Source organism: Bos javanicus, chromosome 19 (genome assembly GCF_032452875.1).
Source record: "Bos javanicus breed banteng chromosome 19, ARS-OSU_banteng_1.0, whole genome shotgun sequence".
Taxonomy (NCBI): Eukaryota; Metazoa; Chordata; class Mammalia; order Artiodactyla; family Bovidae; genus Bos; species Bos javanicus.
This window is the reverse complement of record NC_083886.1, coordinates 36,036,195-36,312,648: the sequence shown is the minus strand read 5'-3', so window position 1 is coordinate 36,312,648 and position 276,454 is coordinate 36,036,195. Positions and strand designations below refer to the sequence as shown.

The following is a 276,454-nucleotide window of genomic DNA, read 5'->3' as shown; positions in this document are numbered from 1 at the left end:
CGCTGCAGTGAGGTGGACACCCTTCCAGGGCCCAGAGCCAATGTAGGGGGCCTGCGCCTTTCCTCCCCAAAGCCAGAGAACACGCGAGGTGGGTGCAATGTGGAGGGCTGAGAGTACCCAGCCCCTCTTCCTTGACAGATAGCAGGGGCCCCTGCAAACACAGCAACAGGCCCTAAACACCGGGCCCCTCTGGAGATCAAAGTTTCAAAATTGATGTGGTGTTTTAGTGAACCACTATCTTGGGGGGAAATCAAGTGTCCACGTCAGAACCCATGAGTTACCCTTGCCTTAAATAGCCATGACTGCCACCTATTAGACTTCTCAAACATGTTTTAGGTGATTTTAATTCAGATCCGGGTAAATCAGAAGTTGTCCAGTGGTTTTTAACAAAACAAAACTATGTATAATTCGCCACATTGATAGAAGGGAAATTTCCATTCAGTATTTCCTAAGTACAAGCCTGTGTAAGTATGCATGGAAACGAAGCAGCTCACCTGAGTTGGGGAGCAGTCTGGACAGGGGGGCGGGGGGGCGGGTCACAGCCAGCCCAGGGTCACTGGGACCCAGCCTCATCCATGCACTTATGGATCAGATGCTCTGTGGCCACCTTCCTGCAGCACAGCAGGGGGTGGCACGATGGCCCACACAGCCTCAAAGCCTTTCTACTGGGGTCATTCCTTAGGCATGAGATTTCAGAGATCCTTTGGCATGATATTTCAGAGTTTCCTTTTGTAAACAATGAAAATGTGGTGATCACACAACTTGACGCATCATAAACAGTGAATGTTACTCACAAGGGAGACGCTCTTTAGGGACCTAATTCCACTGTATCCGACCGCACTTTTCAGAGTCTCCACACCATCTTGGGACCAACTCAGGGGACCTGAGTCAGATGCATCCCAGAGTCCTGAAGAGGGGGGACCCTGAGCAGAATCCAAACGCAGCTGTGCAGGTGAACAGGAAATGCTTGTAGATAAAGCCCAGGCAGGTCTGCCCTTCACCTCACAAACAGAAGAGCTCCACACACACACGAAGGTTCCCAAGACTAAAAGGGTATCTCTTTAATTCAGAATGCATCCTATGGCTCACATGCATGGTAATTTAATTCTGAAACACTGGATTCTACCTGAGAGATTCTCCCAGATGTTTTTTCTCCTCTTAGCTTTTTTTTTTAAGGCAATTGATATCAATTGTAGATTCAAATCTTCCAACAACTCTTAAAATCTACATCTGTTCAGAATGAACATGTTCTTTAAAAGCTTTTCAGAGGGAAAAGGTGATACAGAAGACGAACCAACGTTCAAATAACTTAAAACAAAAAGGCAGATTTAATGCAATAACATTAATCTGAGGATAAATAAACCCACAACAGGCTTTAAAGTTTGAACATGTTTTCCTTTCTTCACAGAGAGAATGGTTTACTGAAAGCACACAGGACTGAAGACATCAAAACAAAACGCAGTCTCTACGTCCAGGTGAGATGGGCCTGATCCTCTAGCCGCCTCCCAACACCTGTCCGGCCACAGGGATGGGCGATGGCTTCTCTAACTCAGGATGGGTGTCGGCTTCAGGAGTAACTGGATGGCTTGTTTCCTGAGTCATCTTCCTGTGACCCCATGCTCTGGGAGGGAGGCAGGAGACAGTGCACTTGTCTGCCTGGGCAAGAGCTTCCCGCCAGCAGCCCCAGAGGATATCACCCCTTGTAACAGGGAGGCAGTTATAGGACCCCCACCCCCACCCCTAAACACACTTCCAGCCTGGAGTGTGGAAATGCTCTCCACGAGCACATCTCCGTGAACTTCACGTATTACAGGGACACCACCCAGCTCCCTCCAGCATACTTCTGTTAACAAGGGGACCCCAATCACCTTCTGCACGAACTGGGGGTTCACTGTGATCTCCTGGTCCATGGCCTTCAGCCGCTCGTCCAGCTCTATACACTTCAGCATCTGTGTGGAGGCAGGTCGACAGGCTGAGCAGGTGGGTTCAGGGCAAGTTTATCCTTTTGAGCCTAGACTATTCGGGTGCTACAAGGTCACAGCCCTGAGCCAGATAGGTTCTGGAGTCAGAATTTGGGGTCAGACAGTTAACACAGCACAAATAGCGCACCTTGCCTGCCACACCATAATTAAACTACACACGTGAAACCTAAAACCGTTCACAAGTGTCATTTCAGGTGGCACCTGACACCAAACGAGTTACAAAAAATACTTCCAGCTTCCAGGGTTTTAAAAAATTTGGAATTGCCAAAAAGAGACTCTGGTGACTTACTGCTTTTCATATTCTGAAGCTACTGTTTGGCTGAATCCATTTGCCTATCAGAGGTAAGAAGCCTGTTGGCCCCCGTGAGCCCAGCTCACGCCCGGAGGCCCTGAGTAGCATGGGCCGCGGTGTAGAGGCAGAGGCTCCCTGGTCCTTGGTCCGTGGCTGCTGCCCAGCGGGAACCGCCGCTGGCCTTCCTCCCCGCCAGCCGCTTACCCCTGACCTTCTGACCCAGGACTCCAGACTCAAGTTACTGAAGGCTCCACCGTGTAAGTGGCTACTGGGTACACATGAAACTGTACTGAAACACTGTACTCTCCCAAGCATTTCAGGAGTTGAGGGAGGCTCTGATAAACTGGACAAGGATGCTAACCTACCGTTTATTTATAACCAGACAATCGGGAAGAGTCCATTTTGAAATTAACTTTCTAGGAAATTAGATGTTCTTACAAACTAGTTGGGAACTACCTATATTTAAAACTAAAATTATCCTGGAACACAGAAGCAGTACTTCAAGTGTAAAATCACAGACATCAGCCCAGAGCACTGGCATCTGTTACCTCCTGGTCAATGTTGTGAAGCATGGCAGGATTGTTGTATTTTTCAGGGTTATCGTGGAAACTGACCATCCCATCCTTCTGATTAATACTTGCAAAAATCTCACCATCTTCTATCTATAAAAGAGAAATCAGGAAAATAGTTTAACCCCAAACATTATGTGAATAAGTGGTATTTCAACGCAGTTAGGGGAAATCACAGAGAACAACAAGTAAATCAATTGGTAAGTGTTTTAGGCTCCACCGGTTTCTTCAACTCTCTTCCCTCTCTTAAATACCTAGTATGTGCAGGGCACCATGAGAGACTAAGGAGTAAAGTCCACATAAAGTGAGTTAACCTTTACTTCGACTGTGCCACGCGGCCTGCAGGATCCTAGTTTTCCCCAGCCAAGGACTGAAAGGCCACAGACTTGGCCACTGGACCACCAGGGTCATCTCCTAGTCAGCCAGTTTAAAGGGAACAATTCAGTAGATTGAACTATACCTGTGATGCACAGGCACCACCTCTAGCCAGCGGGCCCCCGCCCGTCTGCGTAGTCACTGCCCAGCCCCCTCCTCTCAAGCCCCACCTCCACCCGTGTACTCTGCACGCTGTGCACATGCCTGTTCTGGAGGTTTCGTGGAAGTGGAGTCAGACAGTGCGTGCTCCTATGTGTCTGGCTTCTCTGGCAGATATTCTGAAGCACCCTTGCATCTTTAGACAACTTCTATGAGATATAATTGAAATTGTCTTTGTGTTTCACGAAAGGAAGCCCTAACAAATTTTTGGTTCACTCCAGTAGCAATTATCCTCTGGTCCTTTAAGAAAATTTTCCTGTCAATGCTGATTCCAAGGCAGCTTCAAGGTATACATTTTTTATTTGCATCAACAACCGGGGATTAAGTTGACTGATCCTCATAGCCAAATCCTGTCCATGCAGCTAAAAAGGGAGCAGCCGATAGAAAATCCCAGAAGGGTGCTGTCATTCCTGACACACCATGCCCCAGCAGCAGCAACGCTCCATCTGGGATGGTGGAGCTGAGCTGCCTGGGCTGGTTGCTATCTCCAGCCTCGGGGGATGTGGTCCTAGTTAACGAAGTGCTCACAGCCCAACACAACCGAACACAAGGCGTGACTCCCTGACTCTGTGAGCACATGGGGGATCTCACAGCGGACAGAACACACCTAGTGGAAATGCACACCAGGTTCACCAGCAGTGTGCTCTGTAAAAACCACAACAGGAAACCACCCCCATGTCTACCTGATGGTTCCACTCATGCCGTGGACGCTGCAACCCTGAACATGAGCTGGCTGCAACAACGCGCAACACAGTGCATGGGGCTCGTGATGCTGAGCAGCAACAGCCAGACCTCTGAGCACACACACTGTACATTCCCTTCCGTAAGAAGCTCAAAAATGGGACACCGCTAAAAATGGGACATTACAAGTCAGGATTAAAAATAACCTTTCCAGGCAGATGCAGGGCTGGAACCTGGTTTGAGACGGCTACACACTGTATGATTCCAACCATATGACATTGTGAGAAAAGCAAAACTGGAGAAAACGAAAAGGTCAGTAGAGGGAGGGGTGGTAAGGACCAGGCAGAGCACAGGGCATCTGCAGGGCAGAGTGGATGCTCCATGCGATGCGGTCATGACAGATTCACGTACATGCACATTTATCCAAACCCACAGAGTGTCCAACACATGAACAAACCTGATGTAAACTAAGGACTTTGGATGAAGAGCTGTCAGTGGAGGAGCATCAGCTATGACAACAGCCCAGTCTGGTGGGGACACTGATCAGGGGAGGCTTTGATTGTGTGTGGGGACTGGGAACTCTGTACTTTGCCCTCAATTTGGCAGTGAACCTCAAATCACTATAAAAAAAATTAAATCTTATTTAAAAACAAAAATCCCTGCCTTCATAAATTTTACACAGTAGGACAGGATTTTTCAGGCTTGGCAGTACTGACGTTTTGAGCCAGAGAATTCTCTGTGGTGGGCGCGCCCCCTGCATGCAGGACCTGGCTCCGCTTGCTATGAGCAGCACTCCCTGGCTGTGATGACCAAGAATGTCCTCAGGACACGACCGTGCGGGACACACGTGCACACGTCCCAGGAAAACCGCAACTGTGAGGAGGCTGACGGAGCACCCACAGTGGTGCCACTGGATGCCCTGCCTCCTCCTCTATGTCTCCCATGGCGAACACCAGTAACCTTTACAAGGACAAAACTCCACTTAGTAACTTCTGAAAACAGAAACACACTTACCATGTGCAGGACATACTTTTCTGCCTCCTGAGGCCCGGACAGCTGCACGCGACTCGCCATATCTTGTAACGACAGTGTTAAAAATGTCTGAAATTCAGAAGTTAATCAATCACAGGTAGAAACAGACTGAAGAGAGAAATTCTAGTAAATGTGTAGACTCCTACTGAGTCACTGATCGCGTGCTTCTCAAGAGTGTACAAGCTTTCTGTTGCAAAGATGACTTGAACTCCATGTGCTAAGGCTTCAGCATCACTTTCCTAGAGCAACGACTTCTAGGAAACACCCTCCACATGGGGTCTAGAATGACGTGTGTGCCAGGCTGCTCGCTGCAGCTCTACCTGTGATGGCAAGGTCAGAACTGCCCAGATGTCTGTCAGCAGAGGACTGGCTGAGTGCAGGAAACCACACAAATGGACTCCTACACGGCTATAAAAAACCTTACAAAGTGAGGATGCTTTTTATGAGCTGAAATTGAAGACATGCACATCATTAAACGTAAAAAGGGACACAGAACAGGGTCTATATCTGGCTCACATCTCTGAACAAGGAAACTGCATACGTGTGACAGCACACGTGTGTGTGAATGCACATGCTTATACACTTTCTGCTGGGAGGCCCGAGAAGCAGTGATGCTGGGCTGCCTCTGGGAAAGAAAAGGCCAGCTGCAGTATAGGAACTGGGTGGAGATTTTTGTGTCTTTGCATTTTGTATTGTAAATATATTAACTTGTAAATAATATGAAATTAAAAAAAAAAAAACAGATTCATCCTTCAAAATTCAAAGTCAGCACGCGTAAACACATTGAGGGCTAAAAGGAAACCAGTGAGGGGTGGGGAGGGGGAAGGAAACCAGTGTTTACCATGGTCTGCCTGGGACCTGATGAAAACGCCTTTCAGGAACAAATTAAAACAACCCCCTTTTTTAGAGCAGCTGGCAATATTTACAACTGCCAGCTGTAAATACAATGCATTTTCAAAGCAGGCCTTGTTAAGATTCTGATGTTGAAAATTCTTGATAAGCCAATCACCAAAAAAACTCTCTATATATTTTAGTTCAGAGTAGCACCTCCTTCCCAAATGAAACTCCTGTGAATTCTAAGCAGTATCTAGGCAGTTTAGCACCAGTGAGGAAGAAAAGTGAACATTTCGAAATATACAGAACTGTCATTTTTCCTTTCAAAGTAAGAAACTTCCGCTTGACTGTCTATCAGAAGAGAACTGGCAGAGAAAGTTATGATTGTCTGTACAACAAAGCACAACGTACAGTCACTGTGATACAGGCTTACGTTGCCATGGAAACCAGAAGAAAGGATATAGAACAGCATATAGCATGTGACCCTGGTTACAGTCAGTGGGAGTGTTCGCACACATGGAGCAGACGGATCCAGAGAAACGTCCCCAGAACATGATTGTGGAGCAGGTCTGAGCCCCCGTGACAATCCCGTGTCCCCGCCTGCCCGGCAGCCAGCCATCTCGTCCACTGCGTCCTTGCAGGGCTGCGTCTCGGGGGAAGAGCTGTCCCCTCCCCGCTCATTGCAGCTGTTCTTTGCCGGTTTCCCATTACCTGCAGTGAACACCTCCATCTCCCTGGCTAACATAAGGCTTCGTTTTCTTTTTACACTTTCCTGGACAGTCTTAACACTTGATAACAAGCATATTTTCCAGCATCAAAAGCCACTGGGTCTATTTTCATCTTAAAAAATAAAAACTACACAGTTGGCTTATCTTCCCCAGCGCAAGTGCACCAGCCAAGCGCCCACGGGTGGGTTAGCCTGCTGTGAGGTCCCGGGCAGCACAGCTGTACCCTTAGCATCTGCCCAGGCCATCTCCCTCCCTTCAGCTACCTGTCTGCCTCCCAGAGCAGCCACATCTCCTCCCTGCTTCTTCTTCACCTGCTCTTCTTCTCAAATACCCCATACTAGCCCTGGAAAGGCACCCCTCAAGGTCCCCAAAGGACCGGCTGGGACCCTGCGCTGCTGCCTCAGTGCCAACAAGGACAGGAGAACGGAGCCTGGCTCTGGAGGCCCACAGGACTGCACCTTGGTGAGTCTTTGGATGTTCTTCTTATATAGCGAGGACAGGCACTGCTTCACCAGCCCCATGTTGTTGTCCCGTGTAAAAATCTCGCTGTGCTTGGTCACCAGGCTGCGGAGCTCCGACGGGTTGTTGGTGGAGTACACTTGCGCTAACTCGTGGTATGCATTGCTAAGAGGCTAAAGGTGTGCAGAGGGGAAGAAACCAGATTCGACAGTTAGCAGAACAGAGCCTGTGTGAGATGCAAAAGGAAACGTGGCACTAACTACGGAGCAAGGAGGTCCAGCCTCCCTTACTGTTACCCAGCAAACTGTAAGTTACTCTAAGCAAATGCCTGGTTTTCAAGACCAAGGAGAGAAGTTTACCATGGTGCTCCTTGCGTAGCACAGAGCAGGCCTGGAGCCTGCATTCAGTGACGGCCACAGGCCTTTTTCTCACAGGCAGCTCCTGACTTGTCCCAGATAAACCATTTTGGGAAGAAAGGGGGCAAACACCCACCCTTCTCAGCCCCCTCTTGCTCCACACGTGCCTCACCAGGTGCCATGGGACAACCAACTGCTTCCAGAGGAACAAGAGACCCCTGGGCTGAGGGCCCCTCAGAGCAGAGCTGTGTCCACCACCCGGGTGATACGGCTCCTCATCTTCCCTGTCAGACACGGGGCAGGGCTGCAGGAGCGGGCGAGCGGTGCTGAGCAGCATGCGCAGACCTGGTTAGAGCAGCAGCCCTACCCTGATGCCTGAGCCCTCGGCACCACTCCATTAACCCTGCAGACAAACCGCAGCCCTTGTGAAGGAGGTGAGTCACGAGGACCCCAATTACGAAAGTGCTCCTCCTGGAACAGGTCACTCCAGGGCCATGGGGGCCACCTGTGGGAGTTCTCCAAACCCGCGTCACTCTTGCGCGGGCTCTGAGGGCCTCTCACCCACCCCCAAATGCCCACCTGTGACAGGAAGCCTGGAGCCCAAGAACCATGATGGGTAGCTGAAGGACAAGGGCAATACTCAACATGACAGCACAGAAACCTTCACATCAGGAAGACTTTCAAACTGACCTCCTGAAACTTTGAGTTTTGTTCAAGGAGGGTCAGCACAAAATTGTTATCAAATGATAGTGACTTCAATTTAAAATAAAATAAGCATGAATTATGAGAAAATAAAAAAGGAGGTCATTTCTCCACGTGGTCCTGGAGCCGAGTCCTTAGGAAAACCATAGCAGCTCAGTGAGCAAAGCTTGGGGTCTAAGAGGATCTCCCAGCACCTGGTCAGAGTTCAAGTCCAACAGAGCATAAGCACTGCTCTATCAGAACCTTAAACCCCTACGCCATGACCACCCAGAGCAAGAGCGTGGACGCAGATTCCTGGGAATACCCCACCCCATCAGGGGGTCGGTGGGCACGGACAACGACAGTCAGGGTCCTGCCAGATGCCCAGGGGATGTCGAGAATGTCTGCTAATTGAAGATGCTGGGAGAGTAAAGTCACATAGATTACAGAATTATGCATCACCACAGCTTTGTAGGAACAGAACATGTCAGCTGAGAAATCACTGTTTTGAAAGCTCACCTTAATGAATCTACCCACAATCTGAGAGGTGTATTTCGGCAGCTGCTGTACTTTGCCCAGCAAGATCAGAGAGACCAGGATATACTTCTTATACGACTCCAGCATGATGTGACTGACGGCCATGGCAGGTGTGGTGATGGCCTGGGTGGAGAGGAACGTCAGAATGAGGACAGGGCATGAATTCGGAAGACAGTACTGATACCCAGTCACTGCCTTTAATGACAACTGGGCTTTGGCACTATCACCAAGTTGTGCAACTGTTCCTACTACCTAATTTCAGGACATTTTCACCCTCCTAAAAAGAAACTCTGCTGGGCAGGGGTCACTGCCCATATTCCCCTCCCCAGCCATCCACTCCTCCACTTCAATTCTTGTTGGACTTGCCTGCTCTGGACATTTCATATTAATGGCTTTACCCCCCTCTCTTGGCTGTGCTGTGTAGCTCATAGACTCTCAGTTCCCCGACCAGGGATTAAACCCAGGCCCTTGGCAGTGAGAGCATGGAATCCTAACCACTAGAGTGCCCGAAATTCCCATAAATGGCTTCACAGGGTCTTATGTGAGCAGCTTCACTGTGACACTTCCAGGGCACACACTGAAGTAACCCGCGTCACAACCTATTCTATGATTCAGGCAAACGGTGCTCCACGTAGACAGAGACCACCTGGGCTGGCGGGCATCTGGCCGCACGGCTCTCGCTGCCGAGAACATGCGTGTGTGTAGGTGGTGTCTGCTGCCACTTCTCTCAGGTGTAACCCTGGGAATCAAAGTGCTGGGTCACATGGAGGTTTCAGGTGTGACCTTTTGAGGAACCGCCAGACTGTTTCCGAAGGGGCCGCACCACTGAGCATCCCACTGGCCATGACAAGGGCTCTGAACCCACACCCCTGTCAGCAGCCAGCACCCCATCACAACTGCCTGCTGTGTGACCTGGTGCCACACTTGTGGCTCTGAGTTGCATTTCCCTTTTGATCAGGGCTTCTGGCCATCTGTATATAGTCTCCAAAGAAATGTCTATTCAAATCTGTCGCCTATTTTAAAACTTCAGGGCTTTTACTGTTGAATTCTGACACCTCTGCACATTCCGGACGTGAGTCTCTTTTCAGAAACATCACCTGCAAGTATTTCCTCCTATTCTGCAGCTGCCTTTCTACGTTCTTTCACATGAATTCATGAAGGTTAAGAATCCAAATCTATCACCCAAATCAGCCCAAATGTCCCAAACAAAACCCAAGCCCCCGGGCCCTTAAGGCCGTTTGGAATTATTCCACAGAAACACTCCTGTAAGCGCATGAGGACACAAGCACAACGAGCCCAGGCAGCGCCGCTTTCAACGAGGCAGCAGCACCTGCTGAAGGGCCTGCCCGCTGGGGCCCAGGGGGCACCCAGGGCCACCTGTACTCAGGGTGAGCAGTGGGCGCAGCTCTCACTCGTCAGTTTATGCAATGCTGCCTGATTTGAGGTGTTTGTTTTTTGTTTTTTTTAGCAAGTGTATCTTTTGGAATGTTTCAGAAAAGCAGTAAAAAAAATGCCTGTCTGGTATCACTCACGTCCCCTGCCCAGCAGCACCTCCAGTCGCCCTGTCCCAGGCCCCAGCAACGCTGGTCAAGCCCACTGACCAAGGCCACGCCTACCCAGAGGCGTGTGCACATGCTTGCACAGCATCTCAGATACACTTGAGCTCCTCCAAGGTTCAGAGCACCTTTGATTACCAGAACGTGCACTCCGAATCAAACTGAACTTCTGAACGTCTGACAAGTTCATCTTAAAACACTGTTTCTACCCAGTCCTGTCTTTTTAGGCCCAGAGCAAGCCTCCAGAAATGCACATCTCATCACAGACACAAAAGGGTGGAGGGGAGGCACTTTTTTCTCTGAACTCCTTTACATACTCTGAATTATGAACTAGGAGAATGCCTTATTTATTAAAACAAGAAACACTTGGGAATTCCCTGACAGTTCAGGGTTAGGGTTCAGTGCTTTCACTGCTATGGCCCTGGGTTTAGTCCTTGCCTGGGGAACTATGACACTGTAGGCCATGCAGCATGGACCGAAGAAAAAAAAAGCAAAAAACTTAACCCAACTTCACACCTCATTTCAGAACAAGAAGATGCGACAAAGATCACTGGCTCCATTGCTTCCCCACATACAGAGGAAGCCGCAAACATCCAGAGACACACAGAACTCAACCCGCACCCGACAGAATTCGAGTCCCTCCCTGCCGTGGGCCCCAGCCACCAGTCAAGGCACGCCTCTCTGACTGCACAGGTTCATACGCCCCGAGCTGGGGAGTGACCACCTGCTCATAGAAGTAGAGTGCCCGCTCGAAGTTCTTCAGCCCGGTGTAGACCATCCCGCCATAGTAGTAGTAGCACAGGAAGTGCTTGGCGTCGTAGGCCCCGTTCTCCTTGCAGATGTCCACCATGTCCACATCCAGGTACGGCAGGGCCGGCTTAAAGCACTTTGCCAGCAAACACAGCTGTGGAGAGAGACACATGCAGCCATCACTCCACATGCACTGTGGGACACGTCAGCAAAAGGAGAAAACCCAGAAAGTTCTAGAAAACACTTGGCTTACACCTTACTGACTAGAATGATTTAAACGTTGACACGTCCTTCCATCTTCTTAGGCATTCGGAATAAAACAGCATTTCTTTGGAAAAGGCTAACTGGCTGTGACATGAAGAGCTCACAAGAGAAGCAATGCCCGGGCATCTACAGATGATGCATGAGTGTGGGCTCTGCTCTCTGCTGCCCTGGCGGCACGGGCACTGCTCCTCTCAGATCTCTCCTTACCTGCTCTGACTCCCTTGACTATGAGTAGAGAATGTGCAGCCCAAGAAAGCAGGACCGGCAGAGCCTCAGGCCTGGGTGACAGTGGAACCAGACACACAGGGGTGCAAACAATGCACACCTGGGACTCATAAACTCTACCGTGTGCCCGTCACACCTGCGCCACAAAAGTGTTTCAAAAATAAGAGAAAAGAATGCACACCTCCATGTGAAGTGAGAAGATGTGGCTGAAATAATCCACATACCATGTTATTCATTAAGGGAACAATCTGGATACCCCACAGAGACTGGCTAAACCCACAGTATGGAGTTCTCTGTGGCTATGAAGCACTAACAAAAAATCATCTCCAAGACACAGTATATAGGAAAAAGACCTTGTATAGACTGTTACTCGGAGAAGGCAATGGCACCCCACTCCAGTACTCTTGCTTGGAAAATCCCATGGATGGAGGAGCCTGGTAGGCTGCAGTCCATGGGGTCGTTGAGTCGGACACGACTGAGCGACTTCACTTTCACTTTTCACTTTCATGCACTGGAGAAGGAAATGGCAACCCACTCTGGTGTTCTTGCCTGGAGAATCCCAGGGATGGCGGAGCCTGGCGGGCTGCCGTCTATGGGGTCGCACACAACTGAAGTGACTTAGCAGCAGCAGCAGCAGCAGATTGTTACTATTTGTGTTTAAACTACAGAGACAAAAATATACAGGTATCTGCTGGTGTGTGCCTAAACTGTTGCTGGAGGGCTGGAGGAGAAATGATCAACTCCAGCTTCCTCCGGAAAGGAGGGAGGGTGGCAAGGGAGCACGTAGAGGCCGGCTTCATTACACATATCCCTCCTTTGCCATCTGGGTTTCAATAAACAAACAAGTAACATCTTCAGGCGTGAGAAGTCACCAGTTGGTTCTCAGGCCCCAGAGCTCCTACTGGGAGTGCTGTCAGGGTCACAAGCACCACCCCCCCATCCCAATCTGCTCTCACATCCCACTGACTGGCTGGGTGGCAGCCCACGGCTGGTGGTCAGCAGCCCCAACATTCCCTTCCAACAACAGCGCACTTAAAACATGGCGCCATCCCAACAACGTCCAACCTTGACCCGGGTGACCCCCGGTGCTCACCTGGCAGAGGTCGGCGTGCACAGAGGTCAGCTGGTTTGTGTTCATCTGCATCTTGTCAATGGCTTGCCTAAGGACGCCAATTCCTCGAAGAGGCTGTCAGAAAGAGGCCTGTCAGTTAGGGCCTCGGTGGGGGCGGCACGCCTAGTCCTAAGCTGTCCCTTACAAGTGAAGTAACCCTACAGGCAGGCTCCTCTAAATGAGAGCAACCCTACTGATGGGCTCCTCTAAATGACAGGAGGGGGGGTCCCACAGCCTCTGGAGAAACTTCTGTCTCTGTTCAGTCAGAAAGTGTCATCTTAGGCTGTTTATTGTCATATTTAGAGTAATTAGCACAACTTTTTAAAATCAGAAAGCTTTTTCTAATTAATGGAGATCAATAATCAAAATCAACATTACATTCTCAACAGTTCATTATATTTACAAGTAAACAAACCACAATTTTCCAGATCATTAACCACAGAAGTGACTCGTGTTTAGGAGACTTAACTGAGAACATGGATGCTGGCCCTTTCCTGCAGGACATTCTGGGGGTCACCTGTAAATTCTCTCCAGCACAACATCTCTTACCTGATGGTAAATTACTGTTGAAAGCGATACCACAAGCTACAAACAGACCATTTTCCTGCCCTGATCGTGAATAACAAGACCGAGAATCACAAGAGGTGCAATCAGCTTCTGGGGAGAAGATGTGACTGTGAAAGAGGGGAGGAACTCGCAAGCTTTCCTCAGTGAAGACTGATTGGATATTTTTAACCATCTCCCTCAAACAACAGTTAGGTAGTGCACCTACAAAATTATCAACTGAGTCTTTGTTTTCAGGCTCTTTCACACCATCAGTCTTTCAAAGTTCAATTTCAAATTAAAAAGAAACATCCAAATTATAACCTGTGTCAGTATCACAATAAATAAAGACTTCACTAGATTAAAGGAGACTAAAGACTGGAGAAGGAAATGGCAACCCACTACAGTACTCTTGCCTGGAAAATCCCATGGACGGAGGAGCCTGGGAAGCTGCAGTCTATGGGGGTCACAGAGTCGGACACGACTAAGCGATTTCACTTTCCTTTCTTCTTTGTAGACAGATAACATGACAAAGTTTCAGACACAACACTACAAATTAATACTGCTTAACTCTTCATTTGAATCTTCAGAGCTAGGTTAAATGAAAAAAATACATAAAGGAGACTGCTGCTGCTGCTGCTAAGTCGCTTCAGTTGTGTCCGACTCTGTGCGACCCCATAGACGGCAGCCCACCAGGCTCCCCCGTCCCTGGGATTCTCCAGGCAAGAACACTGGAGTGGGTTGCCATTTCCTTCTCCAATGCATGAAAGTGAAAAAACAGAGTGAAATCGCTCCGTCATGTCCGACTCCTAGCGACCCCATGGACTGCAGCCTACCAGGCTCCTCCATCCAAGGGATTTTCCAGGCAAGAGTACTGGAGTGGGTTGCCATTGCCTTCTCCAAAGGAGACTAAAGAGACACAATAATGTAATTTAACCTGTCATCTGAGATTGTCTTTTGTTACAAAAGACATTAGCAGAAACAACTGGTTGAAGCATAAGGAGGTCAGATGTGTTAAAGGGTTCTATACATGTTTGTCTTCTGATGTGCTGCGGTTACATTAGAGAATGTTCTAAGTTGTCCTAGTTTTTAAGAAACACTCACTGAGCTCTCAGGGTAAGGGGACCATAGCTGCAACCTTCTTTCCTGTGGCTCAGAAAGGAAGAAGACAAGACTGAGCAGGTCAGGGAAGATACCAACATCTAGGGACTCTGGGTGGAGGGCATTTATGGCAATTAATTATACCAACCTAACAACTTCTTATAAAGGGAAAATTAGGTCATTCAGTTCAGTTTAGTCGCTCAGTCGTGTCTGATTCTTTGCAACCCCATGAACCGCAGCACGCCAGGCCTCCCTGTCCATCACCAACTCCCGGAGTCCACCCGAACCCGTGTCCATCGAGTCGGTGATGCCATCCAACCATCTTATCCTCTGTTGTCTCCTTCTCCTCCTGCCCATAATCTTTCCCAGCATCAGGGTCTTTTCAAATGAGTCAGCTCTTCGCATCAGGTGGCCAAAGTATTGGAGTTTCAGCTTCAACATCAGTCCTTCCCATGAACACCCAGGACTGATCTCCTTTAGGATGGACTGGTTGGATCTCCTTGCAGTCCAAGGGACTCAATTAAAAGATTTAACAAGAAGGGCTTCCCTGGTGGCTTCAATGGTAAAGCATCTACCTGCAATGTGGGAGATACAGGTTCTATCCCTGGGTCAGGAAGATCCTCTGGAGAAGGGAATAGCAACCCACTCCAGTGTTCCTGCCTGGAGAATTCCATGGACAGAGGAGCCTAGCGAGCTATAGTCCAAGGGGTCGCAGAGTTGGACACGACTGAGTGACTAACACACACAAAAGGTTTAACAAACAAGCAAACAAAATCTGCACTTTATAACATGAGGCGCTAGAAGGGCCATTCTGAACAGAAGCAGCAGCTGTGCCCTGGGGGCACCTCTCCTGTGGTCAGAGCTCCCCCAGGAGATGTTCTGAGCTCTCCAAACCCATCACATATGTCTGAGCATCAGGGTCTCAGCACGAGGCTGGGACCCTAATGCTCGGAGCACTGCACAGGTTACACACAAGTGAAACGAAACTGTAAATTACTCAAACAACATTCTTACCTGTTTTCTTTCCACAAGTGCATTTGTTAGCTGATGGCAAAGCCCAGCAACTAGACACAATAACAAAATATTGAAGATGTAAGTGAGTACAGGGCAGAACACAGCCACGGAGAAGAAAAGGCACTGCCCTTACAGGTGTCTGTCGCATAGCGGATGTGCTCCCCGTTGCAGGTGCTGATGAAGAGCTGAACCTGGGAGAACAGCGTCTCGAAGTCGGGAACGCTGGGCATGGAAAACTTCACAAACCTACAACACAGAGAAGAACCAACTGGTCCTGGTTGGGGCCTCATGGTAGGAAATATGGAAGTCCATCCTGCCTCCAATGCTCTGTGAAATTAAAGGAGTCATGACACTTTTAAAAATTAAGAACCAGAATCTATGAGATTCTGCTGGCCTGGTTCTTTGCATAATCAAGACACAGAACATAAACACAAATAGAGACTAAGAAAAATAAGCTTAAAGAACAACTTTTACCCAGAGCAAAAAGGCAAGGAATAAAAGATATCCAAAAGAGAGCAACTTTCAAAAAAGAAAACTGTTAAATGAGGTCAAATATCAGGCCACTTAATACTCAAAGTAACTAAACTTAAACTTGTAGCCCAAAAATTTTTTAAATACTTTCCTTTTGCACTTCAATGTTCTCAGTACTGCTTACTCACTTAGAAACCCTGAGCAGAACAGACTGAAGGGGGACAGGGAGGAAGCTACGGGCTGGCTGGAGGCCATGGCAGTGGCTCACAGTCATGGTGCTGCCCCAGACCCAGGGGATAAGGACTAGCTGTGGGGCAGGACCAGAGGAGTGGACTGGTCGGAAGAGGGACAACTCAGATGACCCATTCCGAGTCACCTGGCAGATGGTGCCACCAGGCGCCACCATAAACACTGAGAAGGAGTCGGAGAAAGGTTTCTGGGGAGAAATTATTATGTAAGCCACCACCACTTACATACCGCTTACAAGTAAACTTCAAACTCTTCTTTTTAAAAAAGAAAAAACGGAATGGTTTAAACTCATTTCAAGAAAAATGAAACAGGTGTTATCACCTAACAACAATTTCTCCATCTTTCAACTTGTACTTCCATCTATACAGTATCACAATGCCACCTGACATCAGTAATTATACTTCCCAATGATCAAAATCTGTCCAAACAATCTCATTTGGGCTTCACAATAGGTCAGTAAGGCACTGTGACTTCCACTTTATAAACAAAAATACACAGCTCAGGGCCCCACATCTCATAATCAGCAGAACGCAGATACAAACCCAGGGAACCTGGTAACCAGGTCAGGGTCCTTCCCAGGTTTCCTCTGACATACAACGTTAAACATCTTATAGCTTCAGAAAGCTTTCACATACATCATCTCACCTGACACACACATCGGCATAAGCTGAAGTGGGTACAAACTGTGCTACCTGTTCTTTTAATGGGAAAGCACAGCCAGCAGAAATCTTCATCCGCCAGCCACAGCCAGCAGAAGTTTCTGCAGCGGAGGCCCTGTTCCGAGTGTGTGCCATCTAAAGCAGTGGCTACTGAGTCCTCAAGATACTGCAAGTACGACAGAGGAGCTGAATCCTGCAGGTCACTTATTTGTAAAGATTTACACTCAGACACGCAGCAGCCACTGACCACCATCCTGCAAGCGCAGGCTAGACCTCGGGCTCTGACAGCACCTTCCTCCTGACACACCCCCGTCTCAGGAGCGCCAGCTCAAGTGAAACCAGACCCTCACTTCAGGTCAATTTGTTCTCAGTTCATCTATATTATTTCAACTTTCACAACAACCATAAAATCCCAATCTATGACACTAAAACATCAAGAGAAAAAAAAAATCAACCATCAAGTACATAGAGTCACAAGAGTTCAAAAGACCAACTGGAATAACGTCTGTTTAACTTGGTCTTAAGCCAGCTTAAACTTGTCTGCAGGGTGCTCTGGACCACTTGGAACTTCACTCAGCTCAGCCTCCTCCTGCCCTGTCCTGCCACTCTTTCCTCTTTTCAATTCAGAAAATGGGGAGAACCCCATGGATCACACGAATAAAAGTATTCAGACAAACACAAACTAGAGTACCACAACTGAGATCACCATTCATTTTTTAAAACATTTCAAAATTTGTATAAACATTAAGAATTTTAAAAAATAATAAAGCAGAACAAAAAATACAAGCAATGATTAGCTGCAATGAGGTGAGGGTAACTGCTACAACGTGACTTTAGTTGTGCCAAAGAGCTCACTGTCGTTTACAGGGCTTACTTCCTACACCAAGCAAAGCCAGCGAGCGCAGTGTTGGGGCTGAGCGAGCACAAAGCCGTGAAGGAAGACGCCCTTACAAGACAGCGAGGACGCCCAAGGAGTGCTCCTGGACATCCAGGGCCCCGAGCACGGTATCCAGATGGGATAAGTTCTTCGCCAGGAGCTCCCCACTCTTGTTGATCAGTTCACAAAGCTGAGTCATTTGCCCTGGAAAACAAGAACGACACTACCGTTCAGAACAGCATTCACCAGACCAAAGGATGTCATACCTCAGACATGCTGGTGCCTAAAGGTGATTTCTTCCAACTCCTTCATTTCAGATGAGGACCCAGAAGGGCCAGAGACACCAAATGATTTTGCCTTTGGTCTCAGTGCTAAGTTTCCGACTTTCCTCTGGCCACTGAAGGTTTCGCACTCCCACTTCCAATGCCCCAAACCAGCAGAGTGCACATTACCATCAGCACCAACTCATCTCTCTTCTGTATCCAAAATGTCACCAGCTATGACTTCATCTCACTCCTCAGCCTCTCAGTCCACTCCTTCCTCTCCCCTCCGCCTTCATTCCCACGCCCGTCACTTTCGGTCTGCACACCATCATCTTCTGAGCAGCCCCCTCCTTCCTTCTCTACCCCAGCCCTCACTCCACACCGGCACCCATCTGTGCAGGAGGTGTGAGGCACATCAGTCAGAGGCAGGGCAAGTGACCTGCACGTCTCTGCTGGGCAGCCTGCTCCTACGGCAGCAGCCTGCACAAAGCATGTGTGTGAAGCTTCTAGGCAAGCAATCCTGTTTGACGCTCACCAGCATGGCCTCGGCTCTGTTTTTTAAGTAAGAAAATTGAACCTGGGAAATGAGTTGTTTGGTTAGTCACCAAGTGACTGAGACAGGTGCATGCGTGTTCAGCAGCTAAAGTAAGTCATGTCCAACTCTCTGCAGCCCGCCAGGCGCCTCTGTCCATGGGATTCTCCAGGCAAGAATACTGGAGTGGGTTGCCATTTTCTCCTCCACGGGATCTTTCTGACCCAGGGATCGAAGGGGATCTCCTGCATTGGCAGGCAGATTCCTTACCACTCAGCTACCTGGGAAGCCCAACCGAGACAGGACTTGAACCCAAACCTCCTAACCTCATGGGACCTCGGGAAACTGGAGTCTGTGGCACAAACAAACGAGTGAGTGCCTTCCTCACTCCCAGAGACTCCTAGCCTCACCCCTGACCCTAACTCCTACCAGTGAAGAGAAACGAGGCAGAACCGTTGCGCTGCTGTGCGCAGCGCCGGGCACCAAAGCAACCTCGGGGCAGCCAGGCGGGCAGCACCTGGGTCCTTACACCGGGAGACGCGAATCCCGAAAGAAGAGTGCCTGGGCAAGGTCAAGCGGCTTCTGCAACCTTAATGGTTCCTCCCGCTCACTCCTGACAACCCCGCGCAGTCCGAACGTTTCTATTTCTCAGATAAACCAACAGGGTGAGGAAAGGGGCCTCACAACAGCGGCCAATTACTTTAATTCTGGGCACTACACTCAGGCCATGAGAGGAACCAACCAAAGACATGAAAATTAGGGGCAAATTCACAGCGGCCACAGCTCCGCTCCCCCAAAAGGGAGCCGGGAGCCAGGGCCCCCGGGGATCAAGCGCGACCAGCCGCGAGGGGCCCGGCCGCGAGGGGCCCAGCCGCGAGGCCAGGTAGGGAAGGGCCTCCGGGAGGCGAGACGGACCGAGCTCCGACGGCGGGGGGCGGAGGCCGGGGCCTGGGCGAAGGGGTCGCCCATCTCGCGCGCTCCTCAGCCCCGGCTCAAGCGCCAAGACCCACGCCGCAGGCCGGACGCAGGCTCGCGGCCCGCGCCCATAGCCTCACCTTGGGCGGAGAGCTGGCGGACGCTGTTGACGAACTGCTCCAGGGCGGACGCCATGTTGCCGGTAGCCGGGCGGCGGAGGCGGCGCGCGCGGGACGAGGGCCGGCGACCCACCGGAGGGCCTCAGGGCGATGACGTCACTTCCGTCACTCAAGCGCCGCGAGATCTACCTACCTGGACCCGGCCACTGTTTCCATGGAACCGGTTCTACGGATGCCCGCGCCGGAAAGCAGGTTTTTTTCCCTTCCGTCTTTATTCTGTGCGCACGTGAAGTCGCCCCCTGGATTTAACAGGGTTGGTGGGCAAAGGACGGAACTGAACGCCTAGTTGTTGTTCAGTCGCTCTGTCGTGTCCAACTCTTTGCGACCCTATGGACTGTGTAGACCGCCAGGTTCCTCTGTCCATGGGATTTCCCAGGCAAGAATATTGGAGTGGGTAGCCATTTCCTTCTCCAGGGGATCTTCCCCGCTCAGGGAACCCGCCTGTCTTAATCGCAACCTCTTCCCTGAGGCTTTTCCAGCCAGGTAGTCGTTGTCCAGCCAGGAAGGCAACCAGCCTTCAAATCCCTTTTCTCGCACTTTAGTAGCTCCACGACTCTCGGCAAATTCCTTGGCTGTCCGCTGCCTTGTTTCCACATCTGTAAAATCCTCACGATAGACTACGTAAAACACTTATGGCTGGAGAGGGGTGATGTGAGATGGGGCTGCAAGGTAAACAGGGGCCATGTCAAGTAAGCCGTGTTTAAGCTACTGGATTTTTCACTGAGAAGATTGGGGAGCAGTGGAGGGTTTCATGCAAGCGAGTGGCATGATCAGACACTTGCACTTGAAAAAGACTGGCTTCACATAGATAACCTCAGAGAGTCATTTAAGAAGCTATTGCAGTAGTTAGCTGACATGAAATATAATAGTAATAATTGTACGTTGGTATAGCGATAAAAATAAATGGATGTATTTGTATCTATGAATGTATAGATGATGACATGTATGGATGAATGACTTTAACACTTATACTGTAGGATGGAGATGTCCCTGTGTGCTGTATGGCCACATTTGGTCCTCAAACAAAGGACAGATATTTTGGATTACAGGATACATTTCCATGGATATACATGGATTTTAATAAAAGCCAAAAGTTTTGAGAGAAATTAAGCACTACAAGAATTCAAAATAGCCACAGCTACTGTGTGCTGCAGTCCATGGGGTCACAAAGAGTTGCACATGACTGAGCGACTGAACTGAACGGGACTAGTCATACTTCAATTTTTTTTTTTTTTTTTGCCTATTTATTGGGATCTGTTCTCAAAGTGTGATCCCCAGCCAAGAGCAGCAGCAGCACCTGGGAACTTTTTTTTTTTTTTTTTGGCTGTGTTGGGTCTTCCTTGAGTCATGTGGGATCTTTCCTTGTGGCCCACAGACTCTCTGGGGCTTCCCAGGTGGTGCTAGTGGTAAAGAACCTGCCTGCCAGTGCAGGAGACCTAAAAGATGCAGGTTCAACCCCTAGGTCGGGAAGATCTGCTGGAGGAGAGCACAGCAACCCACTCCAATATTCTTGCCTGGAGAATCCCATGGACAGAGGAGCCTGGTGGACTACAGTCCATAGGGTCACACAGGCCCAGACACAACTAAAGCGACTGAGCAGGCATGCATGCACAGACTCTCTGGTTGTGGCACATAGGCTCTGGAGCCCTGGACTCAGTAGTTTTGGTGCTTGGGCTTAGTTGCTCTGTGGCACATGGGATCTTAGTTCCCTGACTAGGGTTTCATCTCTTGTCCTCTGCATTGCACAATGATTCTTAACCACTGGACTACCAGCTAAGTCCCACCTGGGAACTTTTTGGATTCCACTTTAGATTTACTATGGGCTTCCCTGGTGGCTCAGAGGTTAAAGCGTCTGCCTGCAAGGCGGGAGACCCGGGTTCAATCACTGGGTCGGGAAGATCCCCTGGAGAAGGAAATGGCAACCCACTCCAGTATTCTTGCCTGGAGAATCCCATGGATGGAGGAGCCTGGTAGGTTATAGTCCACAGGTCGCAAAGAGTCGGACACGACTGAGCGACTTCACTTTCTTTCACTTTCTTTCTTTAGATTTACTACATCAGAAACTCTGAGGGTGGTGCCCTGCCATCTGAGTTTAACAAGTCCTACAGGTAACCTTGATGCACACTGAAGTCAGAAGGCCTGGATGCAGCAAAGAGGAGCCAAAAATAAAATCACACTCATTTCAGTACCGCTAAGAGACATCCCCCGCTTCTTTCTTCCTCTCAAGAGTGAAAATGACTGAAAGAGACATGGTTACAGGGATAACCTTGAATATATTTTCCCTTTTCTTTAAAAGCTAGTCATGTAGAAAACCCGGCAATTACATAAGACACACCTTGCAACAAACAGCCACAGGAGTGAGTGGAGATGCCACATTCAATCATCTGTTTTCTCATTAAAAAAAAAATTATTATTTACTTTTGGTTGTGCTGGGTCTTTGTTGCTGCAGGAGGGCTTTCTCCAGTTGCAGCGAGGTGGGGCTACTCTTTGTCTTGGTGCTCAGCCTCTCATTGCAGGGGCTTCTCTTGTTGCGGAGCATGGGCTCTAGAGCACAGATGCAGTAGTTGCAGTGCGTGGGCTTAACTGTTCAGTGGCCTGCGAGATCTTCCTGGACCAGGGATGGGACCTGTGTCACCTGCACTGGCAGGCAGAGTCCCATCCACTGTACCACCAGGGAAGCTCTATTTTGCATTCTTTGAAAACACACTTCCTTTGTCTCTAATATGTGTCCAACCCTGTGCCAGATGCAGGGATGGGGCTGCATATATCTGTGATCTAAACAGAAAGTTCTTGCTGACATGAAGTTCTGGTTGAAGAGTAAGACACTAAGCAAGCAAATGAAATACTTTCAGAGAGTTAGCACGTGTTATGAAGAAAATAAAACACAGTGATGCAGTGGAGGAAGGTCAGGAAATGCTTCCAAGTTCAGAAGGGTGAGAAAGAGCTGGGGGACTTCCCTGGTGGTCTAGCAGGTAAGAATTTGCCTTGCAATGCAGGGGGCACTGGTTTGATCCCTGGTTGGGGAACTAAGGTCCCACATGACCCGGAGCAACTAAAACTGAGCATGGCCAACTACTAAGCCTGGAAGCTCTGGAGCTGGTATGCCACAACAGAAGATCCCACAAGATGCAATTAAGACTCCGAGGTGCCACAACTAAGACCCAAGGCAGTCACACAAATACAATAAATAAAAAAGAGATCTTGGGCAGAGGGTTTCAGAGAGAGGAATAAATGTATGCCAAAGTCTTAAGACCCAGATAAAATTTGGTGTTTCTGGAATAGAGAAAATGCTAGTGTGGCTAGAATGTTAATGAGAAGGATCCTGGTGTGTCTGTTGAATATTGTTTGTCTATAACAATAGTAAGGAGAAGGCGATGGCACCCCACTCCAGTACTTTTGCCTGGAGAATCCCATGGACGGAGGAGCCTGGTGGGCTGCAGTCCATGGGGTCGGGAAGAGTCGGACACGACTGAGCGACTTCACTTTCACTTTTCACTTTCATGCATTGGAGAAGGAAATGGCAACCCACTCCAGTGTTCTTGCCTGGAGAATCCCAGGGACGGTGGAGCCTGGTGGGCTGCCGTCTATGGGGTTGCACAGAGTCAGACACGACTGAAGCAACTTAGCAGCAGCAGCAGAACAATAGTAACTGTTTCTTTTTCAACCAGAGTGACAATAAAAGATTTTAAATCCCTCCTCCCAAAACCCACTTATAACAGGATACATAACAATATTTATTTATGGATTCATTTGAAAGTCTCCAGTTTTATTAAGGCTTTGTGATATCTGCAAGGCGAGTGTCTTTTCTGGCAGCTCTCCCCAGCTAGTCACTGTAAAGCAGGGGGCGCATCACCCTGTTCTGGTTCCCTCCCTTAAATTCTTCTGCCTGTATTATTGGCTTATTTGCTGCCTGTCCATCTTCCCTTCTAAGATGTAAGTTCCAAGATGGCAGGACCTCGTCCATATGCTCCACTGAGAGATGCTCTAGGGGCTCAGTAAACGTCTCTTCGACACAGGCCTGCTCCATCCTCGCTGTGGCAGTTGGAGGAGGGAGCCCAGGCCCAGAGTTCCAAGAGAAGGTGCCAGTGGAGATCCGGGGACTGCGGACGCCCCGGAGACAGCCCAGCGCCCCGAACTATCCTCCAGGCCACGCCCCTCGGGCCCGCCTCGGTCGGCGCGGGTCCCTTTAAGGGCGGCGAAACCGCAGCCTCGCTCTGGGGCCGGAGCCTGCGCGCTCTTTCCCCCCGCGCCCCGCGCCCCCCGCCCGTACCCCGCGCGCCCCCGGCGCCGCGCGCGCTCCGTGCGCTCCCCGCACCCGGCGCGCCCCGCGCCCGGCCCCCTGGCCGCAGTGTCTTCTCCCGCGGTCATGGCCCCGGTGCCCGCGGCGAGCGCCCGCGTGGGGCCATGATCCGGCTGCGCTGCTGGTGCTCGCGGAGGCCCCGCGGCGCGGCGGGGCCGGCAGGGCGGCGCTGGGCGTCGGGTGGGCCTGCTGGCCGCGCCCTGCGAGTGCTGGTGGACATGGACGGCGTGCTGGCCGACTTCGAGGGCGGCTTCCTCAGGAAGTTCCGCGCGCGCTTCCCCGACCAGCCTTTCATCGCGCTGGAGGACCGGCGCGGCTTCTGGGTGTCGGAGCAGTACGGCCGTCTGCAGCCCGGGCTGAGCGTGAGCATCCCCACCCCGGGCGCGCGTGGCCCTGGGGCTCGACTCCCGTAGCACCGAGTCCTGGGGGGCCACGCTGTTGGCTGTCATCGAGGGCTTCTCAAAATTCAGGAGTACATAAAGCGTAGTATATCCAACTCTCCATCTTCAACTGACTTTAATTTTGGATGTACTTGACCTCAAGTCACATTCCTGTGTCCTCCTCGTAGATTTGATGAGCATCTTTAGCATCCATTCTTTTCGCCTTTTTACAGCAAAGCGTGGCTCCCAGTAGAATTAGGCCCAGAGATATTGTGAGCCTTTCTGGACATCACAGCACACAGGGAGTCAGTGCACGGTGGGTTTGGATCTACTCCTTGGCTTATCCACTGGCCCTGCCGGCCCCTCTGAGCACCTGGGCTCTGACAGGCCCCCTCCCGCAGTGCTCTACTCTCTTGAGTCCATGGTGTATGGAGAGGAGATAGCAGGCTCGCTCCCAGACAGATGGTTTGGCTTGTACATTTAAACTGCTTGGTGAAAGGAGCCAGATTTTGCCCTGGACCAACCTAGAGGCCCAGTGTTTTCTGCTGTCCCTCACCGGGCCTTCTGAGGTGGCTGCCCGGTGAGCTGATAGGATTTGAGAGCCTGTTCTGTAACCCAGCTAGCCTGCATCCCCTCCTCTCCGAGGCAGGCTTGATATTTTCCCTTGTGAAAGGGGCAGCCAGGATCCAACAGTCCGTCTGCGTGCCAAGGTCATCCGGTCCTGTCCTCTGTCCTCCCCCAAGTGCCAGCTCTGTGACTCACGAACGGCATCTTGACAGAATTCTGGTTTGTGGAGGGGCCAGAGTTCCAAAGGAAATCAAGTGCTCCTTCTCTTCAGGAACACCAAGCGCTTCAGAAGGTGACCTTCCCCCAAGCCTGGGGTGCTGACTCCTCCCAGTCCTGATACCCAGTTAAAAACGCCCTAGTAACTTTGCAGGCTCTGACGTCCTCCTCCACCCTGTGTGTGTTCATTCACAGAGGGCGCTCAGCAGTGCAGTCTCAGTACCTCTTTCCTCCCAGGACCGCATTACCATGCAGAAGGCAAGCCCACCCCCAGCTCTCAGGCCAGTGGCTCTTCCAGTCCCTTGTGCCCATATGTAGACTCTGGCTCTGAGGGGATGATTTGCTGGTTTCCAAGGCCTGGGAGCAGAGCTCCAGGGGCACCAAGGAGGGCTATTCCGAGAGTTTGCTCCTGGGAACCTTGCAGGCAACGGGGCTTTAATAGAGGCACATGTGACCTTATCTCTAGCACCACTCACAGCAGGACCTCCCTGGGTCTCCCCTGGCACAATTGGTCCAGCATCTGCCTGCAAAGCACCCAGTCAGGCACCCAGCTTACACACGGAGGCATCCATGGTTTACAAAACATGGGTCTGTCTGTATTTCCTTTGATCTTCACATGCCTAGGGGTGAGCAGGACAGAGGAAGGCATAGCTCATTGTAACTGACTTAGAATTTTACACTGTTGGACAGTTGAACTGATCCCAGAGAGAGGAAATGCCTTGACCAGGGTTTCAGGGCAGGTTGAGGGTAGGGAGGGAAGCTGGGCATTGGTCAGAAGTGAAGTGGTTAGCCCCAGGTCACACCGCTAGGGCCAGCACTTCTGACTCCTTCTCGAGCCTGCTTTCCACCAGTCACACTCGCACCGCGTCCGTTTGAGTCAGGAGACCCAAGTTCAAGTTCTGAACTTGAAAAATATTTTCAAGTGGCTTTGAAAACAGCCTGTGAAGCCCAGCTGCCTCATTTGGATCCTGGGGATGGCAGTTCTTGCCCCTTGAGAGATGTGAGACTCAGACATAGTGTATGTTAGCAATAAGCACTGGTTTGCTTAAATCCATTGAGTTAACCTCCAACCTGTGTGACCTCCGTGTGCTCACTGTGGGGGAAGCAGTTGTTCTGGGACGGGGGGCTTCTGACCTGAAGGGGATCTGTTTCTTGCTTCTCAGAGGCTGGGGTTTGTCACTTTGTCCTTGGCCTGGCCCTGGAAGGAAGTGGCATACTGCAGACTTGAATGTGGCCAGCAGCATAAGGTGGGCACTCCTCGCCAGGTGGGTTGGAAGCCACCATTTTGCTGTGTGACATTAAGTCGGTCTTGTCCCCATTCTGAGCTTTGGTTTTCTCACATGTGAAATGAGGGTCTGCATTTGGGACTTTTAAACTTTAAAACAGCAGAATACTTTTTTTTTTTTTTAAACACAGTGTTTATTGGCATCCCAACACATAGCACAGATAAGGAGCTGCTTTGGTGGTGTTGAGCAGCCATGCCCACCTTCTGCCCATGCCCCTATTCCATAGGGCTCGGAAGGGCCTGAGCTCCTCCAGCTACTGAACATGAGTTAGGGCTTCAGCATCGAGGCAGGACCTGGCCCGCCCTTGCAGCCTGAAGGGTGCTCTGGCCCTTAGAATCAGGCAAGGGCGTGGTTCCTGAAGGCCAGCCTTTCTGCCCTCTGATACCCCAGGGGCCTCCAGCAAAGCCAGCTTCTGAACCCTGTAGCTGGCCCCTGCCAGATCCTTGCGGAAGCTGGGCCCCTCCTGGAGAGGGGCTGGAGTACACGCCCACTCCACCAACCTGCCTTCAGGAAGACTATCCTCAGGTGTGGGGCTCAGGGTGCTGAGGACCCTGGGCGTCACCTGCTTTTTTTCCCCCTCTTCTCAGGAGAAGGCCATTAGCATCTGGGAGTCTGAGAACTTCTTCTTTGACCTCGAACCTCTCCCGGGAGCTGTAGAAGCTGTGAAACAGATGGCCAACCTGGAGAGGTAAGTCTGTCCTGGCCCAGGGTCCACGCCCCTTCCTGTGTGCCCTTTGCCTGTCTTCCTCCTGCTTGCCCTGCACCCTGCATGGGCCGGCTTGGTAAATCCTCCAGGGCCTCTCTGCAGGCTAAGATGCTTCCATCTAGTAACTTGGGAGAATGTGGAATCTAGTTTGACACGCTTTGCTGGGTGTCCTGGGTTCATTTGTTCAGCACATCCCTGAGAACCAACTGTTAGACTCGTTCCCTGCAACCCTGGAGCTTACAGTCCAGCCGGGGAGCAGGCGGTGAACAGAGCATCACTCAGGAAGACTGTGATAACACAGGGCCACGTGTGTGAAGGGGTGCGATGGGGACCTGGGAGAGATGGGGAGGAGGTGGCAGCAGGAGGAGGGGGAGCCATCCGTCTGACCCTGTGAGCCAAAGCCCCCCCTGCACCCGGAACCAGTGCCCACCACAATCCAGTAACACAGTGCTCCTCCTCTGAGAGCTTAAAAAACAGTCGTCTTACTGAGATGTAATTCATGCAGCCCACACCCAGGTGGTTTTTAGCGGAGTCACAGAGGTGTTCACCCATCACCATCATCAGTTTCACAGCCTATCCGCTCCCCATCTCCCGCAGAGAAACCCTGGACCATCCACAGTCGCTGCCTGTTCCTGCCTCCCCCCACCGCCCATGGCAACCACAGTAGGCCTCCTGTCGTGGATTTGCCTCTTCTGGACGTTTCATATACATTTCTTATGGTATCTGGCCTTCTGTGGCCGCTTCTTTCACTCAGCATGTTTCCAGGTTTATCTGTGTCCCAGGGTGAATCAGGGTTTCATCTCATTTTACTGCCAAGTGACTGTCAGTCCTGTGGCCCACCGTGTTCTGTCCAACTGCTCATTAACTGGTAGACCTTGGGGTGTTCCTTCTTTTTAAACACGGAGACTAACCCTGCTGTGAACCCTCATCTACAGGTCTCTGTGGTCGCTTGTTTTTGTTTCTCCTAGGTGTGTACCCAGGAGTGGAACTGCCAGGTCATGGGCTGAATCCAGACTGTTTTCAGCTGCACGTTTTACGTTCCCAGTAGTAATATCAAAGGGATCCAGCTCCTCCTCCCAACCCTGGCTGTAGTCTTTTATTATTTTTTTTAATATTTATTTTATTTGTTATTTATTTGGCTGCACCAGGTCTTAGTTGCAGCATGCGGGGATCTAGTTCCCTGACCAGGGATCGAACCTTAGGCCCCCTGCATTGGGAGGGTGGAGTCTTACCCGCTGGACCACTGGGGAAGTCTCTTTAAAAAAACATATTTATTTTATTTAGCTGTGGTCTTTTTTATTCCAGCCGTCCTAGTGGGTGTGATGTGGTGTCTCATTGTGGTTTTAATCTGCATTTCTCTGAAGACAAATGCTATGCAGCTTCTTTTGGTGTGCATATCAGCTGTCTGTCCTTTTGGGATAAATGTTTATTCAGATCCTTTGCTAACTTTTTTTCAATTGGGTTATTTGTCGTTTTTGTTATTGTTAACTCTTAAGAGCTCTTTATTTATTCTGGGTAACAAGTCCCCTGTGAGATATATGACTTGCAAATACAGTTTCTTATTCTATGATTGTTTTACTTTTCTTGCTGGTGTCCTTTAGAACCCAAAGTTTTTATTTTGATGTAGTTAAATTTATCTGTTATATTCTTTTGCTGTTTGTGTTTTTGGTGCCATCTCTAAGGATCCTTGGCCTAACCCAAGGTCACAAAGATTTGCTCCTGTGTTTTCTTCTAAGAGTGGTATAGGTTTAGCTCTTTTGTTCAGTTTGTTTGATTCATTTTGAGTTAATTTTTTTCATGTGGTGTGAGGTCCTACTTCCTTCTTTTTTGTGTGGGAAATCCAGTTGTCCCAGAGCCATTTGTTGAAAAGACCCTTCTTTCCTCCATGGAATGGTCTTGGCTTCCTTGTCAAAAGTCAATTGCCCATAAATGTTAGGATTTCTTTCTAGGCTTGCATAACTTTTATTGGTCACAGTTTTGCTTGAATTTAGTAGTCACAATGACAAATCAAATATTTGGTGTGATTTGGCCTTGGTTGTGCCATGTAACCAGAGAAGGCAATGACCCCACTCCAGTACTCTTGCCTGGAAAATCCCATGGACGGAGGAGCCTGGTAGGCTGAAGTCCATGGGGTCGTGAAGAGTCAGACACAACTGAGTGACTCCACTTTCACTTTTCACTTTCATGCATTGGAGAAGGAAATGGCAACCCACTCCAGTGTCCTTGCCTGGAGAATCCCAGGGACGGGGGAGCCTGGCGGGCTGTCTATGGGTCGCACAGAGTCGGACACGACTGAAGCGACTTAGCAGCAGCAGCAGCAGCAGCAGCAGTGCCATGTAACTGGCCTTCCCAGGTGGTGTTGTTGGTAAAGAACACACCTGCCAGTTCAGGAGGCATAAGAGATGTGGGTTCAACCCCTGGGTTGAGAAGATTCCCTGGAGGAGGGCACAGCATCCCACTCCAGTATTATTCCGTGGAGAATCCCGGGGACAGAGGAACCTGGCAGGCTACAGGCCATAGGGTCGCACAGAATCGGACACTACTGAAGCGACTCAGCACATATGCACATACCATGTAACTGCCTTTGAACTTCATCAGCTTTCAAGGTTCTAATGTGATAAATAGACATCAGGCCCTCTGAGCAGTATATTCTATTCTAGTCTATGATTTGAACTTGATTTACACTGGAGCAGTGTGATACAACTTCTTCCACCTGTAGCAAAAGCCCAGAGAGGCAGAGAACGTGTAGAAAGCTTTTGCACCAAAGCCTTTTTTCCCCCCAGCTGTTTTGGGTCTTGGTTGTATCGTGCGGGATCTCTGGTCGCAGTACATGGACTCTCTAGTTGTGGTGTGCAGACTTAGTTGCTCTGCAGCATGTGGGATCTTCATTCCCCAACCAGGGACCAAACATGTGTCCCCTGCATTGCACGGCAGATTCTTAAGCACTGGACCCCCAGGGGAATCCCATATAAAGCTTTTAAAAGCTCTGTTCTTGTCTGGACCACACTCACCAGCTGTAGTCTGGAGAGCTGGGTTGCATGATGGTTAAGGCTCAGTGTGAACCAGAGTGAGCCCACTTCTCCAGAATCAGACCCTTAGCACGTTTCTAAACTCTTTGTGACTTGGTCTCTTCACCTGTAAAATGCACAGTGTAAGCGTTAGCTGCCACTGTTACTACTCGGCAGGATTTAGTAGGTGAGCAGCAAGAAGAGTGTCCTTTGGCCAAAGCAGCATGGGGAACGTCCATTAGAGGTTTCTTTTCGTGGTGGGGTGGGTTCCCAGAACTTGTTAGTTTGCAGATGTGGGGGCGGAAGAGGAGGAATGTGGGTTCTGGAGCTTTTTCTCAGCTGCTCTATTTTGCAGACATTCCAGCTTGCGACATGCGTTGGCCCTTTACTTCCACTCTGGATCTTAGCTGGGTAGACAATTCTGATGATCAGTCTGTCCCCAAAGTTTGCATGGAGAGAGGGGTCGAGTCATAACCAAGTGGAGAGCCTTGTGTCTAATGCTTGTGTTGGAGGTTGCCCGGGAGGGGCTCGTTCAGGTGCAGATGCTTCTCCAAGAAGGCGACATCTGACCCCAGACCTGCAGGGTCGAAGTGAATAGTGAAGTGCAGAGTGGGCAGGGGTACAGGCCCCGGAGGGGAAGGGTTTTGCTGACTTGGTAACAAAGGAGACCAAGGTTTCAGCGAGTGTGGAGCAGGAAGGATATAGTGCATGTGGTTGAAGAGAGAAGGGTGTCATCTCACTTAGGTTTTAAAACCATGGGCTCGGGTGCTGAATTTGGCATTTCTCCAAAGAAGAGCTCCAGATGGCAACTAAGCATGTGAAGTTTGCCTCAGCGTTATTCATCCTTAGGGAAATGAGTCACAACCACAGCGGGAAGCCCACAGAACGACTATGACAAGAAAAACAAGTGTAGCCAAGGATGGAGGGAGCTTGGAGTCCTTGTTGCTGATGGTGGGATCGAAACAGATGCAGCTGCTGCCTCAGCAGCCATGTCCCCGGGGCGTGGAGCCGGCTGTAACCCAGCAGTCGAACCAAGAGAAATGGAGGTGCAGATCCACCAGGCCCTGAGCATGGGTGTCCCCAGCAGCTCGATGCCTGGGGGAAGCAGCTGCGCCCTCCATCCTGGCAGCGTGTGCCTCACCGCGATGTCACTGGGCAAGAAAGAGGCCTGAAGTGCCAGTGCCCTTGAAAACACGACCCCAAAGGACAGGACCACGTGCTGTGGGGTTCCGTTAAACATGAAATGTCCGGAACAGGCAACTCCACGGAGACACAGCAGGAGAGACCCAGGGCCGCAGTCTGACTGAGGTCTCTTGGGACCGCTTTGCAGAGAGCTGGGACCCAGTGTCCCACGGGTGCGACCCGAGGGGCAGGGAACCCGTTGGCACTGTTGGTGGGTGCTGGGTCTGGGGTTGTGGGAGGCGCTGGTGCAGCACAGACCTCAGGGGTCCCTGAGGGCCCAGGAAGACCAGCCCTTGACCCAGACTCTGGCTTGCAGGTTTCTTGGCTCCACGCCGAGCAGGGCCCTGATGTCCCTGATAACTGGCTCTGTCCTGTAAAGCCTCCCTGGCTGGATGCTGCTCACCTTCCCCAGTAGTTCCTGTCACGTCTGGGTGGTGGTTCCAAACCTCTGTGTGGCTGGCTGCAACGGGGGCTGCCGTGTGGTTTGCAGGCCCCGGGCTGGTGTCCCACGTGGTGGCCGGGGCAGTGGCGATGGGGTGGGGGCAGGTGCAGGCCCAGGCAGGGGGGCTGTGGGCACACAGCCTCACCAGCCCGCTCTCTCCCCAGCACTGACGTCTTCATTTGCACGAGCCCCATCAAGATGTACAAGTACTGTCCCTTCGAGAAGGTGAGACACCTGCTGCGGGGCCTCTGCTCACCTTGCCTGCGTCCTGGGGAAGGGTTGGGACCCTCCCATCCAGCCCGCCTGGGGGTCTGGGCCGGGGCCTCCTCCCAAACGTTAAAAAAAAGAAGGAAGGAAATTCTGTCAACTATAGATATTTCTCTGACTTTTCTTGATTTTTCAAAATCTCTTTGATTAGCCATTACTTTAGCGATAAAAAAGTAAATACATTTGTCACTCAGGAAACAGTTACCAGGCCCCTGCTACAACACTGGGCATCTGGGGCTGAAAAATGCCTCTCTCTGCTCTTGGGAGCTGAGGACAGCGCGGCAGGAAAAGAGACAGGTGTCCCCGGCTCTGTGCTCCAGCAGGGAGGAAGTCCAGAAGCCCAGGCTGGCTCTCTGGGGAAGGGAGGAACTGGGAGGACCAGTTGTGAGTGGTGGGACAGCTGAGCAAAGGCCAAGAGACCTGGGGGAGGCGCAGGGGCAGAAGCAGGAAGGGGAGGGAGAGGCTGAAAGGCAGGGCCTTTACAGAACCATTGGTTTGGGCTTCAAGCAACAGGCACCCCAAGGCCTCTGAAGGGTTTTTAAGCAAAGCCAGGCCTGGAGTGTCCAAGTCCTGGATGGCCCAGATGTCAGCTTGTACTCACCCAGCTTGGCAAGGAGACAGCCTTGTGAACCCATTTAGTGAACCTAACAGCACCCAGTTATTCTGGGATGTTCATGTTACTTTGTGACCATGGAGGGGCTTTAAGAGAAGTGGGCCATTTGTGCAGATTCCCCATCTGCTGGGGAAGGTCACTTGGAGCAGGGTGTTGGCGGAGCCCCCAGACACGCCTGTACCCCTGGCTCTGGCACCGCACACCCACTCCCGCTGTGGGTCCAGTTCTCATGTGGCCTCCAGACCAAAGCTCAGGTAGGGCTGGAAGGCAGGCTGGTCAGGGCTTCTGGAAGGGACGACGCACCTAAGGGTTGCATCCCTTTTCCTTGAGCTGGAGCCTTGCAGGGTGCATGGGGGACCTGAGCTGGGTTGGGGTGTTTGGTCAGAGCCGCGGTACTGCCGCTTCGTAGCTGTGGACTGGGACGGCTCTGTGGTCCCCTGCACGTGGGTAGTCTCCCTGGTGGTGCCCTGGCCTCATAGCGCCGCCCCCCCCCCCCTTCTTGGCCCGCTCTCGTTCCAGTATGCCTGGGTGGAGAAGCACTTTGGCCCTGACTTCCTGGAGCAGATTGTGCTGACCAGAGACAAGACCGTGGTCTCCGCTGACCTCCTCATAGACGACCGGGTGGACATCACAGGCAAGTGGCCTGAAGTAGGGGAGGGGCAGGCATGGGGGCCCCAACCCGAGTGCCCATCCCCCAGCCCCATAGTCACCAGATCTGTGTGAGGCATCCTGTCCAGCCTTGAACCTTGAGCTGAGCCTCCTCCCTTTCAGGGAGACAAGCTTCTTCCCCACACGCACCCCCAGGGAGTCAGGGAGAGTGGTCCAGCCCCGGGGTAATGCACTGGGGCAGCCTTGATCACGTCACCATACACCTTGAAGCCTTGCCTTCCTGTTAAATGAGGGCCAGACTCTGGCTGCCAAACATTTCTTTTTAGCAACAGAATCCTTTCTTTTTTCCTCAAAAGTAATTTGGACTGAATCTAATATGTAAACCAGGAAAGCAAAACCTAATTTCTGTAGTTGAAGGTGGTTTGGAGCTGTATTTTTCCCTTTTGCTTATGGGTGTCCCCCTCCCCCCAAAATAAACAAACCTTGAGTTTGCTTATTAAGGCAAGGGGGAATGATTGGTTCACCAAACTGAAAAGCTAACGTGGGAGGGCTTCAGTTCAGTTCAGTTGAATCCAGTAGCTCAGTAGTGCCCAACTCTTTGCAACCCCATGGACTGCAGCACGCCAGGCTTCCCTGTCCATCACCAACTCCCAGAGCTTGCTCAAACTCATGTCCATCAAGTCGGTGATGCCATCCAACCACTTCCTCTATTGTCCCCGTTTCCTCCTGCCCTCAATCTTTCCCAGCATCAGGGTCTTTTCCAATGAGTCAGTTCTTCACATCAGGTGACCAACGTATTAGAGTTTCAGCTTCAGCATCAGTCCTTCCAATAAACATTCGGGACGGATTTCTTTTGGGATTGACTGGTTGAATCTCCTTGTAGTCCAAGGGACTCTCAAGAGTCTTCTCCAACACCACAGTTCAAAAGAATCAATTCTCTGGTGCTCAACTTTCTTTATGGTTCAACTCTCACGTCCATACGTGATTCCTGGAAAAACCATAGCTTTGACTAGACTGACCTTTGTTGGTAAAATAATGTCTCTGCTTTTTAATATGCATCTAGGTTTGTCATAGCTTTTCTTCAAGGAGCAAGCATCTTTTAATTTCATGGCCTCAGCCACCATCTGCAGTGATTTTGGAACCCAAGAAAATAGTCTGTCACTGTTTCCATTGTTTCCCCATCCATTTGCCATTAAGTGATGGGACCGGATGCCATGATCTTTGTTTTCTGAATGTTGAATTTTAAGCCAGCTTTTTCACTCTCCTCTTTCACTTTTATCAAAAGACTCTTTAGTTCCTCTTTGATTTCTGCCATAAGGGTGCTGTCATCTGCATATCTGAGGTTATTGATATTTCTCCCAGCAATCTTGATTCCAGCCTGTGCTTCATCCAGCCTTGCATTTCACATGATGTACTCTGCATATAAGTTAAATAAGCAGGATGACAATATACAGCCTTGACATACTCCTTTCTCAATTTGGAACCAGTCCGTTGTTCCATGTCCCGTTCTAACTGTTGCTTCTTGACCTGCATACAAATTTCTCAGGAGGCGGGTAAGACAATCTGGTATTCTCATCTCTTTAAGAATTTACCACAGTTTGTTGTGATCCACACAGTCAAATGCTTTAGCGTAGTCAATGAAACAGAAGTAGATGTTTTTCTGGAATTTTCTTGCTTTTTCTGTGATCAAAGGGATGTTGGCAATTTGGTCTCTGGTTCCTCTGCCTTTTCTAAATCCAGCTTGAACATCTGGAAGTTCACAATTCATGTACTGTTGAAACCTGGCTTGGAGAATTTTGAGCATTGCTTTGCTAACATGTGAGATGAGTGCAATTGTATGGTAGTTTGAACATTCTTTGGGATTGGAATGAAAACTGACTTTTTCCAGTCCTGTGGGCATTGCTAAGTTTTCGAAATTTGCTGGCATATTGAGTGAAGCACTTTCATAGCATCATCTTTTAGGATTTGAAATGGCTCAGCTGGAATTTCATCACCTCCACCAGCTTTGTTCGTAGTGATGCTTCCTAAGGCCCACTTGACTTCACACTCCAGGATGTCTGGCTCTAGGTGAGTGATCACACCATCGTGGTTATCTGGGTCATTAAGATCTTTTTTTGCATAGTTCTTCTGTGTATTCTTGCCTCCTCTTCTTAGTATCTTCTGCTTCTGTGCTTTATCGAGCCCATCTTTGCATGAAACATTCTCTTGGTATCTCACATTTTTTTGAAGAGATCTCTAGTCTTTCCCATTCTATTGTTTTCCTCTATTTCTTGGCATTTCTTGGCACTTAGGAAGTCTTTCTTATCTCTCTGTGCTATTCTTTGAAACTCTGCATTCAGATGGGTATATCTTTCCTTTTCTCCTTTACCTTTTGCTTCTCTTCTTTTCTCAGCTATTTGTAAGGTCTCCTCAGACAACCATTTTGCCTTTTTACATTTCTTCTTCCTGGGAGGGCTTCAGGTGTGGCTGAATCTAGGATCTCAGACAGCATCCACCAGATTCGGCTTCTTTATCTCCTGGTTCTGCCTGCATGCTCTGGCAGATGCTCCCCTGCTGGTGGTCGTCAGCAGTTTCGGGGTTAAATCGTATTCTCTTGTACACCTCAGTGGGAAAATCTGAAACATTCCTTCCCTGATTAATTTTGGAACTGGCTGGGGAAACATCCTCATCTCTACCCCCATCAGCATCCAGAAAGTGGAATCCACACGAGGAACTTGAAGCTTGAGGGACTTGCGGGGCCCACGGTCAACAGCTGGTGACAAAGCTGGCCTGGGCATGGGGGCAGGATGCCCAGGCACGGGGGCAGGTCAGGCAGACATCTCTAGGGTCAGCCTCCAATGAGCACCTGCAATGGGATCCAGGGCTGCAAGGGGGTCCTCATCCAGTGGGCTGCTGTGACCCCCCTGGGGCTCCTGCCACGGGCCTGAGGTGCTGCTCTCTCCCCCAGGGGCCGAGCCGAATCCCAGCTGGGAGCACGTCCTGTTCACAGCCTGTCACAACCGCCACACGCAGCTGCAGCCCCCCAGCCGCAGGCTGCACTCGTGGGCAGATGACTGGAGGGCGATTCTGGACAGCAAGCGGCCCCACTGAGCTGGGCTGAGCCCTGGCCCTGTACGTGCCTGGCCGGGCTCTCCACGGACCTCAGTGCAGGGCGGGCCCAGGGGCCTGGACAGGACTCCAGGTGCCCAGGCCGACCTCAGGCCTCTGGTCTGGGAGGAGCTGGGGCATTGTTCGGTGGGGCAGTCCTCCCCTCCCTCAGGGAAGCCCCCTCCCTGCCGGCAGCTACCTGGTCTGAGGACGATGCAGGAGCAGATGGTCGAGTGGCCCCTCTGAACCTCAGCCCCTGCCGCCTGCCTGACACCCAGTGGGGTCTCCCCCAGGGACCCGCCTGGATCCAGCAACACAGTGAGAGTTCCAGGTCATGCTGGGTCCGTGCAGGGGACCTCACAGCCCGGCCTCTGACTGGCTGGAGGGCTCGGCCCCCACTCCAACCTGGGGGTTCACAAGCCTTGGGTGTTAGCTGGAGGCGTGAACAATAAATGCTGTTCTTAGTCCCCACCCCAAGGTCCTCTGCGTCTGGTCCCTGGGTGTCCAGCTGGGAGCTAAGAGGTGAGAGGCGCTGGGAGGCACAGCTTGGCAAGTTTGCCTCGCCGTGGGCTGCACGGAGTCAGGGATGACAGACCCTGACCTGGTGGCGGTGGCCATGCTGGCGGCCATGCTGGCGGCCATGATGTCCCCGAGTGGGAAGCAGCCCCCTAGGCAGCCACCCCTGCCTGCGCTTTCTCATCCACTCCTGCTGTCTTCCCCACAGCTGCCCTCCAGGAACCCCCTGCTTGCCCCTCGGGCTCTGGGCCTAAGTTGGCCAGGAGGAAGGAGAGGAAAGCGGCAGGTGGGTCCTGACCAGGAGGGTGCTGGGGCTCCATCACGTGATCTCAAAATGCCTCAGCTCCATGGAGAGTGGAGACTGACCCCTTGAAAATGTTGTAGATATTCTGGGCTCAAGATGTAGAGCCCCTGGGAGGAGCAGAAGCTCCAGGTTTGGGCAGAAAGACTCAGGGTGTTTCTCCACTTTCTGGGTCAGTTTCCCCAGTTGGGACCCACCCCAGTGTCTCCGCATCCTGTGGCCTCATAACGCTTCCCGTGGCTTGCAACACTTTACGTGGGGTTGGGGGAGTGTAAGAGGCATACCAGAGGTCAACAGAGGATGAGATGGTTGGATGGCATCACTGACTCAATGGACATGAGTTTGGGCAAACTCTGGGAGGTAGAGAGGGACAGGGAAGCCTGGTGTGCTACAGTCCATGAGGTCATGAGGAGTCGGACATGACTGAGTGACCGAACAACGACAGATAGTGAAAAATGAACATGAGCCTGCATGGCTGAGTTTTAGTGTGTTTATACTTTTGGTCTTGCCCACAACCAGCCCAGGAGTCCAGGGCTCAGAGAGGTTCCAGGTGAGCCCAGGCCACCCAGCGAGCAGGGCTGGGGCAAGCTCAGCCCCCCAGAGGCCGCAGAGGAGAGGCTGTGGAAGGGGCCGGGACGTGGGAGCCAGGAGGGTAGGGCCTGGTTTGCCATCAACTTGCTGGGACCTGGGCCAAACCACATGTCTCTGAGCCTCTTCCAGGGTTGGTCAGCCCCCATGAGAAAGAGTTGCAGAAAACAGGGACATTTATTCCACAGTATTGCTGCTCGGTGGAGGAAATGGATGTGCTTAGTGACACAAGGTGGGGGAAGGTGTGGTGACCAGAGCCCCAGTGGCTGGAGCCCTTGTGGCCAGCTCCCTGGCATCCGGAACAGTGAACTTGGAAGGCTCTGACAGGAACCCGGGGCACTGGTCCTGACTTGGCCACCTGGTGGCAGCACAACCTATTGAAATGGACGCAGTTGTGTGTGCGCGTGTGCGTGTGCATGTGGTGATGGGGTGCCAGTGATTACTGGGGGCACAGGCAACCTCGGGGAAGGAAGAGAAGGAAGGACTCCTAAGCCCACTTCTGGGCTCCTGGAGCAGCAGCTGCCACCCATCCCCCTGGCCACCGTGGACAAGCTTGGACCCTGGGTGTCCACTGAGCTCAGGACAGTGTCCAGCCTGCCTGGCCAGCAGGAATCCTGTCTCAGCCACAAGCCTCAGACACCCATCATGCTTACGACCTCCGAGTGGCTGAGACATCATCACTCTGCTTCTGCATCAGGCATGTGTGCAGGTCTCGGGCACCTTGGCCTGTGCCTGAGCCCCACCAGACGCCCTGCACCCCCAGATGCCCCACACCCCCAGACTCCCAGCACCCCCAGATGCCCCTCACCCCCAGATGCCCCTCACCCCCAGATGCCCTGTGCCCCCCAGTTCCTGGGGTGTATCACTCCTGTGTCTCATGTCCATTTTCCATTTAGAGGGTTTCCTGCACACAGCCACCCCCTGACCTTGTGGGGAATCAGGTTGCTGTCTCCCCAGCACTGTGCCTGAGGGAACGAGAGGCCCCAGCAGCTACATTTGTAGGCTTTTGTCCAGAGCTGCCCTGTCCCAGGGGCCGGGCCTCAGAGGGGAGGGTGCAGGCCTGCAGGTTCACACAACTGCTTGCCTCAAAAGACTGGGCCACGCTGGGACGAATGATAGAAATGCTTAAGGATAGAAGTTCATAGAAACGGGAACCAATCACCTCCCCAGCCAACACCTTGGCCTTGTTGGCAATTTTGGTGAAATTAAAAAAAAAAAAATCATTGATTTGATTCTGAAGTGCTGGCTTGGACCCACAGGTTGGGGCCTAAAGAGACTGGAAGTGATAAAGGTTCTTATTGTGAGAGACGTGGGGCCAAAGGGTCGCTGCCGATGAGGCTGCCTCCCTACCTGACCCTCCTTCGCAAAGGAGAGTTTGCAGGTGGTGTCCTCCGGTGCGGCAGCTGCAATTCACACATATGGACACCGGATGGCGCCAGAGAACCAGCGCTGGCTGCTCTCACCTCAGGCCGGTGGGAGCCAGGCACTCAGATCAGACCTGCCTGGACCCATCATCCTGGTTCTGAAAACTGTGGGCAGGGCCTAGGCCATGCACAGAGAGGACCCCGGCTGCTGAGTCGATGGCACCTGAAAGCAGAGGGCTTGGACCCCAGGGACAGACCAGGAGGTAGACTGAGGTCCAGGTGGGAAGTGTCCCTCCCTGTTCTGGAGGCCTCTGCAGTAGCAGCCTCACCTCCTGGCTTCCCTCCTTTACAGGCTCCGTACGAACCAGAGGTGCAGACAGGAGCCTTCGTATGCGTTTACAGGTGGACATATTCTTGCCAGGGTGAGGCACCCAGGGACCAAGTGGGGGGCATGACTCCTCTGATTGGAGCTGAGGGTTCTTCCCTGCCCCCATGACCCAGACGTCCTGGACCCTGGTGGCATCGGAGCCCCTGACCTCATACTTAAACAAGGGCTCCCGGGCCTTGGCTCTGTCCTCAGACCTCCTCAGCACTGACTGCCTGAACTCGGACCCTGGGGGGTGGGAGTACCTGCTAAGCAAGTGGAAAGAGTTGGGAGCAGGGGGAGGGCTGGGCACAAACCAAGTTGTCCATCTTAACCACGAGGTTGAGTAAGATAAGTTCATTTTAATTTTGTGAAATCTGAAAGTGAGAATGTGGAGCCCAAATGCCAAAGGCCATGCCCTTCCTACCACCCACAACTGCTGCTTGGGCCGGGATGGGAGAGAGGAGCCCCAAGGGTGGATGACTCACACTGGAGCGCCACCCCCTGCCATGGTCCCAGGCCCCAGCCATGCAGGACAACTTTCCCCTCCAGGAGGTGAACCTGAGACTGGGGGAACACCTTAAATGTGGGCAGCAGTGTGGCCTGAGCGAAGGAGGGAGCCTTGTTGGAGGGGTCTGGGGCTCGAGGGGCCCAGCTTCCCCAGGACACCTATTTAGGGCACCTCGGTGGGAGCCACCAGGTGAGCTGAGCCCTCTTCCTCATCACCCCCAACTCCCACACACCTGGGCCAAGCAGAAAAGACAGGCATCTGTGTTTGGGGGGTTGAGTGTGGGAGCCAGCCTGAAGGGATGGGCAGGGCCCCAGGGGGGTGGGGAGCCCCCAGCCCAGCACATTGGGTATGTTTAGGGGTGACTCTGCTCTTGCACATGTGTGAGGGCTGTGTGGCTGGGGTGAACCTCAGGTACCAACAGTCGTCGGACACCTGAACAAGGGAACGATACCAAAGGAATGGGGTTAGTATGATGAAAACAAGAACTTGGAGCAGGAATACTCAATAGCCTTAGGCAGAGAGCCTTAGCCTTACACTGTGCCCTCAAAAAGACCAACTAGAGTGTTTGGAAAATTAAATCTGGTCATCAAAGAAACTTGATAAATGGGCTGGATGGGTTAGTGGACGCAGCTGAAGAGCAAGTAGATGCGTTGGGTGATTAAGCCGAGGACTCGCAGCATGAAAGGACGAGGGACGAAGGTGTAGCTGCAGAGGACAGAGTTCATTTTTTTGGTCCAAAAGGAGACAAAGATGCAGGAGGGAACTTCCCAAAGCTGAGAATGTCCCGGAACTCAGATTGAAAGAGGCCACAAGGGCCAGGCAGGATGAATTTACCACTGGACAGGGGTTGATGTTTTATTAGAGCCTAAATATTAACAAACAGAAACGAGACAACTTGCAAGAGAATGTAACAAATACTAGAAACAAGAAAAAAAGGTAGTAATTATCTCCAAATCCTGAGGGAAAATAATTGCACACTCAGAGTTCTATACCCAGCTGAATGTAAGACTAAAAACACTTCCTGATGACATGGGAGGTCTCAGATCATATGGCATCAAAAACAATTCCTTTTTGAGAATACTACTAATTGATGTTCTCTGGCAAGAAGAAAAACTAATCCAGGAAATGGAATATAAGAAACAATGATGAGTCAAGAATGATAAAAATTTGCTAAGTCTAAGAACGTGTTGGCTGCTTAAGGATTAGTAACAATTTGGGACTAAAATTATAGATTATGAAAAAGAGGTAGTTTATGGGACAGAGGAAAGCATGCCAAAGCTCTTGTCGAGGTGCAGATTCAAAATGAGTACAGTACTGGTACCGTAAGGTTAAGTATGTGAGTGAAAGTGTTTAGGGAAATCTCCATAAAATAGAGTATATAACTTATAAACTATTGGAAACACTGAAATGGGAAAAATGAAATAAATCCAACAATACTAGGAATGCGTGAAAAACAAAGCACAGAAAATAGAAAACAAAAGTGACTCCAGGAACAGATCAAATATCTCAGCAATTGCGATAAATGTATATGTGTGTTGAGTACGCTCAGCTGTGTCTGACTCTTTGCGATCCCAGGGACTGGAGCCTTCCAGGCTCCTCTGTCCATAGAATTTTCCAGGCAAGAATACTGGAGGGGGTTGCCATTTGCTTCTTCAGGGGATCTTCCCGACTCAGGGTTCGAACCCACGTTTCATTATTGTCTCCTGCATGCAGGTGGGTTCTTTACCAATGGGTTAAATATGCCTATTCAGGAAAAGAACTCCAGAGATAAAAAACAAAATCCTGTCTTCAAGAAACATGTATAAATGACAACGACCCAGAACAGTTTCATAGCAGAAGGGAAAATACATTCTTAAAAAAGTCCTAACCAAAGGAAATAGATGAGTGTACATCAGAATCAGACAAAACAGAAACCAAAGGAAGAATACTTTAAAAGGGACAAAGTTGGACTCATTCATTCAAGGCTGCAAGAAGCAATCTGCCAGCAAAATAAAGGTTATGGAATGTCGTTCCCCTAACAGCATAGTTTCGATATGTTTAAAATAAACACTCACAGAACTATAAAGAGAAATGGTCGGTTTCAGTTAGGGATAGATTTTAGTACTTTTCAAACTGACAGGTCAGAGAGGCACGACTAGGGATATACGTACACAAGCAGTCCAAAGAGACATTGCATTGTTTTCAAATGTACGTGGATGGACTGGTCATAAAAACAAAACTTTGGGAAAGGAAGGCTGAAGCTGTGGAGCCCTGTTGTTATAAGGTCACATGACAAAAACCTCTGGCAAAAACCTCAGTTCCAAGCCTCATAGCAACTGTTGCCATGAGCCTCCGGACCTAAACCGGCCGGTTCCCTGACCCCATATTAGGTAAAATACCCACTATTACCCACCCTATTAATTCAGTTCACTCAGTTGTGTCCAACTGTTTGCAACCCCATGGTCCAACTGTTTGCAACCCCATGGACTGCAGCACACCAGGCTTCCCTGTCGGTCACCAACTCCCGGAGCTTGCTCAAACTCATGTCGGTGATGTCATCCAACCATCTCATCCTCTGCCTTCCCCTTCTCTTCCTGCCTTCAGTCTTTCCCAGCTTCAGGGACTTTTCCAATGAGTCAGTTCTTGGCATCAGTTGGACAAAGTATTGGACCTTCAGCTTCAACTTCAGTCCTTCCAATGAGTATTCAGGACTGATTTCCTTTAGGATTGACTGGTTGGATCTCCTTGCAGTCCAAGGGACCCACCCTATAGCCTCCTAATAATCACGTAATGCCACCCTTCCAGCAGGAATTTACTCCGTCTTGAGGCTATAAAAATTGGCTGCTAGCCTGTGGAAGGGTTCGGCTCTCCTTTAAGCCGGCCGGCTATTCTAACAGCGCCTCCCACCTGGTCTTCCAGGTGGCTCAGTGGTAAAGAATCTGCCTGCTGATAGTAGACACAGGTTCGATCCCTGGGTCAGGAAGATTCCCTGGAGAAGGGAATGGCAATCCATTCCAGTGTTCTTGCCTGCAGAATGCCTGATGGGCTACAGTGCATGGGGTCGCAGTGAGTCGGACGCAACTGAGCATATACACAACCCCCCACACTCTCATTCTGGAAATTCTTTTATAGCCCAGGTGTGGACCACAGCAGGAGCTAGTTATTCTGGAGACAAGAAACCATCTCCTTAGTAAAGGGAGAGAAACCTGTGGCTGAGCTCAGCAGACCGATGAGATCGCAGTCTCTTGTGCAGAAACCATAGCCAGGGCAGTGGGGCCAGTAAGAGAGGACAGAGGGAGGGGGAAGGCGGCATCAGGGGTGGAGGGAGCAGGGCTTGCCTGTGAGTCCAGACTTGCCAACCTCCGCCAAGCAGCCCCTGAGCTTTCCGTGAGCCACTCCCAACACCCGCTTTGCAGATGGGAAGCCTGAGTTGCACACAGGTCTAGGGGATCACAGCAGGGCCAGGGTCAGGACCTGGACCCATCAGCAGCCCACAGAGCCAGGAATTGCGAAGCCCCAGGGGGAGCATGAACCACCATGAGAGCTGCTCTGACGCTGCTCCAGTCCCTCTGGGGAGAGAGCTGGCTGTCTCAGCTGACCCTCTAAGAAGTTTGTGACCTAGAAAACTTTAAGAACCCCTGACTCACACATTGGGATTCTTTCTAGAACTGGAAACGAGGGACTCCAAGAGCCAGGCTTGGGGGTGGATGGGGGTAGGCAAACACTCCCCTGGGGCCAAGAGGCCCTGGATTGATTGCCCAGGCCCTTCTGGCACACCCGCAGTTCAGGACAGGACCTTCAGAGTGAAAAGATGGACTCTCCAGAGATCCTGTCTCTAGTCTAACACTGTTGTTTCACAAATAAGTCCTGAGTCACCCGTGGTCCTTCCGCCGGTGGGCAACTGCTCTCACCTCGGGGGTCCAGCCTCTCCTATGTGACTCCGGGTGGAAGATGGAGCTCTGTCCCCGCAAGGAGCCTCCAAGGCAACAGAGCGAACAGAAGCCATCAGCCAGGGGCCAGATGATGTGGCTTGGGTTGTATTTCGTTTTTTTAAGTTGTGTATGCGTTCATTGCTCAATCGTGTCTGACTCTGCGACCCTATGGAGTATAGCCCGCCAGACTCCTCTCTCCATGGAAGAATACTGGAGTGGGTTGCCAGGCCCTCCTCCAGGGGATCTACCCCAGCTAGGGATGGAACCTGGGTCTCATTATGGCTCCTACATTGGAGTGGGTTCTTTACCACTAGTGCCACCAGGGAAGCCTGAAGACCCAGAGCAGGAGGGCTGAAAGAAGAAGGCCTGGGTGGCTGCGAGTGTAGACAGGGTCGGGAGCGGGTGGGGCAGGAGACAGGTGAGCACAGATGGCCTCCACCTGCCCTAACCTCAGCTTGTTGCTGTCCTCGGACCGCTAGCCCAAGGTCCTGCTGTACCAGTGACCCCCGCACCCGGCTCTCCTGGGTGACTGTACACGTCTCCTGGGTAACCGGCCGCCTTCCTCAGCCTCATCAGTGCCTGGTGCTGGTCCGGGTCAGTGCCTGGGGAAATCTGCCAGGAGGATAAATAGGTGTTCAGATCAAGCAACCAAGCTGTCAAGGATTAGGTAAGGCTGAAGGATCTGTGTTCCTGCTTTAACCCCGAACTCCTGGGAGGGGGAGAGCAGCCCCCCCAGGGGATGCCTTCCAGATGGCAAGGGGTGTACTTTCAGGAGCCAAACACTGACAATAAGAAAATAGGTCTTTCAGGCTCTCCTGAGAGGTGAAGCAACTTCTTGAAAACTTGGAGGGCTTCCTGGAGGAGGCAAGCTTACTCAGCTTGGAACCCAGAAACCAAGTGTATTTCCTTTCCATCAGGGGTTCCCCTGCCCTGGCTCCCAGGCCATAGGAAGTGGAAACGGGCAGCCAGCCCAGCTTGGGGACACTGCTTAATTCATCAGGTTTCACTGCTTTCCTCAGCACTGTGCCCTCCAGCTGAATATTCAGGCTGGCTCCCGGCTTAGCCTCGTCTGCGTCTGTGCAGCTCTATTTTTACAGCCGTGGGGATGGCTGACGAAAACATTTTAAAAGGCACACAAAAATTAAAAATGTAAAAGCTGGGTGCCAGCTGTTTTGTTCAGAAAGCAGGATAACACCTGCATTCTGTCTCACCGAACGGCCACCCTATGCTTTGCCCCCCAGCCCGCTTCACCCCTCACCCCCTTGCCCCTTCCCATCTGTGCCTTGGTTTCTGCCTTGTGAAAAAGAGATGTTTGGGTGAGTGGCTTCCCACTCCACTTGGGTGATTCAAGAACTATTCCCTGCAGGGGTGGAGGGAGGCAGGGTCGAGACCTGGGTTCCAGTTCTGCAAGCACTGATCCTGCTCCCTCGCTGTGGCCCAGACAGCCCAGGCCTCCCTCCGTGGGGCCAACACCAGCCACTCTGGCTGACTGGCACTTCTGAGCATCCTTCCCAGGTCAGGGGACTTTCCCACGGGGAAGACGGAAGTGTGCTTCCCTGAGCCCCTGGCTGCCAGGCTCCTGCGCCTGATCTGAGTTCGGCCAGACAGACAACCCACAGGACGTGCTGCGGGAGCAGTGGGCATGGCCACCAGGGTCCAGCGAGACCAGTGCTTATGTCACTGTAAGCCTTCGTGTCTTTTTTGTTTTGTTTCTTCATTTCCAAAATGAGGGTAACAGTGTTTATCCCCCTAGATTTAGCATCCACCCCATCCACTGCTGTAGTCCTGGACATGGACCCTTCCTGGGCCTCTGGCCTCCGTGGGAGGATCCGTCAGAGAGCAAGCGAGGGAGGGAGCAGCTGGGGGTCTCTTCCTCTCTTCGAGCCATGAGTCTCACCGAGGGGCAGCCCTGGGGGCTCTGAGAGGCAGTGTAATAGTGACTGTCTTTGGAGCCCAGGAGAGCACTGTCATCCTGGCTGCAGAGGATGAAACCACAGCACTGCTGACGGTGCCCTTGGCGCGCCCTTGGCCTGCCTTGCTTCCACTCCTATTGTTTTCCTCTGGCATCACACCGTCATCTTGTTTCTCAAGTGATGATTTTCTTGTCCGCTTCCGTCAACAGAGTGGGTCTGAAATGCACAAGCTATTCTCACTGTCTCCCCAGCACACAGTCAGCGAGAGCACTTGATGAGTTCATGGTCCCTAATGGGCCCCAGCACTGCCAGGAGGAGAGGCAGAGTGCCCACAGGCCTCCTTGAGCAGTCATTCAGGTTGCACACTGCAAGACTTGCCCGGCCGGTGGAACAGGGGGAGCTAAGATCAGCCTGAGTGTTCCTACCAAGCTGCACTAGGGAGAAAGAGGTGTCTTTTCTGAAGCACCCACAGGGGCTGCATGAATGAGTGTGTCTCTATCCCAAAGCCTGGTTTCTATTTATTTACACAGAAGACTCCATCCTCCCGCCTGTGTTCCGCCTCCCAGCCCCGGGCACCTCCCTTTTCATTATGTCCGCTTTGCCTTCCAGGAAGCCAGCAGCTCCCCCACAGAGTGTGGTGGCCTGAGAGAGGCCTGCAGGGACCAGCAGGGATCTGAGCTCAGAGACGTTGACCTTCCAGAAAAAGGCAGGGTCGGGCCACTGGGAGCAAGTGGTCAGGCCTGGAGAAACCAGTCATGGACGGCTGCAAGAATAATGACCCTGGCCACAGAGTGGCCTGAGAGGCAATTAGCACAGACCCCTCCCCCACAGCCCATTAAACTTAGGGCGGCTTAAACCGAACCCCATCCTAAAGAGCTCTATTTAGAGTCTACTTAATATAAATTGTTCTATAAAGAGGAAAAACTCCCAACAATCCAGGCAAGAGAGCAGCTCCAGGTGGGAGCTGTTAATGGGTGGGCTGGAGAGGCCGCTTGAGGGTCATTGAGCTGCTGGGCAGGTGGAGCCCAGAGGTGTCAGGCCCAGCTTGGCCCACTCTGGCTCACTCTGTCCCAGGGCCCCTGCCTCCCCAACTCCCTTTAATGTCTGGAACCCAGAGGGGCTGCACGTGGGGGGAACTGCCTCTCCACCTCTGCCCAGGGCCCAGACCTGGGCAGGACTGGACCCTGCAGTGTGAGGCCCTGGTTGCGTCCCAGCACTAGGGGCATTGCACTCAGCTCTCCCCCTCCCCGAGGAGAAAGTCCTGCAGACAGGGCTCCCTCTGGGCAGCACCCAAGTGTCTCCCTTCTGGCTGCATGCAGAAAGCCCAGCTGGGACTCCAGGCAGCTGGTGGGGAGTGGGGCCCCGTGTGGGAAACGGTGAAGGTCCCACCTCCATGTGTAGCTGGGCTGAGACCACTGGTGCCCAAGGCCTCGGGTGCTCAGCCTCCCCTTCCTGGGGCAGGTGGGGCCCATCTCAGACCCCAGAACAGCAGTTGTCAGGTGGGGCCCCTGGAGCAGCAGCAGCAGCGTTACCTGGGAAGGTGTGAGGAATGCTCATGCTTCCCTGATCGCTCAGCTGGTAAAGAATCCACCTGCAATGTGGGAGAGACCTGGGTTCGATCCCTGGGTTGGGAAGAGCCCCTGGAGAAGGGAAAGGCTACCCACTCCAGTATTCTGGCCAGGAGAATTCCATGGGCTGTACAGTCTATGGGGTTGCAAAGAGTCAGACATGCCAGAGCGACTTTCACTTTTCTTTTCAGGCTTAGCCGCAGACCCTAGAACCAGAAACTCTGGTGGTGGACCTAGCCCTCCAGGGGTTTCTGGTGGGCTCTCCATTTGAGATTCCTGCCCTAGCGGCAGTAGAATTATTGCTGCTGTCCATGCTTTTCAAACTTGAACCTGACCGGGACTCACCTGTGGAGCCACTGAAACGTAGCTGCTGATGCAGCCCAGGGAGGCCCAAGACTCTGCATTTCCCGCGAGGCCCTGATGCCGCAGCCCACTGACCTGCGCTGAGCAGTGAGGGTGCAGGCACACTGATCAGGTGCTTGCTGTTCGCCAGGCTCTGTGCCAAGACCGTGACCAGATCGCCTGACTTCATCTTCCTGGAAACGCTGAGAGACAGATATTATTATTAGCATTTCCGCTTTGTGACAGCTTTATAAAGAAATAGTTCACAAACCATAGAATTCACCCATTTAAAGTGTGCAGATCGACAGCTTTTGGTCCATTCATAGAGTTGCACAGTCATCAGCATGATCAATTTTAGATCATGTTCACCACCCTCAAGGGAACCAGCTCCTCTTCACCACCCGTCTTCTGGCCCCTGTCTGGAAGCACACTTACCTGTTCTGGACACTTCACGTAGATGGGATTGTACACGTGTGGCCTGCAGTGACTGGCTTCTTCGTGAGCATAATCCAGTCTCATCCACTTTGCAGCATGGTCTGTGCTTCATTCCTTCTGTGGCTGAGTAACATCCCATTGTCGCATGGACCATGTTTTGTTTGTCCATCACCTGCTGATGGACACATGTGTTGCTTCCATTTTTTGGATATTGTGACTAGCACTGCACTGAACATCTGTGAACAAGAGCTTCCATTTTACAGATGCGGACACTGAGGCTGAGGGTCAGGCAACCTGGGTGAGATCACTGCCCCGTCCAGGGTGCTCTTCGCTTCCTGGCCACCCGTCCCAGAGGCCAGCAGAGCTTGTTTCTGGAGGAGGAGCAGGGCCTTGAGGTCCTGGGTCTTAATCTTGACTCAGGTCCTCCCTGGGGAGCCTTGGGCTCTCACTTAAGTCTGAGCCTTGGGAGACAGAAGATGAGTCTGTTAAGAGCTGTGTATCTGGGAAGGGATTCTCGGTGTGGACGGTGGATGAGGTCTCAGCAAGTGTCTGCCAGACAGAGTGCCCAGATCAGGGGTCAGAGGGGCCAAGGGCACTGGCTGGGGCCCTTGTTGTCGGGGGTGTGTGGTGTGGGGAGTGGGGAGGGCAGGATGCTTCGGGCAGTGCACAACCCATACAGCTGTCCATGGTGGCCCCGGGGGTGGGCGGCTCTTGGGGACACAGACTAAGATCAGCTCTGGTGTGACCGTGGGGCTGGGGGCATCGTGGAAAGGCCCAGAGACTGGCAGTGGCTCCTTGCCGTGGTCACAGGTGCCCGGCAAAACCACAGTCAACATCCCTGCCTCTGAGGGTGGCCCAATGCTCAGCCCATGGGGCCACCGAGACTGGAGAGCCTCTGGTCTGTGCCCTGGGCTGGGGCTGGACACAGTGAAGGAGACCAAAGTCAGGAGCAAGTCCCATCCTTGATGCACCAACATGGAACACATGGGCTTCTCTTTTTAATTGGAGGATAATTGCTTTACAATGTTGTGTTGTTTTCTGCTGTACTACAGCATGAATCAGCCGTGAGTATACATGTGTCCCCTCCCTCTTGAACCTCCCTCCCACCTCCCACCCCATCCCACCCCTCTAGGTTGTCACAGAGCACCAAGTTGAGCTCCCTGACACACCGGCTTGAGAGCGACTGACGACCAGGTCTAGCTGGTCTGCCCACCTTTGACGAAATATCTGAAGCAGCTGGGGAAGTGGCCCGAGTGGCCAGAATAGGAACAGACCATTAAACCGAGGTTCTAAAAATATGCCTGGAAAAATGGACTTCCTGTGTCCACACACAGCATCAGGTGTACAGGGCGGCCTGGGGGTTGTCTGCAGCCCCCTACCTGCTCCGCCTGCCGCTGAGTGGCTGGTAAGAGCCTTCGTCAGCACACCCACCACTGCCTCCTCCCACTCTCTGCATCCAGAGGGCAATGTGCCTGCTGCTGCCTCTCAGTTACCATCGCACACTCCAGTGTAGGGGGGAGGTGGGTGGGCAGAGGAGGTCAGCCAGCATGCTGACTGCGGGGAGAAGCCACCTGCTCCGCGGGCAGGGAAGTTAAAGGACCCCCAGAGCCAGGAGGGGTGAGGGCAGATGCCACCCCCACTCACCCCTGCAGTCCAGGCTCTGCCCCTGCCCTGCCCCCTGCCTGCTCAGACGACCACCCTCCACCACCATGCTCCGGCTGCCTGTGGGTCAGACCAGCAGGAGGAAGGAGCATGGGGGCCCCTTGTCAGACCAGGGTCTGACGGCTCTTACTGGGCTCCAGGATCTGCCCCCCTCCTTGCCCTGCAACCTTAGGGTGGCAACAGCCTCCACTCTGCCAGCCCTGGGCGCTGGTTTCCTCTGACAGTGCTCAGACCACATCGTACCCCACCCCACCAATTACCTGGTGCGCATGAGCTTCGTCTCCTGCCAGACCCCGGCCATGGTCCCAGATGAGTGTGGGGCTTTAAGGCCAGCTACCCGAGGAGAGTAGCCACCTCCAGTGGCTGGGCCTGGCTCTGTCAGGCCAGCCCGTGTCAGGCCCATGGTCTTCCAGAGGGCATGACCCCAGATGAGACCACAACTCAGGCTGGGGCTGCAGAGCATCTGGCGTGGCCTGTGCCTGGGACTGACCATCTTGATGACCTGGGCAGTGGGCACCATCCTCCTCGTTTTATAGACAAAGGGGCTGAGGGTCCAGGAGGGGTGAATTGGCTCAGACCTGAGCACCTAATGGGCTCGGAGCCCATCTCCCCTTCCTAGCCCTGAACACTCTGGCTGTCACCCCAGATGTCGTCCCTGGGAGGCCCAGGGTGAGAGGGAGCCCCTAGCACACGTCCATGAATGGTGTGGGATTTGGAGGCCTCAGCCTCCTGTCCAGAAAAGGGGCAGAGCCCCTCCTGGGGTTGTGGCAAAGCTGAAATGGACATGACAGACAGGGACGGGACAGCCTTCATAGACTCTTCTCATCCTCCCACCTGCCTCCTGCTCCTGCTTGTGTTAAGGACCCCCGAGGCTGTGGAAAGGAGCCTGGTAACCACTGTGTCCAAGTCACTCAGAGATGCCGGAAGGTTCAACGCTGGAGGCCAGGCGGGTGTGGCTGGGTCACCCCTCTACCTGTATGACAGCTGAGGCAGCAGGACTGGGGTGTTTGTTATGTTCTGGACATTTCTCCAGCATGGTGGGGGGGTGTGGATTGGGAACCAGGAGTCCTGGGTTCTGGAAAGACAAAACAGGGCAATGCAGGAGAAGGGTGGGGGCCCCTGAAGACACTAGATGCCCATCTGGCCCTCCCCCAACTGGGGTTCTCCCAGGAAGACACTCCCGCGGCTCCCCGGAGTCAGACCAGAGGATGACCAGGCAGGGTGTCCCCTCTTGGGTCTTCAAGGGACAGCCCGCTTCTCAGTGACCTTGGACAATGCTGTCCCCTCTCTGGGCTGCTTACTACCCCTTCCAGGGGCATGACTGGGTGGAGACTGGATGGTGTACACCCTCCCCCCTCGGGACTGCCTCTTCACACAGAATTTTCCAGGGAACCTCACAGGCAGGAGGGAAGTGGAGGGACTGCTGGAGGAGCAGACAGGTGGAAGGAGCCACGACTGAGCCCCTCCTGGACTGGGCTGGTGGGGAGCACCTGCCCATCCCAGGGATGTAACTCTGGCCGTGTCAGGGGAGGTTTCGTGTCCAGCTGGCTCAGAGCTCACCTCATGCCACACTTGTCTGCTGATCTTTGGCGTCCATCTGCAGGGACTTGCTGTGCTGAGGTAGGGGGCTGGAAGAAATATGATGGGGCTCAGGTGCTGTTGTCAGATGCATCTTGGGGAAGGAGAGAAGAAGCAAGACACGCAGACCTGAGTCCACTCCCCACAGTAGAAGGCCGTTACTGAGACCTGCCAGGCTTGGGTTCTGGTGGAAAATGCCCAAGTGCAGGACATACCCACCTGCCCTCCCCCACCCATCTCTGCAGGTGTGAAGGGAAGTAACCATGCCAGGGAAACTAGGATCCTCTGGGGACCAGGGGGCCTGTGTGCAGAGGGCACAGAGTTGAGTAATTCAGATACACTGTCAGGAAAGTGCAGGGACACTGACTCAGCTCCACCCTGACCCCCTGCCAGACTTTGTGCAAACCCACTTGCCAAGACTCAGTCTCCTCGTCTGTAGAATGGGCTCATTCACCTGACTCACAGGGTCCAGCGAGGCTGAAGAGCTGTCTGTGCATCTCCAGGTGCATGTCTGCCACGTGAAGAGTGTACGCAGCTCTCCTGGGGGTCATTCCACGACCAGGGCTGAGCAGGCCTCGGGTTCCCCATCTGTGCCCTGGGAGGCAGGCTTCCTGACCCCAGCGTGAGCCCGTCAGAGTTTCTGGGACCAAGAATATGTGATTGAACCTGGCAAAGGGGACTTTGCAGGTGTGACCGAGATGAGGACCTTGGGATGCGGTGAGTAGCCTGGCAATCCGGGTGGGCCCAGTGCTGTCACAAAGGCCCTGTAAGAGAGGCAGGGTGGCTGGAGAGGTGAGGACAGAAGCAGAGGTCAGAGGGCTCTGAGGATAAAGGAGGGGCCAAGAGTCAAGGAATGCTGGCAAAAGGCAGGAAATAGATCCTCCCCCCGACCCAGGGCTGCGGTGGGCTCTGGCAAGAGCACAGATCTGCCCTCATGTTGGGCTCTGATCTCCAGAACTGAGTGGAGACGCTTTTGTTGTCTTAAGCCAGTTAAGCACCAGGTCCACTGAGCTCCCTGTGTATTTGTTCTGCCCCATCTCGGTGGCCTTGGCTGCACGTCTCCTCCGTCTCTTCCAACCTGGAAAGCCTCCTCAGTCTTTCCTTCTCTCCCATGAACTTTACTTTTCAAAGAGCACTCTCCAGGTGTTGTGTGAAACGTTGCTCAACTTGGGTTTGTCTGATGCTTTCTAAAGGTTGGATGGGGGCTGTGTATTATCGGAAAAATGGCAAAAAACGTCAGGAGGGACATGACACTTCATGCCATTGCTGGGGATCCCAACCTTGTCCACTAGTGACCCTGGTGTCCTCCAGGTCTCTCTATTATAGAATTATTGTTCTCTCCTCTGTAACTAATAAATATTTGGGGAGAAATAACTTGCGACCATGCAGATCTTGCTCCTCCTTAAACATTCTCCCACTGATTTTAGCGTACACGGTGGCCCTCGCCTATAGCAGCAAAGTCTGCTGTTCTCCTGTCTCCCGCATGCCTCCATGTTTCTTTTTCTTTTTTTAAATTTTATTTATTTTGGGCTGTGCTGGGTCTTTGTTGCTGCATGGACTGTTCTCTAGTGTTCTCTGTTCTCTAGTGGCAAGTGGGGGCTACTCTCTATCTGTGTTGCTTGGGCTTCTCATTTCTGTGGCTGCTCTTGTTGCAGAGCACAGGCTCTAGGGCTCACAGGCTTTGGTAGTTGCAGGACATGGGCTCGGTAGTTGCAGAATGTGAGCTCAGTAGTTGTGGCTCCTGGGCTCAGTAGTTGTGCCCGTGTGTGCATGGGCTTAGTTGCTCCATAGCATGTGGGATCTTCCTGGACCAGGGATTGAACCCACGGCTCCTGCGTTGGCAGGTGGATTCTTTACCACTGAGCCACCAGGGAAGCCCCAAGTCCAGTACTACTCTTCATCTTGATTTGTTCCTCAAATCTCAAAGCCAGTGTGGCTGAAGGCTCTGTGTTGATGTCAGTATGCAAGAAGGTCGACCAATCAAGGCCTGGTCTGTCCGTTCATTCATTGGTTCATTCATTGGCTCACTCATTCAGTCATTCGTTCATTCGACAAAAATCACTGGTCCCCTGCCCTGTGCCGGCACTTCTGGAGGCCCAGCAGCAAAGGACACAGGGGAGACTGGGGCGTGTTCTAATGAGGGCTGGGAGAGTGAGGGCTTGCATTTATTCCAGGGTCTAGGGTTGTTTTGTTTTTGAAACCAAAGTAGGCTAAGTGAGTCTTCCACACAAAAACTCTCCAAGGGGGCCACGGTTCAGGATAATTGAGGGCAATCTTATTTAAAGCAAGATGACTCCTCACCTGTTTACATGACCCATAACACATTTCTGTCTTTGTCCCTTTCAGCAGAAGCGGTATTGCTAGAACCCTGGCCTTCCGAGTCACCTCGCTGGGCAACTTTCAGGCTAGGGTCCTCAGATCCCCTGGGTGCTGGGGTGCCGTAGGGGCAGAGGTTCAAGAGCCTCTCAGCCTCACTTCTGCACCAGAGCGGCCCCTCTGCTACCCATTTTACAAACTGGGCTTCCAGCCAGAGTTTCATTGGAAGAACGGCTTCTGGTGCTAAAAAGCAGAGTCAGATGGCCCTTGTCTTCCTTTCTGAGGAAAGGAAGTGGCGTGGCTAAGAATCCAGACCTGGTGGATGCCAGCCCTGCACCTTGTGACTTCAGGGTCCTCTGAATCTCAGTTCCATCATCTGGAAAATGGGTGACAGATGCAACTTCCACTTCAGCGGGGCTTTCGTGAGGATCGGATTGCAAATTCCATGACCCACAGGAGCACACTCCTGATTTTAATTTCTAAGTTAAAAAAGTGACAAGGGACCAATCTTCTTAAAAACACTCAAATACTACAAAAGGACCCAAACGTATCTAGAAAATTCCCAGCCTCACTTCCAAGAGGAACTACAGTTAACATGGCTTAGTGTATGTTCTTCCAGACTGTGTTCTATGCCCTTGCAAACTTACACAGTCAGGCTTAGAAATGCTTTGTACAAGTGTGGAATTTCACTGTACTTCCTGCCTTGCAATTTGCCACCCACAAGGGATGAGTTTCCTCGCCAGGAACTCTGCAGATTTCCCAGAAAAGGTGGCATTTGAGCAAAGATGCATTTGAGCACAGAGTAGGGGTGCCACCTATCTGGGGGAATGACATTCCAGGAAGGGGGATAGCAAGTGCGAAAGCCCCGAGGCAGCGAGGCAGCGAGCCTGGCTTGTTCTAGAAAACAGCCAAGAGGCCAGTGTGAATTACCACATAGCCCTTAGAAAGGTGCGTCATCGGACGGACGAGGAAACTGGCCCCAGAAGGGACCCAGAGTGCCCCAAGGCTTGTGCGGCAGCTCGAATGTGATGGGCAGCTAGTTCCTCCTCCTCCTGCCCTGTCCAGTGAGAGTCAGGGCTACATGGAGGGGCATGCTGGAGCCTGAGGACAGAGGTGTGGTCCAGGTCACAGTTCCTGCCCCAGAGCCTCGGTCTCCTAGAAACTCAGGGCTCCTGCTCTTCCCATCGCTTAGCCTGACGTGGGTGAAGCGTGACAAACATTTCTGAGGGCAAGCACGAAGCAGGCTCCTGCACTTCTGGGGCTACGGGGAGCGTAGGGGTCTCACAGTCCCTTATGCAGAGACCTACACCCCCTCCCCTCTGGGTGGGGCCAGGAGTGCCCCATATGGGATGTGTAGAAGCCTGTCAGACTAGTTGGGCTGCACAGAGGTGACCTGGGCAGAAGGGGTGGAGGCCTGAGGTTAGGGTTGGGGCTCGTCTCAGATCTGTTCTCGCAGAGTTGGACATGGACAGGGGGTGTCCTCATGCCGCCAGCACCCCTATACAGACATCATCGGTCTCCCAGGGGCACCACCCTCTGACCTCTGACTCTGCAGGTCTGGACGTTCTGGTTCTCCCTCCATTCTCTTCCCCCGGCCCAAGCGGTAGAGAGGCACAGTCTTCTTCCCACCCTAGTGGCTGCTGTGGGCAGTGTCCCCATGTGGGGCTGCCACGAACACAGCTGCTGGGCTCCTGGTGCCTGGTTGGGCATGTCCTGTGGAGACCGAGTCCCGCTTCGTTTCTGCGAGCGGTGGCACTGGGCCCAGGAAGGGTTCTCTCAGGTGCACGGTCAGGAAGCACAGGCCTCCCCGTCCACAAGGCCCCATGAGCTCACCTCCCAGAGGCTCTGGGGCTTCGGGCTGGGCTGCAGACCCGAGCCCAGAGGTCTGACTCCTACAGCTCTGCTCAGGAGGTGCAGGGCTCCTGCTCCCTCCCTCATCTCTCTGGAGGTCAGCTTTGGCCAGTTGCCCCCTCACCCACGTCTCCACTTCTCAGATTCCACGTGTCCAAAGCAAAACTCGCTGCCTGCCTCTCAGGCCATGTCCTCCTCCGTTCTCCACCTCAGTGACCTTGAGGAGGGGCTGATGTCAATTGCCTCCCTAACATGGCAAAGACGCCCCATGGCCACCCCCACCCCCAGTCCTGAGGATGAGGTCATACCTGAATCCTCCACCCACAGCCAGAGGGCACCTTCCAAAACCCAAGTCTGTGTGCGCATGGTTCTCCTCTGCCTGAGATTCCGTGCTAAAGGCCTGGCTCACCTCAGCCTGTGAAAACAGACAGATGGCCATGTGCAGGTGAGACACAGGACTGGTGCCCCACACCATCGCCGAAGTTGGCTAAAGAAAGAAAAGTGAACCTGGATGCAGCCACAGCCCAGGACCCCAGTTTATGGAGAGCACAAGGGACTCCAACACATGCACAGGCCTGGCAAAACTCAGGTCATGCCACCTGGTGGGTTGTTTGCTCCATCTCCATCTGTGGGGGCTCCGTTAAGTGATGTACAGTCTAACGTAACTGATGTACAGTCTAATCACCATGGGAATCCCAGTAACTGATGTACAGTCCAATGTGACTGATGTACAGTCCAATGTGACTGAGGTACAGTCCAATGTGACTGATGTACAATCCAATGTGACTGATATATGATCTAATGTGACTGATGTACAGTCCAATGTGACTGACGTACAGTCCAATGTGCCTGATGTACAGTCTAATGTAATTGATGTACCGTCTAATCACCATGGGAGTCCCAGTAACTGATGTGCAGTCTAACATTAGACTGTACCATACAGACCATATACGGTCTAATGTGTCTGATGTACAGTCCAATGTAACTGATGTACAGTCCAATGTGCCTGATGTACAGTCTAATGTAATTGATGTACCGTCTAATCACCATGGGAGTCCCGATAACTGATGTGCAGTCTAACATTAGACTGTACCATACAGACCATATATGGTCTAATGTGTCTGATGTACAGTCCAATGAAACTGATGTACAGTCTAATCACCTTAAGCAGTGCTTGGCACACAGCGATTGTGCTTGTGCTCAGTTGCTCAGTCATGCCCAACTCTTTGGGACCCCATAGACTGTAGCCCACCAGCTCCTCTGTCCATGGGGATTCTCCAAGCAAGAGTACTGGAGTGGGTTGCCATGCCCTCCTCCAGGGGATATGACACAAAAACATAATTAGAAAAGAAGATTGATCCTGCTGACATTTAATTGGGCTCAAGGAGAAGCCTTGGTCCTCCTGCTGGCACGAGCAAGGCGCCAGGACTTCCTAACACCGAGGCAGCCCTGATGGGACTTTGCTGGGAGTGGACAAGACCTCATGGCAGATGCCTGGCTCAGGGCTGCTGGTGCTTTGACTGACATCACCTCCCAGGCCTGAGAAGTAACGAATTCTTAGCTTTCGGCTCGATGCGCTGCAGAAAGGGACTAGCCCGGCTTGCTCTGTCTCTGGAAGGACGAGAACAATCTGCCCCCAGCGCCCACTGGTAGCCATGTATACTCTCTGGCTTTCATCTGTAGAGGCAAAGTAAACAAGTTTGGGGAAAACAAACAGGAAAGCGTGGGGCGGGGTGAATTCTGACCCGACGCTTGATTCACTGCTCGGCAGGAGGCCACTTGGAACCAAAACCCTCGCCTAGCACTTTCCTTGCCCAGCCCTGAAATCACAAACAACCCTGTGGCCAGAGTCCTACCAGGCTTCTGACGAGCACAGCCTGCTCTTCTGACACAGAAAACACGATTAGATATGCACAGGTGCCCGGGAAGTGCCCAGCCGGGTGCTGGACACTTGGCTTCCCAAGAATCCCAACAGGGCTTTCTCAGGCCAATGAGGTTTGGGTGGTGAGGGTGATGGTGGCCAAGAACAGGGAGAGGACATTGTGTTTTGATGTCGAGCCCTTTGCCAGGGCCAGACCACGAGGCAGCGAGAGAGAAGAATGTGCAAGGATGTTTCAGGACCAAGGAACTGAGTGAAACGCGACAGTGGTGGTGCTGAATCACTCCAGAAGCTGGTAACTTTGGGAAAGTGACGAACCCTGGGGCTTGGGTCTGGTCACCTGTAACACTGGGCTAATAATAGAAACCGCCTCCCCTGGCTTGGTCACTGAATGAGATACTGGAGGTTAAAGCATTTGGCCTGATGCCCAGCGTGGAGTTCAGGACTCATTCAACTCTCGTTGTCATTAAAAGAACAAGCGTTGCGTGTTTTAGACCGTCTGAGGAGCCGTTTTTAAATGTTGGTTGGTAACGTCCGTGCAGAAACTGGCCGTGAAAACAGGAAGCACAGACTCTGAGGGCAGCTGGGACTGGAGACCTATTCCGGGTGGGGCCAGCTAGCTGCAGAGCATTTGGCACAAACTGTAGTCTGTCCGCCCCTTCTCATTTCTGTTAGCTTCTTCCCTTGGGTGGTGGAGGAAGGGCTGTTTTTGAGGCTGCAGAGAGGAACGTGGGAATCCTTGGTCTTTGCCAGGCTTTAATAAAGACATGAAATCTGCTGCATTCGCTCGTTTTTACTGCAAACCCCATTATTTTCTAGTTGTGATGATGGAATATGACCTCACGTGAACTTAAGCAAAAGTAAACGCTGGAGATCCCCAGGTGGTGATGGTGGTAACAAACCTGCCTGGCAGTGCAGGAGATGGAAGAGATGCGGGTTTGGGCCCTGGGTTGGGAAGATCCCCTGGGGGAGGAACCGGTAACCTGCTCCAGTGTTTCTTGCCTGGGAAATGCCATGGACAGAGGAACCTGGTGGGCTACAGTCCATAGGGTCACAGAGTCAGACACAACTCAAGTGACTTAGCACAAACAAACAATCCTCTCAAAAAAGGATTTACTGCCCCACCTCATAGGAGAGAACAAGGATGGACCTCAGCAGCTTCAGGCACAGCTGGATCCAGGTGCTCAAGTCTCCATATGCTCTGGCTCTCCAAGCCTCCCGGTTACAGCTCAACTTGCATTTCCTAATGAGTCTCCTTCACCCTCCTACACCCCTGCCATCACCGGGGAGCCCACACCAGCCTCGCAAAGAGCCCCAAGAGGGCACATCCCCCATCCTGTGGCAGCACCTATGTGTCCTTCTCTTCCTGGATGGTCCAAATGTTCTCACCCACTATGAGCACTGCCGGGAAACTCTAAAGTGCTCCATCTCCCTTCTCTCTCATTGCTGAGCCACAATCTTCAAAAGAAATGCCACACAATTTAGTACTTGCTCAGGTTACTAGCCAGGACCCTGCAAGACAGAAACCTCAGCTCACACTGGTCTCGTGGCCGCTGGCTCCAGGCTCCACAGTGTCCAGAGGACTCCCTTCATCTCTGGTTCCTTCCTGGAGCTTGGCTGTGAGCAGGGCAGCTCCCAGGCCTGGTGGGTGGTGGGCAGGGAGAGGAATCAGAGCTGTGAGGAGACTCATTTGAAAACAGTAACAGTCCACTTCCATCCCCACACTCACATCCGTCTCTGCTTGCATACCTTCTCTGATGGGGAGCTCACCACGTCCAGGAGTGACTCCCTCTGTGGACTTGGTCTCCTGTCGGTGTCTGTCCCCCACTGGGCCAGTCCGGCCTCATACCAGGATAACTAACCACCACGACCCATCCTCTCCCCCCTTCCCTCCTTCTGCCTGAAACTCACTGGAGGATGGGCTGGACACACAGGACCATTATCCAGGGAGCCACAGAGCGCTGAGTTGATCTCAGAGGGACAGTCCTGCCATCTCATTTCCCTGCCCCAAATAGCTACTTCCTAGCTGGAGGAGGCAGGGTACTGGGGAGAGGAAAGGGCCGGGGTAAGCTATCCACAGATGCCTGGTTTCCAGGCCTTCCTGGAAGGTCGCTGTTGACATCAGCCAAGCAGTAGGCAGGCCCTTCCAGGGCCCGGTGTAAACAGAGAGACGGGGAAGGTCGCAGCTGGGGTGGCGAACCACGAATAAGCATCCCGTCCACGGAGCGTGACCTTCTCCCAGAGGAATTCGCCTTGTTTACAGATCATATCGATGCCTGGCCCTCCCATCTCACGTCAGATTGAGGGGACAGACGGCCGCACACAGTGGGAGTCAAGTTAAAATGTGTCCAAGGTTTTTTTAATTGTTTCCCTCTCATGCTTGTGTGAGTGACTTCAAGCTCAAAAACACACGGGCACAGTTCTGAGGTGTCTCGGTGTCTGGTCAGTCCAGGGGGGACACGTCTGCACTGGCTATGGGGCTGCCATTTGCTGAATGAGGGGAGGGTGGTTTCATCACTGAGCCCTGTTCAGCCCACCCTTGTCCCGGCTCCTCCTGGGCCCAGGGGGTGGACAGAACCAGGAGCCTCCTTCCCGGGACCCCTGCACCGCTGGCCCCCATGCCGCCCTCCAGGAAGGACACATGCGCTGGCCGCAGGCGAGGTGCTCACCTCACACAGCGGAGGAAGCACGTGGTTTTCTGGAGCCACATCCGATCTCCAGCCTCTTCCTGTCCTCCTTGCTGTCCCTGTGTCTGTCACCTTGCTGCACCCAGGCTGGCGGAAAGGAGGGGCACCCTGTGGGCCCCACAGGTGGGCGAGGGGGCAGTGGGCAGGCTGGGTCTGGCCTGAGTGGAGGACTGTGGACTCGTCAGAGGGCAGGAAAGGGGGATGAGTGGGAAGAGCACAGATTTTCCGGGGGAGTTGTGGGCTCCGCTGGAATTCCTGACGGTGGCACCATAGTCTTGCTCCTGGGCCTGGAGTGGGGGCTTCTGGACCAGGTTCTTGGAAGGTGACAGAGGCTGCTGGCATGCACCGTCCTGGATGAGCGCTAGGTGGGTGGTAGGGGTGGGGGTACCTGGTGTTTCTCATACTCACCAGAGGCTTGCTTCTTATTGTGGATCTTGGACCGGCAGAGACCTGGGAGCTCCTTAGAAGTGTAGACGGGTCAGGCCCTATACCAGGCCCACTAGTTGGAATCTGCATTTTACTTAACTTTAAATGACCACTCCCCCATCCCCGACTGTCCATGGAAAAGGAGAAGCAGGGATTGAGAATCAGGGCCCCTGCTCAGCCAAGGCCCTTTGGAGCTGATGTTTTTACCCAAATCTGGAATCCAGGGCTGGGTCAAGGCATGCTTTTGGTGTCAGAACCCTGAACCAGTGCGGGCTCCACGTAGAAACACACTTTGAACAAACGTGGCAGTGGTCCCCAAGGTGTGTCTCATCACCGAGCCTGGGATGGCGACTTTACTTGGACACAAGGTTTTTGCAGATGACAAGCGATCTCAAGGTGTGAGCCCATGGGTTCCCCGGGTGGCTCCTAAATGCACTGATGTGCACAGGTCAGAGACAGCAGAGGCACAGACGCACACACCAGGCCAAGAGCAGCGGCCACGGCTGCCAGGGGCTCTCAGAGGGCACGCTGCCCCGGGACCACCTTGATTTCAGACGGGGAATGAATCTGGGTCCTTGGAAGCCCGCAGTTTGTAGTCATTTGTTGTGGCAGCTGCAGGAAGCTGTGGCCACTCACGCCTTCCCAGACAGGGAAGGAAAAACAGCCAAGAGTGACCCAAGAAGAAGCAGTAACCTGGCTGGTTCCCAGTTCCAGTGACCTCAGCTCTGTTCCTCCTCATTTCCTTGTTTCCTTTTAAAAAAAATTTTTAATATTTATTTTTTATTTATTTATCCAGCTGTACCTGGTCTTAGTTGTGGCATGTGGGATCTAGTTCCCTGACCAGGGAGAGAATCCAGGCTCCCTGAATTGAGAGCACAGAGTCCCAGCCACTGGCAGTCCCCTCCTTGTTTCTTTTTAATGCTCCCTGAAGCCAAAATACAGCCCAGACCGCAGGCACTGGTCCTGCGTGGTCGGCTGGTCACCAGCCCGTCGGAACCAGCCGGGCGTTCAAACACGCTGTGTGGCTTGTTCTTCTCTATCTTGTTTGGAGATTGTTTACGGCAATCATGATGCAGTGGACTGAGTCAGATTTTACCTGCTCGCATGCCCCTCAAAAGCGGACTTTTTAAACAAGGCCTTTGGCCGAGTCTGCTCAGCCTTGAGGACTGTATTTCAGTTGTTCTAAAGCCGGGGTGGCAGCCCTGAAGAAACCGAAAGAAACAGGCAGCCCTGCAGAAACTCTGCAGGCTCTGAGGCTGTTAGAGCATTTCAACACTTCCCTCTAAAAAGTTTCCAGGATTCAAATACAAAGATTCAGGGCAGTAGTTTTCAACCTCGACTCACCTTGGAGACACTTGGGAAGCTTAAAAAATAACAGCAGCAGTGTTTGGGCCTCCCACCAGATCAGACTCTCTAGAGGGACCTGAGCAACCACCTGCCTGGTGGAGAAGAGCCACCTCAAGGGGCTCCACGGAAGTCTCCTGTGTCGACATCCTTTCCATGTGTATTTGTTTCACGTACTTGTTTGGCTGCACCGGGTCTTAGTTGCAGCATTCAGGATCAAGTGCCCCAGCCAGGTGTTGAATCTGGGTCCCTGCATTGGGAGCGTGGAGTCTTAGCCACTTGGACCACGAGAGACATCCCACAGTATCCTCTTTGGAAATGCCTTTCTGCTTAAATTAGCAGCTAATCAACTCTCTGTTGCCTACAGTAAGCACCTGGATTGATGTAGGGTATAGACCATGGTAACCCCCACTTCACAGAGTTGGAACCTGAGGCTCAGAGAGGTGTGGCCCCTTGCCCAAGGTCATACCTCTTGGTAAAGCCTTTGGCAGTGAACAATCGCTCCCCTGATGATGCTGGAGCGGCTGGGGAGGGAAGGGGTTCGTGGTGTCAGCTGGTGCCCAGAACCCCTCACACAAGAGGTGGGCTCTGCCGACCAGTGGAGAGGGGACGACCTGACCTCAAAAGGACTCCTGGGCACGGGAGACTTCCCAAGTACAGGGGTGTGTGTCCAGAGTGCGCCTCTGCCCTGCTCAGTGTCGAGGAGCCTGGGTCCGGGCTGGCCCCCCTTTGGCCACTGCAGGCAGTAGAGGCACATGTCAGCACTATTCACGTGGGTGGTCCCCACCCCCAGGTTGAGTTTTGGTTTTTAGTTTTGGCTTTTGGGGCTTTTGGGGGGCTTTGGGGGCATGTTACATCCACATATGTATTTGTATCAGGCAGAAGGGGGGCCTGGAAGGTGGTGCTCACTGCCAAGCAACCTGAGCCGCCCCATGACTCATCAGAGTGGAGGCCACTTCCCCGCAGGTGAGGAGTGGGCAGAGGTTGCCCTAGGGATGGTCCCCAAGCCTCCCATTGCAGCCCTCTGCACTCGGCGTCTAAAGTAGGCTCACTCCTCCAGAAATCAGGGGTTGGGGCCCCAGAGGCCCAGAGGTGAGAGGTCACAGGATGCTGCCCCTGGGGGTGCAATCTGGACCTCTCTTGTGTCCCTCCTGGGAGGCTGCATGGCCTTGGTGCTTACATGGGCTGTAGTTATAGTACAGTCTCTGACCAGCAGCGGTGTCTGAGGGTTTGTACAAATGAACATCTCTGCGTTCCCACTGAATCAGAAGTTCTGCCCGTGGGGCTCAGTGCTCTGTGTTTTAATGACCTCCGGGTAACTTTGCACCTCAGGCCACTGGCTCGTGCAGCCCTGTGAAGTGGGTACTACAGTGTATTCTGCTTTATTGCCGAGGTAAAGGAACCTCAGAAGGCTTGAGCCAGTTGCTCAAAATTACACAGTTATTAAGAGGGAATGAATTAGTAAAGGTGACTAAAGTAGTTCAGATTAAGTTCAGCTGTGAAGAACAGAAATAAAACCCCAAAGACTCATAGTTTATCAAACTATGAGTTTATTTTTTCTTCATGGTCCAAACCACATGCTGGAGCTCTAGCCACAATCCAGGAAACCAAAAGGAGGACAGGGAGGAAGGTCATGCCCTTTGCCTTTGCGTATGACTTCAGCTTACATCCCATTAGCCGCAAATTAGTCAGTTGCTTCACCAGCAGAAAGAGAGGCCCTGGAAAATGAAGTCTGTGTTTCAAGTTACCACGCACACAGGGGAAGCCTGGGGTTCTATTGCTGTGGGAGAACATAGATGTTGGGGACAACCCAAGGGTACAGCTATTTGAAATCAAAGCTGATAGTTTCACCATCTGATGCTACTTTGCTACATGATGCCTCTCTCCTCCCCTTTTGGAAATTATGCAAAGACCAAGACTTCTTGAGCATCTTCCTGCTGCTTGCTGTACCCCTTGCACCTAGAACAATGCATAGCTAGAAGCAGATTTGTCACCAAGTGTAGATTTTTTCAGGGGGTTGCCATGTGGCATGTGAGATCTATTTCCCTGACTAGGGATCAAACCTGGGCCCCTTTCAATGGGAGCGTGGAGTCTTAGCCACTAGACCACCAGGGAAGTTCCCTGAATGTAAATTTTTACGAAGATTAAATTAAAGATCATGTATCTAGAAGATCTGTCTGCCTAGAGGTCCAGTACTCTTGCCTGGAAAATCCCATGGGTGGAGGAACCTGGTAGGCTGCCGTCCATGGGGTCGCGAAGAGTCGCACATGACTGAGCGACTTCACTTTCACTTTTTACTTTCCTGCATTGGAGAAGGAAATGGCAACCCACTCCAGTGTTCTTGCCTGGAGAATCCCAGGGACGGGGGAGCCTGGTGGGCTGCCATCTATGGGTCACACAGAGTCGGACACGACTGAAGTGACTTAGCTTAGCTTAGCTTAGAGGTCTAGAATGTGGTTACTTGTTTAGCACCGAGCATCCTAGTTAAGCCCAGAGGCCTTGCCAAGTGTTATCTCAGACTCAAGTTCTGGCTGTGACCCTTCCCTCCATGCAAGGACTTGCAGCATCAGGGTTCCTGACCCAGATGTCAGTACTGTAGATCAGGCCTGGAGAACCCTCCAGCCACAGCCCGGGGCAGGGGGTGAGAACTAGATAGGTGGAGACCCGTTCACGCCTGAAACCCTGGGAACGAAGCCTGTGGTGGGGGTGCGTCCCTGTGGTGGGGAGGCATGTCACCTGTCCCCTTTCCCATTTGGGTTTCCTTTGCAGGCGCGGGTTCCAGAGACCCCAGCGACCCTCCTTCGGCCTATGGGGTGCCCCATGTTTCCTGTGGGGTTGTTCCTGGTCCTGTGCTGCTAACTGGGTCAGAATGGGGGGCCGAGGGCCGTCTGCACGGCCGCCTTCCCCATCCCACTCATACAGCCTCAGAAACCCAGTTTCTCCTGAATCCCGACCCGGGGGCCAGGCAGACGGGCCTCATTCAAACGCAAGCTGGGAGCAGAGGGCAGGCAATGCTGTGCTGTTCCATTGTGACTGCCCCAATTACAGAAAAACACTAATTTCATGGGGTTTTTCAGAGCAAAGCAAATCTTTAGAAGGAATTGTCCTCATTTTTTCTCCACAGACAGGAAGCCTACAAGGGCTCATTTTATTTATTAGTCATGTAGATTCAGGTCAATTCCCGAATCTCCTTTGTCCAGCTGCCTCCTCCCACGGGTGCTGTGGGAGAGACAAAGGCGAGGTGTTTGTGGGGTGTCTGGGAAGTCCTCTGTGAGCAGAAAGTGAGCCAGCACCAAAGGGTCCCTGTGTGGCCTGCACTCACTCCCCCGAGAGCCACTGCTGCACACCCGAGCCCGGTGGAAGTGGGGAAGACAGGCTCCAGGAGCCAGAACCCCATCTTTGCTCAGTGTCCTCCCCGCATCTGCCGCAGTGTGGGGCACTTAGTGCAGATAGGGATATGCTGGGGAGTTTGGGAGAAAGTGACTGCCTATCATGTTGAACCATGAGTTCAGCATCACTGAAGTACCTGGAGCAGGCGTTGTGGAGGAACCCCTGGAGCCCCTAGAGGGCCAGGGACCTACGGCAGGAGGTGCCAGAGCTCAGGAAGCTCACAGGCCAGCAGGAGGAGTGGCCAGTTTGCAGCACCCTCACAGTGGCCCTGACCCGAGGGGTCCAGCTGGAGTCACTGGTGTTAGAAACACAGGGGCGTGTCCAAGGGGTGAGCGTAGGTGGGCTGCCTGGAGGCACAGCTCCGCCCAGCTTTCCACCTCTGTCAGGTCCCCTCCTGGGCCATTAGCGGGGGCCCCTGTCCTAGCAGGGCCTCCACCTGGGCCTCCAGATGGACTGGGCCTGCCTCCCTGGCCAACTCCGAGCTCTCCTGGGTGCAGCTTGGGCGGTGGCTTGACTACCAGGACTGTGCCTTCATTTCAGGAGCCTTAAAACACTCCTGACATTTTCCCAGAGATTTTCTCTATCTCACTCTCAATAATGTCATTCTCATCACAGCCCTGCATGAAACTGGCTCCCAGGTGTCACCTAGCTCAGGAAGCCTTGGGTATTTGTCTCAGGGAAGCTCTAAAGAGCAAACGGGAAAACCTGCCCAGCTGAAGCCAACAGGTGCCTATTAAATCTATTTACATTGAGACCTTTTTTTCCGCAAACCTCCTTTATTAGAAAAAAATATTTGGATTTAGAGAAGGCAGACAATGTCTTGCAGGAGGGGTGCCAACTGCACTTTGTCTACAGTGTTCTGCTCATTCCTGGCAGGCAGACTCCAGCTCGGTCTGAGGAGGGTCCAAAGAGGAATTGGGATGCTTTGGGGAAGCTCCCTTCAGAGACGTCCCTGGTGATCCAGTGAGACTGTGCTTCCAGTGCAGGGGGTGTGGGTTACATCCCTGGTCAGGGAACTAAGATTTCACATTAAGGCATGGCAAAAAAAAAAATTAATAAAACTAATAAAATGAGCAAATGGCTTAAAACTATTAAAAAGACACACACACACACACAAAAACTCTCCAAAAGCAGAAACCGACTCTCTCTCTCTCTCAGGGAACCACCCTGGGCCTGACTCCGTAGGCAGGATGATCCCTGAGGAACAGATGGAGAAGAAGAAGACTTTTTAAATGATAGCAGCAACAACCTCCCCATGAGTGTCCTTGCAAGGCTGGACGTCAGAAGCCAGAGCACATTCCAGCATGGCTGGAAATGGAGAAAGAAGACTGAGGGGCAGTAAGGGCCATCACGGGGCTGTGGCCTGGCCTCTGGCCCTTGGCCCCATCCTCAGGCAAGGTAACAAAACCACCCTAGCTTTGCAGAGACCTCGCGAGAACCAAGGGTAGAAGGCAGATCAGGGCCATCACCCAAGGTTCCAGGAGACACCTTGCTGGTGAGGAAGGAGGATGCGGAAGGTCTGCCGTGTGCCGGGAACCTGTGAAGTGCTTGGCCCTGAAGCAGATGGGGTGGGATCTTCTGGGAGTCAGCCTGCTAGTTCAGTCTGGGGAGTTGGCGCTTTGTCCACAAAGATACAGATAAGGTCAGCTCGCTGGAGGGACACGGGGGCCCATGGGTCACTGTTCTGTACGTCTGTAGCCCAGAGTATAGGTGGCCAGGCCCAACCAGGACATCGCAGGTAAGTTTAACATCTGTAAGGCCACAAGCCATCCCAGAAAGCAGGTCTGGCTGTCACTGTGTAGCCTGAGTGAGCCACAAAAGCTAACCTCGGGCTGGAAGAGGGGAGCCCAGGGCCCTGCTGACATGTGGTCCTGCTGCTGATACCTTGGGGTGATTCTATGGATAATAAAAGGTTTCACAGAAGACCTCCAGGAACAGGCCTTAGAGACCGATTAGAAATAGGCCCCCAGGTGTTAATAGCAGTCGCCATCCTTGCTATAAAGAGAGTGCCTGGACAATAAGCTTTTGATTGCCAATTCAGAGACATCCATCTCGAATAAACATACTGCCAGCTGTGTGACACAGTTACCAGTTACACAGCAGATGAAGAGCCAGGCCACCTCACCATCAAGTTCTCCAGTCAGAAAGCCCTGGGTGACCCAGATAACTGCCTGTTTGAGGGACCCCGTTTTTCCTTTCCGACACACCAACTCTTGTTCTTATGCTTTAAATTCATCAACAAAGAGTAAACCTACAAAATTCTAGGTACCCCACTCTCCACCCCAGTAAAGGCAGAACCCCAGATCTGTACCCACCCCCCTCCTATCTTTCTGGGTGGCCCTGGGTGTGCCATGTACCTTCCAGGACTTGTTAGTAATAAATCTTGTTTTTCCAAAGTTCCTTGATGGTTATTGCTGAGGTGTGTCTTGTACTCATTATAAGAACCACTTGCCAGAGGAGTGGTGAGACTGGAGCCCCCAGGGCCTTCAGGTAGGGAGGGAATGCAGCATCAGGGTCTTTTCCAATAAGTCGGCTCTCACATCAGGTGGCCAAACTATTGGGACTTCAGCTTCAGCATCAGCCCTTCAGTGAATATTTAGGACTGATTTCCTTTACAATTGACTGGTTTGATCTCCTTGCAGTACAAGGTACTCTCAAGAGTCTTCTCCAGCACCACAGTTTCAAAGCATCAATTCTTCAGTGCTCAGCTATCTTTATGGTCCAACTCTCACATCCATACATGAAAGTGAAAGTGAAGTAGCTGAGTTGTGTCTGACTCTTTGCGACCCCATGGTCTGTAGCCTACCAGGCTCCTCAGTCCATGGGATTTTCCAGGCATGAATACTGGAGTGGGTTGCCGTTTCCTTCTCCATACATGACTACTGGAAAAACCATAGCTTTGACTATACAGACTTTTGTTGGCTGAGTAATATCAACTGCTTTTTAATACAGCAATGTATACAATGTAATACAATGTCTCTGCTTTTTAATATCGGAGAAGGCACTGGACCCACTCCAGTACTCTTGCCTGGAAAATCCCATGGACGGAGGAGCCTGGTAGGCTGCAGTCCATGGGGTCGAGAAGAGTCGGACACTGAGCAACTTCACTTGCACTTCTCACTTTCATGCATTGGGGAAGGAAATGGCAACCCACTCCAGTGTTCTTGCCTGGAGAATCCCAGGGACGGGGGAGCCTGGTGGGCTGCCATTTATGGGGTCGCACAGAGTCAGACACAACTGACACGACTTAGCAGCAGCAGCTTTTTAATGTGCTGTCTAGGTTTGTCATAACTTTCCTTCCAAGGAGTTAGCCTCTCTTAATTTCATTGCTGCAGTCATCGTCTGCAGTGATTTTGGAGTCCAAGAAAATAGTCTGTTATGGTTTCCACTTTTTCCTCTTCTATTTGCCATGAAGTGATGGGACCAGATGCCATGACCTTAGTTCTTTTAATGCTGAGTTTCTAGGTTTTTTTTTTCCCTAGATTTTTTTTTTAAATAGTAGCTATCCTAGTGGGTGTTTTGATTTGATTTCTCTAATAATTATTGATGTTGAGCATCTTTTCATGTGCTTGTTGGTCATTTCTATATCATCACTGTACAAATGTCTATTCAAGCCCTTTGCCCATTTTTTAATCAGGTTATTTAATTTATTTTTTGTTGTTGTTGTTGAGTTTATTGCTATGTCTCAGCACCTGGACACACGGGAACAGGTTGTCACTTCACAGTGAACCATGTGCAAGTCAGCTCGCTGCTCACACGAACTCTGTCTGCCTGCTGGACCACATTCTCACATTTCAAAACTTAGTTTTATCTGGTAACCCTGGTAACTGACCTCTTGATGGCCTATTTGGGAATCCCAATGTCCTGTTCTCTAATACCCAAATGAAAACAAAACAGATCAACTCTGTCCTTGACCGTAATTTCTAATCTTTTCTTTCTGATGTGGGTGTGTGTTTAGATGATAAACTCACCTGGTAGAGCTGAGTTACGTTTCTGTTTTGTAAAACAAACGAAGGTGTGACACGATGTCCTTCAAAGCCCTTCTGGGTCTCACTTAGCCCGTGGAGGGAGGCTGTGTGTTGCTGCTTAAAAGCTGGGGCTTCACAGGGGTGCCCTTTGGGGTGAACAGAGCAGGTGTAGCTCTAGCCAGGCAGGGGACAGAGGGCCTGTGTCCCTCTCCAGTGATTTTTTTTTAAGGCAACACTGTTTTGTCTCCTGGTTGTTGAGACCTTGATGAACCATGTGTGGAGGGAAGAGCATTAAAGCAAGGACATGTCTACTCAGGACTCAGTTGAAACAGCCATCGTCAGGCAGAGGCCACAGACCAGACCAGCACAGAGTACACTTGCTGGGCACCTGCTCCCAGCTGTGAGCAGCATGGCTCTGATGGAGAGCCATAGGTGAGTGTACAGATACATGTCACGTTTAAGATCCAGTGCCTAGGCCCTTTGGCAGAAAGAGATGACAGGAAACTGATAAAAACCAATTTTCCTTTTAAAAATGTTTAAGAGACTGAAATTAGAATCCAAGATAACTTAAAAAAAAAATTGGAATCTCAGAGGAAGTGAAAATTGCTTCATTTCAATAAAAAGGGTCCCCAGAGCTTCCCTGCCATCACTGTGATTCCCCAAACTCTGCAAGGCTTCTCAGGGATCCCAGTTCCTCATAGAATCTTGGCTATGATTGCCCCTTTTAAGGAATTTGTGTTTTTTTCTCCATGGTTTAGTTTACGTTTTGTTTTTTTTTTTGCATGTATCCTTTTATTGAAGACCAAATTGTAGGTAAATATTAGCTTCTATGGGAAGCCATTCATGGCAAATTGTTGAGGAAAAAAACAGATTACAAAACAACATGATGTCAAATTTGCTTTTAAAAAAATGTATATATTTAAAATGTAGGCGAAGACAGACAACAGAATGCTAAGCATGGATATCTAGGTATTGGAAGACTGCATTTTTCTTCTTCTGTGTGCTTTTTTGCACGTCCCCAAAATTCTTTCATCGAATATTTTTTGTTATCAGACTTTAAAATAGGGAATATTATTTTTAGAATTAAAAAAAAAAATCCTTAAAAGTCGTCTTTTTCCCACCTAATAAGCCTGGAAGTTTGCATGCGCTGCTGTGAAATGAGGCCATCAGAGACCCAAGGAGAGACCCCAACTACTCCCCCGTTCCCCCACCACCACCCAGGAGCAGCGACCACATCTCATTCACCAAGAGCACACCTGGCAGTTTCTGGGAGTGGCTGCTGCACAGGAGCTGGGTGTGTGAAGGCTGGCCAGCCATGCCACCCCTCTCCCATCTTCCCACCAAGGCCACCTGAAGAGAGCTTGCCATTCCCGTCTCCCTGCCCCCCGAGCTGGTGGGGCCCACGCTGTTCAGACCAGACGCAGTGGCATCTGCCCCTGGTACGTGGGGATGGAGGGTCAGCAAGTATCGCCTCTGGGGAAATCAATTATGGGCCAATGCCAGACATCCCTGTGCCTTGGGTCACGCTCTGTCCCTCACCCCCACCCCCAATACACAAATCACTTCCTGAGTCACACCCAGTGCTCTCAGCCTCCCCTCCTTGCTCTTGGCCAGGCTCCATCAGTGCTGACTAACCCCTTACCTCCTGCCCCCAGCGCTGCATCACACGATGATGAGATTGTGAGCCTGGCTGCATATGACGCTGAATCCAGAGCTGAAATGGAGAAAGAGCAGGAAAGAAGACGCAGTGACGATTCTGTTAGCTCTGGTGCCGCCTTGCTCTTCCTGCACCGCTGGCTAATTGGACAGCATGTGTGGACAGCTTCCCAGATGAGTAGCCACAGAGCAGGAAGAACAAACGGGAAATTGTCTTTTAACTCCGTTCCCTGGGCCCGAGCCCCGGGCACTGTGCCTCACCCTGGACGGGGTGGTCTCTCACCACCCCCATGCCTGGGTGGGCAGGGATGGGTACCACTGAGATGCCTGTGTACTGGTGGTGGAATCATTTGCCTGAGGGCATGGAGCTGGTGGCACCTGGCACATATTGGGTGGGAGCCTTTTCTCCAGGCCTGTCCCCAGGGCACATTGTCCCCTAAAGCCTGAGGTCACATGGTGGAGGGGCTCCTGTCACTGCTTCAGGTTAACTCTGAACCTTGGCTATTTCCCCCCAATTCTCACTGCATGAAAACCCAGTTGTCACCCAGGAAACTCGCTGGCATCCACCAGGGTCCACCTGGAGGGCAGCGCTGGCCCCTGGGGGCCCTCCATCCAAGCCTGGTTTTTCTGTAATTTGGCCACCCAGGACTTTTTAAAAGTGGGCAGGGAGCTCCTGGGACCCCGAGTTAGGGGAAAAGTCTTACACACTGTCTCCTCTCCTTGCATCCACAGTGGCCACTGGTCGGACTATGACAAAAGCCGGCCCTCTGGTCAACTGTCACTGAGGCCACCAGAAAAATCATGACTCAGGTAAGCCAGCGATGCTCCCAGAGGTGTGACACCCACTCCCCATTTGCTCTGGGCCGCTAAGCACTCTCCTCATCACCAGCCCTGAGTTCTTCCAACAACAATGAGCACTTCCTGCGGGTTTCTACCCAGTGAAGATGCTGTGGAGGAAGCACATGGAGACCGGAAACGCCATCGTCCCTGAATATCCCCTCCCGATTTTGATTTTGTCCTTGAGTCAGTGTCGCAGGCTCCTTCCGGTTCCCCCACCAACAGGCGACTCCTTTCACCTCCCCAGGCCCTGCTCCCTAGTCTACGAGATGAGGGTGCCACGGGGACAAGCCGGGACCCCCAGGCCTATTCTCTGCGGCTGGGCCTGGGGTCTCCTTCCTCCCTGTCCGGCAGGTCTTGGTACAGACCAGGGGCCAGGACATGTTGTGTGGATTGGCAGGCGGGTCTTCTGATGACTCTTCAGATCACACCATGTGGCTGAGCCAAAGACTGGTGGGACATGTTCAGCGCTCACAGGGACACCTTTCCAGAGATGTGGTGAGCAGAGATGGACAGAGGCTGCTGGTCCATCTCGACGCCACTTCCAGGGTTCAGCTTGGAGCCTGTCGTCCTTACAGCCTGGGGACATTCTAAATGTCTGCTATTACCGGCACCTCCTCCCATCCCAAGAGGTCAGAAACCCAGACACGGGACCAGGGCCACCTGACCAGCTCACAGGCAGCGTGCCTGGTCATCTCCAGCAGCACTGCCAGCTACATAATAATTTTTTAACTGTAGTTTTGCAACTGCAGTTAGTAATCAAAAGTCAAAAGTCTTACAGTAAATCCAATAAGAGAAACAAAGTAACTACCAGAAAAGGGAGGAATTCAAGTGAGGAAAAGGGTTAACAGGACCAGCTCAGGCTGAGCCCGTTGAGACAGAAAAGCTTGGCTCACATATCCTCTGAGAGAAAATGTGAGTGAGGAGGTCAGCCAGCGTAAGGCATCAGGACATAAACAAACCATTTTAGACCAAACTGCTTCCTGGAAGGGATTGCCTCTCATTTTTATTACATCCAAAGTGGATGGAGGTATGGCAAAAAAAAAAAAAAAAAGAAGAAGAAGAAGAAGGAATAAAGACTTAAGGTTTTATGGAGAAAATTCTGAGTCTGAAAGAAACTTAGTCGAATTTGTGTGCTGAAATGAGTGCTTCTGAGAAATGAAACACATAAGTGAGTGGAGAAACTGGTCATCACGGAGGAGCTTAGAATAAGAAGAGGGTGCTTGAAAGGAATAAAAAGAAGATGAAATAATATTTGGAAAGGAGAAAGGCCATCCTCAGGGTGGGTTGAGATAAGGCCTGAGCGGTGAGTCATGGCTGTGATTAGCTGATTCCAGGTATCCGTAGCACTGTGCTGATCTGAACTGTGATCACTGCCTTTTTTTTTTTACTTGCAAACATCAAAGTATCATGTAGTTTTCCAACTCGCCTGAGGCTCCAGTTAATGAAAGAAAAGGATGAATCAGATGTAAGATAGAGGTTTGAAGAAAAAGCCCGATCACTCAATGACAAGATCAGTTTAACAATCCCCACGATGTTTGACAGAGGAAAGACTATTTTTGGATTTGACGTAGCAGAGATATATCACGAGCCTATTTACAGCTATTTGTGGTGTAGGTCCGCTGAGAGAATCAGAGAGCTCAGGGTTTTGATGTAGCCTGGTTCTCAAGTGTGTTCTTGTAGTAACAGTTAGTTTCAGGAGTAATCATGAGGGGTTTTTGAGACATTTATTAGAACAGTAACTGCTGCTGCTGCTGTTGCTAAGTCACTTCAGTCGTGTCCGACTCTGTGCGACCCCATAGATGGCAGCCCACCAGGCTCTCCCATCCCTGGAATTCTCAAGGCAAGAACACTGGAGTGGGTTGCCATTTCCTTCTCCAATGCATGAAAGTGAAAAGTGAAAGTGAAGTTGATCTCTTAGGGACTCCATGGACCACAGCCTACCAGGCTCCTCCATCCATGGGATTTTCCAGGCAAGAGTACTGGAGTGGGGTGCCATTGCCTTTTCCGAAAACAGTAGCAGTAGTAGCTAAAGCTTCAGTGGCGGTTCCTACGTGTCAGGGGCCATTTGGGGTCCTCTCCACAGGGTAACTCCTGTAACCCATTCAGGAGTAACCTCCTGGGTAATCTCCCATTAGGAGCCGTTATGATCCCATTTTTCAGATGAGGAATCTGAGGCATGGGAAGACTTGTCCAAGGTTACACAGCCAGAAAGAGCAGAGCCTGGGTTCCTCGGTACCCACTCCCACACTTGGCACTTGTTCAGTTTTCCTTATAATCTAGAAAAGAAATATGACACCACACAGAAAGGTGCAGGGCCTGTTATACAACTTCACCAGCCCTGTGACCAGGAGGTGCACCCTTCAGTTTTTTAAAAACATTTTGACATGTATGTTTTGTATCTATGGATAATATACATTGTTATTTTTCATGTTGCAAACATACGTATAAGTAGCAATATACTCTATTTGCTTCGTATGACTTGCTAGTTTTTTTCCTCTCACAGTTAGGATTGAGATATGTCCAGATAGATATGGGTCACCCAGGTCCATGGACACTGGCCACACCTGGCTCCTGGGCATGTGAAACGTGGCTATTCCAGCTGAGATGGGCTATGCATATAAAGTACAGAGTAGATTTCAAAGAGTGCTTAGTCTCTCAGTTATGTCCAACTCTTTGTGACTCCATGGACTGCAGCCCACCAGGCTCCTCTGTCCATGGGATTTTTTAGGCAAGAATACTGGAGTGGGTTGCTATTTCCTTCTCCAGGGGATCTTTCCAACTCAGGGATAAAATCTGTGTCTCCTGCATCAGCAGGTGGATTCTTTACCCGCTGAGCCATCGAGGAAGCCCAGATTTCCAATACCTCTTTGATAATTTTTAGTACTGATCACATGTGGAAATGATAATATTTTGGATACATGAGTTAAGTAAAATACATTACCAAAGTCAATTTCACCTGTTTCTTTTGATTCTTTGTGTGTGGCTACCAGAATATTGAAAATGACACAGTGGTTTGCCTTCTGTCTCTGTCGAGGGCACTCATGCCGCTCACTCCTCTTAAATGCCCTAAGTCTGGGAGAAAGTCTCAATCGTCAGAAGTGATTGTTACTGCTCCCGGGGACTTTTCTAGGTGATATAACAGCAGTCTTCCTGGGAGGTTATGCAGACTCTGAAGCTATGAGCCTCAGATGGGCTGAGCAAGGCCTGGCCTGGCCACCAGCAGCCTACAGGGGCCTGAGAAGCAGGGAGAGCTGCCCAAGGACTCAACGAGCTTTACTCTGGGCATCAATGCCACACGGTTGTTTCTGTGGGGTTTCTGCCTTTTTTTTTTTTTTTTTTTTCTTACTTTCAACAGGGAAGTTCTGAGCAGACACACACTTGTGTTAATTTCAGCTTTAATGAAGCCAGCATAGGCAGTGTTTCTCTGACATCTGCCTGAAATGTTATGAGGTCAGCTCCACTGTTCGACACTAATTAACTATTTTTAGGGCAAACTGTCAAGGCAGCTACTCTATTCCTGCTTCCTACATTTTCAATTCATTTTCTTTATCCATATCTATTTATACCTGAAGTGTTTTTGTTTTTTTTTTAAAGAGATACCCTCATCATTCTACCAATGATAAAGATGGGGCTGGTAATGAAGTTATAAAAACGCCAGGAGGGAAAGATGACGTGCGATTTCTACAGGGAGATTATTGATGAACACGGAATTCTTTTCCAATTCTGAATAAAAACCTCACATTAACATTTTGAACCACAAAGTCACAGGGCTGGTAGGGACCTGAGGTCTCCTCTGTGTTGGTTAAGACCAGAGTCTTGCTGTCTGACAGCTGCGTGACCTGGGTCAGATTCTTAACCATCTATAATACAGAGACGCTAACATCTACCTTCGAGTTTTCTGTGGATTACATGAGACGATTGTGCTCTGTCCCTTGTGCCTGCTTTCAATCCACAGAAGTTGTGGTAATTACTATTATTATCACTACACCACCCTTATGTCCCCAGGCAATTCCAAGGATGTACAGCCTCTTCAAGCCCGTCTGGGTCCTGTCCCAGGAGGACCTTCTTCCTCCTTCTCCACCAGAACCCTGAACTTCCCCCCAGGGGGAGAGGCCCACAGTCAGCAGCCCCCCACCTCCCTGTGCTCACCTGTGGGGTGCAGTTTTTATAAGAAAGCTGTGCTAAGGCTATTACCAAAGTGCCTCTGACACACCGTCCGGCCTCCCCACTTCCTTCCACAGTCTCCTCCCCGGGACTTGCCTCCACAGACTCCTCCAAGATGCCTCTGAAATAGCAGCACCGATGCTTCCTTGACACCAGTCACCTTGCTCTTCAGTGTTGCTGCTCATCTTGCCACTGACTGTGGACTCCTCACTTCTCTAAAGCCTATGAGGGGGGCACTTCTCAGCTAGGATGCCAGTCCCCATCACACAGCCCCCACATTGTGGCTCAGGAGGGCTTGTTTTGAGGAACATACCCACAAACCCACCAGGCGTCCCCTACTTTGACTTAAGAGCCCAGGGCTCATGCAAAGGACACCTTCAAAGGTCAGCCATGTGTCTGAAGTTGGAAAGTGGTTTGGGCTCTGCCATGAACCTGAACTAAAGATTTTAGAGGTAAGCACACTGAGATTGGGGGCTTCAGGAGCTAGCCCACAGGTACGGAGAGTACCTGACATTGACTTCTCCCTCGGATACAGTATTTATTCCTGGCACTAATCCCCTTCCACCATCTCAGCTCGGAGGAAGTTGAGACAGCCCCCCACCCTTCCCCCACAGTTAGCACAGCGTGTGTCACCCAGAAGATGCATATTAACTGTTCAGTTTATTTCTGGGTCCATAGGGTAGGTGCAAGGCCTCGTCCCTGGAGGCTTCTGAGCAGGTGGGAGCCATGGGTCCTTCCCCTCGGATCCTCCACATCCACAGGCCCAGGGCCTGACACCCGCAGGTGCGGGAGGTGCTGTCCACTCTTCCTGAGGCCTCATTTATCTTCCTGTACAGGTTGCTTTTGGACTGTCTTTGTAACGTAAATAGTAATAAGATGTTATTCCTGAAGTATACCTGCTATTTCTGACTATTGAAAAATTTAGCTGTCTCTCAGTTCAGTTCAGTCGCTCAGTCGTGTCCAACTCTTTGCAACCCCATAAATCGCAGCACGCCAGGCCTCCCTGTCCATCACCATCTCCCAGAGTTCACTCAAACTCACGTCCATCAAGTTGGTGATGCCATCCAGCCATCTCATCTTCTGTTGTCCCCTTTTCCTCCTGCCCCCAATCCCTCCCAGCATCAGAGTCTTTTCCAATGAGTCAACTCTTCACATGAGGTGGCCAAAATACTGGAGTTTCAGCTTTAGCATCATTCCTTCCAAAGAAATCCCAGGGCTGATCTTTAGAATGGACTGGTTGGATCTCCTTACAGCCCAAGGGACTCTCAAGAGTCTTCTCCAACACCACAATTCAAAAGTATCAGTTCTTTGGTGGTCAGCTTTCTTCACAGTCCAACTCTCACATCCATACATGACCACTGGAAAAACCATAGCCTTGACTAGATGGACCTTTGTTGGCAAAGTAATGTCTCTGCTTTTCAATATGCTATCTAGGTTGGTCATAACTTTTCTTCCAAGGAATAAGCGTCTTTTAATTTCATGGCTGCAGTCACCATCTGCAGTGATTTTGGAACCCAAAAAATAAAGTCTGACACTGTTTCCACTGTTTCCCCATCTATTTCCCATGAAGTGATGGGACCGGATGCCATGATCTTCGTTTTCTGAATGTTGAGCTTTAAGCCAACTTTTTCACTCTCCTCTTTCATTTTCATCAAGAGGCTTTTTAGTTCCTCTTCACTTTCTGCCATAAGGGTGGTGTCATCTGCATATCTGAGGTTTTTGATATTTCTCCCGGCAATCTTAATTCCAGCTTGTGCTTCTTCCAGCCCAGCATTTCTCATGATGTACTCTGCTGCTACTGCTGCTGCTGCTAAGTCACTTCAGTCGTGTCCAACTCTATGTGACCCCATAGACGGCAGCCCACCAGGCTCCCCCGTCCCTGGGATTCTTCAGGCAAGAACACTGGAGTGGGTTGCCATTTCCTTCTCCAATGCATGAAAGTGAAATGTGAAAGTGAAGTCGCTCAGTCGTGTCCGACTCTTAACGACCCCATGGACTGCAGCCCACCAGGCTCCTCCATCCATGGGATTTTCCAGGCGAGAGTACTAGAGTGGGGTGCCATTGCCTTCTCCGACGTACTCTGCATGTAAGTTAATAAGCAGAGTGACAATATACAGCCTTGACGTACTCCTTTTCCTATTTGGAACCAGTCTGTTGTTCCATGTCCAGTTCTAACTGTTGCTCCCTGACCTGCATATAGGTTTCTCAAGAGGCAGGTCAGGTGGTCTGGTATTCCCATCTCTTTCAGAATTTTCCACAGTTTATTGTGATCCACACAGTCAAAGGCTTTGGCATAGTCAATAAAGCAGAAATAGATGTTTTTCTGGAACTCTCTTGCTTTTTCGATGATCCAGCGGATGTTGGCAATTTGATCTCTGGTTCCTTTGCCTTTTCTAAAACCAGCTTGAACATTTGCGCACCATCAAATCCAGGCCACCCAGGACCATCCGCCTGTTGCCTAGTAACGATCGCCAGGCCCGGCCCCGCCTCCGCGGCGCACGGTGGTGACGTCATAATCAGCGACACTTCCGGCGCGCGAAGCCGCCTGCCCCAGTGATCGGCTGCTGGGGTCCCGGACACGATGGCTTCTATGGGTGTTGCTGCCGGACGGCAGGCTGAGGACACGCTGCCGCCGCCCGCCGAGCCTCCGCTGCCGGAGATGAAGCCGCTGCCGCAGCCACAGCCGCCGCCGTCTGTTTCTGCGCAGCAGCCGCAGCCCGCGCCGAAGCCTCCATCCCCTGCCGGCGTGAAGGCGGAGGAGAACTGCTCTTTCCTTCCCTTGGTTCACAGCATCATCAAATGGTAAGGGCCCGGGGGAATCAGCCCGCACGCCCCCCGCTGCCCGTCACGTGTCCGAAATCCAGGGGCGCCCCACGGTACCAAAGGGAAGACACACCCGGAGTGGAGCGGCCACGCAGAGGCCACCACGAGCAGTCCCAAGTGTTCAGCAGTCGATCCTGGGAGTTGCCAGGCCCCGTGCTGGCAAGCAGCGTTCTTAAAACGAAGCCAGTGTAGACAGCAAGTGCGCAGACGCTGCGGGCAGACCACTCGGGTGCAGCCTGGTGAGCCTGTTTTCCCACAGATCCGATAGATACGGGTCATCTTCCATGTGTGGCACACTGCTAAGTGCTGTGGCGTGTACACGTGGAGGGGCCGACTTTTCATCCCCACCTTGCTCACCAGTTAGAAGGGGAAACTCATGAGCGGAATAACCCATAATGCAAAGAGATTATAGGGGTGATGTTGGGAACTTTACAGGAGTAGGGCGCTGACCTCCTGCCAGCACTTGGGTGCCCTGTCATGGCGACACAGGGGGTGATTGTCTTCTTTTGGCCAGTCTTCAGATCACCTGAGTTTTCAAACTTATCCTTAGAAGGAAAACACACGGACACACACACAGCCAAAAATCTCCCCAATCCTCACATTTGCCCAAATTATTTTTAACTGTTATTTATGTCCACATGATAGCAAAGTTTAAACCCCTGGGCTTGAACTTTTTATTCAGCCATTAAAAAATAAAAGCAAAGTGGATTACAACAAAGTTACTTTTACAGTAACATTCAAGTGAACATCAACATGCTCTTGGATGTTTTGCTGAAATGGAATCGATACTCACAATACGAAACGTACTGCTGATGGCCTAGCTGGTTTAGAGTTGAGGCGGATTAGATTCACTTGCCCTGGGATGACGTGACGCTTCCACTGCTTTTCAGACGACTGTGAAGACTTTGTTCTCTCAGTAGTCACAGTAGACCTTAAGTTCATCTGGCTTCACTTGGTGTGAACATAGTGTTTATTGGGCAAGGCAGACTGTTCTGTTCCCAGGAGCCTGTAATCAGGTAGCACTTCTAGGCAGAGTGACCAAGCAAACAAACACAGAAGCAGCCCTGGAGTTCCAGGCATTATCCAGGATCAAGCCAAATATGCTTATTCGGGTTTTAGAAAAAATACAGAAAAATGAAAACACACAGTGTACACATTCTCAGAGTCTATTTTTGACCCTGATAGAGCAGTTGGGTTGGGCTGGCCTTAAAGATGGAGCTGCATCGTCCACAAGAAAGAACATGGGCTTTGAAGTCAGATCTTCTTGAGTTCAGATCTGCATGTTGATACTTGTTTGTGTTGGAATCTTAGTTAAGTGCATAGCCTTTCTAGGCCTTGATTTTCTTATCTCTAATATATGAGTAATAATTGTCGTTGTTTGTTGTTCAGTCGCTCAGTCGTCTGACTCTTTGGAACCCCATGGACTGCAGCACAGCAGACTTCTCGTCCTTCACTATCTCCCAGAGTCTACTCAATCTCATGTCCACTGAATAGGTGTTGCCATCCAAAAATGAACCACAAATGATAGCTCTATAAGGTACCAGCTGAATGACCTTGGTCAGACAGCTTAAAGGCTTGTACTTTGCCAAGCTTTGTTTTAGGAAAGAGTCAGCCAGAGTGTCTGGACTGGGGAACACTAGGCACATTGTGGGAGCTGGGGGAGGGGAGCCGTACTGAGAATAGGAGCTTGAGAGCAAGTCCACAGACTGGACATTGAGACCCGGCTCCACCCTTCACCCATACCTCCCCTTTCCTGTCCCCAACTTCTCAACTGGCAGCCAAAGAAAATAGACTCTCTTGGGTGTCTGACCCCAGAGACACTGAAGTGGGGAGTCGAGGAGTCATCTGAAGTTTTTGAGCTAGTGCTTGGGTTTTGTGAAGGTAGATGGGACAGAGGGCTTTAGGAGGAGGAGAGGACTGGGGTCCACAGGAAGCTGGGGAGTAGGAGGGGGATCAGGGATGAACTGCTGAGGGGGTGGCAGGCAGAGCCGCAGCACTAACTGAGGGGCGGTGGGTGCCCACACACACGGTGCGGGTGTGGGATGGCCATCCCCATTCGGCCTGCAGGTGATCAGTTACAAACATCCACATACCCATAACAGCCAGCTCATCTAGCTGTCCGAGGTGCATTTCAGGTGAGAAAAGCAAGAATCAGAACCATGTGTGTAGTGTGTAGTGTGGTTACGTTTTTGTCAAAACAAATTGAAAAGTGATTCAGTTACACATATGTGGACATTCTTTTTTTAAAAATATTCTTTTCCATTATGGTTTGTCATAGGCTATTAAGTATAGTTCTCTGTGCTATATGGTAGGACCTTATTGTTTAGAAAATTTTTATTTTTTTTGTTTGTTTATACCTTGTCCTTTCAGACTTATGTGTTGTGAATCAGTTTTCTTAAAACTATAATTTCAAAATTGCCTTGGGACTTAAATTTGTAACAACGTGTTAGCACATATGCCATCCAAGTGGAATGATTTCAGAAGTCCAGATGGTGTCTGTCAAGAGTTGTAGATCAGAGCTGAGACATGAAGGAAACAGAATATAAAACGCTTCCTTGAAGCTGGGGTGAGGTGCACCAGAGTTGGTGTGTGTGAATCGAGGGCCTCAGAAGACAACAGGAGATGTCTTTATTTGTTCCCCAGAATAAACTATTGATTCTCCAGATCTTGCTTCCGAGTTCGAGTTATTGACAAACAGTGAGCAGGCCCCAGTGCATCTCATCTGTCAGGAATGAGCTCTAACTAGCGGATCACCGGGAAAGATGGCTATTCTGTCTGCGTAAGCAGAGAAATGATTACTAATAAACATGAATTAGCACCATCTGGGTTGAAATTGCCCAATAGGGATGAACGTTTATTGAAAGAAATAAATGATCCTTGACAGCTTTCCCCTCTTGTGCCTCAGTGGGTGACTTAAAACAGCCTGTGCATCGGCTTTTAGATTTTAGTCTCAACCACCTGTTTTCAAAGGCTCATCCATCCATTTCCTAACTTTTAAAAAATATACAGGAGCAACTGATGGGCTCTTTCTGTGTTCTCAGGTGAAGGGTTTTGTTCTTGCTTCCTTTAACTTGACAGGGAACATGGGTCTCCGGGAAGCCGACAATAGCTACGAGTGAAGATATGATCCCACCTTTAAAGTGAGCGGGACCAGAAGGCTCAGTTTACCCGAGTTGGTGGGAGAGGTGGGAGAGAGCGAGTATCTGCTGAAAGTTTTCCAGTAGCTGTGACTAATGTAAAATTTATGAATAGCTCTGTGGAAATCAGACTGCATGTTAACAGGTTCAGGGATCAGAACATCAGCTAAAATTAGCTCTTGCTCATTGATCGTCTCCTGAATGGCCTGTAGTGTCTCACGTTAGAAGGAATGTGGTACTTCATTAGGTTTTACTTGCCACTTGTTGCCTGATGTTGGTGATGGTTTTTATTCATTCAGCAGATATGTAGGAACTTATCTGTGTTCACTCTTTCAGCAAATGTTACTTTGGTTGCCGCAGGCTGGGCTGGGGAGGCAGCCCTGGAGGAAGGCTCTGCTTCCCGTGTGCATCTGCTGCGGGGAGGCGGGCAGGGGTGCCTGCCCATCCCCCATTGCACAGATCAATATGCAGGTGACAGGTGACAGGCATTCTAATGCAGGGTTTGGGGGAGTGAGGAGGGAGCTCTCAGGTTGCTGGTGCTAACGCCTGCCCTCTGCCCCCGCAGCATGGACAAGGACAGTCCCGACATCCACCAGGACCTGAACACCCTGAAGGCCAAATTCCAGGAGATGCGCAAGGTGGTTAGCACCATGCCTGGCATCCACCTGAGCCCTGAGCAGCAGCAGCAGCAGCTGCAGCGCCTCCGAGAGCAGGTCCGGACCAAGAACGAACTGCTGCAGAAGTACAAGAGCCTGTGCATGTTTGAGATCCCCAAGGAGTGACGAGCCGACCCCAGGAGGAGTGCTGGGGCACCGGCGTCCTGTCTCCCAGCCCTGTGGAACGACTCTGGTACTGCCTGCCTAGCTGAACTTTACCCCTGACTGCAGAGCCAGTGCCTGAGCTGGTTCCCTGGGCATCCTCGTGTACTGTGCCCCCATCCAGATGCGCAGTAACTGTCTGCTGAAGGAGGAAGGCTTCCTGAGGCTGGGAGGTGGGGCTGCCTCTTGCCTCTGGGGAGGGACACAGCTGGAAGGGAGGCGGCTTCCCTCTGCCCCTCCCCACCCACCCCAGACGGTGGGTGCACCAGGAACCTGGTGTCCAGTGAGCAGCAGTGTGTGTGGACAGTTAGGCCTGCACACGCATGGAGAAAGGCCTTGAGAGAAATGCATGGTTTCAGAGACTGTGGGGTAGCCTTTTGCCCTGGAACAGTTGTTTCTTTCTGTTTGAGGCATGGGTGTTACTGTTGATGGGGTATCAACCAGGAACCCACCAGGCACCCCCCACCCAGGTTCTCTGTCACCCATGTCCTTGTTTCTTGTAGCTCTTGCTCCTTTATCCCCTGTTACCTTCAGTCAGCTCGTTTAGCCATTTACTGCCCAAGAATGGCCAGACCACCTCAGACCATGTGGTCTCATCAGCTGTGGTCTGATGAGATGAACAGACACCCTCTTCAGCTTTCCCAAGTCCTGTCCCTGGTTCACCGATGACCTCCCCCCTGGCCTCACTGCGTGCACTTGGGGGTCACATGGAAAAGGACAACTGGGCCGTGATTCTGACGGGCCCTTGGGGTGGGGGAAGCTGGCCCTGGCAATCGTGCGGCCCAGTCCTGGTTCATAGATGTTTATAAACACCCTTGTTTCTCCAGACAGAAATTGCGTTTGTGTGACCAGCCTGAGGCGAAAGCTTCTGAAACGTGGGGACAAGTGGCGAGTATCACTCAGATCTAGAGTGGGCTCATCCCTGTGCCAGCCGCGTCAGGGATGACGGGCGCCCGCCATTTGGCAGGAATGTAGGATAAGGGTGTTCCAAGCTGGGGTTCTGTCTGAGTCTGCTGGCAGCCACCTGTCACGTGTCCAGGGGAAGGGTGAGGTTTCAGCAGCCTCATCCAGAGGAGCAGGCTCTGAATTTAAGTGGGTGTCACCTGAGGCCAGCTCTGCCGTGGGGCTGTTATAAACTGAGTCAGTTATTTTTTTGAAGTTTCAAGAGTACAGTACTGTGTGGGCCGATTTTAAGGCTCCAACCAAATAACCATGGAATGTGAAGCTCAGAAATACCAGGCGGCCGGAGCTTGCTGCGAGACTGCAGTGGACATGGGCTCCTCGTGGGTCTCCTCTGTGCTCCGGTGTTGTGACCTGTGACGCTTTTCAAGAGTGTGATTAAAAGAACTTGTGCTCTGCTGTCAGGACATCGTGGGTCTGTACTGAGACATTCACATTAGGACATCCCCGTGATAGTTGAGAGGAAAACCTCCCCTTTACGCAGAAGAGACTGAGCAACCGCCCCCAGCCTGAGAACATGGCCACACTAGCTACACCAGAATGAGCATGGGATGACCCTTCTGGGAGTGGCATCCGACCCCAGGGTACAGGTGGCCCGGAGGGTCGTCCTGCCTGTGGTCAGCCCCTGGGCCATCATCCCTCCTTGCGGATGTAGGTCGGGTCCTGGCAGGGAGCAGTCCACCAAAGCAGAGTTACAGTCCTCCCCTGGGACACCTGGACTCCTCACTTGGATTCCTGGGCAGCGGGCCCTCAGAGCAGCCCCCAGCAAAAGCGTCTGCTCTCTCGTGTTTCACAGGTGGAAAGTCAGGCTTGCCAGCTGTCCCTTGCCCTGGGCTTGTGCAGCCTCATGTGGCGGAGGGAACCGGGTCACCAGGTGGGAGCTGGTGCCCTCAGCTGCAGAGGGGGTGCTGGACCCCCCTGAGGAGGGAGGGAGGCCAGAGGGGCCAGGGCCACAAATGGTAACTAGGTCCAGGTAGCTCAGTGGCAGAGCCTGCACCGACTCAGGACAAGGGTCCTGCACAAAGGAGGGCTGGAGTGGCCCCTCGAACCGTTGATGGTTCCAGGTTTGGTGATGTTTTGTTGCCCTGGGCCTGTGCTGAGCGTAGGACATGCTGGTCAGTCCCGGAGGCCCTTGGAGGGGCAGGGGGTGGGGGGACAAGTTAGGTGGTGCATGGCTGAACCCTGAAGCCCTTTATTTGTGTCCTGGCTTTCTCAAGAATGGCTCCCAAAACAGAAGGGCTTCCAGCTGTTGGGGAGCTTTTCTGGGGCCTGTCTCCAGGGAGCTGTTTTCAGGCCAGGGTTAATCTGCAGCTCTGGGAAAAGCTAGTCCAGTTCACAGAAGTAGAGACCTGCCCTCCCTCCTCCCCGATTTCTAAAGCCAGAGGAAGCATGGTTTTCCATTTTAAATTACTTTATTTTATAGTAAAAAACCAGTAACGATAACTTTAAAGACTCAACATGCAGTACAAACACTTAGGTAAGATCTTGTTCATGTCCAGGGTGACACCAGAACTCTTATAAAGTGCAAGTTTTATGTTTTGCTTTGTGCAATTGCACACACATGTAAACAAGTCACTCCCTATGATCTGACCCCACCCTTGGTTTCCGGCCAGCTGTCATGGCAACCCCCAATCACACAGATAATGCCCCCGCTGCTCCTGCCAGCAGGACAAGCTTAACTTCCACCCCCGCCCCCATTTTTAGGGCTTTGTGAGAAAAGTGGTGGGCGCCAACAGGCATCGGAAGTGGGGGGAGTCGGGCCTCAGCCAGTTCTCATTCCTTTCAGAGCAGATGACGGTCCCTTCTCTGTTCACTGACTCTCCCCGGTGCACAGGCTGGGGCGCCGGGTAGGAATACGCCCGCAGTTTGGGGCACGTGGCCCGGACACTCGACTACAGGGCCTCCTGAGGCTCTGCGGCCACATGGGGCGGGGGCTCCTAGCTGATGACGCAGCGCTCCTTGTCCTTGGCCTGGCTGCCGCCGCTGGCCTTCTCGCGGATGTACATGAGGTCGCTGTGCACACTCGGCCTGCGCGCCCAGGGCGCCAGGATGCCCAAGGCGTCGTCGCGGTCGCCGCCCGCTCGCCGCAGCCTCTTGCCCTGCAGCGCCTTCTGGTGAAGCGCCTCGCAGTGCTGCGCCGACACGCGGCGGTGCAGGTCCGGGCTCATCTCGCGCGGCAGGTTGGCCATGGCGAAGAGCGCGTGGAACATCTGATCCAGGCTGCTGTTCCTCTTGGCCGAGATCTCGAAGTAGGCGCAGCGCCCGGGGTCGGTGCCCACCAGCTGATGGATGTCGCGCGGCTCGACCTGGCGGTGGAAGTCGCGGTCCCCCTTGTTGCCACAGATGACCAGGGGCACGTCCACGTTCTCTTTGGTCTTGTTCTTCAGGCACGACTTGGTGTCGAGAATCTGCCGCTTGAGCCTCCGAACCTCCTCGAAGGAGTCGCGGTTGTCCAGGCTGAACACCAGGATGAACACGTCTCCTGAGGGGGACAGAGCGGAAGAGGGTGAGGGCGGCTACCAGGGGACAGCTGAGGCGGGCTGATTTCAGGGGCTCCGGCCGCCGCGAGGGGCACGCTGACCTCTCCAGCGCCCATCGTGGCGCACGGACCGCGCCTCCAGCCCGCCCGCCCGGGACAAGGGGTCCCCGTCACCGCGGCGGCGCGCTCCCTCCCCATGCCCGCTTCTGGCCGCCCGGGCTCACCGGTAAGGATGGAGAGGCGCCGCATGGCGGGGAATGGGTGGTTGCCGGACGTGTCGAGGATGTCCAGCTGGTAGATCTCGCCGCGGATGCAGTAGAACTTGCGGTGGAAGTCCTCGATGGTGGGCGTGTAGGCGTCCTCGAAGCGGCCCGTCAGGAAGCGCGACACGATGGCCGTCTTGCCCACCTTGGACGAGCCGAGGACCACCATGCGGTAGCAGTTCTTGGCTGGGATCCTCAGCTCCGAGTCGCTCGGGCACATTTTCTTGATCATCGCGGACAGTTTCATTGAGCAGAGGGACCGAGGGGGCCGGGCGCGGGGCCGTGAGACGAGCAGACGGTGGTTGGGGCGCAGGGAAGAGTTCGGCTCGGCCGGCAGCTCGGGCTTGGGCTCAGCGGGGCTCTGGATTCCGGACAAAAGCTCTGGCTCTACTCGTCCAGCACCGCCCTTATATGCAGCCCGCGTGGCCGCCCCGCCCCGCCCCGCCCCGCCCCGTCTTGCGCGTCACGGTGCGCACTCCCGCGGGCTCCACTGCACCCTCCGTCCACCTCCGCTGGCCGCTGCCCTCTCCCGCTGGCGGGACTTGGGAAGACCAGCCCAGGGTCTGCCTCCGGCTTGCGGGCGCGCGGACCCTGCGCTTCGCTGCTTCAGCGGCCGCAAGGGCGTCGGGGACCCACTTCTGGTTGTGCTTCCGACCCCTTGCAAGGACCGCCCCCCGCCCCCAACCCGCTTCCCCACCGCAGGACTCACACGCGCACGCTTTCCTTGGAACGCACTTTCCTCGGAGAATAACAACGTTGGGCAGCACGACGGCAGGTGTGTGCCAGGTGCCAGGCACCGCTCCCGGGTCCCTGCTCACCTTCGGACCAGCTCTGAGAACGGGGCCGGCCCAGCCCCCTGGAGTCCGGGGCGGCGGTGTCAGCGGGAGGTGGGCTCGGCGCGCTCCCGCCGCCAGAGGGCAGCCGAGGCCCCGCCGGCCGAGCCGGGACCCGGGAGCTCGGAGCTCGGGGCTGGAATCCGCGAAGCCGGAGCTTCAGGACCCCGCGCCCCACGACAGGCTTCAGCTCCTTTCTCCCAGCCAGAGAGGCGCTGGTTCCTGGCAGGAGTTTCAGCCAGAGGTTGCCCCTGCCGTCTTCCTGTTGGAGCCTGGAAGGACCAGAGGCTTGCCTTTCAGTAGTCAGGCCCATGTCCCCTCCCTCCCTTCCCCATAGCATCTTGTGCTTTGGAGTCTCATGGGCCAGCATTCCCATTTTCTAGTTGGGGGAGATAGTCTGGAAGCCAGGATGACCCTGAATGCTGCGTGGGCATCACAGCAGTCTCTGGCCCTCTCTGGACTTGGTATTCCTCTCCTGGAAGATGGAGCTTTGGCTCTGATTGGTTGGGAACTTGCAAACAGTGTAGGGCTGTGGTAATAATAATAGTAAATGACCCACGAGGCCGCAGAACAAACCAGGGGGCAGCAGGCTGGTCAGTAACCAGGAGTGGGCCGCTGCTGAAAGGCCTGGGAAGAGGCTGCCGGAGCTGGCCAACTCCAGCCTGGAACTGGTGGAAAGGCCATTGCTCCCCATGGTGACAGGTGAGGCTGGGCTGTGTTCAGCTTCTGATTTGGGAGAGAGCCAGGGCTATCACCTGGTACCACCCACCCATCCACACAGGCCGAGCTCTGGGTTAGTCCACACACAGGTTTGCATGGGGCCTCTGGACTCTCACGGGCCTCTCAGGCAGCCCTGTGTGACCGGGATTCCAGCAGAATTTCCTGCCCTTTGCAGGGGAGCCAGGAAAATGTTGGTTCCCATTTATCCCATCCCAGGCACAGTCTTTGGGCTTCCCTAAATAGCTCAGTTGGTAAAGAATCCGCCTGCAATGCAGGAGACCCCGGTTTGATTCCTGGGTTGGGAAGATCTGCTAGAGAAGGATTAGGCTACCCATTCCAGTATTCTGTCCGGGAGAATTCCATGGACTGTATAGTCCATGGGTTCGCCAAGAGTTGGACACGACTGAGTGAATTTCACTTTCAGGCACAGTCCTTAAGTCCTTCCTCGTGGCAGCCTAGAGGGGTGGAAACTATTACTAACTTGATTTTATAGATGGAGAAACTGAGGCAGGGGAATGATTTGCCCAGGTCCCACAGCTGCAGGGTCCAGCTCTCCCTAGGGAGGCTAGTGGGCCAGGACCCAGCCCAGAGTCAGAGCCTTCCTCTCCCCAACCCCAGGTCAGATGTCAGGACTGGGATGACCTCACTCCCCTGGCCCCTTCCAGCTGGTGACAGTGGCAGGTACTGAGCCCAGCCTGGGTTCTCAACCTCAATTCCTGGCACCTGGGCATGATTCCGCCCACAGATGCCAGGTTCTAGGACTTGTCCCTCAAGTCATCTAAGTTCATTAGGCCCTGAACCCACCTGCCGTTCTTTCCCCAGAGTGTGCCCCCACCCTCCAGCCATTGCATTAATTCTAGGTTGCCCAGGTTTATGATGATACCGGTGGTCTTGCTTTCTGGGCCTGGGCACCTGCCTGTATGATTTCTTTGCAATGCAGCAAATTTCTGGCTCAGAGTGGAATGGGAAAATTTAAACCATTTGGTAAAATATTGGGGGTGGGCTGGAAGCAGACAGCTGGCCCTCAAGGCAGGAAGTGTCCACCATGGCCTGGTCTGCTGGTAAAGAGCGGTTTAGAAGTTTCCTGAAAGTTGTGTTGAGGCATGCTGAGTGCTGGCCTGCTGCCCGAGACTGCCCCCAGCAGCTCTTTGTACAGAGGGTCCTGTGTCACCCCAGCCCACAGCCACGGCCTGACGAAGAGAACACAGCTAACCAGAGCTGCTTTCCCCTCTGACCTTGCTTCCACAGCCGAGGTCACAGCTGTCCAGCAGTTTCCTCCTCAGCTGTGGGCTATTCCCATCACAGCAGACCCTCCTTACCCCAGGCCTGACTCCCACAGCTGCGTGACCCAGGAGTCACGCAGTCCTGCCCTAACAGAGAGACAGCTCAGGCCATGGTTCCAGGACGTCAGAGGTGCCCATAGGTGGTGAGCTTCGTGTCCTTGCATGTATGCAAGCAGAGGCATTGGTAAGACCTGCCTCCATGCCTCCTTCAGCTCCTCGAACCCTGGGACCTCTGAATCCCAGACACCAGAGGGCAGCCTTGAAGAGCTCCATGGCAAGGCCAGCTGGCACTGCCTACAGCGCCCAGGGGCCCAGGGTGAGCATGGCTACAGGGGCCACTTTGCAGGTGAGGTGCTGAGGCTAGGGGGCCAGGTGCACAGGTGGAGCCCCGTCTCCCATCCCAAAGGGAGTAAAGTAGCTTCTGTGGCCTTGGGGGCCAGGGGCTGTGCAGATGAGGCTGGGCCTGGACAAGGGCCCCACCCTGTGCCCACAGCTCTGCAGTCAGGCCTGACCACAGGCCTGGTGGCCCCATGGCTGCTCCTTGTGGCCACATGAGGTCCACAGGTCATTAGGAGAGAAATGTCAGAGTAACCAGAGATGCCAGGGAGGGGCTCAGTGCTTCCCTCCCAGCAAGCTGAGGGTGGGCTGTCCCCCAGAAGGGCAAAAGTGGGGCAAGGTGGGGGGCACAGAAGGCCCAAAGGCCTGGACAGTCCCCCCACTGTCCAGTGTGGATGACAGCACCCCTCCGAGCTCAGGGACCCTCTCCCAGACCCCAGCCTGCCCCTCCTTGACCTGGACAGATGGAGACCAAAGGGGTATGGGTCAGGTGCCTTTTATTAGTCAGGACAAGGTGGGCAGCAGGGCAGGGGGCTCTGGGGCCACAAGGCACCTGTCCAGAGCCCTCAAGCCGTGTTTGCAAGGCACTGGACAGTCCTCGCCAAGCACCACTTTCCCCCCTTGAGGGGCCTGTGCTCAGGGCAGGCCTGAGGTGGGAACTCTTCCAGAGTGGCCGTGGCCGTCAGCTCCTCTTGTAGGCCTGGGAGGCTTTCTGCTGATAGATTTCGGCAGTGAAGGGCCTGCAGGGGTGAGAGAGGCTCGGTCAGCTGGTGCTGAGCTTGACACTGCCACCCATGCTCCCCACCCAGGGTGGACAGGGTGGGGGGTCCGTGTGTGACCAGAAAGAGCCAGCACTGCCAGCCTGGCTCCCAGGCCTGTCCTTTACCCGGTCAGCTGCCCATCTGCTGCTCTGACAGTGACCTGGCCATGGCCACCTGCCAGGGTCACAGGGAGGCCCTGTAGGGAGAGGAAGGCCCAGTGCGGGTCCCACAGGCACACGGCGTCCCCAGCCCGAGACAGCGCCTACTCACTCCTCATACACGATGGCGACCATGTAGATGAGCGCCACCAGCGCGGTCAGCAGCAGGCCGGTGGGGCTGGCGTGCCTGCGGGGAAACGCCGGGTCAGGGGCAGGCCCGGGCCAGCCTTTTCTCGGACAAGGGTCCACCTCACCACTGCCTGTCCAGGCCCGGGCCTCAGGCCTCCAGCTGCAGCTGGAAACTCAGGACAGAGTGGAGGGAGAATGCAGGGAGAAACGAACGACCGGCCTCCCCGAATCACCCGAGTGGTCAGCATGTTTTTTTTCCGCACAGGAGGTCATGGGGCCTCTGCCCATAAGAAGCCGTGTTCTTAGGCTGTTTTCTAGAAATGGGGCCAGGGCACCCAAAGCCAGGTGGAGTGTCCAGGGAGCCCCTTCACGGGCTCTCTGCTGGTGACTGCTGCCGAGGCTGGGCCCCCACATCCAGAGAGTTGAGGAGGAGACAAGAGGAAGTCCTGGAGCCCAGGAGCTGGAGGGGAGCATGAGGCCCAGGCTGGGTGGCTCAAGGCAGATGGCTACCCCCGACCAGGGACCCTCTGCCTGCCCACTCCCACTCCCCAGAACCTCACACCGTCTGGGGGCTTCAGGGACAGTGAAGGCCAAGTGCCCCCTATGACACCCCCACCTTCCATTCTGTGGGCTCCATTCAAATTGACCTTGAGGGTGAGCTGGGCCACCTGGTCCTTGGCACTGCCACGTGGACATGCCAAGGGCACAGATGCTTTGGGGCTGAAACGAGATCTGCCCTCCTGAGGCCCTGCTCACGGCCCTGGTGCTGCTTCCTGGAGTCGGCAGAGCCTCCCCCCACCCCACCCCCAACCCGCCGGGGGACCTCAGGGCCAGGGCTCCGTGGCCACAGTATCCCTAAGGTGGCCAGCCCCAGCCTGGGAAGCCAGCCCCTTGTCAGCCGGGCACAGACCCTGAACGGGAGCCAAATGCCTTTCTCTGTTCTGTCTGTGTGAACTTCCCCACCTTGAAAGCACTGTCACCAAACAGCCGTGTGCAAGTGATCATCCCACACTGCAGATGAGGAAACTGAGGCCCACAGGGAAACTCTGGCCCATGTGCCAGAGCCCAGAGCCTGGAGTGGGGCTGGGGAGGTCCCAGGGACCCAGCTGTGCACCTTGGGGAGGGGCGTCTCTCAGGCTGACGAGCTGATGCCCTAGGAATCCCAGCACCTTGGACCTTCTGGGGCTTCCACACATCTGGTTGCTTGGGCCAACGGGAAGCTCTGTCTGTGGGGCCCCAGGTCGGGGACAGATGGGCTGGGAAGGGCTGGGAGCAGCCCTGCTGGGTCAGCGTCTGGCGGCCCTAGGTAATGGAGTATGTCTAATGAGCTCTCGGATGAAGGGCTCCCTCCCCTGCACAACTGAGGTCCCTCCTCATCCCACATGGCTGGTGCCCTCCTGAGGGGCCTGTGCGAGCCTGGGCCCCTAGGGTTCCTCATATGTTCTTGAGAGCCTTGGCCTAACAGCCCTGTAGAGGGGGCAACTTCTCACTCCTGGAGACAGAGAAGACCCACTCTGTGATTTTGCCCTGGGAGGCCCCGTCTAAGCACAGAGGAAGAACCTGTATGTGTGTGCATATCAGGAGGTCAGGGAGGACTTCTTGGAGGAGGGGACACCTCAAGTTGGGTTTGGAAAGATTGACTGGGAGTGAAAGTGAGAGGAAAGGTGGGTGTGCTGGCAGGGAAGTTTGCAGAAGGACCTCTGTGGGGTTCACCCTGCCAGTCTCAGGTAGGACACACTATGGGGAGTGGGTAAGCCTGTGGGGGGAGCCTGCCTCCCTGGATCCCACTGCCCCAGTCCAGGAGAGAGGGGCCAGGCTGAAGGCAGGTGGATGGGGGGCTTCCTGGTCTGAAGTGGGCACAGGCGGGGGGTCCCAGCAGACTCACAAGTGCCACTCCAGCTCCTTGTCACTCAAAGCCCAGAGCCTGGATCCCATGTACCCCCCCACCCCTGAAGGTGGGGCTGGTGGGGGAACGTCCGCTCCAGACGGTCCACCATCAAGGTTTGTTCCTTTAGGTCCTGTCGTCCTTCTGGACTCTGGGGGCACCTGTGACCTTCCTGGAAAGTTGTTTTCTAGCGTTCAGTAAAAGCAGAATTGTTTCTACAAAGAAAACCTTTCTATGGAAGAAATTCTAATCCAGAAAATGGACAGATGGGAGATGCCGTGGGGGGCACGTGTACCAGGCTCCTGGACTGTGGGTTACTGGCCGGAGGAGCCCTAGTCTGTGGGGCGTGGATCCTGCAGGCTGGCTGTGGGCAGGGGGCCTCCCTGCCCAGTTCCAGCACTGGGTTGGCAGCCTGTGGTCCCTAGGCCAAGAACAGTTTTTATATTTGTAGTTGTTTAAGAAAATCAAAAGAATATTTTGTGACTTGTGAAAATGACGTGAAATTCAAATTTCACAACCACGGCCACTCCGTCACCTGCTGCCCAGGAGCCTCCCACTCTTTTAAGAGGAAGTCTGCCAACCTCATTCTAGGATGTTCTCTGCTCCCACCAGTGAGGAGCTCCCCAGGAAAGGAACCCTAACCAGCGCCCTGGGCTCCATGGGGCACGAGGGCTGACTCACACAATGGCCCAGCCCAGGTAGATGGCTGTGCTGCCCCAGTACATGGGGTTGTCCAGGACGCTGAACGGGAACATGGTCACTCTGGCCTCCTTGAGGATCCCGAAGTAGTCGCCTGCAAACAGGGCGGGCAGGAAGGAGGGTCATAGCCTGGCTGCCCCATCCAGAGGGAGGTGTGCAGGCACTGGGGGTGTGCCCAGGGGCTGCGCCCCCACCGGCTCTTGCCTCTGTGCCTTTGCATGTTCTGTCCCCTCTGCTTGGGGACTTTCCCTGCTCTCTGGACACCTCTCCTCCTTTGCCACCTCCTCGGCTTGTGGTACTTCCTGTCGCCCTTCCCTTCACCTGCCCCCCACTGTCTAAAGCACACCTACCCCTACTCACTATCTCTGCTCCACGTCCCCCTCCTCCCTCAGCTGGGCCACTCCCACCTGGGCCACCAGCCTGGAGATCAGCTCTCCCCCTGCAGCCAGCCCAGAGCTTCTCCCAGGGGAGGGTGTGGTGGTCCGAGAGGCAGGGGACACAGACCCGGTGTCCAGCGCAGTCCGGCCTGGCCCGGGCATGGCCCACAGGGAGCAGCGCTGCTCACTAGGGCCCCATGGTGTATCCCTCGTGCTCCAGGCACAGGTGGGCCTGGAGGAGTAGCAGCTGCATCACCATCACCGCTGTCTGGAGACAGGGCTCGCGGCCAGGGAGCCTTTCTTCCCGGTGGCACAGAAGTCTGCTTCAGGGTGGCTCATGGCGGGGGGCGGGGACTCGGCCACTCTGACCTACATTCCTGAGCCTGAGGGCCCCACGTTCCAGGTCGTTTCTCCTGGGGCTCCCCCACAGGCGGCTTCCAGGCCCCTCCCCAACCCTCCTCCAGACCCTGGCTGCCCTTTCCCCTGCCCCTGCTGTGGGGCTGCTAACCCCTGGTCTCCTGAGGTTGGCTACACCACCACCCCTCCCTCCCCTGGCTCCCTTCCCCACCCTACCCCTGTGAGGCCCACACAATGATCCCCACCTGCTCCTGGGCCCCCAGAGGACCTCCCCTGTGGGACCCTCCTCCTGGGAGGACGCCCCAGTCTCCTGCATGGCCCTCAGGGACTTGAGTGATGTGATCCCTGGCTGGCCTTCTGCTCTGGCCCCACTGACCCGCGCACATCAGCCGCCCTGCTCCCTCCCCCCAGAGTCCCAGACTGGGAGTTGGTGTCTGTAGGACGTCCAGCCCTGCCAGCACTGGGTTTTCAGCCCCAAAGCTCCGGAGCCACGGGCAAGGAGAGGGGCCAGCGCCCCTACCTGTTGCCAGCCCAAGACCTGAACACAGGAACAGAAGCCCGGCCCATCCTGGAGGCCAAGCAGCTGGCTGGGGCTTAAGAGTCTGTCCCCCAGCGCTGAGCAGGGCAGGCTGAGGCCTGGAGTTGGGGGGAGCAGGGCCCTGGCCCCCCACACTCAGGGTCTTACCTAGGAAGGTCCCGGTGAAGCCCAGCGCCAGGAAACTGGAAAGGACAAACACGCCACCCACTCCCAGGAGTGCCAGGCCCACGTGGTAGGCCGCAGGGTTGTCCAGGCTCTGCATCCGGGGCTGGCTCAGCATGGCCTGCGTGAAGCTGTGGGCAGGGCGGGGAGGTCACCGCCACACAGAGGGGCCGCCCACCCCGCCCCCCAGGCCCCCAGAGTAGCCTGTCCAGGGGTCTCAGGCAAGTCCTGAGGGTGAGTCAAGTGGCCTGCTGAGGGGCCGCCACGGAAGAAGTGACCGGAATAGGGGGCTGGTGCCTGCTTCCAGAGAAGCCAGAAATCCTGACTTGTCTGTAACACGTAGTGGTTTTAAGAAACAGATTATGAATGACAACATTTTAGACTCTGCAGGACAGCAGGGTGTTCAGTCTGAGGATGACTGGCACTGCAGAGGGAAGGAGACTCGGGAATCATGCCTCCACCCAACTGTCCCTCCGTCGTGAGCACGCCTACCCGCCCTCCGTCCTCCATTCCTCCCCCTCTCTTTCCTTCTTTTGGCCACACCCCACAGCTTGTGGGATCTTAGTTCCCTGACCAGGATTGAACTCGTGCCCTCGGCAGTGGAAGCAGGAGCCGTAACCACTGGACAACCCTGCCAGGCTCTTTCTAGCAGAGCAAGTTCCATCTCCCTTTGTCCACTCCATTAGCTGGATGTCGTCAAACTCCTTAGGTTGAGCTAAAGCCCGCCTCCCTATAACTCTCTCCTCAGACTACAGTCAGCTCTTGGAGAACAGAGGCTTCTCCCCTGAGCACCTCCCTGGCGCCAGCCCATGCCAGGCAGAAGGGATCACAGTCTGTGTTCATCAACCAAGAAAAGCAGCCCCCTTCCCCAAAGTGAGAAAGGGGAACAGGGAGGCGGGAGAAGCATCTGTTTGAACAGCAAACAGGACACCACGGGCAGACGCCTGCACGGTGACCTGTCAAACAGTGGCACATGTGTCAGGGCACACCTGGCCCCTGGTCACACTGCCCACGCCCCCTGCTCTCCACCCACCTCTCCTGCTGCTGGGCTCAGGGTCACCCTGCAGCTCCAGGCTGAGCTGCTGGGATTGGCTCAGAGCCGCACACCCCGTGTGGTGCCAGGTGGCCGCGCCCATGCCCCACCCCTGCACCCTCCCTGGGCTCTGATAAACCCACAGTTCTGAGAGCTGGCACCTCAGGCCACAGCTCAGCCCCCTCCCACCCCTCCACCTCTCCTGTCTGTAGAGCAAGTGGCCTGGACACAGCCTTGTGAGCTGACGGACGGACACCACTCCCAGGGAGAGGTCCTAAATGTCACAAAACTATACCTCAAGGTGTCTGAAAGGGTCAATTTTATTAATGTGTCTTTTACCACATACACCCACACCCACACACAGGCACAGAAAACCCACCTGCAGGAACCACATAAAGCGACAGCGGAAGGATGCTGGGGAGCGGCGGTGGGGGCGGGTGGGCAGGACTCCCACAAGCCCTGCACCTGAACCCCACCCAGACCTGTCAGCGGGGGGCAAACAGGAGGAGGACCATAGAGGGGAGAAGGGAAAACAGGCCTGCTTGCAGTGGAGGGGTCCTTTCTCGGCCCCCAAATTCCCTGGGTGGTTAATTCACCCGGGAGGAAAGCCGTAGCCAAAAGGTTGACAGTGACACAATGACACGGGGAGAGGGACACACAGGCCTGGACGCAGGGAGAGGGGCTGGGCCTGGGTCTCTCCCCTGCCAGGCCTCTCAGGGGCCCAGGACGCGACACGTCCTGCCAGCACCAGCCTTGCGGTAGGATGGCAGGGACAGCAGCTTGTCTATAGACCCGCCTCTGCTGGCCTCTGCAGGCCAGTGGGGTTCAAGTTGGGGCCACATGGAGGATGTCGTCAGCCCTCCAGACAGACAGGCTCTCCATCACCTTGCCCTCTGCCCCTCCACTCCCCCCACGCCCACCTGGCCGCCCACCTTGGTGCAGCCCACCTGCAGGGTAGGATGGACCACCCGGCTCCACCCCATAGGAACAGTGGTGGGGCTGGGCCTGGGGTCCAGGGTTTTTTTTCCCTACATGGTGGACTCAGGAGGCCAAGAATACACAAGAACTAGAAACAGCACATTGTTGAAGGGAAAACAGGCAGCAGGTCCCGTCTCCTGAGATGTGATGTTTCAGGAGCTTTAAATGCCCCCTTGGTGACAGCCAGGGAGAAGGGGCCATGGGGGATGCTGTGTGCTCACTCATTCATTCATTTACTCGCTCACTCCTTCAGAAGGGCCAGGGTGCCTGCAAAGACTCCTGCACTGGGCTGCCCACCAGGTGGGGCTGTTTGGGTCTATCTGCCACCCCACCCCCACCTCCCCCCCCCCCCCGCCCCCACCACACACCGCCATAAGCTGAGTTTTCAGAGTAACTGGGGGAGGAAGGGGGTGTGCAGCAGCCAACCCCATTGTGGAGGGATTCCACCAAGCTTGCCTAGCTGCCCTCTCCACCACACCCAGGTCACTGCTCGCTGCGTGGGGCCACCTCTCCAGGTGGAGCCCAAGAAGGGGTTTCCCTGAGCCAGCAGAGCCAGTGGGGGAGATGGGCTCAGAGCAGCCCCCTAGTCCCCGCGCCCCGCCCCTCACGTTGGCTCCAGGCACCTCCCACCTCTTCCCTGGTTGGGGTGGGATGGAGGACGGGGCTCCCCCAGGGGCCTGGGGTGGGGTTGGGGGTAGCGGGGGAGGGGAGGGGTCCTTACCAGTGGGAGCGCAGGACGTTCAAGAGCAGGATGGCCCCACCCAGGGTGTAACAGGCCAGGCGGGGGGACCCAAAGGCCTTGCTCAGCTTTCGGGTCTTGTGTTCCCATCTCGCAACCTACGTGCAGAGAGAGCAGTTGAGACCCAAGGGGCCCTTGTCGGGGGGTGGAGTGGGGGGGGGCGGTCACATGGTGGGGGGGTCATGCAGGGGCGGGGTACGGGGAGGGGTCTCGGGCCACCTCCACGGCGGGGGACGACCTGTGCCAACAGAACACAAAGTCCTTCTGGAAATGGCTGAACACTGAAGCAGGAGGAGGCCAGGAGACCTGGGGGCAGCTGAGCCCCTCGGCCCTGAGCAGCTCGGCTCCCTCACCCAGGGTCCAGAACACATTCGGAATCACACACTCCATGGACATGGGGTCTGGGACCATGGAGGGGAGGGAATCTGGGAGGAGCCCAGCGCCACCCCCTCCCTCTGGACACACCCACTGTCCCAGACCCTTGGCTCTACACTCCCAGAGCTTTCACTTTTTAGCCACAGAAACCTTTTATTTTTCCAAACTCATCAGGCCCAGACTCTCACCCTTCAGCAGCTAATGGTGGAGCAAAGTGGGAGTGGGCTCCCCAGGGCCCCTCCTGCCTCTACTGTCCCCAATCCCCTTGCCTGTCGCTCTGGCATGAAAACCAGCTGGCTGACTCACTCTCAGTCGGGAGGGCATCTGGATGGTCAGTTTTCAGGACAGGAACCTGCGCATGGTTCCTTCTGGGGGCCTGGGGGACCATCCCCCTCCAGAGTAGCTGGGCCAAGATGGGGTCCACCAAGGGGTGGTGAGAGGTCCTGTAGGGTAAAGTGTCCTTGGCCAGAGGAAGCAGCCTGTGTTCACACACGGACCCCAGGCTCAAGCCACAGGGATGGATAGGACGTCCACACTGTTCCAAGAACCCAGGGATGTCAAGATTCCAACAGTAAAAATCACACCAACATCAACTCAGCACCAGACAATTTTAAGTATTTTCATCTGAGCTCATTTAACACTCAAAACCAGCCTGGGGTGGGTGGGGTGAGATCCATTTATATGTGGGGAAGACAGGGCTCCTCAGGAGTGACCAGAAGGGCCACCCAGCTGTAAGAGGAGAATCTGAGTGGCTCCTCAGCTCCTAGCCCAGCACCCTTTCTGTCTGAGGGGCTCAGCCATTCTTCAAAAATGCTGTCTTAGGCACAAAACCTTGTTTCTGGTGTGGTATGTCAAGACGCATATTTAAAGGCCAATAATTTTTTTTTTCTCTCTGTTGATGAGGTAATGCTTTCAAAATCAGCCACCGAGTCACCTCCTCACCCCTCCTGCAGGCCAGTAGGAGGACCACAGGCCCAGGCCGCCACTTGTCCCCCACACTCGGGAACCACCAGGTGCGGTGGGAGCAGGCGTGTTCCTCCCTCTGCTTCTCAGAGCCGCCCCCCACCCCCGCCACTGAATGGGACCCTTGGACAGAGTGGGGTGCATCATCACAAAGATGTAATCACCCAAACCCAGACACCCTACTAGACAAGTGACTCACTCTCCTCCCCAAGTAGATGACATGGAAGAAAGTGAGAGGCTCAGGAGTCACATCCACCGAGTGCAACGTGCAAACCTCATTTGGATCCTGATGCATACACACCAACTGGAACAAGATAGTTTTGACACAATCAAGAAGAACTGAACACAGACTGAGTATTGTATGACATTTATTACTGCTGTCCTTTCTACTTCTAGCCAAGAAGGATGGCATTTACCCACTCGCCTGAAACACACACACACACACAAAACAGACAAATATACAAGGGCTTTCCAAACACTGGACATGAAGGAGTGAAGGATGCTGATTTAAGCCTCACCCCATCGATAATAACTTAAATGCTTATGGCCAAGCATCTCAATTAAAAGGCAGAGATTGTCAGACTGGATAAAAAATGATCCAATTGCATGCTGGCTACACAAAATACACTTATAAAGATTCAAACCAGCTAACCACAACAGGCTGGCACGACAGTCACTCTACTAACACTGGTGGAAATGAGGCTGAGTGGTTGTATAAATTTTAGACAAAGTAGATTTCAGAGCAAACATTATTACCAAGATAGAGAAGATTGTTTCACAATTAACCAAGAAGACATAACATCCTAAACATTCATGCACTTGATGCCAGAGCTTACAGTCCATGAAGTAAAACTGATAAATCTGCAAAACAGAAATAGTTACTTCAACACCCCTCTCAGTACTGATAGAACAGGTAAGGATAAAGATTTGAATACTGTCAACCAACTCGGTATTGCTAAGTCACTTTAGTCGCGTGCGACTCTGTGTGACTCCATAGACGGCAGCCCACCAGGCTCCGCCATCCCTGGGATTCTCCAGGCAAGAACACTGGAGTGGGTTGCCACTTCCTTTTCCAATGCATGAAAGTGAAAAGTGAAAGGGAAGTCGGTATACTGACGTTTATAAAAGACCTCACTCAACAACAACAGGAAAAGAAATTAGTTTCAAGTGCACACAGGAGATTTACCAAGATAGAGCACATTCCGGGAAGTAAAACAAGTCACGGTAAGCGTTCCACATCACACAACGTGTGTTTTCTGACCACAATGGAGTTAATCGGAAATTAATAACAGAAAAAGCTCTCTGAAAAAATCCCCAAACATCTAGAAACTAAGTAACACATTTCCTAAAAAACCAACTCCTGGGGGAAAGGAAAAATGGAAAAGGAAACAAGAAGGATTTTGAATTGAGTGAAAATGAAAGCACAACATACCAGCATCTGTGGGATGCTGCGGCTTGGGAGGGTTTATGGCACTGAACACCCACAGGAGAGAGAAGGAAGGTCTCGGTCACTGGTCTCAGCTCCCACAAGAAACTAGAGAAAGGAGAGAAAATGAAACCCGTGTAAGTAGGAGAAAGTGTGGAGTGGAAATCAATGATAGAAAATAGAAAAACACTAGAGAAAAATCAATGAAACCAAGAGCTGGTCCTCTAAAACCTCTACTCAAACTGAGCAAGAAAAAAAAAAGACACAGATTCTCAACATCTAGACTAGAGTCTACAGACATTAAAAGGGCAAAAAAGGATACATGAAAAACTTTACACCAGTGAATTTGACCAAAGCTTGTGCAGGAAAAGAAGCAGAGGGTTCAACCAGCATACACTATGTCCATCCATGTATTTTGACATGGAGTCAAAAGTCTTCACAAAAGAAAGTTCCAGGTCCAGAGGGCTTCACTGGTGAATCCTACCAAACATTTAAGGAAGAAATAATCCCAATTATGTACAAACTGTTCCCAAAAACTGAAAAGGAAGGAACACTCCCCAACTCACTCCATGAAGCCAGCATTACCAGATACCAAAACATCACCAAAAAAAAAATAGAGAAAAAGACCCTTCCTGAACAAAACTCAAAAATTCTAGACAAAACATTAACGAATCAGCCAATGGAATCAACAATATACTAAAAGGACAATACATCCGCACAACCGAGTGAGGTTTATACCAGGAGTGAAAAGTTGGTTTAACATTTGAAAACCAGTCAATGTAATTTACCATATAAACAAACTACATAAGAAGAAAACACTATGATCGCCTTAAGAGACACAAAAGAACATTTGACAAAAATCCAATATACCTTCCTGACAGAAAGTCAGCACGGGAGGTGTGATAGGGAACACCCTTGTCCGAACGCAAGGCATCTGTGAAAACCCAGCTGCTGACATCACCCCAGATGCTCCCATAGGCCAGGAAGAAGACCTCATGTCCACTGAAACACGCATGACCCGCAATCACCTACACAAACTGATGAAATCGACAGATAGTGCAGGATGCGTACCCCGAAAACTGAAGCTTCACTAAGAACTTGAGAAAAGACTTCAATAAACGAAGAGGGACTTCCCTGGTGGCCCAGTGGTTAAGATTTCTCCTTTCAACACAAGGGATGTGGGTTTGATTCCCAGTCAGGGAGCTAAGATCACACAAGCCTCGAGACCAAAAAAACAAAACATAAAACAGAAGCGATTCTGTAACAAATTCAATAAAGACTTTATAAATGGTCCACATCAAAAAAAAAAAAAAATCTTAAAAAAAAAAAAAAAAACAGAGTGTCCGTGGGTCTGGAAGCTTAGCATTAGTAAGAAGTCTGTTCTCCTTGATTGGTCTATAGATTCAACTTGACCCCAATCAAAATCCTAACAGGCTTTTTGCTGCAAATTGACAGACTGGTTCTAAAATTCTCACAGAAATGCAAAGCACTCAGAATAGCCAAAACAAATGAAAAAGAAGAACAGAGCGGGGCCAACTCGGCAGATTTTGAGCCATGTTATAAAGCGACCGGGATCAGGACTGTGGTGCTGGTGCAAAGGCAGACACGCGGATCGTCAGAACAGAACAGGGAGTCCTGAAGTAGGACTGCGTGTGTCGGGTTAACTGATGTGTGGCCAAGTGCGAGGGCGATCAGTTCAGAGGACAGAGGGGAACGAGGCTGGGGGTCACACACAGAACCTGTAACTCAGACCACACACACAGATGAACACAAGCAGGTTAACAGTCTGAGTACGAAACCTGAAACCATGAAACGTCTAGAGGAAAACACACGAGAAAAGCCATAGGCCCTGAGTCATGCAGCGATGTCTTAGATGCACATGACTTGCAGAGGAGGAGATGTGATGGACGAACCTGAGGGCGGGGCCGGGGCTGCCGTCATGCTCCCCCACCCCAGGGGGCAGTGAGCTGCCTTCACCTCCCACTGCAGGGTCTGGGATGGGGTGGTCTGGAGGCTCTCAAATGGCAAATTCCTCAGAGGACGGCTCGGCTGTGAGGCCCCACTGGCAGCCCACCCTCCCTGGACCCACAGCTGGGCCAGGGCTGGAGACACCCCACCTATGCCCACCCGGAGGCAGCAGGAAAGACCCCCAGCACCCCCACAAGAAAGCTAGTCACACCCTCAGTAGGTCATGAGGTGGCTGCATGGCCCAAGAGCCCCACGCCTGGCAGGCCCGGGCATCCCAACGACGTGGTCTTTGCTTAAGCAACCCAAAATCCTAACAGGCTTTTTGCTGCAAATTGACAGACTGGTTCTAAAATTCTCTTTGCCCGTTTTTAAGTTTTATATAATCAATACACTAAACAGACAGGGAGACTTCCTACTGAGAGAGGTCCTCGGGTATTCACTTAAATGAGCGTTTTCCTCCTGCACTTTCAGCGTTTGAATGACACAGCATTTTAGGATCTCTTTAAAATTTTAAATGAAACAAGGCCCACTGGTATGAAGGCACTGGGAAAACAGCCAAGGAGCTAGTGGCTCTTCAACTATTAACCAAACACAGCAAAACCCAGCCTTCCTTCTCTGATCAATATTTACATGGACTTCAGCCCTGGCAAGGAAATTTGGCCGTGTTGGTGACAGCTGGGTGGCTGTGTGGGTATGTGGGTTCGGTAAGCGGCTGGCTGGGCCTCCCTCGGCATCAGCGGGCTGGGTGGGTCACACCACCGACACCATCACTAACACCAACATCAGTGTCAGCCCAGCACGAGCACCTCCAGCCAGGAGGCTTCTTTCTTTTTTTTTCTGAGATAAGAGTAGTTTATTTTAGAAGAAGAGACTCTTTCAGGGCAGATTTAGAGGTAAAGTAAAATTCATTGAGGCAGAGGACACTTCCATTGGACTGGAAAATTCCCCTCAATCTACCCCCGTCCCTGCCCACCAGCCTCTGCTCTGGTTTCTGCCCTGTCCAGCCTTCTCCAGCGCCTGTTCACACGGAAGCCCGCCTTCTGCAGCTGCCCTCCCTCAGCCACCAGACCATCCAGGGTGCTGTGCGTGGATGGACCTCAGCTGGCTCCACAGCCCTGGCCGGGGCCCTACAGCACATGTGGCTGCGGGGCTGGAGGGAAGCCAGGCTTCAGTGGCCTGGGCGCCTGTGCCCACCACCCACCCCCTGCTGTGCAACCCCCAGGAGGGTGGGCAGGAGACCCTTGGGGGGCGCTTCCCACAGTCCACAGCCGGAGGCTCAGAGCAGGTCGGGGCAAGATTCCTGCCGACAGCGAGAAGCCGAGGCGTGGGGCATGGAGATCCCCTCCCGAGACTGGAGAGCAGCACAGAAAGGAAAGGGGTGAGGGGTCCAGGGCAGAGATGGCCAGTGGGGCCACAGGCAGGGTGCAGGAAGGATCCGGGGAAGGTGCAGGGAAGGGGAGAGAAGGCCCCAGAGATCAACAGCTACGTGTCCATGTTCCAGGGGTAACCTCAGTGTTCAGAGATAGGCGTGACAGAGCGGGGCTGTGCCCAGGGCTACAGAGAGGCCTGCTTGTGAGCCCCTGCCCAGAGAGGATGGGCCTGTGCCCAGCGCCACCTAGGAGAAGGTGCTATGGGGCCAGCGAAGCCCCCCGGGGAATATCAGAACATCAGTGCTGAGCCCGAGGGTGCAGCTAATCCTCTTATCCCCCGGGGCCAGCGCTGCACTGAGCAAAGTGCTTTGCCTAATTGTGCTTCTCACAGTTAATCCAGGAGAGAGGCAGGTCTCCATGGACCGAGGTGACACAACCTGAGGAGGCCCGGCTCGCAGGGAGCTGGCCAGCTCAGGCCACCAAGGGCACTCAACCCTGCTGGGGCCCTCATCCCGGCTCACTTCCAGGACGCGCCTGGCCAGGCGTCGGGCTGGGAGGGGCCTGTCTCTTGGCCACCACCGGCCTCCCGGAGTGAGCTGGCCAAGGCAGGGCCTCGCACTTGGTGGGACTGTCTTTCAAGGAAGAAAGGCAGGAGCATGGCCTGAACCTTTCAGCCAGGACGGCACCCCTTCTGGCCCCGGGTGTGAGTGGGATGAGCCGGGCCTGGAGCCCTCACTTCCCTGAGGTCATCGGGGGCATAGGTTGAGGCCTCTGGGCTGGCCTGGTGGTGCCATCCATCGGGGATGCAGCCCTGTCTGGGGTTCCTGATGCCAGGAGGGCTTGGGGACAGGGTACTGCTCCTCCTGGCTGCCTCCCTTCTGAGGCTGGCCTCCTGCTGCCTCTAAGTGGGTTCCTCAAACCCAGCGTGGTCCCCAGAACAGCAGGGTGGCCGCCGAGTCAGAGTCTGAACTTCCACCAGACACCTGGGGTTGTGGAGGAGTGTTGTGCCGTTCCAGGACAGGTTGGGGTCCGGAAGTCGTTGGCCCCTGACTCGGCTCCTCCGTAGCCAGCCCTGGGCCCCTTGGGGCACACTCACCGCCCTGCTGACACTCGACTCCTCGGGTCCTAGCTGGTGTGTGAGCTCTCTCAACCCATGGGAAGACCCCTGAAGGTTACCATTCTAGAAGTAGTCATGGCATTGCACACCCCTGGGGCTGGCTGGGGTCGGAGAACGGGTGGAGGCACACAGCAAAACCAAGCTCCTGCTTTCCTTGACGCCTGAGCTTGACCACGCACAGTACTCTCCAGGGGACCCTACCAGCGGTCAGGCACTTGTATCAACAAGCTCGCAGACGGAGTTTGCCCTTTGAGGGGTCCCAGGAATGCCTTCCCGGGAGAAGTTGGCACCTCTCACAGAACACAGCACCAGCTGTGAGCAGCACCCGCCGGGGACCATCAGTCCCTGCCACCGCCCACCAGAAAAGCGCTTCAGTCTACACACAAGGGAGCAGCAGCACAGAGAGGGTAAGTGGCCCACCCAAAGCCACACAGCTGTGAAGTGGAAAGCCCGCCTGGAACCCAGAGCCTGTTTCTAACCACTAAGCCCCTGGGCCTCCTGGCTACCCCTTCCCCAGGCATCCCCCACCTCTGATTTGCTGGTTCTGAGTCCCACTTCCTGAGGGGCAGGCTGGCGGCCCATCGGGCATCTCCCATCAGACCAGGAATTTGCCCATGTAAAGCCAGGGAAGGGGGAGGGGTGGGGACGCACCCCACTGCTCTGCAGAAGCCTTCAGTGTTTCCATCATGGGAGCTCGAAATGCTGGTGGGAGTGAGGACAGGCGCGCTGGTGGTGGAGGTGACAACCCTGAGCTCCTTCCTGAGCCATCCTGGCTGCAGCCCTCAGCCCCACCGGGCATTTCCCAGTCATGAGGGCCATGGCACCCCAGCTTCCCGAAGGGGGCTGGTCGCCGGGCCCCCGAACAGCCCCACCCTGCAGAGCTGGACTGGTCCTGGGTACTTCAGGCAGGCCGGCCAGAACCACCAAGACAGAGCCCAGCCACGTAGGTCAACCCCAGGCACCTCAGCCCATGCAAGAGGCCACAGGCCCTGTGTCCCTGACGTCCATCTGCCCAGACACCACAGCTTCCTGCCCATTTCTGCCACCTGGAGGGGCTGCCCCCGCCCTTTGCATGCTGTCGGCCACGAGGGAGGCTCTCCTCAGGCAGCCTCTCCACCTCGTCCTGCAACCAGGGTCCCGGCCTCACCGTGTGCAGACTCCCCACCACAGGGTCTGGATGGCCTCTCCTGTCCCCCATCTCCGGGGTGAGCTGTGACTCAGCTACTCGTTCCAGAACACAGAACAAGCCCTGCTTTTGCTTCCAAACTTTGCTCACGATGTTCCCTCTCCTGATAATGAGGCCGTGCTGAGGCAGGAGACGTCCTCAGCTTTGGAGACGTGGGGATAGCAACTGTGCAAGGTGTCCTGGGACCTGGGTGACGTGGGCTGCTCTCTGTTCCAAGGATGTAAATTTGCCAATTAAAATCAATGTTCCTTCTGCCTCCCATCCTCAGGGGTCTCTACCCTGTCCCCTCCATCCCCGGGCCCACATGCTGTACCTTGCTCCCCCTGGGGCATCTTCTGAACCCCAGAGTCTTTCCAGAGGCAACCCCCTCCCCAAGCAGCCTGGGAGCCACGTGGAGCCACTTCGGCCTCCCTGAGCCTCCTGGGCATCCTGTGTGTGGACACAGGCTGAATCCCCAACCCGCTAAGAGCCTACATCCGTGGCCACCTCTGTGTGTGCAGGAGCCCAGTCGGAGCCATGAGGGGGACGGAGGGCAGTGACGGTGTCGGCGAGAGTGTGTCACTCAGCCCAGTCATGGCAGGAGCCCACAGGGCTGGTGCCGCCCAGCAGCCTAGAACCCACCAACTCACTGAGCACTCATTCATATGAGCTGGGGCCCTGGCAGGTGCAGCGGGACTTTCTGAGCAGAAGCAGATGAGGCCAGGCTGGGGACGGTGGGCGTGACAGACTGTGTCACACACAGTCCTGCTGGCCACCAGCCTCTGGCTGGGGACCAGAACAAAGATGCTGGGAACCAAGCGAGCCCAGGGAGGGGGACCCCACTGTTCACCCCCGGTGGGGTGGGAATCAACACTACCTTGGTCACCCCTGGGGTTCAGCTGTAACAGGGGAAGAGGGGCTGCCATCCCAGGGGAGGGTTATAGCCCACGGCTTATGACCCGGGGCCTCCACCAAGTCCCAGAGCTCCTGAAAACTGCCAGGCTCCGGTACTGACAGGCGCACCTGGGCTCTCACAGCTGCTGCAGCACCGAGCTGGGGTCGTGCCCTCTGCCACATGCCTAGCCCGGCCCTGGCCACTGGGCACTGTGTTCTTTCTTCTCCTTTTAAAGGACAGGAACAAGGCGGCCGGCGGCTGGGCCTCTGCACAAGTCTACGTGCTCTCAGGGCTGAGCCTGGTGACCCCCTGAGGCTGGGGGAGCCCGCGGTTCCTCAAGGGCCGGAGCTGAGCTCCCCTCCTGCTGCAGCTGCTGACAACGGGGCCGACCTCCTTGGGGCAGAGACTCAGGACAGTTAATCCAGCACCCAGGGGCACCAGAGGGAAGTGTTTACAGAGCAGCCCAGGCCAGGCCAGGCTCCCAGCAGCTGCTGGGCACTGAGGCGACCAGGGCAGTGTGGTCTCTGCCCTCGGGGCCTCCAGTGTCGGCAGGCATGCCAAGGATGTGATCACCTTGGATGAGAACAGGTGCTGGGAGGAAGAATAATTTGGCATGGGGGGCAAGGGGAGGCCTCCCTGACAGATGACCCTCACTGGAGGCCTGAGGGCTGAAAAGGAGGTTGACACAGTGCAGAGAAAAGGGTCCTGCAGCAGGGGCAGGTAGCTTGCCATGCTCCGGGGCACTGTCTTGCCCAGACCAGCGAGCCCCATCCAGCTGGCCAGGCCGTGTGCCGGCCTCAGCTCAGGGTAGACAGAGTGGGCCGGGGTTCCGCTCTACACCTCGGACATGGTATTTGGCAGGTAAGGTGTCTTTATCAGGAAGAGCCAGAGGTGCTAGGAGGGCCAGGCAGTCTCAGAAACAAGGGACATCACACAACCAGAGGAGACAGCAGAGCAGAGGAGCCAGAGACAGAGGGAAATTCCTACCCCAGACCCAGCAGGTCAGAAGGGCAAACACAGGGGCCAAGAGGGGGAACCCATGACGGCCAGGTCCATCGGCACCACCCCACCAGCACCACCCCACCTCACAAGGATTGCAGCTGATCAGGCCCTGCCGTCCACAGACCAGACTTGGGAGCTGCCTGTGTCCAGTGGGGAGCAAGTACGAGGCCCGGAACTTTGACGGGAGGGGAACCCATGGTGGAAGATTCAAGAGGCATTGAGAAGGACGAGGAGTCATCATGCCCGTGGCCTCCAGAGGCCCAGAGGCCCCACGGTCAGTGGCCAAAGGTGTGGACACAGGCCTTGAAGATGGGCAGGAGGCCCATCAGGCAGTGGATGTAGAGGTCGCACCGGCTGCACACGTGCCCAATCTATGACGTGTCCAGAGGTCTCCCTGATCCGGCGCCGGGTCCAGCTCTGCAGTGACCACAGCCTGGCCTTTTACTTTGGACCCAAGTAAGACTCTGTTAAAGTGGCAGAGACAGAATGGGGGTCCCCATGTCCAGCTACTACCCCCCTCCCCACGAGGCTGTCACCCCCCCAGACCCTCTGCCCGCTTGTTACAATTGCAGCTAAGAAAATCCACCCCCTCCTTGGGCAGAACTCGTGCTTTCCCACTGGGCCTGAGCGCTGCAAGGCGGCACGTCCTGGTCACGACCACGGACCGCCTGGGCCTGAGTCCTTCAGAGGCTGTGGAGACGCAGCAGCGGCTTTCCCTGCCCATGCCACCCCTAGCAGAGAAGCACAGAGAGGCTTCATCCTGACGGAAACCCAATCCCCTTCACAGAGCCGTGCGACTGGGGACAGTCTCTCCTCGCTGGGTACAGCCTGGGTCAAAATACCGTGTTCTGGGCTAGCTAATCTTCCCCCTCCAGCAGGGCAGGAACACACCTGGGACCTGGGCGGGGGGCAGTGATCACGGCTCTGTGTCCCCGAGGACGCACGAGACAGAATACGGAACAGTGCGGTCCCGCCCACAGCACGCTCTCTCCAGGAAGAGTCTGCGTGGCCTCCCGAGGGGCTCTGGGACTCCTGCGGCACCTGGGGGTCAAGGATCATGCACGAACCACCTGGCCAGCTGGCCTCCATTCAGCCTCGGGACACAGGGCCTGGGCCTCCCGGCCATCTTTCCCATCAGAGCCTTGCCGCCCCGGGACCTGGAGCTGCCAGGTCCCAAAGTGGATCCTGGACATAAGCAGATAAGCAGGACGAGCACATTTGCTCTGGGGCTGTTTATGGGCCGAGTCTGAGACCCGGTGCTCATCTGCTGGTGGAGCCCAGTGAGCTGAGAACAGCATGTCCCCATGAGGGGCTGAGAGAGCGAAGAGGCCTCTGGAGGCGGAAGTCTCCATGGAGGGTCACGGGAACAGGGCCCAACGCTTAGGAAACCCCAACACAGGCCGGTTCCCACGACTGCTCTGAGGTCAGCGTCCCCCGATTTTTTGAAGGAGAGGATGAGGGGCCTACTGGGCCTGCCACAGGAGCAGGAGGCGTCTCATTGCACCCGAGCCTTGACACAGAGCACACCCGGGGCTGGGGGCAGGGGACAGACGGCCATTCTTACCACCACCATCTGCAGATGGTGGGCCGTGGGCCATGCATGTGTGTGGCCAACATTTAAACTTTTAACAGACTAAATTCAGAGAGACCAAAAAAAAGAGACCCTCCTCCCCCACCCCAGGGGGAGCCAGAGCCGAAAGATCCTACATCTTCAAGGCCAAGGAGACGGGGGTCATGCGCTTTTCCAGGGTGACCCCCTCCCTCTGGGGAACGATGACTACTGCTTCCAGTGGACATGGCTGCACTTCACATACAATTCTAAGGAGCCCCATACAGCAGGTGAGAGGCAGGCCAGGAGGAAGATGCTGGCAGCAGACATATCAGCAGGCAAGGGGTCAGAACCACTGGATGAGCCCAGGGCCCGCCTCCCAGCCTGCCCACCCCCTCCCCTGTGCCCCGTCCTCTTGAGCCCTTGGGCTCCCAAGGAGAGCAGGGCCGGAGGACCTTCCCTGACCAGTTCGGGGAAATATTGCCCGAAGCAGGTTCCTCCCAGAAGGTGCTGGCCAAACCTGCCTCGTCTACCCAGTGACTTGCCCTCCAGCAATGGAGGCCATGGCCCACCTTCTGGCCAGTCCGTCTCTGTGTCTCCATTGAGCTCCGCCCGGGAGGGGCCCCAAGAGAGAAGCTCTGCTCCTGTCCACTCCCCCGCCACTGAGGCCACCGGTGGTACCTCCCCCACCCCGGGGAACGTGCTGGCTTCACAGCTAACAAGGGGTGAGGCCGGGCTGTCCTTGTTCCCTCTCTAATTCTCCTGCTGTTCTGACATGCACACCCAAGGTCTAAAATTAGGCCATTGGATTTCACACCTGACTTTCTGAGCTCCTGGGGAAGGGGGGGTCAGCGCTGATCCAGAAAGGTGTCAAATCTGTATCAGGAACAACATCTTCTGGACACGCTGCTCCGTCCGCCGGGTGGCGGGCTGCCTGTCTGTATGCCACGGCCCTCGGGGTCCCAGCCCCCCGGTCACCATTTGCACAATTTCAAACGTGAGGGCACCTGGCAGGCAGGGGGATAAAAAGGCTGTGAGGTCCCCACCATGTCCTCGGACCGAGTGCTGAGATGCCCTGTAGGCCACGCTCAGACCTGGGCCAGAGAACCAGGGTCAGGGCTCCAACTAACCCCTAGATGGGAAGACCCGGCCAGTGCGCTCTGCCCAAAACCTGGCGGCCAGGCTGCCGTCGGGGCTCAGCTGCCGGAGGGCTGAGCCCATGCTGGAACACCCTCCCACTGCCATTGGGGTTTGTTTCGGAGGGACCCTGAGGTGCTCCCAGCAGGGCCCTGCCCCTGCCTGTCGCATCCATGGGGCTGCCTCAGGGAGGTCACAGTCCTGCCAGCCTAGAAACCCGGTGCTTTCGACCACACCTGCCCTCTCCCCACGCCTGCTTCTCAGAAAGCAGCTGGTGCAAGTGTTTCGCTGTTGGTACAAGGAGACAGCTTCTGGCGGTCAGGACCCTTCACCTCCGCCACCAGCCGACCTGTGAGACCTGGCCGCTCCCTTGGCAGCAGCCTCAGTCAGGGCTGACCCTTTCACGCTTCCCGCCCACCTCCAAGCCGCCTGCTACGGGCTCCAGAGGCGCTGATGTGGCATCCAAGTGCGGCTGACAATGGACTGACTGTCCCAGAACCTGCCCTGAGCTGAGCCGCAAGTGACTGCAGGATAGCACCATTGCCCGGGCAGCCCAGCCACAAACAGTGACCAGGAGAGGCCAACAGGGAGTGCCAGGTGGCCAGAGAGGAGGAGGGGTGGCAGCTGCCAGCCAGCTGCAAGCGAACTTCTAGTCCAACCTCGAGACCCTGACAACTGTGCCTGTTTTACAGATGAGAAAAACCAAAATTTGGCTCAGAGAAGCCAAAATTCCCACCCAGGTCCAGGTCAGGAGGCCGCAGCAGCAGGATAGGCCACTGTGCTCAGACGCCCATGCCCCTCCCTGGGCTGGCGAGACAGGCAGGGAGGACTTAGGAGGGCAGAGGCACAGCTGCACTTGGCTTCTGGGGCCAAGCAGCCAAGGATGGGCCCAAAGTCACTGGAGCCGTCCTGCCCCTGGCACCCCTCCTAGGTGGCTGCCTCTCAAGGCCACCCCACAGAGAGCCCATACACTGTCAGAGTGGGGTGCACCCCAGCCCAGCAGGCGCATCCTAGGCTGCAGGGGGTGGGGCTGCAAGGCTGGACCCCCGACAGGGCCTCTCCTGCCAGCAGGGCCCCTGGTCCTGCCCCAGCTGGGCCAGCCAGCTTGCCATTCAGGGCTGTGTCTGCACCGGGAAGGCCCTCCTGGAGGAGGGCTGGGGAAGAAGGGGGGCCGGGGAGGAGGGGGGCCTGGGGAGGAGAGGGTAACGCACAGAAGCAGGAGCCCCAGCTGTCAGGTTCGGCTCTGCTCTCACAGCTGTGTGACCTAGGCAGGTCAAGCGACCTCTCTGGTCCTTAGCTGCCACTTCTGAAAAAATCTGGGGTGGACCCGCCCATCCCCCCCAGGAGTCTGCACATCAAATCCATTTGGGGAGGTGGTGACAACAATGCTTAGTCTCAGGACGGCCATCAGTGAGTACACCTGCCCCTAGCGCCCCCAGTCTCTGTCCCGCCCCCCTCGCTGCAGAGCAGCCCCTGATCCCCCACCCAAGGCTGCTGGGGACATTGAGAGCAGTTGGCTGACCCCCGCCCGCCACCTCGCCCAGGACCCGCAGAACAAGGCTGGACTCTACAGAGCCGAGAGCAGAGAGACTGGGCAGGAGAGCTCTGCCTGTGCCCCCTCCTCCCATGCTCCCCAATGCTGAGCAGTGCTCGTGCCTGACACCCTGAGAGAGGACAGGGAAAGCTGAGCGCGGGCAGATTCACCTCTGTCCCCGCCAGGCACAAGGGTGGGTCTGCCCCGAGGGGGGTGGGTCCCAGAGGCAGTGAAGACAGGCCCAGCCCCGGAGTGACCCCCCAGCTCATCATCTCCCAAGGCAGCCCCCCTCCCTGCAAAGCTGGTCGTGGGCACAGGAACTGTCCTCCAAGACTGGTTGGAGCCTCAGACAACAAGTACGGGATTTGGACAAATTAGTCTAGGAAGCTTTGCAGCCCCAATCCTACCCTCCCCTGATTCCCCAGATGCATCAGGTGGCCTGGTTCTCCATCCCTCTCTGCCCAGGACTCTGGGTCCCTCCCGACCTCGTGATCTCTGTCCCCCGGAGCCCTCTCGTGACCTCTGTCCCCTGGAGCCCACACTCCAAGGCCAATGCCTCTTTGGAGAAACTACAGGGATCTCAGGTCCAGAAACACCGTGTGCCCAGGGGCCTTCCCTGAGGTGCCCTGGGCATCGAGTCCCAGGGTCTTCGGGCTGGGTCTTGACCGCTTCCCACCCTAGCCCCCCTGAGGCTCAGGGAGCCAGGGCAGGGCCAGGAGGCGGGATCAGAGGAAACGCGGCATGAACGGGCTCCTATGGCTGCTCCTCCTGGCCAAGTGTGGCCCAGGCTTCCAGACCCTTCACACCCATTCCCCTCCCCCGCCGCCTGGCAGCCACCCTGGAGGAGAGCTGGACAAAGGCCACCCCTTGCCCCAACACCCTCCAGACCTCAGATGATACAGCTGAGGCCCAGGCCAGAGCAAGTGGGCAGTAAATAGAGACAAACCCCACGCCTTGGACATTTTTCCTGAATCTCAGATGGCCTCAGAGGAGGACCAAGGAATGGTGCAAAGCCGACGACACAGCCAGGCTGGCACTATAGGTCAGCGGGAGGACCTACTACTCGCCCCCAGTGGAGAAACGACCTGGCCTCTGGCCCCCAGGCCACTCAGGGCTCACCCACAATAACTTACTGGGCCAGGCCCTACCCTCAGCTCCCAGGAGCCCTCGGTCTAAAGGAGGGGCGAAACGCAAACTCACAAGGATCAGGGCCCACAGACGTCTGCTGGGGCCAGGGCTCGGGGAGGGCTGGTGGGAGAGGGGGGCCCTTCTCGGAGGGAGCAGACCCTGCAAAGGCGGGGGGGTTGGGGGCATGCGAGGAGACCCAGGGGGTATGTGTCATCAAACCGCCCCTCTGTGCATCAGGGACCCCAGAGGTAACCCACCAGCCCCCCACACCTGTCCTACCAAATCAACACAAGCTCGGATGCAAATGCTGCCCCACTGCCCACCACTACCTCCAGCGGTGAAGCACCCCAGGAGAGGCGCTTTGTCTACCCCCACGCCCCAGCAGGACTGAGAGGAAACTCAGGCTGTACCCCTGGAACGTCAGGAGCCGGGGGGAGAAGCAGCCCAATCAGGTGGGGTCTTGCTGGGACTCCCTCCTCACTGCCTCACCCGCCACACGGTCTGGGCGCCTGGCAAGCTACCTGGTACCATACGTACCAGTTTGGGTTGGGGTTAGGGTTAGGGTATGCTTTAATGCTGCCCTGCTCAGACCCCTAGACTCTAAAGTTAGCCCAGCTGCTGCCCGCTGCCCCACACAGCTCTCCCTTCAGGGCTCGGGCCATGGGGCGGGCAGGGCTGCACATCCTAAGAAGCACACACACACATGCCATGGCACATCCAGGCCAGAGGAGAAGCGTGGGTCCTGGTGACACTGGGCTGACCGTCCCCACTGGGAGCCGAGGCCAGACACCCCATAGCTCTGCAAAAATCCGGCTCGCTGTGGAGCCCAGTTCGTGCACAGCCGTGCCCTCGGAGTGAGACTCTGAGCCAGACGGGAGCAAGGGTATCAGACAGCCTGTCCACGCCCAGCCCAGCTCCCCGTGCTCACATGTGCACATGCATGTACAGCCACGTGTGCACCTCTCACACACATCTCACTGCTGCCTGAGACACAACCAGGGTGCAGGCCAGCACTAGGGGTCCTTCCTCGGGACCGCCGGCCTGTCCACCTCCCCACCCACCCCTGCCTGGCTCCTCCCGAAGCTCAGTCCAGCCAAGGAGCCCCGACCCCGCTGGCTGCCTGTCTCCGGGACAACTCCGGACGCCAGCTTCTGTGTAACTGCTCACTGGTTTCAGGCTTTCGGCCCCTAGATCTGGGGGAGAGTGTCCCTGCTGTTCTGGACTACCCAGCCTGTGGTCACATGTCAGGGAATCCAGCAGGGCGTGTGGAAAAGGACACAAGTCCTTCCCCTCAAGGAGACCAGTCTGTCAGGACAGAGGGACGGCACATTGATCAGGACGCGTGTCCCTCCCCTCAAGGAGACCAGTGTGTCTGTCGGGAGGGACAGCATGTTGACCAGGGCGTGGCCCTCCCCTCAAGGAGACCATTCTGTCTGTCTGTGGCCTCTTTGTGATGAGCAGCCCCGCCCCCACCCTGCTCCCACCAGATGAAGAGAAGACCTAACTCGTCAACCAAATGCAAATATGTCCTGTTCTGCCCTGGGGACCGAGTGGCCACCTGAGATGAAGAAAGCTTGGAACAGCATGTGCCGACGCCCTGGAGGTGAGCATAAGGCGTCCACAGCTCTGCCAGCTGGCGCCTTGGGGGTGGCCTCTCCCCCACCCCCAAGATGCTGCTGCAGACAGCAGACCAGAGGCCCCAAAAGCTTCCCCTCATCCTGCCGGGGAGAGGCGTCTCCCCGAAGGGCTGGCAAAGGGATGGCCCAGAGCCCACTGCCCTCTCTCCACCTCCCACCCAGCCTCCGCAAGGCCCCGTGCCCACAGATGACCTGGCGGGGGTCTGCCACCTGGTTCACTTGCTGTGGGTTCCTTCCTGCTCCCCAGTGCCCGTCAGCCCAGGGGCTGCAGACCACTCTGAGGGAAGCCACATTTGGAAAAAGTGACCATGGCTACAGAGCACATCTGGTGCTGGGTGGGAGATTCACAAGAAAATGGCTTTGTTGCGCACGTAGCAGGAGGGGAGCCAACCCCAGCCTAGACCTTCCAACTCACCCATTGGAACAGTGGCCCCGCCAGGCACACAGGGCAGCCCTGGGCTGTCTGCTAAAGCCAAGATGTGGCAGGACCCCAGGGGAGGGGCATCCTCCCCAGGTGCCAACCTTGGCAGGGAAGCAGGAGGATGCTCCCACGCTGACCAGAGACAGACAGGGAGGGAAGAGCCGCCAGTCTGTCCGTCTGTCCACCTGTCTGTCCATGCAGCCCGCCCTGGGTGCACTTACCACATTCCAGAAGAGCGGATTGAAGACAATGGCAAGGACGGCAGCCACAAAGTGGGGTTCCGAGAGGTCCACGTAGCCAAGCAGCTGGGTCATAATGCAGAGGTCTGCCTGAAGGGACAGAGTGGCATCAGTGGGAGACGGGCCTGCCCCACCTGGCCCCACCTGGCCAACACCGGAGAGAAGACAAGCCCAGAGCTCAGAAATAAAGTTACCCTCCGGGAACAGGCCGGCAGGCTCTGGTGCGTCCAAGTCCGGCAAACATTACTACAGTGTAATCTCATAAATCTGAAGATAAAAAGCAAAACCCAGCCAGCCGTGTTATGCCTGTTGGAGGGCGGCTGGGCCACAGTGGAAGCCAGGGAGGAAATCGGTGACTCTGAAGGTGAGTATCCAGCACCTGGTGGAGCAGCGACCCCACTAGGGTAACCAGGACCCTGCGGAGGTGTTTAGAGCTAACCTGAGGGGCCGACACCCGTGTGAGGATGCTCAGCATCTGAGAACCAGATGAAAAGAGCAGCAGTGGCTTTTCCCACCTGCTGGACTGCACTCCTGAGTGTTGGTGGGGTCCCCAACCCCAGGCACCGGCCCCGGGAACATACACATGTGCGCATGGCTGCTCCTATCGGCACGCATGCAACATGTGTGCATCACAGGAGCTTGGGAAAACCAGATGCACCACCCCAAAGCAATTAGAGAATTTAAACAGACCAGGTCTGTGCCAACTTGCCTTGTTTTCAAATACACGTCAAATGGATGAGGAAGCTGCAGCGCCCCAGAGCCCTTGTGCATTTTCAGGAACTACCACCATATAGCTGAGCACCCCTCCTGTGCCTGGGCCAGGTCTCCCCCACCTTCTCCCTGTCCACCCTCTGGCCGCTCACTCTTTGTGGCCCCCACCCACTCCATGCTGGTAGCTCTCTGCGGCTATGACAACCAAAAACAGCTCCAGACATGGCCCAGACATCCCTGGGGACAGAACTGAGATCTGCCCCCACACTGGCCTCTGGGGACAAGGAGGAGACAGCCAGATGCTTCCAGCACTGAGTTTTTTCTTTAAAAAGGATGAGACACCACTGATATTCTGAGTGCTAAGTTACTGCATCACTCTCTGTTTTTTGTTTTTAGACATCCATGATACCTCTCCACATGCAGTTCAGTTCAGTTCAGTCACTCAGTCATGTCTGACTCTTTGTGACCCCATGGACTGCAGCACACCAGACTTCCCTGTCCATCACCAACTCCTGGAGCTTACTCAAACTCATGTCCATCACGTCAGTGATGCCACCCAAACATCTCATCCTCTGTTGTCCTCTTCTCTTCCCGTCTTCAATCTTTCCCAGCATCAAGGTCTTTTTCAATGAGTCGGTTCTTCACATCAGGTGGCCAAAGTATTGGAGTTTCAGCTTCAGCATCAGTCCTTGCAATGAATATTCAGGACTGATTTCCTTTAGGATGGACTGGTTGGATCTCCTTGCAGTCCAAGGGATTCTCAAGAGTCTTCTCCAACACTACAGTTCAAAAGCATCAATTCTTTGGTGCTCAGCTTTCTTTATAGTCGAACTGTCAGTCCATACATGACTACTGGAAAAACCATAGCCTTGACTAGACGGACCTTTGTTGGCAAAGTAATGTCTGTGCTTTTTAATATGCTGTCTAGGTTGGTCATAGCTTTTCTTCCAGGGAGCAAGTGTCTTTTAATATCATGGCTGCAGTCACCATCTGCAGCGATTTTGGAACCCAAGAAAATAAAGTCTCTCACTGTTTCCATTGTTCCACCATCTATTTGCCATGAAGTGATGGGACCGGATGCCATGATCTTAGTTTTTTGAATGTTGAGTTTTAAGTCAACTTTTCCCCTCTCCTCTTTCACTCTTATCAAGAGGCTCTTTAGTCCACATGCAAGTCACAATAAAAATAAGCCTCAGCTGGGAAGAAAGTCAGGACCATGGGGGTTCTGGTCTTTCCCATAATATCACCTGCAATGGTGAGACACAGTTCATTCTTTCGGAAAGTGTTTGTCTCAGGCCACCCAGCCCTGCAGACACTCCACAGGTGACCACTCCTAGCTCGGCTCAGCCTGCCATGCCGCTGAGCATGGCTGTGAAAGATTCAGGAACATCTTGGAGCTCAGATGCTGGCATGTCCCTCCCACATGGCCTCCTCTGCCTGTCAGTTGGCAGGGCCCAGGGAAAAAGCCAGACTCAGTTGACCGCCCAAGACAGAAGAAAAGCTGAGCCAAGAATCAGAGGTGCATGGTTGCGGGAATGCTGGGCACACTGGCCCATGCCAGGGCCACGGAAGCACAGGTGCAGGATACAAAGGATGGCCAAGCCCCCTCAGCAACCATGGGGAGCAAGGCTGGACACAGGGCCCTGCCTCGATGGGCCACAGTGGAGCACCCTGTACGCTGCCACCCTTTCGACTAGCTCCCCCCCGCAGCCAGGTGGCACCTGCCAAGGTGTGGAAGCCCCTAGGAAGGACAGGCTGCAGCCTGAGGGAGACTCCCCAAAGCTTTGAGGAGTGGCTGAATCAGAGGACGTTTCTTAAGCACGTCTGACTGTGAGGCTCTGCCCACTGAAATGCTGTCTGGGGGGGCGGGGCGGGGGGCGCGGGATGGACCAGAGTCCTGCTTGGGTCCTGCTCAGTGGCCAACGGAGCAGGCTGAGGTCCGGCACCAGCCCCCTCCATGAAAGCATACACTCTCAGCCGGGAGGCCTCACTGGCCCCAGTGCTCCTCCTGCTCACCCGCCTCACTGCCAGCTCCTTCCTCTCACAGCAAGTCTACTCTGGTGGTGCCCCCATCATCCCCCTGCTCAAAACTCTGCCAAGTGGCCCAGTACCCCCAGGAAGGGGCTGGCTCCCAAGGCTCACTTCCTGCCACACCAGCACCCATGCCTCCCCACCCAGCCCAACATCTCTGATGGATTCCCCTCCACCAGTCTTACCTGCCATTCTTCCTGCCACCCCTACCCACAAACAGCGTGTTCTGAACCCTTTCAAATGCCTTCTGAAATACCCTCTGTCCCTCAAACTCCTATTCATCCCTCAAGACCCAGTGAGAGCATGTCCGGTAGCCTCGTCCATGGCCCCTCCTGTGTCTTCTGTGTGTACCCTATCTGTCCCTGTCCCTGTCATCTGTCCCTGTTTGGTGATGGTTCCTCCGGATGAGGGGCCATTTCTTCCCCATCTCTGTATCATCTGCCTGGCACAGAGTGTTTGTTGGGTGAATGGTGGCCCTTGTTTCTTCATCAATAAAACACATGGTGGTAAGGGGACATCTCAGCCGCCTGTGCTCCAGGGACTTCAACCCCCTCCCTCTGACTTCAGAGCAAGACAGGAAGCAGCCCAGGTAACGTGAGTGGGCCCTGCGGGGAGCCGCCCTGAGCCTGCAGACCTCTCTGCTTCTGAGGCCAGAGATTCACCAGCTGCCCAGAAGCTGTGCTTCCTAAGTATGTGTTTTTCTGGCGACTCTTAAGCTGAGAAATCAAGCAATGTTCTCAAGCCTTGACCGGGGGTGCGGGTGCAGTCCTCAGTTCCTTAGAAACCCAGGGGTGGAACCCACTCAAGGCGGGTCAGTCTCCCGTCCCCAGGGGGGCGGAGCTCGGGGTGGGGGGGCGAGGACCAGCCATGTGCATGAAGAGCCCAGGGACATACTGAGAGTCTGAGCTCTGATCTGAGCCATATTCGATCACATTCATCAACTCCGTGAACCATACTTCCCACTAATGGCCCCCAGCCCTGGCCTGTCCTCTGAATCACCATGTCCAGCTTAGGGCCAGAAGAGAAAACGTGCTTCTCAACATGTTTATGACAGCGACAACTCCCATGGGAGCTTCTGTGGCATTTCTGCAGACAAGGGTGTCACTGTCAGCAGATGCCGTTTTAAGGAGTTCCTCTCAACCGGAAGAATCCGGAGCCTCAAGCCTGGCGACCGTGTCCATGGGGACACCAATGCCCCCCACTGCCAGGGCCCACAGGTAGCCCCACTCAGCAGAGGTGAGTCAAAAACCCTTCCCTGCAGCTGTGCCAGCAACCCTGGGACTCAATGTGTCCGCCCTGACACCCATCACATTTTATGGGGAAACTCACAGAGGTTGCCGGCGGGTCAGATCCTCCAGGCCCCGCCGCTCACACAGCCTCAGCCCCCGTCACTTTCAACTACCAGCCAGCAGACACCTGTACAAGGATAGGAAACCCCACAGTCCCACAGAAGCCCTGTGTCCTCAAGCTGTGCCTCCTGACCCACAAGTGACCCTGGGCTGGCAGGGCCAGAAGGAGAGAGGGCAAAGGGTCAAGCGTGAGGCCTGCCCACGTGGGGAGCAGGTGCAGGTGGTGGCCAGGGGCTCGAGGTCACCCAGGCTCTGGCTAGTGAGCTGGAGGAAGCCGGCATACGGTCCAGTGGCTGCCTGGAGGGTGCAGAGGGGTCTTTTGGGGTGATGGAGCCTAGGTGGTCAGGGGTACATGAGAAGTCTCCATCTGGGCAGACATCACTACATGAATTACACCTCAGAAAAGAAAGTCAGTAGGGGAACTGGGAACTGGCCCCCTTTCCCCAAAGGGCCCAGGGAGAGACGTGGTCCTCCTGCCAGGCTTCAGGTATTTACATTCAGCAGACATGAAGCACCCCCAGGAGGCACCACTCTGGGGGGACTCTGCCAGCTAAGCCCCTGCAGCAAGACCAACATGCATCTACTGATGCGTAGGTGCTCGCGCCTCACCTCGGGCAGTCACTCAGCAGCACCAGCCCTGTTGTCATGCCCGCTCGGAGACAAGCAAGCCAGGGGCTCGCAGAGGCCAGGTCGACCAGCCCTTCCAGATTCCAGATTCCAGATTCCAGGTTCAGGCACTGGGGCAAAGATAAGTCCTGAACATTCCCTAGGGGGCCAGACAAGTGAGCAGAAGAAAGACACTGGCTGAGGCCACCGGAAGCCGACATCCAGCCAGGTCCCCCCCAACCCCCCGTTAGGACCGTGGCCCCTACCCAGGTCCCAGGGCCCCCGTCACCCAGGAAGCATCTGGTCACCTTGAAGGGGGATTTGTGTTGCCCAGAGAGGGGCGTGTGGAACAGAGAATGACGAACAGGCCAGGTGGCAGCAGAGGGGCCCCTCCTGGCTTCAGGCTCTGAGGCCGGCAGGTCCTTTTCGGGCTGCTGTCATCTCCGTGACCCAAGGAGGCCCTCCCTCCAAAACCCCGTCAGACAGGAGCAGAGCAGGTGGGTCCCCAGTGCCGCCCCCAGAACCCTGCACCCCGCCCTGGGCCACCTCAGCTATGGGAAGGGTCCCCCCACCTTACTAAAGCCGTGGAAGTCCTGGCCCTCTGCTCTTGGTAATTCTAATGATGCAGCTCCTGCGGTTCCAAGGTCACGGGCTGCAGGGTCCCAGCGCTGGAACGCAGAGGAGATGCTCCGCCTACCGCACCCCGGCAGCACTCTGTGAGGGGCTCAGAGGCTGGACCATACCGCTTGCCATGCGAGGGGTACGCAGACGTGGCGGGTCAACAGCACCCGGGTCACATTGTGACATCCAAACAAACAGCAGGGGCCCAGGAGTCAAAGTCACATCGACCGCAGGCGGGACCCACGTACCGCTCAGCACAGAGGGCAGGGCACAGGCTGGAGACAGTGTGTCGGCCTCCAGCAGGACCCTCCATCTCAGGGCCTCCCAGCAACTCAGGAGACATTTACCAGGAAACCAGTGCTGTGAGCCCCGCACTAGCGCAGACGCACAAAGGAGGGCCACAAAGTTCTGTACTAAAGCAGCCATGACCTCGATCGGGCACCAGGCACAGAAGGTCTCCAGGCAGCAGACAATCCGGGCTGGGGGCTCCCTCCCACCCTCTAGAAGGACCAGAGGGGGCCTCTGTGACCACCTCCCCTGGGGGATAAGCGGGGGAAACAGGTGCAACCTGTCTTTTCTAATGAGTCAGTTCTTCGCATCAGGTGGCCAAAGTATTAGAGTTTCAGCTTCAGCATCAGTCCTTCCAACGAATATTCAGGACTGATTTCCTTTACGATTGACTGGTTTGATCTCCTTGCAGTCCAAGGGACTCTCAAGAGTCTTCTTCAACACCACAGTTCAAAAGCATCAATACTTTAGCACTCAGCTTTCTTTATGGTCCAACTCTCACATCTGTACATGACTACTGGAAAAACCATAGCTTTGACTAGACAGACCTTTGTCAGCAAAGTGATGAATTCTACCAAACATTTAAGGAACAAAGAACCACAATTCCGCACAGTCTCTCCCAGAACACTTCCCAGCTCCCACTAAGAGGCTTGCATTCCTTTAACGGTATAACCGGACAAAGACACTACAAGAAAACTACAAACCATACTCCTCATGAACACAGCCCTCCAAAACCCTCAGCAAAATGATGGAAACTCAAAGCCTGTAATGTATACAAAGAGAACAGATCAGGACCAAGTTGGGGGTCACGCCAGGAATGCGGGGCTGGTGCGACAACCAACATCCACACAGACAGACAGAAGAGGAAAAGCCATACGGCCATCTCAACAGAGGCAGGAGAAACCAATGCTCTGTACATTGACATGACTTGCCAAAGGTCTGGACTCTCACCCCAAAACACTGAGAACTTCACAGAATAAACAGAATAAGTTGTCCAAAGAAATGGCCTGATGTTTATTCTGACCAATGTGATAACGCCAAGAGAATTTGAAAAACAACTCTGTGTAGTAGGCAAACATTTCACCCTGGAAGGCAGCTCCGACATGCCCCGCACCCCTGGGATTTGCCTCCCAAATGGTCACAGAGCAGTCACATACAGGGACTGTGCAGCCCAAGAGGCCCGGCCCCCAAGCATGGCCTGGACGCAGCCTGAACCTTGCCTTCTGAAGACCACCCACCCTCAGTGTGGTCACCTGAACTTCACAGCTGACAGAGCTCTCATCTTACAAAGCAGGTAACTGAAGGGGCCCTTTGGACACCTATACCACCCATGCTCACAAGGGACAAGGGCTGGGGAACCACCTGGAAATGGGCATAAGCGGAGTCCCCGACTGTGCCCTGGCAACCCAAGCTCCCCAAGAAGCTGGCACCATGGGGCACCATCGGAGCCCTTCTGTCTGGCTCCATCTCCCACCAGTCAGCAGGCTTCACGCGGCTGCTGAGCCAAGGAGGAGCCGAGCCAAGTTCAGGGTAGAGAGGGCCTTGGTCAATGAGGCTGCAGCAGGGACAGTCCTCAGCCCAGGGGGTGGCAGTGGTGGGGGGCTACTTTCTAAGCTAAAAACAAAGTCCTGATTCCGAACCCACTGGAGCAGGCCCAGGAGCTACTTGTCAAGGGCACTGCACCCACATCAGCAGGTGTGTAGCTGCTGGGATCGTGCGGTGGTGCATGACAGAACGACATTTTTTTATGTATTGGGTCAAATATACTATTAAAAGTAACTTCACTGATTTTTTCTTAGTTATTAAACTGTGGATACTAGAGGAGTTTGGATTTTCACCATGACCACCACCCCTGCCCTGGCCATCGGATGGGGCTGGGTCAGCTCGCTGCCAGCCTGCAGCTCAGATGTGTCGGATGCAAAGAAACCATCCCGGGGACAATATCTCTCCAAACCAGAGATTCTGACAGAGGAGGGAGGAGGGCTGCCAAGCGGCACAAATAGACAACGTGGAATGTTGTTGGCAACAGGAAGCTTAACTGTACCAACATGGGCAGGGGTGGAAAACGGAATGTTAGCCAGAGAGGGTCACCCTGACCCATCTCCTGAAAGCTCCCAGATCAGTCCCACTGCACAGCCCCAGAGGGAAGGGAGAAATAGCAGAAGAGACCTGCCTGCACACACCCAGGAAGTCTCCTCCTCCCCCACTGCCAGGCCTTGCTCAGACCTTAACCTTGCAGGGGCTCCACTGCCCAAAGCCCTGAAGGTCTCCCCACCTCTAGTCAACGGTGCCCATCCTTCCACCTGGAGTTCTCATCCGTGAAGTAGCCACCCCAGGCTGGGCAATCCCGAGGGTCCCCTCTGGCATTCCAAGATCTCTGCCCTTCTCATCTGAGATCTGCTAGGATAGAAAGCACGGCACGCCATGGACCTCGTGGGTTTCAAGACCTCTAACGCCATCAGGAACATTCGTCCTCCCAGGGCAGCTGGTGACATTCACCTGGATCTGGGTGCCCATTACACCGGAGAGCTCGCTCTGAACCGCCCAAGGCACACAGAGTGACCCAGCACTTCACGGAAAGTTCTCTGAAATAATAAGTCTTCCTCCCCTCCTCTGCTTTCCTCCCATCCCCTTGGGCTGTCCAGCACTTCCTGGGGACAGACGTGAGGCTTCTCTTTGTTCCGGAACAAATCCACCTCCTCACGGCCTTGGCTCTGCCAGCCCTCCACCAGAGAACCTGACCCCCTGGCTTATCTGTCAGAGCTCAGATCAGAGGTCACCTTCTTAGGTAGGGGATGAGCTATCTTGGGATCGCAGTCCCCCTCCCCACCAGCCAGTCTCTAAAACATGGTCCAATTTTATCTCCAGGAGAGAATTTTAGGTTTCCAGGCTCACTAGAGTGAAAAGTCAGTGAGAGCCCACAAAGAATGTCACCTGCCATTCCAGTAAGCAACAAAAGTTGCCCCCATCAGGCCACTGGCCACTGCTGCCAGCCCAGGTGTGCCCTGAGGGGGTTTAGGATGGAGAAAAACAGGAGATTGGCCCCAGACAGGATGAGATCTAAGGAATAATTTCAAGGACCCAGACTCTTGCATCATCCCAGATTCAGAAATGCGCTAAAATCATGAAAGAGATGTTTGTTTCTTGTGTGTGTGCGCGCACATGATTACCAGTAATCTTTTGATGTTCCACCACATGTTTTGGGGTTTTGTTTTTCCAGCAAAAACTTCTATATATCCTGGTTCCTCCCTAACCTCTCTGGAACAGTCTCTCAGAGCTACTAAGAGGCTCTTTCCCGGGCTCCAGTCCGCAAGAAGACCCTCAACAGAACATAACTCGCAACCCTCAGGTTGTGCGTTTTTCTTCGATGGACACCTGCTCTCGCTCAAGACCAGCGGTACCAACGAATGGACCACAAATGGTGGCCTCGAGCAGAGACCTATTTGGGGCTCCACCAGGAGTGGCAGATTCCGGAAACGTGTATGTCTTGTCTCAGAGGCGGCTCCGAGGGAGGGGGCCGGGGGCCAGAGGGTCTCCAGCACCGGGTCCGCCCAGTCCATCCCGGCCCGGCCCGCGCGGGGCTCGGCAGGCCCCGAACTCCCCGCTAGTCCACCGGGGAGGAGGCCAGTCCTCTGGCCTCGGCTCCGGGCGCCGCCCTCCCGGAGCCTCGAGATCCCGGGGGTACACAGGTGTACGCGCCCAGGCGCGGGGCCCTAGACACCGCCCCGGCGCCCCGCCCCCGTTGCCTGGTAACGGCGGTCCCGCCCCCCGGCGTAGGAAGAGGCCCCGCCCGCGACACCCCTCCCGCCCCGCGCCGGGTACCTTCCTGAAGTCTAGGTTGCCAAGGCCTCCGCAGCAGTCCGGCGCAGCCACCGAGCTGCGCACGGGCCCCGCCCGGCCCGGACTCGTTGGCCGCGGATTGCCTTGCAGGGATCGCGCTCGGGCCTCGAGGAAGCCCCCGACACCCAGAACCGGCCCCATCGGGCCCGAGAAGCGCCGCCGGCCGGGGTCCTTTCGCCGTGACCCTGCTTCTCCGGCCTTCTGGGAAATGTAGTCCCTGTCCCTGCGCAGCGCCGAGCTCCCAGGCTCGCGCTAGCCTCTCGCGGAGCCGAGAACTACAAGTCCCAGGGCCGTGCGCGGCGGCGCTGGCCGGTCCCGAGGCTGCCACGCAGCCGCGGGGATCTTGCTTGCCGGCCCCCAACCCCCAGCCCCTGGCTACCCACTCGGTCAGCCAACTGACCTGGCGTTCCTGTTCTTGGCCGTCGTCTGGCTGGAGGCCGCCAGCGGCGGGTCGTAAGTTTAAGTAGCGTGCTGCCTAGCCCCTGAGGAGCTGGACTTTGGCCGACTCAGCCCCTAGTCCCTCCCGGGGGCCGACTGTGGCGCGAGGGGGAGTGTTGAGGGGTGGGAACGCCCCTCACCTCCCGCTTCCAGTCGGCGACCCTCCTCCAGTGGCCCTCGAACACTCACCGGGGCTGCCCTCACTGTCCCCTGGGGTATGACAGCCGAGCAGCAATGAATGGTTGCAAGCTGGGATGCAAAACGGGGAGGTGAGGGGGCACTGCCCTGGAATGCTCAGGGAAGGACCCGAGGGAGGCCATAGCGCTGGAGAAGGTGCCAGACATGCAGATTTGGGGGGTAGGAAGGGACTCACCTGTGCAGGTGCTAGGAGACAGGAGGGGTCCTTCAGAAATCCTGGAAAGGCTGGAGTAGTGGTGGGGGAGACAGTGGGAGGGAACAGGCTTTGAAAAGTAGGTGGGTTACTGGCTGGTTGGGTCCCAAGAGAGCCCTCTTTGTAGCTAGTTGCCACATACCTGGGAGCCTGGCAAGCCATCTGATTCCAGCCCACGCCTCTCTCCCTTGCTTCCCCTCCACCCCGCACCTGCCAGGCCAGGGCATTTGTGAGCTGCCACCGTGTGCCCAATCATGTGCAACTTCCACAACACCCCTGGGATGGGGCAGAGGCAGGCCCACCATGATACAGGAAGGACGCTGGCACTGGTGCACACACCAACTCCGTGGTTGTGGGCAGCTGTCAGTTCCTCAGAAGCACAAGTGAGGTACCTGTTGGTAAAACCCACAGCACAGGACCTGACTCCTGGAAAGTGCTTGAGAACCACTGGCCACCGCTGGGCTGGGTGCACAGCAGGTGCTGAAGGGCTGGTTTGCCCACTGACCACCTCGTGCAGGGTGTCCAGGCAGGGCCTGCCAGAACCAGAGCCGATTCTGGGGAGCTCACCAAGGGGGAGAGCCCCCAGGGGGCACTCCCTACCCACCACAGTCCATTTCACCCGAGCCCCAGTTTTCTCCCCACGTGGCCGTTCCTTCCCCCGCCCCCACCTTGTTCTTTTATTAAGCCAGGAAAATTAGTTTTTGTGCGCTTGGTTTATGTGGGAACAAAGAAAATGTCAGAGATCACAGCACAGCTGATACAACCAGCTGAATCCACTCCTCCACCCCTCCTAGAAAGGAGCACTCCAAAACTCAGAAACCAGACTCAGCTTCCAGTGTGGTCGGTGGATCGGAACTGTTCAGGTCAGGAACATCCTGCTGAAGGTATCTGGGGCCAGAAGTCCGGCCTGGCCCTTTGAAACGCCCCAGTCTGAGCTTGCAGGGAAGCCACCCAGGCTGACTTCTCTCAGGGGCTATGCTTCCTCCCACATCCCTGGCAAACAGAGAAGTCACTTCTGAGGCAGCGTGCTTCTCTGTGGACAAAATATTTGTTCCAGATTCCGACCCAAAGTCCCTGTTTCTGGAGCTTTAACAAATAGCTCCTTTCTCCCCCAGCCCGACCCCGGGGTTGTCTCTCTTTACCCCTAGATACCTCTCCACATATCCAGAGCTGTTTATCATGAGCAGCTACCGTCACAGGCTCCAGGGCAAACGTCTCCAGATGACCTCTCTGGCCAGGAGTTTGACCTTTGCTGGTAGAGGATCAAAGCTAATGGCCATTTCTTCCAACTGTCCCTTCCCCCAGCAGCCCTGCATCTGAGCACCTGGCTCCTTTTATTACTAAAGCTAACATTTGCTTAACGGGTGGCCTTGGGTAAAGCCTAAACCATTCCCTACTCTTGAGTCTCCATTCTGTTCATGGAATCAGTCTGATTGAGAGCAAGAGGAGAAGGGGACGACAAAGGATGAGATGTTGAATGGCATCACCAACTTAATGCATGTTGTGCTTAACGGTTCAGTCGTGTCGGACTCTTTGTGACACCATGGACTGCAGCCCACCAGGCTCCTCTGTCCATGGGGATTCTCTAGGCAAGAATACTGGAGTGGGTTGCCACGTCCTCCTCCAGGGGATCTTCCCAACCCAGGGATCGAACTCAGATCTCCCGCATTGCATGTGGATTCTTTACTGTCTGAGCCACCAGGGAAGCCCAATGGACATTAGTTTGAGCAAACTCCAAGAGACAGTGGAGGACAGGAAGCCTAGTGCACTGCAGTCCGTGGGGTCGCAAAGAGTTGGACTTAGTTTACTTATTTATTCTGTATAGTGTCAGTCCCCCCTCCCCCCTACCCAGGAGAAGATGAGCTTCCAGAGGGCAGGGTTTTGTCTGTTCCTACACAACTCTCCCTGGCACCTGGCTCTTTCCTAATTCCACGCACGAAGCAGGCACTCAGGAAACAATGAGTGAATGAATCATTCAGCCACTCCCAAGTCTGGAGCATCCTTGGAAACTATCTCCCTGGGCCTCACAGACCCCATCTGTGGAATGGGGAAGGTGAAGGATCCTGTCTGTGTGGCCTCCAGCAAGTGACTGATCAACCTTCTCTGACTCTCAGAAGAAGAAATCTAACTGTAAAGACCAGAGCTAAGAAGTCTGAGCTCTTGCAGAGCTGCAGGCCCAGAGCCCAGTGCTGTTTTCTCTGAGCTGCAGAATAGGAGGGAGGGGAAGAGAGAGGGAGGGGAAGTGGACTCACGTGGGAAGTGCCATGATCACACAGCTGAGTGAATGGCGGGCTTGGAACCTGCCAGCCTAGAGCAGGTGACACAGGAAGCCCAGTCTGGGACCCCCTGATGGAGCCAGCACTGGTTCAGACACTCAGTGCTCAAACCCATCTTGTTTCTGCCCTCTTCTTGCTTCCTTTTCACACATGCCGCTACCCCCATCATGGGCCAGTTAAAGCTGTGTCTTCTCCAAAAAGCCTCACTGCTCCTGTAAGAATGAGGGCAGAGCGTGATCCTCACTCCAAGGTCCCATGTGGCTCAGGCACAGCCACTCTGCAGCCCTTCTTGCTCCCTGTGCTCCATGCACACGTGTCCCCCTCTTCTTGGAGAGCAAGGGCATGTCCTGCACCTGCACACGCTCAGCACCAGTCAGCTCTCGTCAAAGACACAAGTGAATGACGACGGTCAAAGGTGCATTTCAGTCCAGGGAAGTTATCCCTCAAAAATGGAGGCAAAGAAAAGGTGTTTTCAGACAAAAGAGGGAACAGGATCCCAGCTGGGAGCCTGGGGATGCAGGAAGGAGTGAAGAGCACGAGAAAGTAAATCTGATATTAGATGTTTGTAACAATCACTTCATGGGAAATAGATGGGGAAACAGTGTCAGACTTTATTTTTTTGGGTTCCAAAATTACTGCAGATGGTGACTGCAGCCATGAAATTAAAAGTCGCTTACTCCTTGGAAGGAAAATTATGACCAACCTAGATAGCATATTCAAAAGCAGAGACATTACCTTGCCAACAAAGGTTCGTCTAGTCAAAGCTATGGTTTTTCCTGTGGTCATGTATGGATGTGAAAGTTGGACTGTGAAGAAGGCTGAGCGCTGAAGAATTGATGCTTTTGAACTGTGATGTTGGAGAAGACTCTTGAGAGTCCCTTGGACTGCAAGGAGATCCAACCAGTCCATTCTGAAGGAGATCAACCTTGGGATTTCTTTGGAAGGAATGATGCTAAAGCTGAAACTCCAGTACTTTGGCCACCTCATGCGAAGAGTTGACTCATTGGAAAAGACTGTGATGCTGGGAGGGATTGGGGGCAGGAGGAGAAGGGGACGACAGAGGATGAGATGGCTGGATGGCATCACTGACTCGATGGACGTGAGTCTGGGTGAACTCCGGGAGCTGGTGATGGACAAGGAGGCCTGGTGTGCTGCGATTCATGGGGTTGCAAAGAATTGGACACAACTGAGCGACTGAACTGAACTGAACTGAACAATAATATCTTGTGGGGGTTAAAATATTTACCTTGGTAACGGAGCATAAAGGTCAGGGAAAGCCCCATAGGGTTTGGTCCCCACAGAGCCTCCTCCCATCAGCAGAAGAACATGTGATCTTATCAAGGTCACTCAGAGCATTTCCTCAAATCAACCAAGCACTGGAACATAAAGCAAATCTCAGCAGAATTGGAAGAACTGTGATCACACGGTTTATTCTCCCAAACAGTGGGATTAAGCCAGAAAACAGGAAGACAACTATCAGTTTCCCTGATAGCTCAGTGGGTAAAGAATCATTATTCAGTGCTGGAGACCTGGTTTTGATCCCTGGGTTGGGAAGATCCCCTAGAGAATGGGACAGCTGCCCCCTCCAGTATTCTGGCCTGGAGAATTCCATGAAGTATACATATACAGCCCATGGGGTCGCAAAGAGTCGGACACAGCTCAGTGACTTTCACATCCCAACATTTGGAAACTAACCAAAACATTTTACTTAAACCCCAGTGATGAGTTCCAGGTGCTTCTACCTGGGCCAGGTGTCCAGGGACCAACAAGAACTTTACCTGGAGTGATTCGTGCGGGGGCGGGGGCAGCAAGGAGACTCTAGGAAAAGCGGCTTTTCCTGTTTAACTCCAGATTCCAGGAGCTAGGAGAGGGGCTGGGGAAGAGCACTGGGTCTTCTGAGGGCTGCGGGACTCCAGGGGCTGATCAGGTGCGGGAACCCACAGTCCTGGCCCAGAGCTCAGGACGACGGGCACACCAGCAGGTCTTCAGGCTGAAGACCCTGCCGCCCGCCCCGAGGGCACATGCACAGGAAGGGGGCAGAGCAGGGGCTAGAAGCCCCTGGCCAGAGCCAAGGCTCGGCAGGGCCTGTGTGCAGGGTTGGCTCGAAGTGTGGGGTCTGGCTTAGGGCCGTTTCCTTAGCAAGGGACCCCAGGAGTTAAGAGGACGCAGTCAGTCCAGCTGCGTCCACAGGCCTGGGCCTGGCTTACTCGTCAGCATGGACTCTTAGTATTCCAAACACACTTACGTTAATTTAATAGTTGAATAATTGTACCTTATTTAACCTGCTTTTCCCCCCATTATTTGTGATGCTGGCCATTTTCCCATGGGCTTTTCTTTTTGATCAGAATACTGTTTAATTTGCAGTATTTACCAGCGCATCTCCTGGGCCTTCTTTCCAAAAGACCCATGAGCTTCAATCTCAGCAAATACTTGAACTTTTTAATTAAATGAATTGGGTCTTTGTAATTTTTTAAGTGATTAAAGTTTGTTTTTACCTTGCGAATTTTCCAACCCACAAAAAATTTGCAAAAATTATGAAATAAACACCTCCATATCCTTCACCTGGATTGACCCCTTATCATTCCCCAGCATTTTTTTTTTTTTTTTGGCCGTGCTGCTCGGCATGTGAATCTCGACCAGGGATCATACCTGTGCCCTCTGCAATGGAAGCATGGCATCTTAACCTCTGGACCGCCAGGGAAGTCCCTTCATAAAGTTATTTTTATATGAACTATTTGAGCGTATGTAGCAGACTCTTCACCCCTAAACCCTTCCCTGAATATCTCCTAAGAACAAAAACATTCTGCTAGGAAACCTCGATACAGTCATGTCAGAATCAGGTTTATGGTTGATCCAGAGCACGGCTAACACCGAAGCCCTGTCAGCATTCCACCCACTGTCCTACTATGTAGACCGGCCCTCGAGTGGGTTTTGTCTGGTGGTGTCGGGGCCAGAGTGTCTTCTCAGTGCTGTGTCCTCCGAGCCTGCATCCAGCTGCCCTGCCCACTGCTCGAGCTTGACCTCTGGGCACAGGCATCTCCTCCGGAGAGATGGGAGGGTTCAGAGCACTGCTGTCCAGAGGCTGGGAGCTGACCTGACAGCAGCACCCTCCTGCCCTGCAGGGACCAGGCACATGAGCTCTGCACTCACCTGCTGACTGATCCCAGGAGGATGTCCTGGCCTCCCCAGGCCCCAGGTCCTCATGAGCTTCTCATGAGGGTCAAAGGCGGGAGCCCTTTATCTGGCTCCAGGCAGATGACTTCTGCTGACCATGGGAAGCTCAGGAAGAAGACAGGGTGAGCTGGGGCACTGGGGAGGCTCCTCCAGCATTGATGACCCTGAGTGGACGGGCAGTGTCCCGGCACCCAGAGGCCTGCAGGTGGCACCGTGGGGCACAGAGCCACAGGAGTGCACCCTGCTCATGGCCACTTCATGTTCCGTTCTGCTTTTTTAAACAGACTTTATTTTTCAGAGTCCTTTTAGGTTTGGAGAAGATTTGAGCAGAAGGTACAGACAGTTCCCATATACTTAAAAAATGGTTTTGTACTGATATAAAAGCAATCATTTCAACCATGTTAAAGTGTGCATGCGACTCTGAACTTTCAAATGTGCTTTTGATCCCTGGTCGGGAAATAGGATCTCACAAGCCACGTGGCACGGCCAAAAAATTTTAAAAATGAATAAAATAACACTACTTCCAGATGCAAACTATTAACAGTATGTATAGGATGGATAAACAACAAGGTCCTATTATATAGCATAGGAACTATATTTGATATCCTGTGACAAACCATAATGGAATAGAAATATATATTAAAAAAACAGTGTACAGTTAGGTGGCTCTAGCACCTTCATCCGGAGAGGGCAATGGCACCCCACTCCAGTACTCTTGCCTGGAGAATCCCATGGACGGAGGAGCCTGGAGGGCTGCAGTCCATGGGGTCGCTGAGGGTCGGACATGACTGAGGGACTTCACTTTCACTTTTCACTTTCATGCATTGGAGAAGGAAATGGCAACCCACTCCAGTGTTCTTGCCTGGAGAATCCCAGGGAAGGCGGAGCCTGGTGGGCTGCCGTCTGTGGGGTCGCACAGGGTCAGACACGACCGAAGCGACTTAGCAGCAGCAGCAGCAGCACCTTCATGTGTTGTGTGACCGTCATCACCTCTCTTTCCAGAACATCCTTGGCATCCTCAGGGAAGCCGTTGGCAGTCACTCCCCGGCCTGCTTCTACCCCTGCAACCTCTGGTCTGTATTCTGTCTCCGGTGGGTTGCCTGTCCTGGACATTTCATACAAACAGCACCAGGCGACAGGAGACCTTTTACGTCTGGCTTCTTCCACTGAGTGCCATGTTTGTGAGCTTCATGCACATGGTGGCAGGTGTCTGTACTTCAGTCCTTTTCATAGCTGAACGACAGACATCCCACCGTGCGGCTGGACACATGTTTCTGATCACTTGCTGATGGACGCCGGGGCTGTGAACAGGGCTGCTGTGGACATTCATGCAGAGGTGTTTTCTAATGGACACTTATTTCTCCTGGATGTGCTCCAGCAAGGAAATTGCTGAGTCACGTGGCAACTCTGTATTTAGCTCTTTGAGGGGCTTCCAGACCATTTCCTGCAGCTGCTGAACCACTTCACGTTCCCAGCCGCAGCACTCAAGGGTTCCAGTTTCTCCACATCTTCCGTGCCGGCTCCCTGGTTTTGTGATGACTGCCGTTCTCACAGGGGTGAGGCAGTGCCTCAGTGTGGTTTTGGTTTGTGTTTCCCTGATGTCTAAAGCTCTGAGCATCTCTTCCTGCCCTACTGGCCGTCTGTACATCTCCTCTGCAGACACGTCTGTTCAGCTCCATTGCCCATTTTTAACTGAGTTATTTGCCTTCCTATTATCGAGTTCCAAGGTAAGGGGTAATCACACATCGGAGTCTTAAAACAGAAGGCGGGACATCTCAGCTTCCATCGCCGGACACGAGCCCCTGCTGTGCAGGCTGCCCCTCTCCCCCATATCCAGGGAGGATAGAGCACGACTTCCCCTGGGACGTTCAGTTCAGTTCAGTTCAGTCATTCAGTTGTGTCCAACTCTTTGCGACCCCATGGACTGCAACACACCAGGCTTTCCTGCCCATCACCAACTCTTGGAGCTTGCTCAAACTCATGTCCATTGAGTCGGTGATGCTATCCAACCATCTCATCCTCTGTCATCCTCTTGTCCTCCTGCCTGCAAACTTTTCCAGAATCAGAGTCTTTTCCAATGAGTCAGTTCTTTGCATCAGGTGGCCAAAGTATTGGAGTTTCAGCTCCAGCATCAGTCCTTCCCCTGGGAGGTTGCTTCCAGGAAAACCCAAGGTCTTCCACCCAATCCGGGGCTCTTGAAAGTGTTTCCCAGCCAAGAGCTGCCCTTCCTCTAAGCATCAGTGCCGCTGCCGCTTCCTGTGAACACAGAAATAGCTACAGTATCTCTTAAAATAGAATTATATACGTGCTTTTTTCTGCCAGTCACTACACATGACTGACTCCTGATTTTCCATTTCTCATTAGATTTCTCTTCCAGACTCCTCCCACCTGCCGAGCTCCTCACCTTGGGTAGAGTGGTATCTTCCAGCACCTCACCCCCAGCCCTCTCTACTCCCTGGTCCCCCACCCAGCGACCTCTGCTCCTCACCCACCCCCCCACCCCCCGCCAACACCACCACAAGGAATCAGTCCTCACCTCGTGAAACTTCCTCTGGGGCTCAGGTCTCATCACCTCCCACCTGCACAATGGAAGTGGCTGGCCTCCCAGCCTCCCTCCCCCATTTCCAAAGCATCCTCCGCCGACAGCAGGTGGCCCTTGTTCAGAGCCCTGCAGTGGCTCCCGACCGCTCAGACAGAAACCCAGGCCTCACAGGGCGGCACAGGCGACCCGCCATGAGTGGCGTCCTTCATTCACTGGTTCATTCACTCGTTCATTCAGTTTTCTGAGCACCTACTGTATGCGAGGGCCTAGGACACAGTGGACAAAGGACCAGGCTTTGAGGGTAAGCAGGCTTCACAGGGTGGACCTGGAGGAGACAGCGGGGACAGAGAGGAGGAGACCAGACCCAGGGAGCAGGGGGCTTCCTGGAGGGGTGGCTCCCCAGTACGCATGCTGGCTCCACCCACACCAAATCACCTCCAGCTCCCAGAATGCACCTGCTGTCCCTGCAAACCCACCAAGTCCCCCCTCCCCCCAAACTCCCCAGCCTTCAGACCTAAGTGAAGTCCCCGGGAGCTGAGCCCTTGGCCCTGCCTTTGCGACACCTCCAGCCCTTTGGAGACACCATCGCAATGCTGATCTCATTCAGTTACTGTGTTATCTATGACTTTCTGGGAAATGAACTGCCATCCTGGTGTTCCTACTCCTGTTGTAGGCGCAGGGAGAGTACCCCAGCCCTGACCCCCCGCATTGCACCCCCACCAGGGAGGAGGAGGCAGCTGCCTTCTCTCTCCAAAGTTCCACCCTCTGCAAGTCCAGGTTTCTCAGTCAGGGGACACTGGGCACAGTCTGGAGATGTCCGTGGTTGCCACAGCTGGGAGGTGTGGCATGGACACCGAGGCTGGACGCTGCTCAGCCTCCTACAACGCGAGGTCCGGGCCCAGAGCCAGGGGGTCGAGGAAGTTTCCAACGCGGGCAGATGTCTGTCCAGGTGTGGGTAGGGCGAGGGCAGTCCTGGGTCCTGTGGGTACTCACTGGGAGATGCAGGTGCAGCCAGGGCACAGGGGCACAGGGGCGGGGGCACGTGATCGCCTCCCAGCAGAGGAGAAAGAGGAGATGGTACCCCACTTGCCTTCTGTCTGGCCCGTGCAGGCCCACCCAGGGCAACCCTGTGCGGCTTCCTGCCCTCCACTCCCATCCATGCAGGGAGCCCCTGAGATGCTGGTGTAAACCAGGCCCAGACCCGGACCAGACATTCACTGGATCTGCACAGGCCTCGTGTGCAGGGCCAGGTCCCTGGGCTTTTTCAGCTGAAGCTTTAGGGCCCCGCTTTGACCCTGAGAACCCCACCCCCATCACACTCTTGGGCAGGTCTTCCAACCCTGGCACGTGAGCACAAAGGTAGAGTTAAATCTGATTTCCAAAAGAAAAGGGATTTCCTGCCCCCGAAAACTGGGAACAGTTCAGATCAGTTACACAACTTGTCTCTTTTGGTGGCCCATGACACCCTGAGGGGTGAGTCTGGGTGGGTCTGAATCACTCCACCTCACCAAAGTCCAGCAGAGGCCTTAGCTCAGGGTCATCCCAGGAGCTGTTTGTGGACCTCTGAGCACAGATGGGCCTCAGAGCTGCCCACCTGGCCTTCATGTCTGTATCAGGAGGAACACATTTAATTGCAAAATACAAAATTACAACCAACAGAAGCAAACAAATGGATAGGAAGTTCTTTTATCCCCACAACACAACTAGAAACAGGAAGTTGCTAGCATAGGAATCTTGACTCCACTATCCCTAATACAGTTGACCTCTCAGCCTTATGCTTTGACCTCACAGTCACAAGATGGCTGCCATAACTCTAGTCATCACACTTGGGTTCCAGGCAAGCCAAAGGTAAAGGAAAGGTCAAGGGCTGCGGTAGCTGCACCTCTTTTCATCAGGTAAGCAAATGCTTTCCCAGAAATGTCTCCAGCATACTGTCACTTTAGGACTGATGGGCCAGAACTGGGTCATACGACCAGCATGAAAAACTGGGAAATTTGATGACAAAATGGTCATGACTGGCTTAGAGCACTCTATCAAAAACTAATCAAGGTTTTTTGTGAGCACAAAAGGAATAGGTGTTAGGAATGAGACCAACGGTGTCCGCCTCAGTCTCCAGCCCTATAGTTGGGGCTGCTACTAAGAAGTCCGCTTCTCCCTCACGCTTGCTCCTCCCAGGCCTGAGGCTCTGTGGGGGTAAGCCAGGGGAGAGTCCATGGCTTCTTTGCCTACCCTGCCCCGTCCACCTGCAGCTCCGTCCTGTGCATCTTCCCAGGAAGACTTGAGTGTATCCTCGACACCTGTCCAGGAGGCCTCTTCCAGCAATCACCCAGTCACTCGGTGAAGCTGCACTGTGTCCCCGGGAGACGGAAGGATGGTCCATGAGTCACTGCCCAGCGAAGGCTGGGGCAGTGGATTCTGCAGAATAATCATAGCATTCCCAGTTACTCCATCTGAGCAGCTGTCACATCTCCTGACAAATAACTGTGGGGCTTACATGTAGAATCCAGAATTCTAAAGAAACGGACCTAAAAATAGCCAGAGGCGGGAGGACATGCTTCCAGGCAGACAACATTTAGACAAATATGGGAAGCAGAGAGAGGGGTTGGGGATGAGGCCAGGGTAACGACAGCGGCTGGGGGCAGGGCACCTACTGTGTGCCAGGTGCTGACCTAGGCTCATCCAGGCACCAGGGCCTCACTGGGCCCTTCAGCCAGCTCAGGAAGCTCTGTCGTCTCCCTGATCCACAGACAGGACACCAAGGCTGTCGGGGTGAAGATGTGAGCTCTGTGGTCCCCCAGCTTGTTGTTCCCTGGCTGTACGTGAGCCCTGTGCCTCGGTATCCTCATCTGTAAAATGGGATGATAGCACCACCTACCTCCTAGGCTCACTGGGAAAACTGTGTATTAATATCAACACAGGTAAACTTCTCAGAACAAAGCTGGCAGGAAGTGAGCCCTTGAGCTGTGTGACCAGAGCAAATCCCCCTAAGCCTTGGTTTCCGCATCGATCCAGTGGTGATAGGAGTTCCCTCCTCGTGTGATTGTTGAGATGGTGGTCCAGGTGACATGTGAGCACAACACCCAGCGGCTGGTTTATGAACCTGACCAGTTCGTTCCCACCCATCGCTGTGCTGTTATCACCCACGCCACAGCTGACCCCTCCAAACCACCATGACGACAAGCTCCAGCTCTGGGCTGACCTCACAGAAACAAAAGAAGTGTTTAAACACACCTTTATGGCTGGGAGGAGGAGGACACGCACAGTGCTCACCGGGAGGTGTGCCGTCCACTCTCAGGTCCTTTCTGTGGGATGTGTATCGACTAGAAGGTAAGCATATCTGCTCACTCACACCTGGGGGTGGTCCAAGTGAGGATCTGGGGGCCAGGTTTGCAGGAGGCAGAGGGGCAGCCCTGGCTATCTCACAGGCAGGAGAACTGGGCAATGCCATGAGGTGCCGAGAGGATCACACCCTAGGGTCCTTGCACTACCACCATCGGCCCCCTTGGCCGTGACTAGAGACTGCCCCGGGCAGGTGAGCCCTCGGGCCGTGTCCACCTCTGTCCCCAGATCAACACCAAGTGCTTGTCCTGCAGCTGCTGCAGACCCCCTACCCATTCCCTACCCCCACCGGGCCACGATGCAATTGCCCTGGCCCACATGGGGCTCAGGCTGGGTGTCCTTGGAGGCAGACTCCAAGATGAGGGCTCCAGAGCAGTGACTTCTGTGGGAGGTGGCCGCCGCCCCCAGAAACGCTGGGAGCAAGCTGAGGCCGGCGGGGTATGCTGGCCAGGCGTTCAGCATCAGATCCTGAGCCCCAGGCAGCGCCAAAGCTCAGCGTCCAGGCGGGCGGGCCCATTTCCCGACTCTGCAGCCTCCTGGTGGCTCACCCTGGGCTGGTTGCCAAGCCTTCTCCGCTAGAAGGTGAGCTCGGCTTGGGAGAGCAGACATGAGGGCTGCAAGTGGAACCCGGGCGTCAGCAGCGCTTTGGAAACTGAGGGAGTCATTGCCAGGGTTGCAGCGCCACCTGGTGGACAGCTGGAGCATGCTCGGCACTGGCCGCCGGGTGGCGGTGGCGGGCGTGGGGAACGGTTCCCGTGCCTTTGCCTCGCCCTGGTCACCAACACTGTCTGGTTGGTTCCTCTTTACCTTCTTCCTGACGAGGCTTCCTGGGGTTCTGCCCCTCGCGGACACCACCCAAGGTCCCAGTCTGGGTAGGCCCTTCAAGCTCGGGGTGCCTCTGACCAGTGGGCCCCATGCAGCCCTCTCCCCACCTCAGTGCTGACGACCAGCAGGCCTGTCACTGAGGAGATACAGAGGCAGCCACGTGCCTTCTTTCCCTGGCCAGCCCAGTGATGCCCGGGGTCCTGCCCGCTTTCACTCCCAGAGGCCCGGCATGGAGAATCAGTCACAGGCAGGTCAGCAAACCTGTAAATAGCCAGCAAGTGGACACAGCATCTCTGGGACTGCTGGGCTCGTGTGGTAGCCCTTAACCCTCAGTCTGGACTTGGTTCTGTTCCCTTTCAGGAATCCCCAGGCCCGGAAGCCAGGATGCTGGGAGAAGTCTTCAGTGTCCCTCAGCCCTGTCATGCAGGCAGGCAGCCCCTGTTCCCTGCGGTCGCTGACTGACTGTGACCGGGAGTGACAGTGACCATGGCCTTCCAAGTGTCTCTGTGTCCCCTCTTCCCCTTCTGAGGCCCCCAGTCATTGGATTCACGCCTAAATCCACGGCAATTTCACCTTGAGATCCTTACCTGATTACAGCTGCAAAGACCCTGTTTCCACAGGAGGTCACATCTGGGGGACTAGGGGAACATGAATTTGGGGGAGTGGGCACTGCTGAACCTCCACAGCCAGGATCATCTCCCAACCCCCCACCTCTCCCCAGAGCCTCCCTCTCCAGAGCCAACCCTCAGCCGGCCCTTCCTCTTGACTCCCTCTTGCTTTTGCCCCCTGCCCACTCAGGCTGTTCTTCCCTCCCACCAGTCACCCCCAGCCTCATTCTCTGCCTCTTCTGTTGGTAGCGCTACCCTCCTCCCCACCCCCACAGTGGGCCAGAGTCAAGGGGCCCTTGGCACCGTTCCTGCCTCCTTCTCCACCTCCCTGCTCCTGATCCCATGCAGCTAGGTTCCAGATTAGAAATTGCCCCGACCATACAATGCACTGAGCCCCGAGACCAGGAAGGAGAGTGAGGAAGAGGCTCCTTCCTGCCTTAGGGTAGGGGCATTTGCTGCTGCCGCTGCTGCCACCCAGTCTCCAGGGTCCAGGCTTGTGAGTGTTGGGGGGCTGCTGTAGTGGCAAGAGGGTCCCTGGTTCCCCACTGTCCGGGTCATAGCAGAGCTGGACAGTCCATTCTGGAGCCTGACTCTGTAAGCCAGGTGACAATTTGACAATTCAGTTCTAATTGCTGTGTTAGTTAGGACAGGTGAGGCTGTGCTGTGATAGCAGGCAGCCCCGAGATCTCAGTGACTTTTAAGCCTTAAAAGAACAAAGACTGAGCAATGACTTTTTTTTTTTTTTTTTTTGCTGCACTGGGAGGCATGTAGGATCTTCGTTTCCTGACCAGGGATCGAACCCTCACCTCTTGCAATGAAAGCATGGAATCTTAACCACTGGACTGCTTGGGAAGTCCTGAGCAATGACTTTTTAAATACATCACCAAGTCATGGTCAATCAGAGAAAGAATCGATGAGCTGGGCCTCACTGAAATTTAAAACCTCTGCTCTGTGAAAGGCACTGTCAAGAGGATGAGATAGGCAGAAAGGAGGAAAAGGAGATGACTTGTCGCTCAGGCTGCACATCTGACCCGAGGGGCTGGGAGACACCCCTCATCAGAGTCACCCCGGGGCCCAGGCTGATGGGACTCTGTCCTGGTGAGGATGGGAGGCTCTGGGCAGAGGGAAAAGGGAACTGCAATCCTGTTCTTGAAGCTGCTTCCTGAAGGTGGTGTCCTCACTTCTGTTCACGTTTCGTTGACCAGAGCTAGTCTCCTGCCACCCTGACATCAAAGCAAGTGGGGTGTCCATGCCACCTTGCCTGGTGCTGGGAGTGAGCCAGATCCCCTGTGATGGCCACACGCCACAGTCTGCAAGTCCACATGGAACACTGCCTCATGCACACTCGTGCACTCACACACACACACAGACAACACACACACAACTTCTCGGCACACCCAACTTGTCTGATCGGTTGATCAGCTGATCCTCAGGCGTTGAGAGCAAGGACCCTCAGTTTGAGGACGGAATCATTTCCTAAGCAGTTGATCAAACATTTACTGAGAAATGGCTCTGCTTGCGGAGCCAGATTGAGGCCCCGGCGGCCAAGCCTGTGTCTCTGGACCTCCTCCTGGCTCTAGCAAATGGTAGGAAGTGGTCAGCATCAGCCTTTGTGACCAGATCCGTACAGTGTAATGACATACAGCTAAATTCACCGGTTTTTAGTGCATGCATCTATGTTGTGTGCTGTGCTTAGCTGCTTATTTGGGTCTGACTCTGCAGCCCCATGGACTGTAGCCCGCCAGGCTCTGACCATGGGGATTTTCCAGCCAAGAATACTGGAGTGGGTTGCCATGCCCTCCTCTGGGGGATCTTCCCAACCCAGGGATGGAACCTGGGTCTCTTGCATTAAAAGTTGGCCTTCCCCCACGCCCAGGCCCTGTTTTGTTCTCTGTCCCTGCCATCTCCATGCTCCCAGAACGTCATGTGAATAGAATCACACCGTCTCCAGCCTCAAGATCTGGCTCCTTCCACCCGGCATAGTGCGTTCCAGGCTCACAGACAGCTCTGTTTGCACCACAGTTCATTCCTTTTTATTGCTGAATAATATTTCATTGTATGGATGTGTCACGTTTGGCACGTCCGTTCACCAGTTGACGAACATTTGGGTTGTTTTCAGTTTGGGGCAATTATGAGTAAAACTGCCACAAGCATATGTGCGGACATATGTTTTCATTTCTCTCGGGTAAACACCTAGGAGCGGAAAGGCTGGATCGTATGGGGAGTGTATATTTAACTGTATAAGGAGCTGCCAGACTGTTCTCCAGAGTGACTGCACATTTCACGTTCCCGCAGCCACGTGTGAGCGCCCCCGCCACCCGAGCCCTGGATCCTCACCGGAACTTGGTGTTACCCGTTTTCCCTCGTGGCCGTGTTGGCAGCTGTGGTAGGCATGGTTCCCACTGAACCTCTTTTTTGGGAAGCCATCTACTCAGACCTTTGCTCATCTCAGCTGGGTTATTTGTCTTCTCACCGAGTTGGGAGGGTTCTGACTTCATCTAGGAGAACAGAGAGTGCAGAGGGGTCAGAGCAGAGTCACCCTGAGCAGTCTGCCACCAACACCTTTCGTCACTGACCTCTTGCCCACCCCCCCTTGCCATTCATCTTCCATACCAGCCCCCAGGCTCACTGGGCCTTACCAACGTGAAGACCTGTCCAGGCTTCTTTAGCCTTGACTAAACCCCTTCTCCCGGCCTGGCATCCAAGCCCTGGCCTGCCCAGTCCTGTGGACAGCGCTGGTCGCTCTCCCCGCTCCCATCACCACCTGTGACCTGACAGCCCCTCAGACTGGAGCCCACGATGCTCCAGTACAGCAGCCCTGCCTCAGGGCCTTTGCACTTGCCGTTCCCTCTGCGTGCCTGTCCCTCCTTCCTCGGGCCACTGCTGGAAACCCTGCCCGCATCACCCCCATCGCACTGAGCACTCGTTAGCTGACTTGGTCTGTCCACCTCTCCTTGGACTGAAGATGCCCAGGAGAGGACCTGGGATTGCTGAGTCCCCAGGGCCTGATGCAGAGTCAGCCCTCAATACACACATGCTGAATGAATATGTGAAATAGCGGGTGAGATTGCCTTTCACAATGTGCTATGTTTGCAGAGGAAACTGTGGCTCAGAAGGGGAGGGGTGACCACAACGGCCGCGATCAGACACCTGGGCTGCCACTTGTCCACACCGCCTCCAGCCAGGGACCCAGAAACACACACTGCATGCCTGCTGCCCACATGTCATGATGGGTACACACTCACAGCCTCAGGCAGACATTCTGTTCACACACTCGTACACATGCGCACACAAACCACGCATGCCTGCCCCCCAAGCACAGGCCAGGGTGACTGACAGCCCAGGACCGCATGGGCTTCCATCACCATGACAACAGATAGTGCCAGCTTGGGTGTGAACAGCGGCCAGGAAGGACTTGAGCAGTGCGTGTCAGGGCTGTGGCAATGGTCCCAGGCTCTCCACAGAGCTCTGGTGCCAGCCCTTCCTGGGGACAAGATGGCCTCTCAGATGTGTGGAACCTATACTTGTTCATCCACTTCCAGGGCAAGACGCCCACTCCCCAGGATCTGTGCCAGGCGCAGCATGGACCCAGCACTTCACATGTGTGCTCTCCCTGACTCCTCACTGTCCTCCAGATGAGCACTGCCAGGGAGCCCATGCCACAGGTGATGAGCTGAGGCTCAGAGGTGGAAAGTCTCTTGCTCAGGGTCACACAGCAGCTAGTCAGCCAGGCTGAAAACTGGACCACTGCCTTGGGCCTCATCTCAACCAGCACGGATTCTCCAGCAGCAAGCAGCCTGGCCACCCTTTGCAAGCTAGTGAGATCCCCATTATAAGTGGCGTTCAAACAGAAGTTTTCAGAGTTGCTATGGAAAAGGATCAGGCACTGGGGGCAAGGGGTTGGATGAGATGGCCTCTCATTAGTCTTTGAGTTGCAAGATGACAAAAAAAAAAAATTATTTGGTGAGCATAACTGGAAAGAAACCAGCTTCAGGAATAGCTGGATCCAGTTCTCCAACTTCAGGGAGCCTCCTGGGTTTCCCTCTCTGCTGCTTACTTTATTCTCAGATCAGCTTTCCCTGGTCTGGGTGGTCCTTAGAGCTCCAGATTTATATCATACAAACTTAGCACTCCCAAGAGCAAACTCAGCAAACATTTGTCAAGTGAATGCTAAAGCACGGACAGGATAGGGGTTTGAGTTCCAGAGAGTCCCAGCCTGGCCTCTGGGAGAGAAGCCCAGGTACCCGTGGCCACGTGGACACAGCACAAGGCGTTTCTCTGTGCGGGAAGGACAGCAACTCTGAAATGTCATGTGGTGGACTGGTGTTGACTGTGCCCCAGGCTCTGTCCCGAGCACTTCACACATATAAACCTATGGAAATTTCACAGCAGCCTTGGGAGGCTGTCACAGTCTCCATCACCTGGAAGGGAAACTGAGCCAACGAGAAGTGAGGTGCCAAGCCTGAGGCAAGGCTGGAGCCTCAGGGCCACTCAGCCAGCCAGAGTCAGGTGTCCACCTCCCACAGGGGCAGGATCACTGTCCCAAAGCCCTCGTCCCTCTAGGGGTGCCCAGGGCCACTCTGCCAGGCCGCCCTGGGGACACTTCGGATGGAGCCTTGGGGAGCTGAAGGTCCCAGTGGCTGGGAGCTGTGTCTGGTCTCAACTTTCCCATCTATAGAATGGGCAGGTCACGCCATTCATGAGTGTGGCTCTCGTGTTGTGCTGGACAGCAGTAGTGTAAACCTGAGCTGTGGCTGTTGTGACTGGGAACCACAGAAAACATTTTTTATTTCCTTTAATTAGTGGCTGCTGACACCACTCTGAGCAGCAGCTTCCAGGGCTCCAGACATCAGACTCAGGTTCTCCTCCTAGTTCTGTCTACACGTTACCAACCCCTCCCCCACTTCCCCAGGCAGGCCGCTGGGCATTTTGTTCCCCGGGCCGTTTTGCTGGTGTCTCTGCCAGCCAGGAAGAGGTGGTCACCTGTGCTGGCCTGCAGCTCTGCCAGGCAAGGTGGCCACACTCAGAGTGGCCTCGACACCTTCTCCTCCCTGGAGGGGACACCTGCTGAGATCCAGTTTCCTGCCAGGCAGCCAGAGGCAGTCTCAGCACAAGACTGAAGTCGGTTTAAGGACAGGAAGGAAGCAGGCTGTTTCTGGCACACCTGGGTTTCCCTCCAGGTCTGTGCCAGGTGTACACACCTGCTCTGCACGGGAGTGCTACACACCTGTGCCCCACACCCCAGCATGTGCACACACACGCACACACGTGAATGGGCTCGGCCCTGCACTGGGGGCTTCCCCCTCTTCCAGAGCCCTCAGCAAGCATCAGGGTGTCGAGGTCCTGTGGCCTCTGGTCCGACGCCAGGGGGCAGCCAGCCGCCTCCTCCAGGATGACCTCGGTGGAGCGCAAGAAGCCGCAGACACAGGCTGACAGTCCCAGAGACGGCACAGGTGGACAGCTCCACAGTCCATCACGCAACGAGGCCCTGGCCCCTCCCCTCCCACCACAGCCGGAGAGGGGAGGCAGGCCACCCAGGCGGGAGGGGAGACTGGGGCCCAGCAGGTGGCTCCCCGCCCAGCTTCCCCTGCTGGCTTGGTCACCTCCCCACCCAAGCGACCAGGTTGTGCCTCCGCCCTGCATGCTCCCAGCAGCTGGGCCTCCAGTCTCCACCGGAAGAGCTTATCACCAATGACTTTCCAGACAGAAATCGATAGAAAACGTTTTATCTTCTTCCCCAGGGGCAGGCCGGCCTGAGAGCAGAGCTGGCTCCGTTACTATGGCGACCCTCCCGGCCCCCCCATCCCCTCACTTCCCACTCCCTTCCCCCATCCCCGCCCCCTCTTCCACTTCCTCCCCTGGCGCCCCCAGTCCCCTGTTCCCTTCCCACGGAGCTGGCCCTGCTGCCTGGCGACTGCACACACACAGCCTGGTGGCTGCAGCATTGCCCTTCTGTGGGCCTGAGAGGGAGTGGCCCTCGGGCCCTCGGGTCCAGCCACCCTGGACCTTGGGGCCCTCTGCTTCCATGCCAAAGTGCAGCTCTTGAGGCAGCTTGGCCCCATCCCCCTGCCAGGCACTGGCCTCCATGTCTGTGATACTTCTCTGATCACTAAGCTCAGTTTCCCCTCTGCACGATGAGACGGGGGACAGTGTGTCCCTACAGGGTAATGTGGGCACCCCGGAGCCTGGACATGTAAGGCAGGGAGCACAGGCTTGGTCAAGAAACACCAACCACAGCAGACAGGCCTCAATCTGCATGCCCATAGAATGGGTACATGAGAGATCATAGTTGTGAGATCTAAGTGGAAGACAGGGGAAACCGTCCGGCCCTCTGCCCGACATGTTCTAAACAGTGCATCCTCTGGAAGGACCATCGTCCAGCACCTGCTGACCACCAGGTGTGGAGCGGGAGGAGGTGGGAGGGACAGGTGTGTCCCACCCTCTGTGAAGGCTACCTGGTCGCCACCTCTGTATGGCCTGCCCTGGAGAGTGATGCCCCACCGGGTCCATGTAACTGGTGCCCCTGCTCCACCCACAGGGCTGTGTGGGTTTTCTCCCTACCTGCAGGCTGGGGGCTTACTTCCTCCTTCTTTCTGGACTGCCCAGCCCAGTGTGGTCAGCCAGGCCGCAAACCTTCAGGACGGGAGGTGAGAACCAGACTTGGGGGTGAAGGGGTGTCTCAGCTCTGCTGCGCAGGGGCGTTCCTGTGGCTGCTGGATAATGGCCCCAAAGATACCCACACTCCAGGCCTGAACCTGTGCGTGTGATGGCAGAGGGCAGAAGGGGCCCTGCAGGTGTGACCAAGGAAAGGTCCTCAGATGCGGGAGGGTCCTGCCTTAGCTGGGTGGGCCTTGAACGTCATCACAAGTGTCCTTTCAGAAAGAAGCTGGGGAGGACTGACATAGGCAGGAGGAGGGATGATGACGGAGGTAGGGAGGTGGGAGTGGGGGCACGAGTGAGGGAGGCAGGCGGTCCCAGACCCTGATGGGAGACATGGCTGTCCCCTGGAGCTGCAGGAGCTGGCACCCTGACATCAGCCTGGTGGTGCTGAGCTGGACTGCTGACCTCCAGGACCGCAGGAGCCGATCTATGCAGTCCTAGGGCGGCAGGTCAGTGGCCACAGGTCACACCAGCCACGGGGGAGGCACATACCCACCCGGTGCCCCTGAATTTACGTGAACCGACACATTCCTCCACCCTCCCTGTGCTCCTGGGAGGCTTGCATGAGCTGGTGGGTGCAAAGAGCTTAAAAAAGCAAGAAGTATTGTTTTTAAAAGGATTGTGCAAAAAATGGTCTGCCCAGCCCTAAGGAGGACAGCAGTCTTGCTCTCCAGTAACTCACCACCTGGAGCCAGAGAGACTCGCAAAGGGTACTGATCACCAGGAAGGTCACAGGACAACCGAGGGGGCTGGCGGGGGTCTGGAGGCTTCCTGGAGGAGTCCACTCTTGATCTGAGCCTGGAAGGGTGCGGAGGGAGCAGCCAGAAAGGACAAAGAGGGAAGGGCGTCTCTGGCAGAGGTAACAGCAGGGGGAACGCTCGGAAAATAGGGAGACAAGGCCATGGAGGGACCTGTAAGGCATCCAGGAGGGACGAGCAGGGTAGGATGTGAACAGGTCAGCCCTGGGGTGCGGGGGGCCTTGCAAGCCAGAGACGGACACAGCGGAAGGAACAAGGCCACTGCAAGGAGGGTGGACGGGGTGTTGAAACAGGACAGAAGTTACAGAGGCTGTGAGCCCGGGGTGAGCAGAGGGTGGAACTGACAGGATTTCATGACCACCTGGATGAGGCGGGTGAGCAGGGAGGGCTCGGGGGAGCTTGGGGCAACTTGCCCAGATGACCGTCATTACCTCTAATGCCAGAGCCAAGCCCACACCACGCACACGCCCGGGGACGTGCCAAGGGGTCGGGGGAGCTCATCTCAGTCTCAGTCCTCACAGCCCTTACACTGATTGTCCACACCGTGCAGAGGGGTGGGGAGGCGAGACGGAGCCCAGACACGGAGCAGGGGTGCAAGGGGGCCAGGGCCTGGGGGGTGGAATAGCTTTTATGCAAACTAGATAAAAAAAAGGGTTTGAGGACTGCTTTTGTAATAGTTTTTTATTACCAGAAAGAAAGGAGGAAGGGAGAGAGGGAGGAAGAAAGAAAGGACTCCTTGGTGGTCCAGTGGTTAAGAGTCTGCCTTTCAGCGCAGAGAAATGGGTTCGATCCCTGGTTGAGGAACGAAGATCCCACATGCCACAGGGCAACTAGGCCTGAGCACTGCAGCTACTGAGCCTGTGCACTCTAGAGCCCAGGCTCTGCAATGAGAGACGCCCACACACAACTAGAGAAGCCTGCATGCCTCAATGAAGACCCAGTGCAGCCAATATTAAATAAATAAATAAAACCATCCTTAAAAAAAGAAGGGAGGTAGAGAAGGTGGAAGAAGGAAGGAAGAAAGGAAAAATACATGTTCTATTAGCAGCTAAGCACAAAAACCCTGATGCTGGGAAAGACTGAAGGGAAATGGAGAACAGGGCAGCAGAGGACGAGATGGTCAGATCGCATCAGTGATTCAGTGGATGTGAATCTGAGCAAACTGGGAGATGGTGAAGGACAGGGAAGCCTGGTGTGCGGCAGTCATGGGATTGCAAAGAATTGGATAAGATTTAGCGACTGAACAATAACAACAAGCACTTTTATTTTCACCACTGTTAATAAACGAAAAATCTGCAGAGCCTGAAAGTAGGACAATTCTCACTGTTTAGGAAAGACCTGTGGGCTCCATCACCCTTAGGACGGTGCACATGCAGTGAGAGTTTCCAGCCAGAGGCGGCTCCGTGACCAGGAGCTCAGCTGCATTGGTGAGGTTTTGTTTCTCGAGCTGACAATGGTGGATGCTGCGGTGATCACTGAACACTTCTTGGACCTTCTTGACGATCCTAAACATTTTTACAGTTTAGCACGGGAGTCACTGATGCTCCCCAGCTGTCCACTAAAGCGGGTCTGAGGTCCCAGGCCATACTCATCCGATGACAGGACCATGGTCCTTGCAGCCAACCTAAGCCCCTTTCACCACATGCTCCTTGTCTGCCCAGCCCTGAGGAGGGGGGCTCCCTCCCTCCTGAGCCAGTGCACAGCCCTCTTTGAACAGTTCTCACTGTGGGAAGGTCCTGCCTCATGAAGAGTCCTTCCTCCCACTGGAAATCAGTGTGCATATACGTACAGCCAGCCAGGGAAGCCCTTCAGGTCTTTGAAGACATCAAGCCCCTACCTTCCTCACCCCAATTTTTCTTTCTCCAGGCAAAGCAGCCTCAGTGCTCTCAGAGACAAGTGACAGAAGAGAAACTTAGGCTGTTTATGCAGACAGGTAAACTATATTGGCTTCAGGTGTATCACAAGCTTCAGGCATAGTTGGATCCAGGTGCCCAGCTGGTGTCTCTGTATGTGTTTCCACACTGCTCTCCTACATGTTGGCTTTATCCTCAGGCCCGCAGCCATCCAGCTTCACATCCCCTGGAGGTTCTAGCAAGGCTTGATGTTCCCTGCAAAACTGCCAGCAGGCTTGGGTCATGTGGCCATCCTTGAGCCAGCTACTGTGGCCAGGGAAACAGAGCACTCTGATTGGTTAAACCTGCATCACAGGAGCATCAGTGCATCCCAGAGGCAGTATCAGCCCCGGCTGAACCACGTGGGCATAAAGTGGGAAGGAATGCTCCTCCCAGGAAATCAAGGTGTTATTACCACCAAGAGACAAGGTGTGTGAGTTAAGACCAAGGTTCTGTCACAGAGATCCACAGTGGCTGAGCCAAGGTGGAACTTTATCTTCCCTGACGTTCCTTAGATGCGATCAGTCCTGGGGTGATGCAACTCATTCTGACAGCGGGCTCCAGCAGCTGAGTATTATACACATTGGATGTAAAAGCTGTGAAAACACGACCACATTTGCTGCTGCTGTCCTGGCCACTTATAAACTCAGTTCCACTCAAACATCCGCCCTGCTCAGCAGGTCTCCTCGCCTCTGCCCTCAGGATCTTTTCTGTCCGAGTCACATATACAAGTTGATGACAAAGGAAGTCTTCACATCTTGCTGAAGCTGTAGAATGTTCTGAACTTGCTGGGAGATGATGCTGGAGAACTCAGGAATCCCGCAGACAGTCGCTGACAAGCTGAGGCTCTTTCTGGCTCCACCAGCAACATCTGAAGAATGAGAACACCCAGCATGAAGGACAACACAGTACTCCAGAGAGTGAGTTGAATGTCACAGAACTCAGAGCCGCGGGGTGCACTGGGTGCTTTGGGTAGTTAGTGCTCCAAGGGCCAAGGAAAGACCCCTGGGCATTTCTGTGGGAAAACCATTCCTCCTCCAGTGAACTTTCCTGCATTCTGAGAATTAGTACATTAATCTAAGAATTAGCAAATTAACCGAAATTTTGTTTGCTGGAAGATAAAATGTAGGTATTTTCATAGCTTCAACTTCATTTTTTTCAAAATAAAATCCCAACGAAACAGTTTCCTTCTGTTACTAAGAAATGCTCATTCCCAGTGGCAGGGGAGTCAAAGTCGTTTTTACCTTGGGCTCATGAGGCCCCCAGCAGGAGTCCAGACTCTGGGTACCGTGAGGGTGGGGCCCACATTGGGTCATTCCCAGAGAGGAGTCTGGAATGGGCGTGGCTCCGTGCCTGTGCATTAAGTAGGGGAGTGACTGGGCGGGTGATGGGGCCCAGGGAGTCCTGGGCACTGGCAGAGCCTCCCGGCCCTGCAGAGACGAGCAGGGCTGTCACCTCCTCCTCACCTCTCTGCTGGAGGTGGGAGGCCCGAGGGTCTCTCCTGCCCTGCTCGCCATCAAAGCCCCCAGACAGAGGGGTGCCTCACTCCCTCCCGCCTTCCTCATGGGGGTGGTGGAGCCTCATGGGCCTGACTCACCTGGTGGGGAGGAGCTCCAGAGCGAAGTTGCCCAAGGCCACGCCCCTTGGAGAAATGAGGGGCTCAGGGAGGCTGTGTTGTGGGTGCAGGGCAGCGCTGGGCCAGTCCCGTCTGCCTTCCACCTTGCTCCTCTGTGACTGAGGGTTTCCTGCTCTCTCCAGGCCTCTGTTTTCTCCTCTACAAAACGGAGGTGAGCCTCGACCTCGCAGACCCCAGTGCGCAGGGCCTGGCACGTAGACGCCGGCTCCGTCCTCACCGAGGGCGGCCCGCGGCACGCCCCGCACAGGTGGAGACGATGCCAGTGTAGGCACGCCGCAGCCCTGGAGCGTGTCCTCCCCGGGGAGGTGGCTAGCTGTGCACTGAGCTCAGGTGGGGCCCTTGGACACACCTGCAGGCGCTCGGCTCTGCATGCCCCGTGCCAGGTGCTGCCCCTCCCTGTGCTCGGTCTCCTGAACCACGGATGACCCGACTGGCCGAGATGGAAGTGGAGGTAGGCCACTGACAGGACAGCCCCTCGGGGTCTGGGCCTCTGGAGGTGGATCCCCCTTCCCTGTCTCCCAGCCCTTGGGGACCTCTCTCCCCACCGAGACGAGTCACTGCTTCTGACCAAAGAGAAAACCTAGGGGAAATTGGAGGCCAAAGCAGAACTGCAGAACTGAGTCTTAAGACCCCTGGGGAGAGGGGACTGTTTCTCAAATCCAGTGCCTTGGGGGGCAGTTCGTGATTTAAATGTGGGTGTGGGTGGTGGTTAGACTCATTAAAGTTATTTCAATTCCAAATCTTTAGACACTGCTCTACCTTCCAATTAAAACAAGCTGGCAGCCTGGATCCCACCTTGGAGCTGCAAGTTCAATACCTTAGTACTAACACTGTCTTTACTGTGTGTCTGTGTTGGGTCCACACCTGTCGTACCTCCCACCTGCATCCCATGAAGGATGATGAGCAGCTTCTCAGCAGAAATCTCCCCAGGGGCTGGCTCTGCTGACTGACCCCTAATGGTGCCCACAGCAGTCTGAGCCCTCCCCTGCTCAGAAGCCTCCCCTCTCTAAATTAGGCTACCCAGCCTTCTGAAGAGACCTAAGGAACACTCTCCAGATCTCAGCTGGCCGGTCATGTCCTCCAGGAAGCCTTCCCTGAATTCCTCAATTAAGCCTTCGCTGAATTCCTCAGCTCATGACACTTCGTAACTGGGCTCCAGAGGGCATGTTTCACAGGTGGCTTTTACATGGCAACCCAGAACCTAACCTAGTGTCTGACCCACAGTGGGCACTCAATTAACATCCATGGGAGAGGTGAACAAACTCACCTGCTATTGACCTTGGATGAGGGATTTACCTCTCTGAGCAATTCTTTGACCTGTAAAATGAGTTGTCATGAGGAAGCATTGAGAGGATGCATGGAGTGTGAGGCTGACCACTGGCTCACAAAGATATCCGGGTCCCAATACCTGGAACTTATGTGGCAAAAAGGGTGTTGGGGTGGAGGGTCCTTATGCGTGTATGCTAAGCCACTTCACTCGTGTCTGACTCTTTGGGACCCCAGGGACTATAGGCTGCCAGGCTCCTCTGTCTGTGGGATTCTCCAGGCAAGAATACTGGAGTGGCTGGCCATGCCCTCCTCCAGGGGATCTTCCTGACCCAGGGATTGAACCTGCATTTTCTGTGTCTCCTGCATTGCAGGCAGATTCTTTACCCACTGAGCCACCAGGGAAGCCCTGGAGGGTCCTTGTAGATGTGATTAAATTAAGGATGTGTTAAATCCAGGATGGAAGAGTCTCCTGGACTTTCCAGACGGCCCACTGGAATCACAAGTTCGAGTAAGAAGAGACAAGAAGGTCAGGAGAGGAAGTAGAAGACGTGGCAACAGGAGCAATGACTTCCAGTGTGTTCTGGCTCCTGGAGGGCAGGCACCGAGGGGGCAGGACAAGCAGGTGGCCTCCAGAAGCCAGAACAGGCAAGGGAGAATAGCACTGAAACATGCATATTATCATATGTGAAATATATTGCCAGTCCAGGTTCGATGCATGCGACAGGGTACTCAGGGCTTGTGCACTGGGATGACCCTGAGTGACGAGATGGGAAGGGAGGTGGGGGGGGGTTCAGGGTGGGGAACACATGTACACCTATGGCTGATTCATGTCAATGTATGGCAAAAACCACTACAATATTGTCAAGTAATTAGCCTCCAATTAAAATACATTAATTAATTTAAACAAAAAAGAAGAGGCAAGGGATGTTCCACCTGGAACCTCCAGGGTGCATCCCTTCTGACACCTTGCTTTCAGCCCGCTGATGCTGATTCTGGACATCTGCCCTCCAGAGCTGTAAAGAATAAACCAGGGTTGTCTTAAGCCACTACATGTGTGGTCATTTGTCACAGCAGCCCAAGGAAACAGCCACAGAAGGCACCTGGAGCACGACGGTTGCTCTCAGAATGGCAGCAGTTAGTGCCCGGACTGCCCCATCCCCTCCTCCCCCGGGACACCCCTCTTCTCACCTTCCTCCAAGGTCCCTACTGCCAGGCCTTCCCTGGGTTCTCCCTGGGCAGGTGAGGGCAGGGAGGGCAGGGGCTAGGAGCCCCTGGATGTACAGAAGCCCCGTCCCCACACCTCCTCCCCCCACCCCCAGCTTGTGACAGAAAGCACTTCTAACAGAATTCACAGCCTCCAGGCTCCAGGCTTGATGCTCCACACACCTACCTCCTTTAGCCCTCAGAAACCCCAGGAAGTAGGTACTACTATTGCCTCCATTTTACAGATGAGGAAACTCACTCAGCAAATTTGTTTTTTTCCAAACCCTCCCAGCTGGGCGCAGAGCAACCAGACTTAGAAATTGGGTCTGTCTCCCCCAGAATCTGTGCTGAAAACTGCAGTGTCCATCGTCTGATCCTGATTCTGTCCGGCTCCTACCCTCGCCCTGGGCAGTGGGTGGCTGAGCTGGTGGGAAGGGCTCTGGTGCAGGTCTTGCCTGGAACTTAGCTTGAGACCCTGGACAGAAGACCTCACTGCTGTGTGCCTCAGCTTCCTGTAAACAAAAGGGATGGGTCTGCCCCCCAGGGGGCTGCCAGGATCAGATGACAGGACATGCAGACAGGGGAACAGTCCACAGCATAAGGGCACCCTCCCCACCATGTGCTCTTACCTACAGGTGAGGAGGCCGAGTCCCCTGGGAACCTGAGGCCTTGATGACCCTCCTTCACCCACAGGACTAACAGACCCCAGAGGCTGGATGGGGGCTGGAGACCTTCTGCCTGACCTGGGTGAGTGGAGGCCTGGGGTGGGGACTGCCAGGGGGTCTGTAGGGTCACAATAGGTTCACTCACCCATTCATTCAACATCCCTCTGCCCTGGCTCTGCCAATGGCACCAGGATTGTATCCGAATTCCCCACTAGGCTCAGGTAGCCCTGAAGACCCTGGTCCTCCCCAAGGCTCTGACTTCTGCTGCCCACCGCCTGTCCGCCTCCCCCCCAACCCCGTCCCACCTGTCTCAGGGCCTTTGCACTTGCTCCTGAGGCTCCACATGGCGGGCTCCTTCCGCTCACAGCCAGCTAAGCAACCCCTGCCTCTCACTTCACCGAGTAGCCCTCACTGCTCCCGGGAATGGTCTTTCTCACATGTGCTCTGTCTCTGCCCACCAGGCCGCCAGCCCCAGGACGGCAGGGACCACTTGTCTCTGCTCACTCTGAACCCACCGAGGTGCCAGTGAGTGAAGAGAGCTCTGCGCGGTGGCGTCCCAGCTTAGAGGTCGGAACGTTTCCCAGACGGGGAAGGCGAGGTCACAGGGAGAGACGTGGTGGGTGAAGGCGGGGGCCTGGCCCCGGGACTCGGCTGGAGCTCGGAGCACTCGAGCGCCAGTGCCAGTCCACGTCCTCCGTCCGAGGTTCCGGCCCCGGCCCCCGCGTCCTTGTGGGCCCCTGGGGTCCCCCCGTCCAAACCCCCGCCCCAGGCCCTCAGCGGGCGCGGGCCGCCAGGGGGCGCTGTCGGGGCGCACGGCCCACCTGGCGCCCGGGCGGCGAGCGAGCGCGGCCAGGCGGCCGGGAACTTTTCTCCTCGCGCTCTCGCCGCCTTCTCCCCCCGCGCAGCGCCCGCCGCCCGCTCTTCCTGCGCGGAGGGGACCGCATTTCCCCGCGGCCCTGCGACGCCAGCAGGCCCGGAGGTGCGCGGCCAGGGCCTGGTCCCTGCGCCCCGGGCGCCGCCCCCGCCCGAGGCTGCGCTCGGAAGGCGAGGCGCGGAGCGAGGCGCGGCCGGGCGAGAGCGCGCCGAGCAGGCCGCCCAGTCCGCCGCCCGAGCGCCGGCGCGAGGAGGGGGCGCCGCGGCCCACCCTCCTTCCTGCCTGGCCGCGGGCCGGCCGGGCCGCCGCGCCCCGACCCCTATGGCCTCCCGGACCTCCGGGCCGCGAAGTCGCAGCGCCAGACCCCGGGCCCCCGAGTGAGCGCGCGCCGAGGTGAGCACCGAGGGCCGGGGCGGGGGCGCGGGGGCCGCGGGGAAGTCGCTTTGTGTGCAGGGGGCGCGAGGTCACCGGATGGCAGTCGGAGGAGCTGCGGCGGGGTGGGGGCGCCCCGCGCCGTGGGACGAGGGCCGGGGCTGGTGCGAGGCGGGGGCGCGAGGACTGTGCGCGTGCTTGTCCCCGGGGGTACCCCGAGCGGGGGGTAGGGACCGGGGCATTCGCGACGCGCCGGGACCGGAGGCGAGCTTTGTGAGGGCGTCCGGGTGGGGGGCGGGGAGCCGACTTCTCTGGGGGCCTCTGGGCCTATCGGGGCCCTGGCGTGGGAGCCGGGGCAGCGAGGGCCGTGATGGGGAGGGGCGGCGTGTGAGGCCCTCGGCGGAGCCCCGATCCGTGCTCCGACGCGGGCAGGGGCGCCCGGGCCTGTGCGCAGGCCGCGCGACCGGGCAGGAAGCGGCCCGGGAGGCCGGGGAGCTCCGTCTCGGCCAGGCCTGGGGCGCAGGGGCCTTTCGGGGTGACGTCACGGTGGGGGCTCCGGCCACGCGAGTCCCTGGACGGACGGCGGCGCACCACCGGCCAGGTCGTTGGGCCGGCGCCTGGGAGACAGGAGACCCAGAGGAGGACGCGAGGGCCGGGCGCAAGGCGGCGTCGCCAAGTGCGGCGGGGGCGAGGGGGTGGCAGGACGCGGGGGTGACTTTGGAGCTTTGGTTGCCGGGGGCCGCCCAGGAGGGGCGGAGGGGAAGCGAAACACCACGCAGGCCCGAGGCCGTGGCGGCCCTAGCTTCCTGGGGCGCCCGTTTTCCCAGCGAGCGATTTCCCCTCCTGGGCTCTGGGTCGTCCTCAAATCCACACCCGGAGCCGGAGCGCGGCCCGAGTCGTGCCTGATCCGGGGAGCCCCCGACAGGGGCGGCGCTGGGGCTCTGGCCCTGAATGAAGACGCCATCCGGAGTAACAATGCGCTTCTGGGGGGCTGGGGGAGGGGAGGCAGCACGCCTGAATGGCGACCCGGGCCTGGGCTTCCCAGGGTTTCCGCAGGCTCTCATCCGGGACCCACGCGGGACCCGCACGGTTCCCTCCACCCGCTCAACCCCCTGCCATTTGTCTTCCAACGCAGTGGCGTGTGGAGGATTCAAGGGCATTACATCTGGTTGCAATCCAGTTTCATGCCGCTGCTGGGCTGTTAAGACCTCGAGCTGACGTCAAAGCAGGGGAATTACTTCTTTTTATTTTATCTTTTTTTAGTTGTCTGCTGCCCTGGGAAGGGAGGCGGGGTGAGTTAGGCGAGCTCTGATGTGGAGGCGCCAGCGCCCTGGGAGCCTCGGGCTGGGGGCTCTGCTTCTCTGCCCGCACCAGATCCTCCATGCAGACCGACTCTGCCAGGGGTCAGGCCCACCCTGGGTGGGAGCGGCCCTCGCTGCAGACTCAGTGGAGGCCCCTCCCGACTGACCACACGGCTGCGTTTCCAGAGGCTTCCCTGGGACGTGGCCTCGCATCTGGAAACTGGCAAGGAATCTTTTAGTTTCCCACCCCGCCCCCCCACAGGAGCATCCAGGAGCGAGTCTTTAGGAGCAGTGGCCTTTTGGGTGACCCAGAGGGAGTGGACACAGACATTGTGGTTTGGGGGAGACCCTCACACTCAGAAGCCTTGGTTCCAGGATTGTGTGTCTGCGGGTGATCCAGAGCGGGCTGAGTGTGACCTTTCCAACAGCCAGGCACCCCGGCAGCTTCCTAAACACAGGGAGGTCACCCATTCTGCCACTTTGGACCAGGAGGCCTGTGCAGCAGGGCCCGGGCTGATTCCTCAGGCTCTTGGGTCTGGACTGCGGGTTCCAGGACCTCACCTGTGACCTGCAGTAAGAAACACATTTCAGGTCCCAGCTTCATTCATGCCCACTGTGTGTAACTGAAACGAAAGTTGAGTGAAATAGCTCTTTCCTCTGTTTTGTGCCCTGGTCTGATATTTTCTGTTCTAGTCTATTTGATTTTTTTTTTTTAATTGCATTCTGTGACCCCTGAATTGATGTCACGATCCGCTAATGGGTCATACCCAGAGTTTGAAAAAACAGGCCTAGAAAATGAGTCTGCTTTCTAGTCATTCAACAAACATGAATTGAGGCCCTGACAGTGTCTCTCTTTTTGAATTACTCAGGTGACACATGGATTTGTTCTCATTGTGAAAAATGCAAATAACCCAGAGGTATATAGGGTAGAAGTGCCCCCAGTAACCCCAGTTAGCACTTTGAATGTGGTTTGCTGTTCACTTGTGCGTACACGTCTGACACACACAAACACAGAGCTTCCTCTTACCCCGATCTGGACCACGCCTCGCCTCGTGCTCTTCTCAGCTCCCCTTTCCCTTCCTGGGGTCATGCGGGGGTCATGGCAGGGGGAGCTCCAGGGGAAGGTGTTGGGTGATTCCTGGCTTTACCACATATTGAATGGGTTATTTATCTCTGTACCTCAGTGTCCCCATCTGTACAAAGAAGCTAATAACAGTTCCAGCCTCACTGGATTGTGGTGAAGCTTTAATGAGTCCACGCAACCCATGAATCTGAGAACAGTGTCTCTCCCAATAAACGCCAGCTGGCCTTGACACCGTTATTGTCACTACTGCCTTTCCATGGCCATCTGTGTTTGTACCTCATGCTTTAATAGTCACATGTGGCTGTGCGTGGATGTCTCTCCCCGCCCCCCGCCCCCAACATGTGGTTCAGCAGGCAGGACCAGGTGGAGCCCTGCAGGTTGGCAGTGTTCCCGTGGGAGAGGCACCTGGGCTCACGGGCCCACCAGGTATTTCCCAGGGCCCACTATTTTGAAGTCCTGTGCTTAATACTGGACAAGGCAATGGCACCCCACTCCAGTACTCTTGCCTGGAAAATCCCATGGATGGAGGAGCCTGGTGGGCTGCAGTCCATGGGGTTGCTAAGAGTCGTACACGACTGAGCGACTTCCCTTTCACTTTTCACTTTCATGCATTGGAGAAGGAAATGGCAACCCACTCCAGTGTTCTTGCCTGGAGAAGCCCAGGGACAGGGGAGCCTGGTGGGCTGCCATCTATGGGGTCGCACAGAGTCGGACACGACTGAAGCGACTTAGCAGCAGCAGCAGTGCTTAATACACCTGCCTGCAAGGTCACAGCCCAGGGGTGGGACCCACATGGTACCCAAAGGGACAAGTGGGAGCTCCTGCCAGGTCTTGGGGGGGAGCAGGGCCTCCCATGGAAGAGCTGGCAGGTGTGCTGGGGACAGTGAGGGAAGGAGCATCTTTGGCGGGACTTGTTCCTATGAGGAGGGGCAGATGGGGACCACATGAGTCAGTTTCAGGATGGGGGATGGGTAGCCTGAGCATGAAGTCCAGAGGTGAGAGTGTCTTCACTTGGCCAGAGGTGGAGGGCTTTGTGGAGGTGAAGCTGCATGGCTGAGGGGACTTGGAGCTCAGGTAGGTGGGGAGGGGGGTGATCCTGGCGGTGGGAGCACACCAGTGGTTCTTTGGTGGCTGCAGCAGATGGAGCCTGTGTCCTGTGGCCAAGAGGGAGGACTTGGTTCATAAAGGCCGTGACGGGAGAGGCTAGCTTTTGCCCAACCTCTTCATGGGCCTCCCTGCCTCCATCCTGCCCCCTCCCGTGTGGGCCCCACTACAGGGTGACCTTTCTCCATCACGGCAGTGTCGCCCTGGGGTTCCTGTTGCCTCCGAATAAAGGTCTGCTCAGGAGCCCTTCCCAGGTGGGGGCCTCTCCTGTCCTTCGCCAGCTCTGCCCCTTCCCCTTCTGCTGCAGCAGACCCCCGCCCCCCCGGAGACAGCCCTGGCATTGCTGCCTCTGTGCTGCGTTGGCCCCAGCTGTTCCTTCCACCTGGGCTTCCCTGCACCTTTCTCCCTGCCTCCTGGGACCAAAGCAGACGTCCTGTCTCCTGCTCTGACCTCCGCGGCAGAACTGAGTCATTCCCCTTTGTCTACAGCTGAAGCATAGCGTTCATCACGGAATTAGCGGTAATTCTGTCGGTGTCTGTCCTCCCCAGGAGGCTGAGGCATCGAGGCCCAGGGCTTGGCCGCCTCCTCTCTGCAGCTCCACGGGCAAAGCGGGGGAGCACAGAGCACTCAGAAGCCTTCCCAGCAGGAAGGGGTGGGCGAGAAGGTGAGCTGGGGGGGCACAGTGTTGTTTTGGGGGTCCTATTGGGATCTTGGGGACTCTCAGGGTGCTGGTCAAAGGATTCTGTTTGTCAGACCATAGAGGAGACAAGTGAGGGGCCCCACTGCTCCCTGGGAGGGGGGATGGGGCGGGTGGGAAGAACTGGCTCATCCTGTTTCCCTGGGGACTGAGGCAGAGCGTGCCCTGTGCCTGGGTGGGTCACTGGGATCCAAGACTGGAATGTGACACCAGGGTGGGTGCCAGCGGCCGGAGGCGCAGACGGCTAGGCTGCCAGCGGAAAGCTTTTGCTCTGCTGGTTCTCGAATCCGTGTGAAGAGTGTGTGGGGTGGGGGGCGGGTAGCGGTGGGAGGAAAGAGCAACGTGGGAAAGGGCACTTGGTCAAGAGGGATAGGAGGATGGGCCAGGAGCACCAGGGCTCCCATGGGACCAGCCAACCATCACTCACCCAGCAGACACCCCCTCCCCGCCAAGTCCCCCCCTCTTGGCCCTGGGCTTGCAGGGCTCAGAGCTGAGAGGCTCCAGGCCGGTGGACAGCGGTCATACAGTTACTATGTGGTGACTGGGCTCAGGAAGGGGGTCCAGGGAGCCGGGAGGGGAGCGGAGCAGATGCAGTGGGGCAGGGCAAGGCAGGGGTGGGGGGAGGCGGAGGGGGTCAGTGGGGGGGCTTGGGCCGCTCTGGGCCAGAATGGGCCCCAGACGGGTCCCACGTGAGGTGTACAGACTCTGTCATACTTGGTCCCCTCCCTGGAGACCATGCCTCGGTCTGGTCTGGTCCAGTCGGGGCATCACGGCTGAGCAGTGGCACAGCCCTGGGTTTGGAGTCAGGACAGGGTTTGAGTTCCAGCTGCTGCTGCAGGAAAGTCACCCCCGCCCCCAGCACATTTCCCCTCCTGTCCGAACTCTGCATGCAGCGTGTTCTGTCGTCTGGAAAGCCCAGGGTCAAGTCCAGGTGTGGCTGTCCTGCCGGGGGCTCCATCTCCCCACCTTCACATGGGCGCAGTCCCCGGCCCCTGGAGCCTACTGTGTGGAGACTCAAGTTGTTATTCCTCCCGCTGAAGGACTTTATGGGAAGAGGTGGCTGTGACCGCTCCAGTCCTGTCGTGACATGGGCCGAAACTGAGAGTTTGGTGCCTGTTTCTTCCCCAGCCAGGTAGAGGTGGATGGATCGCATGGGTCTTGGTCACCTGGTGGGGCAGGTGAGAATTAGTTTTCCAGCCAGAATTTTTGCTTGCAAAGGGGCTTGGCCCTGGTGCTGTGGGGTGGACTCGGGTGGCAGCATAACCACAGACTCATTCATTTCTTCGTGCATTTGTTCCTAAATCACATAGTACCTCGCTCAGACCAGAGTGCGGGGAACACAGCTGTCAACACAAGACACTTGTAATACGGCAGTGTGGATAAGCACCTGCCTTTTGGAGTTCAGCGTCTCGGGTTCGCATCATGGCCCTGCTGCTTACTGTTTCTTTGCTCATCGGTGACATGGGGCGGGGGGTTGGGGGTATGTCAGCACTCGCCTCATGGGTTTGTTGGGAGAATTAGTGAGTTGATGCAGGTAAAATTCTTCAGACAGAGCCTGTTTTAATGCATAGAAATACATAGAAGGTGCTAGAAGATGGTTCATTTTTATTCTTGCCCTGAAGAATCTCGGCACCTGCTCCCTGCTGAGGGAGGGCAGTGCAGCCAGGGCTTTTCTGTGAGGCCTGACACCCAGGAAGCAGGTGGTGGCCCTCCGAACTCCGCAAGCCCCCACCCCGGCAAGCCACAGCCTCCGGGGTCGAATCTTCCAAGGAGCCCTGGGGACAGGTGTCTACTTCAGGAGCCCAGTGGGTGAGGCCTGTCCGCCTGGGAAGGTGTAACCCTGCCTGGCACCAGGTGGGCTTCAGACTTCAAAAAGTAACTTCAGTATCAAGAATTGAAGCTGAGAGACTTCCCTGGTGGCCCAGTGGTGAAGAGCCACCTTGCCATGCAGGGAACTCGGGTTGGATCCCTGGTTGGGGAACTGAACTCCCATATGCTTTGGAGTAACTAAGCCGCCTGCCACAATGAAAGATCCCACGTGACAAGGGAGACCCCACGAGCTGCAGACCCAACACAGGCAAGTAAATTAAAAAGAGAACTGAAGCTGAGTGAATTTTCCGATTGACACCTTCAATCGACGGAGGCCACCAGACCACCTCTGGGTGTTCTTAGGCAGGTTCCTCCAGCTCTCTGAGCCTCTCTTTCCTCATATATCAGGTATCAGAAATGACACCACCAATTTCATAGTTTCTTTTCTAAGAGGACTGAACGAGAAGATGCCTGCAAAGCACTTGGCTGCAGTTGGCACATAGCAAAATGCTTAATAAATGTTGCCTATTAGTGATAATACTTCTCAGAATATGTCAGTTAAAAACCACCTGAGGGCCTTGCCTGGTGGTCCAGTGGCTGGGGCTCTGAGCTTCCAATGTAGGGGGCCTGGGTTCGATCCCTGGTCAGGGAGCTAGATCCCACATGCCACAAATGAAGATCCTGTACGCTGTCTTGAAGAGAGGAGATCCCACGTGCCACAGCCAAGACCCAACGCAGCCAAATAAATAAATAAATATTAACAAAACAAAACACTTGAAAGATTTCTTCTTGGGGGCCACAGCTCCTTAGAGATGTGAAGTTGTAAGTCTGTTACTAGCATGGGACAAAGAATTTTTACAATAAGGCAGAGACTCCGAGGCCCTGACACATTTAGCTGCTGAAGCACAATCACACAGGAGCCCAGGGCAGGGTGCCGAAGTGGGAACAGAGTTGGCTTTTACTCAGGTGCTCTTTGATGCTTTGAGAGTTATTCCTGCAGAAAATGGTAACCGTGGATCAGCACTGATACACAGCTGAGGTCAAGTGGGCCTGTCTTCTGGAAGCTTCTGTATGATGGGAAATGAAATTTGCATGTGATGATGCTAAGAGGTTAGAGAAGGACATGGCAACCCACTCCAGTATTCCTGCCTGGAGAATCCCGTAGACAGAGGAGCTGGTGGACTACAGTCCATGGAATCGCAGAGAGTCGGTCATGACTGAAGTGACTTTGCACGCATGCATGCATGCATGATAAGAGGTAAAATAAAAATCACCTGTTGGTGGGGTAGGGAGAGTTGTGTATTTGCTCATTTGGGGGCGGGCAGAGGTTGGGATGCAGGCCTCAGAGCAGTGGTTCTCAACTGGGAGTGATTTCGTCCCTCGGGTGGCCTGGGGCCCTGTCTGTAGATGTTTTTGGTTGTCTCCACTGGGGGAGGGGGTGCTGACATCTAGTAGGTTGAGGCCCAGGACGTTGCTCAACATCCTGGGATGCACAGGACACACCCCCACAAGTTACCTGGCCCCAAACGTCAGCAGTGCTGAGGGGTTTGGGCAGCCTTGTCCTGGAGCCACATGACGACATGGCTGTGCCCCTGCCCTTGTGAAGCCCTCAGTCTGGTAGGTGAGCAGACCTCAAAGACGTGACTGTGTGGATGTAGGTTCATTCACCTGTGACCCTGCTGCAGCTAAGAAGGCGCCCCTTGCAGCGGAGGCCTTGGAGGAGGGCATCCAGGCAGAGGTGGGGGTGGAGGGGTGCAGTCCCAGAAAAGGCTCAGAAGCAGAAAGGCAGAGGTGTGTGGTAGAAGGGGCAGATGCCTGGTGTGTGTCTGGGGCAACAGCAGACAATGACCCAGCCTCAAGACCAGGGACCTCTCTGCTTTGCTTGGTTTGAGGCAACTGCATCTCCCAGCATGCTGTGCTCCAGGGCACTGGGGTGGGGGGGTGCCCTGCGGAGGCCTGGTGGGTTGGTGGGAGGGAAATGCTGCCCTCTGGAGAGGTCCCAGCTCTGCCCCTTCCCTCATTTGCATCTGTCTGATAGATGGGAAAGAGAACTAGGAAAAAAAAGAAGAGGAAGAACAATATTTTCATTTCAAACACAGGGATGAGGGAAATGGGAAGGAATCTGGTTTAGGACACCTTTGAGAGGAGCACAGAAAATCCCCACTGTGGCCCGAAATAGCAGAAAAAACAGACATTTGGCCAGATCACACTTAATTGAGTGGCTCTCTTTTCTCGAGTCCAGCAGGATGTGGACGGTGCTGGCTTTGTTCCCTTGGGATGACAGTGACCCCCCCCCCACCCCCACCCCGGGCCCCCTGTGCTGGCTGCTTAAACAGAGGCCCTGCTCTCCCAGGCAGGACAGGAGCCCGGGGAGCTCAGCCTGAGCATTGCAGAGGGCCAGAGATGGTGACGGGAGGGATGCCCAGCAGCGGGGACAGGTGGGTGAAAGCGGAGGTAGGAGAGACCTGGTTCCTCTAATAAGTGGATGCCTGGCTCTTTGGCTGCTGAGAGGAATCATGGAGAAAAGCCATCATTTAATGAGTACCTGCTATTGTGCTCAGCGCTGGGTGGTCCTCTCTAAGCCTTATTAACCAACTCCTATGGATCAAGGAACTGAAGCTCAGAGAGGTTAAGTGACCTGCGTGAGGTCACCCAGCGACCAAGTGCAGACCTGAGATTGGAAACCACAATCTGTTGGGCTCCAAAGCCAGGCCCTGCCTGTTCCTCATTCATCTCCTGGTGGTCACTCATCCATTCAGCAGATAATCTCTGTGAAATAATACTGTGACCTGGTGGGGTTTTTTTTTTTTTTTAGGCCTCGGAGTCAGAAGTGGGCTTGAATTCTGACTAGAGCAGTTTCAGTCTCTGTAGCTTTCTCAATCAGAGCCTGCTTTCATCTGTCAAGTGGGCACAACCACACCTTTGTCCTGGAGTTGCTTTTAAGGGTTAAACTGCATGGAAGGGGACAGGAAGGGGAAGAGAGAGGCCCAGGGAGGTTAGGACCTGCCCTAGGCCACCCAGTGTGACGGTGCAGTGAAAGAACCCTGGGTAGAAGGAACCAGGCGGGATTGTGGTATCTCTGTGCGGTATCAGTGTTGGGTTTCATTATTTGATTGGGGAGAGAGGGCAGCCCCTACTCTGCAGGTAGAGAAGGTGGTGTGGAATGCGGGTGTTTATTTTTCTGTGTCTGTGAAAGCCCTGTTTCAGCTCAGGCTGATAGGGTGTCCCAAGACACTGCAAGAGAGTGCCTGCCATGGAGACAGATCTGCCCAGGTGCTTGCCTAGCGTGGGCACTGAGAGGGTACCTCCCAAGCCAGGCTCCCAGTGCAGCCTGTAACCCTTCATCCTAGAGCCTGGTGAGCCTGGGTACCCTCAGAAAGAGCAAGGGTGGGTGATGGCCTTGAACCTGGGGTGTCCCTCCGCCTCCTCGAATTTGCCGTCCTGGCCCCATTCATCTCCTTATCTTCTGGCAGCCCCCGTGAGTTGCTGGGAGGGAAGTCAGGGGCAGCCTTCCTGATTGACAAAACAAGCCTTGCTCACAAAAAAAGGGAGATTGGCAGGACTGCTCTGGCTCCCCTCCCCCGTCCCAGTTTCTGGCTGCAGGCATCTCCTGCTTTGCCCAGGAGGCACCCCAAAATTCTGAGAGGTAGTGAGGGGGCTACAAAGCCATCAGACTGCTCTGGCTGGGTACCCCCAGAACCAAGAAGGTGGATTCTAGGGAGGATGACTGGCCCCTCCTTCCTTTCAGGAGTCTGGGAAGGCTTTCTGGAGAGGAAGCCAGGCCGGCAGGTAGCAGAGAAAGACATCGGATCCAGGGGGAGCAGCCGAGAAAGCAAACAAACAGGGCTTTGTGTGGTTGCAGATTGGCGGCTCAGAAGGGAAGCCGGCTGGTGGGAGGGGAAGGAGGGGGCGGGGGAGGGGACTGCAGGCCAGGCCAGTGCTCTGGGCAGAGATAGGCGGCTGGACCAGCCCAGGCTGGGCGGCCAGGGAGCAGGGAGTGCCACTGTGTGTGGACAGGCTTCTGGAGTCAGCCTGGCTGTGTCCCAGCCCTGCCACTTCACTCCTTAACAGATCTGGGCTTGTTTGCCCACCTACTGGGGCAGAGTCACTCACACAGGACTGGGGAGATAGTCATCCGGCCCGACTGGCCTGGCCCGTCGTGTGAACCCCCACCCTACAGGGATACAGGCCAAGAAAGGATCAGGGTCTGCCTGGCGGGCTGCCAGCTTGGCTGGGTCTCCTGAGAGGGCACTGAGGGGGCCTAGAGGGCAGCGGAGCAAAGGGTTCGTACTGTTCAGTAACAGATGCCTGGCATGTGGGTGGACAGAAGCTGGCATCTCGGGTCCTAGGCCCTGGAGCCCAGCATCCCCTGCGCTGATGGAGGGGCCATCTCGGGGGCAAATCCTAGACCCTAACAGGGCAGCCCGGGCTGGCCCGCCTGTCCAGGCGCGCGCAGCCCCACCTCGGGGAGGGCTTGGTAGGAGCCGGCAGGCCAGACACAGAGGCAGCTGCATTACCGCCTCGGGGGCCATTTCCTCTCCTCCCCGACCTCGGGAGGGCAAACGCCCGCGCTTCCTGGCTTCCCTTCGCTCCCAGCGGCGCCCTCAAAGCGGCCAGGCTGGGGCCTCGGCGCATCAGGCCGGACGAGCCCAGCCAGGGCCGCGACCGCGACTCCGGAGGCCAGGGCGCGGGGAGGGGCGGGGTGGCCGCTGCGTCGCCATGGCAGCGCCCATCCCGGCGTGCCCCGCGCAGTCGCGGGGTGGGGATTCGAGGCCCCGCCCCTGGCCTCGGCAGACCGCGACTTCCGGGAACCGGGGCTGTGGGCGTGGCTCGGGCCCCGCCCCTCACTGCCCCTGGTTTCCGGGAACCGGGGCGCGGGGCGGGGCTTCCGGACGGGCTGGCGTCCCCGGGTTCTCGTCCCGGTCCGGGTCGGTTGCCTTGCGTCCCGTACTCCCCTACGGGCCTGGCCCTGGCTCTGCCCTTCCTTCGCCAGCTGCCTGCCTTGCTTGATGCCCTTTCGGGCCTCGTGCCTTCGGTGTCCCGCCGGTCACTCCCGGGCCTTACCCCCGTCTTCCCCCGGGCACTCGGCTGACCTCTGCTCGCCCGCACATGGCCTGGGCAGGCCGCTGAAGGGTGCAGTCTTGGGCCTTGGAAAAAGTGTCCTGGGCGGGGGCAGCTGTCCTTGGCCTTTCGAGAACTCGCACTGGGAGGGTGAGAATGGACTTAAGTGGCCGCGGGAGGGACTTGATGTGGAAAAGAACTTATCAGGCCTGAGCATTTTGGTTTTTTAAAAATAAAATCAGGTTATAAAGGGCTTCCCTGATGGCTTAGACTGTAAAGAATTTGCCTGCAATGTGGGAGACCCGGATTCAATCCCTGGGTTGGGAAGATCCCCTGGAGAAGGAAATGGCAACCCATTCCAATATTTTTGCGTGGATAATTCCATGGACAGAGAAGCCTGGGGCGCTACAGTGCATGGGGGTCACCAAGAGTCGGAGAGGAATGAGCAACTAACACTTTCACCAGGTTATAACCACGTTGATTTTAGAAAAACCTAAAAGTGCCAGATGACAAGCAAAAACCTCTTATAATTCCACCCCCAGAACATAATCATTGTCAGCATTTTTTCTCTAGACATACAGTAAACAACACGATATATGTAATAAATATAGAATATGGAGTCATGCTGTATATTTGGTTTTGTAAGGCCCTTGTGTTTTAATAGCTTTCTCCCTTACTACAGAAAGAGTAGTGATTATAGACTTCTGGAAAGTAAGGCAAATGGAAAGCAGTTCACCCAAACTCCCAGGCCCCAAAGGCAGCCTCATTTCACTCTTCTCTGCCCTGTCCTGGGGTCTTTTGTTAAAGGGTGCCGCCTTCTTCCTCTGTGAGCCATGTGATGTCCTGCTTTTCTCCCTTCCTGTGTGAAGCCTGCTCCTTTTCCCTGAGTCTGTAAGTCTGGAGAGAACTGGAACTGGATCTCGGGAGCTTCAGAGAGGAGTCAGACTGGGTGGCTGCTTCCTAACTTGGTTGGATCTCTCTCCATCTTGGTTGGACCCCAGGAACCCTTGCCCTGGCTCCTCAATTGCAGTCTGGTCAGGGGCCACCGAGCCCAGCCAGTGCCACCCAGCCTGTGCAGAGCTGTTGAAGACTTGTTGCCCCTGAGGAGACCAGGCTCCAGCAGCAAGGCCACACCGAGGTCCCAGACCTCAGTCACATCCGGGTCCCCCTTGCCCAGCCAGGTGCAGACTTAGCCTGTAGTTGGCCCTGTGGCCCCCTTCTGCTCCCTCTCTATGTCCTAGGAGCAGGTTTCTGCTGCCCTGGGCTGCTTGGCCTCCCCTTATAGGCCTGTAGGCCTGGCACCAGGTGCAGCCTCCCTCAGCTCAGCTGCCTCTTAAACTCCAAGCTGCCCTGGCCCTACCCATCTCCGCTGCCAGGCCTTCTTTCTTCATTCCTAAGCAGTTCAGTTCTGACACATCCCAGCCCTGCGTGAAACAGACCTTGGAAAATCAGAGCTGCCAAGGATGGACCGGCATTTAAAAGGCATTTAAGACTTGAGGGGAAGGCGGAAGAGGGGAGAGAGTGCAGGGCCCTGTCCCTGGGCAGCAGCTGGATTTAGTGGATGGAAAATCACAGAACGCACCCTTCCCTGGGAAGAGCACCCTGGGAAGAGAGGGGCAGGTGGGGTACCAGGTATCATGCCCCACTGGCCACCACCCACAGTCACCACCACATGTTCCCAAAGTGAAAAGATGTGTGAGGGCTGTTGGGAGCCTGCAGCCGGCAGCCTTGTAAATTGTGTTCTCTTAGCAGGTTTATTCGTTTATGAAATATTGAAGCCCCATTTCGCTTTACCTGCAGCAGGGAGGCAGCCAGGTTGGGGCTGAGATTAATGCTCTGAACATGACTTATTTATCTGGAGCCGCTCTTCTGGGCTGGGTGCTGCCTGCCATATGGAATGTAACCAGGCGCCAGGATGAGTGTGTGTTTGTGTTCCTGGGCGTGGGGGGCTGTGTGTCTGTCCATCTTTGAGGGGGTTCCATACTGGAGGGTGATGATTCTCGCATGCTTACTGTGTCCAGGTGTGTATATGAGTCTGTGTGCTAAGAGTGTGCCTGTGTGTACAGTGCGGTGCCTGTGTGTGTGGGGGTAGGGGTTGGAGAATGAGTTGAGGGGTTTTGCGAGCAAGTTTGTGTGCTCATATCTGTGGTTGTGTCCTCAACATGGGATTAGGGTTGGGGGGCAGATGTTCCTCTGTGTGTGTGTGTCTGCATTTGTGGTGGGGCCCCAGGTGTGCCGAGTGTGTGTCTGTTGTGTGTGAGCCCGTTTCAGTGCGCACGTGGCATGGTGCAGGACTTTTGTGTCAAAGGCAGAGTCGGTGGCACCGACTGGGTTGTGGGCTGTCTGCTGCCCCAGCCGTGGCCTGGGAGGAATTGATGCCTGATGCACTTGTGTTCTGTGACCCTTGTGTGGCGGGGCCTCAGGCTCCGGGAAGGACTGGCGTTGGGGACTGAAGAGACACTGGCAGCCCCTGGCACTCTTCCAGCAGAACTGAGCCTTCCTTGCCCTGTGACTCAGAGACCAGAAGGAACCCTGGGGTCAGGGTGGTCCAGGCCCACATCTCGTGGATGGGGACAGCCAAGGTCCAAGAGCACACAGCCTGTGATAGCCACGGTAGCCCTGATGCTGGGCGCGGCTCTGGCTGCAGTGCTCTGCTCAGGGCACCCCCCGACAGCCCCGTCACCTCATCTTCCTCTTCCGTGTCCTGGGGGTGGATTCCCAGCCATCCTCCTGTAGCACAGGGCAGGCAGGACTTGGTTGGCGGATACCAACTTGGTCGGCAAGTTGAGTCCTGCTCAGAGGCAGGCAGCAAGGACAGCCAGGGATGTTGGGGGCACTCGGCTTGGGGCCCGAGTCCCAGGAGGGAGTCCCAGCTCTGGGGGTGGCACGGCGCCGGGGCATCACCTCTGTCCTTTCCCGGCAGCAGCCCCTCACCCAGATGCGGCCCAGACATGGCCCATGGCATTTGGTTTTCCTCAGCCCGTGACAGCCCTCAGCTTCCCCCACCTCGGCAGCTAATGTGTCTGTCACTACTTTCCTAATGAGGATGCCCAGGGCCCCCCTGGGAGCCATACCTTTGCAGGCCAGCCGGCAGCTGCGGGGGTGGGCTGGCCTCGGGGTCAGGCTGGGGAAGGGGGTGAGCCCCTCTCTTGCTTGCAGCCCCCAGCCACGGGGGCCTCGAGGTCCGTCCAGGCCCTGAGACTGCTGTGTGGAGGTGGGAGGTCCTGGGGGGCTTGGGGAGGCAGGAGCCCACCCCAGCACACATTTTTTTCCTTTGGCCCTGCGACTGTTTGTAATCACAGAGCTTCGTTTGGCCTATAGATGTGTTTGCAGGCCTACTGTGCGTGCGACCAGAATCCTCCGAGATCTGGGTGTTTCTGCGCCCCACCCTCGTGGAGCTGCCAAAAGCAGGAAAGACAGTAATCATATCAGCTGTTTGCGTCATTATGTGGCCTGTACAGGAATGGGAACACGCGTTCATCAGGAGCCAAGGCAGACCCGGAGCAGTCTTGCAGAGTTCCTCAAACTAACGGAGGGCAGGGGTCCTGTGTGAGGGGGGCTGCTCGCCTCACCTGAGAGGCTCAGCCAGGACTTGAGGGAGTCAGGAGACCCACACTTGTGCTGTGGGCCCCAGGCCACTGCCCACCTCCTGTGGGCTCCAACACCTCTGGAACTCAGAAAGCAGGTCTCTTCTCTCCCAGTGCTCTTTGCCCTCCCCACCAGGGCCCTCAGGATATCTCAGCAGCAGCCTTGACTTTGGAATGCCAGAGGCACTGCCCCAGGGGGCCCAGGAGGCCCACCATTCCTTTCTTTACTCTCACAGAGGCCACTGGGAGGGGTGGGGGGCGGGTACTGCAGGAGACTGGGAAGAGGTGAAGCCAGAGCATCAGGTCCCTCCCCGGCGGAGGGCGGCATCAGTTCACTTGTTCCCCTGCCTGCGACTGTGTTCTGGACACCTCTGATTGCCAGGCTTCCTGCTGTGCATTAGACCAGGTGCCACGATGCGTGTCATCCTGCCACATCTGGCCCCCAGGCCCAGTATGAAGGCTCACCAGTGTTTAGGGGGGAAAAAACCAAATGAGTTGCCAGGGAGCAATCCTGGGAGATTTCACCCCAATTCCGGTTTACAGCTCACCTGGACCATTGCCATCTGCCTCCCTCAAGGCCACACCTGGTGGTGTGGCCCCCAGCCCAAGGCCCAGGCCTCCTCCTGGCCACAGTCTGCACATCTCCCTGGCGGCCCAGCCGTCTCACCCATGGTGATGTGGCTTCCTGCTTGTGAGCCAGCCTCAGGAGCCAGAGCACCTGGTGAATCAAGTCCTGTCTAGGCCTCGGTTTTCTCCTCTGTTAAATGGGGGTCACAGGGACTTCCCTGGTATCCAGTGGCTATAACTCCGTGCTTTCAGTACAGGGGGCCCAGGTTCAATCCCCGGTCAGGGAACTAGATCCCACATGTTGCAACTGAAGATCCTGTGTACCTCACCTAAGACCTGGTACAGCCACATAAATAAATAAATATATATTTTAAACGGGGACCACAACAGGAAGTACCCACTAGAGTATCTAGGAAGTATCCTAGAGTCACAGGAGGAATTAAGTGAGAGAATTTTTAAGTGCTTAGAGCTGGCTTCAGTGTCAGCTGCTGCTCTGGTGTTGAATCAATAGGTGCCTGCTGGCTGAAGCCTGGGTTTGTCTCCACTGCCCAGGACCGTGTGTGTCACACGCACCTCCAGGCCCATTTACCCAGCTGTTTCTTTGGGAGAGAGACACCTGTTGGACCTTGTGCCTTGCAGTCCAAAGACCTAATCTCAGGACCTGGACTGGAGCCCCTGTGAATGAGGCTCCTTTGGGTGGGGTCCCCCCCTCCAGGCTGACTTGGCTTGGGTCCCGACAGCCCCGGGGGCCCACGGCCCTCAGAGCGTCCTCTCGTTCGTCTGCTAATGAGCTGCGTGGATGCTTCATGGCCTTGAGCACGGGTTTAATTGCACTTACCAACTGCCAACCCTTCGGCCTTCATTACCCGGAAAGGGCATCGGGTGGGGGGAGGCTGGATGGACTGAGGTAGGGCTGGCCTGGAGGTTAGAATAATTGGTTTGCCGCCCGGCCGTCTCCGGCTTGGTGTTCAGGGCCCTGCTGCCTGTGATCCAGCCTCACCCTCTAGCACCCACAGTAACAATGTGCCAGGCCCTCGGGGTCAGACTCCACGTCCCCTCTCCAAGGCCCACCACCTCCCTCTCGGCCTCACCTTCCTTGTCTTTCAGAGGCCAGTCTGCTGCCTGAACAAAGGCTCTCTCCGTCATCCCTGAGGTCCAGCCCTGCCCCTCTGAGGCGAGGCTCTGTGTCCGAGGCAGTGCATTCTGGTCCCCGTGCTGGGGGTGGGGCAGCCCAGGCTGCCTGTTCTAACTGCCCTGCCCCCGCATGCCCCTCAGCAGGCACAAGGGTCGGGGGCTGTGGGGCTGCCCTGTGCCCTCTGCCCGGGCTGGGGGCCCTGAGGCCATAGGGAGCAATGGGGACCTTTGGGAGCATTGAGGCTCAAGATGCTCCCTGTGGGACCGGCTCTGCTCCTCCCCAGTCCCCTGTGAACTGCTGGGGGGATCCCAGGCCAGGGCAGCCCATGGCCCCTTCTCTTGCTGGGTCGTTCCCTCCCACCCTGTCCTCTTTCTTGTGGAAGGGGAGAAGGGAAGGGGGCACAGGAGGACCAGTCAGTGATTTCCTCAAGATGCCCTTCTTCACACTGCCCTCTCCCCTTCCCCTGGGACCCCAGCCCCCTTCCCTCTGGTCTGCACCCCCTTGTCTCCCGAGTGGCTTTTGCTCCGTGCCACCTTGGAAGCGGACTCCTACTTTGGCTCTGTCAGATTCCTTGGGGCTCTGCCTGCCGAAGACCCCTGCTGGATCCCTGTGCTCGAGTGAGAGAAGGAATAATTCGGAGGAAGCAGGGAGCGTCTCTCAGCCCAGCCTGGGAAGGTCAGGAGATGGCGTGAGCTCCTCAGAGTGGCTGGTACTGCCTTCCAGGCAGCAGGGAGTTGGAGCAAAGGCCTGGGAGGCGGAGGGGAGGGACAACTGCATGAACTCACAGACGGATAGAAGTGGGGGCAGAGGTCCATTGGCCAGCCCACACTCTGCAGTGGCTCCTTGCCTCCTGGAGGCCGGATTCGTCCCTCTGAACTCTGACCCGAGAGTGAAAAAGCTGGTTTAAAACTCAGCATTCAAAAAACTAAGATCACGGCATCCGGTCCCATCACTTCATGGCAAATAGATGGGGAAACAATGGAAACAGTGACAGACTTTATTTTCTTGGGCTTCAAAATCACTGCAGATGATGACTATAGCCATGAAATTAAAAGGACGCTTGCTCCTTGGAAGAAAAGCTATGACCAACCTAGACAGCTTATTAAAAAGCAGAGACATTACTTTGCCGACAAAGGTCTGTCTAGTTAAAACTATGGTTTTTTCAGTAGTCATGTATGGATGTGAGAGTTAGACCATAAAGAAAGCTAAGCACTGAAGAATTGATGCTTTTGAACTGTCGTGTTGGAGATGACTCTTGAGAGTCCCTTGGACTGCAAGGAGATCCAACCAGTCCATCCTAAAGAAAATTAGTCCTGAATATTCATTGGAAGGACTAATGCTGAAGCTGCAGTTCCAACACTTTGGCCACATGATGTGAAAAATGGACGAATCCGGAAAAGTCCGGAATCTTGGAAAAGACCCTGATGCTGAGAAAGATTGAAGGCGGGAGGAGAAAGGGACAACAGAGGATGAGATGGTTGAATAGCATCACCGACTTGATGGACATGAGTTTGAGCAGACTCTGGGAGTTGGTGAGGGACAGGGAGTCCTCGTGTGCTACAGTCCGTGGGGTTGCAAAGAGTCGAACACAACTGAGTGACTGAACTGAAGTGAACCGAATCCTGACCATCTCGTCTCAGGACACAGCCTGGCCTCAGCCTGCTTCCCCTCCAACAGCACAGCCCTTGGTGTGTACTGTGGGCGGCCGTGTGCGGGCAGGTGGTGGTGGGGGGTCGGCAGGGACCTGGTGGGGCTCAGTGGCAATTGGGCCTGCTGGGCGGGCCTCTGCTGGTTGCCTGGGGTCCCGGCAGCCCGTCCTGTCTGACCCAGACGTCCTTGCAGACAGGATGGAGGTGAGCGGGCAGACTGCCAGGGGTGTCAGGTGGTAGCCCAGCTGGAAGGACAGTCCCCTCCAGTTAATGAGGTGGTGGGAAGCTGGGGGGCCGTCTCCAGGCTCTGCTCTGGCCCGTCTGGGGGAGTGAGGCTCACGTGGTTGAGCACCTGCTGTGTGCCAGGCTTTGTGGGAAGCCCTTGGTGCCACCCACAACGGGGACCCTGCCCCGTCTCACAGTGCAGATGGAGGCGCCAAGGCTTGCAGTATGATGCAGCGGCTGGAGTCACTCACGTGGGGGTGGGTCGTGCCCCTTCAAGCCTGTGCATGTTCCCATGGGCCTGGGGAGGGGGCCGTGCCCTTTGCAGTTCTCTCTCAAGGTGGATGCACATAGCAGATGCTGCATGGATGCTGAGGCCCGGGACGGGGCGAGTGTGAGCTTTCCAGGCAGTGAAAGGTTCTGCCTCCCACCTCTCTCCCGCCCCCCACCCCAGCAACTGAGGGGTGGGGGCGTTTAGTGGGTCAGGGTACTCGGAAACTCCAGGCTTGAGGAGGACAGCTGCCCTCGGAGGCTGGCCTGAGGGGCACTGCTTGCGGGGCTGTAAAGGGGGGGGCTCTTTCTGCTCCTGGGCACAGAGACTTTGGGAGGGAGCAGGTGAGAGGAGCACCTTCTCCTGGCAGCCAGAGTGGGAGTCTGCACCCGTAAGCTTCCTGGCGTGGGGCCCTAAGGCCCAGGAAGAGGATGAATTGTGATCTGAGGCTCAGGTTGGTGGGGGGAGGGGGCAAAACCAGTATAGTCATAACCGTAAGAGCCCAGAGTTGGTGTCAGTTATCACTCACACCCCATTTACAGATGAGGACACAAAGGCTCGGGGTGGGGGTGGGGCTCAGGTCAGAGTGAGGTGGGGTCTGGCTCCAGGTGGATCTGCTCTCGACCCCACCGCCCCCTTTTCTTCTCTTCTTCACTGCTCTGCACAGACCCCCCCTGCAGTGTGGCTTCTCCAAAGGCCCCCCAACCTTGTTTTCAGACGTCCTGGAAGGTGGCACCACTCTCCATCCTTTTCTGGCCTCCCTGATGGGACTGTCTTTGGGAGCAGGTGCCAGCCGCTCAGCCCAGCTCCTCAGAGTGTGGCCCAGGCGGTCAGAGCCACAGGCTCACCGGTCCGGAACTGGGGACGCTCCCTCAGTGGACCTGCTGGCAGGAAGGTGGAGTGTATGTCACCACCGTCACTTCTGGGGGTCCCTGGCTGAGGCTGTGGGTGCTGAGGCATTGCGACAGTCAGGCTGTGGTGGACAGGGACTTGTGGCCTCATCGGCCATGTGGAGCCCCACAGGGTGACCTTGGCCCGCCCGCCTCTCTCTCACAGTCTCCGTTCCTCCTGAGATTTGGGGCCCGCGTCAGGGGTATCTGGGGCTGGGACGCGGCAGGGTGAGGAGGCTCTTTGTGCTGGGGATGGTCATCGAGGCAGGGCAGGCCTTGCCCCTGACCGGCCTCAGCAGAGGAAGCTGAGGCCTGTGCCCGGCGGAGGGGCCTCAGTGGGGTCTGTGAGCACCCAGAATCACTGAAGTGAGTTCTCACCTCAGGGTCTGCATGTGATCCATGCAGGGACCTCAGGGGCCAAGCCATGTGATCTCAGAGGTTCACTTCACTCTCTGGGCTTTGGTCATCTCGTCTCATCTGGAAAAGGGGCTGTTCACCACGCCCACTTCAGAATAGCACCGTGGGCATTAAGGGAACTTGCACTTCAGGCCTCAGCCCAGCATCCAGGGCACAGGAGGTCCTGCGTGAGTGGTCTTTGTTGTTCGTGTTGACAGTGGTGTCATCAGAGGTGTCATTCCAGCTTTTGGCTCAAAATCCTGGTTTCCCATCCTCCTGAGTCCACAGTACAATGAGCTTGCAGCTGGACGTCTTGTGCTTGGGCTGGGGGTTACGTGACCAGTTTTGACTTGTGTGTCCTGTGGCCAGGTGTGTCGCTGCCAGGGCCACCTACCAGGCCTCTTTCTTGGTCCAGAGGGGACGCCTTGGGGAGCAAGAGCCTCCCTGCCGCCCCGCCGGACTTGCAGTGTGAACAAGAAATAAACCTTTGTTGTTTTGGGCCCTTGAGGTCTGGGGGCTTTGTTACCACAGCATAGCCTAGCCCACCCGGACTGCTGCATGGTGGGCGTTGTCAGCATCGTGTTCAGGTCTGATCCCCACCAGGTCCGCGCGGGAGACCGGGAGGTGTGGAGGAGATCTGGCAGAGAGAAGAACATTGTCGCTGACCTGTTCCTGGAGTCTGTCCACTCACAGCCTCATCTGTTCACCTTCTCGCTAGTCATTTCAGTCATTCATTCATTCAGCAGTGTCCCTTGAGCACCTGTCCACCGGCTCAAGGGAGCCCACAGGACGCTGGGGAGCTGGAGACCGTTGTGTGGGGCGACGGTGAGGGGTGGGTGGAGTGGGGACCCTGAAAGGGTGGTGGGCACCAGACTCTCAGAGTCAGGCAGAGGGTTCTGCCCCAGAAAAGTCTGAGAGGCGGCAAAAGAACTGGGCAGGTTGGGTGTGGCCAGCAGGGCTGGAGCCAGGTCACGGCCAGGCTGGAGGAGACTTTGGCCTTTGGCTGAAGGACGAGATTGAATCATGGGTGAAACAGGAGACCAGCTCTTGGAGAGGGAGACCCGGTAGGAGGCTGAATGGAGGACCCGGGGGGCAGGGGCCAGACGGGGTCTGAAGAAGAAGGGCAGGCAGAGCTGGGGGGTGGCCACTGGGTCCTGGGGATGCAGAGGGTGGGCGGGGACGCCCTGCACAGGGACAGGGAAGGTTGGGGGACCAGCGTGGTCAGTGCCTGAGCGACGTCCGGGGTGACGTCCAGGATGCAGGTTCGTCAGTGGACTGAAGGGAAGGGCGACCACCCTTCCAGGCCCAGATCTGACCACTGGTTTGGGGACGGGCCTGGGCTGGGAGGGGCAGCACGTGTCTTCCCTGGGCCATCTCGGGAGAAAACCAATTGGTCCTCCAGCAGGGGGAGCGTTATAAAGGTTTGGAGCGCAGGCTTTCCTCTCCCAGAGAGCAGGTGTTCTACCTGTTCCCATGTATTTCCTAGGGCTTCCCTTGTGGCTCAGCTGGTAAAGAATCTGCCAGCAATGTGGGAGACGTGGGTTCGATCCCTGGGTTGGGAAGATACCCTGGAAGAGGGAAAGGCAACCTACTCCAGTATTCTTGCCTAGAGAATCCTCATGGACAGAGGAGTCTGGCGGGCCACAGTCCATGGTGTGGCAAAGAGTCGGACATGACTGAGTGACTGAGCATAGCAGAGCACATGTGTTTCCTGAGCCCTGCCCTAGGCCAGGTGCCACTCTGGGTGCACGCTGGGAAACAGAGCGAGGGTCCTGCCCTGCTGGAATGTCTGTTCTAGGGGGAGGATATCAGAAGGTGATAGATGCAGTGAGGAAAAAGCAGTGCAGGGAAGGGGCTCAGGATTGGGGAGATGTTTGCAGCTTTAAATTCAGGTGTCAGGAAAGGTCTCACTGAGCAGGTCACTCGAGGGAGGTCGGTGGGCCTGGGGAGACGTCTGGGGGAACGGCCAAGCAAAGGCCCTGAGGCAGGAACGTGTTTCATGTGTCGCACAAACAAAGGGGCCAGTGTGACGGGGTGGAGTGTGGGGGCGGGGGGTCTGGACTTGGGAGTGACCTCCAGGCCCTGGCTGTACTTTGCCTTTCACCCCAAGAGCTGCCCCGGGCTCACAGGCTCCCTGGGGACTGGAAGGGTCAGCGGAGCCCAGAGAGCAAGAAAAGGTTCCTGAAGCCCTCAGGCCCTGCGGCCACCCCATCCCCCAGCAGGGACCCTGCCCTCCCAGTCCTCACCCCCCCCCCCACCTTGCCCCCCTCCAGCTTCCCTTTACCCTCTTCTCTGTTCCCTTTGACCCCAGGGCCACTCAGCCTATGGGTCTGCATCCTCTCCAAGCGTGCCTGACCCAGGGGAGGCAGCAGGGGTGGGGCTGGCCTCTCTGGGAGGAGACCCCTTGATGAATGTGAGTACTCACAGCCCAGATTGCAGGGCTGGGCTCCTTCGTCTTCCTGACTGCCCCTCCGGCTGCTCTCCCTCCCCAGTGAGGCTGCAGATCAGGTGGAACCGAGATCTCAGTGCTCCTGGGTGGGTCTGTGGAGGAGGGGGCGGTCATGGTCTCCCACGTCCTGCACACCTGCTGTGACGTCCCCAGCAAATCATTGTTTATCACGCTTGAGACTCAGAGAGGTTCTGTGTCCCCGCGTCCCTGTCTTTCATGGGTGGCTGTCTCTACCACACTCCCTTTTAGGGACCAGGGATTCCAGACATAGTGAGGGACACAGGGTGATGGCCCAGAGCCTGGAAACCGGGCCCCTGCCCCGGGCCGGGTGCCAGCCCACTCACCCGAGCCTGTGCTGTCTCAAATCCTTCGGCCCTAGCAGAAGCGCCCACAGTGTCCTGACCTTGCAACTGTGGGGGGTGGGGGTGAGCCCTGGGCCCCTGCCCCCAGCTCTAGGCATGGGGGGAGCACTCCGAGATGGGCTGGGCTGGGCTGCCCCTTTTATGGGAGGGGAGACAGGTCCAGGGAGAAGGGGCTCGCAGCAGGGGTGGGGCTGCAACCTGGGGTTTCCCCTGTGCTCTGGCCTCCACCTGAGGACAGTCCCGTCCCAGCCTGGGTGAAGCAGAGCTGGGAGCACCCCTGCCCCTCGCAGTTCCTCTGGTTCAGCTGATCCCACTCCCTCAGGAATGCCCCTTCTCCACCCCAGCCGCTGCAGCCCCCGCTTCCTCCTCCTGCGGGCCTCTTGGCCTCCGGCTCCAGTTACCCCTGTTCCACCACACCTGTAAGCTGACCCTCTGCCACATGGCTGCCCCCCATCCCAGCCTGGAGCAGCAGCCGAGCACTCCGGCTGCCCCCCAGTCTCCATCCTGTGCAGCCCTGGGTGTGCACCCGCTCTCCCTGCCCTTGCAGACCCTGACTTCCCCACTCTGGATCAGGCTGCAGCCTGCAGACCTGACTGAGGACCAGCTGGACTTTGGGAAGGCAGGTCCCTGCTCTGGCTCCTTGAACCCTCATATCGGGTCCAGAGTGGCGTGTCCGTGGGGTGCCCGGGCACACAGCCTGCAGCTTTGCTCTGAGTCTCAGGGGTCCCCGGGTACCCGCCCTGGGCCTGGGGCATATGTGTGCCTGCAGCTCCTGGGGAGCGGATCTGCTTATCCTGGAGCCAGAGGGTGGGAGCCTGAAGAGGCAGTTTCAAGACTCGTTGTTTCAGGAGAAAGCCCTGCAGCCCACACTCCCCTGGATGCCAGCTGCCCCCTGCCACTGGTCAAGCTCACGGGCACTCACACCCTTCCCACACCCTGCAGGGCCTTGTGTACAGACATGCAGCTGGCCTTGGCCACACAATCACGTGCACATTTGCTGGGCTCTGTGGCCCCTAGAGCCCAGTCAGGCCTGGTGGCCGCAGTGAAAATACCTCAAGCAAGCTGGTCACTGAGGAGCAGCCCCTGGCTCCTGCGGGTGCTGCTCTGCCCACAAACACGTGTGCACACATATGTACTGCCAGAGGCTTGCTCCCTGCCGCTGCTGTGGCGATTCTTCCTCTTGGCTTTGGCCGTGTCTCATAACCCCCTCCCCAGAGCTGGGCTCTGCCGGGAGACCCCCTCATGCCTGGCCCATGGGGAAGACCTGCCCAGCACTCTCAGTGCAGGAGATGGGCCTTTTGCTGGAGGCCCTGCTGGCCCCAAGTCGGGCGCGACAGGCCTAGGCCCTGTGACTGGCACAGGCTGCTCCACCCTCACCTTGGCACCTGCCCAGCAGCACCTGTGCCTACCGAGGACTTGCCCCCCCTCACCTCAGAGGTGGGGAGACAGACAAGGAAGTGGGGAGAGGCTGCTTCAGGGAGCTGGGCACACCTCCCCCACACCCCGCCTCCTTTGAGACTGCCCCCTGGGAAGCCTGTGCATTCTTAGATAGGACCTTCAGGGCCGTTTTCTCCAACCGCCCAGAGAACGCAAGTGTCTTGCCAAAGGTCACACAGCAAATCCATGGCACAGCTGACCAGACTTACACTAGAGCTCTGGGGGCCCCATGTGTGCATGGTAGGGGTGTAGAGGGGCAACAGGCGGGAGGGAGGAGGTGGGGCTGGGTTCCCAACGAGCCTCCCCTCCCCTCTTCTCCCCTCCCCTCCCCTTTGCTGCTCTCCCTTCTCTCCCTCGCACGGTTTGTTTGGAGAATGACTCACAGGAATGCAGCAAAATCCTGATGGATGAGGAGGCAGGGCTGCAGTACCGGAAACCTCTCCAGGATAGGGAGGCGGACTGAGCTGGGGGGCCAGGGAGGCTGGCAGTCAGGGGGCCCTGCGTGCAGGTGGGGAGACCAAAGCCCTGGGAGAGCTCCAGGCGCTGGCCACCATGGAGTCTGCTGTCATGCATGTGAACACGCACATGTGTGCACACGGACACACTGGCAGACGCATGCACAGGCACACGCATACACTGGCACACATACACACCAGCACACGCACACACACACACTGGCACACACATGCACACACACACGCACGCCCGCACACACACACATGTGGGCCCAACTGCAGCAGCCCCTCTGGGCTCCAGTCCTCCCACCTCTTCTCTAGATCTGACCCCCCACCCACCAGGCACCAACCCTGAGTTTTCCATTGCTGTGCTTCCCACAGGTGCACAGGAGGTTGACAAGTGTGAGTGCTGAGCGTGACCCCAGCTGGACCCTTCTCGCCCACAGGTCATAGCAGAACCCTCGGGGCAGGAAGCTTGCCTCCTAAGGGGCCCTACTGTGTTGGGCGTGGCTGAGGCCAGGTGGACAGGGTGCCCCCAGCTCTGTCAGAGGGGGTGTGTGGTGGACCTGAGCAGGTAGGTCAGGTGGACCCTTTAGCAGGGCTTGCAAGAGCAGGCACAGGGCACAGCAGCCACCAACGTGGCGGGGGCTCTGGGGGCCTGGGAAGGGACCGGGCTGCATGTCTGGAGGCCCTGTGGCCCAGGCGACCAGATCCAAGGTGTCAGGAGAACCCCTGTCAGGGTTAGGAGGGGCACTGCATGGTCTGTACTGGGCGTGCCCACCAGCAGAGACACTGCCAGTTCATCCAGGTGCCCTGTGGGCGTGTGGGCTTAGCATGTGCCTGTTTTACTGGAGACAGCCCAAATATTCACTGACCTCTGACTCCATGCTAGGTGCAAGCTGCCATTTTAGTGGAGAAGGTGGGACAGAAGGAATGTCAAGCGATGTGTCCTGGTCAAGGAGAGGAGGCAGGCAGAGCTACGGGGAGAGGTGGGGAAAGCAGAGACCAGGAGACACAGGTTCTAGGTGGGACCTGGTTAACAGAGGCCAGTGTGGCTGAGGCAGAGGAAGCCGGATTGCACAGGACTGGGAGCCACTGATCGTTCTGAGCGGGGGTGGGACGGGATCAACTTGAGTCTCAGTGGATCCCTTTGCTGATGGAGGGCTGGAGGGGGCAGAGTGGGCACTGGGAGGCTGGAGGAGGGGACGCCCTGGCCCCTAGAAACAGAGAGCAAATAAGTGGTTGTCGGGAGCTGTGGTGCTGGGGAGAAGGAGGAGACTGCTGCGGTGGGGGGGCTGCTTTCCTTCTGATGAAAATGTTCTGGAAATGGTGGTGATGGTTGCAGGACTGTGTGCAGACACCAAAAACTGTTTTGACAGGGTGAATTTTACAGTATGTGGATTCTACCTCAAGTTTTAAAACTTTAGAACCTGTCAGGACTTCTAAGCAAAACTGACTTAGTGATAATCGTCCCAGGGCGAGGGGAACCCTGGATTTTTTTCCTTTTTACTTGCATATACCTCACAACTTCTAAATTAAAACTAGGAATTTCCCTCTGAAAACTAAGTGCTCTGTGATGGGGTTACGGAATCGATGGAGGGCTGCTGGGTGCCTTTCTCCGGCCCATTGGGCGCCGTCTGTAGTTCTGCGGGCTTTCACATGGCTGCTCTGGGCTTCTGGAATTCCATGCCTGCTCACGTGGCCTTGGTCGAGTCACAGGACTGGAGATGCCCGAGGCCCTCCCCTGGCTTGCGTGGTGTCCCCACCCGGAGACCCACTTCTGCTTGCACGCCGTCAGCCCACAGGCGGCTCCCCACCTCCAGAGGCGGCCCGTTCGTTCCTGGGCAGCTCTGCCTGTGAACAGACTCTTCCTTATATGGAGGGGACGCTGTCCTCCTGTTGCTTCTCCTCCCCCTCAGCTCCCTCTCTGAGCCCCCGTTTCTGGGTCTGTGGCACAGGGGCCCCCAGTCCCTCTCTGCCCCCACTGGAATGCCAGGGGCCATGAGGTTCTGGGGTGAAGCGGGGCTGAGGGGCCTCTGCCCCAGCAGGTAGCTGAGTAGGGTGTGCAAATGCAGCGTTTGACTGTTGCTGTGAAAGTGGACTTTGATCTTCATCTCAGAGACTGAAAACCCAGCTCTCTCCCTTGACCAGAAGGGGTAACCATCCCCAGAGATCAAGCAGGCAGATCCCTCGGCGACTTCCACACACTCATTTCTGTTAGCTGGCACAGCCAGGCCCTGCTGCTCTCCCTTTTGAGAGGTGAAAAAACAGGCTGAGAAACACAAGGGGAAGCAGCCAGTGGTCTCTTGCCACATGTCCTGGGGGTGCTTGGGACCATGTTGGAGGCTGAGCAGCACTCAGCCTCCAGTGTGGCTGCTTCGACCCTCTGGGCTCCGTCAGTCTGTGGGAGGGGCTGGTCCTTGCGTCTGCTGCAGCTGCTGCGGAGTTGGGGCGGTTGTCCGGGCCGCAGACTATGAGCTTTGTGCTCAGTTTAGGGAGAGAGGTATTAGCAGCCTGCTGTCCAGCCCATGTCCCCCCGCCCCCATCTCACCACTGCCACCTGCGAGCAGGAGCATCACCCCTCTTTCTCAGCTGTGGAAACCAGGCTCAGAGAGGGTGTGGGGCTGCCCAGGGACACACAGCCAGCACGCTGCAGAGCCGGACTTGCTCCCGGGGGCCAGCAGGGGCGGTGCTGTTCCTGGTTCAGGGTATGTGGGAGGGTGCGACCTCAACTCCTAGTAAGGACATGCCAGCGCTGGCCTGGTCTAGGTGGACACGGACAGGAGGGCTCGAGAGGGAGAGCAAAGGTCCCAGAAGCCCTGAGCTGAGCTAGGAAGGGGCTGGAGGGGTCACGTGAGCCACCAGAGGTAGAGACACCTGTGCGCGTGGGGGAGGGGACGGGTGAGTCAGGCGGGTGTGGGAGTGTGTGCACGTGTTGCCAGCACAGAGAGGAGGCTCTGCGTATCCTTGCTGTGTGCCCCTTGCACGTGTGTACCTGCTCTCCTGGCCTGCATACAGTGCATGTGTGTGTCTGATTAGGGGAGTGTGTGTGTATGGAGGTCTTGATGGCCAGGATCTACTGTGTGATGTGAGCAGTTTCTCTCCTTGAAGTGGGGGGTCTAAGGGAGGTTGCGACGCTTGGCCTCTTACTGGGCTCCCACCCCAGCAGGCAGAGGAAGCCACTGGGGCCCAGGGAGGGCCCGTGAGAAAGTGGGGGCTGTCTGGGGAACCCCCGGGCCTAGGCAGGAGGGCTGTGTGTCCCAGCGAGAGGGGCGGGGGGCAGGGACAGTCTGTGTACACACATCTGTGTTGGTACCCGTGTGTGTCTTTGCATGTCCGCTGGACTGTGTTGGGGCTGTGCCCCAGGCCTGGTTATGTGTGTGTGTCCAGCCTGCATTCACTGGCCCGGGCAGGTCTGAGGCCTTAGTGAGGGGTCACTTGAGTTGATGGTGCTTCTTATCTGGGGGGTGAGTGGCCCTAAAGTGGGCCTTTGCCCTTCATCCTATATAGTCCCTGGAGGAACGTGTCCACGGGATGGTCACTATGGTTTGCCTCTGCTAGCATCAGGGTTCAGGCTGGGGTGGGGTCAGAGGTCAGTCTGTGGCTTGAGACTGTGGCTGGAGTCAGAAGTCCATCCATGGTCAGTCTGTGGCTGGGGTTGGGTGGGGGTGCTGGCACTGTAACGGGGGTCAGGGGTCAGTCTGCACTGGTGCAGAGGACCGGTGAGGCCCCAGCCACACCGCTGCCCCTGCCTCTTGCTGAGCCCCGCTGGGCACCAGGCAGGCATGAGGCTGCAAGGAGCTGCTCCCAGGACCAAGTCGGGACACCAGGCAGGCCAGAAGCACTGGGGGCAGGTGACCATGGTCATAGTCAGGAGCCAAGAGTGCCGTCTCCAGAGAATGCAGAGTGGGAGAGGGGCCTGGAGACCCCTGCCTGCCCTCTCCTCCAGCCTCCCTTCTCCCCGTCCCCACTGTCCTCCACTCTGCTCCTGTCTCTCACCCTCACTCCTTTCCCCACCCTCTGGACTTCATCCATGCTTCCCAAATGTCTGTCTGTCTTCCCTCTTTCCTTTTCATTCTCCCACTGAGCCCTGTTCTCAACCACCAGCCTCTGTCCTCAGAAGGCAGGGCCATGCGGTCTCCAAGCTCAGCGAGATGGTCCAGCATCTCAGGCGCTCTGGACGCTGAGAGAGGATGGTGGTGGAGGGGTGCTTCAGGTGTGCTGGCCGGGAACCCCCAGCAGAGGGAGGCTAGGGGTCTACCAGTAGGGGTATGTGTGTGAGAGAGAGGTCAGAGGCCTCCTGGTTGGGTCCCATGCCCAAGGAACAGTGTCCAAAGCAGGTGGGTCTGCCCTGTCTGAGTTGGAAGCTATACAACCTCATCTGGTGGGCTCTAGTCTAGGAAGGAAGGATGGACAAACAGAGAGATGGCAGCGGAAGCCCAGCCAGCAGAGATCAAAGGTTGTACAGAATGAAGTGAAAGTTAAAGTCACTCAGTCATGTCTGACTCTTTGTGACCCCATGGGCTATATAGTCCTGGAATTCTCCAGGCCAGAATACTGGAGTGGGTAGCCTTTCCCTTATCCGGGGGATCTTCCCAACCCAGGATCGAACCCAGGTCTCCCACATTGCGGGTGGATTTTTTATCAGCTGAGCCACAAGGGAAGCCCAAGAATACTGAAGTGGGTAGCCTATCCCTTTTCCAGTGGATCTTCCTGACCCAGGAATGAAACCAGGGTCATCCTGCATTGCAGGCGGATTCTTTACCAGCTGAGCTATGAGGGAAGCCCTTATAGATCAAAGGCAGGGGAGAAAAAACTGGCTTTTGGCCTCACATTCAGCAAACAAGGTGAGCAGACCCCACCCCAGCCAGCCCCTAGGGCTGTGGGCCTGCCCACAGATGCATGAAAGGGGGAAACTGAGGCTCAGTGTGGACGCCACTTGGCAGATCAGGCAGGCTTCCAGCACACCCACTAAAAGTGAAGCTGGCTAAGCTGACAGATGGGCAGGAGGGTCACTGACAGTCACAGGGGTAGGAGAATGGTCCGCCCATGGGAGAGCCCACTCCACGTGCCCACCTGGCTGCCCACAACAGCTAATGCTACCAGCCCGTCCTCCAAAATAAACCCAGAACTGGATGTGCTGTCGGCTCTCTGAGCCCCCACCCTGTGAGGCCTGCTCCAGAGATATTTCATCTGTCGCCTCATGAGACCTGGGGGCCTCACAGATATGCACAAGCGCCTGTGGGTGGCTCCTGTCACTCTGTGTCCCCGTCTCCTCCCACGTGCCCCTTGGCTCCTGCACTCCAACCTTGGCGGCTCCATGAGGGTTCTCGCCCTGCCTCAGCCTCTGGGCCTCCACCTGTGCTATCCCCTCTGTCTGGGCAGCTCTGCCCCCAGGTAGCTGCCTGCCTCCTGCCTTCGTCTTTCAGGTCTGTTCTCACCTGTTTCAAGTGCCAGTTCCTGGGCATCGACTGGAAAACAGCTCCCCCACCCCCATATTTCCAGCCCATGCTCATGCTTAGTCGCTCAGTTGTGTCTGACTCTGTGACCCCATGGACTGTAGCCCACCAGACTCCTCTGTCCTCCTCTGTCCATGGGATTCTCCAGGCAGGAATACTGGAGTGGGTTGTCATGCCCTCCTCCAGGGGATCTTCCCGACCCAGGGATCAAACCTGAATCTCTTGTCTCCTGCACTGGCAGGCAGGTTCTTTACCACTGCGTGACCTGGGAAGCTCTCCTTTATTTATTTGTCGCAGCACACCTCACCTAAGTGTCATGGATGACACTGTGTCCCGACAAGGAAGAAGGGGACCTCCATCTTGCTCCTTGCTCTGACTCCTCACACGTAGAACGGTCCCTGGAACATAGGAGGTGCTCTGTAAATACTGCCCAAGTGGATGGGTGCCAGGGGCCACTCAGCCATCTGGCCTTCAGAGACCCGACTGTGAAATGGGAAGGGTGGCTGAGCTGAGGACAAGATGGAAACTTGAAATTGCTGGTGCACCTCTGACCCGAGGCCTGCGCACCTGCAGACCAGGTGTCCGGTGCTGCGTCCTTCCCTCCGCGAGCCACAGCCCTCCAAGCCCAGTAGGCCTGGGGGTCACCGCACCAGGGCTGAGCTTGAACGAGACGTCTGGCTCTTGGTAGCACCTGCCGGGCCTGATGGCTGGAGTCTGTGTCCCTCTTCTCTGCCTCTTGTGCCCACCAGGAGGGTGGGCCCTGGCTAACCCCTTCCCTAGTGGCCTGTCAGTGAGCCCAGCATCTGCCAGCCCCCCGACTGCATGGTCTGCCTGGGCACCCCACTCCTCGGCCCCTATTTATTATTTCACTCTGAACAGCACCTGGACACAGGGTCTGCAGGAAGGTGGCTCTTCAGACAGTGCTGGGCAAGTGAATGGGCACCGTCCTGGCCCAGGCTCTCAGGCTGTGACCACATCTCCCCCCAGGAAACAGCTTCCCCCCATCGAGACTGTGAATGTTCACCCTGGCCCATGGGACTCTCCCTCTCCCTGCCAAACCTGGAGCAGGACTTACATGGTGGGGCATGGACTCAGACCCCTGGCTGGAGCAGGGAGCCAACCAGCCCGGCAGCCTTCCCTCAGCATGAACGAACAGAAGACCTGCCATGTGGTGGGCCCGGCCCACCATCCTGCAAATCCCGCTGGTAGGGGCTGATGGAACAAGCAAGGGGTCCAGGGCTGTGCACACCTCAGTCTGAATCTTGGTACTGTTGCTTCATTCATTGCTTTGCTAAGAGCATCCTGAATGCCTGCTATGGGCCTGGCACTGAGCCAGGGTCTGGAAATTTACAGTCAGGTGGGGATCAGTTGTCCTGCTGTGTGTTCTTGACAAGCCCTCTGATGGCTCTGAGCCTGGCTTCAATCAGAGATGGGCAGAGCCCTGCTGTGACAGCACTGGTGGAAGGGCCTTGGCCAGGTGGGGGCGTCTATCCTCTGCCTGGGAAAGGGCTCCGTTCTCCTTTGGGATAAGCGGCAGCTCCGCCATCTCCTTTCTCCCAACCCCTTGGACACGTGCTCGGAATCCAGAATACACCAAGGGCCCTCCAGTGACCTTGGATGAGTCATACCACCTGTCCTTGCCCCACTGTTCTTCATCCCCTCCCATTGTTCTCCAGAGGGGCCCTGGGTTCAGAGAAGAGGAAGTGTCTGGATCAGGCTCAGTCGTTCAGTCACCAGATACTTATTGAATCTGTGCCAGGCACCATCCCAGGGACGGAGGAGGCGCCAGTGAGCAGACAAACAAAAGCGCCTACAAAATACATACATTACATGTGGTACATTAGAAGGTGGGGAAGAGCATTCCAGGCACAGGGATCAGCAAGTGCAAAGGCCCCGAGGTGAGAATGAGACAGTGGTGAAGGGGGCAGGGGAGTGAGAGTGTGCATGTCCCTAGGGAAAGGGGGCATCCACCACCACCCTTTTCCCCACCTGCCAGCTGGCCTGTTGGGGGGCTGCCTGGAGGAGGTGGGTGAGTCAGGATGTGACAGAGACAGGCTGAGGGTCAGGCAGCGCTGAGGTTGAGTCAGGGGTCCCAGGAGGAACTGGGACTTTTTTTTTAATGGTGCACGCAGTGGCCTCAGGACTGAGTAACCCTGGTTCCCAGGCCAGATAATTGAAGACAGAGACTAAGCATCTGCATATTAGAGGTGGGTGGGGCTAGAGCCCGGAGAGGAGGGGGTGCTCAGGGTGCTCAGGGTTTGCTGCATCCTCACCTGGTGAGCCTGGAGTCAGCAGAGGGTCTGTCTCTGGGAGTGGTCTGCTCTTGGCACCAGGCAGCCACCCTCGGGACTGGGCAGTCTGGAAGCTGTTCCTGGCCAATGCTTCCCACGCCTGACTGCTAGATGCTGATTCCCAGGCAGAAGGAACAGTGTGGAGGGGCTCTGGCCATTTGGATGGATGAGGTCTGGGCTAGAGACCAGGAACTTGTTTTCTTCGTTCTCAGTTGACAACCTACAAATGGCAGGTTTGGGGTGACTGTTCTGGCCACCGGGGTCCTAATGACCTCTGGACCACTAGGACCCGCACAGCCCTCTGCCCAGGACCTGGAGGCACAGCAGTCCTTCATAAAACCCCTTCTCGATGCACCCCCGTCACCTCCACCCCCACTTCGTTGCTCCCCTCCACTGCCTGCCCAGCCCAGAGGCTGAGGAGGCGCTCCAGCAGTGGTGTGATATGGTATTGGCCCCTGCCCTCCAGAGAGTCACCAGGTCTCTGCGAAGGCCCGGCAGGGAGGGGAGAAGCCCTGATATACAAAGCCCTTAGTGGAGGGACGGTTAGTAGGTAGGGACTGGGTCTGGCCATCACTGAAGAGCAAAGACCGAGTGACAGAGGTCGTGGGGTGCGCTCCTCCCCCCTGCCAGACAGACAGGGGCCCGGGGGGACGCGAGGTGGGGGCCAAGGAGAGTGGCACGGACAGGCTGGCAGGCAGGGAAAGTGGAGAGAGCCAGCGCTGACGCGTCAGTGTGATCCCTGGCGCGATAATCGGGTGGACGGACGACAGGCTGGACACGTGTTTGGGTAGAAGGTGGGTGGATGGAGAGAGAACGGATGAATGAATGAATGGCTGCGTGGGCGGTGAGCAGCCCGGCGAGGGGCGGGCAGCCAGGCGCTCAATCACAGCCCCGGGGCGCCGCGCCCGCCGGCTACGCGCAACCCTCCCCCTCCCCCGCCCCGCTCGCCCCACACCTCGGCCCCGCCCGGGGCGCGTAATTCCGTGTCCCTGGGGCTCTGGGGCCGCTACGGCGGCGGCCCGGGACTGGGGCCAGGAGGGCCCGCCCCTCGGCCGCGGGGGAACCGGAGGTACGGTCCCGCCTCGAGGCCCCGGCCCCGCGCTTCTTTGTCTCGGCCTGGTCCTCCACCGTCTCCGGACCGCCACCCGCCTCGGCGGGCAGTCCTCGCCGCGCGCTTCTGGGCTGCTCGCGGATCTCCAAGCCTCGGCCCCCGCTGCCCCCAGTCCGTAGGTGTCTTCCCGGCCCGGTCGAGTCCTCCAAACCCGGTGCCTCTAGGACCGCGGGGCCGGCCAGTGCCAGGATCTCTAAACTGCGTCTCTGGAGCGGGGGTCGGAGGGGGGGCGGGATGCGGGTCCCCGGGTCTCCGCCTTCTCTCCTCCGCCACCACTCGCCGCGCTGTGCTGGGACCCCTGAGCGGCCTGTTCGTGCCTCTGCGGCGGTGCGGTCCCTGGCGCCACGCGGACCCCCTCCTCCAGCCAGGCCTCGGTCCCGCACACAGAACACTGCCCCGCTAGTCCCACACAAGACCGCGTGCGGGCGCACCCCAACCCCTCGCTGGTCCCCCGCCCCTACAACCGCAGCTTCACGCAAACAAGCCCTCACGGAGACACGACACCCCTCAGACACACTCGGGCCCACGCAGACACAATCCCACACGCGCACAACCTCACGCAGACACGGCCCACACAGGCGCAGTCCCGCAGCCCTTGATAAACAATCGCACACAAACAACCCCACGCAGGCACCGCATCGCTTAGTCCCCCCGAGACCCAGAAGCACATTCACAAGCTCGCAGCAGGCCCCCACGCCCCGTGACATTCACACGGGGGGCAGACCAGAAATACACAGCCACACTGATAAACACACGGACCCGAGCTTGCAGCCAGGAGCTCACCCACGGGCTCGTAAGTCACTGGGAAAATATTAAAGCGTCCCCTCCCTCCCCTTCCTTCTCTGACGCGCGCGCGCGCTCGCGCGCACGAAGACACTTACCACCCCCCCAGCCCCCGACCGCCCCGGGTCCCTAAGCGCCTCGGAGCTTCCTAACCAGTGACCCTGAGCCCGGCGGTGAGAGCCGCCGGAGCGTCTCCCCGGCGCCCCCTCCTCCCGCTCCCTTCAGCTCCTAGTCCTCCCCCGCCCCCTCCCTCCTGCCCCCTCAGCCTCCTCCCCTCCCCCGCGTCTGGGGCGCGGGCTGCGCGCAGCCAAGCCCCTCATCGCGCGCCCCTCCCCGCGCGCGCCCCGCGCCCGCATCGCGCTTGGCGAGTGGATGCGGCCATGGGGCGGTCTCTACCTCCTGTCCCCCGGTGGCCCGTGAATAATGGCTACTGAGGGCGCTCGCAGGGGCTGCTGAGAAGGAAACACGGGGCGCGAGAGGCGCGGCGCGCGCGGGAGCGCGAGGGAGAAAAAAGCGAGCCCCCGGCCGCCGCGAGCGGCGGGCGGAGAGAAAGGAATCGTGCGAGCGCTCACATTTTTTTCTCCCAAAGATCTCATCCGGCCGCCGCGTTCTGGAAGAGACGAGGGGACAGCGCGCGCGAGCAGAGGAGAGGCCGCGCGGGGAAGGGAGGCGGCGAGACGCGCAGCGCCCGCGCCCGGGAGACCCAGGAGGAGCCCGCAGGTATTGTTGGCGGCGAAGCTTTGTGTCTTGGTGGGTGGGGGGACGATCCGGGCGCTAGGGCTCCCGAGGCTGCCGGCCGGGGTCTCCGCCCGCCCCCGGCACCCCTCCTACCGCGCCGCGGTCTTGGCTGGAGTTGCAGACCTGCCTGTTTGGGGTTTTCCACACCCGCTGAGGGAATCGGTCTCAGAAGGAATTTCTTTTTTTTTTTGGCCGCAGTTTGGTTGTGCTGGGGATTTCCCCCTCCCCTTCTCTCCACCACACTCTGGTGAGGTCTTGGCGACCGTGGCACAGGCCGAAGGCTGAGGGCTGAGATGGCGGGGCTGGTGGCCTCGGACCGGAGGGGAGGGACGCGGGGAGGAAGGAGTTTTGCTCAAGTTCGCAGTCTGCGCCGCGGAGCTGGTCAGGCGGGGAGGGTCGGCTGCGCGCCCTGTCCTGCTCCGGGCCACCGGTGGGAAACTTCCCTAGAGCGCAGCCTCCCGGGGGACTCGGCGCCCCCGACGCCTCGGGCGCTCACTCCGGCCGCCTGGGCCCCGCCTCGCCGCCCGCGAGCACCGAGGTCGCGCTCTCCCCGCCCCCGCCTTCCTCCTCCCCCGGCGGCTTCCGGATCTGGACCGGGCAGGAGGAGCGGCTCCGAACACTTCCCCCGGAGACCCCTCCCCACTGGCTGCGATAGTCCCCTGCCCTGGCACCCCCGCCTCGCGCGCGCCCCAGTGGCCAGGCTGACAATGAAACCTCGCGCCTGTGCGGTTGTGGGGAGAGGTCGGAGCTTGGTCTCTCGGGGTGGGGGGTACTAACCCCAGGAACCCTGAGGGGGGACTTCTTGGGGGTGGGGCTTGTTTGGGTTAGAGACGTTGACATCGGGTGGGTCGGGCGGGGTGGAGTGCGCGGTGGCCACCCGAGGCTCGGGTTCGGGGGCTGGGGTCGCGGGTTCCAGCCTCTCTTGGGGTTGGTGATTGGCTGGTGAGTGCAGGCACGTCGAGTCCCCCTCCCCCCATCAGCCACTCCCCCCCCGCCCTTCCCATACAATGCGGGCTTCAGAGGTGGTGATCCTGAGGGTGGTGTGTGTGTGTGAGTGTGTGTGTGTGTGACGGGGTGTTTGTCTCCTGCGGTCCACAGCAGGCGCTGCTCCTTGACCCGGAGATCCGACCCTCGCCCCTCCCCTAGGGGCTGGGGGCGGGGAGAAGGGGGTGGGAACTTCTCCTTTCCCGCCTGGGCACTGGGAAACGAGTGCTACCCTAGAGAATTTCTGGGGACCGCAGGCCTGGGGGCGCTCAACGCAGAGTGGGGGCCGCGGGGTCAGCGGGGTCTCTGCACACAGAGCGCTCCATCCCTCTGCGCCTTGCGGGGAGGGGCGGGGTGGAAAGGGCCAAGGCTAGTTGGAGTGGGAGTGGGGGCAGAGAGCCCGTGGAAATCTGTCTTCATTACATTCCAGAGAGCAGCCCCCCCTTTTCTTCCTGGGGTAGGGAGCAGGCCCAGGGATGGGACTGCCAGCCCCGGCAAGTGAAGGATATCCTTCTATTCAAAGAGGGGATCCTGGTGGGGGTGGGGGGGTGGGGGGCGGCACGGGAAGGCTGTTCTGTGGCTCCATCCAGGCGTGGAAAGAGTTAATCCTCCCCCGACCCTGTCAGCCCCCACCCAGGAGGCTGCAGTGGGGACTCTTTGAGCTCACAGCATGTTCCCACCCTGTATTCCCACCAGGTGGAGGGGTGCCTTCTCAGGACCCCCCTCTGAGCCCAGAGAAGGTGCTGCAGTGGGAGAGCCTGGGAAAGCTGGTGCAGCCGGAGCCTATGGCCTCGTGGGGGGACTCTCCCCACTCCGCAGCCCCACCGTGAAGGTCGGTTTCTGACCGGAAGGCTAGACCCTGAGATCCTCACAGCTGAGGGCTAGCCTGGGAGGTCACAGGAAGGCAGGATTGATTTCTGCTCACTAGAGCCCCTGTAGGGTCCATGCCCGTGGGTGCATTCCTGGGGAGGGGGAAGCGCGTCTTCCTCCTCCACTGGTTCCCTTTCCTGCAGGTGAGAGCCGGACCTGGCCACAATGGACACTGGGCTTTGGCTGGACAGACACAGGGATGAATGAACCAGTAATGAATGAATGAATAAATGAATGGAAAGGGAAAGTTTCTCAATTGGAGGTGTTCATTTTTTTAAAATGATTTTTCAATATATATGTTTTAAAATATGATTAATGGGAAAATCTGAAAAATAGAGAAAAATAAAAAAGGTTATAGACAGTCTCGGTGGGCTGTGACAGTGTTAGTATTTTGATGTCGTTTTCCGCAGTCTTTTCAGCTTGGTGGCTGGGTTGTTTTTTAGCGACTTGTCGGCACTCTCTCTGTTCAGACGTATATCCTGCTCTCTTCGTTGGCGCTCATGGGAGCCTTTTCCTGTTTTGTAACCAACTCTTCATAAACACCGCCGTTAATGTCTTCAGGCTTTTCCAATAGGGTGGATGCGCCACCATTTACTTAATATTCCCCTTTTGTTCCATGTGCTGGTTGCCCCTGATGAACGAGGTAGTGGATTTCTTAGTGTGGAGAGCTTTTTTTTTTTTTGATGTTTAAGACGATTTCCTCAAAATGACGCTGCTCACGCCTGCAGTGGAAGAAACAGGCTCCTCTTTTTTCCCCTGATAAGTGGGACACTGTTAAACTTCCTCTCCACAATCCAGAACCTTCTTTCAGAACTGAAAGAGCCTCGGCAATGAATCACCTGTCTGAACCCCCTCCTTTGACAAGAAGGAATGGGAGCCCAGAGGGAAGTGAATTCCGAGGTCACATAGCAGCCAAGAACAGGGTGCTGATTCGCCCTTTGGTTTCCAAATTCAGGAAGAGGGGGTCCTGTAGGCTGGCCTTGCCCATTTCACACACGGGAGCACTGAGACCCCAGGAGAGGAGGAGCACCCACTCGCCTCTGATGTTGATGTCTGGAGCACCAGACAGGCTCCTTAGCCCTTTTGTCTCACACATTGGCTATGGCCACGATGTCTACGGTGCCTGGGGCCACCCAAGGTGCCAGCCTGTGATTGGCCAGCAGTGGATTCCCTGCTGCCCCTCCCCCATGGCTCCCCCTTCCTCTCTGCCATCCCATTTTCCAGGAGGAAAAGCTGAGGAGCCAAAGCAGATGCAGAGAGAGAGTGGGACTGCAGATGTCAGAGGACCCCCTTGGCCGTGCCCCTGCCCTGGCCTTCAGTCCTAGTAGTTCTGGGTCTTTTCTGGGGCTGGGGCGGGTGTTGGCACAGACCCTGCAGCGGGGGAGAGGGGAAAGACCAGCGACATCTCAGCTGCTCTCTCTGGCTCGGCTTGACCCCAGCAGGTCCCTGGGGAGGAAGGGAAAGGGAGGGGAGAAAGAGGAGAGGAAAGGAAGGTTGGGAGCAGAGATGCTTGGAGAGAAAGAAATGAATTAGAATGGTGGGGGGGGGGGGAATGGGGAAGGAAGGAATCTGGTTAAAGCAAAAGGAGAGAGGAAGCCCCCGTCCCTCAGGCCCATTGCGCACCCATGGGAGTAACTGAGGGCAGGGCTCCCAGTGGGGGAGCTAGGGCTGCTCAGAGCTGTGTGCCCTGGTCAAGGTGGAGTGGAACAGCTCTTTAGGGGGCTCAGGAGGATCCAGACCAGGTGGGTGGCAGGGAGGTGGCAGCTCCTCTGGTCACGGGTTCCGGTGGGGCAGGTGGTGGGGCACCCTAGGTCAGAGGCCAGGGCCAGGGGTGCGTATGGGGTGAGGTGATTATGGCTCTGACTTATCGCCAGGACTAGGGCCTTGTGTCACCCCTGGAAGGGGCCCTTCCGTGAATGTGGGTATCTGGGCCTTTTTTCTCGACTTGGACGCCTTCCTGTGTGCCTGCGTGTGCATATGTCTGTGTGTCTGATCCTGTTTGTGTATTCTTGGGGGTCGGTATGCCTGCCAGCCTGGGTGTGTACGCCCGTGTATTCTGTGTGCCTCAGGCCCTGTTTTTATATTCTTGGGCACGTATGCGTGCATGCATACCTGTGTGTGTGTGAATCTGTGTGTGTCCCTCTGTGTACATGTCTATGGGTCTCTGATCCTGTGTGCGTTTCCGGGGGACAGTGTGCCCTCGAGTTTGGGCACGTGTGTGTCTATCTGTGTGTGGGCACACACTGCTCCTCCTAATGGCCCCTAGAGGGATGCAGGCACCAGGCTTCTATGCCGCTTTCAAGGTTGCAGCTGGGTGGGTGAAGTGGGGGGCGGCCTTCGACTGGGAGGGGGGTGGGGGGAGGCAAAGAAATTCTTAAAAGACTATCTTCCCTCTGGTCTCCAAGGAGATCAGCCTGTGAAATGATCCGCACGTTAATTAAAAACAATTATATCCTGATTGAGCCATTCCTGCTCACGTCCCCCAGCCGGGGAGAGGCCGGGGCTGCGGCCAGAGAGGCAGGACATGGTAGGGTCCCTGGGTCCCACTGCGACAGGGCCGGCTTGGGACCTGGCCCCTGGAGGGGAGCAGCCCTGGGGGGCAGGTGGCGAGGCACTGGGGGTACGTGTCCACAGCCGACTTGAGCTTCTGGTTTGAATTTTGAAGACACCCACCCCTGGGTGTGTCCTCTGAGGTCCATGGAGCTCCTGCCAAGAGGTTGAGGTTTAGAGCCGTCCTCCTGTGAGTGTGGACATTTGGGCATTTTATGCTGTGTCTTTGTGCTGTGTGTGTGCACACCTATTTGTGCCTCTGTGTGTGTAGGGATGGCACCACCAGCCCTGTGGATCCCTATTCCTCTGTGCCGGGCACTGGGCCTGTTTGTCCAGATCCTGCGAGTCAGCATTTGTGGTTCCGGCTTTTTAGAGAAGTGGCATGCTTGAGGTCATGGAGCCAGAGGTGGGGGGCCAAGTCCTCTATTCCCAAGACCCAGACCCCCTTCTAGCTACCAGCTGCCCCCAGACTTCCATGATGAGGGATGTTCCCTCTGCATGACCCCTGGGAAGCTGAGGTGCCCAAGGGTAGGCCTTGTCATTCTCACAGCACTCCTGATGTTGTTCATTCTGAGTCCGAGCTGCACGGGGTGCGGGGCTGTGATGTCCAGACATGTGGCAAGCAGATGACTGGCTAGCTGGAGTGGGCTGTGCTCCCCTCCTTCTCACGGCCATCCACTCTGGCTGTGGATGACCAGGGCAGACCAGCTACAGGTGCCCCGTGAGACTGCTGGGTCTACCCACACTTCTGGGTCCATGCTGCCGAGCCCTTTCTGGAAAGGTCTGGATCAGGTCCCACTGCCTGGCCTGGTTGTCTGGCTCCCATTAAGCCCTGCAGTCATGGAACAAGTAGTCATAGGAAGAAGAAGGCAGGAGACCCTCAGCCCGCACCCCAGAATCAGGTGGTGGTGTGGTTCACAAGAGGGAGGCACTCAGGTGAACCAGGACACCTGGTGTTTGTGTCCAGAAGGTGGCCTGCCACCCTGCCCCTTCCACTCCACGCAGTGGGCACCAGCCTGTGTGCCCAGGAGCCGTGAGCACACGAGCCAAGGCCTCTCATGCTTCCTCGAGTCTCCCTTTCCCCTTTGTACAGTGGGAGCATAGCTCTTTCCTGACCAGACTGTCAGGAAGGTAAGAAAAACCAGGTCAAGTCTGTTCAAGACCCGTCCCACAGAGGGGAGTGGACTGGAGGGGACTCGGCTGCACCCAGATGCACAGAGAGGCGCGTCTGTCCGTTTAGGCACTGGTGTGTCGCCTCGGCAGGGGCCCTGGGTCTGGTAGCCCCTGGAGGGAGACACACTGCTGCTCCCTCAGGATTTCTGGGAATCTGACTGGGTTGAGGTGGCTGTCGTCTCAGTAGTGCCTCCAGGGGACTCAGACATTCGCTGGACTCACCCGAAGCTCCATTACCAAAGGCAGAGAGTCTGCAAAGGGAGGGCTGTTCCTGCTGGATCAGGTCCCACAGTCTGAGGGAAGCCTGGCCAAGGGAGGGTTCTGGGGCCAGAAACGGTGTCATGAGGAGTTAGAGGAACGGATGGGACCAGAAAGGTTCTCTGTTGTTTCTCAAGGGCAGCACTCAGGGAGACAGAGAGAGGCAGATGTCGGCTCCTCCCAGGAAAAGCCTTTCGTCCCGAAGCCGGAGGAGACCCTGCCTGCCTAGGTGCCCCTGCGGGGTTCCATCCCCTAAGCACCTCGACCCATGTGGTATCAGCCTCCTTGCCTCTCCCAGGGCGAGAGGTGCATCCCATCCCCTCCATCACTCACGCCGAGGCCCTGCTTATCTGCAGGTATGTCACCCCGGAGGAGTGACCAAGGATGAGCTCGGGTCTGCACAGCTCCAGGGTCTCCACCCTCCATGCCCCATGGGGCCAGTTGGCAGAGCTTCTGAGGGCGGGCACCGCAGCTCAGCTCTCCCAGGTGGCCTTTGGGGATGCAGCCCAGCAGCTGTCCCCCACCTTCTTAGGAACTGGAACTCAGATATTCACGTGATGTCTGGCTTGGGTGTGCTGTTACCTAGGCTGGCAACTCGCCTGTGGCCAGATTCAGAGCACAGGCCCCATTTGCAGCCTCCAGGTTTCATCGCTGTTACCCAGGGGTCACTGTCACTGTCCCCTGTTCAGGCTTGAGAATGGTGCTAGCCTCATGCACTTGCGCCCCGCTCCCACATACAGTGCGGGTTTGCAAATGGAGGGCACACTGGGACCGGACCAAGCGCCCACCTGCCCTGTTCTCCTGCTCACACAGCTGGGGTCCCAGCTGCTCCCACAGCCAGGCTGGGCAGGCATCTGATGGGCGCCGGGGTCACAGGTCAGGCTCATTTCCTTCCTCGGGCCCTGCCCGGAAGGAGTCAGGATGGTCTCCATGAGGAAGGAGCACACCTTTCAGCCGGCCTGGAGGCGGGACAGCGCCTGGAGTAGAGGGCTCTGGGAGTAGGAGAGCTGGAGGCCGGGGTGGAGGCTGAAAGGAGTCTGGGCCCAGCAGGGTCCCTCTTGAGCAGAGCGAGGACCAGAGTGACCCGCCAGGGCCTGAGTGTGCTCCCTGAGAACGCTGCCTCCCCAGTCCTTGCTGGTGGCACGTGGACCGGAGGGAACTTCCTCCTCCTGCGGCCTCCTGCCCCCGGAGCTGGGAGCTGCTGTGCAGACCTGGGGCACCGTTCCCCAGGGAGGTGGGGGCCTGCAGCTGAGCCTGTGTGTGCCCTAGCCAGAGGGATTACAGAGTCTCCGCTGGTGGGGGAGGTGGTGGGCCTCCGGGACCAGTAATTAAAGCCCAGCAGATGATAATTCCCTAAAAGAAAGCTCAGCAGGAAGAGGGAGGAGGGGCCCAGAGAGGGCAGGAAGTCAGGGTGGTAGGCCAGGGGAGTGGACAGAGAACCGGTACCTGGAGTCCTGCTGTTCAGAGCATCCTCTCTGTGAGACCTCCCTCTGCTGGGCCCCAGCACTTAGCTGTTTCCTGTCTTCAGACTCCCTGTGAAGGAAGATTTCCTGTTGTCTGCGTCTTACAGAGGAAGAAACTGAGGCCCAGAGGAGGCCCCTGTGGGACAAGGTCCTCGGGGCCAGTAAGAGTCTTGGCAGGGAAGACCAGGATGACATCCAGGCAGGGCAGATCTTCCCACCCCTCCCTCTGTCTGGGGAAGGGCAGGGGTCCTGGCATCACGGCTCACAGTGTGGTGGCTGGAGGGGGTCGGCCACCTGGCATCACCTGGCATCACCTGCCATGCGACTCGGCAGGATCACCCCTCCTTGGGGGTCTACACACCTGTCCGGGGCTCCGATTGTCCTGGGGTTTCCTGTAGCCTGGACAGTAGGGGTAGCCAACAGGGCAGACCCTGTGGGGAGGGGGGCTGTGACCTCTGGGACTTCCTTCCCCCCCATCACTCGTCCTGCAGGTCCCTCAGCCTCTCACGCTGCGGGGCGGGGGGCTTGACTGTCACCCCATCTGACAGAAGAGCATCCAAGCCATCTCCTAGAAGTGAAAAGCTTTCTACTGTCCTACCCTCCCTGTCCCCCACTTCATACCCCCTCCACACACTCGTCTGAGCAGACTTCCCGCCCCAGAGGGGCCAGAGACTCAGGCTGAAGACCACAGACCAGACCAGAGCTTGTCCCTGGTGACACCTTCAGGTGGGCACTATGTGGCCTGCCACAGGGCTTAAAAAATAATACCAGGCTTCACATAAAAATCCCACTTTTCGCTCCTCTTACAATTGGAAATCATAGAGCTGCAGACAGAGTTGAGACAGGGCTGCCCACCCCTTGGGCTTCTGCAGACCCCGCCCAATCTAGTTAACCTCCACCCACCCCCACCCCACCAGGTTTGCCCCTCAGCCCCTTTACATCTGGGGCTTCTCTGGTGGCTCAGTTGGTAAAGAGTCTGTCATGCAGGAGACCTAGGTTCCATCCCTGGGTTGGGAAGATCCCTGGAGAAGGAAATGGCAACCCACTCCAGTATTCTTGTCTGGAGAATCCCATAGACCTAGGAGCCTGGTGGGCTACAGTCCACAGGGGGTCACAAAAGAGTCGGACACGAATGAGTGACTAACACACACACACACACCACTTAACACCTGGGCTCCCATCCCGGCACCCCAGCTTTTGCTTATCTTGGGTAGATTATATCTTGGGAGTCCTCTGTGAAATGTCCAGTGAAAGTGTCTCCAGAAATTCTCCAGGTGAAAGTAAGTACAATAAAAGGAAGGGAGTGCCAGGTGGAGGCTGCCAGAGAAGAGTGGAGGCAGAAGAGGGCCGGGGGAGCATCAGCGAGCGCTCCCTGCCCTCACGTACCTGCTGGGCAGCACCTGGACACCGCCCTGCCAGGCTCTGCTGGCTCCACACGTGACCGTGACCCTTGGTCTAGCCTCGAATCTGCCCCAACCCCTGCCCCGGGCCTCTCTGATGAAGGGAGGAGGGCTGCAGAGACGTGAGGGGGGCTCCAACAGCACCCTATTCTTGACTCCCAGTCCAGCGCCCGTTCTCATCTCAGATACTGTAACGTTGGCCGCTTGTTCATGTGCATTTAAAAAGAACACTCTTGTAGTTAATATGCGGGAAGGATTTTGATGTTCTCGCACATAACCTTTTGCTGAAGTGACATCGTGCGGTGAAAGGGTCCCGGGAGAGTCAGTGTAATTTGGGCTGTGAGGGGCGGAGAATACCAATGCAGAGGCCTCTCCAGAAAGCCCGGAACCAGGAGCCCCGGGGACCCCCACCTGTCGTCCCCCCGAGGCCTTGTCCCCGACTCTCCATCCTGGCCCCAGGGACCACAGTTCTTTCAGATTCATTCATATTTGGGCTTGGCTGTTGGGCATTTCCCTCTCGTGTCTCTGGTCTCTGAGTGGGATGAATTCCGGGGGAGGGGTCCTCCATGGAGAGAGAGGGATGGAGTTCGAGGGGGACATATGGGGAAGCCCCATTCTGAGCAGGAGCTGGCCACTGGGGGTGGCAGACAACCGGGCCCTCGCTGCGGGAAATCGAAGGGCACGCTGAAGATCTGTCGTGTCTGCCCTTGGCCCCAAAGGATCAGAACAGGGGGCTTGAGAGGTTCCAGTTAATTGAGGCTGAGTCTAAATCGGAAGGCTTAGTAAATGGTAATTATCCTCCCATGGGAGTGGCCCAGAGCTCACTGATGCCACCGGCAGTGGAGACGGGGGTCGGACCCCTTCCCCTCCCGCTCACCTAGAGGCTCTGAGAACAGCCGTCCAAAGTCTCAGGGACAGACCTGGTATGGATGGGCCACTTCCTCCCTCCCCCGGGCAGGCTCAGGGCCTGGAGGTGTTTGGCGTGCCTGCCTTCCACCCAGCTGTCTCCAGTACCCTCCCATTGGCTGGGGATGGGTGTCTCCACATGGAGCCTCAGCGGGACACAGACTGGGATTCCGGAGAGCAGCACCCAGCCATGTGGACAGAGGTGACTGCGAGGACTTTCAGTCGCACCCCAAGAGGAACTTTCTATTATTTAAAGTGGCCCAGAAGCAGCCAGGGCTGCTCCAGAGGGTCTGCGAGCAGATCCAGAGTGTGTCTTCGTCTCCCATGCGGTTCTTCCTCAGCTCAGAGGCCTGGGCTGTGGGCTTCCCTGGGTGACCACACACAGCAGTTAACTGAGGCCACCCTGTCCGGTTGGAGGACCCGGCCGTGGCCTCCTGCCTCTCGGGGTCCCCAGACCTGCCCAGAGAGGCAGGGAGTGTGGGTGAGGGTGGGAGGGTATGTCTGTGTGCCGAGCAGGGTGGGGCTGAGATGATGTGATGCTGTGTGCGTGTGTGGCTCCCAGGGCTGGGAGGGGGTGGCTGTGAGTGTGGACACCTGGGCCAGTGGACACATTTGTGCCGAGGGGAGGGGTATGCCCCCCCTTCCTGGTTCAGACCTTCCCACCCAGGCCCCTCACTGCCCCTGCCTCCAGGTCAGACCCGGGAGGCTCCTAGTCTCTGCAAACACTGACCAGCCATCTCCCCTCTCCCAGGGACCTCTACACCTGCCAGCCCGGCTCTTACTTTTTCCTTGTTCCCAGGATGAGAGCAGATCCTGTGGGTGGCCGGGAGGTTCCAGGGGACCGTGGAAACAAGGAGGGGGAAGGAGGAGGCCACCTGGTCAATGCTCAACTCGCCCCCCACCCCAACCAGGAAAGCCTGAAGGAAGTGGTTCCTGGGTTTTCACAGCATCTGGGCCAGATGGGGAGGCCTCTGTGGATGCACCGTGAGCGTTTGCAGACGCAGATGGAGCGTGTCCAGAGGTCGGGTGTTTTTAGAAATGAGACATGGCGTGTCTGGGCCAGGCTGAGGGTGTTTCTAGAGACGACGTGAAGGTTTTCTGGAGGAGGGGCATGCAGCTGGAAGGTGAGACGCGGGCACTTGGGGAATAGAAGGCGTTTTCTGGGGTGAGGATGAGGCCTTTCTGGATTTCAGATATTGTCAGGGCCGAAGCATTTCTGGAAAGGGACTGTTTCTAGAGACAGACTGTAGTACTTCTGGAAGCGGGGTGTTGGGGGATGATGCTAGAGTATTTCTGGACGTGAAATAGGGCACTTCTGGATCTGAGGTATTTTGGGAGCTGAAGTGGAACGTCTCTGGAGAAGGGATGTGATATTTCTGGAAACGGAGCGTGTCTGGAGCTGAGAGGAGCCTTGATGGAGAGCGCTGCCATTTCTGGAGACGGAACATTCTGGATCAGATGGAGGGTTTCTGGAGAGGACGTGGGCCACCCTCAGAGTGGGGGCCAGGGTGCTTCTGGAGACGGAGTTCCTGGAGGTGACAGTGACTCAGGGCAGCCATGGATACCTCTTGAGAAGCAGGTGGGGTGGCCTCGGAGCCCAGAGGGCCCGGCCTGTGACCCTGGTGTTGTGGGGTGGGCTCCTGCCCAGGCCCACCCTTCCTCAAGCCTCCAGCCCTACTTGTGGGGCCCCAGCCCCGCCCTGTGGGCTCTGGCAGTGTCCAGCCTCACTGCAGGCACAGGCTGTGGCTGAATGGTTATTCTCACTTCACTCAGCTTCCTGGGAGCCACCTGGGCTCGCTTCCCAGGCCTCCGCTGGGGACCCCCCACCCCCTACTTTTGAGCAGCCCTGAGATTGGCCTTGTTTCAGCAGAGGGGTCACGGGGTACGAGGCCTGAAGTGGGGGCAGGCCAAGTCCCTGCTGGGCCCAGGGTGACCTCGGGGTCCTGGCCACCTCCTCCCCCAACTCCAGGGGCCTGGATTTTGAGGACTGTCACCACTTGAGCTGGCCCGGAGCTCTGAAGTAATTATTTCTCTTCCTTAATTGAAATTTCAGCCTCAGTGATCCCGTCTCTGGATCCCAGGGTGGGAAAAGGCAAGGAGCCCCTGCCCAGAAAGAGGGAGCCAGTGCTGGCCCCCAGGTCCTGGGGGCCACCCCACACCTCGGATGCCCGCCATGGACATGGGTGGAGAAGCTGCAGTTTAGGGAGACGGGAGTCTCAGGTGGTTGTGGGAAACTGCAGTTAAGAGGCTGGGCCTTCACCCCTGACAGTCTGGGGGAGAGCTGCAGGGGGTCTGACCCAGGCAGGTGTGGGTCTGGGGTGGCCTGTGCTGGGACCCTGATCCAGGGTAGCAGGAGGGGCCAGGCTACTGGGAGAACCATCTGCCAGGATCCGGGGGTGGGCCAGGGGTCTGGCTCATGCTGAGACAAGGAAGGCAGGGGACCAGGTAGTGCCTGCTTCAGGGCTTGGTGAGGTGCTGGCCGCGGGGTGGGCTGTGGCTGGGGGAGGGGCGCCAGGGAGCCTGTTTTCCCAGCTGCGGTCAGCTGGGCGGACACGTGCGCATACACACACGCACACACACACACACACACACATGCACTCACTCTCTCGCTCTCTCCACCTGGGTGGTCCCTGCCTCCTCATGGGGCCTGTCTGCCGGAGGGGACAGCCGGCCCCAGGGCCAGCAGGAAATGGGGAGAAGGGTGGGCTCCCAGGAGGAGGGGGGAGAGGGCCTTCTGAGGTTCCAGGAAGCAGGCAGGCCTGGCCTGGTTCTTGCAGGCCCTGGGGGTCTCAGTCTTCCCCATCTGGGAAGTGGGGTTTGTGGGCATTCTTGGGTACGGTTGCCCTCCTCGCTGCTGGTGTTAATGTGCTGGGTCAGTGCTGGGGGTGTTTTCCTGGGACCCATTAATGCTTGGGCAAGGGCTCCCCCACCCCCAACCCCCCAGGCAGGCTATGACAAGGGACAGTGGGGCCACTTGGAGTGAGGATGGAGGAAACATTAGGATGAGAACCACGCTCAGCAAGGTTGCCTGAGCCCTGGCTCTAGAAGCACACAGCCGCCTTCGGTGGGAGACACCCGGGCTGGGCTGCCCTCCAAGGGTAGGGGCCAGAGATGCGTGGGAAGGGACATGCCAGCCCTGGGAGCTGGGGAAGTGAAGAGGGGGTGCTTTCTGAGGGGGAAGAGGGTGCAGGCAGGGGCCAGGGCTGTGGCCTCTCCACCTGCTACCCTGTCTCAGCCCCAGACCGTCCTGCTCCAGCGCCCCCCACTCCGACCCCCAGCTGCCCGCACTGGCCTCCTCTTGCTTGGGAATTTTGAGCGCTTACGCCACCACCCACTCTGAGTGGAGTCCTGTCCTCCCTAGGGTGGGGGGCCTGGAGCCCCAGAGGCTACCTGGGGTGGGTTCCTGGTGCCTACACCGCCGGCCAGTCAGCTTCTGAGCTGACCTCCTTACCTCGGGCCAGACGGGGCAGCCCCTCCCCCAGGCACAGAGAGCTTGGTCACCTCACCACCAAGGGAGCGGGGGGCCCTCCTGATGCTGCAGCTCCCCAGGGATTCAGATGCCAGGTGAACCCCTTCCAGGTGGATGGCCAGGGGCCCAGGCGTCAGTGCTCCAGAGGGCATGGGGACTGCTTACCGCAGGGGCTTGGACTTAATGTCCACCAGAGCCTTGGGAGACCCTCTGGGGCCTCCACCTGGTGGGGGGCACATGCACTTATGGGACGCCAACCTTTGGCACCTGGGCCAGGGCCCATGCCCACCCCTCGCCGTTCCACGGCCTCCTTTTGGGAGGACCCTAGCCAGGGGTCCCAGCTCCTCCTTCACCTAGAGAAGCTCTGGGTTCCCAGCTCAGGGACCTGCCCTCTTCTTCTGAAACCTCCCAGAGGCTATGGACCCTGTGCAGTTGCCCCTGAGGAGCTGGTGTCATTGCCCCCGATGGAAAAGTGGCCCCTCCACTGTCAACCCGGGAGATGGCCGGGGGCTGGGGGCAGAGAGACCTGACCCAGTGCTGGGGCTTCCTACAGGTGAGGGCAGCAAGTTGGGCAGAAGAGCGAAAGAATTTGCCTCAGGCCATGGCCCACCCCCCATGGTCCCCAGGCAGGGATGCGACTGGACTGCAGACCCGTGACCTTGTGGCCGTACTTCCTGGGCCCAGACGTCCCAGGAGAGAGGTCTAGGCAGCGCAGGCCTGTGGGCCACACTAGGCTGTGGCCCGTCCACAGGCTGGGAATGGGCCCCCAGCTTGGCTTCCCCAGAACAAAGCGGGATGAGCCACAGTGGAGGCTGCATCTGAGCAGGTGGAAGGGGCTCCATCTGCCTTTTGTTACCCAAGGAAGGAGGGCCCGTTGGATGTGCCCTTGAACAGGGAGTGGAGGAGTGGGAAGGGCTAGGGCCGTGGGGAGGGGGCCAGGGCAGACACACCTGAGACAGATGCCGCCCCTGCCCCCATGCCCGTTAGCACATTGAGAGCGTGGTCACCATCTTAGCATTCAGCACACACGCACACTCACACACATGCCCCTGTGCGCACACACACACATGCTCACACATGCCCCCCCACCATGTGCGCGCGTGCACACACGCACACACCCCTTCACGTACATCACTCCCAGCTTCCTACACCCCACCCCACCCCCCTGAGGTTCCCTGTAAACCAGGAAGGTAGCCTCTGACCAGCAGAGAAAAAGAAAGAAAAGAGGAAGGGGGCTTTGGAGGAGAACGCGGTCCTGGAATTCCCTTAGTTCCAGCTCCAGTGACTCGTGGGGCGGGCTTGGCCACCTTCCTGCTCAAGAGGACCCTCCCCCCGGCCCCTCCATCACCCCATTAACAAGACGGGGCCCTTGTTCCTGAGTTCTGCAGCAGAAAGGGAAGAATCAAGGACTCTTCAATAAGAGAGAGCTCCCTGGGTGGCTCTGAATAGTTGCTTTTTGTGTGGCGGCGAGGGACGGTCCTCTGCTCAGCGCGCTCTGCCCTGGCTGCCTCCTTCTGTCGGCAGCCGCCACTCCTGGGTCTCCAGGTGGCTAAGCTGGTTCCTCGGGAGCCCGGTCCTTCATTGTTCCTCCTTTTCCCTTCCGACACCCTCTAGCCTAGCCAAGGCCATGGGAGCCTCTGCATCTCAGGAAGGCAAGAGAAACACCGAGGTGATTGTCAGAAAGCTGAGACCTGGGGAGGCTCCTGCCTTGTGCCAGAGGCTCCCCGCATCCGGGTGCTGGGCTGCCCACCTCTGCCAAGCCCAGGGCCAGGCTCGGTGCCCATGGAAGGGGCTGGACTGGAGGGAGGGCTGGCCCCGGCGGGGGTGATGGTGGGAAAGGAGGCAGACAAGCAAATCCGTTTCATCAGACGCTGCATATCTTAGGAAAGCACATTTCAGCTCTTATGGCTTTTGGCAAGCTGGCCCCAGCCTTTAATTTTCTAATAAAAAGGAATTACGTTTGCTGAAAAGACAGTAACCAGCTCATGCCAGTGTCTCTCCCAGAGACGGTAGTTCTGTCTTGGGTGCCTGCCGGCCCTGTTGGATTAGGGTAGATGGTAGGCTTTTGTGGCCACAGGGGTCGGTCGCTGGGGAACATTGTAGGGGCAGGTAGGACCTGTGCATCCCAGGCTGCAGCGCCAACCCTACCCAGAGGCCCAGAGACCCATGGCAGTTCAGTTAACCAGTCATGTGCAACTCTTCGCAACCCCATGGACTGCAGCACTCCAGTCCTCTCTGTCCCTTACCAAATCCCAAAGTTTGCCCAAGCTCATGTCCATTGCATCAGTGATGCCATCCATCTGTCTCGTCCTCTGACCCCCTCTTCTCCTTCTGCCCTCAGTCTTTCCCACGGCAGACAGGAATAAATACTTGTGAATGAACCCTCACTACTGAGACCTGGGCTGTTGGGTCAGACCTTTGCCCCGTGAGTCACTGCACGTGTACACATGCACTCCCCAGAGTCTGAGGTCACCTATCTGGAAGGACTTGCCAGCCCCGCACCCCCCAAGCCCCTGGCACCGATTCATTGGAAGCTTTGCCAAAAATCATATCCTTTAAAAAAAAAAAAAAAAACAGCATGCATTCATTGTTTGGATTAAAAAAGACAAAACAGAAGTGTGTGAACTTGGAAGTTTATGTTCCCACAGCTCCAGACCTGAGCTCCCCAGGGGGATAGGGGTCCGCACTCCTGTCACTGGAAATTTTCTTTCTCAGTCCCCACTGGGGTTTCACTCCACGCGACCCTGAGGGCCCCTCCACTGTCCACTGCCTGCCACGTGGATGGCTTTTCTGGCTGTTAAAAATACCTTCATTCCTGTCCCAGTTTTATTATTTAAAAAACCTTTTTTGGATTTATTTATTGGCTGTGCTGCATAGCTTGTGGGATCTTAGTTCCCCAACCAGGGACTGAACCCAGGCCACTGCAGTGAAAGAGCCGAGTGCTAACCACTGGACCACCTGAGAGGTCCTCAAGTCCTGGTTTTAAAGGAGCCCGGGTGGGTAGAACACATGATAAATGTCGCCTTTGTGATTCGGAAGGACTCTGTACTCAGTTCCATGCCCCAGGCATTTCCTGTGCCCTTCTGTATGCCAGGCCCCTGGCCCGGGACCCCATGGTTCCAGAGGGATGAGGAGGACCCTGAGCAGTGTCCAGGGGCCCAGTGTCCCCACCCCTAGTGTGGAGGTGGCCCCCCTGCCCGCGTCCACTCCGGGCACCAGGCCACTGCTCTTCAGCGGGCCGACTTGGGAGCAGCCTCGGGCTCATCTGGTCGGGCCCCTGGGCCAAGAGGCACAGGAACGCCAGCACAGCGTCCCTGTCCTCGGCCTGCCTGCACCACAGTCCCCAGGGTAGCCCTTAGGTGCTGCTGCCAGCCAGGGCCCCATCCGCTTGGCAGCACCCTGGCAGGGCACTGGGGTACCCCGTGGGCTTGGGGGGTGGAGGGGAGACGCAAGTGGGAATGGCAGTGGGACCAGTCACCTGTGCCCCCTGCATAGTCCTGTGCATGGTACCTGAGAGGCGGCTCACTCACGTCGTGATGGCGAGGGTGGTCCCATGTGCTGCCAGGACCCACCCCTGCCCCTTACTGCCACCAGCTTGCCCAGGGGAGACCCGGGCCCGTCAGGGTCGCGGGGGGTTGGGACCCACCTGCCTACACCTGGCCTCTGAACCAAGCTGCCCCATTCACCTAGGATGGCCTGAGGGCAGGGTGCAGTGTGGTTTTCATTCACGAATTTTTAATTTTCAAAGGAATGGTAGCTCTAACTAAAGAAGGAAAAAGCAATAGAGGTGCATCAGATAATAGGTAAGGTCCGCCCCAGGTTTCCCCAGAAGTCATTCCTTTCAGTTTAACGTGGCCCTTTGGATTCTTTTTTTTGGTGGATTTACACACGCAAACACACACCCCTTCACTGAGCACCTACTGTGTGTGGAACCCTGAGATCTAGGGTTGACATGGGCCTGGGCCCTGCCTTTACGGGGTGCTCTTGTCCCGCTGAGGGTGATGGGGGATGAGGGCCTCAAGGAATGGGCTGCTGGGAGGCTGGGCTGCAGGGGGGCATCAGGAAGGGCCTACTGGTCTTCAGGAGGGGAGGAGGAACACCCGACCGGGAGCTGGTTTGGGACACTGAACCTAGGGGTCAGCCCCTTTGCACGCAGCCTGGGGGCACTTAGCAGCAGGGCATGGGAAGGGCAGGGGGTTGTCCTGGCCTTTGTCCTGGGTGGGATGCCCTCTGTCAACACCCATCACCTGGTTGGCAGACCAGTGGGTGATGATGGAGCACCAGGTGCCTCGCTGGTGCCACAGCCCCCACCTGCTACCCTTTGCTGCTCCCCAGACAGACCTTGGCACAAAGTTGGTGGGGGGGACGCGCCTCCACAACGCGGCCCATCTGGGAGCCAGCGTTATTTTCTGATTCAAGGAAACATCTGTTCCTGCCTCTCCGTTCAGAGCGGGCGGGCAGCAGACCCAGGGCCCAGAGCCCCGCCTGCCGGCACTGGGCAAGGAGTGGGGATTGGGGCCGAGCCCGGAGCCCCATTCTCTGTCAGACTCCCACCCGCCACCGCCACTTCCAGGGACTCTTGGCCAGGTGCAACCAAGTCCTCCCCTCTGCCCCCACCAAGATGCCTGAGGCTGTCACTGCCTTCTACCAGGTACAGGGGCTCCTGGGGCAAACACGCAGCTGCCCCCGGAGTGCCACGTGTGTTTACTGAGGGACCCCCTCTGCTATTTCTCACACACAAGAGCCGTGTTTTTGAAAGATATGGCTGCCAAACAAGCTGCATTTATTACATAATGATTAATTCATTGCCCCCATTTCTTATTAATCAAAGACATCCATAACTGCCTCCTGAGCTTTGGGTGGGGCGAGATGGCCAGTGGGGCCTTGAGCTGACAGCCTTCTGGCCCAGAGCAGGGCCCTGCTGGATTTGTGTCAGCCTGGCTGTGTTTGGGGTAAATGCACAGCACCCTTGAGATTTCTAGAAGAAATGGAGACAGCTCACAGACCCCCACCCGTTGCCTCCCTCGGCTCCTGGGGTCACCTGGGATATTTTATCACCGCCTTTCCAGCCAGCCCTGAGCTTGGGTTGGCTGCTTGGCACTTGGCCACCGCTGACCAGCAGCTTGGTGGAGGGTGAGGGGGTAGAGTGGACTGGCCCCCCTCCATGGAAGCCACCATCAGTGCAGCTTAGAGGGGTGAGTGAGGGCCTGGGCCGAGGTCAGGACTGCTCTGGGCAGGGGACTGCCTGGCAGCCTGGTCCGAGCGTGGAGGCTGAGAATCCTGGAGTCCTGGGGCACTTGAGAGGCCTGTCCTCTCACCTTCCAGGGCAAGACAGAGGAGGCTGCTGTTGGGCCTGTGCCATTCAACGCTTCTTTCAACTTCTTTGTCTGACACTGACTGAGGGGCCTGGCACCCGCCAGGGAAGACACAGCCTACTGGGGCTGGGGCAGAAGCCAGACAAATCATTGTCATCCCATGGGGTGTCAGGCCAGGGGACACCCTAGGAGTGAGGGACCAGCAAAAAGGCTTAAGCCAATACAGGAGGTGTGATCGGGGAAGGCTTCCTGGAAGAGGTGCTGCTGCAAGAAGTTGGTTGTTTTTTTTTTTTTTTGCAGGGGGTGGGGAACTTTTAAAATGACAATTGCGATGGCCAAAAAGCTTATTCGGGGTTGCCCAGGGAAACAGAATGAACTTTCTGGCCAACCCAGTACTTGGTGCTGTTTGCTGTCAGGTGCTTTTCACATACGTTGTCGTGTTTAATTTGCACCAACACCAACAACCCTGTGAGGTAAGAAATAGCGTCCACATGTTCTCAGTGAGTAAGCCATGGCTTAGAGGGGAAGTTGCTCGGCCAGCTCGCTCAGCCAGGTTTAGAACTCCGAGTGGCTCTTAGAAAGATGATAGGAAAGGTGGAAAGGGATGGGAGGTAAGCCTGGCATGCCTGGCAGAAGAAACAGTGAGTGCAGAAGCATGGCTGAGGAGCAGCTGTGGCACAGAGGCAGGCTGGGGTCCTGGGAGCCTGGGTGCTGGCAGCAGAGAGCTGGGGAGCCCAGCAGGTATGTGAGGGTGGGAGGCTCTGGGCGGACCTCCCCGCCTGCCTGGCAGCAAGCACACCTCCCAGACCTGCCGTGTCCTTCCTGCCCCTGATCTCAGGAGACAGCAGCCAGGCTGGCATGGGGCAGCGAGGACATGCCCGAGACATCAGCCCCCCGGGACCTCCCAGACCTCTCCCTAGACTCTGCTGCCCATCCCCTGTCCAGAAGGAGGCTGAATGGCTGCCAGCATCTGCCCGTCAGCAGAGTTCCCGCTCTCAGCACCAGCTCCCCGAGCTGCCTCCAGGGACGGTCTCACCCGCCTCCCTAGAGAGCCAGCACTTCCGCTGCTGCCTGATAGCTCTAGTGGCTGGAGACGCTCCTTGAAGTTTAGCCTGTGTGGCAGGAGCCTTAATAGCAGCAGCCCTGCCCCCTTGACCAGCTCTGCCTACCTCCTGAGCCATGTCCCTGCACCGTGCAGCCGCAGGCAGAGACCTTCCTCCCTCTCTGGGTGATGTCGGGATGAAAGGGCATCCAGGGACATTGCAAGTGGCTTTCTCTCCCCTGAAATCCAGAGATTCCCTGTAAGACCATGTTATTAGCACCATGTCCATTTTAGAGATGAGAAAACTGAGGCTCAGAACTGGGAGATGATGGGAGTCAAACCACTTTGGCCGCTTCCTTCCCCACCTGGGTTCCTGGAAGTGGATCGTGTTCCTCAGGCGGAAGGGCTCCCACCCCTGCAGCCTCTCCCTTTTGCTCCCCTCTCCTTGAGACCCCATCTCAGGGAAGTCTTTCTGCCCCCAGCTCCCTGCTCTAAGCACTTGGTGAGCACAGCCTTTGTTGACTAGGGAGCTCCACAGTGGTGTCCCCAATACCCTCATGATATGTATTGAAGAGGAAATGGGTGAGTGGATCCCCAAGCTAGTTAGCGTGAGACTGGTTGTAGTAACATACAAGCCCAAACATTTCCAGGAGTCCAAGAGTTTCTGGTCAGCAGGTGGTGATGTGGCCCCGCCTTTCCCTGTGGCCTGGGCTTGGTCCCCCATCTGGATGGGGCACCTCTCCAGCGCTCACATGCCATTGGCTGGAACTCAGTCCTATGCCCATCCCTCATTGCAGGAGAGGCCAGGAGATGCAGTCCAGCTATGGCTCCAGGAAGAGGACACAGGGTTTGTTGACTTCATCAGTGCAGTTTTCACAGTGTTACTATTGACCCTGTTTACACGCTAGGAGCCTGAGGCTCATGTGACCTGTTAGGGCCAGAGCTGGCTCAAGGACCCACATTGTCAAGTGCTGCCCTGCCCTGCTTCATCCTAAAGGCCGCCTGTCCAAAGGATCTGGCTGACGCTCTCACCCCGAGTCTTGACACACCAGACACGTGGCCATTTAAGGAGGCAGCTGTGTGCAGCCTGGGCCATAGGTACTGGCTTCCCCTTTTCCTCGTCTTGTGAGGGTTTGTCCTCGCCTGGGGTGGGGGGGTGGTGCAGGGGACATCTTAGCTGTGTGTGTTTGGATGGCTTCTGCTTGTTCCTGAGTCACCAGCTCTGGGCCCTTTGGGGGCGCCTGTGCATGGAGGCTAGAGCAGAACCCACCCTTCCACATCGGGGAAGGTGCACACGTGCTGCTAACCATTGGCCATCAGCTTCAAGGTCTGTCTTCCCTGCCTGTTATGACTTCAAGTGCTTTTGCTGACCTTTCTGTCACTTGGCAGCCACCCCCTGCCTGCCACCCATGCAGAGAAAGGACAGAGGACCCACGGGAACGTGGGAGGGTGTCGGTCAGGGTCCGAGAGGGTCTGTATAGGGGATAGTTCCTGGGCTTCCTGGAGGAGGTGACATTTGGTCAGGCCTTGAGGGCTAAGGCGGGTGAGAGCTGGAAGGGCGTTCCAGGCAGAGGGAACAGCTTATGCAAAGGCTGGCAGAACCCCAGAGCTTGGTCTGCTGCCCAGACCAGTGACCCAGGTCTTTCCAACCTGAGCTGAGGGAGTGTCTTCTGGTCCTGGAGGGAGGAGAAACAGAAGGACAGCAGGAAAGGAAGGAGGGGAAGGAGTGGGCACCGGCTGAGGAAGCACCTGTCTGGGCCTGTGCTGGCACCTCTCGGCTGGTCCCTGTCCTCCGGTTCTCAGCTACGCACGCGGGGCCTCCTTGCTCTCTGGCCGGCTGGTGACGCTCAGGGCCTTCGGGCTGGCTGCCCCTCTCTCCACCGCCACAGGGCCTGTTCCTCCCCCGAGCCTTCCCTCAAGTGTCACCCGTGTGGGACTGCGGGGCCTGACAGTCCCCGCTTACTCCAATCTGTTTTCCCCAAAGAGGTGCTTAGTCACTTGGTCTTGTAATTTACTTATGTCTTTGCTCATTGGCTGCCTCCCTTCTGCACTCTCTCCCGATTTTGAGTCTGGCCTGTTCAGTGGCGATCTTTAGCCTCTGAACATAGTAGGCACTCAATAAATGTTGAATTAATGAGCGAATTCAGCCTTGGGCAAAACGTGAAGTTGTAACTCAGCCACAACAGCAGAGGGCTGAGCGGGCCGCGGGCGGGACCCCTACCGGCCCCGGGCTCGCGGGCGCGTCCCCGGCTGCGCGCGGGGCGGTGTGAGGGCGCCGGTAGTCATGGTTACAGCGCCCGGGCCTGTGTGGGTTTCTGGCCTTTTGTGTTCGCACAGGCCTCGCCCCCATGTGGTCGCCACCCCTGATTGGCCGGCATGATGCGGAGGGGCGGGAGTATCCCGGGCCCGGAAGTGGGCGGGGCGCTCTGCCCCTCTGGCGCGCGCGCGGCTGGGATGGGCGTGGCTTCCGGAAAGGCTGCAGAGGTGGGGGGGGGCGGGGGGCGTGTTGATGGAGGTAGTGAGCGTGGGCCGCGATCCGAACAAAGGCAGCCTCGGCCCAGCTCTGACTCTGGTCGTTTTTTCTCGTCCTAGGGGTCTGGCATTGAAAGGGCCGACTCCTTATCCTGGTCTGTGCACTTGATGGTCCGCTCCGCCGACCCGGCCCCCTTCCTGCCACAGGGCCTTTGCACGTGCGCTGTCTGTTCCAAGATTCTAAGTCATTTTTCCTGGCCACCCCTCACCCATCCTGGGCAAGCTTTCCACACAGACCACGTGTCTGCTCTGCTTTAGATGTCTCCGGTGCGGTTGTACCTTTAATTGTGCGTCTCCCTCCCATACCCAGCTGCCATCCAGGCAGGGCCTACATGTGACCTGGCACACAGTAGGTGCTCAATTTATACTTTTGAATGAATCCATTCATCTGGCTGCCCCCAAGGCCTCCTTGGCAGGCCAAGTGCTGGACACTGGGACTCAAGAGGAGAAACAGACGCCCCTTGACTCCAAAGACACAGAAGGGTTTATGTCCAAGGCCAGACTGCGGGGTGAGTGGCTGGACCCTGGGCTGGAGAAGCCTGGTTTGGTGTGTGTCCGCCGTCAATGGTCCCCTGTTCTGGCCACATGGAGAGCCATAGGGCCTCCCTGCCTCAAGAGGCAAGCGTGGTACAGAAATGGGCTGGTGAGGGTTACTCAGGGGACACCTTGGGTACAGAGACCCTGGGAGGCCTAGGGTCCACTCACTCTGCCCGGAGTGGGGGTGACAGAACTCTGTAGCCTCTGCTCCGGGCACTGCCACTGCTCTACACACTGCAGTGAACACTGCTGTGCTCACACACTGCTGTGCTCACATTGCTGTACACAGATCCACCTTTTGGGGTTTGGATGAGGTGTAGACATTGTTCCCCACCAATACCAAAAGAAAAAGTACCATGCCCTGCAAAGCCAGTAGTAGCAGAGTATTAAACCAGAGCTTCTGGAGCATTGGTTTGATCCAAACCTTGGAGTTTGTACCACAACGGATTCCTGGACTCAGGCCACCCCTAAACCACAGATCTTAAGGGAAGCAACCCAGAATCTGCCCCCTTTTCAAGCCTGTGTGGTTTTAGTGTTTGAGAAACAGAATGTCAAATATTTGTGTCTCCAGACTCTACTGAGACCCCTGTCTCACACTTCATCCCAGACCCTGGGCCCAGTCCAGGTCTTAACTACAGGGCCTCTGCACACTATAGGAATTGGAAAATACTCTTATTTTCCTTAGAAAAATGTGCTTGTGCATGCACAGATACACACAATTTGCATTTGATTTCAGGCAGTTCTCACACCTGGGCTGAGTGGTCTGAAAGGCTGGGGAGACCTGTTTGGGAAAAGGTCTCCATGCTGGCACTCCCCTGAACCTAGGGCCAAAGTGTGCAGTTGTATAGGTTGTATACTGCACAAGAGTGCCCAGCAGAAATCCAGCCTGCATTACACTGGACAAGCTGTGCAGCCTGGGACCTAGAGTGTCTTCTCTTATCTTGTGCATACATAACATATGGCCTGCCCCCAACTCCTATCCTTGCCCTCCTGCCTCTCGTGATAACTCAGGTTAGGAGCAACAACTAAGTGACAGAAATTATGCCCATTATCACTGATTAGCTGGCTTTTGTAAATTCCATCGTTAAAGGCATGACAAATGACCTGGCAGCCCTCACATGCTGACGCTTGGTTCCTGGTGCTCCTAGAGTCCTGAGCTTGTGTTGTGTAGTGGCTGGGGCTGCCCACAGGTCTCGCTTGGGGTAGGAAGATGGTTAATGAAGTTGACCTCTCAGAGAGTGGGGGAGAAGATGAGTCAATATTTCTTTAGTTGACATGAGTGATTCATTGGGTCCATTTTATGGGTCAGGAAAACTGAAGCTCAGGGAGCTAATCATTTGAAGTGGAGAAGGCCCACCTCTCTGGGGAGACTTAATGAACAGAAGCTTTGCAGTAGGACAGGGAGGAGGTCAAGGACGGGGAGAGGAAGTAGACAAAGCCACACCCCACAGCACCTCACATCATGCAGCTGACCAGTCTAAGTGACGCCACCTCCTGGAGGCCTGGGCTGGCTAGAGGCCTCTGGGCTCACACAGCCTGGGCTTTTCCATCACAGTGCTGTCACCCTGGTTTGGTGACCTGTTTATGCAGCATGTCCCCACAGCCTGGCAGCACCCAGTTCTGGGCTGTCAGCCCTAGACACGGGGCAGGGCACACCGTGTGCATGATTATGAATGATGAGTGGCCAGTTAAGTGGGCTCTCGGCTCCTCACAGCTTTGCTCCTAGCCCACCACAGGCCCTAGCCTGAAATGGGGTCGGGGAGGCTGGGAAGCCTGGGTGTTGGCAGCTGGTGCAGAGAGGAGGGTTGCAGGCTTGGAGTGGACCAGGGGAGTCAGCACTCGAGCCCACTCAAGAGTGAGCTGGAATTTCCTGTTTGCCAAGGCCAAGCCTGCAGGCCACCTTTGCTGCCCTGCCCTCCAGCTCAGCCTGGCTGGAGGGCGGCTGGCAGAGCCCAGCAGTGAAGCTCCGGAGAACAGAGGCTGCTAGACGCTGAAGCAGAGGTCCCTATGCAGGGATCTTTCTCCACTGAAGATCCTCGGGCCCTGAGAGGAGCGATGCCCTTCCCACCCACAGGCTGGACAGAGTCCCCTCAAGGGACACCTGCCTCTGGGGAGCGAGCATCCTGGAAACACTGGGAATCCATGACCCTTTAAAGCCCCCTCCCCAGGAAGCACTCTGAGTCCCCGTCATCCAGGGTTCCCCCACAACAGGGGTGTTTCTCTGAACCAGAAGAGGGGGTATCTCCCAGGCCCCTGGACCTTCTTCTCGGTGTCTGGTCCCTGTACCCTCAGGTGTGACTGAGCCATTGCGGCCCCTGGAGCCCCGCAGACCTGCTCCCCACACTACCGTGTAGATAATACTTAGTGTGTCTCCTGGGGCCCCAGGTGGGGACGAGGTCAGACTCCCATGTGTCCCCAGTGTGTCCCCAACAGGGCCTGCTCACAGGGGGCCCTTGGTGGGTATCTGGTGACTGGAGAGCTGAGTGAAGAAGGGGCTGCTGCTCCTGGGTCCTGCGGAGCTGACCTGGAAGAACACCCCACCTCACCGTGGCAGGACTTCCTCCCACTGGGCAGACCCCCCCTAGAGAGCTCCTTGTTGCTATAGGTGCCCTTCTTGATGCAAGTGCCCAGCAGGACAGGCAGGGGCTCTGCAGGATCCAGGGGAGCAGCCCTCCATCTAGGGTTCTGGGGGTATTCAAGCCCTGCAGCTGGGTCTCTGTGTCCTGGCTCTGGGGTGCCCAGCTCCAGCCTGGCAGAGACCTGGTTGGTAGTGACCCAGGTGGGCGGCAGGCCGGGTGGGGGTCCTCCCAAGGCCACGGTCTTCTTGCCTGCTCATGGGGTGATGTGCCCACCTGGTGAAGATGGTCTTCTGGTGGTGACTTTTGTGTCACTGCTTTTAGCACGGTGCTCGCAGCCCCAAGGGGTGTTGGTGGCAGGGCGGTGCTGGGGGTCCTCCACATTTCACCTGATTCCCGAACCAGGAAATGGGGGCCAGAGAGGGCGGGGCTCTCCCATGTTCTTGGAGCAAGGGTCTGCCAGGACTTTGAGCCTGAGGAGGGAGGCGGGAGGACCCCCCATTTGAAAGTGGGAGATGACGTGACTTTTGGGGACAGCTGTCGAAGTGAGGGGTCACAGTCTGGGTGTGGGGGTGCCTGGCCCAGGGACCCATTTCTTTGGCCCAAAGACTGGGGTCTTGGGAATCCAGGGAGGACAGGGCCTGTCTGAAGACCTCCTGGCTTGGCCAGAGAGGCTGTGGAGGGTTGGAGGAAGCCAGGCAGGGAGGTGGGGGAGGCACCCTCCTGAAGACCAGCACCAAATCGCCTCAGTTGGGGGCAGCTTGGCCCAGGGGAGGCCTCTCCTGCTCCTCCTCCAGCCCCTCGGGTGGGGTGGTGGGCCCGGCCAGCAGCCCTGCTTCCTGCCCGCAAGGCCCGCTCCCCTCGGAAGACTTTCCGCCACTGGCAGGAGAAGGGAAGTTGGGGCTTGGATTTGCCTCTGTGGAGCCAGTAACCGACAGCCCCCGCCACGGGCACCATCAGCACAGTTTCCGGAGCCTACTCGAGACACACCTGCTCGCGCTAAAAGGAGAAGCAGAAATCCATCAAAACAACCCAAGGCGCGGGAGGGGCCCAGACCTCGGTTCCCCTCTTGAAGTCGGGGCTGCAGGCATCTGCAGGCCCCTGGCGTCCCCACCGCTGGGCTTTGGTCTCCCTGTCTGGCCAGGTGACAGGGATATGCTCCCAGCTTGCGCCTCTGGGCCTCCTCCCTTGCCCCCACCCTCATCCCTCCCTTTCCAGAGACATTATAAATCAAACGGCTTAGAACGTAAGGCATCAAAAATTCTGAAACCTTCATCTATTATTAACGCTGACAGTAAATCCCCCCTCCGAGCGTTTTACATAGCAACTGTTACCAAGACTCGCTGGTGGGGCTGCGGCTCCAGCCCGCCGCATCCCACGGCTCTGGGCGGGATAGCGGCCGAGCCTGGACCGGCCAGGCCGCCGCCTGGGCACCCTCCTGCCCTCCCCAGGAGTCGGGGGGGTGCCATTCTGGCAGGGGAAACAGTTTCCTTCCTGCTGAAAACAGGAGGAGGGGTCCAAGCTGCTCCTGGTGAGCCTGCTGGAGGCTCCCAGCCAAGCGAAGCTCCTGCCCAGGTGGAGGGGAGGGGCCCGGGGCCCCTAGGAGGCGGTGCCCATGTTCAGGGCTGGGGTCTGGGGCCTTTGCTCCCTGCTGCCCTGGTGGAGGAGCAGGAGACACAGGAGACACAGGACGGGAAAAGGCTTCGTAAACTGTTAAGGGCTGTGCAGATGTTGTTTACCGACCCACCCACCTGTCAGCTAGACATTCCCGAGTGCCTGTTTGTCTACAGGCGGTATCTGGGCACCAGGGATTTAAAACAAAGACAAAAGGCCTGGGCCCTGTCGCGTCCAGTTTGGAAGGAGACAGACGTGCCAGCCTCTAATTGCATTGAGTGGAATGATCAATGTGTGTACAAGATGGACTCAGGAGGGGCGGGGACAGGAGGCCTCTTCCCAGGGTTTTGATCTGAAGGATGAGAGGGGCCAGTGTGTCTGCTCTGGACAGAGGAACTGGCATGTGCAAAGGCCCAGAGGCATGAGGCAGCCCGGGTGGCAGGTGTGCTCTAGGTCGAGGCGTTTTGGTAGAGGAGGGGACCTGCAGGAGGGAACAGGTGTCAGAAGGTGCAAGACTGTGGATACAGAGTTGAGGGAGGTGATTCGGGGACACTGAGGGGCCGTGGAAGGTTTTAAACTGGGGAGGAACAGAGTTGGATTTGGTTTACAAGGAGCCACAGATGTTGTCTCTTGTAGCAGTGTTTCAGGGCTCCAGGCTAGGGGATGGCGTTGCCTGTAAGTGCTGGAGAAGAGAGACCGCCTGCATGGGTGGGAGGCAGGGGAGGCAGCCACTCTCTGCGAGCTGTCACTATGCACTTGCTGTGTGCCCAGCCCCACGTCACACCCGTGGTCCCTGCCCTGGGGACTTTGCCATACAGTGGGGGCCTGACCAGCACAGACCCCACAGGGAATAGCATGGACAGGTTAAGAGGCTTCTGCTTCTGGGGCTGCCAAGGGCCCGGGAGCGGGTCTGGAGAAGCGAGCGGGTCACAGGGCCCACGTGCGAGGAGTGGTGTCCCTGGTTGTCTGCCACTGGAAAGCGGGACACAAACCAGGACAGACCTGGGCCTGGCCGAGTGGGGGCGTCAGTGGGCAGACTGTCCCCCGCCGGTGACTAATAATATATGTCCATTGTGGGAAACTCAGCAAATAAGCAGCAACCCTGAGAAGATGAGGTTCCCCCCACTAGGATCTCACCACCCATGGATGCCCTGGCTGCATCATGGTTTCCGGTTACTCTGGAACCAGACACGGTCACATGTTTTTTAAAAGCAAGCAGCATCCTTCCCTCCTGCCCCCCTGGGTGACCAGCTGTTCCTGCTGAGCATGCTAGGAACAGCTCCTGTCTCCCCATGTGTCTGGGGGTTTGTCAAGGGTGCAGCTCCCCAGAGGGGCCCGACTGGACTAGGATGTCCAGCGCTTCTCTGGGGGCCAGAGGCCAGGGCTGTCCTGCTGCAGCATCAAGTGGCCAGAACAGAGGCTGATGCCCAGTAGGTGCTCACTCTTCTAGCTGTGGGGAGTGAGCCCTCTGTCCCCAAAAGTGAGTGAGCAGAGGTTAGGTGGAGCCCACAGGGATGCCATGAACTGGATCTGGCAGTAACTGGAGCTTTGGGGTGAGATCTGTGCTTTAAGGGTGTGCAGTGGCCAAGGTAGAGGAAGCAGGGTGTTCAGAGAGGGCTTCCTGGAGGAGGTGAGCCGTGGGATATTACAGAAGGGCAGACTTGCATAAGGGCCTCTTCTGTGTGGACAGGGCTGGGGACCCAGTCAGGGTTCTGGCCGCACGGGGCTGCCAGGCTTGGGAGAGACAGACAAGTGCCTGGAATGTGTGGTATGGGTTCAATGCTATGATGGTGGAGAGATGGACCACAGGGGCCCAGTGATTCAGGGCAGGCTCAGCATCTGAGCCAAAGGCACCCAAACTGTAACCAGAAGTTTGACTCAGTCCCATGTCCCTTGGTCCAGGGGCTCCCAGATGCTGACAGTTGATGGCAGCTCAGTTGGTGCCTTGGCCCCAGGTTCGCTGCTTTGCAGAGTAGCCCCCAAATGCAGGGCCCACACCCAGAGTCCTACCCCAGAGTGGTCCCCCAGCCCTCAGCTGGCAGCCACCCATGGACCTTATCGGAGCAGAGGTGGAAACTGCCTGGGAATGTCCCCCAGCCTGGCTGAGCCTGGGTCACCTCAGCTGTCCCTGGTGACACAGCCCACTGGGCCCACCCTGCATGGCCCAGGCCACCTGAGCCAGGCTGGGAAAGGCTTCTGAGGGGCCCCTACCTCCCAGTCAAAGGATTTGGGGATGGACGGAGGGAGGAGCCATCTGGCAACAAGGTGGGGCCATAGGGAGCAGCATGGGGCAGTTTGGGAGGAACGCCTGGCAGACAGCCCCTCTCTGCAGCCTTCCAGAGCCTCCTGGAATGGCCAGCTTCAGGGCTCACAGCTCCTCATGACTGAAGAGCATGTGTATGGAAGTCAAACAGACCTGGGTTCACGTCCCAGCTCCTCTGCTTCCTGGCTGTGTGACCTTGGGCTAGTTCTTTCTCTCTGTGCTCAGCATCCTCACCTCTACTTTGAGGATCATAACAGCACTGGTGTTGACTCGAGGCTGGAAGAGGTGATCCATGTGTGAATGACTGGCGTACAGCGAGCGGATGAAAGTGGCTGCTGTCACCCTGGTGCCCAGGGAACCCATAACAGAGTCCTCACTGGTCTTAGAGGCTCGTGTTCATCCTCCAGCTCCGGCCTCCGGAATCACAAGGCCCTGGTCCACTCACCAGCTCACATCACTCTCTTTCTCTGAGCACCTACTATGTGCCGGGTGCTGGGGCACTCTGGGAGGCAAACGGTTGTCAATCCTGGTGGGTAGACTGCTGGCACAGTGGACAACGGGTCCAGGGAGGGAAGTCACACAGAGTAGAGAGGAGGTGACCCTGAGCATTTGTTAAGATGATTGAGTCCAGTGAGTGCAAAGTGGGGGTCGGGGATGAGAGAGCTGGTGGGTGCAGGTCGTGCCCTGTGGTTTAGTGCTGCTGGTGAGGCTTGAGAGTTGGGAAGGTGGGCAGGGGGCACCCCTGAAATCAGGCTGGAGAGGCGAGCCAGGAGGGGTCTGAGCATGGGGCAGGGCTGGGAATGAGGGAGTGGGCTTGGGAGGAGGGCAAGCAGGTGCAAGGGGAGGGAGGGAATGCTGTCGGCAGGTGGGAGCCTGTGGGCTGTGAGGGTGGCCTGGAAGCTGGAAGCAGCTGCAACCTGACCTTTCAGCATGACAGGTGGGACCCTATGCTCATGGCTCACCATCCATGGGGACTTAACATTCACGGGGGACTCACCATCCACGAGACTCATCATCCATGGGGGGCTCACATCCACGGGACTCACCATCCATAGGGGACTCGCCACCCACAGGACTCACCATCCACAGGGGACTCACCATCCACGGGGCTCACCATCCATGAGACTCATCATCCATGGAGGGCTCAAATCCATGGGACTCACCATCCATGGGGGTTCACATCCACGGGACTCACCATCCATGGGGGCTCACCACCCACAGGACTCACCATCCATGGGGGGCTCACATCCACAGGGGACTTACCATCCACAAGACTCATCATCCATGGGGGGGGCTCACATCCACAGGGGACTCACCATCCACGAGACTCATCATCCATGGGGGGGCTCACATCCACAGGGGACTCACCATCCACGGGGGCTCACCATACACGAGACTCATCATCCATGGGGGGCTCACATCCATGGGACTCACCATCCATGGGGGCTCACCACCCACAGGACTCACCATCCATGGGGGGCTCACATCCACAGGACTCACCATCCACAGGGCACTCACCATCCATGGGGGACTCACCATCCATGGGGAACTCACCATCCACAGGGACTCACCATCCACGAGACTCACCATCCTCAGGACTCAACATCCACGGGGGACTCACCATCCATAGGGCCGACAGACAGAAGGGAGTCAACAAGTACAGGAGGGAGGTGATTGCAGAGAGTGGTGAGGGCCATGGGGACAGGGGCTCCTATAGCTATCAGGCAATCACAGAGGGCCTCCAGGAGGAGGTGGCTTTGGGCAATGAGAAGATTCAGGGGACTGGTGATCCAGATAGAGGGAACAGTGTGCGCAAAGGCCCAGAGATGCCTGCCGCCCCCTCACCCCGCCACCCCCTCACCCCGCCACCTACTGCCAGCCTGTGCGGGGAGGGCAGGGTGGGAGATGAGATCACAAAGGAGAGCAGTGCCCCCAGGCGGGCAGTGCAGGCCCAGCTCAGGGACTCAGTCTGAACGCGGGGCGGGGGGAGGGGGGGCAGGGGATCTGCCTGCTGGCAGTGAGGGGACCCGCCCACCAGGCAGGAGAGCAAGCCCCCAGCTGTTGCTTCCCTGTGTGACCCTGAGCACGTCACCCACCCTCTCTGAGCTCCTGAGTTCTGTGCGGTGCTCAGAGGCAAAGAGAGCCCCCCTGCTGTGGCTGCTGCCATCACCTTTGTGCCCACTGACCCTGCTCTGGGTGGCGGACTTGGAGGGGCAAGTGGGACGACTTAATGGAACTGAGAGCCCCCTGGACAGGAGGCCCACGGGGCCTGTTCTTTCGGCAGTGTTTTCGCTCCTTGACGCGCTCAGAGTCCTGCCCACGCTGCCCCGCCTTGGTGCTCCTGTCACCACGACTGGAGACTCAGCTGAGGCCCAGGGTGGACCCCAGTGGTGGCCGTTCTGAAACCCTGCTGCTCCGGGCGGGTCCCCAGCCAGTACTGGGTGTTTGCAGCTGAGCTGAAGTCATTTCTCTCATGGCCTCAAACAGAGTCTTTGGAAAAGATGTTCTTTCCCTAGAACTGTAACCTGCATTACCCAGAATAGGCTACTTGGTGGTGCCGTCTCCCCTGAGTGCCCCCAGATCCTTCCTGCACACTGACTTTCCCAATAAGAGGCCCTTGAGGTCATGACCACCCTTAGACACCAGAGGAGGGAGAGTGGGTTTAAGAGCACGCCCTCTGGCTCTGCAGGTCTGGGACGGGTCCCAGAGCTCAGCTGGGGCATCCACAGCCTCCCAGGCCACCCCTGGCTTTGTGGTCAAGACCAAGCCTGTGTGCCTTTACCCCCTGCTGCTCCTGGGGGAGACGATGGGTGGCTGACCGCATGCCTCCCCACGACGGAGCCCCTGAGAGGAGCAGGAGAGGGTGATGTGGGCTGGGCCGTGGTGTCCAGAGGGAGCAGCTGGCGCCGCCTGAGTGCTGGGGCCGCAGGTGGCAGTCCTCTCAGGCAGGGCAGGCCAGGGACATGGGTGCCGGGGGGAGGCACGAAGGCCTAGGACAGGAAGGACCTGGCTGCGTCTGAACTGCTGCGATCACAGTGTGCCTGAAGGAGAGGCCCCGTGGGGTTCACGGCCAGCGCAGTTCCGTTTCTCGGAGCTCGTCAGGGACCAGACCACAGAGGGCCTGGGAAGCCTGGTGTATGAGTGAGGGCCAGAGGGCTCCCGCATGGTAAGCATCCCCGAAGGTCAGCCCCTGGAGACAGGGCTCCACTCCCTGGAGCTGTGTGTTGCAACTGGATGGCAGAGGGATGGCTCTCGGTGGTCACTAAGGGGCCCACAACCACAGAAGCCTCGTGAGGGCTGCACGGCCCAGAGGGAAGGAGACACTTGGGCTCACGGAGCTTCTTATAGTGACATGTCATTTTCAGTCCAATTCCACTGACTAAGGCGGGCCTGTGGCCACCCTGCCTCCTTGGTGGGGGGGGGGGTGGGACATTCAGGCTACCATTGACCGAGGAGAGCAGGGAGTATTTGGAGGTGAGCTGACCTTGACCCCCGGGCTGAGGAGGGTCCCATACTTCATTCCGAGTAAAGCGAGGCACCTCTGGAGGCCTTGAGTAGAGGCTGAGGTCTCATTGGTTTTATTTTTTAACTATTTATTGATCCCATGCAGAGAAGGGCACGTATCCTGAGTGGCCGGCTAATGAATTGCTACAGACTGGACACACCAGTGTCTGACCAGCATGCACATCAGGAGGGGGCATCACTATCCTCGTGTCCCCCCAGGCCTGGCCTACCTGGGATCCCAGTGTCAGCTTGTGAACTTCGTCCATGTGGTCTCGAGGGTCCAGTTGTCTGACACGCCTGGGCTGCATGCAGCCAGCGTGGTTATTTTCTCCTGCGTAGTGTTCAGGCATGCTGTGTGGCACCCCAGGAAAGTCCGGGCAGCTTACAGCCTACAACTAAGCCTGCCAGGAACGTCCGGGAGCATTGGGAACGCAGGGTCTGGGGGCGGTGTGTGGCACTCGTGTTGCTGTGTTTCTGGAGGTAGGATTGCTGTGATCTCGGGGTTAAGAAGGTGCCCCCTGGACTCAGGAGAGGAGACCAAGGGAGTGACCCAGAACAGGAGAGGAAGGGCTGGAGGGTGGGTTGGACCCTCGGGCCGCTTGGCCTCAGAATCGAGCGATGTCCCCAGTGCAGTCTCATCTCCCGTGGGTTTGGACGGTGAAGGTCACACGTGGTCAGTGAGGTCACATGTGGTCAGTGCCCCCAGAGTCCCAAGAAGCAAGGCCTGGATGTGGGCTGCACGTTCAGCCCCACCACCACCTACGGTGATGCATAGGCCTTCCAGTGACTGCGCGCTCGGGGGTGGCAGGGAGGTCATGTGTCTTAGAGCCCGGAACTCTCCTGCACCAATGCACATGTGGGGAGCACCCGAGCCCACCTGACACTTGGGGAGACTGCGGCTGGCCAGGAGGTCGGGGTCCCATGCACTCCCCGACTCTGGGTGCATGGGACAAAGGTCTGGGGTCATGGTTCACAGGGTCACCTCTCCAGATGGTATTTCTTAAAGGAGCCAAGAGAGGGTGATTCTTTGCCCAGCTTGAAGCTGAGAGCACAGATGGTTAGGCCCCGGCCTGTCTGGGACCCTCACCTGGAGCCACCCCAGCCATAACAACAGACACTGCAGCGGGGGCCAAGTAGTGAGCCGGGGGTGGTGGTAGGGAGCGGGGTCTGGCTCCCAGGCCGGGTCTGCAGCACGGGTAGGTGACTCGCTTGGTGGGGCCACTGTGTTCTGCCAGTCCCCAACCAGCCCCCCGTCCAGCTGTCTGAGGCCAGAGCAAGGCTTCGCTGAGATCCTTGGACCTCTGGGTCCGAGCCCTTCAGGGTCGGCTGGTGTCAGTTTTTGTTTTAACAAACACAGTGTGCCTGTTCCTTTGACTGGCCGCCCCTGGGCCCATGTCTGGGTGACCTCAGCACAGGGTGCTCCCTGAAACCCGCACTCTCAGGGAAGCATGCCAGGCGCCGGCGGGGCATCTGGGGAGGCTGGGGCCATGGCCAGTTGTGAGAAGAAGTGTCTTTGTCGCAGATGCACGTGGGGCTCTCTATGAAACCGTCTCAGTGCCGCACAGGAAGAAGAAAAATGGGGCTTTGATGTGGGCTGCCTCTCGCCGGCCGCCGCGATGTCACTCAGGCGCGTCTGTGGCAGCTTTTATTAAGGAGCTGTCAGCTCTTCTCAGCCTGAGACCCAGGGGCTCCCAGGGCAGGAGGCGGCCCAGAGCTGTCTGCAGGAGGCCTGGCATCCACATGGGTGGGAGGGACCCCGGTCCAGCCCCGGCTCCCAGGGGCAGGCAGGGCCCAAGTGGATCCCTGGGCACCACTCTGGGCCAGGTGGGGTGGTGGGGGTGACCTGCTTTGGTGTGGTCCTGATCCTGCTGTGCAGCCACCGCTTGGCAGGGAACTGGGCGCGGCCCCCGCTCTAGGCTGAGGAGGGGGCTTCAGAGGCCTGGAGGCAGCGTCCAGCACCAGATGAAGAGGCCAGAAAGGGTGCCTAGGGGCTGGAGGGGAGCCTGGTCTTGTGGGTATTGGGGCGGCTAGGATCCACTGGGCTATGAGCAGGAGGGCAGGGTAGTGCATGTTTGAGGGGGCCTCAGGAATGTGGGGGATCCCTCAGGGAAAGGTTGGGACTAGCAAGATCTGGAGTAGGGATCCAGCAGGACAGTAGTCCAGTGGATACCAGCCCTGCTTCCTGACCGGCCAAGGGGATGCCAAGACCTGCCATGAGCACCCTCCTCAGGGCCTACGGCTTCCTGAGCACTCAGGCGTCCCCAGAGAACCAGGCGGGGTCATCCCAGGGGCAGCCCAGGCCCCCCAAGCTTTCATGAGCCCTCTAAACCCTCAGTGACGAAGGGAAGGAGACCCAGACACCAGGGGCCCTAAAGCTTTGGGCCTTAGGAAGCAAGTAAACCCCACTCTGTATCCACAGTATCTCCATTAACAGGACTCTGTTCCACAAATCTCTGTTCCTCGTTCATTCCAAAAACTGTGAGCTGTTGATCATTTCAAAAATCTCAGCTCGCTGGAGAAAATACAGAAAATAACCAAGAGTGAGTGTAGAGAGAAGAACAGACGTTACTGCCCGGCCCTCTGGTGCGGCATCTGTGTGTGTCCCCCCCTAGCTTTCACGTCCCGCCTGGTTCCTTATGCACCAGTCCATGAGTGTCTGCCTGGGTCTTTGGAAACAGGGCTGCTGAGGCTGGGATCTGGGGTTGTGCATGCTGTGTGACCTTGCAGGAGTTGGACACCCTCTTGGAGCCTTCGCTTCCACATCTCTGCGTGTAGGGAGGGTTATGGTGGTTTCTTGGGCTCCACTCAGAGCTGACATGGGGGGTCTTAGTGGTTCATCAGCACAGGTTCAGTTGGGAGCCTCCTCCTCAGAGCAGAGTTCATTGTGCCTTTGGAGAGGGGTCCTGGGCAGATCACACCTCCCTGAACCCCCGTGAGCCATGGAGTCTGGTGGTCTGTTGACTTAACATGTTCATTGCTCTCAACACAAAGCAAGTGTGCAGTCGATATTAGCCATCCTTACAGGCGTGACCAGCGGGTCAGACCCTGGTCTTCTTGCTGCGGGAGAGGCGGCTGGCCAGCTCACCTCCTCGGGCTGGCTTTGTGGCTCTGGCTTTGTGGGCTTGCGTTCAGAACACCCTGCACTTGCTCTTGTGTGGCTCTGTTGCTTTTTGAGCTGGAACCAGATTTTTCATCTTGCTCTGGGTCCCTCAAATTACGAAGCTTGCCCTGCTCTTAACAGCAGGATTGTAGGGAGTAGAGCATAGGATGGCCTGGGCCAGCACCCCGCGCCGTGCTCCAGGGCTGTGTGTGAGGGAGAGGTGGGCTGGGGGCTGCCCGCATGGCCGTGGAACCTGCCAAGGGCAGGAAGTCTTGGTGGGAGGTGGGTGGGGTGGGGGGACCTGCCAAGCTGTGGCCAGACACCCCAGGGGATGCAGAACAAGGTCAGAATCGACTGAAACCAAGCCGAGTACCTGTGAAGAGGAGGATAGGCTGCAACACCGGCACCCACGCCCTGGGGATGCGACTCCCCTGCCTCGGGATGCAGGCTCAAACGTCCCATAGCACCCACATGGGGAGAGGCGGTGCCTCAGCTGCCCACAGGTGCAGGGAAGGGGCAGGTTGGGCAGGAGGCCTCTGGTTGCAAAGGCAATTCAGCTGAAAGGAAAGTGGAGGGCCGAGGAGGAGTGGCTCTAACTCAGGAGGCAGACAGGGCATCAGGCAGGGGGCTGCGGGGCCACCCCTTCCTCTCCGTCACTCCTGGAGGGCAAGAGAAGGGGGTCTGGAAGGCTCTGCTTTCTGGCATCCCGAGTTGGCCTCTTTCAGGAGACCTGGCCTTGTGTGGGCCCTGGGGCACTGCCCCCACAGCGGTGGGGGAAGCTGGCTCTTGAGTGGCAGCTGCCTGCCCTGGGCACTCAGGGAGCCAGGCGTCCATGCGGGGCAACCAGGGACTCCATGACCCACAGGGGCCACATGAGGGCATTGTGGGCACCCAGAGTGCAAGGGAAAGGTGCTTCCTGCTGAGGAAGTCCTTCTGCCCTGGGTTTGGCCTGTGGAAGTGGGGGCCTGGCGAGGGGCAGCCTCCCCTGGTCTCAGTGCAGGAGGCAGGGCAGTGGGAGCAGCATGCTGAGGACAGGGACTAAGTAATGGGGAGCCAGTGAAGGCTGTAGAGCAAGGGAGTGCCTGGGGCCAAGCTTGTGAGAGGCCACGTGGTGGGGAGGCTGGGATCTGGGAACCCAGTCTGACCCGTGGCCAGACCTGGGCTGTGGTCGTGGGGACAGGAGGGGGGCCCTGAGGACGCTGAGGGGCCTCCTCAGAGATGGACCATGGGGAGACGGGGGCAGAGGACGAGGTGTGTACAGAGGTGGCCTTAGGGTGACATGGGTGCGCTGAATCTGGGGATCTGGAGCTGCAGAGGGGGGTCAAGGCAGGGGGCTTTGCCCTCAGGAGTGGCCGAGGCTGGGGTAAGAGCAGAGACCACCCAGGAAAGGAAGCCAGAGTCTGAGGGAGAGTGGGTCTCATCAGGCTCCCCGGCACCCTGGTGTCCTGTGTCCCTGGGGACGAGCGGGACGAGCCCTGTGATGAGAAGCCACGGGACTGGGATGGGGATGTCCAGAGTGAGCACTCGGCCCCCTGTCCACCTGCTGGGGGAGGGCAGCCCTTCTCCCACAGGGTGGTGGGGCGGCCAGGCCTCAAGGACAAAGGCAGGCGGGGGCAGGGGAAGGAGCTTGTGGCTGGGAGCTTAATGGCCCCGAAAAAAAAACATAAAACTGGAGAATTATGGGGAGACATAAACAGAGCTGTCAGGCATTAGCTGCAGGGCGACGGCTCAGCCCGGGAAGAGATGCCGGCGGCTGAGCTGGGTTCTTGCCTATGCACGGAAAGACAGAAGTTATCAAAGGAGGGAGATTAGGGAGATGCTGCCTGCACGCTCAGCTCCCTAGCCCAGCTTTTCTCACGCTCTGGCTAAGGCCCCGGCCACACGCTGACCCTGGGGGCTGGGCCGGGGCGGGGGTTGGGGGGGCTGGCAGGGGCGCGGGGGCTGGGGGTGGGGGGCGGGACTCAGGCCCAAGGACAGAGGCGGGCGCCGGCCCCACAATTTATGGTGCTCGCACACCCTGCCATCTTCATTCTCACTATCGCTGCTGATGTCATTAGCCAGGCACTAATGGGCTTAAATTTCACCTTAAACCGTCCCCGTGTCCCCGTGGATGACAAGCATTCTGCTCTCCCCAGCTCTACAGAGCTGCTGGGCGGGCTCAGCAGGCATGTATAGCCCTCCTCCTCACCTGCCCTCCGGGTCCCCAGCAAGAGGTCCCCAGGGACCCTGGGCACACTTATGGGTCAGGGTGATGCTGGGAGCCCCAAGCGCAGGGATAGGGCCCAGGAAAGGGGGCTTCTCGATGAGCTCTGGAGGCCCCGGGATGACCCACACAGCGAGGTGCAGCTGGGGTCCAGCACCCTCCCCGTGCCCCTCCATTTCTGGGCCCAGGTGTCATGACAGGGGTGGTTGCAGGGGGTCCCTGGCACCCTGGAAATTGCCCACCATGTTCTTCTTTTTCTTCTTTGACTGCACCCGGTCTTAGTTGTGGCATGTGGGATCTTCCTGGATGAGGGATACAACCCGTGTCCCCTGCACTGGCAGGTGAATCCCTAACCACTGGACCACCAAGGGAGTCCCTGCCTGCCATGTTCTTTAAAGCCTTGAGGAAGTCTTATTTCGCTCAGGCTAATGAGCAATGGCATTGCTTGGGGTTGCAATTCCACCCACTGCCTGTCTGTCCACCCACCCATCCATCCATCCATTCATTCACTCAGTCATTCGGCAAACACAAGGCCCATGACCCCTGGCTTGCTCACGTCCATCAAAGGCCTAATTAGCTTTCCTTTTGCACCTGTGAGAGGGAACACACGGTGATCTTTAAATACAGGGTGTTTGGAGGACAAAACCTTCCTCACGCTGGCTTTGCAGGTGGAGGGAACTGCTGGGAGCTCTGGGGCTGTGGGGGTGCCGCGTGGACCTGTGGGCCTGTCCAGTTCACTAGGATCAAGTTTGCCTGAGGAGCCAGCTGGGGCTTATCCACCATCAAAGCCGGCTTGCAGGGGCGTCTGCTGGAGCCAGCCCTTTCCCATGGGAATCTCAGGCCCTTCCACGTCTCCAGGGGCCTGTCCTCGCTGTGCTGGAAGCTTTGTCCATCCATACTGAGATAGCAGTGCCAAGGAGGTCTTGACCGGAGGGAGACCACCACCCCCTCGGTGTCAGACAGTCCCTGCAGTGGGGCAGGGACGGGGACGAGGCTGGTGCAGGCCTATAGGCATGAGGAAGGAGGCCAGAGGTGGGAGGCGGGGGGAGCAGTTCTGAGCCCCCACGCTGTGTGAACCCCTGCCCTTGCTGGGCCTCAGATGTGCAATCTGTCACACCAGGGTGTTGACCCTGCAGCCACTGGGGGTGAGCTGGTGGATGCGCTGAAGGCGGTGTCGCCTGGTGGGTTGGAAGCGTGGGCTCTGGGGTACCCCGAGGCTGTCCCTGCTTCTCCCCATCAGTGTTTGGAACCTGCTGCTGAGTCGGTGCTCCTGCCTGACACTTCTAGACCCTCACCACAGCCCCCAAGGCCTCCTGCCACGCAGACCCAGGGAGGCCTCCGGGAAGCCTCCTCTGAGCCTGAGTTCCTGCTCAGGTGTGATTAGGGCCCTTCTGCCCCGCCCGCCCTCCTGGACTGGCCAAAGCTGCCTCAGGAAGTGTGCAGCTTGGCTATCCTTGACCTGACCCACATCCTTGAACTATAATAAAATCAGGCCTCACAGCACTTTGCTATCATGGTGCTTCTGGTCCTCACAAGCTGTGCAACTCTGGACAAGTGCCCTAATCTCTCTGAGCCTCTGTCGCATCATTGGTAAGAGGAGTTAAAATATGTAGACTGCTTCTTAGAGCAGGGCTCTGCACACGTAAGCATCGTGTGAGAAGCAGCTACGAGGGTGACGATGACAAAGCACTTTTCTGTCCATGTTCTCATTGGCTCTTGCTCAACCCCGTGAGGTGGGCCCAGTCTCCTGGGTGAGGACATGGAGGCCCAGAGAGGTGGGGGCGGGGGCTCACCCGAGGTCACATGGCGAGTCAGTAGCAGCCCTTGGGTACTCGATGCTCTTTCCAAAGACACAGGAGGCTCTGGTCTGGAAAAGAGCAGCCCAGAGCCAGGAGGACAGAAGGGCCTTTCTGAGTCCTCTTTCCACGGGCTCGGGCCTGCAGAGGCCTCCAGCCAGCCAGCCAAGTCTCTTTTACCCAAAGTGCCAGCTTGAGAACTCAGACAGCCAGGTCTCACTCTGGCCACTGCCTGCCGAGACAGCATGGCCGCCCACCCAGGCAGGCACCAGCTGCTCCTGAGGCCAGAGCCCGGTTCCTGTCACCCTAGACAGCTCCCAGCTTCCTGACCCCCCTCCTCAGCCAGCACTAGGACTGGTCAAGGATTTTCCTGAACTTGCCCTCTATTATAAAAAATTATACAAATGTTTTCCTCTTAGAAATAACAACTTGCTTATTGGGCCCTGCTCTGCCAGGCACTGTCCCTAGACACGCTGCCCTCCAGGGACTGACCCCCGCGCCTGCTCACAACTGAGGTACTGAGGCCCAGGCCCAGGGCGCGCGGGCGGCCCAGCTGGGACTCAGCCCAGCATTCCCAGACGGTCAGCCGCACCCTCACAGCCCCTGGGAGCCAGAGACGCCTCTGCCCTTATCACGAGTGTTGCCTTTGTTTTGGCAGTTGGAGGGGAGCAGAGTGCTGGTAGAAATGGAGTGAGAAGTTCGGTGTCCCACAGACCGGGAGCCGTCCCTGTGAGCCCCAGGCCCCGTTCGTCAAGGGCCCTGGCCGTGGCAGCTGCCCCCAAGGCGGTGCACCCAGAAGCGAGGTCCTGGCCTCTGTAGGGGTTCAGGCCTCAGTTTTCTCATCTGTAAGATGACGCATGATCGCCGTGCTGCCTGTTGCAGGACTGAGTGAGGCTGCTCCTTTTGGCAGCTGGGCTTGTCCCTCCTGCTGATGGCCACGGCCTGCTGTAGCCTGGCAACTGGAAAACCGCCGGGCCAAATGGGAGCCCGGCACGGGGCGCACTCTCCAGCCATCTTCAGAGCCAGCCTGGAGGGTAGGTATTTATCCACAGTGTAAGCTTAAAATCCTAAGTGGGTATCACAGGCTCATGGTAAAAAATGAAAAATCAAGTACCCCTCCTCTTTTATACAGGTGGGGCCTCTCTGCACACTGTCTACACTGTGGTTTGCTCACCAACCTAGAGGCTGCACCCCATCCACACACGAAGCCCATATCCATGGTACAGACCTCCGCACATGTGTGTTCCTCAGCCCCTCACGGGGACACATATAGGATCTCCGGACTTTGGTTTCTGCATACTGCAGTTCATGCGATGCAGACCACTATGGGCCTGGCTGGGCCAGGGCAGAGGCACAGCTGGTTCCTATTCACCAAAGAGCTCTCTCAGCGACTGCACCGGCTTACCCCCACCTCCGTAACTTGACCGGGGCCCGCTGCCGGCCGGGGAGAGACAGGCATCACATCCACACCAGCACTGGAGGGGCCAAAACGAGTGGTTTCCCCAGAGGAATCCTCCGTGGTCTGGCACGCCTAGGGGCCGAGCCAGCCTGAGAGAACCCAGGTCCGCCCCCGGCCCCTCCTCCAGGGTGTGGCCTCGGGCGTCAGGTCTCTGGGCTCAGCGCTGTCATCTGTGAAACAAGGGTGGTCATGGGACCCACCCGCGGGACTGGCATGAAGATGAAGTTTGTTGTGAAAGTGCTTACTAGGGCAGCGCCGGGCACGTGAGGTGGTGAGGATGGGTCTGGGTGAGCCCTGTACCCACCCCAGGTCTGCAGCTCTTGGGGTCAGTGCTGGGGTCTGGATCTGTTGCCCCTCGGAAGGGGTCAGGGAAGGGGAGAGGGTTTGGAACCATCAATGGAAAGGGGGGATGAGTTTAGCCCAGTTTGCCACTGTCCTGACAGGGCCACTGAGGCCCAGGAGGCCTAGACTTGAAGTGACCATGGGTTCAGCAGCATGAGCTGCCCTTCAGTGCCACCAGGAAGCAGGGCTGGGTGCAGAGTCTGGGGGGCGGGGGAGCAGAGCTGCAGGACCCCGGCTCTGAGACAGACGGCTCGGGAACACGGAGCCACAGGCTAACGCCAGGTCCTGGGCAGCCCTCCTTGGACAGGACAGGACTCAGAGCCCCTCGCTGAGCCCAGCCTCCTCCAGGGGCTGAGAGCTTGCTGCCCTCTGCAGCCCCCAGGCCAGCAGGCAGCCTCACCTGGGAGCTCGTTAAGAGTCACAGAAACCCAGACTCTGCCCTCCACCCAGCTCACACACAACAGCGGCAGTCCAGCTGGGAGGACAGCTCATCTGCCATGGGGGTCGGGACACGTCTGAGCACAGACCTTAACCCTGGGTCCCAGCCCCCGGCCCCGGCCCCTTCCTGAGGACCTGCTCTGTTTTACCCTTAGCTCCCTGGGAGGCAGAGGCAGTGCAGGGTCTGGCTCTCGCCCCATGGGCAGCGCTGGAAACCGCTGCTGCTTGTGCTTCCTCCACCAGGCACCAAGCACGGCATCTCTGCCAGTCTCACGGACCCGCGTCGGCGTGTCGGGGTACAAGCAGGCTTCAGTTGGGGAGCGTGAGGCTCAGAGAGGTGAAGTGAGCGGCCCAAGGTCACCCAGCATGGTGTGCAGAGCTGTGTGGCATCAGAGCCCAGGTCTTTACAGGATGGGGACCAAGTTGGGCCAGGTGACAACTCCCAGTATTCCAGAGCCACCAGCGAGCCCCCACAACTGGCCGATGTGACTCTGACATCTCTGGAGCCCCCGTCTCGATAGAAGACTGCCCTCTCCCTGTGGTCAGCGCAGAGCTGGCCAGCAAAGATTCTCCCGCAGCTTTCCAGAACAGGCTTCCTGGGGTCGGGCTGAGTTCACTGCGAACAACTGAGAGAGGCGCTTCCCAGACACCTAGTGACCGGAATCTGGGGTGGGCCAGGAGATCTGGTTTAGTTGGAGGGGAGGCCCGAGAGGGCCGGGCCTGGGGAGAAAGAAACATGCTTTCAGCTACAAGCACAGAGAATGGGCAGAAAGTATCCTGTCCGTCCTGGGAGAGAAACAGAGTGCTGTTCAGAACAGCTGGACGCTGGAGTCAGACAGCTGCCCTCTCCTCGGTTGCGCCCCCCAGCACCTCCACGTCTCACGGCTGCATGGAGGAGAGGAAAGTCAGCCAGGACAAAGCAGCAGCCGAAAACCAAAGGCAAATATTTTCCGTCCTGAGGAGAGCGGTCCCAGGCTGCCTCCAGGTTTGAGCTGGTGGTTTGCTTTCCCCAAAAGCCAGTGCTTCTGGTCACCAGGCGACGTGTTTAGGGGGGCTGCCCAGGATCCACCTGGTTTTGGGGAGAGCAAGGAATGGGGGGCAGAGGGAGCAGCAGAGCATCCATTCAAGCCTTGCCCGGAAATGGAAGCTCCCTTCCCAGCAGAGGGGCAGCAGGGGAGCCCAGAGCACAGGGTGGCCCCAGCTGTTCATCTGGCAGAGTCCCCCCAACCCAGAATCCAGCCTTGAGATGGAGACTCCCTCTCATATCAAAATAGGAGCTGCCTGTTTGGGCGACGCAAAACTGCCAGGCCCTATGTGAAGTTGTGGTTTGTCCTAACCAGCCACACACGTGTGAAGAGCTTGTGACATTCACATCTGGGCCGCACATGAGGTTCCTCCTGGGACCCTCAGTAAGACCCTCATCACCAGGGTGGCTGAGTCTGAAGGGGTTGGGAGGGGCTTGGGGGGAGGAGGAGATTGTGCGGGTAGTTGGTGCACAGTGTGATTTCTCTCCAGCTCTTCACCACACCAGGCCCCTGCCCTTTTTTTCTCCCAAGAAAAACAGTTTTCTGAAATTTCCAAAGGAGCGAACCAGGGCCTCCCTGTCATCCTTGGCCCTAGAAAGGGAGGACTCCTACAAGCTGGGGTGGGAGGAGCTAGGAGCCCTGTCCCCACCCCCTTCCCCAACTCCAGGGCTCAGTTTCCCCATCTGTGAAATGAGAGGTTACATCACCTTCCAGATGGCAGCTTGAGGGTCAACGGTATGATCTGCCAAGGCCCTAGGAGGGGACGGACACGCTGTCCTGCTGTTACACCTGCTTCCGTGGTCTGAGGCTTACTGAGAATTTTCAAGACCTGGGGGAGGCCCCAGGCTCTGTATCCAGGCTGGTTGAGGAGAGAAGCCCGGTGACAACCCCCCTTTGCCCTGCCAGGCTGTGTGTGTGCCCAGGGGATCCCTGCTCTGTCCTCAAACCTCCTCCTGTCCAGGCCAGGCTGGGCCTCCCAGATGGCCAAGGGTGTCAGCAGACCAGCTGTTCTCACATCTGTATTCCACCCCAGCTCCAACCGGCCAGGCTTCTTACCTCTGCAGTAATTTTGGCCAGAGGCTGCTACCCTGGGGTGGGAGCTGCGCCTGTTTGCTCCCCACCGCCCCGCCCACCCCATTCAGCTAGTCCTGGGAGAGAAATTTGGCCCCAGTTCCCAAATATGCCCTGTTCTTTGCTGCTACTGGGCCAGCACTCCGGGCGGGAAGGCCCTTTTGCCTCTTCCCAGCAGGCCAGACCTCCAGTCTACCCCCCACCCCTGGAGGCTCTGCAGCCGGTTTCTCTCGGCACCCCCCGCCCCCCCCCTACCCCGCTTCAGAAGGGAGGTGGTCAGGGGGTCGATGCCTGAGCAGTCTGGAAAATGTCAAGTGACTGATCCAGCCGAGGCCCCCAGGGGGTTCTGGGTCCAGCCCTATCCTTAGCTGCCCCCTCTCTGGGGCGAAGGACAGGCTGGGGTTTGGGTGGGTGGCCTTTTGGCGAGCAGGGTAATGGGAGTGGACGTGGACTTCCTGCGCCCCAGGCCTCTGAAGGAGGGGGCGGGGGTCTGGGCTGCTGGGGCTGCTGGGCCTGCTGGGGAAGGGGCCGGGAGGAGGGGGCAGGCTGGGGGAGGAGCGCCCCCCCCCCCGCCCCCCCCCCCCCGCCCCCTGCGCCCCAGGCCGGGCCTGGCGGTCCGCCTTGAAGTCGCCGGTGTGCAAGGCCGCTGCTGTGTAAATGGTGTGTGTGTTTGGAGCGGCTTAGGGAGGAGGCTGGAGATGGGGGAGGCAGCGCCCCACTTGGCGCCGCAGCTGCCGGAGGGTCCGCGTGTTAGAAGCTCCAGCTTCGTGGATGATTGAAGAAGGGTGGGCGTTGAGGAGAGAAGGACGAAATCCAGAGGGGGTCTCGGCGCCCTGACTTGGCCGCCCCGCGTCTGCAGAGGGAGAGCTGAGCGAGCGCGGAGGGAGGCGAGGGGACGAGCGCGCCGGGATCCCCGCCCCCAGCCCAGCCGGTTCCAATATTTCGCAGAAAGGCACGCGGCTCCTAATCGGTCCTTTCCAGGCTGAGATTTAGCCGCGCGATGCCCGTGCAGGGGCGGGGGCCGCGGGCCGGGGGAGGCGCTCGGAGTCCGGAGGCGCTGAGCGAGGTGAGGAGCCTGCGTCCTCGGCTGCTTGGGGGGGGGGGGGGCGGGGGGAGGCGGACGGGCGCGCAAACCCGAGAGGCTGGGAAGGAAAGGGGGGCAGGTTAAAAATAACCCTCTCCGGCTGGGAAGCTCGCGCGCGCTCTCGCCTCGTTCGGTGCCAGAGGACTCCAGGGGAGGTGGCGTTGGGGAGGGCAGAGCGGGATTCCCCCTCCTCGGCGGGCGGGGTGCCCGCCTGCGTGCCGCGGCTGCACGTGTGCGGGGCCGTGCGCCCGGGCCCCCGCGCCCGGCCGGGGCGCCCCCTCCCCGGGACCGGGCGCAGCTGGCGGCGGAGGGAAGCTTCGCTCCATTATTCATTATTTACGAGCGTTAATAGGTTTGAGGCGCGGGCGAGGGCACGGTGGGGACCAAGGCACTCGGGCCCGGGATGCGGAGGGAGGGCCGTGCCGCCTCGAGGAGGGGGTCTTCGCGTAGGCCCCGGTGTTGGGGGCGCTCCTTTGCCTGGCTCCTCTCCGCCCGCATCGAGGCGGCGCGGAGCGCCGAGAGGGGAGTGCGGGCCTTTGATTGCGGCCGTCGGCCTCTGTCCTTAGCGTCCTCGCCCTTCCCGGGGCGCTGGGAGGGGGTACAGGCTGTACGCCCCGCCCTGCGCGCCCCTCGCGGCCGCCGCCGCCGCCGCGTTCCCGACGCAGCCCGGGCCTCATTTATCATCATCTTTGGTCAAGTGGAGTGTGCAAGGAACAGCTGCTTCACTCGGCTGACTTCCGAGGGCGGCTACAGCGGGAATCAGGGAGATGAATGATGGGGGCCGGAGGGGCGCAGCCCCCGGGGTCCCAGCGCAGGCCGGAGGGAGGCGCGCGGTGTCTCCGCCACCTCCGCCTCGTGGCGAGAAAAGCGCCCCTTCCTCGCTCCCGGCGCCTGCGATCGCGGGACTGCGGCCGGGGGCGCCCCAGGAGGGGCCGGCGCGCGGCTGGCGGAGCCCGAGGTCGCCGCGACCTTGCTGGGGTCAGCGGGTTGGGCGGCGGAGACGGCGGCGCGGCGTCTTTGGTGGCGCTTTCCGGATTGGCGCAGAGGCCGGGAAATCGGGCGGGGGCGGGCGGGGGAACACACATAGAAGGTGAAATTTTACCTGCCCCTGAGGGAGTCCTGCGGATTTTCTCCGGCAGCGGCAGGAGCTCTGTCTTTGTCTTACACGCCTGAAACATCTGTTGCGGGGGGGCCGGCGAGGCCGCAAGCGCCCCCGCACGCCCCCCATCCTCGCCCCATCCCCCGCTCGGCCGGCGCCCGCGCCGCGTTAACCCTGCCGACGCTGGGGCGCTAGCCCGCCGCCCCCAGGGGTGCGTGGGAGCCGGGGAGGGGGGCGGAAGGGTTAACGGCCTAGTCGCAGACCCTAATTGTCAGACCCGGGCCCCGCTTCGTTTCAATTACCCTAAGTAGAGACTGAATGCGCAATTAACGAAGTCAGCTTGCCAACTGGAAAGCCGGGCCGCGTTCACGTTGAGAATACTCCACCAGCTGACTCGGACTAAGCAATTTCCTTCTCTCGCTCCCTTTCTCTCTCTCTCTCTCCACCCCCTCCCTCTTTTTCTCTCTCCTTAATAATAAAATTATACCAAGCAGTTTGCGGTGTGGCAGACGGCCAGAAAAGCGTTTCTTTAAACGCCGCCGTCTCACAATTAGGCAGCAAGAGGATTTGACACGCCGCGGCGGCCTGACAGGCGGCTTCCTCCCTTGGGGCTGGGGGAGGGAGGGGCACCACTTCCCGGCTTCCCCAGGTGGAACCGCGCCGGGAGGGGCTGTCAGGATGCAGTGGAACGGGGGTGTCAGGCAAGGAAGGGAGGGGAGGTTCCTGCCCAGGCCGGGGAAAGGAGGGGGCGTTCTCGGACTCCTGGGATGCTGGATGTCCAAAAGAAGGGTCTGGACCCCCACTTCTGGCCTCTAGCTCCAAGTTGGTTTTCTGGTGGCTGGGCATTCTGGAGCACAGATGTGTAGAGGTCTCTCAGCCCTGCGGGACCTCTTGGACAAGTCACAGCCCCTGTCTGGGCTTCCACTAACCCTCTGCAAAATGAGGAGGTGGCTTGACCTGGAAGGCTTCTGGTGGCTCACTGCTCACAGCAGCTGGCGGTGTGGTGGAGGGGGACGCTGGCACCCTGGTCAGAAACAAGCCAGGAGACCCCTCTCCAGCTTTATAGACCAGTGGGCCCCACAGAGTGAGGAGAGTGGCCCTTCCCTGGGAGCAGTGAGCAGGCAGCAGTTACAAATGGCGGATGACTGTGCAGGACTGCTAGGGGGCAGGGGAGGTGGTATCAGGTGGACAGTGGGCATCTGACTCCCCATCTGGGAGGGGTGGTAACTGGGACCACCCACCTGGTCAGTCCTGCCTCCCATCAGTGGGCCCCCTCCTTCCAGTTGGCCCTGACCGCCTCCTTTCCCCACCCCCAGAGCCCCTTGTGGGTGTCACACCCCCACAGTCAGCTGCCTCTCTGATTGCCTCAGGAGGGCAGAAGTCACTGCTTTTTCCTCTGGATCCTCAGCACCCAGCTCTGCCCGTGCGCAGCGTAAGAGACGGGCTTGGTGAGCGAGTGGGTGCGGGCACTGAGGGCTGTGACCCAGGGGCTGTGGAGGGCAGAGCAGAAGTTCTGTTGTCCCTTCCTGGTTGGCTGCTGCACACACGTCCTGGCCTCCAGGCCTGTCATCCTCTGTTAGGGCTGTGATGAGGGTTAGGTAACGTACTCTTGCCCCTCTGTCCAGGCAGCATTTAATAGGCATCTACTGGGACTTCCTGGTGGTCCAGTGGCTAAGACTCTGCACTCTCCATGCAGAGGGCCCTGGTTCAATCCCTGGTCAGGGAGCTGGATCCTGCATGCCGCAACTAAAGATGCCGCCTGTTGCAACGAAGACCTGGCAGTCAAATAAATAAAATATTTTTTGAAAAAGGCACGTACTTGGAGCAGTTTCTAGGCTTAGAGCCTAGGACGCAACAGATGAAGCCCTTGCCCTCCTCAGGCTACTTTCCAGCAAGGCAGACACAGGTGAAGTGGCTCATTAGACCATTAATTATGTAATTACCACTGTGATGATGCCACCAGGGAGCCCGGCAGGGACCCAGCAATGTTGTGGGGCCGGGGGAGACAGCAGGGCCTCCCTAATCGGCGCTGGGGTGGAGCTCCAAGGAGGGTTATAAGCACCTCTGTGGCCTTGGGCCTCCTACCACCAGCCTTTGCAGCCCCCAGAGCTCTGGTTCCATGGGGCCCCCCGCAGCTCAGTACTGCTCTCCACCCGGCCCCCAGTGCTCCACTCCACAGCTTAAGTGAATAGTGCTGGTCTCAGGGCTTCTCCCAGAGTCCAGGGAGTGTTCTGGGTGCTCCTGTTCCCACCTCTCCACATCAGGCACCCCCCAGGTGCCTGGCATTGCTCAGGCCAAGTGCTACCTTTGTCTGACACCAGGGAGCTTGTGAGCAGATACAGCCTGAAGCCCGGTTCTCTTGGATCTCTGGGGTGTTGAACTTTTTTGCTTGGTTGATAACATTTTATTAAATTTTATAGAAGTCTAGTTGATTTATAATGTGTTGATTTCTGTTTTACAGCAAAGTGATTCAGTTATATATTTTTCAGATTCTTTTTCGTCCTGGTTTATCACAAGACATTGAATGCAGTTCCCTGTGTTCTACAGGAGGACCTTTGTTTATCCATCCTATATGTGATAGTTTGCATCAGCTGATCCCGAACTGCCCATCCATTCCACCCTTACCTTTTGGCAACTACAAGCCTGTTCTCTATGAGTGTTTCTGTTCCGTAGCTATGTTCGTTTTTGTCATATTTTAGATTCCACATATAAGTAATACGTTGTATTTATCTTTCTGACTTTCTACACTTAGAATGATGATCTCGAGATCCACCCATGTTGCTGCAGATGGCATGATATCATTCTTTTTATGACTGAGCAGTATTCCATTGTGTATATGCGCCACACCATCTTTATCCATTCCTCTGCCGATGGACGTCTAGGTTGCTTCCATGTCTTGACTGTTGTGAATATGCTGCTATGATCATAGATAGGGGTGCATGTATCTTTTTAAATTAGAGTTTCCATCTTTTCCAGATATATGCCCAGGAGTGGGATTGTTGGATCGTATGGTAATTCTGTTTTTAGTTTCTTGAGCAGCCTCCATACTATTCTCCACAGTGGCTACACCAATTTACATTCCCACCGACAGTGTAGGAGGGTTCCCTTTTCTCCACACCCTCTACAGCATTTGTTATTTGTAGACTTCTTAAATGATGGCTATTCTGACGCGTGTGAGGTGGTATTATACCTCATTGTCATTTTGATTTGCATTTTTCTAATAATTAGCAATAATGAGCCTCTTTCCATGCGCCTGTCAGCCATCTGTAGGTCTTCTTCAGAGAAATGTCTATTTAACTCTTCTGCCCAGATAACGTTTTTTAAAATGAGAGATTCGTCTTTCTGTGAAACACTCAGAGGCTCTGGCACCTTGGGTCCTGCATCCCACAGGCAGCAGGCAGCTGGAGCAGCCTCCCTCCCTTCTCACCTGCGCCCTTCACAGGTGCGCTTTCTGCCACCCCCCAGGGAGATCTTTGTCAAATGAGTGAGGAGGTGCAGCCACAAGCCCCTCATCCCCACCCAAGTGTGCTCTGTACCTGTACTCAGCCTTGTTCTGGATATTTTCATACTGTGACACTTTATGTATGTATGTATTTTTAAACAATTAGACATTGGATTTTATTAACTGGCAGCATCTGAGATCTTAGTTCCCCTACCAGGTATCAACCCTGTGCTCCCTGCAGTAGAATGGTGGAGTCTTAACTACTGGACCAGCAGGAAAGTCCCATGTGACATTTTAAACAATATACATTCAACAGTTATTGTTCAGTCGTGTCCGACTCTCTGTAGCCCTGTGGGCTGTAGTCCACCAGGCTCCTCTGCCCATGGGATTCTCCAGGCAAGGATACTGGAGTGGGTTGTCATTTCCTTTTGCAGGGGATCTTCCCGACCAGGGATGGAACCCACATCTCTCGTGTCTCCTTCATTAGCAGGTGGGTTCTTCAGCACTAATGTCATCCATGAAGCCCTTACTCGGGATATGGGTGCGAACAAAACAGGCAAAATCCCTGCTTTCGTGGAACTCCTTTCTAAAGAGGACAGGAAAAAAGTGAAGCCAGCCAGCCCTGTGGCTAGTTACCTTAGAGAAGTAGGGGTGGTGTAGGGGAGATGGAGCGTGGGTTTCAAACACAGTGGTGAGGGTCAGCCACCTGAGAAGGTCACATGAGCAAAGGCTTGCAGCCCAGGAGCCAGAGGAGCCATGGAGATCCCTGAGCATGGTCTTCCCGGCAGAGGAAAGGCCGTGCAAAGGCCCCGAGGCCTGGGGAGATGCTGGACTGACTGCCAGTTCAGTCCTTTGGTACTTGCTCTTCCTCAGGAGGTCACAGTGGGTGGGGCACACAGGGTGAGAGGGGAGGCTCTCTCCTTGCCTTCTTTGGCTCCCCTGAAAGCCAGCGGACAGACGGACTCTCTGGCGTCTGTAGCGTGTAGCCACCTGTAAGACCAGGGCACAGGGCAGCTGGGGAGCCCCCGACACCAGCCTCTGGACTAGCCCCTTGTACTTGAGTGCGTGGGTGACTGACCCTGGCCCTCTTGGCTGTCCGCATCCCAGCACTACCCCCTGTTTTTTTTTCCTCATTTTGACAGAGTTGGGGAAAGGGGGTTGCTTTTTGTTGAATGGTGGATAAAATGATGCAAAAGCAGCTACTATCTACAGGAGACCGATGGGCATGGAGCCCCCCTCGCCAACTGCCTCCTCCCCCCGGAGGGCTCCAGGAGGCCAGCAGCACAGTGGCGCTGACTCCTTCCTGCTGCACCACACCTCACGGTGGGGAGGGGGCTGGCTGGCCATCTGCCTCTCACCCCCTGGACCATGGGCCCCTCCAGCCCAGCTGACCCAGGTCTCTGGACCTACTGGCCCTCACATCCCAGAAGCTGCACTGGGGGCGGGGGCAGCAGGCATGGCTTTAGAAGTCAGGGAACAGAGCTGAGAGCTTAGCTTTGCTGCCTGTGAGCTGTGCTGTGGGAATTCATTAGGTTAGGTTACTCCTGAAAGTGGGGTCATGGCTCCCTTCCTAGGAGGGGTGCCTTAGGGAACTAACAGAGCAGCAAGCCCACAGGCAGTGCCCCGAAGTGCCCAGGATAGTGGAGTGCTCGGATGGGGCACCACATGTCCTGGTGGGTGAACCCCAAGGCGGGGGCTCTGGTCTGGTGGCTTAGTAGGTCTTGGCTGTTCTGCCAGGGAGTCCTTGGAGGAGGCAGCTTGGTGGGCTTTAGGAAGCGCATTCCAAACATCTACAGAGTCCAGAAACCCCAACCCCCCATTCCAACATCCTTCAAAGATCCCCGTCTCCTGGGACCCCAGCCTCAGCAAAGGGGCCTGGCTGTCTCCCTGCCTCTTTCGGGCCTATAGAGTGGCATGTCGGACCTGAGGGGCTCTCCCTTGGGTGCCGGTGAGCGAGGGCCACACAGCATTTATGGGGGTGTTGCCCACACACGGGGCGGGGGGCTGCCTTGTTCTCTGTAATTCCTTTTGCCCCTGGATGGGCCCCTCTGCCCCAGGCAGACCTCCCCCAGCGACTGACCCCTAGGCCCTCCCTGTCCCAGAGGCCTGAGGGCACTGGGCTGTCTTATCTTGGGGCCTCCTCGGAAACTCATTCTCCCTCCATTCAAGCCAAGCCCTTGGGACTCAAAATAGACCCCACAGAATACCCGTAAATTTGACTAGCGACTGATGGTTTTAATCAAGGTGTCCTGTTCACAGTCTTCATCACCTACAACTCAGAGGGAGGCCCAGGTGGTCCCACCAGCTCTGATCCTCTCAGGACACCCCAGCCTCCTGGTTCCCCAGTCTTGAGGGGGGTTGGGTTTTAAAGCTTTTCCCCTGCAGCTACAAGTCAGAAAACGAGGTCACAAAACCACCCTGGGTTAGCAGGTGGGATGCGCCTGTACCCCCAGAGCCAGCTAGGGTACAGAAGCTCCTTTCTCGCCCCCTCCCTCCCTCCCCAGCCCCAGTGGAGCTGCAGTGAGCTCCTGCCTATGCTGTCAGGCCCATCTCCCTGACCTGAAACCTGACCCTGGGGGCTGAAGAGGCCATGGACCCAGTGAGTTCTCTCTGAGGCTGCTCAGCGCACAACAGGCAGCCAGGAGTGGACTCCCTACGGTGGGGCGGGCCCGAGCCCGCTTCTGGGGCCTCAGAGGTTGCCGAGGGGACATTGGAACCCCCTTTCCTTGTCATGCTCCGGGGGCCTTCCTCTGAAGTGGGAATTCTCAGTCCATACTGCTGCAGCGTCCATCTGGAAGAACTTCCTATGGGTGGCTCACAGGCAGGTCCTGGCTTTTCTGAGCCTCCCATTCTCTGTAACAGGGCAGGAGGCAGGAGCAGGCCCTATGGCCAAGGCTGCCCCTGCCCCCATGGGCCCCACAGTGCCTGCAGGGGGACCAGAGACTTCTGCTCTTTGCCAGAAAGAAGGGCTGAGCCCTGGCTCACCTGCTACCAAACACCTTTGGGGGCTGCTGGTCTTGTGCCTGGGGTGGGCTCTGGGGCTCATCACATCTCCTTGCAGGGCAGGGATACCCGTCACTGAGGTAGAGAAGCCTTGGGGCACGGGGTGGGCAGGCCAGCTTGCAGGAGTCACCATGGGAGGTGATCTGGAGCTCAGGACTGACTTTCTCCCTCCCTCCTTTTCCCTCTTCCTTTGCTTCCCATTTGGTTAGAATTTCAGAGATGTGCCTTAACCTAGTGTCTGGGAGAAGGGGGAGGGGAAGCAGGGGGAGGGGAAGCAGGGATAGGGAGGCCGGGCTGGACCAGGAGTGAAGGAGTGTTGGGCACAACCCTGACCCCCAGCTGGTGCCCTCCTGCCCCCTCCTTCCCTCCCAGGTTCGGAGGTCACCATCTACCTCCCGATGCTGCCCACCCCAGCTCTCTGCCTGCCTCTTTCCCTTCTGTCCTTTGATGGTCCTCTTGAAAAGTAATCATAATCACAATAATTAATAACAACAGAGCCTGTGGCGGCCCAAGGCGGCTCTTAAAGAGGCCGAGCCCCACTTTGTCCCGGTGGTGCTGGTGGGACGGGGCCTTTGTTCCTGCACGGGTTGGGGGGGCCCGGGCCCGCCCCCGCCAGGCTGGGGGGCGGCGCTGGGGTGAGCGTTCTGCTGCCTTCATCAGGCGCAGGGCTTCTCGTATTTTAATTGAACTGTCTTTTCTTCGAGATAGATGCTCTCACCACGTCCAGCTGCTCCTGTGTATCGGAAAACCCGCTGTAACACGGCTTGGCGACATTAAAAGATGCGGCAGCTGGACTGATTAAACAGGGAGGGGGTGCTGGTCAGAGCACACTCTTTTTAAATAATGTTTCTGGTAATGCATTTTGGGGGAATGTGAAAAAAGTGTATTAAAAAAAGCTGTAGAAATGTTAATGATATCCACAAGACACTCAGCGGGAAATGAGCGCGATCTGGGACTAATAAAAGCCGGGATGTAATTTGTGCAGAGAGACGAGGCGAAGCCTCCCAAGCCAGCCTGGGTGTGCAAGTTCCGGGCTTGTAACGTGGCCGGGGAGGGCAGGGCAGGGCCCAGGGGCCCAGCCGACCCTGCCTGCCTGCGGGGGACACCCTGAGCAGAGGTGCCTCCAACTGCCTCTGACAGCCTGGGCAGTGGGGGCCGCCCGCGAGTGCTGCCTGAGGGCGGCAGGGGGCGCCCACCTGGGAGCCCGGTGTGGGGGCCCCGGGGCTGCCCACCTGCAGGAGCCACCCGTTAGAACCAGCACTGCCTCCAGCTCTGGGTCACAGCAGGCACTCCTGTCGTGTTTGATCCAAGCCGCGGGATGGACTGAAGTGGGTCAGAGGGGGGCCTCCACATCAGGGTGCCTGTGATGAGCCAGGGAGAGGCCATGGCCATGGGGCTGGCCCTGGAGTGGGCTGTGGGGCCCTGCGGTGGGCTTGGGGCCCTGGGGTGGGCTTGGGGCCCTGGGGCTGAACCAGCCAACCACCAAGGCAGGGAGGGGCCTGGGCTGGAATAATGGGGCTCCTTGGGGCCATCCAGCTGCCCTAGGCTGGACCTGCTCAACTTGGGCCCCTCCCAGGTCAGCTTCCCCCGACCCCCACAACTGCATGAGGAGGTGGGAGCTGGATGAAGAAGGGGTGACCGAGACCCCCAGGGGAATGCTTCTTCCCTTTCACATCTGCGTGTCGGCACCCTTCTCTGTGCCCCTTATTTTCTGTGCCTCACACAGCCCTGGAGGCTCGGAGCACACGCCAGGCCACCCCTTCCTCTTGGGTTTGGAATGGGCCCTGAAAAGTCCCCTGTGCCCTTCTGGGGGCCTGGGCCCTGCAGGTGAGCGAGGTGTGGGTAAACCCAACGGCCGGGATGCAGGCTGCCACCAGCCCTCTGTGTGTCTCCCCGTGAGCCAGGGGTGTCCTTGCTCCTTCTTCCCTCCTCGAAGGGTCTGGGGGGGGCGCTAGCCTGGATGCTACAGCCGGCCTGTTATGTGACCCCATGGTTCTGCCCTGAAGGGCCCCCCCCCAGCCCCACCCCCACCCTGGGGTCATTTCCTGACCCAGGATCTTGCTTTGGTGCAGGCTGGACTCCTTGCGTGCCCAGCCCTGAAAATCATAAACAGATGGGCTCTCGGCCTGGCTCTGACCCGGTGCAGGCGGGCGGGGCTGACCTGGAGGCCCAGGCGCCTCAGGCAGAGGGACTGCAGCTCTGCCCCATCGCTGCCTCGTCAGGGCCGCGCGGCCTGTTTACGTGCCTGTGACACCAACACAGGAGGCAGGGCCACTGCCCACGCTCTGGGTAGGGACAGCTTATGCCCACAGTGGCTCAGTGGCCCCTCATCAGCGCCTGCCAGAAGGAACAGACAGCTTCCAGAGGGCATAGCAGTGACAGAGAAGGGGGGAGAGACAGAGAGAGTGTGTGTGTGTGTGTGTGTGTAATGATAGACAAGGGGAGTGTGTGTGTGCAGTGATGAAGGGGTGAATGTGTGTATGCAATGATGGAAAAGGTGTGTGTGATGATAGACAAGGGGATTGTGTGTGCATTGGTGTGTGTGTGTGTACAAAGGTGTGTGCATTGATGGAGAAGAGGTGTGTGTGTGTAATAGACAAGGGGAGTGTGTGTGTGCAGTTATGAAGGTGTGTGTGTGTAATGATAGACAAGAGTGTGTATGTGCAGTGATGAAGAAGGTGTGTGTGTGATGATAGACAAGGGGAGTGTGTACGTGCAGTGATGAAGGGGTGTTTGTGTGTGTGTAACAGACAAGGGGAGTGTGTGTATGCAGTGATGAAGGTGTGTGTGTGTGCAGCGGTGGAGGTGGTGTGTGTGTGTGATGATAGACAAGGGCAGTGTGTGTAATAGACAAGGGGAGTGTGTATGCGCACTGATGAAGGGGTGTGTGTGTGCACTGATGAAGGGGGATGTGTGTGTGTGTGTGTAATAGACAAGGGGAGTGTGTGTGTGTGCAGTGAAGAAGAAGCTGTTTGTGTGTGTGCAGTGATGGAGAAGGGGTATGTGTGTGTGTGCGTGCGTGTGTGTGTGCGTGCGTGCATGCTCATGTGCATAGACTCCAGGCCTCAGTGAGTGGTTTCTGGGGCAGGGCAGGCCATCCCCCGTGCCACGCACACACATACACACACTCACGAGCTGGGTCACGCCTGAACACTGCTGCGCTGGGGCTAGATTACCGGATCCAGCAGCCCCAGGGGATGGGGGAGCGGGAATGGCTGATTCTGAGCCGGCGGGGAGGAGGAGGGGAACTGGTGGCAGGAGGGGGCAGCTCCCCAGTGGCTGGCGCTGGGCGGCCGGGCTGCACCTCCCTGTCCCCGTCAGAGCGGGAATTACAGAGCACACGGCCCTGACACACAAGTTGTCAATATGTGCACAGCTGGTGGGGCGGCTGCAGGAGGGGGCGGGGCGGGAGGGGGCTGGCTTTCCAAGGGAAGGAAATGGCCCATCTGAACCCCGCCCGCTCTGCCCTCCTCTCCCTGCCCTCCCTCTTGCCCTTTCTCTTTTCACAGATAACCAGCCCAAGTCATGCAGTCTTTTCGAGAAAGGTGTGGTTTCCATGGCAAACAGCAGACCTACCAGCAGACCTCACAGGAGACGTCGCGCCTGGAGAACTACAGGCAGCCAAGCCAGGCCGGGCTGAGCTGCGACCGACAGCGTCTGCTGACCAAGGACTACTACGGCCCGCAGCCCTTCCCCGGTTACGAGGGCGGCGGGGGCACGCCCGCCACCGCGCGCGCCGGCAAAGGCCTGTCCTCGCCGCAGGCCCCGCCGGGGAGGCCGGCCTTCGCGGGCTACACTGTCCAGGACGGCAGCCCCTACCCGGGCCGCTACTCGGGCGAGGAGGGCCTGCAGGCCTGGGGGGGCCCCCAGCCACCACCCCCTCAGCCGCAGCCCCTGCCAGGCGGGGTGGGCAAATATGACGAGAACCTGATGAAAAAGACGGTGGTGCCCCCCAGCCGGCAGTACCCAGAGCAGGGTGCCCAGCTGCCCTTCCGGACTCATGCCCTCCACGTCCAGCAGCAGCTGCCGCAGCCCCCACCATCCCTGGCATACCCCAAGCTCCAGAGGCAGAAACCCCAGAGTGACCTTGCCTCCCCCCTGCCCTTCTCCCAGGGCAGCCACTTCCCCCAGCAGTCCCAGTCCTTCCCCACCTCCTCTACCTACTCCTCCAGTGGCCAGGCCGGTGGGCAGGGGGGCCACTCCTACAAGAGCTGCACAGCCCCCTCCGCCCAGCCCCACGACAGGCCGCTGACCGCCAACGCCAGCCTGGCCCCTGGCCAGCGGGTCCCAAACCTTCATGCCTACCAGTCCAGCCGCCTCAGCTATGACCCACAGAAGCAGCAGCAGCAGGCCCTCCAGAGCCGTCACCATGCCCAGGAAAGCCTGCACTACCAAAACCTCGCAAAGTACCAACACTATGGGCAGCAAGGCCCAGGCTACTGTCAGCCGGACGCGACTGTCAGGACCCCAGAGCAGTACTACCAGACCTTCAGCCCCAGCTCCGGCCACTCGCCCGCCCGCTCCGTGGGCCGCTCACCCTCCTACAGCTCCACCCCGTCTCCACTGATGCCCAACCTGGAGAACTTTCCCTACAACCAGCAGCCACTCGGCCCTGGGGCCTTCCCTGCTGGCCTCACTGACCACAGCCACTTCATGCCCCTGCTCAACCCCTCCCCGACGGATGCTGCCAGCTCTGTGGACACCCAGGCCGCCAACTGCAAGGCCCTGCAGAAGGACAAGCTTCCCGAGAGCCTGCTGTCGGACCTCAGCCTGCATAGCCTCACGGCCCTGACCTCCCAGGTGGAGAACATCTCCAACACCGTGCAGCAGCTGCTGCTGTCCAAGGCTGCCGGGCCTCAGAAGAAGGGCCTCAAGAGCCTGGTGGCCCGGACGCCGGAGCAACACAAAAGCCAGCACTGCAGCCCCGAGGGCAGCGGCTACTCGGCCGAGCCAGCGGGCACACCGCTATCAGAGCCGCTGAGCAGCACGCCACAGTCCACACACGCTGAGCCGCCTGAGGCCGACTACCTGAGCGGCTCTGAGGACCCGCTGGAGCGCAGCTTCCTCTACTGCAGCCAGGCCCGCGGCAGCCCTGCCAGGGTCCACGGCGGCTCCAAGGCCAAGCCCGAGTCCGTGTCCACCTGTTCCGTGACCTCACCGGACGACATGTCCACCAAGTCCGACGACTCCTTCCAGAGCCTGCACAGCAGCCTGCCTCTCGACAGCTTCTCCAAGCTTGTAGCTGGCGAGCGAGACTGCCCGCGGCTGCTGCTCAGCGCCCTGGCACAGGAAGACTTGGCCTCCGAGATCCTGGGGCTGCAGGAGGCCATCAGTGAGAAGGCCGACAAGGCCTGGGCTGAGGCACCGGGCCTGGCCAAAGACACCGGCAAGCCGCCCTTCTCTCTGGAGAACCACAGCGCCTGCCTGGACCCTGTGGCCAAGGGTGCGTGGCCACGGCCAGGGGAGCCGGAGGCCCTGCCCGAGGCCCTGCAGCTGGACAAGGGCAGCAGCGCCAAGGACTTCAGTCCGGGGCTATTTGAAGACCCCTCTGTGGGCTTCACCACCCCTGACCCCAAGAAGACAGCTGGTCCCCTCTCCTTTGGCGCCAAGCCCACCCTGGGGGCCGCGGCCTCAGACCCCACCGTGGCTTTTGACTGCTTCCCAGACACAACCTCTGCTGGCTCGGCAGATGGTGCCCACCCCTTTGCCTGGCCCGAGGAGAACCTGGGGGATGCCTGTCCTCGGTGGGGGCTGCATCCCGGCGAGCTCACCAAGGGTCTGGAGCAGGGCGGAAAGGCCACTGACAGTGCCAGCCAGGACGGCACCCGGGAGGCTTCAGCCTGCCTGGGCTTCCAGGAGGAGGTGCCCCCTGGGGAGAAGGCTGCAGTGCCCCGGGACTCCCAGCAGGAGACAGCGGGTGGGGTGAAGGAGGAGGCCGGCGGGCTGCTGCAGTGCCCCGAGGTGAGCAAGGCCGACCGCTGGCTGGACGACAGCCGGCACTGCTGCTCGGCTGCCGACTTTGGGGACCTCCCACTGCTGCCGGCGCCGGGCCGGAAGGAGGACCTGGAGGCCGAGGAGTACTCGTCCCTGTGCGAGCTCCTGGGCAGCCCCGAGCAGAGGCCTGGCCTGCAGGATGCGCTGTCGCCCAAGGCCCCGCTGCTGTGCGGCAAGGAGGAGGTGGAGGAAGTGCTGGACCCCAAGGCCGGCTGGGGCTCCCCGTGCCCCCTCTCTGGGGACTCAGTCATCTTGCTGGGCCCTACCGTGGGCGCCGAGTCCAAGGTCCAGAGCTGGTTCGAGTCCTCCCTGTCCCATATGAAGCCAGAGGAAGAGGGGCCCGAGGGGGTGCTGGCCCCAGGGGATTCCGCCGCCGTGACCCCGGAGGCCTCCCTGGCACAGAAGCCGAACAAGCCTGCTGTGCCCGAGGCCCCCATTGCCAAGAAAGAGCCTGTGCCTCGCGGCAAAAGCTTGAGGAGCCGGCGGGTGCACCGGGGGCTGCCTGAGGCCGAGGACTCCCCGTGCAGGGCACCGGCGCTGCCCAAAGACCTGCTGCTCCCCGAATCGTGCACAGGGCCCCCCCAGGGACAGATGGAGGGGGCGGGGGCCCCAGGCCGGGGGATCTCAGAAGGACTTCCCAGGATGTGTACCCGCTCCTTCACGGCCTTGAGCGAGCCCCGCACACCCGGACCCCCAGGCCTACCCACCACCCCTGCCCCCCCAGACAAGCTGGGGGGCAAGCAGCGAGCCGCCTTCAAGTCAGGCAAGCGGGTGGGGAAGCCCTCCCCAAAGGCCGCTTCCAGCCCCAGCAACCCGGCCGCCTTGCCCGTGGCCTCTGACAGCAGCCCCATGGGCTCCAAGACCAAGGAGACGGACTCACTGGACGCACCAGGCAAAGACCAGCGGTCCATGATCCTCCGGTCCCGCAGCAGGGCCCAGGAAGCCTTCCACTCCAAGCGCAGGCGGCCCTCGGAGAGCCGACTGCCAAACTGCCGTGCCGCCAAGAAGCTCCTTGCCAACAACCACCTGCCCACCACGTTCAAAGTTGCTGGCAGCCCCCAGAAGGAGGGGAGGGTGGGCCAGCGGGCGAGGGTCCCCAAGCCTGGTGCCAGCGGCAAGCTCTCAGATCGACCCCTCCACGCCCTCAAAAGGAAGTCAGCCTTCACGGCTCCCGTCCCCACTAAGAAGCGCAACCTGGTCTTACGCAGTGGCGGCCTCGGGGGAGACGTGAAGGAGGAGGGGGCCGAGGGCTCCCCCACCCTCTTCAAGAGGATGACGTCTCCCAAGAAGGCGAAACCCACCAAGGGCAATGGTGAGCCCACGGCGAAGCCACCGCCCCTGGAAACCCCGGACACTGGCCTGAAGCTGGCCTCACGGGCGTCCTTCCAGGGGGCCATGAAGACCAAGGTGCTGCCACCCCGAAAAGGCCGGGGCTTGAAGCTAGAGGCCATTGTGCAGAAGATCACCTCGCCCAGCCTGAAGAAGTTTGCGTGCAGAGCACCAGGGGCCCCTCCTGGGAATCCTGTGAGCCCATCCCTCCCCGAGAAAGAACGTGGGCTCAAGAGCACTGGGGGCAGCCTTCTGGGGGCAGAGGAAGGTCTCTTAAATGTGAGCCCTGGGCAGAAGTTCCCGGCAGCTCTGGGGGCCGAGCCGTTGTGCAGAAATCCGACCAATAGATCCTTAAAAGGCAAACTTGTGAACAGTAAGAAACTGTCCTTGACCGATGGTTTCAAAACGGAGGCCTTCACGTCCCCAGAGGCCCTGCTGCCCGGGGGCACTGCCCTGGCGCCTAAGAAGAGAAGCCGGAAAGGTAGAACTGGGGCCCTTGGACTCCCCAAAGGCTCCCTGGAGAAAAGGCCCCACCTCGGCCCAGCTCTGCTGCTGACTCCCCGAGACAGGGCCAATGGCACGCAGGGGGGCAGTGAGGACAGCTCTGGCGTAGGAGGCAAGAAGCCAAAGACGGAGGAGCTGGGCCTGGCCGCCCAGCCCCCAGAGGGCCGGCCCTGCCAGCCCCAGACAAGGGCACAGAAGCAGCCGGGCCATGCCAACTACAGCAGCTATTCCAAGCGGAAGCGCCTCACGCGGGGCCGGGCCAAGAGCACCACCTCCTCACCCTGTAAGGGGCGTGCTAAGCGGCGGCGGCAGCAGCAGGTGCTGCCCCTGGATCCCGCCGAGCCTGAAATCCGCCTCAAGTACATTTCCTCCTGCAAGCGGCTGCGGGCAGACAGCCGCACCCCCGCCTTCTCGCCCTTCGTGCGGGTAGAGAAGCAGGGTGCGTTCACCACCGTGTGCACTGTTGTCAACTCCCCGGGAGAGGAGCCCCAGCCCCAGAGGAAGCCTTCCTCCTCCTCCTCCTCCTCCTCCTGCTCCTTGGACGCGGCCGGGGCCTCCCTAGCCACGCTCCCTGGAGGCTCCATCCCACCGCCTCGGCCCTCCCTGCCCCTCTCCTCCACCATGCACCTGGGGCCCGTGGTTTCCAAGGCCCTGAGTACCTCTTGCCTTGTTTGCTGCCTCTGCCAAAACCCGGCCAACTTCAAGGACCTCGGGGACCTCTGTGGGCCCTACTACCCTGAACACTGCCTCCCCAAAAAGAAGCCAAAACTCAAGGAGAAGGTGCGGCTAGAGGGTACCTGTGAGGAGGCCTCGCTGCCTCTTGAGAGGACACTCAAAGGCCTTGAGTGCCCAGCTGCCGCATCTTCTGCTGCCACCACCACCACCGGGAAGCCCCCCAGGCCTGATGGCCCAGCCGATCCGGCCAAGCAGGGCTCTCTGCGCACCAGTGCCCGGGGCCTGTCCCGGCGGCTGCAGAGTTGCTACTGCTGTGACGGTCGGGGGGATGGCAGTGAGGAGGCAGCCCCAGCCGACAAGAGCCGCAAGCATGAGTGCAGCAAGGAGCCGCCGGCTGAGCCTGGTGGGGACACCCAGGAGCACTGGGTGCATGAGGCCTGCGCTGTGTGGACAGGCGGGGTCTACCTGGTGGCCGGGAAGCTCTTTGGGCTGCAGGAGGCCATGAAGGTGGCCCTGGACATGGTAAGAGGCCAGTCCCGCCGGGTGGGTCCTCGGGTTCTGCAGGCAGGCAGGCAGGCCTTCTTTCCAGTGCTGCGGTGTGGGCCAGACAGACCAAGTCACAAATGAGTCTGGGGGCTTAGCCAGAGAGCGGAGGCACCCCCGGGCCAAGGCAGGACACAGTTGCCCACCCTGTCTTAGACCTCCCTGCTGCCCGCTCAGCCTGTACCCACCACACACTCAACCCACCCCTTCCAGCTGCAGCCCCTGCACCCTCCTGACACCCGTCTCCAATAATCAACTGAGACGCTGAGTCCCCAGATGACAAGGGGCCTCAGAACTGCCTGCCTCTTATGATCTGAGGTGGATCAGGGCCTCAGAGAAAGAGCCCCTCCAACAACAGGTGGCTGGATGGTCAGTCAGCCCTTGTCGGTAGGGTGGTTCAGGGGTCTTTCCTGCAAGGCCCTTCCTGAAACATCCCAGAGGAACTGCAGTCGCTGTGTGCCTCTAGGCATGTAGCCTAACCTCTCTGTGCCTCCGTTTCTTCATCTCTTAAGTGGGCATAACAGCCCCATCAAGCTGTCACAGCTGTGCTTGGCCTACCCACGAGCCCATGACTTAACTGCTGGGGCCATGACAGTGGCAGCTCTCCAACGACACTAGCATGTCGTGTCCCAGCAGTGACTGTCACTCTGGTTACTACAGCTCTCTTGCTCCACGAGCTCCCTGCTGTGGACCACGCTCCTGTCCCCTTGCCACACTGCTGTCCAGTGTCTCCTGGGCAGGCACCCACCATGCCACCCTCCAGCTCACTGCCTGCCCACCTGCTCCCTCTTGGTCCCCACTCCCCCGGCCCCGACAAGCAGCTCTGTGCTGGCTGTCACCAGGGAGACGACTTTGCTGTCCACATCTCCCTGTTTCCTGATCCTCTGCTACCAGGATGTGCTCCAGGACCTCTCCATGCCGGGGCAACCCTCCGCCAGCCTCCACCCGTATGGAGGAAGGCCCCCCCTGGCCTGACAGCCCAGGCCCCTGCGCTTCCCTGCTCAGTTCTCCTTTCCTCCCATCCCATTTTCGCGTCTCTCATGACTGTCTCATTCCCAGCTGCCCTGAAATAGGTTCAGGTGTTCCCCTCCACTGAACGATAACGCCACACTGAGATCCCCTCCAGGAAGCGCCGGGTGGCCTCCCTGAGGTGCACATCCTCAAAGCCCCGACCCAGCTGTGCTGCTTCTGCACCTTGTCTGAGCCCGGGTGGGGGCCAACCCTGGTCCTTCCTCCGTTGCCTATTCCGGGCGCTTTGGTCTGACCTCACTGACATCACTGGCCTCCCGCTGGACTGAGGCAGATGCGGGGGGTCTGAGTGGCCTTGTGCGTTCCTGGTGTCACGTGGCTATTAAGTACTGGAGCACTTGGCCTGGTGGTCCCATCTCTGCCCGCTGTACCATCCTCCATAACAGTCCCGAGGCCTCCCACCCTGGGAGCGGCCCTGAAAGGTTGGAACTGGGTGGGAGGGGTGTTCACTGGTCACCAGCAACAGTGTCTGCACCGGTTACTCAAGGATCAGAAGAGCCTCCCTGCTAGAGAGGTGGGCCTGGGCTGAGCTGGCTGGGACTAGCAGCCAGGGAAGCCTCCGAGGGGCTCACGGGAGCAGCACCCCACCCGGAGGACACCCTGGGAAGACAGGCAGTATCTGGCGCTCCCCAGGTCGTGGTTCGTCCCCCTCCCCTCTCACAGCCCAGGGCTCCGAGGGCCACCTGCCCCGAAACCCTTTCTGCCTCGGAGCTTGGTGGCCTAAGGTGGTCTTGGAGTCATGTGGACCCCAGTCCCAGTCCCAGCTCAACAGGAAGCCAGTTCCATGACCCCCGCAAGCCACTGTCCACTGTGAGTCTCAGGGCACCAAGCCCATCAGCAGGGTGTGACCGCGTGGATGGCCAGATAAGCCCCGCACCCTCACAGTAGGGGCCCTTGCTCCCACCTTTGCACCCATCAGCGCTCTGCTGGACAAGAACTCCTGTGCAGGCCTCCAGGGGCACGCCCTTCTGTGTCCCCTGCTGCAGCCCCCATACCACCTGTCAGCCCTGAGCCACACTGTGCCCACCGCCCGGGAGTCTGCCTCTCCCTTGAACTGCTGGGGCCCTTGGCCGTCCCCAGGGGGACAGATCCGAATGTGCGTGCTGGGTTTAGGAGGGCCTGAGGCCTTGCTCTGCTTCCACGTCTAGAGGCCTGTCTCCAGGGTTTGAGGGGCCTCTGTGCAGACAGGGTATGAGAAGCCATCAGCCAGAGGAGTCCACTGTCACTCTTCAGCCATCAGAACATCCATGGGCCGCAGTGGGTGGGACACTGGGCCAGGTCTGGGGGCCTGTTCCTGCCTTATCACCCCTTCGTGAGCCAAGAAATGGAGGGCCTGGAGACTTGGCCCTGATCAGAAAGATACCGCCATGCAGGAGCATATGAACACTGGTGTTCCCCCAGCTTCCCACCCTGCCGCTCCCCACCCCAGCTGGGCACCAGAGGGAGCATGCTCAGGCATGAATTAGGCCCAGGAGGCTGGAGACCATCCCTGGCCTCCCTTCTCCTGGGAGTGGGTTCCCTCCAGTCCTGGGAAGGAGCCCACCTGCCCCCGCCCCAGCAGCACAGCACCATGATGGCCAGCCTGTGCCCCAGCTCCATTGCTGGGCTCAAAGTCCTGTCCAGCTCCTTCTGAGCTGTGTGCCCTCAGGCAACTCACTGGGCTTCTCTGAGCTCTCATCACTCACCTGGGTAAAATGAACCATGATGCCAGTGCCATCAGGTCATTAAAAGGAGACGGCCTCCACACGGACCTGGTGCATCAAACCTCAGTTACTGGTTTCTGTGACTCAGCCTCCTGGCGTGGGCCTGCTCCTTTCTCTGCTCTCCTCCCCTATCTCAGGCCTCTGCTGCACTGGGGGGCGTGGGGTCTGCGGGATCTGGGGTCTGTCCCTCCCCAGGCCTCAGGTTTTGCTTTGTTCTTCCAAGGGCCTTCTTAGCATCGCCATCCTCTCCCAGTTGGTCCCCCTGCAGGCAGCCCTCAAGCTCAGCAGACCCACTTCTGAGACCCAGAGTGGCCCGGCTGCCCTGCTGGCTGGCCTGGGGTTCACATGCACCCCACATCCGGGCACCAGCTGTGTCACCCCCTCCCAAGTCCTGGCAGGGGGTGGTGAGTGGCCCCTCAGGGTGGGGCCTCTGACTTGGTTCAGCACTGCTTCTGTCCCCAGAAAGGGCGAGAAACAATGCTCACCGCCTGTCCTGGAGCGGGAGGGAGCCCCAGCTTCACTGTAGAGCAGGCCCATGAAAGCAGCCCACCTGGAGGCTGTGGCGGGGAGTTGACGGGCAAGGGCATGGCTGGGTGGTGACTGGCCTCGTGAGTTCCTGTCACCCGCTGGGCCCCCAGAGTCACTCCTTCAGGCTTTGAAACCATCCTGTAAGGCAGGAGCCGCCCCACTGTACACACCAGGTGGGAAGAGCTGTGTTGCTCAGCTGACGTCATGCAGTACACGGTGGCCAAGCCATCACTCGCCCACACCTGCCGGACACAGAGACACCTGTGGTTATGCACTAGGTATCCCACCCGGAGAGCTCCCCACCCAAGGTACCGATGACCATCCTGAGCTCTCCCACGGCTGCCGATCGAGGTCCTGTTTGGAAAAGGGTGGGGGCCTCCCGGGCCCTCAGCTGCAGACTCACCTGTCTTCCTTTTCTCCTCGCCAGACTTGTTCCAGCTGCCAAGAAGCGGGGGCCACCATAGGGTGCTGCCACAAAGGATGCCTCCACACCTACCATTACCCGTGTGCCAGCGATGCGGGTAAGAGTTAGCCCTAGCAGACAGGAAGTCAGGGGATGTGGGCACAGCTCCTTGAACCAGCCCCACTCGACCCTCAGCCCTTGCCCCCCGAGCTTCCCTCTTCTTCCCCAGCAGTTTTTTATCTTCTGGTGTCTCTCAGCCAGGCCCTCTGCTGGGCAATGCTGGCGAGACACGTCAGTCCCCAGCCACCTGCTGGAGAAGCATAGACTACAAGGCTGAAAGCTATATGTGAGCTGCTGTCGCCAAGGGGTGCCTAGAGCTGGGGAGGATCTCAAGCCTCAAAGAGCAGGGCCACCAGGCTGGGCCTTTGAAGTCTGAATAGGAGTTCACTGGGTTTGGGAAAAAGGGAGAGATACAGTTCAGTGACAAAAACTGAGTGGGATGGAAGGAGAGGAGATTCAAAACAGAAGCTGTGGAAGGGGGAAGCAGGGCCACGCCAGGCCCCGCGCACCTGCCCTGCTCTTTCTGATCACTCGCTTGTCTGTTCTGTGGGCGTTTATCGAGTACCTACCATTGCCAGGCACGCAGAGCACAGACTGCCTGCCAGAGAGCCTGGAGCCCCTGATCCTGGTGGCATCCTTCATGCGTGGCCTGGGTGCGTCCCTCCATGCCTCTGCAGTCGGGGCCTCACCTGTGAAGCAGAGGGGAGAGTCGTTTCTTTTTGCAGCTCTCTAGGGCAGGCAGTGAGGTCATGCACACGACCCAGAGAGGGCAGCACTGGTTCAGTTCCGGGAGGCCCCAGGACCTCTGTCCCCCGCTCCCTGCTGCCCTGGATGGGGGTGAGGATATGACAACCCTGCCACACGACAGAGCAGAGGCCTCCCCTGCCAGGACCCTCCCTGCTTCCACCGCCCTGGGAGCCCCAGAGGCTTTGGCACAGGAAGCAGGGGCTGCCGCACTGGGAGGATGGCGAAGAGGGAGGTGGCCAGTGTCCCCAGGCAGGGAGCAGGCCTGAGGCAGGGCAGGCTGTGCCGCTGCTATATTAGCCGCATTACTAAGTCTCAGGAAGGCGCATAAGGGTTGCCAGGCGGAGCCCACCCAGGTGGCTGTGGTCAGCTAGCAGCTCAGCTGAGGCTGCTGGACCCAGACGAGGTTTGGAGCCTTCCCAGCTCTGCTCCCGCCCGTCTGCCTCCAGCAGAGCCACCCCTAGTGCCGGCCAGGGCGGGGCAGAAGGATTGCTGTTGGACTGGCTAGGCTGTTTGCAGGGGGAACAAGCTGGAGAATTAGGGGAGGCCTCCCTATGACTAGATGGGGTTCCAGGGGGAGGGCAGAGTAAAGGACAGGCAAACCAGCGGGGCTGGAGGGCAGGCAGAGTTTGACTTACTCTTCGAAAAAAACCCGCAACCGGGGGCGTCCGGGCGGTGGGCGCCCCGCTCCCGGCCACACACGATGCCGGTTCTGACCGCACGAACTTCTGTTTGCTCATAGGTTGTATATTCATTGAAGAGAACTTTTCTTTGAAATGCCCCAAACATAAGGTGAGTGACCGCGAGCCCCCCCTTGGAGGGGCCCAGGCTGGAGAGCATTCTCCGTAGCGGGCCCATCGGCTCCAGGCAGACAGCGGTGGCGAGTGCGCACGCGAGGGCCCCGGGCCACTTAAACTCCCGCGTGCGCCCGGGGCGGGGCTAGGCCGGGGGCGGGGCGCGGAGGCCAGCCTCCAGGCCCAGCTGCCGGCGGGGCTTCGCTCTCGCTGCGAGTCCGGGGCGGGTCCGGAGGGGTTGACCCCTCGGCACGAGCACCTCCGTAGGCAGCGCGCCCCGTGTCTCTTTTCTGCAGAGGCTGCCGTTGTAATCCACTCCCGGCCGGAGGAGCCGCCGGAGCCAGCCCGCCCGCCGCCGAGGAGAGGAGCCGCAGGCGTAGCCCCCGGGCCTTTGCCCTGCTTCCGGCGCGGGTCCTGAGCGGATTCCTGATCCGGAACCGAATCTTGGATCTGGCCGCCTTGGGCGGAAGCTAGTGGTCCCCGGTTGGGTAGAAAACACGCTCCGGATCCGTCTGCTCCTGGCACCGGACGGCACAGGGCCTTCTCGCCTCCATCCCCCGGCCAGGCTTGGAGAGGGGTTAGCCCGCGGAGTGGCCAGACCCCTTGGGACCCCCAGACTCTGGCGGAGCCGGGAGGCCTGTAGCCTGGGGACACACTTCTCCCCTGAAAGTTCCAGGATAACGTGGTACACATTCCACGTGGGTCTGTCGTGGCCGTCAGCCGGACACCCTGGGTGTGGGTAGGGATAGGGGATTGCCGAGTCCTGACCCATGCAGGAGGGGCTGGAGGCTGGGCGCCTTAACTGCCCAGCCTCGGCCAAAACCTGCGTGTAGGTCTGGAGGGCCGAGCATCTGGGGCCTGTTCTCGAGGGATGCGACCTTCCTGGGTGTGGGCAGACTTGCTCCCGCTGGCTTCTGCTCGTCCCCCTTCCAGCCCACCCCATCCCTGGAGCCCAGCCTGGGAGCGCAGAAGGAGTCTCGATCCCCAGTAGACGCGTGACCAACCCTCCGCATGACCACCGTCTCCAGGGGCCGCAGCGCCACTCGCACGGGAGCGGAGACAGCGCTAGATCCATGTACACACCTGTGTGCCCCTCTATATATATGTCACATAGAATGTATATATGTTGGGAACATGCTCGCTTCTCCGTGTGTCGCCACTGTGCGTCGTGCGCCCCTTAGCACGGGGCCCTTGCTGGGAAGGTGGCTCCAGCGCTGCCCCCTTCCCCATGCAGCCACCACCGCCCCGGGCCAGTGCCCACCAGTTCGTCCGCCTGTCTGTCCGTGTCCTCAGCTCTGTCCACGCTTCGATAGGCCTGACGCAGCCCCAGCCTGGGGCCGCCCTAGCAACTTCCTGTACATATGACTGTAAAATGGTGAACGTGTGTATTATATCCAGCCTCGTTATATAGTGTATATATATGTATACATATACATATATATAATATATATGAAGACTGTAAATGTTAAGACGACTAGTGTTCTTATTAGTATATTGCTTCACACTGAAGATTGTGTGTATCGAGCTGTTTCTAAAAGATGTTTATTTTCCTTAAGAGTAAAAAAAAAAAAACAGTCATTGCATTCAGAAAAAAAAAGTCAATAAAGATACAACGATTGTTTTGGAATTCTGCAGCCCGTGGATTCTGACCAGATTTTCCTGGGAGAGGGTCCAGGCTTTAGGGGCGGGCTCTGGGACAGGAATGTGCTGTCAGGGAGAGAAGCCCCTGCTGCCCTGCCACAGCTGTGTGGCCTCAGATGACGGGACAGGGGTTAGGCAGGTGACACACCCAGACACACAGGAAGACCCAGGTTGTAGTTCCTCCCGTCACCACAGATTCCCAAGAACATATCATTCCTGGACCTAAAGGGGGCAGAAGCTGGGAGGGGAAGCAAGAAGGAAAAGCTGAGACCACAAGGGCCCTAAGGGTTAGGAGATGAGAGCGCGCGCCAGGGCCCAGGTCAGCTGGAGGGAATAAAGCCAGGCCTCCCAAACACAGAAGGGCAGGTGGCAACAAGAAGCCTTTGCCTGGGTGCTAGAGGGACAGAAGGCCCAAAGAATCCCCTCTGGTTAGCCTCTCCCCAAAGGAGCAAAACCCAGATTATAAATAATTTCATTTTTTATTCTCTGTACAAAACTTCTCAACCTATGAAAATAAAGTCTGCAAAAGGCAAAGTAACGCCTGAGCCTTGGAGGCCAGGAGGCTGGTGCACTCCGATCTACACTATGCACAGGTCTCCCTAGATGGGAGGGAGGCACAGGGGGTAGGGTCCCTCGGTTCGGTGAAATGCACCCCTCTCTTCTCTCTGGAGGGAGGGGGAGAGCTGCGGACTGGGGGCCCATGACACCCAGGAGCGGTGTCACTGGGAGCACGTGACATCCGGCGGCGGCGGCAGGCCCCGGTAATTCCCCAGCCGGCCACCAGGGGCCAGCACTATCCTGGCCACCGCGCGCCGAGTGCGGGAGCGGGCTGGGTAGGCCCGCAGGTCAAGAGCAGACGTCTCTGAGGGTCTCCAGCCGCCCAGGGGCCGCGCAGTCTGTGGACTGGGCATGAGCCCCGGATCTCCGGCGTCGCTCTCGGCCGCTGATACGGAGACCGGGCTCTAGGGCAGGCCCGCCGGCAGGAGTCTAGCTGGAGGTCACAGTGGTCCCACCGCCCAGGCGCATGAGCATCTGCTGACAGTCGTGCAGCAGCCGGCGGTCACCGAGCTTCTCCAGCGTGCGCGCCGCCTCGGCCAGCATGCCCACGCGCTGCCCGGGCGCCGACAGGAAGCCGGGCGGCAGGTAGCAAGAGGCCAGCAGCAAAGCCTCGGCCTGCTCCCGCCTCGTGGGCCGGGACTCCAGTTCCGCCGCCGCCGCACCTGCGCACGCACACGGGAGCACGTCAGGGGCGGGGGCTGCGCCAGGGTGGGGCTCAGGCCCCGGCCCCGCCCCTGTCGCCTGGTCCAGCCTGCGCCCCCACGCCTTTGGTTTTGGGCTGCCATGCAGCTTGGTCCCTTCCGCTCCTTCCCCTGGAGCACAGAGCGAGTGCTCCACAAAGGACAGTCGTCCCCCGAGTCACAGGTTAGGGCTCCCATCAGGGGCCACCTCGAAGTCCCGAGGCTCCTGTGTGTCTTATGGTCTCCCTCTGCAGCCTTCACCTGGTCTGCGACCCTTCCCACCTGGGCCAGCCGGCCTTCTCACCTCCTTTGCAGGGGCCGACCCTCCTCCTCAGGCTGCGATCCAGAAGCTGGTGTGTCCGCGCTGGGCTGGCCCCTGCCATCAGTCGGGCAGTGGCTTCATGTAGGAATACCTGGGCAGGAGGAACCAGGAGAGGTTCAGGTCAGGCCCCACTCCCTTCAGACACCTCATGTCTGTCCCCATCGCAAGTCAGGACTCTGTGGGCACTCACCCTCCGCATGGCAGGCCGAACATTCTGTGCCAGACGCCTCAGGCCACTCAGGTCCCTCTGGAAACCACGAAGCTCGAGGGCAGAGGCCTGGGCCCCACCTCCAGGGCCCTGCGAGGCCTGGGTGGGTGCCGGCAGCTTCTGCCGCTGCCAGAGGCTGGTGCGCGCCACAAGGAGCAGGTCACACAGGAGCAGCTGCAAGGCCTGGGGGTGGTGGGTAGGGCAGGGCAGGGGTCAGGGCCTCTGGCTGTGGGAGAGAAGGCTAGGGGGCCCGCGGTGCCAGGGGCCGGCTCCGGGCTGCACTGCCGAGGCACTGCACCTGCCTCACACATGCAATGCAACAGCAATGCACCGCGGGGCCGCCCGCTCTCCAGGCCCCCATGCCCCCACCGGCCTGCGCGGCAGCCTCCAAGGAGGGCCCTGCCACATGTTCACCCCACCCTCCTCCTAGGAGGGCAACATTGAGGCCAGAGGGAGCAGCCATTCTCCCCTGGACCCAAGCCTTAGCCAGAAGGCAAGGCCGGCTGGGTCCCCCGTCCTGTGCTGTTGGGCTGACCCTGCAGTCTTCTGCAGCCCAAGGGGGACCATCCAGGGAGTGGAAAGGCCAAGGCCCCTGAGACAGGCCAGGCCCCTGGCCCCAGCCCTTACCTTGTCAATGGAGCTGTCAGCTGGTGTGGTGGCCAGGCTGTCCTGCAGGTACCCACTGGCCTTCTCACACATTGCCAGGCTGGCTGGGCCAGACTCAGCCTTCCCGCGGCCTAGGATGGTCCGGGCAGCCTTGAAGGAGTGCAGAGCCGCCCTGGGTAGGGGTTTCCTGTTGGGGCCAAGGCAGAAGTGTCATGGTTGGACCTCCCTCTGCCCTGGTTCTGGCTTCATGGGAAGAGCATGGTGAGACCCCAAGGACATAGAACAAAGCTGGGGGCAGGGTTGGGGGTGGGGCACGAGCATGCAGCCTGTGCTCACTCGGACTCCTGCAGGGCACGGGGCAGGTGCTCCACCAATGGGTACAGCCTCTCGGCTGCCTCCTCATCCCGCCGAAGCCAGTGGGTCACCACAGCTGTCAGAGAGGCCCACCACTTGGCCACCGGGTCTGTGCCTGCAAAGGGGGCACAGGAGGCAGAAACTCAGCCACACTGCACCCGAGGCTGAGCTGCTTGGCGCTGGGGCTGAGGGCGTCACAGGTGGGGGGCTCACCGGGGGTGGCAGCCATGCTGGAGCTGATGGAGAAGCTGCAGGTAGGAGCTCCGGCCACGTCCGAACAGCTGTTCAGCAGCTGCAGGTACCCCAGGGCATCTGAGAACTCCCTGTGGCAGGAGAGGACGGGCGGTCAGGATGGCTGGCAGGGGTCCTCACCTCTGCACACAGCGCAGCCTGGCCTCCTGGCTCCTCCAAGAGCCTCCATCCCCTCGTGCTGGGCCGGTGGGAAACTGAGGCCCAGAGAGGAACCGAAATGCACCTAAGGCCACAGTGGCCCAGCTCTGGCCACCCACAGGCTCCACTGAACAGGGGGCTCTGGCCTGCTGAGGTGCACAGAGACACTCACTTGTCCCCCTCGGCTGATCCAGGACTGGGGCTGGGCTGGGCCACGCAATTCAGTGCTCGCTCCAAGAGATGTTCGCGGAACAGTTGAGTCACCTGGGCCAGGGGATCCACTGTGGAGAAGAGTGGGCGAGTGGAGGGGCGAGAATGGCCCCACCCCTCCTGTGCACAGGCACCTCCCTGCACTAGGGATCTTTTCTGGGCACAGGAGGGCCTGGCTCTGAGACAATTGAAAGCTGGTGGATAAACACTCCGTCCACCTGTGGACAGGATAACCCACCTGGGATGCACGCCCTTTCCCGACCTCCTCACTGCATGGTGATGTTGTCTGGAGCACCTCTTGAATCAGCCCCCTGGCCCCCCGCCCCGTCTTCCTGTTTGCCTCTGAAGAGCCCCCGCTGAGACAGACCCAGGTTGGCCTCCCCATCTGCACATCCCCATAGCCACACCAGATGGCAGGGCAGCAGGCCAGGGTGGGCCGGGACAGCAGAGAGGCAGGGGACAAGAGACTGACCAGGGAAAGGCATGAGGAATGGGAACGGGGGACAGAGGAGGCGGCCAGCTGTGGGGAAAGGGGTGGGCACGGGGAAGGGCCCAGGGAGAGAAGGCACCTGGGTTCCCAGCCACGCTGTACAAGCTGTCCCTCGGGGCGCTGCACAGGGCCCAGTTGCCATCCACGAAGAAACGGTGGCCCACAGGGTGGCAGAGCCACTGCATGGCAAGGGGCACTGAGCCGCTCTGTGCCAGGCAGGCCTGGCGAGCACTGCTCAGGAAGAAGCGCTGTTGAGGAAGGAACGGGCCGTCAAACTGAACCCTGGCCGAGACCACGGTGGGCCCACAGCCGGCCCCATAACCACGTGCCTTTCTGTGCAGCCCTCACCTACCCACAGAGCCCCCACTGGTCACCACCTACTCACTGTCAGAAAATGCAAGGCCCGGGGCAGACTGGCCTTGACCCTGAGCGCGGCGGCCACGTAGATCTCAGCCAGCGTGGCCACGGACACAGCATCTCCAGCGCACTCGGCCAGGTTCAGGGCACTCAGTGCCAGGTTGGCAGCAGCGAGGTGCCCACCTGAGTACTTTCCTGGAAGATAAGAGGGCGTGAGGCCAAGGGTGGTGTGGAGGCAGCAGGACCCCGGGGGCCCAGCCCTTGCTCGCATACCCATGGTGTGCAGCTGGTGCAGCTTGTGGTAGACGAGGGCTGCGTCACGGGCGCTGGTGCGAGCATCTGCCTGTAGGGCCCTGTCCCTCCGTAGGCCCCCTGCCCAGCCGGCCAGCCAGCGGCCCACCCAGAGACGTTGCAGCAGGTGGCGGATGAGGCTCCAGAGCAGGCTGCAGGCCAGGTCCAGGTGGGAGGTGGGCAGAGGCCGGCCCAAGGCCCGCAGGGCCAGCCACAGCTGCTGGGCAGCCTGGGCAAAGTCCCCCTGGGGGTGAGGGGTTTTCAGGTAAGAAACGTGGGGCTGTGCTACTCCTCCACCTTGGGCCTCCCGTGAGGACCACACCATCCCAGCAGCACAGGCTGGGCCCCTAGGGGTCCACAGGAGTCGGAGGGGTAGTCAGGAGTGGGAAGAACAGGGGAGGTCCACGGTATACCCAGCACCTTCCCAGACACTGCTCGGGGTCCCAGCCTTGCCTGTTCCCATCACCCAGGGTCTGGCCACTTACCCTGGCCAGGTCCAGGTCGGCCTGCTTGCGATGCCTCCAGAAGTGCACGGCGGGGCATGAGTGGGGCCGAGTGACTGGTTCTCCATAGACAAAGAGAAGTGCCAAGGAGAAGAGCACCAGCAGCCCATTCATCAGCCAGACCAGTGGGGGCAGCAGCCATGGGGCCCAGCCAGGACCATCTAGGGGCAGACAGAAGCTGGGGACACAGAGGCTGGGCACCCAGGAAATTCAGAGCCCCAAGCCCACAGGACAAGATCCACCTCTGCGAGAGCCCCCCTCCTACCACCCTACCTCTGCCCTCAGCACCCAGCATGCTGCGCCTGGGACCGTGGTTGATGCTGGTGGTGTCGGAGGGGCCAGCAGGACCCCGGCTACCCAGCAGGGAGGCCAAGGGGTTGCAGGAGAGACAGAGGAAGACGAGCGCGCACAGGGCCAGGCGAGAGCGGTCCAGCATGCCCTGGCTGTGGGGAGCAGGCAGCGGCTCTGGATTCACCTGGGGGGACGGGCAGGGCGGTGAGAACAGGGCGGCGTGACCCAGAGAGCACAGCTCCAGGAAGGAGGGGTCAACTCTGCCCCCTGCCTTACTGTGGGAACCCCTCAGCCCTGTCTTTCTTCTGTCTATAAAAGGGGAGGTGGGATGTGTGAGGGGCCTGATCCAGTCCTGGGGCTCGGAGGAAGTTGCTGGATGACAAGAAGGGAACAACACTGCAGGCCCCACCTGGCCGTCCTCAAAGACCGGGCTGTCGGGCTCCGAGTCACTGCCACTTCCACCGCTGCTACTGCCCCTGCTGCCAAGGGACAAGGGGCTGCTCTGGGAGGGCGAGCCGGCATCTGAGGGGGGCGGACTCAGGGTGTCCACCACCTCTGGCTTCATGCCCTCCATGGGCACATCTGTGCTACCTCCACTGCCACAAGCCGACACCAGGTCCTTCAGCGATTCTGTGGGCCAGAGAGGAGCAGGCTGGAGTGAGCTCCACACCCCACCTCACCCCAAATTGGAGCTCAGGACCTGGGGGAGCTGCGAGCCAGGGAGGGCCAGCACTCACTGCTTTTGTGGACAGCAGTGCGCAGACTCAGGTTCTCCTGCTTGAGCTTCTGGTTGCTGTGCTGAAGGAAGCGGATGTAGTCGATGGCCTTGCGCAAGACGGCAGATTTATTCAACTGCAGGGGTGGGGTGGGAGGGAGATGGCACAAGTGGTCAGGCCAGAGAGCTTGGCACTGAAGCGAGAGGGCAGGGCTGCTTTGCAACACAATCGCCTCAGGAGATTTGCATCTGCTATTCCTACTCCCTGGGAACATTCCTCCCCTAGAACCTGCCGCCCAGGTAAGTAAGATACAGACAACAGCACCTGGCTGGCTGCTGTCAACATCACTCCACCTTATGCCTCACCCTCTCACCTCCTCCAGGCCTCTGTTCACACATTGCATCACCTTTGTGAGGCCTTCCCTGACCACCCAACTTAGGTTTGCAACTTCCCCCATCGCTCTTCTCTCCAGCACAGCACTTATGCCACCTGGCGTACCCCAACCCAGCTCTGCTGGCGCCCCCGCACCCTGCTAGAACGTCAGCTACTCAACAGCAGGATCTCTGTCTGTCCCCTGCTAAATCCCCAGCACCTGGAAGAGCCTGTGCCACCCGGGGCTTCCCTGAAGCTCAGCTGAACAGAGCTGCCAGGCCCGAGGAGGCTGGGGCCCCAGGACTGTCTGCCCAGCCCCATCTTCCTCCTCCTCCTCCTCCTCCTCCCAGGTGCCTGCTTGCCCAGAGCCACCCTGTTAGGGCCTCAGCCCACACCTTGGCCTCGGTGCCCACCACCAGGTCCTTGAGCTCAACGATCTTGTCATTGATGGAAGAGCGGTAGCGTTTCTCGATGGCGTTGTGGGCTGTACGCTTCTCGCCGCGGCTCTGCGCCGAGCCTGGAGCCTTGCCACTGGCAAGTCGGTTGATGGGCAGCTTGTCAGTGTCTACTACCAGTGGCACCGTGGCCAGGATGGCCCCGCCACTCACCAGGGTCTGCAGGGCCAGGCAGAGTTAGCAGGTGGACATGTGAGCAAGCCTCGCCGCCCCCCACCCCACCCAAGCCACCCACCCCCACCCTGCCTGAGCCCCCTACCTGCAAGGGCGCTGCCTGAACAGCAGTGCCAGGGCCCAGGGAGCGGATGCCTGCCGCTTTCAAAGGGGCTCCCACATCTGTTTTCACGGTCGTCAGGAGCAACGAGTCTGCCTTGATGAAGTGGGGCTGCAGCAGGACCTAAGGACAGGAGGGGCCTCAGTCGTGGGCTATGGGTCTGGGCCCAGGGCTGCCACCTCCCTGATGCCAGCCAGACCGCCTCACCGGGACCTGCTGTATCTGGGAGGTCACAGTGGTTGCTCCAGGGGCCACCGTGGGGGTGGCTGTGGCTGTCAACAGCTGCTGGGGGGCCGCGCTCTGAACCTGGCTGTGCAAGGAGACGGGCGGGACCCCTGGCAGGGAAGCCAGTGGCAGGCCAGCCAGTGACTGTGAGCTGCTCCCCGGAGGGGTCCCTGCAGAGATGAAGGCTGGGGCTGAGGACACAGGCTGTTGCAACCCACTTCCAACCCGTCCCCCAGGTCCTCATCACCATGTGACCTGGGATTAGTCACTACCCCTGTGGCCGTGGGTTCCTATCTGGATGGCTCTGCCCAGGGCTCTGATGCAAGTATGCCAGCCTCCTAGCCAAGAATCGCTCTGCGGAAGGGCAGCTGGTGTGGACCCCGGGCAGTGAAGGAAGTGCTTCATCCACAGGAGCCCGAGAACTGCTGGTGAGCAGGCACCTCCAGCCACAGAGCAGGGGCCCGACTGCTAAAGCCTGCAAACTCCTCTACCAAAAGCACCTGACTCCCACCTCCACATGCCCTCCTTACCTGTGAAGCCTCCCGGAGGGCTGGGGTAGCCCACAATGGGAGCAGAGCTGAACTGCGGTGGGGTGGTGGCCGCAACACTCTGCGGCAGGACAGCTCCAGGCAGGGGCTGGGGGGTGGTGGGCTGGAGGACAGTCAGGGGCGCTGGCTCCTCCTTGATCCCAGGCACCGGGGAGAAGGCAGGCACAGAGGGGTATATCTTCAGGGGGGTGGGCGCAGGCTGGGGAGGGGACAAGGGTGGGGGTGTCGCCTTGGTCACCCCCAGGAAGCCTTCAAGTGAGGAGCTCATCGTGGAAGGAGGTGGGGACAGGCTGCCCGGGGAGCTGGCGTCAGGACTGGCAGGGTCTGTGGTCCCTGCTCCGCCCCCAGCGTAGGGCGGGTCGAATAGGCCCGGGAATTCGCTGTCTTGGTTGTTGATGAGCTGAAGCATGTCTGCGGGGAGGAGGAAAAGCTGTGAGCAGCAGTGGAGCAGGTGTTGTGTGTCTTCACGCCCCCCCCCACCCCTGACACAGTGTACACGTGGGAGCAACGCCACAGAAACAAAAAGCCACCCCCAGGAGCCCACGCTCACAGACACCCGGGACATCTGGAGCTTTGCCCAGTGCATCAAACAGCCTTGCGACACTGGACAATGCCAGTGGCCCCCGAAGCAGAGGTCCACGACCGCTCAATTCAGAGCTGCCTTTGCCAACCCATTTCTCTGTGCAATAAACCGAGACTTGGGGCAGAGTCAACCACTGGCCGTATGTGTGCCAACCAGTGTGTCTCGGAATGTTCTGGGCACAAGCCCAGGCCCTGTTTGCAGCCAAGCAGCTCGGGACCGGCCATTCAAGCTTCAGTCTCCCCTCAATGAAAGCCAATGCCGTCTGTCCTGACTCTCCTCCTCATACAGACTGGACACATGGCCCGCAGCAGCCCAAACTGGCCACAAGCCCTCTCCCCCAGCTGGCAACCAGCAGACTGGCTGGGTCAGTCCAGGGCCCTCTAACCCACTGAAGGAGTCATCCACTGGGTCAAAGTGCTCTGCAGGACCCACGAGCAAACCCTGGGAGCCCCAAGTGTCCCCCAGACCCCCAGCCTGGGCTTCTGGCGAAAGTGTCCTCTCACCAGCCCTTAGTCTCCCCATCTGTACAGGACAGACAAAACACTTTGTGACAGGACAGCTGCACAGAGTGGGGCCTCAAGGTCACCTGAGTCCCTCCTACTGACAGGTGCCAGGCAGGAAAGTGACTGCAGGGGACGACCCAAGCTGCCAGGAGAGCACAAGGGAGGATGGGGTGGGGGTGGGTGCCAGGCTCAGCCCTCCTGTCCTCAAACACAAACACTTGGCAGGCCCTCCAGGTCTGCACAGGTCATAGTGCACAGTGCTTTCTCCCGCAGGACCCCCTACCCCAGGCCTCACGAGCCCCTTTGATAGTTGGGAAAACTGAGGCCAAGAGACGAAACTGGCTGACCTAGGGCTCCCACTGTCTGTCAAGCCCAAGGTGCCCCCAAAAGGGAGATCCAGGAGACAGAGGAAAAGTGGTCCTCCCCGCTGTGGAGCAGATGTGGGAAAGCCACCCCCTTACTCCGGACGTGGGCGTGGGGAGCCTACTCCTCTTAGAGCAGGGAGTGTGTACACCTCCCCTCAGGGCACCGAGGATGGAACCCCTCTGAGGAAATGAAAGCTCTATAATAAAGGGGTGGAGGCCTCCAAAAAATACCTTCGAACGTGCAGTCCATGGTTCCGCGGCCCGGGCCCGTCGCCCCTCGGGGCGTCCAGGCGGCTGGCCTGCCGGTCTCCGAGCACAGACTTCACCTGCGGAGCCGGCGCACTTTAAAGCGCTGAGCGACAGAGCTACCCGCCGGCCCCGCCCCCGCTACCGGCCCCGCCCCCGCCCCGCCCCGCCGGCCAGCCCCGCCCCGCGTAGCGGCGGGCCGGGCATGGGGTGAGCGCGCGCGGCCAATCAGCGGCCGCGCCACCGCCTCCTGGCGCCCCGCCCCGGCCCCTCCCCACCCCCACGGCACGCGGCTCGGGTTGCGCCCCGCGGCGCCGCATGGGGGCCGGGGTTACTAGCGGACGCTGGCCCTTAACCCACTAGGCGCCGACGTCTGCAGGGGTTACTGGCGGTCAAGTCAGAGAAGAGCGGTGGAACGAGGGACTAGAGGTGCCCCAGCTCCGCAGGTAAGTCTCCGGCTCTCTGATACCCTGAGCCGGTCTCGACCACGCTCAGCCTCAGTTCGCTCTTGGGAAATGGGACGAGCATGATTCTGGGCTCCGACGGGGACAAGTAAAGGTGTTACTGGGTGCAGTGCTTAAGTGAGACCTAGGGCCACCTGGCAGTGGGTGTGGAGACCTCCCCTTCCTAGGCCGCCCCAGCATGGGCCACACCTCACTGCACGAACCCCTGGCAACAGTCACTTCCCAGGGAAACTGAGGAAGGGAACATACCCCAAACTGATGGCCAGTAACAGCTGAGCCCGAGCTGAAGCCCCATACAGACATCCCTTTGAAGAGGGGCCTGGATCTGGGACGGGGTCAGTGACACCCCCACCCCCAGCAGTCTCGGGGTGAACCTGACTCACTTATTCACTGCAGGGTCAGGGGAAGCCAACAGGCAGCCCAGTCCCTGGGACAGAAGGTGAGGAAGTCCTGAGGTGACAGGCTCTGGGGGTCTCTGGAGGGGTGCCCAGAACCTCTCCCCTTCTGTGTAAGGTTCGAGTTCTACACAGATGAACAGAGCCTGGCCAGCAGCCCAGGTTGCCAGCTCCAGCTTTTGTGGCCAAGTGGACTCCAGGCTCATGCCAGCCTCCAACTGCGGCCAAGCCCACCTGCAACCTTTTCTTGGTGTCCTGCAGCCTCAGAGGGTGTTGGGGGCAGAGACCCCCTGGCCCTGATGGCTCTCACTTTCCAGGAGGCTCCTCTCCATCACATATGCACCCTTCTTTGTTCGGGTCCTTCCATGGCCTTGCAGCAGGTGCCAAGGACAACTGAATTCTCCACCTCCCTTCCTCCTCAGCTGGTGGGTGCTCACACCCTCCCTCACCCCCCCAAATCAAGACATTGGTGTTGGCAAGGCTCCTACCTCACCTGAGTACCTTGAGACTGGGAGACACTCAGGCCTGAATTCCAGGGCTGACTCACACCTGAGCCTCTGCAGGGCCAGGGCCACCCAGAGTCAAGCCTACCTGCTCCTGACCGTCCCTCTCCCTGTCTCATGCTCTCTCGCCCCCTTTGTTTCCCATTTCACATGTCTTGGCTCTGTCCCATCTAGACCAAGGACATAGAAGGGAGAGGCCCACAGCCGATAGGGTCAGGAACAGCTGCCAAGAGGAGGGCTGGCCTCGGGGACATGATCTAACAAAGACGCAGTGCATCTGGTGGCATGTTGAGGGGCCACCACCCTCTGAACTCACGGTCTGACTGGGCCCCCTCTCACTCTCTTCTAAAGCCAGGTCTGGGTGCCAGAACTTCCCTCCACCCTTCACTTGCTGTGCAGTCCCAAGCAAGTCACTCTCCTTCTCTGAGCCTTCACCTCTGGCCTTGGAGCAGGGGATTCTAGGAGGCAAGAGAGCCCCCCCTCCAGGGTGCACAGTTTAAAGAAGCTCCCTCCAGTCCAGTGGGCCTGAAAGGCTGGACAGGGCTCCCACAGTGGGGCCCCTCCGCCAGTGAAGTAAGCACTCACATGACCTAAGACTCAAGGCCTGCGTAGCTCCTGCACCCACTCTATGGGGAGAGGGGAGGTGTGGGCTCAGCCTCAGGGGGCCCACCTGCCCCTCCCCAAGCCTGGCTTCATCTTTTCCTCTCCTGCCCTGATTCTATCAGGGCCTAACAGGAAACCTGAAACCCTCTGCCCCCTCCCTGGCTCTACCTACAAACCTCCCTCTGAAGGCAGATGTGGGCCTTTTATTCTCGGGCCTATTTATCCTGTGAGGCCATGACAGAAATCCTTGGGGGACCCCCATCACGCCCACCCACAGGAGCCCACCTCTGACTATCACAGGAGCCTATGACCCGCAGGAGCTGACACAAGGCCTTGCACCCCAAACTCTTCTTGCATGCCTCCTGGGACAGGGAGCTCACCACCTCCTTCATATGGCTTGGCCCATGAAGCTCAGATGTCCCTAAATGCCAGGCCAGTGCCAGGTGCTGGGGGTGCAGGAACAGAGCGTGAAGACCTCCCAGTGGAGCTTCTGTTCGAGTGCAGGAACAGAGCGTGAAGACCTCCCAGTGGAGCTTCTGTTCGAGGGAGGCCAACCGTCTACTAATCCGTGGAGGAAGGGGGTGCAGGTGATGAGCATCGTGAAGAAACAGAGGGAGTCAGGGCAGGCCTCTTTGTGGAGGGGGCATCTGAGTAGAGGCCTGAATGAAAGAAGGGAATGGGCCAGGAGGAAGGATGTCACAGGCAGTAGGAACAGCAAGTGCAAAGGCCCTGAGGTGGGAGCAAGCTTGGTGTGCTATCAAGACAAAGAAGAAGCTGGTGTGACTGCAGAAGAGGGGGTCAAGAAGGAAGAGGGTCAAGGAGACAGCCCAAAGCTGGAGTTCCAACCCACGTTTGTCTGTCGCCTGAGCTAAGAACACCAATTCTCAGGGAATGGGCAGAAAAGGGATTTGTAAGCAGGTCACAAAGTCTGCAGCAGACAGCACAAAGCAACAGCACCACTCCACCTCTGGCTGCGTGAGGGAGGGCACAAGGCAGCAGTGGGAAGTGGGCTTGCACCCTGCCAGCCAGCCCCGCTGCTCCCACCAGCATCTCCTGGAACCTCCCGAGAAGCACGGTTGGCAGGTTCGCATGTCCTCAGCCGATCATATGTGCAGCAGGGGCACAGGGTGCCTTTGTGTGTGTGGGGCTGCCCGGGGATGTGGCAGGTGCCTGCTCTTCCTGGAATGAGATGGCCCCGGAGCCAGAGCCCCAGGGGAACCTGAATATGAGCCCTCTAGCCAGATGAGGCCACTAAGGCTCAGAGGGAGGCTATGTGCCCCAGGTCTTCCGACTGCCAAGTGAAGAACCTCAGACCTACACCCAGGCCTGCCAACCCCCCAAGCCCACAGCCCCTAGCCCCGCCTGCCAGGGGCAGGAGTGAGCCCTGAGGCCAGCCTGGCTCTGTCCCAACTTGTTGCCACCACTCATCCCAGGTCAGGATGTGCGTGCAGAGTGCTACGCAGAGGGGAGGCAGTGTGAAGCTCCAAGGCTCAGCCCTGGCATTGCCCCCTCTGAAGTGTGTGTGTTGGTTCAAAGGCAGCACACTGCTTCCGAGCTGCCAGGCTGCTCTCTGGAACAATAAACCTCCTTACACTCTCCCTTGCAATGTGTCCTGTTTAATCAGAGCATCACCAGCACTGGGTTTTATCGTTTTTACCTACTTTGGGGTGCTTTCCTTAGTCCTCACAACTGTGTGACTGGAACCTTGAAGGTGCTTTAATTTGCATCTCTGAGGCTGCCCCGAGGCGGTTGTGCAGCAAACAATCAACTATGGCCAGAAACCCAGAAACACATGCTGGGCTTGGGCCCTCCTCTGCCAGCTAGAGATGGATTTACTGCAACATGTTCTTGGCCTGGGAGGCAATCCCCACTGGGCCTGGCCTTCCTGCTGCTCCCCACACCTCAGCTGGGCAGGTGGGGGTAGTGGGCATGTCCGCCCCCAATCTGTATACCAGTGAGGAGATAACCATGGCATTTCTGAGGCTCTCCCCTCCCCTATCACAAGTGCAGGTATGCACGCCCAGTGGGCCCCAGGGTCAAAGGGCACATCCACGGGGCCTGTGGCTGGCAAGACACAGGACAGAGGCACTTGCTCTGGCCAGGAGTCATTGCCACCTGGCCTGCCCTATCAGCTGGGCGAAGTCCAGACCCCAGGCCTCTGCCCGGTGGTAACCCCACCTGAGGCTGGGCAGGTCACCTAGAATGTGTGCATCCAGTGAGGTGACCACCGGGCAGAAGGCAGCTCCCAACTGCTGGCCCACTCGCCTTCCTGGACTGCCCGCAGCTCTCCCCACCCCCTCACAGGTGCGAGGGCTGGAACTCACAGGGATTCACGGGTAGCCCACCTATGGCCTCACCCCAGCTTTCCAGGGCAGCCGCTGCAACCTGGAGAGAGTACACAGCCACACCGGGAGGGCCTCTGCTTCCTGCCACCTGGGGCAGATGGGCCAGGCACCCAAGGCAGGAGAGGGATGGAGAGGGGCCATGTCCAGGGGGAGAGGCCTCTCCCAGGCTCTGCCCTCAGGACCTCTGGACGTGAGGATGAGGCAGGAGAGCCATGTGGGGGCAAAGTGTGTCCAGGGCATGGGGAGGGCCTGGAGGGACAGGACTCACCACGGGAGGGCGGGCCCGGCCCACCTGACAGGTCTCAAACACCACACTGAGACAAGGGACTGTATCTTGGGGTTCTGGGCAGCCATGGTGGTTAGGGAGCTGAGCAGGCATGTGCTGTGGCCAGAGCAGGGCTGTAAGCCATCTTGAGCTAGTTTTCTAAGGAGGGCCCATGCTTGGCAGCACCAGGGAGAGACCTGGGCATGAGAGACTGTAGGGAGAGGCCTGGGGGGGCAGGTTGGCCCCCATGTACCTCTTTGAGCAGGCTGGCCTGGAACCCAGGAAGCCAGGTCCCTGTGGTTGATTTAGGGACTGGGTCGAAGGCAGACACCTGGACTTCGAAGACGAGTGAACTGGGAAGCCCAGGCAGAGGTGACTTCCAGCTATGCACTGGAGGCCCAGGCCACCCCTTGACCAGGCCCACCCGACCAGCAGCGTCCTCCAATCACCCCTTCGTCACTGAGCAGCATAGTGCAGTGAATGAACCAGTGGGAGATAAGGCCCTCCACGGCATCAACACAATCCCAGCACTCATGCAAGGCGGCTCCCACACACCCTCTCTCATGGCCACAAGGGACCCCAAAACAAGAACGGGAGAAGGAGGCTGGGAGCAGGTGGATCTACCCAGAGTTGTGGTGCAGTGCAGCCAGGGCCCAGCCTGCAGCACAGGACTTGGGGCTCCTGGTGAGGGCGCTGGTCACATGACGGAGTCTGGCCGAGGCACATGCCCAGGCTGGGTGGGGCTCAGGGCCATGGGCAGACTCCCTGATGCCAGTCCTCCGTCTCATGAGTCAAAGGCTCTGGGCTACGATGAGGTGGCCGTGTGACCTGTGACCGTTTCGACCCACTCCCAGGCCCCCAGCATACCTCCATATAGAGCAGCCTCCTGAGTCCCCTGCTCTACAGTGTCACACACATACACACACTCACAATAGGAGACCAGCATTTAAGAGCGTGGGCTCTGGAGCTCCCACCCTGGGTTTGAATTCTGGCTCTACCATGCTCTGCTGTGTGACCTGGGACAAGTCACTTAACATCCCACTGCCTCTGGGATCCAGTTCAGCTCTCACCTCCGAGTCAACGCTGCCTGGCCCTCCTCTCAACTCCCCTCCAGGGGACCTGGCAACTCTTGGGCCCTACCAGCTGGGTTCCCAGAGAGCCATCCAAAGAGGGGTTGGCTCAGTTGTGTCCATTTTGCTAACCCTAGGGCGGCCATAGGCTCCATGGATGAGTCCATCCAGGCTGTGGGAGGTTTGGGTCCTGTGCTCAGGGCCTGTTTTCCCCATCAACCAAGTGCAAGGTAGCCAATGTGGCTGAAACTGCATAGGAACCTCGGAGGCAACCTGCGGAGGCTGGAATGTGCTCTGTGCTCCGTGGGCAACAGCCTCCTGACTGGCCCCGCTGCAGCTTCGCCCCCAACACCCTCTTTGTAGAACAACCAGAGCAGTGTTTCTAGGTGTGTAAGAGAGCCCGCGCTGCTGCTCCCGCCTTTCCCTGCCAAGTCCTCTTCCACCCATCTGCCCAGTCTCACCTGTGCCCCTCCGACTCCTCGCCGTGCCCTCTGCGGGGAAGACATCCTTCTCAGGGCTGAGCTCAGGTCCCACCCCACCGCCCTACCCGAAGCAGTCACCCTGCCCCAGCTCCACCACAGATGTAAGTATCCGTTTATGGGTTTCCTTAGGGTGGGTTTGTGCTTCCAAGGAAAGGGGGAGCCCAGGTCTGTGAACCTCTGGTGCCTAGAACTGGGCGTGGTATTCAGTAGACGTTCGATAAACGTGTGCCGAACCGATACCCGGAGCCAGCTAGGAGAACCGGGCCCTGGTCTGTCAGGGTCCGCGGGACCGCGGCGCGCATGCGCAGGAGCGCGGGCGCCGAGCTGAACTCTCCGGCCGGAGGGAACGACCGAGAGTAACCTCCTGCTGACGTCAAGGCCGGGGCGGGGCGGGGCATCGGCGACGCCGGGTCCCCGGCTCTCGCCAACGCCGCCTCGCGACTGAGGACTCGGTGGCCGCGGGGTGCGGGCCGGGGCGCCCAGAGGCGCACGTGCTCAGCGCCGAGCCTCCTACAGGACCCAGCGGGCACGGGCAGCTCCGCGGGGACAGGACCGCGAGGCCCGCAGCCCTCGGCGCACAGACGCGGAGCGCTCCGCACAGAGGCGCGGGCCGCGCCCCGACGCCCTCCGCGCCCCCGGCCCGGCGCCGCCCGTGCGCGGAGCCCAGTGGCCCTGACGCACCTTCTATGTCGGTCAGCAGCGCCGCGTCCAGCTCGCACGGCTCGGCCAGCGCCAGCTCCAAGGCCGCTTCGTTGAAGGGTGGCTCGTCCATGGCGCAGTCACCTCCTCTCGGAGGTCCGCCGGGCCCGCCGCAGCCGCTCCGCGCGTTCGCGTCCCGCCCGGAACTCGGTGGTGCCCAGCGCCCGCGAAAAGTTCCTCGGAAACTGGGTTCCCGGCGGCGGTTCTGCGGGGCAGGCGGGGCGGGGCGGAGCCTTGCAGGAGCCCCGCCCCCGGGTGGACGGTCCCGCCCAACCTGAGGAGCGTCAGGCGGCCCCGATCTGGCCTGCGCACCCGCCCCCTGGCCGTTCCATCCCTGCGCGGACTGCTGCGGGGTTCCTGCAGGCCCCGGCTTCTCCCGCACTGAGCAAGGAGGCCGAGTGGAAGCCCTGGGTTGGGTCCGTCCCAGATGTCGCTGAACTTGGGGCAAGAAGTGACCCGACAAACTTCATCCTGAGATTTGGGCCTTTAGAAGACAGACTAGTCCAAGACCTGCTGTGTGCCCTCTGGCCAGTTACCTCACCACACTGTTCCTCAGTTTCCTCAGCTGTAACGGGGCTTGATGGTGTCTCCGCATAGGCTGACTGGGACGTTAGTAACGGTGGCCGGCTGGGCCTGTGAGATGAGCCTGCCCCTCCTTCTTTAGATCTTCTGAGGAGTCTGGAAGAGGCTAGAATTTCCCACTCTGACTTACTCTGGTTTCCTCCCAGATCCAGCTGTGGGACTGACAGAAGGGCTGGGGGTTAGTGGGCCCAGTCCGGCTGCTGAAGGTGGGCTGGCCTCTGCACCCGGAGTTTAGGAGCTCACCAGCACAAGCTCACACAGCCACCTGGAGCTGTACCAGGACTGGACCCCGTCCCCAGAGCAGCTGGGATGAGGTAGGGGCAGTCTGTGCTTTGGGCCTGGGACCCCTTGCCTTGGATCGGGACAGGCCCGGGCAGGTCAGAGGAGACAGCTAGACTGGGGAGAGAGCTGGACCAGGACCCTGGGTCCTGTGGGTTGGGGGCAGAGCTAGGTGCCAAGGGAGGGTCCTAATAAGGTGGACTGAGATACTAATATGCAGGTGCTGGAAGTGTGGAAGCAGTGAGCAGAGGCACCCTTGGTAGGGGGCAGCCAAGGAGCCTTATCAGAGGTCTGGACCCCCACCTCCACCCCCCACTCCTCAGTGAATCCAGCCATCCTGAGTACTGCTTTGCTCAGATTCCAGATATAGCCTGTCTGACCACACCCTCTGACAGAGTGACATTTGTGGCGCACTTTGGAAGGGGGGTGTTGCCCAGGCCAAGAAAGGCTTTGGAGGCCCAAGTCCCTGGGGCTCAGACTGGACACGCAGGGCTCTTGGTTCCCCTCCCGGAAGTGGCTGCGGTGGAAAATTACCCAGAACAGGGATGGCCGGGCCCCGGGGGACCTCCAAACCGCATCTGTTTCCCAAGTGGTCCTGCTCAGGGACCCTTGGGGCCTGGTCCTCCAGATGAACTTCTGTGGGGAAACAGCCCCCTGCATCCTGATGCCCAGGCCCCACCCCCCCAAGTAGGAGCCAAGCACCCAGAGGGCCTTGGGAATCTGGGGAGTTCCCTGAAATTTCCAACAGGCCTTCCCAGGGAGGGGAGGGGGTGCTGTGTGAAGCCTGAAGACCAGTTTCTTAGAGTCAGGAAACAGGTCTGGGTTTTCACCTGCTTGCTGTGTACTTGGAACATCGTACTTCACCTTTCTGGTGTCTGTAAAATGAGAACACTCCTTCCTGCTGTAACCCTGCAGAGTCTGTTGGAGTCAAGGTCAAGACAGACGTGCCTGCTTGTCTTGTAGCCGCCTATACCGCATATATAAAGAGCAAGCTCAGTCAATATGCGCGTGTAACTGCAGCAGTTCAGGAGAGAGGGTGATGAAGCAGCGCCCAATGGAGACCCGCAGCCAGCTCAAGTGAAGGCTGGCTGAAGCCCCCTGTAGGGCCCCGTCGTGGGAGCGGGGAGGAATCTGCCACCAAAGAGATCACTGTTTCACTGGGCAGCCTGAGACCAGCTGGGCAGGGCAGGGGTCCAGGGGAGGGTGGGGAAAGCCGGGTGGGGCTGCGGCTCTTCGGGGAACATGGTCCTCTGAGCGCCCCTCCCCTGGCCTTCCCGGGGACTCTGCTGCCGCGCCGCAGCTGCGCGCTTCCGCGTTAACCCTTTTCTTCCCGGAGGACAGCATCCCATTTCACAGGTGAGCAGAGAGAGGCGGAGGGGACGCGCGCCGGGAGCCGCGGGGGCGCCGGCCGGACGAGCGCCGCCCCGGCCCGAGGCGCAGCCAATGGGCGCGGGGCCCTGGGTCGGGTGACGTGGCGTCAACGCCCGGCTCCCGGCGGCTGTGTCACGTGCGCCTTCCGACCGACCCTGCGCCCAGCTCGCGCCGCCCCGCCCGCGCCGCCCCGCCCAGAGCCGGCGTCCCGCCGGGTCCACCTGAGAGGCAGGTCTCGTCTCTGCTCCTTGCCGCTGTGGGCGTCTGAGAGGCACAGGGGCATCGTCTGTGGGTTCAGAGCCGTTTGGGGCAGGTGTCCAGCGCAGGCAGGGCCGAGCCATGTCCTTGATGCCGGAACTCAGGGGCGGGTGGCGGGGCAAGCTCGGGAGCTGCCAGGGCTGCTGGCACTGGGCATTGCCTCACAGGCTACGCAGACCCCTCCCCACTCCTTGAGCCCCCCTGCCCCTGGCCTGCCCTTTCGTGCTTCATTTTGCAGTAGCTGAGCTGGGACCTGTCCAGCTTGTGGCCGAGGCAGCAGAGAGCCTGCAGGGAGCACTGGGTTCCTCCCAGCTCTCCATCTGGTCATAATGGAACCAGATGGCCATTGACATGGCTGGTTCTGGTCTTGGATGACCCTGTGTTCTCATGCCAGTTTGGCTTCTGCTGTGTACTGGACAAGTCATTTGAAGCCCTCTCTGAGCTGCTCTGGGGGTACACCGGCCAGGGAAGAGCCTCAGGAACTCAGTGAGGGCTGGGGCTTACAGGAAGAGTGAGGCATCAACTGACACCACATCCAAGTACAGGCGGGTTCTGATTCTGAGTTCATTGTCAAGTGTACATTTCACTGAAGGCTGCATCCCTGGCTTTTCTTGAAAAATGGGAGTTGAGCAACAGCAGGCTACAGTGGCCTGTGAGCTTCTCTGGTCCCCTCTGTCCCTGAAATCCACCGAGGCAGCGCCCTGGAGGCATTGGGTTAACCATGTTTGACCCCACTTCTCACATCACGGGACACCCTGCCTGCAGCTCGGGGCAGGGGTGGGGAGGGTATGGCTGGTCCCATGGACTCCCTGGTGCTGAAGGCCTGGAGCCCCTGCACCCTCTGAAGCCACCCAGCAAGAGCTGGCAGGGGTTCC

The 276,454-nt window shown here is 57.1% G+C and overlaps 8 protein-coding genes, 3 long non-coding RNA genes and 1 other non-coding gene across 36 annotated transcripts; 5 read left to right on the top strand and 7 right to left on the bottom strand.

The window, feature by feature from the left end:
• Positions 1 to 1,036: 1,036 nt before the first annotated feature.
• Positions 1,037 to 19,500, bottom strand: COPS3 (COP9 signalosome subunit 3). 2 transcript variants are annotated; one of them, XM_061391281.1, is made up of 12 exons: positions 19,356 to 19,500; positions 17,580 to 17,709; positions 15,383 to 15,495; positions 15,250 to 15,299; positions 12,574 to 12,666; positions 10,966 to 11,145; positions 8,668 to 8,808; positions 7,111 to 7,284; positions 5,073 to 5,159; positions 2,823 to 2,936; positions 1,869 to 1,949; positions 1,037 to 1,621 (listed from the first exon to the last, which is right to left on the bottom strand). In XM_061391281.1, the coding sequence occupies exons 1-12, from the start codon at positions 19,408 to 19,410 to the stop codon at positions 1,568 to 1,570; spliced, it is 1,272 nt and encodes a 423-aa protein (XP_061247265.1). In that variant the 5' UTR covers positions 19,411 to 19,500; the 3' UTR covers positions 1,037 to 1,567. The 2 variants fall into 2 exon arrangements, with proteins under 2 accessions (XP_061247265.1, XP_061247266.1); XM_061391282.1 differs by lacking the exon at positions 17,580 to 17,709 and having other exon boundaries at positions 19,356 to 19,438.
• Positions 19,501 to 19,503: 3 nt separating this feature from the next.
• NT5M (5',3'-nucleotidase, mitochondrial) lies at positions 19,504 to 36,528 on the top strand. 4 transcript variants are annotated; one of them, XR_009731334.1, is made up of 5 exons: positions 19,504 to 19,586; positions 23,411 to 24,056; positions 26,731 to 26,831; positions 27,447 to 27,568; positions 27,818 to 28,416. XR_009731334.1 is itself a non-coding variant. In XM_061391283.1 (5 exons), the coding sequence occupies exons 1-5, from the start codon at positions 23,799 to 23,801 to the stop codon at positions 36,058 to 36,060; spliced, it is 678 nt and encodes a 225-aa protein (XP_061247267.1). In that variant the 5' UTR covers positions 23,672 to 23,798; the 3' UTR covers positions 36,061 to 36,528. The 4 variants fall into 4 exon arrangements, 3 of the variants coding, with proteins under 3 accessions (XP_061247270.1, XP_061247268.1, XP_061247267.1); XM_061391283.1 differs by lacking the exons at positions 19,504 to 19,586; positions 27,447 to 27,568; positions 27,818 to 28,416 and adding exons at positions 31,646 to 31,706; positions 32,881 to 32,995; positions 35,918 to 36,528 and having other exon boundaries at positions 23,672 to 24,056; XM_061391286.1 differs by lacking the exons at positions 27,447 to 27,568; positions 27,818 to 28,416 and adding an exon at positions 30,707 to 31,678.
• Positions 36,529 to 41,241: 4,713 nt separating this feature from the next.
• Positions 41,242 to 59,459, bottom strand: LOC133232188 (uncharacterized). The gene is made up of 4 exons (XR_009731335.1): positions 59,068 to 59,459; positions 51,093 to 58,797; positions 47,871 to 50,607; positions 41,242 to 47,638 (listed from the first exon to the last, which is right to left on the bottom strand). It is a non-coding gene; the product is annotated as an uncharacterized LOC133232188 (long non-coding RNA).
• Positions 59,460 to 78,144: 18,685 nt separating this feature from the next.
• On the top strand, positions 78,145 to 83,776 carry MED9 (mediator complex subunit 9). Its single transcript, XM_061391277.1, has 2 exons — positions 78,145 to 78,433; positions 82,157 to 83,776. Exons 1-2 carry the CDS (start codon positions 78,213 to 78,215, stop codon positions 82,371 to 82,373), a joined length of 438 nt encoding a protein of 145 aa, XP_061247261.1. The 5' UTR covers positions 78,145 to 78,212; the 3' UTR covers positions 82,374 to 83,776.
• Positions 83,777 to 84,762: 986 nt separating this feature from the next.
• Positions 84,763 to 86,495, bottom strand: RASD1 (ras related dexamethasone induced 1). The gene is made up of 2 exons (XM_061391276.1): positions 86,073 to 86,495; positions 84,763 to 85,851 (listed from the first exon to the last, which is right to left on the bottom strand). Exons 1-2 carry the CDS (start codon positions 86,356 to 86,358, stop codon positions 85,307 to 85,309), a joined length of 831 nt encoding a protein of 276 aa, XP_061247260.1. The 5' UTR covers positions 86,359 to 86,495; the 3' UTR covers positions 84,763 to 85,306.
• A 3,268-nt stretch (positions 86,496 to 89,763) lies between these two features.
• On the bottom strand, positions 89,764 to 125,557 carry PEMT (phosphatidylethanolamine N-methyltransferase). Of its 15 annotated transcripts, none has more exons than XM_061391258.1 (9): positions 124,454 to 124,685; positions 120,300 to 120,390; positions 115,008 to 115,115; positions 97,082 to 97,197; positions 94,335 to 94,480; positions 92,898 to 93,009; positions 91,446 to 91,633; positions 90,315 to 90,389; positions 89,764 to 90,023 (listed from the first exon to the last, which is right to left on the bottom strand). In XM_061391258.1, the coding sequence occupies exons 1-9, from the start codon at positions 124,610 to 124,612 to the stop codon at positions 89,966 to 89,968; spliced, it is 1,053 nt and encodes a 350-aa protein (XP_061247242.1). In that variant the 5' UTR covers positions 124,613 to 124,685; the 3' UTR covers positions 89,764 to 89,965. The 15 variants fall into 15 exon arrangements, with proteins under 15 accessions (XP_061247242.1, XP_061247244.1, XP_061247248.1 ...); XM_061391260.1 differs by lacking the exons at positions 120,300 to 120,390; positions 124,454 to 124,685 and adding exons at positions 97,781 to 97,917; positions 99,870 to 99,971 and having other exon boundaries at positions 115,008 to 115,090; XM_061391264.1 differs by lacking the exons at positions 115,008 to 115,115; positions 120,300 to 120,390; positions 124,454 to 124,685 and adding exons at positions 97,781 to 97,917; positions 98,637 to 98,741; positions 99,870 to 99,971.
• LOC133232183 (uncharacterized) lies at positions 120,343 to 140,227 on the top strand. The gene is made up of 2 exons (XR_009731333.1): positions 120,343 to 121,925; positions 123,852 to 140,227. It is a non-coding gene; the product is annotated as an uncharacterized LOC133232183 (long non-coding RNA).
• Positions 140,228 to 153,323: 13,096 nt separating this feature from the next.
• On the top strand, positions 153,324 to 256,702 carry RAI1 (retinoic acid induced 1). Of its 5 annotated transcripts, none has more exons than XM_061391206.1 (6): positions 153,324 to 153,414; positions 188,103 to 188,233; positions 244,279 to 249,793; positions 253,502 to 253,595; positions 255,024 to 255,073; positions 255,372 to 256,702. In XM_061391206.1, exons 3-6 carry the CDS (start codon positions 244,295 to 244,297, stop codon positions 255,384 to 255,386), a joined length of 5,658 nt encoding a protein of 1,885 aa, XP_061247190.1. In that variant the 5' UTR covers positions 153,324 to 153,414; positions 188,103 to 188,233; positions 244,279 to 244,294; the 3' UTR covers positions 255,387 to 256,702. The 5 variants fall into 5 exon arrangements, with proteins under 5 accessions (XP_061247190.1, XP_061247193.1, XP_061247192.1 ...); XM_061391205.1 differs by lacking the exons at positions 153,324 to 153,414; positions 188,103 to 188,233 and adding exons at positions 236,972 to 238,256; positions 241,478 to 241,621; XM_061391209.1 differs by lacking the exon at positions 188,103 to 188,233.
• LOC133232179 (uncharacterized) lies at positions 170,720 to 177,727 on the bottom strand. The gene is made up of 2 exons (XR_009731332.1): positions 175,592 to 177,727; positions 170,720 to 173,803 (listed from the first exon to the last, which is right to left on the bottom strand). It is a non-coding gene; the product is annotated as an uncharacterized LOC133232179 (long non-coding RNA).
• LOC133232175 (collagen alpha chain-like) lies at positions 178,366 to 187,508 on the bottom strand. Its single transcript, XM_061391255.1, has 2 exons — positions 185,602 to 187,508; positions 178,366 to 185,138 (listed from the first exon to the last, which is right to left on the bottom strand). The coding sequence occupies exon 1, from the start codon at positions 187,435 to 187,437 to the stop codon at positions 186,532 to 186,534; it is 906 nt and encodes a 301-aa protein (XP_061247239.1). The 5' UTR covers positions 187,438 to 187,508; the 3' UTR covers positions 178,366 to 185,138; positions 185,602 to 186,531.
• TRNAE-CUC (transfer RNA glutamic acid (anticodon CUC)) lies at positions 235,978 to 236,050 on the top strand. The gene has a single exon. It is a non-coding gene; the product is annotated as a tRNA-Glu (tRNA).
• SREBF1 (sterol regulatory element binding transcription factor 1) lies at positions 256,602 to 273,310 on the bottom strand. 3 transcript variants are annotated; one of them, XM_061391215.1, is made up of 21 exons: positions 273,013 to 273,310; positions 266,553 to 266,556; positions 266,249 to 266,293; positions 264,549 to 264,977; positions 264,001 to 264,188; positions 263,779 to 263,916; positions 263,460 to 263,678; positions 262,714 to 262,828; positions 262,386 to 262,606; positions 261,959 to 262,160; positions 261,668 to 261,846; positions 261,165 to 261,426; positions 260,920 to 261,086; positions 260,614 to 260,782; positions 260,007 to 260,115; positions 259,658 to 259,767; positions 259,427 to 259,559; positions 259,112 to 259,277; positions 258,467 to 258,667; positions 258,259 to 258,367; positions 257,177 to 257,936 (listed from the first exon to the last, which is right to left on the bottom strand). In XM_061391215.1, the coding sequence occupies exons 1-21, from the start codon at positions 273,160 to 273,162 to the stop codon at positions 257,704 to 257,706; spliced, it is 3,549 nt and encodes a 1,182-aa protein (XP_061247199.1). In that variant the 5' UTR covers positions 273,163 to 273,310; the 3' UTR covers positions 257,177 to 257,703. The 3 variants fall into 3 exon arrangements, with proteins under 3 accessions (XP_061247198.1, XP_061247197.1, XP_061247199.1); XM_061391214.1 differs by lacking the exon at positions 266,553 to 266,556 and having other exon boundaries at positions 256,602 to 257,936; positions 266,249 to 266,343; positions 273,072 to 273,157; XM_061391213.1 differs by lacking the exons at positions 266,249 to 266,293; positions 266,553 to 266,556 and having other exon boundaries at positions 256,602 to 257,936; positions 273,072 to 273,310.
• Between the last annotated feature and the right edge of the window lie 3,144 nt (positions 273,311 to 276,454).

What these genes read in the sequence shown, in the direction of transcription:
- COPS3 (XM_061391281.1), bottom strand. Translation starts at nt 19,410, where the DNA reads ATGGCGTCCGCCCTGGAGCAGTTCGTCAACAGCGTCCGCCAGCTCTCC. An exon ending in TGCACGCCGACCTCTGCCAG is followed by an intron (nt 11,146 to 12,573) that starts GTGAGCACCGGG and finishes CTCTCTCCACAG; the next exon opens with CTGTGTTTGCTGGCAAAGTG. An exon ending in TTGTGGGTAGATTCATTAAG is followed by an intron (nt 7,285 to 8,667) that starts GTGAGCTTTCAA and finishes GCACACCTTTAG; the next exon opens with CCTCTTAGCAATGCATACCA.
- NT5M (XM_061391284.1), top strand. Translation starts at nt 19,549, where the DNA reads ATGGAACCGGTTCTACGGATGCCCGCGCCGGAAAGCAG. An exon ending in GTCTGCAGCCCGGGCTGAGC is followed by an intron (nt 24,057 to 26,730) that starts GTGAGCATCCCC and finishes CCCTCTTCTCAG; the next exon opens with GAGAAGGCCATTAGCATCTG. An exon ending in CAGATGGCCAACCTGGAGAG is followed by an intron (nt 26,832 to 27,446) that starts GTAAGTCTGTCC and finishes CATCTCCCGCAG; the next exon opens with AGAAACCCTGGACCATCCAC.
- MED9 (XM_061391277.1), top strand. Translation starts at nt 78,213, where the DNA reads ATGGCTTCTATGGGTGTTGCTGCCGGACGGCAGGCTGAGGACACGCTG. An exon ending in GTTCACAGCATCATCAAATG is followed by an intron (nt 78,434 to 82,156) that starts GTAAGGGCCCGG and finishes CTGCCCCCGCAG; the next exon opens with CATGGACAAGGACAGTCCCG.
- RASD1 (XM_061391276.1), bottom strand. Translation starts at nt 86,358, where the DNA reads ATGAAACTGTCCGCGATGATCAAGAAAATGTGCCCGAGCGACTCGGAG. An exon ending in GCGCCTCTCCATCCTTACCG is followed by an intron (nt 85,852 to 86,072) that starts GTGAGCCCGGGC and finishes TGTCCCCCTCAG; the next exon opens with GAGACGTGTTCATCCTGGTG.
- PEMT (XM_061391258.1), bottom strand. Translation starts at nt 124,612, where the DNA reads ATGGGGCCGGTTCTGGGTGTCGGGGGCTTCCTCGAGGCCCGAGCGCGA. An exon ending in ATCCGCTCTTCTGGAATGTG is followed by an intron (nt 97,198 to 115,007) that starts GTAAGTGCACCC and finishes CTCTGCACGTAG; the next exon opens with GTTGCGAGATGGGAACACAA. An exon ending in GTCGCCATCGTGTATGAGGA is followed by an intron (nt 90,024 to 90,314) that starts GTGAGTAGGCGC and finishes TCACCCCTGCAG; the next exon opens with GCCCTTCACTGCCGAAATCT.
- LOC133232175 (XM_061391255.1), bottom strand. Translation starts at nt 187,437, where the DNA reads ATGTCACGGGGCGTGGGGGCCTGCTGCGAGCTTGTGAATGTGCTTCTG.
- RAI1 (XM_061391209.1), top strand. Translation starts at nt 244,295, where the DNA reads ATGCAGTCTTTTCGAGAAAGGTGTGGTTTCCATGGCAAACAGCAGACC. An exon ending in TGAAGGTGGCCCTGGACATG is followed by an intron (nt 249,794 to 253,501) that starts GTAAGAGGCCAG and finishes TCTCCTCGCCAG; the next exon opens with ACTTGTTCCAGCTGCCAAGA. An exon ending in CCCGTGTGCCAGCGATGCGG is followed by an intron (nt 253,596 to 255,023) that starts GTAAGAGTTAGC and finishes GTTTGCTCATAG; the next exon opens with GTTGTATATTCATTGAAGAG.
- SREBF1 (XM_061391215.1), bottom strand. Translation starts at nt 273,162, where the DNA reads ATGGACGAGCCACCCTTCAACGAAGCGGCCTTGGAGCTGGCGCTGGCC. An exon ending in TGGTGGGCACCGAGGCCAAG is followed by an intron (nt 262,829 to 263,459) that starts GTGTGGGCTGAG and finishes CCACCCCTGCAG; the next exon opens with TTGAATAAATCTGCCGTCTT. An exon ending in GCTGGGTGCTGAGGGCAGAG is followed by an intron (nt 261,847 to 261,958) that starts GTAGGGTGGTAG and finishes GTCTGCCCCTAG; the next exon opens with ATGGTCCTGGCTGGGCCCCA.